Source organism: Ahaetulla prasina, chromosome 18 (assembly GCF_028640845.1).
Source record: "Ahaetulla prasina isolate Xishuangbanna chromosome 18, ASM2864084v1, whole genome shotgun sequence".
Lineage (NCBI taxonomy): Eukaryota > Metazoa > Chordata > Lepidosauria > Squamata > Colubridae > Ahaetulla > Ahaetulla prasina.
In genome coordinates this window covers 101,935-328,787 of record NC_080556.1, presented here as the reverse complement: position 1 = coordinate 328,787, position 226,853 = coordinate 101,935, and the positions used below count along the sequence as shown (strand labels likewise).

Here is a 226,853-nt window from a genome sequence, read left to right as displayed (position 1 = left end):
GCTCAGAAGCACAATAGGCAAGGTCTTGTGGTCCGCCAGCAGCCTGCAGAGCTGGCAACGGAGTCGGACAGTGATGAGGCTGAGGAAGAGCGTGGGCCAGTCCTGGAGGCTGGGGAAGGCCCTGATAAGGGCTCTGCATCGGAGGCAGAGATAGGGCCAGGGCCAAGGCCATCGGGGAGTGATGTGCGGACTCCGGATCCTCCAGAGGCTGACAGTAGTGAGGCAGAGGAACAGGAGGATCCTGTTCCTAATGCACGCATGAGAAGAGATGCCAGAAGGCAAGAGCAGCTCAAGCAGAGAGGACAACTCGGGAGTAGGGCCAAGAGATTTGGCCCCTCCCCTAAGGCTTAAAAAACCAGCAACGGCGTTTGGGCTCTTTGTCGGAAAACGTTGATAGATTTGCTCTTTGTCTTGCTGCATTTATTTCCTGTCGGCATCTTCTTCTTTTGAACTTTGCCAAGAAAAGCCTTTGGCAGTTTGCCTAATTAGACCAAGGTTGGTGATAAGACTGAAGAATGGTGTTACGAAGAATTTGCTTTGATTTAGTTTGGAGGACGCTGAGAATCAGTTAATTCTCAGCTGTCCTAATAAAGTCTGTTCGTTTTTGAACTGATTGCGTCTACTACTACCTACTTGGGCCTGGGTCAGAACACAAGGATGCACCACGTCCATATCTGAATAACAGGACAGGAGAAAGACCAGAGGGAGGGCAAGGCTGGGAGGTGGCAGGGCCATCACTGACTGTCCCCAGGCAACCAGCTCCAACCTTCTCCGACCGGCGCCCTCCGGATGCCTCAAGACGCCAGCTCCATGCAACCCAACCCAACCCAAGATGGGAGCTGCAGTCCACCAGGGTCCAAAGGCACCCCTGGCATCAACCGGGTAGCTGCCAGCCTGGCTGAAGTTGGATGGAGCTGGGGCCCTGAGCGGTTTCCCTGCCTCTGCTCGCCCTCTTCTCCCCTCCACCTTCCTAGACATCCTTTGGGTTGTAACACAGCAAGTTGAACTGGAGGTTTTCATTCCAGTGCCGGAGCAGCACAAACAGCTGTTGAGCAGCTGTCTTGAGGGCTGGCAGGTTTCGCCCTTCCGGGATGTCCTGCTCTCCAAGCCACCGGCTGGCCTTGGCGGCCACTAGCTCCCACTCAATGAAGTAGGAGGCTGAGCTGTGCTCCAGCCACGCCAAGGCCACCGCCGTGGCCCAGAGCATCCCTTCCGGCTCGGTTCGCTGCTGGAGCTCCACATCGAAGAGCCATGCCTGGAGTTCAGAGGTCTCGCTCTCCGAGCCTCGGCCGCTGTCCGGCGGTGATGGGGTGTTCTCTGGGGTAGAGAAGCTCTGGATGGTGATCGAGGGAAGGGACAGCCTGGTCTCAGCCTTGGGGACTCTGGAGGAGCTTTCTGCTGGGCCTCCAGAACGATGTCCATGCAGGGCGGTCTCCCCCTCCTCAGCCTCTTCGTGGAGATGTTTCCCTGGAACATCAGCAACACCTGCGCTCTTGGCTTGTCCTGGACCTGCCACTTTCCTGGAGCTAGTAGAAGGGCTGAGGTCCATGCGGTGGCAAGAGAACGGCGAAGTCCACCTGAGCTTCTCCAGGGGGATGTTGATGGCCTCAGAGAAGGCCTTGTTCAAGAGGAAGGAGCCACAGGCCAGCTGGAGGGACACCTGAGGAGAAAAGCAGAGGAGAGGACCTCAACAAAAGAGTTCTTTCATCTCTTGAGAAGTTATGAACTTCTCAAAAGCACAGGGCAGAAAAAGCTGAGAAGGGCTGAGCCCTCACGTCCGGTTCAACCTTGGTAGCCAGGTTTTCCTCAGCCAGCCCAGCTAGAAGGTCCCAAAGCATTCATCTGCTGCTCTCGTTCTCCCCCCGCATCCAGCAGGAACCTCAGAACCTTCTGACCTTCTCTTGGCTCATGGAGAAGCTACCTTTGGAGGCACATCTCAGGTTTGGAGAAGATTCTCTTCTGAAGGGACTCGCCTGATGACCGAGGCCAGCCCCCAAGAGCAGAAGCTCAAAGGTAAATTACGGTTGCTCAAGTCCCCCAACGGAGACCCGATGGAGAACCAGGTTTCTACAAACCTAGGATGGAAATTTGGCTAAAAACACACAGCCCAGCATCGGGCATCAGACTTTGGGTAAGATAGGGCTGTGAAACGGTCGATCCGCAAGGCATTTTTTGCCTGTGTTATTAAGGGGAGGAGTCTCCAAACTCGGCCACTTTAGGACTTGTGGACTTCAACTCCCAGAATTCCTCAGCCAGCCATTCTGGGAGTTGAAGTCCACAAGACTTAAAGTGGCCGAGTTTGGAGACCCCGGCATTAAGGTGTGAACTGCTGCATCTGATTTGAACCTGGTTTGTGGCTTGTTTTGGTTCAGACCTGGTTGGTCCTGGGCATGCAAGAGAAATAAATTTCTTCCCCCTTCCTGCATAGACAGGCAGGCAGGCAGGCAGGCAGGCAGGCAGGCAGACAGACAGATGATAGATAGATAGATAGATAGATAGATAGATAGATAGATAGATAGATAGATAGATAGATAGATGATAGAGGGATAGATAGAGGGATGGATGATGAGGGATGGATGGAGAGAGAGGGGGGAGGGGAGAGAGAGAGAGAGAGAGAGAGAGAGAGAGAGAGTTTGGAAGAAAGGAACATCTCTTTCAACTTCCTCAAAGCTAAATTTTCTGAGGCAGCCCCAGTCCCCCACCCGGGATGCTCACCAATGGCAGATAATCGACATTTTCATTTTCATTTTCCAAACTGAGCTCGTTGCTCTTGGCAGGAAACTTCCCCATGAAGCCTCGGGCAGCCTTGGTCAGGAGTCTGGTCTTGTTAAACGTCAACCTGGATGAAGAAGAAACGGAGCCAAAAAAGAAGCTATGACACAGCCAGAACCTTTTCCCCCTTAGGGTCTCTTTCTTTAATCACATTCTGACAAAACAAAACTCAAAACTGGCTAATTGTTCTCACTGATAGAAAATTTCTCCTTTGGTTCTTTCCTTGATTCGTTTCCATTCATTGCTGGACTTGAGTTCCAATTGTGGCTATCACAGAATGTGCAAAATATTTTAAGTTTTAGTTCATCAAAACATGGGAAATATAATCATTAGAAGATTGAGACAGGGTGATAAACCCTGTTTATTGCTAGGAAACCAGGAACACTTAATTCCAAATTTTAAGAAGAATTCTGACAAATTCTCTAAAAAGTTTGCATATTGTCTTCTGTTCTTATGTGAGTAAACAGCAACCACATTTGGGGACAAAAGGAAAATTTTACCTGGCACCAAAGAAATTTTCGATGGACTTTTGAGAGGAAACGGATGGGCTACGTAGCGACCCTGTAAAGACAGGTGAACGTTAGCAATGATGTAGGGTATAAATCGGTGGTGAAATCCAATTTTTTTTACTACCGGTTCTGTGGGAGTGGCTTGGTGGGCGTGGCTTGGTGGGCATAGCAAGGAAGGATACTGCAAAATCCCCATTCCCTCCCCACTTCTGGGACCACCCAGAGGTGGTATTTGCCGGTTCTCTGAACTGCTCAAAATTTCTGCTACTGGTTCTCCAGAACCTTTCAGAACCTGCTGGATTTCACCCCTGGTATAAATTAGAGTAGGGGACCTCCAAACTTGGCAACTTTTAAGACTTGTTGACTACCCTTCATAGGAAACAGCAGCTGCCAATCACAGAGAATGACCCTGAGCTGGGCAGACGGAAGGAATAAATGCTTTTGTTTCTTCTCCTACCATCTGGAAAACTCTCGTGATTCCCTCCGGAGGAAGAAAGTGAGCCCGAAGGAGACAAAATATTCTCTTCTGCGTCTGGAATGGGGAAAAAAAAGTGGCCCCGAATCAGGAGCTTCTGAAGTTTTCTGAGCAGCAAAGTTTGTTCAGACATGTAAACATTGGTGCGCAGCATAACTCGGAATAAAATCAGTGCTGCGATCCTGATCTTTGGCGCCTGGAGTTAAATTTAAGTTTGAAACCATTTCTTCAACTGGTTCGTTGCAGGAAGAAAATTAAGGAGCATAAAGAAGGGAAGGTGGGTTTTTGCTTTTTTTCTGGAGGACTTGGGTGGAAGTTAAGGAGAAAAACTAAAGCATGGATGGTTTGATCTGGCAGCCACGTGGAGGGTGTTGTGGTCCGCCAGCAGCCTGCGGAGCTGGCAGAGGAGTCGGACAGCAATGAGGGTGAGGAGGAGCCTGGATGAATTTTCATGGCTGGTGCGGAGTGCTTGCCTCTGTTTAAGAACAGAGTATATAAATTTGATTAAATAAATAAAAAAGAACAAGGGGATCTAAAGGACTGCTTATTAGGACCTCAGAGTTGTACAGATAGTCCTTGACTTATGACTGCAATTGAGCAGAGTGAAAAAAGAGCTCCAGGTACAATCTTACTTGCGTTGGGCAGCCCACCATCTGCGCCGTCATGAATCCGCCCCCAGCTAGCTGAGAGTCCTCGATGCCGTCGGCTCTCGAACCCAGAACTCCGATGGCTGGAGGACTTCATCAACGGACCTCAACAAAAGAAGTGGGGGGGAGAAGGTCCATCTTAAAAGGGCTCAGAGGACCAAGGACCTGCTCTAATTCAAGGAAATATTTTGGAGTGATGAACAAGGGATAACAGCCTGGCCCAACAAAAAAATAGACCTGGGTCTTTGACTTACAACCAGAATTTCCAGGTGGTTGTTAAGTGAGTCGCACCTGACTTTATGATCTTCGATGGGCCACGCTGGTTGGGGAATTTTGGGAGCTGAAGTCCGTGCATCTTTAAATGCCCAAGGTTGAGAAAAACTATCTGGGTTTTGAATGCCAACATATGTATCTTCACAAGAGCTTTGAGCCTCACCTGTGTTGGGATATTTAACAACGGTTGGCAAATAGTCATTGCTGCTCAAGTCGACTGACACAAACGCCGTGAATTTGCTGATCACGTTGCAAGATTTGCTGGTGTGCACAGCGTTGGCTTGATACCGCCGCCCGGACCCTGTAGCCAGAGGGGCCAAAAATAAACTGCGTATTAGATGGATTCAGGATATTTGCACATCTCTCCCATCATTTGCGCTGCTCAAAAAGTTCTGCAAACATCAGGTGGCAAGTGCATGTTTTTTTTATCATTTTCAGTTCCATCGCAGCTGGGGAACTTAGAACGAGAGTTCCCTGCTTTGCATTAAAACGTCCAAAGAGCAGTATGGAATTCGCCTGGCGAATGTTCAGTGACCAATTTAGCCTTGTTCCAATTCTGGGCGAGAAAGAAACCTGCCTTGTTTCTGGAGAAAATAACCTAATCTGTCTGAAAAATATACATTTAGGGCAATTCCAACACTTCACTCAGAGAAGGTCTCCCCAGAGAAAGGGGCAGCGGAAAAACCAGCGAGGTCATCGGGCCCAGCTAAACAAGACCAGAATTTAATCCAGGGGTGCCCAAATACCATGCTCGATCTCAAACTCCCGCTCGGCCAGCTGCTCGAAGTCCTGGACGATGGACTTGGCGGCCAGGTGGTGGAAAGTCTCATTCCAGATGTCTTCTTCTTCTTCTTCTTCTTCTTCCTCCTGGCCCTTGTCTCCTCTGCTTTGGAAGAGGGGGCCGAGGTCGAAGGTTATCTCCCATTTGACCGGTTCGCCGTTCTGGAGCCCCTTCACCAGGGCCTTGCAGAGCGACCTTCGAGACCCCCTCCAGCCATCACCAGCCGAGGAACCCGGTTCCGGATCCAGAAGGTCCCAATCCGAGGTGGACTCAGTTTCAAAATTGAAGGATGGATGTTGGGCAGACTCTGCAAGAAACGTCAAAGAGATGATCACCCGTGCTGGGAATCCATAAGCCACCCGGGGACGTCTAACCTGCTTTCTGGGCAGGGGGTCCTCGTCCCACTCCCGAGAGCCTAAGTGAGTGAGACCTAAGTGAGTGAGACCTCCCACTCCCGAGAGCCTAACAAGAGGAAGCAAAGCATTCCTTAAACCAGCCCCAGCTGGCTCTGGTCCTTCACCCACACCAATCCCCCCCCCCAAATTCTCCTCTCATCTGCAAGAAATTTGGAAGGCAGTTTTGCAGAAGGAGAATTTGGGAGGAAACCTGCAGGGTTGTCGCGCGCAACACGAAGAATAACTCAACTTGTGGGATGCTCACTTTGCAAAGGGCTCCATTTACTACATCTGTGTGTGGTGTGGATGCGTAGACTCCCAAAGCCACCCGACACAAGAGGCCTTGTGGCTGCCTTGCTGGGTCATCAAGGGCCTACAAGCTCTGAGGGCATCTTAGAGTCAATGCAAGCCACCATTGCAGCTTACCCAGTTCTCCAGGGCTTCGGCCGTCCGAATACGTGTATCCCGAAAGGGACCCGGGTCCCGTCCCTGCCACTGTCTGCGTGGGGCCCCTGCGCATCTGTTGCAGGTCCTGGAGTAGAGATGGCCGCCGGGCACCGACTCCTCGGACCTTCTTCGTGGTTGGGGTGGGGCTGGCTGTGAGAGGCTGATCAGAGGAAGACACGTGACGGGGGAGGAGGAAGGGCCACACTGCCCTCACCATACACACGTGTGACTCAGTAAACGTGTTCCTGAGATACAGCAATCGAAATCGGTGCCCGTCTTGTACAGGTAGTCCTCGACGTACAACAGTTCGTTTAATGACCGCTCGGAGTTACAAGGGACTCAGGAGCGTTTTTCACCCTTACGACCGCTGCAGCAGCATCCCCAAGATCACGTGATCAAAATTCAGGTGCCTGGCAAACTGGTTCGTATTTATGACATTTGCGGGGTCCTGGGGTCACGTGATCCCCTTTTGTGACCTCCTGACAAGCGAAGTCAATGGGGAAGCCAGATTCCCTTAACCACCGTGTTACTAATTTCACAAGTCAAGCGATTCACTTAACAGCGGTGGCATGAACAGCTACAGAATGAGCCAAAGCTCACTTCGCAACTCCCTCGTTAGCAACAGAAATTTTGGGCTGAATCGTAAGTCGAGGACCACCTGAAACACCGACACATCCGGCAAACCACACCCGACTTTGTTTTGTGCCGTGTTTCACTCCAGGGTAAACCTAGGGTAAGAAAAGAACAACACCACCAGCCTACGCACAATCCTGCCACGGCCACCCTCGGGGTGCGACAAGCGAAGTTTTAAGACACCCTTAAAACTCGGAGCCGAAGGGACCTGAGCCTTTTGCTTCTTGCATTGAAGAAACGATGTGGAAATTTGCTGTCGGCCAGAATTCAAGTCACAAATCATCTTCTATGGGGTGGACGGGGAAGCTAGTTTTGCGTCACCACCAATTTGTTGTCTGTCCAGGCCAGGAAGTCACGGCCAGCTTTGACAGGCGTTGATTGACGCTTCTCGGGAGGCCAAAAAATGGATGGGCCTGAGCCCCCGACAGCAAGCCAGGCACAGAAGCAAGAGAAAGGAGGTTTTGACTCAAGCCAACGTTTTAATAGCTGCACGGAGGGAGAGAAATGGGAGATTCCAGCGGCACGCAGGGACCCTTTTCGGGGTGGTTGTGGTCCGTGTGTGTTGAAAAGGCCACGGGTGGAAGCTTGGACACGGAAGAGGAGAGAAGCCACCGAAGTGTGTGTGGCAAGGATGAAAAACGTCCAATTTTTCACACAAAGGATCCTCGAGTTACAACCACAACCGAGCCCAAAATTCCCATTGCTAAGTGCGACAGTTGTTATGTGAGCTTTGACCCATTTTACAACCTTCCTTGCTACAATTGTTAAGTGAGCAAGCCCCTGTTAAAGTCAGGAACCCGGTCGTTAAGCGAATCTGGCTTCCGCATGGACTTTGCTTGTCAGAAGGTCGCAAAAGGGGATCGCACGATCCTGGGACACGGTGACCGTCATAAGTATGAGTCGGTTGCCAAGCGTACAAATTTTGATCGCGCTGCCATGGTGATGCTTTGATGGTGGCCCTGAGTCACCTTTTCTCAGTACTGCGTCGTAACTTCGAACGGTCACTAAGCGAATGGTCATAAGTCGACTACCTGTATCCCCGACCTACGACCATTTCTGCAAAGGAGTCCAGTCGGGTCGCCAGTAAGAGGCCCTTTTCTCTGTGGGGGCTGCCTGGGACCCAGAACGGAAGACTGAAGACTGAACAGAAGGCTAGAGGGCCTCCTGCTTGGGAAGGGGGCTGGACTAGAAGACCTCCAAGGCCCCTTCCTTGGATCGCTGTCTCTGGAGGGCTCCTCGACAGAGCCGTCTCTGGTGCAACAGGGTGGCAGCGGAGGGCTTTGCGCTGCGAAGATGGTGCAGCCTTCACAAGCGGCTTTATACTCCGTGAAGGTCCCTTTGGGCCCCGTAGGGACGGCTGTGATTTAATGAGACAATGGCCCTAAATGAGAGGCGGAGGAGCCAGCGCATCGATCTAACCGTCATCCACTCAACGCCATTAAGTCTCCGCTGCCTCCTGCCAATCTCGCCCCGTGGAGCTCTGGGTGTTTGTTTTAAGGCTCCTGCACGATCCACCTTGGGTTGCTATGGAAACCTTTGCGCTCCCAGACCGGTCCTGCTCTCTGGAACCAGCGGAGGCAGCTGGGCTGCAAGTGGGGGGGGGCGGGGGAGCACTGCCACCTGCCAATCCTAGAGATCGCATCGATTCCCCACATGCTGGCACATCTAAGGAGGCCCAGAAGTGGGATGGTTCTTTCCTTTGCAGAGGTCTCTTTTTCTTATTCTCTGATTTTGCTTTCTCTGGCAATTCCCTTGGGGGGGGGGGGAGGGTTTGCAATTTGCTGGGAGGGGCTGCTTGGTTTCTGCTGCTCTCTGGGTCTCTGGTTGCAGCCTTCCAAGCAGGGGTGAAATCCAGCAGGTTCTGACAGGTTCTGGAGAACCGGTAGCGGAAATTTTGAGCAGTTTGGAGAAATAGCAAATACCACCTCTGGCTGGCTCCAGAGTGGGGTGGAAATAGGGATTTTGCAATACCTTTCCCCTGCCATGGCCACCAAGCCACACCACGCCCACCACAGAACCGGTTGTAAAAAAAAATGGATTTCACCACTGCTTCCAAGTCCTCCTAAATTCCCCGAGGCTGTTTTCCCATTTGGGAAAGATGGGAGTGATTGTCCGATCACAGGCACAGGTCTACACACACACACAGACACACACACACACACACACCCTGTTGCTACTTCCTCCTGCAGAAGAATGGCACCAACATTTGTGCGTCCACGAACAGAATAATGGAATAACCGAGTTGGAAGGGACCTTGGAGGTCTTCTAGTCCCACCCGCTGCTGAATTTGCCCTCAAGCAACCACCTGAAAGCTTTTGGTCGAAGCACCCGGGAGCCTCACCTGAAGCTCCACCTGCCAGGGCTGAGCGTCTGAAGCGATCCGGCTGAGGTCCTGCAGGTGGACTTTCCGGAGAGGGTTTGAGCCTGGGACGGAGCTGGAGTCGCTGGCCGTGGGGAGCTTCTGTGGGGGCTCCCGGTCGGCAATCTGATTGGTGCTGTAGGCCCTTCGCTGGGATGTCGTTACGGGGTCAGTGCCTGAGAAAACACAAGGCCTCCGTCAGTGGATGCAGCTAAACAACAAGCATCGAATAATTGAGCAGCCGGGGTGGGCTTTAGACATTAGGAGAGACCCTGGGCAAGAAAACCCTGGTTGGGTTTGGGAGTCCTTGAAGAGCTGGAGGTCTAGCATGTCAAAGATAATAAAATTTGCATTCCTGATTCTTATACCAACACACTCCCCTTTTCCTTAAAAGTTGCACAAATTTATCCACCTTCTTATCTTTCCATAAGTTCAGTGTTCTCCAGTTTATTAAAAAAAAAAAAAGATTCTGCAAAGCAAAGGAATACATTGGTAAAAATATTGGCAATTCTAGAACATGATCCATGATTGAATCCGTCCAAACCCACCTGAATCTATATCCGATTCGCTTCCCATCTCCCCACTGCTCCTCTCCGAAGGAAATCCACTTTCGGGGTCCTTGGTAATCTCCCAGTTCTCCAGCCCTCCTCCTCCTCCTCCTCCTTCTTCTTGGGAGTGGAAAAAAACAGAACTTCCCGATTCTTGCGAATGCAGCATCCTGTACCGGCGCCTCTTGTCCTGGGGAGAGAAAGTCAGGTTGGCCTGCATTCGTGTCTTCAGTGGCAGAGTGCCAGGTCTCTGTGTAACACTCTGGGAAGCTGACTGAGTCACTGGAAACCATGGTAGGACAACTACCATGATGGATGCTGATAAACCAGGATTGGTTACCTATGAGAAAACCCAACCCTTGATCTCTTCTCCCCCAGAAGACCCGTGATGGTTCTTTATTGGTCAATGATCTCATATCGAAGATTCTTGGGTTTTGGCTTGAATACAGGAAGCCCTTGACTTACAACGCTCCATTTAGTGACTGTCCGAAGTCACAACAGCACTGAAATAAGTGACACGGTTGTTCAGCGCAGCTTCGTGCGTACGTTGTGTGTCAAGGAGCCATGGACCTGAAGCTCCATCAACCACAGATGACTGAGCACGGAGATCAAGATTAGCAGAAGTCAGTCGGTTGCCTCCACTCACCAGCCGGGGGTTAGAGATGTACAGGGACGTGTCGCAGACAATGCTGTAGGCCACCAGACGGTCTCCTGGGAAGAGGCAGCTGGCGTTGACAGGCGAAATCAAGACTTCCGTCGTTTCGGGAAACACCCAGTCTACGGAGACATCGCTCACCACCGGTGCCATGGCCTTCTTCAGAGACCTGATCATCTAAAACCCGGAGGAAAAAGAGAATTTCAGATCAGATGGTGGTCACCTTAATCGCTGCCCTTAAAGCGCAGAGCCCTGATCGCAGTAAACCCCCCACCCCCAATTCAAGTACACCCCAAACAAAACCCATCTGTTCTGATCGGTCTGCAGGGAAGACCACTAAATAGCGCCTTGATAAGAGCACATTTGGAATAGGGCATCCAGTTTTGGTTGCCACAACGTAAAAAAGATGTGGAGACTCTAGAAAGAGTGCAGAGAAGAGCAACCAAAACGATTAGGGGGCTGGAGGATAAAACATATAAAGAACGGTTGCAGAATCAGGGATGTCTAGACTAGTGAAAAGGAGATCCAGGAGCGACAGGATAGCATCTTCCAATATTTGAGGGGCTGCCACAAAGAAGATTTGGGGGTCAAGCTATTCTCCAAAGCACCTGAAGGCAAGACAAGAAGCAGCGGATGGAAACTCATCAAGGAGAGAAGCAACCTAGAAATAAGGAGGAATTTCCTGACAGTAACTACTTGCCTCCAGAAATTGCAGGTGCCCCAGCACTGGAGGTTTTTAAGAAGAGTCTGGACAGCCATTTGTCCAGGATGGTATCAGGTCTCCTGCTTGAGCAGGGGGGTGGACTAGAAGACCTCCAAGGTCCCTTCCAACTCTGTGATTCTGTTGTATTACTTTTATTATAATGATATAAGCAATAGAGTTCTGCAATGCATTCTCCCCTCCTTTATTATCTTCCTGAGAACTAGGGAGGATTATGTCCGAGACTCTGGGGACAGGTAAATGCCTTTAGAGGTTTCTAACATCTGGCAGGCTTTGTGGCAGGTCCCCAAACACGAACACGGTTCTTCTTAAAAAGAGGCGATTTTCTAATCCCCTCCTTCCTGCTTTTGTAGTTGTGAGCCTTTGCCGTCTTTCAGCTATAAATTTTTGCTCTCGTCATTTGCCAGTGATGTTTCTGACAAAACTCATAAACACCTTCTGCGCAAGTAGCTGGCATTTTCTGACCTTCAATCACGCCAAGAAGTCAATGATGCCATCTCTCTCTCTCTCTCTCTCTCTCTCTCTCTCTCTCTCTCTCTCTCTCTCTCTCTCTCCCTCCCTCCCTCCCTCTCTCTCTCCCGTCTTTTATCTCACAGATTTGGCAGCTGAGCAGAAACCATGTATCATTATTGGAGGTGGGGAATGTCCTTTCATTCTCCCACTCCCTCCTTTTGCAGAAGGGGAAATGGGAAATGCTCAGGGTTCGTAAGACCATCTCTGATAGTCCTTGGGCTGGTTCGGTTTTTATCCGGCAAGCATTTCAGCTCACGCTGATTGAGCCAAGTAATCTACTGCGGAGTAATCCCAGGAGCTCCCTCGTTTCTCTTTCTTAGCCCAGGGCATCTCACGGGGTTCTTGCGGTGGGTGGGGATACAAAGGAGGAAAAATCCTTCTGTTTGCTGCTGTGTTGGGGACATCGAGATAAGGCAGGTTATGAAACCGAGGAATAAACAGAAATGCTCTTGCCTTCTGTTGCTTTGGAGAACTATGTCCATGGGCTCCTCTCTGTGGCAGCCCCTCAAATATTGGAAGATGCCATCATGTCAACCCTAGCCCTTCCCTCCATTAGGCTAACCGTACCCAATTCCTGCCACTGTTCTTCACACATTTAAGCCTCCCGTCTTCTAATCTTCTCTCTCTCTCTCTCTCTGTCTCCTTTCTTTCCTTTTTCCATTCCTATCCTTTTCGTTCCTTTCCCTTTCTGTCCTTCTTCTGTTTTCCTTTCCTTTCTCTTTCTGTCCTTCCTCTATCTTCCTTTCCTCTCCTCTCCTTTCCTGTCCCTCCTCTTCCTCCTCCTTGTCCTATTTGATAGGAACTGCATCAAATCAACCGTCATCCCCAAATAGAAAGCCATTCCTTTAAAAAAAAGAAGTGAGATGGAAGGAGAATGTTTTTTTAAAAAACACAGTGGGACTTTTTCCCCCCTGCACAGCCCCAGCTGCACACAGTCTGAGGGGCCCACCTTTGGCTGCACCCTCTCCCCTTTGGCCAGGAATTCGGCACTTCCTTTGGTTACGGCGGCCAGGCCCCTTAGCAGCCTCTGGCAGGCATTCTGACCAATGCCAAAAGTGTAGCACCTGCAGCCGGAAGAGAGGAGAGGAGGGGAGCAGGTGGGCAAGGAGAGAGGGAGGGAGGGAGGGAGGGAGGGAGGGAGGGATTGCCCACCCACCCTCCTCCAACACCCAGCTGGCCCCCAGCCAGGTCAGCCCCTCTTGTGGGCTGAATGTCCCCTGGCCCACCTAGTGGAGGAGGCGTGGCTTCGTAGGAGCTCCAGGACTTTGCCCGTGTTCCCCCCCACCCCGTCTGTCAGCAGGAAAAGCAGGCGGGGGTGACCCCGGTGGATTGGCTGCCGGATGACCCACTTCAGAGGAGATAGGATGTTGGATCTGCCCATGTCCGCCCGGATCTTCTTGATGCTCTCACAGGCCCCCGCCAGGTTCTCCTGCAGGAGAAGCAGAGAAGGGTCTCTGGACACAACCAGGAAGGATCGCTGGGACAACCTTTTGACATCTGGACAAACCTCCACACACACACACACACACACAACTGGTGTGGAGGGAGGGAGGGAGGGAGGGAGGGAAGAAGGACTGGACCTGGATGGCTAGAACAGAGTTAGCTAAGTTCCCCCTCACGAGAAGGAAAAATACAGGTAGACCTCAAATTGCAACAGCCCACTTAGTAACCGTTCAATGTTTCAAACGCACTGAAAAAATGTGACTTGGGACCATTTATCACCCTTATGACCGTTGCAGCCTCAGGTCACATGATCAAAACGCAGAGGCTTGGCCACTGGCTCGTATTTATGACGGTTGCAATGTCATTTGATCCTCTTTTGCGACCTTCTGACAAGCCCAGTCAATGAGGAAGCCCGATTCACTTAACAACTTAAGAACTGCAGTGACTGACTTAACGACTGCGGCGAAAAAGGTCCATAAAATGGATCAAAACCCACTGAGCAACTGTCTTGCTTAGCAACAGGAATTTTGGGCGTAATGGTGGTTGTAAGTCAAGGACTTGCTGCATTTCAAAAGGGAGCAGAGTCTTCCCCGAAATCAGGTGTCGCGTATGGGCTGAGGCTCTGTTCACACAACAGGCTGGCTCTGATCCCCGAATCAACCCGTTTTGTGGCTTGCATGGACTGACCCAGAAACTGCCATCCCCACCACCTTGGAGGTTAGAAGGAACCAACCGGGCGAAAGCAGCCCTTGCGCCAGCACATCCAGGGTGGACTGCAGAATGCCTCCCTTTACCTCCGAGTAGGCCTGGCTGGCAGGGAAGATGGCCTTGAAGGTGGATCCGAAGCCAACGATGTTGAAGAGGCAACCCGGCACGAGGCTCTTCAGGATGACCAACAGGGCGTCCTGCCAAAAACAGAGACGCTCAGGGGTCAGGGATCCGAGGCTTTCTCGCTCCGGGAAACGAAGGGCCAAGAGACGCCCAGTTCCAGCAGGGAGTCCTCGGTGAAGGAGAGAGTGAAAATGCACTCTGCTCACCGAGGGCACTGATGGCATTCCCTAGTTGGCTCATGAAATGTCTGCAAGGAAACAGCCAAGCTCAGAGAGCACCAAGGACCCCACAGCTCTCCTCCTCCTCTCCACAAACCCCACTTTCCTTTAGCACTGATGACGTTCCCTATTTGGGCCATGAAACGTCTGCAAGGAAACCACCAAGCTCGGAGAGCACTCAGGATCCCCAGAGTCCTTTTCCTCCTCCTCCTCCTCCTCCTCCCACAGCCTTTGGCATCGGTGACTTTCAAAGCTGGATTAATGAATGGTGAGTCACCTCTTGAGAAACACTGCAAGGTTTTGGTGCAGGCAGCTTCCAAGCTCAGGGAAGGCAGACCTGTCAGGGAAGAGACGCCACCAAACCTGTCCATTTCTTCCGGCCAATGTCACGCAGCGTTGGGCACTTAGCATTCCAGGCATGCCATGAAATCACGTCGTTTCGAGGGTTGGTAGTTGCTAATTTTTTTCCATTTGTTTCCTATCCCTGTTGTGCAGTCTGCACACTACAAAGGTTGTGTGTGTCTAACTTTCCTTTCGACTGCAGTGCAGAGTTATGTTGCAGAACCTCAGCAGTTTGAAGATGGGTGGACTTCAACTCATCCAATTCCCTAACCATATCCCTTTCTCTCCAATCTCTCCACTCTGGAGAGTGGGATGGACTCAGAGTGTGAAAAAGAGTGTGGCTGGCTGGGGAATTTTGGGAGTTGAAGTCCACCCATCTTCAAGCTGTTGAGGTTGTGCAGCAGTGCTTCTAAAGTCTAAAGAGAGTTTTGTACCCCAATTTGTGTTTCTCGTTCCATGAATTTGATAAAATGGAACTTGAACCTGGATCCCTCTTTCTCTCTCTCCCTCCAAGCCCTCCTTCATGGCACTCCCCTCAATCCAAGGCCCCCGCGGCGTAGCCATCCTACCTTCACCCGAGCAATGTTTGTGCCAGCCATACTTTGGCTGCGGTCCACCAGGAATATGAATTCTCCGTGGGTCATCCGGAGGTTTGGCTGCACCATTTTCAGATCCGGGCAGAAGTTCAACATGATCACCGGGTGGTGAGGGATGTCTTTGTGAAGCCTCTTGCGGATAATTTCAGTCTGAAAGGACCAAGGAAGAGAAATTAAAAGGCATTTTTAAAACTCTTCTGGCTGCCCACCCATCTGGGGCAATTCATGGTGGGAGAACTTTCTCTGGGGCTGGTTAGAGGATGGGATAAAGACGGATGGATGGACGGGCAGATAAGCGAGCCAGGGAGGGGGGAGTTTATCCACATACAAATACAAACAAGATATGAAAAAAATGTAAAGTCATATGGTTTTTATTTAGAAATGACAGATCTGGGTAGGATACTCACAGGAACAGATGATAAAATAATCAAAAAAATATACAACTTCTCAGTATTGAATTGGAAGAAGAGCAAGTAAAGGAAGCAATGATAGCTTGGGCAAAAAAAATTTTTGGATATTCAATTGAACTAGATAAATGGCAGCAGCTATGGGAAAGGGATTATAAATTAACAATGTCCACTGCCTATAAAAAGAACCAATATAAAATGTTTTATAGATGGCACATGCCACCTGAAAAATTGGCAAAAATGTTTAAAGACAAATCAGCTAAATGCTGGAAACGCCATCAGACACAAGGATCATACTATCATATGTGGCAGACATGTCGAGAAGCGAGAAATTATTGGATTAGAATTAAAACATGGTTAGAAGAAATGCTTGAACAACATATTGATTTAAAACCTGAGCTGTTCCTATTGGGAATCCTTCCAGAGAAAATTAGCGAAGAAAAGAACAATTAATAAGTGGAACAAATTGCCTGCAGAAGTTGTAAATGCCCCAACACTGGAAATTTTTAAGAAGATGTTGGATAACCATCTGTCTGAGATGGTGTAGGGTTTCCTGCCTGGGCAGGGGGTTGGACTAGAAGGCCTCCAAGGTCCCTTCCAACTCTGTTGTTATTATTATTATTATAAAAGATATATTTGATATGTAATAACTGCAGCGAGGATAGTATTTGTGCAAAGATGGAAAGCAGAGAAAATCCCTTCGGAAGGGGAAGTAATTAAGAAAATATTAGATTGTGCACAAATGAATAGACTGACTTTGACAATTAAAGAAAAAGAGGATTCGGAATATTGCAAGGTATGGAGACAATTTTACAATTGGTTAGAGAAGAGATATAGATAAATGTATTAACAGTAAACAAGTAAATGTTATAATAATTGAAGTATGGGGAGAGTGTTACAATAAAGAAATGGGAAAAATAAAGAAACGAAGATCAGAGGAGTAAAAAGAAGATGATGAAGACACAATAGAAACATCTAGAGGATACACTGAATGATTGATTATGTATTGTTTGTTTATAAAATAAAAAAAGAGAGCCAGAGGGCAGCAGAAGAGGAGGGCTCGGCAGAATCGGACAATTGCAGACAGGGTGGGATGCAAAGATGTTCCCAGGCTGCACAGATCTAAAGCAAAGTCCCAGAGGCGTTTTCTTTTGGAGAGTCAACTGACTTTCTTGTTTCAAGACGCATGTCTGAATGGATGGCCCCTCTTTAAGTAGGAGAGGAAGAGCTGTGGACTTCGGGCAGAATCTGCAGGCTCGGGGCTTAAAGGAATAGAAAGGAGGTCTTTGCGCCCCATGTCCCTCCTGTGGCAAAACCCCACACCCTTCCCCCTCCTCACCTTTTTCTCCGGGCTGGGGTCCTTCTTGATGCCTTTGATGAAATCGCTCCGCCCCCTCAGGTGCTGCTCGTACTGGGCAGGGGCCATGTCCCCCTCCTCCATCAGGACGTGGGGCATGTGGGGCTCTGGGAAATAAGGGGGGAGGGGAAACAACAAGATAATCAAAAGGAGGGACCGGCAGAATCTCTCCGGAACTCTGCAGCTTCGCCCCTTTTAGAGCAAGCCACGATTTTTGGCTCTCATTTGTACAGCTGCAATTTGCAACAAGTGCAACAAAAACACACACAGAGAGAGAGAGAGAGAGAGAGAGAGAGAGATCAAATGTAAACAAGGATTGGCAGGGACGGTTCTCAGAAAATGGAAAGCCTGCTTATAGCATGGCATCCTAGGGTTGGAAGGGACCCTGGAGGTCTTCTAGTTCATACAGAAGAACAGAAGGATAGAATAACAAAACAACAGAGTTGGAAGGGACCCTGGAGTTCTTCTAATCCAGGGGTCTCCAGCCTTGGCAACTTTAAGACTTGTGGACTTCAACTCCCAGCTTTGCTGGCTGAGGAATTCTAGGAGTTGCAATCCACAAGTCTTAAAGTTGCCAAGGTTCTAATCCAACCAAAGCAGAAGAGCTTCCACCATCCCGATCAAATGGCTGTCCATTTTTTCTTCTTGAAAAGCGATGGAGCAGCCACAACTTCCATGTTTCTCTTCTTCTTCAACAAGGGAAAGACCCCTCACCCACCCTCCGGGCTAAGGAACCGAAAAGGCTTCCCACCTACCGCTCGGATGGATCAGGACCTCCACTGGACGGTCGAAGGTGTGCTTGTTGGCCAGGGTGATGGTGATGCTCCTGGCCGACCTGGCCGAAGGGTCGGCGTCCGCTCGGATCTCGTGCGTGGGGCTTTCCACTCCTGTTTTGGGAGGGGGGATGCAGAGGGAGGGTCTCAGAGATCATCTAGATCTGTGAGAAAACAGTTTTGTGGCTGCCTAAACCCTCAAGATGGCCACTCAGCCTCCACTTCAACTGCCTTGTATTTATGACCGTCGCAATGTCCCCAGGGGTCACGCAATCCCCTTTTGTGACCTTCTGGCAAGCAAAATCAGTGGGAGAGCCGGATTCGCTTAGCGACGGTGTTCCTAACTTAACTGTAACGATTCAGTTAACAACTCTAGCAAGAAAGATCGTAAAACGGGGCAAAATTCACTTAGCAACCGTCTCGCTTAGCCAGTGAACTGTTGGGCTCAGTTGTGGTCATAAATCAAGACCCACCCATATATTTTTATTCCCTCGTCGAAAGGTGGCTTTTCTGGCCGAGAGGCAGTATAGGGGATTTTTGACACCCTGATCTCAGGGCGAATCCGTCTCCATTAAATGCATTTAGCAAAAACGGAGGGGAGATCTGATTAACATCTCCCGCCTCTAATGTGCAAATTAAGGCAGCCTCAGCTTCTCCTTTGTGCCCTTGAGAGCAAAGTCTGAAAACTTCTCCGGAGGATTGGCTGTAAATATCATCTTGCATCTCTTCAGGAGCTTCTTCGACAGTCTTTTTAATTACATTTATTTGGATCACTTTGATCCATGTGGCCGCGTGGGCTCTATGCCCGGCCCTGCCCTCATTTCCTCCCTCGGCTTCCAGGGGAAATTTTCAAATTAAATCCCCTTCCTGGCCGTCGTGACTCAGCAGCAGAGGGCAGGGTGGGGTGCCTCTTCCTGCGTTTGGATTTTCTTAGTTATTCGTGTTGCTAAGTGAGACATTTCTTAAGTGAGTTTTGTCCTGTTTTATGGCCTTTCTTGCCAACAATCACCACAGTTGCTAAAATAGCCACCCAGTTGTGAAGTGCCCGGCTTCCCCTCAAAAGGGCATCACCTGACTTTCTTGCAATCGTCATAAATATGAGTCGGTTGCCAAGCTTCTGAATTACGATCACCTGACCCTGGGGTTATTGCCCTGGTCATTAAGTGTGAAAAATGGTCATAAGTCCCTTTTTTCAGTGCCATCATAACTTCGAACAGTCAACAAATGAACTGTTGTAATTCACGGATTCCCTGAATGAGGCCTGGCCACATCAGCACCTTGGAGAGCTCCCTGGATCATTCAATGGGGGTCTTCATGCAGATCTTAACTTTGAGGGCAGTGGGCCATCTGAAGGCCATCTTCTGGGACACTAGTTGGTTGACCACTGGGTGGACAGGCTGCTGGAGAAGAGGGCCCAGGCATGGCTTAGGTTCTTCAGAGGTTCTTAAACTGACCAGCCCAAGTAATAAGTGAATCTGGCTTCAACCAGGACCAGAGATCCGGCTGCCCAGAAGATGTTTTTCCTGCCTCTTATCTCCACCTCCACCTTTCCTTTGATACTCCAGCTGACCTGCCAATAAACACGGCCCTCGGATCTCCAGGGAGAAGCTGAACTCGTACTCCGCAGGGTTGGTGGTCTCGGCTTCCAGGAGATGCGGCAGGCAAAATTTCCCTGCTTGTTCTGGAGAAAATGTCCCACTGCAGTGCCTGTCCCTGCTGAGGAGAAGGCAGTTGGTCAGAGCATGTCTGTATGTGGAGGAGGAGGACCAGGAGGAGGACTGTGGGGTCCCGGGTGCTCTCTGAGCTGCGCGGTTTCCTTGTAGACATTTCATGACCCAACTAGGGAACATCATCAATGCTAGCAGGGAGTGGGGACTTGTATATAAACAGAGAGCAAACCCCACTAACCTACTAGCGCTGATGACGTTCCCTAGTTGGGTCATGAAACATCTGCAAGGAAACCATCCAACTCCAAGGGCCCCACAATCAAAGCGAGTTTTGGAGCCAGGCATAAACCTAGCTGAAAAAAACGATGTTCAAAGCTGAACCCACCAATTTTTCAACCCTTCCAAGATGCTCTCCTTTAAAGGTTGGTATCCTAATAACTTGGCTTTTTTCTTTTTCTATCCTGCTGCTGCTAGCGCATTAAATATCTTCTCAGTTTTGTTTTTCTTCTACAAGCAAAAACCCGGCATTTGGGATTTCACCGTCTTGTCTTTTTTATTTAACACGCACTTTCCCCATCATAAAAGTCTCCCACAAGTGGTTTTGATGAACTGCTGCTTATCCAAGATTATTTTCCCGCTCAGGGCATTATTAGATTTTTTTTTTTTTTAGGAAAAGATCAGCTGCAATGGCAATCTGACTCAAAAAAGGACTTTTTTCTTGGGTTTTCTCCTTGTCTTTTCCTGCCTTAATCCAGGAGACTAAAATCTGTGCGGATCTCAACTCATCTCTCTCCTTTCAAAGCAAACTCTGGCAGAAGAGACTCCCATCGGGGGTAGGGGGGCTGCTTACAAGAGGAGGTGGTGTCCCGAGAGGCTGCTGGTCAGATCGGAGGCTTTCTGGGGCACTCTGGGGGCACAGACGGCCGGAAGGAGGACCCTGACGGCCCCGGTTGGGAGGGTCTGGAGCTCAGAGGAAGTGCTGATGCAGATGGACACATCCACTTGAGGGGGAACAATGCCCACGCTGGCCACAAAGATGATCCTCTCCAGGTCTTCATCCAAAACTACGTGGCCTACAGGAAAGGAAGTTCAGGTGACCTGTGTCTGCTTAGCAGGCCTTGTCTACATTTCATTGAAGGCTTTCAAGGAGGTGCCAGGATCTTCTTTTCTAAGGCAGACGTGTGGACTTCAATTCCCAGAATTCCCCAGCCAGCATGGAATTCTGGGAGTTGAGGTCCACAAGTCTTAAAAGTTGCCAAGTTTGAAGAACCCTGTTCTCAGGGAACAGTTTTAGTTTGCTGCCTCCTAGAACCTTGAAGGTTCAAGACCAGGGGTGAAATGCTCCCGGTTCAGACCAGATCACCCAATCCAGTAGAGATGGTGGTGGGTGGTTCGGAGAACCGGTAGCAAAAATCCCTGCCCGCCCCCCTGCCCATCTGAGCCGTGCGATCATCAGAGGGTTTTTTAAAAAAACTTTTTAAAGCATTTTTTCTTAGGCCGAAAAAATGCCTTTGAGAGTAAAAAAAAAAAAAGCCTCTGATGATTACATGGCTCAGCTGGGATCATCAAAGGCTTTTAAAACCATTTTTTTACAACCTCTTCGGCTGAAACTTTTAAAAAATGCTTTTAAAAGTTAAAAAAAAAGTTGGCCACGCCCACCCAGTCACATTACCCCCACCAAGCCACGCTCACAGAACTGGCAGTAACAAATTTTACATTTCACCCCTGTTCAAGACATAGAATATCGGAGGCTGCATATTACCTGGGATTATACTTTGCCCCCTCCCCTCCTCCTCTCTCACCTTCCTCATCTGGGGGTCTTCCATTGCTGAAGCAGCTCTCCTCGATTCTCGCCTTGTCTTTGATCTGCACCGTTACCACCCGTTCAGAGATCACCGCTTCAAAGCCTACCACGGTGGTGTATTCGTCCAGGGGATAGACAAACAAGCCTGGGAAAGGAAGGCAGTTTTTCAGCTGGAATAAAACCTCCCCAAGAAAGACAAAAACTACCAAGAGAACCAGCCCCACTCAGGACGATCCCTGGGCCCATCTGCTTTGGCAACCCCAGAGTGAAATATGGAAACCCAAGGGGTGTCTTGCTTGGCACCTTCCAAATATGGGTAGTCCTTGACTTAGGACCATAATTGAGGCTAGTTGCTAAGCAAAGCAGGTGTTAAGTGACTGATGCCCGAATTATGGGCATTTTTGACATGATTGTTACGTGAATTACGCAAAGAAAAAAAATCTGCTGTGAACCCTGTGTAGGCATCAGGAAGGGCATCCGGCCAGTAAACGCTCAGCTCCATCCAGTCGCTTCGATTCTACCCCAAATTAAGGGATTGCAGGGTCGTAAAAAGGGAGTAGTTTTTTTTTAAAAGTAAATCAGGTGGTCATTAAGCAAATCCAGCTTCCCCCAATGACTTTGCTCGTTGGAAGCTGGCTGGGAAGGTCGCATATGGCGATCACGTGACACCCCCCCACCGCCCCCCAGAACGCTGCCATTGTCATAAGTACAAATCAGTTGCCAAGCGCCCGAATTCTGATCACATGATTGTGAGGATGCTGCCATGGTTGAAAGTGTGAGGACCGGTTATACAGTCAGTCACTTTTTGAACTTCAAAGTCTAGAACTACCTGTAACTCTTCAGAACCTGGGAGAGTTCTCCTCCCCTTGTAATGCAGGGGGAAAAATAGAAGAATGAGACTCCAGGAGAGGCAGTCCTACTGACCTTCGAAAGGATGGTTCTCGGAGTTGCGGTAGGACAGACAGGCGGTCATTCCAAAGGCATAGCCACTGACGCACGAGGTGACCTCCGAGACAGCCAGAGGGAGGACGGTGCCGGTTGTCCAGTTGACCAAGCCTGGCATCCTGGCGGCCGTTTTAGGATTAGAGCAGAAAAGGAGCTCCGACTCTCCTCTGAAACAGAAATATTGCATCAGCCCAAGATGGCCACAAGCATCCGTCCACCAGGCCACTGCAGGGACTGGTTGGTGGAGATAGAAAAAGTCTGGGGTGAAATATAGAATAGAATAGAATAGAATTTTATTGGCCAAGTGTGATTGGACACACAAGGAATTTGTCTTGGTGCATATGCTCTCAGTGTTACATAAAAGAAAAGATACGTTCATCAAGGTACAACATTTACAACACAATTGATGGTCAATATATCAATATAAATCATAAGGATTGCCAGTAACGTTATAGTCATACAGTCATAAGTGGAAAGAGATTGGTGATGGGAACTATGAAACGATTAATAGTAGTGCAGATTCAGTAAATAGTCTGACAGTGTTGAGGGAATTATTTGTTTAGCAGAGTGATGGCCTTCGGGAAAAAACTGTTCTTGTGTCTAGTTGTTCTGGTGTGCAGTGCTCTATAGCGTCGTTTTGAGGGTAGGAGTTGAAACAGTTTATGTCCAGGATGCGAGGGATCTGCAAATATTTTCACGGCCCTCTTCTTGATTCGTGCAGTATACAGGTCCTCAATGGAAGGCAAGTTGGTAGCAATTATTTTTTCTGCAGTTCTAATTATCCTCTGAAGTCTGTGTTTTTCTTGTTGGGTTGCAGAACCGAACCAGACAGTTATAGAGGTGCAAATGACAGACTCAATAATTCCTCTGTAGAATTGGATCAGCAGCTCCTTGGGCAGTTTGAGCTTACTGAGTTGGCGCAGAAAGAACATTCTTTGTTGTCCTTTTTAATGATGTTTTGATGTTAGCTGTCCATTTGAGATCTTGCGATATGATAGAACCCAGAAATTTGAAGGTTTCTACTGTTGATACTGTGTTGTCAAGTATTGTGAGAGGTGGAAGTATGGAAGGGTTTTTCCTAAAGTCTACCACCATTTCTACGGTTTTGAGTGTGTTCAGTTCCAGATTGTTTTGGTTGCACCACAAGGCTAGTCGTTCGACCTCTCGTCTATATGCGGATTCGTCATTGTCTCGAATGAGACCAATCACTGTTGTGTCATCTGCGAACTTCAGTAGCTTAACAAATGGATCATTGGAGATGCAGTCATTGGTATACAGAGAGAAGAGAAGTGGGGAGAGCACACAGCCTTGGGGCCCCTGTGCTAATTGTACAGGTATTTGATGTGATCTTGCTTAGCTTCACCTGCTGCTTCCTGTTTGTTAGGAAGCTTGTGATCCACTTACAAGTCTGTTCCGGTACCTGTAGCTGGTTTAGCTTAGTTAGAAGAATGTCTGGAATGATGGTATTGAATGCTGAACTAAAGTCTACAAAAAGGACCCTTGCATAGGTCTTTGGAGACTCAAGATGTTGTAGGATGTAGTGCAGAGCCATATTAACAGCATCATCTGTTGATCTATTTGCTCGGTATGCAAATTGCAAGGGGTCTAAGAGCGGATTCGTGATGGTTTTCAGGTAGGAAAGCACTAGCCTTTCAAAGGTTTTCATGACTACAGATGTTAGAGCAACTGGTCTGTAGTCATTCAGTTCCTTGATGGTGGGCTTCTTCGGCACTGGGATGATGGTAGAGCGTTTGAAGCAAGAAGGAACATAGCACATCTCTAGTGATTTATTGAAAATATGGGTGAAGATGGGGGCCAATTGGTCAGCACAGACTTTTAAGCAAGAAGGAGTTATCTTGTCTGGGCCTGGAGCTTTTCCTGGCTTTTGTCTGTGAAATAGGTCCTGCACTTCCTTTTCTGTGATCACTAGGGGTTGTGAACCCAATGAAATGGGGTCAGTTGTAGGAGGCTTGGCTGTTGTTGGTGTGTCTGAGATGGGGTTGTGGAGATAGGTGGCTGTAGTTTCCTTTCAAACCTGCAGTAAAACTCATTCAGGTCATCTGCCAGTTGTTGATTACCTTCAGCCTGGGAAGGAGGTTTGCCATAGCCGGTGATATTTTTAAGAGTTTTCCACATGTTTGCTGGTTCATTTGCTGAAAATTGATTCTTTAGCTTTTCAGAGTAGCTTTCTTTTTCTGGTCTTATCTCCTTGTTAGTGCATTTCTGGCCTGATTGTACAGCATTTTATCACCTTTTCTGTAGGCTTCCTCTTTGGAATGTCGTAGCTGCTTAAGTTTAGGTGTAAACCAAGGTTTGTTATTACTGTGTATTCGCAAGTTCCTTGTAGGTACACATAGGTCTTCACAGAAGCTGACATATGATGTTACAGTATCTGTGAGTTCATCCAGGTCTGCAGAGGTATCTTTAAAATATTCCAATCAGTGCAGTCAAAACATGCCTGTAGCTTTAATTCTGATTCCTCCGTCCAGGTTTTCACTGATTTAATTATTGGTTTTATGGCTTTAAGTCTTTGCCTGTAAGCAGGTACAAGGTGAATCATGCAATGATCAGAGTGTCCTACAGCTGCACGTGGTAAAGACCGATAGGCATCTTTTAGTGTTGTGTAGCAGTGGTCTAGAGTATTCTTGCCTCTGGTGGGACAATTGACATGCTGAAAGTATTTTGGTAGTTCTTTCCTTAAGTTTGCCTTGTTTAGATCTCCCAAAACAATGGCCAGTGAATCAGGGTGTTTGGCTTCAGCCTCCATGATTTGGTCAGCTAGAGTTCGTAATGCCTCGTTTACACAGGCTTGTGGTGGGACATAAACAGCAATTAGAAGAAATGAGGAAAATTCACGAGGCGAATAGTAAGGTTTGCAGTTGATAATTAGAGTCTCTAAATTGTTGTCACAGAACTTGTAAATTATGTTAAAATCTTGACACCAGGATGAATTAATATATAGGCATAAGCCTCCTCCTTTCTTTTTACCAGATGTTTCTGGAATTCTGTCTGATCGTTCAATTTGAAATCCTGGAATATTTATTTGATTATACATTATTATATATATAATAACAGCAGCACGAATTGTTTTTGCACAAAACTGGAAAACACAGGAAATACCCCTAGAAGGAGAAGTTATTAAAAAAAAATTAGATTGCGCAGAAATGAATAGATTAACTTTGATGATCAAAGAAAGAAAGGATTCAGAATATTTTAAGATATGGGATCAATTTTATCATTGGTTAGAAAAAAGATATAGATAAGCAATTGATAGTTACGTAAGAAAATGGTATAATTAGAATATTGTGTTTGTGAAAAATGGTAATGGATCAAATTGAAATGAAAAAACTAGAAACAACAAAAAGATGGAGAGCCATGAAGAAAACACCGAGATGTTACATGGAAGGAATGACTGATGTATTAAATGTTATGTTTGTTTATAAGATAATTTTTTTATATAAGCATACACACACACACAAAAGTCTGGGGTGGAAAATCAGAGGCTCTTTGACATTTGGGCGATTCCCAGATGAAGCAGCTGTTCAGCTCCCCCCATGAATCTGCTTGGCAGTTTTCACATTTTTTCCTCAAAGAGTTTGAGAATCGGTTTTGGAGATCTCCTGCGGAGTGTTTTGCTACCGGATTGATGGGGGTGGGGGGGATTTGACCAATGGGCTGGGATTGGCTTCTCCAGGGATCAGATCTTTAATCTGGCTATTGTGAATTTTTTCCTTCCTCTTCCTCCTCCTCCTTGGGTACCTTATGACGGGAACCTGCTGCTGTTTGTGGGGCATTTTCTGCTGCTGAAACTGCAACACAACTCTTGGGGGGGGGCGAGACAGGTGCAGCTGCAGAGGGGCCGTCCTTGGATAGAAAGCAGAGATGAGCTCCGGCCACGATGGGCTGGATTTTGCACAACTCTGCTTCAAATTCTCTGGCCCTGACTGCCTTTATGCTCTGGAGCACTAATAAACAGCCAAGGGGGAGTCTTGGAGACCCAGACGGATCCCAAGAGCGACCATGGACCCTCTGGTCGGTCAAGGGCAGCTCTAAACAGATGTGCCAAGGGATCCATCCCACTCTCTTTATGTTCGATTTCCTCTTGGTGAGGACGAGTGATTCATTGCCGAACAGTGTTGCTCTCGCGAAGGGTAATAAATCAAGGGTTTAGTCTTCCCAGTAGGAAGGAAGGAAGGGGAGGGGGTGTTGCAGACAGGCTCAGCGTCAGCAGGAAGGGAGGGGGAGAGAAAGCGAAGGCGTCGGGGGTGGGGGAGTTTGCACACATTCCCAGGGTGTGCCAAAGAGAACCCACCTCCAAGGGAACAGTTTTCTCACTTCCTTGGGTTCTAGGGTCTCCGAATGGCCCCCTTGTCATTCAGAGGCTGAGTTGCAAAATTCCCTGAAGCTTCTTTCAAATTGAGCTATTTTCCCACACGTCTGTCTCTGGGGGGTGACCCTCAAGGCTGACCTCCATGTTTGGGGTAGAGAAACAGGTGAGGGTTGGGCTACTTTCTTTGTTTCTTTTTGTCCCTGCCTGGGAAAGCGGACCCGTGGACCGTTTGATTTGGAAGAGTTTTAAGAAAACTGAAGCGATGGAGGGAGGAGCTAAATGGAGCCTCCCCTTCGGGGACTGTCTACCAGCAAAAGCTTGAACTGAATAAAGAGCAATTCCTGGGACCTAAAGCTGGAAGCAACCTGATGCAGAGATAGTTTTGGTCAGTGATTGGCACTCGGTTGGCGTTCGATCTTTGCAGCTGTTTCTCACCAACTGCCTTTCTCTCTCGGTCGGTTAAACCCTGGGCGGAAGTGGTGCCCCCCAGAAGAGATTCAGCCAGGCCTACTGTGTGTGCCTATTATTGGGGTCATGAATTCAGATTAAGCACAGCTGCAAGATTCGATTAGCTACTGAATTACAGAATCGGGGTTTTTACGTAGCGACTACAGCGAGGTTGACCGAAAGCAGCGAGGGAGGTGTAAATATCCCAGGAGGAAAAGCCTCCTGTGTTTTCTCTTTGCAGGACTTAAACGAGTCAAGTCTCTCACTATGAATCTTAACCCCTCATTTTAAGGGGGGCTTCAGACAACCATGTTCGCAGTTTCCCTCAAAACTAAAGGCTTTTCCGGGCACAAATACCTGAACCGCTTAGTACAGGAAGTCAGTTTATTTAATGACCATTCAAAGTTATACCACCACTGGAAAAAAGTGACTCATGACCAGTTTTCATCCCTACCGTCATATGATCAAAAGTCTTATCAATTGACTTGTCGCAGTGTCCCGGGGTCACGTGATCCCCTTTTGTGACCGTCTGACAAGCAACGTCCATGTGGGGGGGGGGGTTCACTGCACAACCGTGCGACTAACTTAACAATGGCAGCGATTCACTTAACAGCTGCGGCCACAATAGTTGTAAAATGGGGCAAGATTCATTTAACGAATGTCTCACTTAGCGGCAGAGCTTTTGGGCTCCGTTCTGTGGTCGTAAGCCGAGGACTACCTGCCTTCCAAGCAAAGTGACGTTTTGCAGAAGATGCCGGCGTGGTGCATTAATTGCGCCTGGCGTTGTGTCCGTGTGCTTTGCCTTGCAAAATGAGGACCAGGAATCCACGATTCCTCTTGTGATACGGAAGAAGAGGCAACCTTTATTTATTTATCAGCTGGATGACATTTATAGGCCACGCTACTAGCAATTGGAGGTGAGATATTGTGAGCTCAAGAAACAGAATACCAGAGTAATTGCGACGTGTTGCTTCCTCTGTGATAAAAGACGCATTTGCTCCCTTCGGCAGCTTCCCAAAGCCCACCCCGAACAGAGGGGTCCCACAGAGGGGGAGAAGCGGCTGAGCAGGACGCAATTCCAGCAGGACAACCCCAGAGAGTCGCTTTCCAAGGAGGCTCTTGAAGGAAGAGGGGAGGGGGAGCAAAGACCTGCCACGTCCAGTTGGCCACGATCCTGCAGTGCCCCCCTAGCAGCAGAAGCCCCCACCCCCCTCAGCAAAGGGATCGGTTGGGGGCCCCCTGAGGGATCTTGAATGGATCAGGGCAGGCAACAGGTTACAAGATGCCGGTGGAAACGTGTGAAGGCAGGGCCCCTGCAACTTTGGGGGGGGGCTTCAGGTGAAAACAGGACTCGGGTGCAAAAGACAAGGGGGAGCCGCTCTCTTGGGGAGGGTAGACCCCCCCACCTGCCCCCCCCCCACGCCACTCAAAGAGGAGTTCACGGGAGAAGAGGGGGCCGCTGCTGGGTTCATCCCAAGCCCACCCCCCCCCATTCTTCTCTCTGGAGATGAGGAGGGGGGAGATCTTTAGCCCCCTCCCCGCCCCGCAGCCTCCCTGGTGCGGCCCTTGGTCCCCTCACCCCACCTTTTCCCACGGGACAGCAGCCGTCCAACGGAAGCCGAATTTGGTCTCTGCTCGGAGGCTGCAGCTGTTGTTTGCAAACACCCTTTACGCACGCAGAGCCACAACTGTAGCTGCGGGGAGGATGTTGTGTCTGAAGCAGATGAAGACCTGGAGCTAAACAAGGGAGGGGGGAGCGCAGGTGGCTCCCTCCCTTTCTTTCTATCTCTCTCTTCCCCTCTTTTTTTTTCTTTCTCTTTCTCTTTTTCTTTCCCTTTTAAATCAAGGCTGGGAGTCCAAGGTTTGGTGCCATTTCTTTCCCCCCCGCAGCTCCCCCGCCTTGTCCCAGACTCAGCGCGGGGCGTCAGAAAAAACCCGGAGAAAGGAGAAAGCCCCCACACGGGGGGGGGGCGGGGGGCTGGAGGGGCAGCCGGTAGGCAGGACGGAAAAACAAACCGAGAGCGAAAGTCGCGAGAGCTGTTTTTGGGGGTTGGAGTGGGCTGCTCTTACCTGGCCGGAGGGGCCGGTCGGGGGTCCCGGGACGGCTGCCCGCCTGGAGCAGGGCCGTTCCCCGCCGGTTCTCCTGAAAGCAGCTGGCGGTGGCAACAGGTGAGCCGGCCGGCTCTGGCGTGGGCTTGGAGGGCGGGGGTGCTCCGCTGGCGGACCCGGCGGGTGCGTCTCTCCACCTGCTTGCAGCTCCTCTTCTACTTGGCGGAGAGAGCGCGGGGACTCGGCTGGCCGTCGGGAAGGACAGGCGCGCACGCACACGCAGGCAGGACAGGCGGCGGGCGCAAAGCGGGTCGCAGCCGCGTGAGGAGGATTCCCCCGCACCGACCTCCGCGTGGCTCAGGCAGCGTCCAGCACGGCATCTCCGCAGCCCTCCAGTATCAGACAGGAGGCGAACTCGCACGAGCTCTGCTCCTCTCCTCCGTTTCGGGGCCAACAGGCGGGACGGCTCCCCTTCCAACCCTTTCTAAGCGGTTTACGGAGTCGGCCCATGGCTCCCCAACTTTCTGGGTCCTTATTTTACCGACCTCTGGGGAGGATGGAAGGCTGAAACAACCTTGAACTCCTGGCTGTGCGCAGACTTTGCCTGCAATACTGCATTCTGCCACCAGGGCTCCTCCTGGTGAGGGGCAGCTGGACCGTTGGGGTGCCCAGGCGCCCCCCCAAGAGTCCAGGTTCAGGTCCAAGGGGGCCCCAGCTGAGAAGCACTGGATAGGAATCCGAGGGAGGATTCTTAATGGACTTTGAAATTTTCTGGGGAGAAGGGCCTGGAAAGACGCACCCCAGGTGGATGCGGTCTTTCTGGCTTCTTGGTTATTTTTAATAACCTTTAATAGCCTCCTGGTCAAGCGTCAGATGGACATTTGCCTGCCTGTCTGTCAGCCTTTGCATTTGAGGGGAACCACCTCCCTCTAGTTTGGATCCCTCCCTGCTTCCTGTTGGCGGGAAGGTCTCCGGAGACAGGAAGGGTCATTCTTGCGATTGAAGGACGACAAATGAAAGACGGAGACATTGGACAGGACGTGGATGTCCTTGGCACCCAGCCCGGCTCCTGCTCATTCAGGGAGATCATGCTTGTAGATGACACCAACCGGGGTGGGGGGGGGAAACCCAGCTCAACTTTGGTGTCACCGCTCCTTCCCGTCGCCTTCAAGGCTGGATTCCTGCTCCCATCATCCCCAACCGTGCTGATAATTTGCCACAGTGGTGGGAGAGGATGGAACCTGGAGTCTCCTTTCTCAGGGGGAGACCAGGGTGGGTGAATTGTAGGTTGGACCTGTTGAATTCTATCATTAAAGGAACGTTCATTTAACAGAATATAAACTTTCATTTAGTTTTTCAAGCGGTCTAGAAATGATGGGTTTTACGACAAAAAGTTTGAACTTTGTAAATCACAGTTTAGTTTCTTATTCTTTTTCTGTAGGGCACTTTTTCTCAACCTTGAGCACGATGGGTGGACTTCAACTCCCAGAATTCCCCAGCCAGCTGTTGTTCTCAGCTTAATGTTTGGAGGTCCTAACGGTAATTCTAACTTCAGTAATTCTTCTGATAATAGAGGAATGCAAAACTTAGCTCATCAATGACCGAACGTAATTACAGATTTGCAGTTTGGGTAGTTGAGGTGCATACATAACCCTGTTTAGCACAAGCTGCATAAGCTAGCCATCGGCTGGGTCCCCCACATTGTTGGCTTAATTGCAGTTTGGCAGATAACAATGGCTTTCTCGTTTTGACAGGAGAGTCTGCCCTCTGCATTAAGAGCAAAGCATAAACAGCCTCATAAATCAGGCTAAGGGTGTTTGGAAGAAAGTCACTCCTTTCGTTCTTTAAGTGGAAAGATAATGAGGTTCTCATTATTATCCCGATCTATTTCTCCAGCCATCTGGCCGTCCTCCTCCAGGGCGAACGAACGCAAGAGAGAAAGACACCTCCCAGATTTAAATGCCAGAAAAGAAGGTTATTTGAAGAATAATCACACCCCAAAAGGAGAAAAAGCAGTTATTTTTCAGCCTTGGCAACTTTAAGATGGGTGGACTTCCAACACCCAGAATGCTGAACAATGCCCCGATTGAGAACCCTTGAGGGTCCCGGGTGCTCTCTGAGCTGGGTGGTTTCCTTGCAGACTCTTCATGATCCAAACTAGATGACATCATCAGTGCTAGTGATAATGTTACCTGGTGTGGGTAACGAAACATCTGCAAGGTAACCGCCAAGCTCAGAGAGCACCTAGCACCCCTCATGTCAACCCTGAGCTACAAATATTCTCCTTTATTGGAACCTAGTTCAGTGTTTGAGGACAGACTCCTGGGTTAGTTTTTCGGTGGCTGGGTTGGTCAACTCCAAAGCCCAAATCTAGATTAACAGAGCCTTGTCCACATGATGCCCAGTGTCTAAATTTCTGCCTGCTTCACACCACATGCCAAGATCCCCGCTGGGCTCACCCATAAATCCTTCAAACCATTTGAGCTATCTACACAATTCAAGTGGTTTTAATGTTTGGCCGGAGGAATGAAGTTGTGAAAAAACAAGCAAGCAGGTTTCCTGGCAATTGAGCAAGGATTGCCACCGCATTCAAGGTGCATCTCAGCAGATATCCCATTTTCCCTTTGCCCACTCGGATTCGGCTTGCCGCAGCTGCTTCCCCGGCGCCTGTGCGTGGCTCAGCACCCACACCGACTCGGCTACCCGTTGCCATGGCAAAGGCCGTGATGTCACCCTGGGAAATCAAGACAATGATGAGATGGTGGGACCCCAAAGTTGACCCCGGCATGAAGGGGTCAGCATGGGAGAGCAGGAGGCAGAGGAGAGGGAAGGGGGGGGACGACAGTGGCTGAGCCCCAGGGGAAAGAGGCAGTGAGGCGATGCAAAGCTGCCCTGCCCTGCCATCCTTCCGAGCAGCAAATTCCTGTAATTAGAGATGCCAACAGCGTCATCTAGGCTGGCAGGAGGGACAGAGGGGTTATAACCAGGAGGAAAATGCCTTTTGCATGACGATGCCCGCTGGGGTCAGCTACGGAAGGGAGGAAACCCAGATAATTTGCTGAGTAGCCCTACCCAGCTGTGGTTCATCCAAGCTAGACCTGGCTTGCTGCGGTGCTTCTCAAACCTGGACAGACTACTGCAAATGGCAGGTTTTTTCCCTTGAGGAACGACTCATGAGCCCATACCTTGTTTTGCAGAGCGAGTAGTGGAGCCGAGATCAAGCCGTCATCCGTGCAAAAAGTTCTTTGAAGAAAAGACCTTCAGATTATTTTCTGGTTCACGGTTCATATGTTCTGATGCAAATACGTTGGTTTATTTATGTATTAAATTGATATGGTGCCCATCTCTATCTGTTGAGTGACTCTATAGAATAGAATAGAATAGAATAGAATTTTTTTTATTGGCCAAGTGTGATTGGACACACAAAGAATTTGACTTCAGTGTCTATGCTCTCAGTGTACATAAAGTACTGGTAGTCCTTAACTTAGAGCCATTGGGTTTGTGACCATTCAAAGTTACAACAGCACTGAAAAAATTGACTTATGGCCTTTTCCCCACTTACGACCATTTCAGCATCCCTGTGATCAAAATGATCAAAATTCGGGTGCTTGGCAACTGACTCATATTTATGACGGTTGTAGTCCCCTTCTGTGACCTTCTGACAAGCAAAGTCAAGGGGGAAGCATGATTCATTTAACAATCATGTTACTAACTGAACAACAGCAGGGATTGGCTTAACGTGGCCAGCAAGCAAAGGGTTAGAGTGGGGCAAAACTCACTTAAAAAATGTCTCCCTTAGCAACAGAAACGTGATGCTCAGTTGTGGTTGTAAATTGAGGGCTACCTGAATTGCCAATAATTGCCCACACAGGTGAATTCTAGCATGGCCTCCCTCCCTCCCACCCACCCCTTGGGTGTTCTGAGTTCAAGTCTTCCCAGATAGTGGCTTGCAAGAAGAGTCAGCCCTGGTCAAGAATGGGTGGCAATTGTGTGCCAGCCCACAACCTCTTTATGCGTCCCCATAATTGCAGAGCCAACATGGGTGGGGGGGATTCAGCTGCAGCCAGCAGGAGCTCTGGGTCTCCCTTGCAACGGAACCTTGCAGGCGGACGGAGATGAAGACTTCCAGACTCCTGGCTCGGCATTGGTACAGCGGGCGGGGCAGCCCCACCCAGGAAAAATAGCCGGGGTGAAATCCAGCAGGTTCTGACAGGTTCTGGAGAACCGGTAGTGGAAATTTTGAGCAGTCGGAGAACTGGCAAACACCACCTTTGGCTGGCCCCAGAGTGGGGTGGGAATGGAGATTTTGCAGTATCTTTCCTCTGCCACGCCCACCAAGCCACGCCCACAGAACCGGTAGTAAAAAAAATGGATTTCACCACTGAAAAATAGGCGTCTCCTTCGAGGAGCGGCATGGAGAAAGGCATTAAATTTTCCGCGAATCGCGCTCGCCCCGCCAGCGGAACGTTGGAAATGAGGGGAGGAGAAAGAAAGTGGGCGGGGCGGATCTAAAGGTTTCCGGAACGTCCGTCGCGCCGCCGCCGCGTCCCGCCCGGAATCCTTTCTGCGGTGCACGCGGTGCACGCGGAGCGCGCCCGCCCCTTCCTGCGGCGCCTGCGCAGAGCCGTCGGCCTCCCGGGGGCTGCAGCGTGAGGCCGAGCGGGCTCTCCGTCTCTGGGGGGAGGATGGCGACCGACTCGTGGGCGCTGGCGGTGGACGAGCAGGAGGCGGCCGCCGCGGCCTCGGTAAGAAGAGCTCAGCGGAGGGGGTCAGGTGGGCCGGGACACGCGTGTGCACGTGGGAACGGGTGTTTAGCCCCTCAAGACAGTGGCCCGCTGTGGGGGGGAGGGGGCGCTCACTAAGCGGGAAACCCCTCCCCCCACATCGCCTTGAAGCAGCCCTGGGCGAAGTTCTGGTTGTAGCCCTGAGTGGGGGAGGGGCAAGTCACCTGTCGGCTGTGGGCGAATTTGGTACCAAGTGGTTTTTGTGATGTGGTTTTGAAGGGTGTGTGTGACGCTCTCCTCTGCTGCTTGTGTGGGAAGCATCTAAATCTATCTATCTAATTATTTTGAGCTTAAATGGACTCCAGGGGATGGTAGAGGACAGGAAGGCCTGGAGGAACGTTGTCCATGGGTTTGCGATGGGTCGGGCATGACTTTGCAACTAACAGCAACAAAATAAAATTATATATATATGCTTGTGTGGAATGTGTGTGTGTGTGTGTGTATGTGTATATATATGTTTATGTATGTATGTATATATATGTGTGTGTGTGTAGGTCTTTGGTTATTCGGGTTTTCTCCCGCGTAAAATTGGAAGTGTCTTGGCGACGTTTCGACAAAGTCTCATTCCTCATCTTCAGGCTTCAGCTTCGTGCTTCTAGGAGTGCCTCTGAAGTCTGTGTCTGTCTTGTTGGGTTGCAGAACCAAACCAGACAGTTATAGAGGTGCAGTTGACAGACTCAATAATTCCTCTGTAGAGCAGTTTGAGCTTTCTGAGTTGGTGCAGAAAGAACATTCTTTGTTGTGCTTTTTTGATGACGTTTTTGATGTTAGCTGTCCATTTTAGATCTTTAGATTTATACGGATTCATCATTGTCTCAAATGAGACTGATCACTGTTGTGTCATCTGCGAACTTCAATAGTTTAACAGATGGATCGTTAGAGATGCAGTCATTGGTATACAGAGAGAAGAATGGGGAGAGCACACAGCGTTGGGGGGGGCTGTGCTAATTGTACAGGTATCTGATGTGATTCTGCTTAGCGTCACTTGCTGCTTCCTGTTTGTTAGGAAGCTTATGATCCACTTACAAGTCTGTTCAAGTACCTGTAGCTGGTTTAACTTAGTTAGAAGTGTGTCTGGAATGATGGTGTTGAATGCTAAACTAAAGTCTACAAAGAGGACCCTTGCGTAGGTCTTTGGAGATTCAAGATGTTGTAGGATGTGGTGTAGAGCCATATTAACAGCATCATCTGTTGATCTATTTGCTCGGAATACAGATTGCAAGGAGACACGGATCCTTGAGGGTTTTCAAGTGGGACAGCACTAGCCTTTCAAAGGTTTTCATGACTACAGATATTAGAGCAACTGGTCTGTAGTCATTCAGCTCCTTGGTGGTGGGCTTCTTCGGCACTGGGATGATAGTAGAGCATTTGAAGCAAGAAGGAACATAGCACATCTCTAGTGATTTATTGAAGATAAATGCCTGTAAACCGCCCTGAGTCCTTTGGGAGATAGGGCGGTATATAAATATAAACAATAAATAAAATAAATAAATAAATAAATAAATAAGATACGGGTGAAGATGGGGGCCAATTGGTCAGCACAGACTTTTAAGCAAGAAGCAGTTATCTTATCTGGGCCTGAAGCTTTTCCTGGCTTTTGTCTGTGAAATAGGAAGATGGGCGACATCACAATTACGTTTAATATGATAGACTTGCAGCGCCAATGCAACGTGCAACATGTTCATACCAATGTAATATAATATAATGTTACATACATATAAGTATATGGGAATGTGTGTTAGTTATTATTTATTTGGGTTTAGGGATTCCATTTCTTTCATTTATTGAGTTATTGAAATGTATTTTGTGTTTCGGGGGAGGGGCTGCACCAAGGGAGGCTCATTCAATTTCATTGTACACATGTTGTGCATTGACAATAATGGTTTGATTTGACTTCAGCTCCCAGAATCCCCCAGCCAGCCTGACAATGTCCAAGTATGGGGAAAGAGTGATATCTCATCCTTTCCTTTCAGGAGAATTGATGCGGGAAGGAAACTGTAGTTCTCATATGTTCTTTTCTCCCTTTCTTTTCTTCCTTTCAGCTGAGCAACTTACACCTGAAGGAGGAGAATCTCAAGCCAGATGCCAACGGTGGGTGCAGTCATGGTTCCCGAGGCGGATCCATTTCCCGTAACTGTCACACACACCTCCGAGTCTTTTTCCTGCCCTTTGTTCTTGCCAGTTGCGCCCACATGCAAAGACAACTTTCCTCCTGCTTTTACGAGTAAAGTTACATCCTCATTCCTAGGAGCCCAACCTGTTGGAACACAGCCTAAGGCTCTTGTGGTATCTAAGCACCAAGGAATATATTTTAGGCTTCGGGTTGAGCCAATCAGAGCTTCGCTCGGCAGAAATAAATCTGCGCACTTCACTGGCAAACATATACAGGCTGTTTTTTACCATTACATTACATTACGCTTTTACGACCATTACAGCATTCTGGAGGTCACGTGATCAAAATTTGGACACTTGACAGCTGGCTCATATTTATGACAGTTGTGGTATCCCGGGGTCATGTGACCCCCCCCCTTTGTGATTTTCTGACAAGCAAAGTCAGATTCACTTCACAATTGTATTACTAGCTTAATAACTGCAGTGATTCACTTAACATTGGCAAGAGGGGACATAAAATGGAAGCAGAATTCCATTAACAACTGTCTCGTTTAACAACAGAAATTTTGGGCTCAATTGTAGTCGTAAGTCTACCTGTATAAAATTGTGGCTGTGTTAGTGGAAAGTTCTAACTGGATAATTTAGCTGCTGGTGGTTTACTGGGCATGTAGGCTTAGTATCCTAGGCAGTGGTGGGTTTCCCCCAGTTCAGTCCAGTTCTTGCGAACCAGTAGTAAAACTGGGGACAGGCTCCGTCCACCCACTTGGATGTCGTCATAGACCATCTGCGCATGTGCAGAAGCTTGGCGTGAATGATCCCGTTGCGAAACATTAGTAAAGGTAAGTAGAACCCACCCTGATCATAGGACTGTGGGGTTAGAAGAGGGGCCCGTTATCTAGGCCCGGTTGGGGATTTCTCAACCACAGCAGCTTTAAGATGTATGAACTCCAACTCCCAGCTCTGTCGGCTGGGAATTGAAGTCCATACAAGTTGCCAAGGTTGAGAAACGGCCAACCTTCTACTTTGTGCGGGAGAACCTATAAAGCCGTCCACGAGAGGCGCTCATCCGACCGCTTTTGGAGCAACAGAACTGAGTAACTTTCTGGCCAACCCATCTTGATGGTACTACAAAGGATGGTTTGTCCCAACAGGTGCCGTTGTCAAGACAAGCAACAATGCCGAGAAGACAGAAGAGGAGGAGAAGGGTAAGTTCAACTGGCATTGCGTGGGGGGGAACCAAGCAGGGCTCTTTGGGGTGGGGCGGGGGGGCAGTTAAGACCCTCCTATTCTTGGCAAGGCTGGGCAGATGAGTGCCCAGCTCTGTAATGTCCGGAGGTAAAGCCAAACCCACTCAGCGTTCTGTCTTCGGTCCCAGCTGTTTGCCGTCTGCTGGTTCTATCCTCAAGCGCTGGGACAGCCGGTCTTCAACCAGAGACCCTCTAGGGGTGGTGGGTTTGGTATGTGGGGCAGGGACGATGGAGAGGCCGTAGTTTTAGGACGGGAAGTGCCAGCAACGGAGAACAATCGCCTGCCTTGTGGGCATCTTGGCGGTTTGCTTTTCGTGCTAAGAGGGCACCTTGGCAGAAGCAACCGTGACTGTCACAGGTGTGTCCTGCCAAGAGATTGTGGCTAAAATCTCTCACATCTCCAGAGCCCTGGAGCGCAGCAGTTAGAATGCAGGATGGCAGGCTAACTGCCCACTGCCACCAGTTCAATGCTGACCGGCTCCAGGTTGTCTCAGCCTTACGTCCTTCCAAGGTCGGTAAAATGAGGACCCAGATTATTGGGTGCAAGAGGCTGACATTTGTAAACCTCAGAGTCCTGCGAAGTGGTTTATAAGTCTCCGTGCTTTCCATGCTTCTCTGTCTGCTCTTTCCCATTTGGCCACAGAGGATCGGGCTGCCCAGTCGTTGCTGAACAAGCTCATCCGTAGCAATTTGGTGGACAACACGAACCAGGTGGAGGTGCTGCAGAGGGACCCGACCTCGCCCCTCTACTCGGTCAAGTCTTTCGAAGAGCTGCGCCTGTAAGTGCCGCCCGTTTGGTCCCTAGAGGGGAGAAGTAGGGGGCGTTGGTGCCCTGAGAGAGAGAGTCCAAAGTCGCCTTAGTGCTGTGTGTGGCGTCTTCCTGGGTTTCCCAGCTCCCAGGCCAGCACGGTGCCTTCTCCCCTCTGCCTGGGTACACGGCTCAAAGGAGCTCTTGATCAACGGGAAATTCAGCATGCCCTCAACCCGTTGTCAGTGCTGTTGTAACTTCGAACGGTGGTGTGGTTTGCCAGCAGCCTGTGGAGCTGGCAACAGAGTCGGACAACAATGAGTCTGAGGAAGAGCGTGGGCCAGTCCTGGAGGCTGGGGAAGGCCTGGATGAGGGCTCTGTGTCGGAGGCAGAGGCGGGGCCAGGGCCATCGGGGAGTGATGTGCGGACTCCAGAGACTGACAGTAGTGAGGCAGAGGAACAGGAGGAGCCTGTTCCTAATGCACGCATGAGAAGAGCTGCCAGAAGGCAAGAGCAGCTCAAGCAAAGAGGATGACTCGGGAGTAGGGCCAAGAGATGATTGGCCCTTCCCATAAGGCTTAAAAGACCAGCAACGGCGTTTGGGCTCTTTGACGGAAAACAAAGTTGATAGCTTCATCTTGTTGCATTTGTTTTGTATCGGTGTCTTCTGAACGTTTGCCAAGAAAAGCCTTTGGCAGTTTGCCTAATTGGACCAAGGTTTGCAATAGGACTGAGGAATTGTGTCGGGAGGAATTTGCTTTAATTTAGTTGAACTATGCTGCGAATGAAGTAATTCTCAGCTGTTTGAATAAAGTTTGTTTTTACACTGACTGAGTTTCCTACTACCTACTGGGGCCTGGGTCACAACAAATGGTCACCAAATGAACTGTTGTAAGATGAGAATCACCTGTGTAGGAAATACAGCAAGGAGGCTGAAAATCAGGGGTGTGAACCAGTAACAGTAAATGCAACATAAATTCACAATAACAAGTAGGAAGAAATGGTAACTATTCTAAACTCCCTCTTTGTCTTTCAACTCTTGAGGCCCTGACCTCCTTCAGTAACCCTGCTGCGCTTTGCTCCCCCTCCCTCCCCCTCCCGCAGGAAGCCCCAGCTGCTGCAGGGGGTTTACGCCATGGGGTTCAACAGGCCCTCCAAGATCCAGGAGAACGCCCTGCCCATGATGCTCGCGGAGCCGTAAGTTCTTGGCCCTGGGCAGAAGGAGGAGGCAAGCAGGGGAGGGCAGGAGATGTGGCGGGGTCCCCAAGAAAGCCAAGGGGGTCCCCTAACAACCCTTTGCTGGGGGTCCACCAAGGGGAGCCATTTCCTTTGAGGCCCCCCCCCTTCCTCCTGCTCACGGGATCAACCTGCCTGCAGCCCACAGAACCTGATCGCCCAGTCCCAGTCCGGCACCGGGAAGACGGCAGCCTTCGTCTTGGCCATGCTTAGCCGGGTTGAGCCGGACCACAGATATCCCCAGGTAACCACCGTGACCAGCCCTGATTAGGGGCGGGGGCTGGAGGGTGGTGTGGTCAGAGGGTTGCTGAGGGTGATTTCGGTCGGCCAGGGTCAGCCGCCTACCCAGAGGCTGGGGACTTCCTCTCCAAAGCCGGTTCTGACTGCTGGGAAGAGACAGGGGTGCTGGCCGGGGGATGTGGGCACTGGGCAGACTTTTTTTTTCATTCTTCTGACTTCCTTCGTTCTCCCCTCCTCCAGTGCCTCTGCCTTTCCCCCACCTACGAGTTGGCTCTCCAGACTGGGAAGGTCATCGAACAGATGGGCCGCTTCTACCCTGCGCTGAAGCTGGCCTACGCCGTCCGGGGCAACAAACGTGAGTGCCCAGCTTGGTTCTCTCCCCTTTCCTGGCATCTGGCAAGGGCAGAACCCGGCCGGGTGACCTTTCTGCTTTCTGACATCTGTGGGGGGGGTCCCTCCGTCGCGAGAGTCAGGTGGGGTCTGTAGGGCGGATGGGGCGGGCTTTTCCAGTGGGAAGCTTCCCAAGGGGTCACGTTCCCTCCTTCCCCCCCCCCACAACAGTGGAGCGTGGGCAGAAGATCGCAGAGCAGATCGTCATCGGGACCCCGGGTACCGTCCTGGACTGGTGTTCGAAGCTCAAATTCATTGACCCCAAGAAGATCCGGGTGTTTGTTCTGGACGAGGCCGACGTCATGATCGCCACCCAGGGGCACCAGGACCAGAGCATCCGCATCCAGAGGTGAGGGTGCAAGGGGCTGCCCTCATTTGGAAGGAAAACGTGTTTTTTTTCCCCTTCACTTCGAACTCTCCTCCCCTCCCTCCCCCATATCTGCGTTCAGGATGCTTCCCCGGGATTGCCAGATGCTGCTCTTCTCGGCCACCTTCGAGGACTCGGTATGGAAGTTTGCCCAGAAGGTGGTTCCCGACCCCAACATCATCAAGCTGAAGCGGGAGGAGGAGACGCTGGACACCATCAAGCAGTATTACGTCCTCTGCAGCAGCCGGGAGGAGAAGTTCCACGCCCTCTGCAACATCTACGGGGCCATCACCATCGCCCAGGCCATGATCTTCTGCCACGTGAGTGCCAGGCTGGGCGGCTCCTCCTCTAGCCCCTCCCCTCCCAGAGAGCCCTCCCTCGCTGACCCTTGCCCTCTGCAGACTCGCAAGACGGCCGGCTGGCTGGCGGGGGAGCTGTCCAAAGAAGGCCACCAGGTTGCCCTCCTGAGCGGGGAGATGATGGTGGAGCAGCGGGCGGCCGTGATCGAGCGCTTCAGGGAGGGCAAGGAGAAGGTCCTGGTCACCACCAACGTCTGCGCTCGAGGTGAGTCCAGAGTCACAGGGGACCCGGGAGGTCTTCCAGTCCAACCCCTGCTCAAGCAAACAAACGGCGCTCCAGTCTAAAAGGGCTGCAGTGTTGCAGCACTCGGAGGTTCCCGTCCTCCTTTCCGACTATTGAAGGCCCTTTGTGGGCCACACAGACCCCGTTTAGTTCTGGAACAGTCCTTGTTTAAGGGACACCTGTTTAGTGACCGTTCAGAGTTCCAGTGGCCCTGAGAAAAGTAACTTAGAACCGGCGCTTGCAGTTAACGTCCGTACAGCGTCCTTGGGATCGGGATGTGGGTGCTTGGCCACTGTCTTGTAGTTACAGCAGTTGCAGCATCCCACAGTCACGTGGCCGCAATTTGCAGCCGGCTTCCGACAAAGAAAGAAGCTTGCAACGTTGCGGTTATCGCAACGTCTTTGTGTGTGGAGCCCCCCTCCCCCAGAGCTGCTGTAGGAAGCCACCCCTCCTGAGCTTTATGTGGGGGAACCCCCCCCCCGCCTGAGAGGGGAAGGGTCAGCGAGGGAGGGCCCTCCGGAAGGGGCAGGGCTAGAGGAGGGGTCCCCCAGCCTGGCAGTCACGTGGCAGGTTGTCTCTACTAAACTGGTAGGTAAGAGGTTTTTATTCACCCGTTTGACGATAAACTTCCTCTCTAGGCATAGACGTGGAGCAAGTCTCCGTGGTCATCAACTTTGATCTCCCGGTGGACAAAGACGGGAACCCGGACAATGAGACCTACCTGCACCGCATCGGCCGCACGGGGCGCTTCGGCAAGCGAGGTCTGGCCGTCAACATGGTGGATAGCAAGCACAGCATGAGCATCCTCAGCCGCATCCAGGAACATTTCAGTGAGTCTCTCCCTCCCCACGGCTGCCTTCAGGGCTCAGCTGTGCCCCCTCTGCCTCTCTCGCCTGCTTGTGCCCCACAGCACCACCTCTTGGCCTGCCAGTGGGGCCAAGGAAGCGTAATCCTACCTTAGACCCCAAGCCCAGCTGGAGGACCTGGGGCCGGTCCCTCCCTCTCTAGAGGCTCCAGCCAAGCAGGAGGCCAGGAAAATGGCAGGGATTTGTCCAGGCAGTTGCCAGGGATTAGGATTAAATCCAAGAACAGCCCCCTCCCCCCACCAAATATTATGACTCCAGGTCAGGGGTCTCCAAACGTGGCCCCTTTAAGACGTCAACGCCTGGAATTCCCCCAGCCAGCAGCAGGAGTTCTGGGAGTTGAAGTCCACAAGTCTTAAAAACGGCCCCCTGCCATCCATTACATAATTCAGTGCAGAATATTACATCTCTTCAGTGGCTTGGAAAGAGGGTTTCGGGGGCTTTCTAAGGGTCATCATCTCCATCATCTGTGCTTTTGTGAGTTTTCAGAAACGTAGATGGTTTGTTTGGGCATCACTGGAGACCCAAACTGGCTCCCAGTTTTACAGAATTCTGAATCTTTCCTGACAATGCCGTTTTTCTTCTTGGCTTCCTTCTGTGCAGATAAGAAGATCCATAAATTGGATACAGATGATTTGGATGAGATTGAGAAAATTGCTAACTGAAGGGGGGCCCGAGGGGAATTGAGGGGGCCCGCCTTCTGCCCCGTGGCTGTCCCGCCCAAAATGGACACGCCATCCTGACAGGCATGTCTCCTCACCAGCCACATGAGAAGTGGGGTGTCGTTCCCACTCCCCACCCCCACCCCGAGATCACAGAAGTTACCTCATCCTCTTAAACCAACAACGATGCGGCTGGACTTTAATTTCCAAATTAGTGCAAACTGGAGAACGGAAGACACGTTTCGCAAAGAAATGTTTACAGTAACTTTTTACTTGTTTTTCCTTTTAGTTTAGCCTTAAGAGTGGGGGAAGCTCTTCAATTATGAAAATGATGCCAAAAAAAAACACACAAAAAAACCCCCACACACAAAGCCAATAATTAGAAGGGATTTTAATGCCTGTTTTATGGAGAGAGATGGCACTAAGATTGAACAGACACGTATCTCTCTCTATAACTTGTGATTTTTTTTTCTTTTACACTTCAAAGAGAGCAAATGTCCCAGGGCTTGTTTCGTGCTGGATATGTGTGATGTGGGCAAAGATTGCCATTTGTACTTGAGGAAAATCGCCCTGCTCCTTCTCTGGTTCCCCCCCCCCCAGTTGATGGCATGACGGTCTGCCTTTTCATTCTTATCCTTTTTCTGCTCCCCAAGAAACTTCGGGGAGCTGCAATCCCAGGTGGGGAATCTCGAGACGTGGGCCGGCATTTTAGGGGTAGCGGGGAAGGGAAGCCAAAACGTTGGCAGGTTCACAGGACCTCACCTGCAGGTAAATAGGCAGGTAAAATTAAAAGATGTTTGAGCAGAAATGAGGGACAGCTCAACAGGGGAGGTTGTTTGTGAGAGCTTTAATGCGGAGCTAAATGTAAATCCAGAGGAAGGAGGGGCGGGCAGGCAGGCAGGAAGAGGGCAGCTGTGTGTTGGAAGGGCTGAGGAGCCCTCCCACCACTTTTAACGGTCCCGGCAGGTCCTCTCCCTGTCCACCATTGGTGGGGCATCAGGCCAGTGGTTTGCATTTTGTGTGTGCATGCGTGTGGTTGGTTGGTTGGTTGTTATCGAATTGATTTGCCCCCAATTTGGCTTTTTTTGGGTGGGGTGGGGTAGGGAGAGATCATGCCTACAATTGCACCGGTTTGGCGGTGGCAGGGAGGGGCGTCTCTGGCCGAAGAGGCTCAGCGAATGCAACTTTTTTTCCCCTCTGGGTTCAGTTTGGATTCTCCGATTGCGCCATAGCAGGTGCAACAAGGGTTGGATCCTGTTGCTTTTTCTCTCTCCCTTTGTGGCACGGCAGAATTAAAAGTATTTTTATTCACGCTTGTGGGGTGTGGGGGGGGGGCAGAAGAGCTCCTGGCTTCCTGCTTGATACGGGACCCTTTTCTAAACCAATTAATTGTGAATTCTTGAGTTTTTATCCCTGCGTTTTAAAGGAAACCTGGGGCTGGGACTGAGGTGGGGATTCTTTTCATGCAAAATACGATATATATGCGCCCTGCTCATTTTAGAAATGTACCTAAATTTTTAGGATGTTTGTGCACAGCCTCTTCTTTGGTTTCTGTCCACGGCTTTAGGGGGTCTTCGGGAGGGAGGGGGGTGTCAGGGGAGATTTAAAAAACCATAGATGTCCACAGATTTAGTATGCTGGGGCATACTTATTTTTATTCCACAGGAGATAACAGGCAGACATGGGCTGTACTTGGCAGGGAGCCTTCAGTCCGCTCTGGCCACACCAAGTGACCACGTGAGCCGGGCACACAGAGGCAGCCGGGGCTGCTTTCCAATGTAACTTCTCAGCTAGAATAAAGACCGCACGAGATTTGACACCCGGCCTCCTCCTCGGCTGCCTTCCATGCAGTGGGTGGGTCTTCTGGGGGCCACCCCACCTCCTGCCGAGCCTGAGGGGATTTTTAAATCGAGGAGGGGGTCTCTCCTGGCATTTTCAGGCAAAAGACTAAGTTTGTTGTCACAGCCTTTTCATTGAAATAAAATGAACACAGCTGATGCCTGCTAGGTTTTCCTTCTGCCAGCTTGGAGGTGAATCTGGGGCAGGGGGGTTCCTGGTTGAGCTGCTGAGGGGTGCATGTTGCACGTGGGGGTTCTGCCTGGGAGTGCTGAGGGACTCGCTTCATGCAGGCTTCTTTATTATTTTTTTACTCCACCCATCTTCCTGTGCTCGCCCCATTACCTGGAAGGGTGACGGAAATGAGCATCAAAGCTGAAGCCCAAATATTTAGGGTTAAATTCACCTGCTGATGTTTTTAAGTGTGTATATTCTCCCTCAGGATACCTTACGTGTGGCTACGGTGACCAAGTTCCCTAACCGTCTGCCAAAAAAGCCATTATTCCGCCTCCCGTACAGTTAGTGAGTCCACCCCTGTTCCCTAGGAAATCGGGGGGGGGGGGGGCGGTTTGCCCAGGCAGTTTTCAAATTGATCCAGCCGGTCTGTGTCAGCGTGGAAGGCATAAAAACCAGCACTTCATCACGTGGGAACATTCTCCCTCCCCCCCCCCATATCAAAGAAATGTATAGGGCTGTTTCTATCACCTTCCCTCAACTAGGTGGCCTTCGGGTGACTACAGTTCCCAGCTGCCCACTTTGACTGAGCAGTGCACAATGCCAGCTCGCCTCGCCTCCTCCCCCCCCCCCCCCAACAGCTCAAAGCAGACCAGGCCAAGGCAAGGTGCCCACTTCCCAGTACTGAGCTTCCATGTTGGGTGGACCCTAGGGGGAGAAAGCAGGCCCTGCTGTTGATAGGTTAAAGCAGCCCCTGGCCACAGCTGAATTGAGCCCCCAGGCCCTGCTGAATGGCCGGACACCAGCACCCTGGGAAGTTCCCTTCCTGCCTCCCAGTGACCTTTGGCCTGTCTGGGCTAAGAAATCAACACTCTGGGCTAAGAAATCAACACTCAACACAAGACAGGTTGTTTTTGGCAAGCTGTCCACTCTGTTAGCATGTCTCATTGTGCAGAATACTGAGAGTTCAAACTCTGCCTGCGGACAGAGAAACGTTTTTCTTTAAAACATTCAAATACAGTTTAAGGAAGAAAAAAAAATGGCATTTTGATAACACCAACAGGCCACTCTTAATCAAAGCAAGTTGATTTGTTTGTTCAAAACTCAGCAGCAGCCCTTCAGGAAAAGCCCCCTCCCCCCCGCCCCACTCCCTAGGCAAAACTGAAGGCCACAATGCGAAACGCAAACACACTTCCATGGCTGTATCGGCACCCAAATGGCCAAGGGCTCTGAACTGATTGCAAGAAACAACACTGAATTTCAAATTTACACTGGAGAGAGAGCCCTTTCAGGGAGGATCCTTCCAGACTTAATTTGTGCCATAATCTTGTAAAATAAATTTGATTAAAATGCAGTAACAGACCTTGAGAAGGCTGAGCAATTTCAAGAGTCTTTATCTAGCCCTCTCCCCCTCCCTCACCAGAATGGAGAGTAGAAGCCTTGAAATGGAGCCTCAGGGCTCTGGCCTTCCCTCGGGCAAGGCCAGTCTTTCTGTCTTGTGCAAAAGCTTTCACTCCCCTCTCTCTCTCCCTCCACCCCCACCCCAAAAAGGGATTATCTGCACCTTCCCTGTGCAACCAAAGCTGCGCAAGAGAGAATCTGGAGCAAAAGGCACGGTGTGGGGAGCTCCTGCTGCCCCTGTGCTGATTGTGAGTGGTTTCCTTGCCACTCTTCTAGATTCAAATCAGATTGAATCGGGAGGGAGGGAAGGATGGATGGATGAGAAAGGGAGAAGGAAGGAAAGATTTATCGGAGGGATGGGAAGAAACTCCCCTGAGCATAAATACCCCCTGCCTACCTGGTGGAATGCAGATGGGGGGGGCGGGCAATGGGCCCTCAACAGGTGCCTGAAAGCAAAGGCTGCACCCCTTTTGGCTGAGCAGGGAGACCTGGGTGAGCAAGGGTCCCGGGAGGGGCAGCGGCTAAGTCTAAAGGAGCGGACAAAGGCTGGGAGGGGGCTGAGTTTCCTTCCCGGGCGGGGGGTGTTAATGCGAGGCTGCTCAGAGCTCCCCTTGCTGCTCGTCCAGCAGGATGCACAGCACAGACTTGTGGTGAATGGCGCAGTCCTGCAAAGACCGGCTGAGGTCCGAGAAGGTCCTGCGGGGCACTTCCACTGTCCTGATGCTGCAGCGTCGATAGGTGGCTGCGTTCTTCTGCTCGGCCACGGCGACCACCATTGCCAGGTTATCTGTGGGTCGAAAGTAGCGTTCGAACCTTTCCCCCGAAGGCGAGCGGATGGCCAGCAGCAGCCGGGGCTCCTCGCAGGGCTCCTCCAGGTTGAGAGTCAGCATGGTGGGAGAACGTCCTTCCCTCTTTCTATTCAGCTGAGGCCCCTCCAAGGAAGTAAAGGGGGGCTGGGGGTACTCTCCGCCTCCCCCCTTGTGCTCCAGCAGGAGAGAGGTGGGCCCCTTCGGCAGAGAAGGATCCTGGGGGCCCTCTTCTGCCTCGGCAGCACCGGCTAGGAGCTGACCAGCCTGCTCAAACATCACTTCGGCAGTGCCCATCCTCCGTTCCTTCCTGCTGATGGACGGCAGCACCCGATACTTATTGAGGGAAGACGAGGTCCTGGTGGGCACTTGCTGGAGGAGGTCCGGCACTTCGGCTGGGAAGGCCTGGATGGGCTGGGAGGAGGCTGTCCTGCGGCCACTGACCGCTTCCTCCCCAGGAGTGGCAACTGGCTGGGGAGACGATGGCACTTGGTAGGAGTAGGCCCCCAGACTCTGGGAATAGCTCAGGTTGGACCGGGTGCGCCCCTTGGCGGATTTTGGCCGGGTGACATGCATGGCGACGCTGGGGAGTGGCGGCCAGCGGGGAGACTTTGCAATGCCGAAGGGGACCTTCCGTTCAGAGGGTGAGACAGTCAGGGGTGAGGCAGCGGCCATTGCTTTTCAGGAGGCCTGGAAAGGAAGGAAGGGGAGAGAGAAATAGCAGGGACGGGTCAGCCTCTCCAGCATGGCATTTTGCACCTCACCTCGCCAGGTAACAAACCATGGCTTCCAAAACCTGCTTTGGAGCCCACAGGCAGCCACCCACCCTGGGCTTGGCACCTGCCACAATTTTAACCTCTTGCCAGCGGGGTTTAAAACTAAGTATCCCCTCTGGGCACGAGGCTCCCTTGCTAGGCCTGTGGGGAAGGAAGCCGCGAAGGCAGCCCACCTGCCGAAGATGCTCCATGGGCTCCGGGTGACTGGCGGCTCCGGGCACCCGGAAGGCCGTCAGTCCAGGAGGATCTCCAGGGAGTCGCTGGTTTTGCAGCCTGGAAAAGGAGGAAGAGACGTTAACCCCAGGGAGGGTCTTTTGGGGAGGAGGCGGGGGGGGGTCTAGAAACGCCCACCAGTGGAAAAAAACCCCCCAGGGTCAGAGAGCCGGCCACTCCACCCCCCCCTTTCCTCTCCCAACAGCCCTGCCCCCCCACCGCCACCCAGAGCCTGTCCCGGGACTCCAGGCCCCATTGTTCCCAGCCTGGCCCGCCCATCAACCCTCGCCAGCCTATTTCCCCCGACCGCCGTTCCCATCGCCCCCAGCTTTCCTCCTATGGTCCTAGCCGTCCGGGAAACCACCGTTCCCATCATCCCCAGCCCGGCGTCGTCGGCTGTGTGTGCCAGGCTTTCAACGCCCGTCGTCGCAGCGAGCTCGATTCAATCGGGTCCCCGCGGTTCTCAGCCCTGGTTGGGGACGATGGGAATTGTAGTCCAGCGGGGGAGGCCCGGTTCCCGCCTCACCTGGCCGCGACTCCATCCAGCTGCCCTGCGCGCAGGCGACCCGTTCTCGGTGGTAAACAGCGCCGCGTTTCTACGGCAACGGTCGCCGCCAGCCAACTTCCGGTTTTGACCGGAACAAGACGCGAGGGAGAGAGAGACCCCCGCCTCTCTATAGACAACGGCTCCGTTCCTGTGCGCATGCGCGAGCCGGTGTCGCTCCGGCCCTCGCCCTGAGGGAACTTGGAGGGCAAAGGAAAGAAAAGAGGCGACGTCGGTTCACGAAACTAAGGGGGGGGGAGGTCGGAGTGGAAGTCCCCCCCCCGTGGAAAAAGCACCCCCTGCTGGGTAGGCAAGACTGAGGGAGGGTCTTTCCCGTCCTGGGTCCCCAGTGACCTCTGTCTCAGCTTGAGGGGGAATTCATTTCATGAACTATAAAGTATAGCTATAAGTATGCGTCTATCTATCTATCTCTCTATCTATCTCTCTCTATATATATATATATCAATCATCTATATCTATCTATCTATTCTGCAACCCAACAAGACAGACACAGACTTCAGAGGCTCATTAGAATTGCAGAAAAAACCATGGCTACCAACCTGCCTTCCATGGAGGACCTGTATACTGCGCCAGTCAACCAGAGGGCTGGGAAAATATTTACAGACCCCTCGCATCCTGGCCAATAATCTGTTTCAACTCCTACCCTCAGAACAATGCTATAGAGCACCACACACCAGAACTAAACACAAGGACAGTTTTTTCCTGAACGCCATCACTCTGCTAAAGAACTAATTCCCTCAACACTGTCAAACTAATTATTAAGTCTGCATTACTATTAATCTTCCCATCATTCCCATCACCCGTGTCCTTCCACTTATGACTATATGACTTTAACTTTGTTGCTGCTATTCTTATGATTTATATTGATATTGATTGTTTTCTGATTGCTTATTTGTAGCCTATGTCTATCATTAAGTGTTGCACCTTATGATTCTTGATAATATACATGATGAATGTATATTTTCTTTTATGTACACTGAGAGCATATGAACCTAAGACAAATTCTTTGTGTGTCCAATCACACTTGGCCAATAAAGAATTCTATTCTATTCTATTTCCATTCCATTCCATTCCATTCCCTATTCTATTCTATTCTATTCTATTCTATTCTATTCTATCTCATCTATCATCTATATCATCTATTTATCCATCCATCATCTATCTCTATATCAATCATCTATGTCTGTCATCTATCTCTATATCAATCATCCATATCTAACTCTATCATCTATCATCTATATCATTTATCTATCTCATCTATCATCTACTATCTATCAATCATCTATCTCATCTATCATCTACCTATCTCTATATCAATCATCTATCTCTATATATCTATCTCATCTATTTATCTCATCTATCATCTATATCATTTATCCATCCATCATCTATCTATCTCTATATCAATTATCTATCTATCGATCGATCGATCGATCTATCTATCTATCATCCACCCACCCACCCACCCATCTATCCATCCATCCTACCTTTATTATGATAAGTAACACAAGGTGGTGAATGTCATCTAATCCTCCTCCTCTTTTCCTCACCACAACCACCCTGCGAAGTTGTTGTGGGAAGTGTAACCCTCCCCCCATCTCTTGCCTATGGTGGTGTTTCAGGTACGGGGAGATTTCCAGGGTCCCCCTCGGGGTCTCCGTAGCTGCCTGGAGTGGAGGAGTTGGAGGGCTGAGCTCTTTGGGAGGAGGGGGAGGAGGGGTGCTGTGAACAAGGACCCCCATGTCACTTAGAGACTTGGGGAGGGAAAGGCGAGGGAGGGAAAACAGTCCCACTGTCCCTGTCAGGCACAAAGCAAGGAAGAATCGGCCTTGGGAAGCCAGTCACATTGGGGGACCCTGACTGACCCCTGGGGGCACCCAGATCCAGCTGTCCAAACCCAGCCCTCTCCACCAAATGCTGCTGGAGGGGGGGGGCTCTGGCTTCTACACTGTGTTTGCATCACTCCAAAGCCCCTCGGGGGACCTTCTGGAAAGGGGGCAACCCCCAAACTGTAGAATTATATCCTCAGCAAGTTATGAAAGGAAAGGCTTTAGGTTTGCATGATGTAGTTACACCAGCAAAAGAGAGCATTTGTAGCTCAGGGTTGACATGAGGGGCCTTTGGTGTTCTCTGGCCTTGGTGGTTTTCTTTCAGACATTTCACGACCCAACTAGGTGGTGACAGAGAGCAAACCCTTCTAGCACTGATGATGTTATCTAATTGGGTCATGAAACGTCTGCAAGAAAAGAACCAAGCTCAGAGAGCACCAAGGACCCCACAGTCCTTCTCCCCCACCTCCTCCCCCCCCACTTCTAGCACGGATGATATCACCTATTTTGGGTCATGAAACATTGGAGAGAAAAGCACCGAGCTCAGAGAACACCAAGGACCCCTTGTAGCCATCCTGGCCTCCCAGCATCCGGAAATGCCAGCAGCCTAGAGCGGTTCGGGGTGACCCCCAGCCAGTAAACAGGTGCCTTGTTTTAGTTGAAGCTTTACAAGTTGGGTTAGCTGAGCTGCTTATGACGGTCTCCTGATTGCCTTGGAAATGTTGCAGAGATCTGCAGCGATCAAACCAATGCGGAACCAAGAGCTGTTCCAGAATCCACTGGCAACTTGGGAGGTTTTTTTGTGGGGCGGACAGATAAAATTCATCCCCAGAAGACAAAATAATCACATAATGCCAGAAAGCACTTTAGCACAACGGTAGCATCAAGATCGGCTCTGTCATCAATATTTTGCCAGGGTGCCAGGAAGCATTTGGCAGTCCAGGGAGAAAAAAAACCACGAAGAATAATAGAACTGACAAATGTGTAGAAGTTGAAACAAAAAGGGAGGATGGGGGGGAATGGAGTTGCTTGAGCCATTGATAGCAAAATTTCTATCCGTCCCCCACCTCCCCGCAAATAAACCTTTCGGGAAGAAAAGCTCAAGGTTTTTTTCTTTTGAAAAAAAGAAGGCAACTTGCCTAAAATTCTTGCATTTCGAAGTTGTGGGGTCAGTGGAGGACGATGAAAAGGAAGGGAAGCAAAATCTGATTTTTGGCAGAAGGGCTGCAGGAACAGTGCAGCGCCAATGAACCGGCTGGCCCGATTTTTAAAAAAAATTAAGATCAAAGTAAGCTGGTTGCCATGGCCACCCTCTCTCTCTCTCTCTCTCTTCTCTTCACCCCCCCCCCCCACCTGCTTCATCTGTCAAGATTTTTCTAGAAATGAATTGCCATGGCAGTGGAGAGAAGACCTAAAAATAATGCCACCCTTTCATCTACCAAAGCATCTCTCTCTCTCTCTCTCTCTCTCTCTCTCTCTCTCTGCACGTCTGATTTTATATAACAGCAGAATTAACAAAAGGATGATATGTGAGCAGGCGCGGGAAACAGCATCTTGCTGGGGTTGGACGTTTGTGTGAAATGACAGGATTTGTTTTCATTGGCGTAGAAATATTCAGCCTGTCCTTCCAAGTTGCTAGTCCTGGCTGTGTGTTCTCCAAGGGCCCCACTTCCAGGGAGCAGAAATTCCTTTCTCCACTTCTACCTCCAGTGTCCCCCCCCCCACACACACCCCGGGTGTACCCAGCTCTCATTTCTGCAAGCCACAGGCAGACGGATCTCGTGGTATTTTAAGCAGGGGCTCCTTTGGTGCCAAGCACAGAGGGGGGTGGCCTTGAAATGTGGGGCTTTGTTTCACCCTTTTTCAAGCCCCAAACTCATTTTCCTTCCCTGGCGCTGCCCAGCAAGGCCTCTGTGGGAATAAATGGGATCCTGGTACTTGCTTCTGCAACAACCCAGCTTCCCCTTTTATTTTTTTTTTAAGGTTATTTCTTTAAGGGAAGCGAAGCTATAGGAAGAGGAGGGCCGAGCAGTAGTGACTGGGCACTGACTGGCAGTGCCACTCTGTGATTGGGCTTAAGCCTGGTTGAGATGCTGGGATCTTTCTCTGAAGGTCAGCCTTTGATTCTGAGATGCGGAAGAGAATTTCCGTCTTTCCTGGACTAAAAGCAACACAAGGCACTGCTGTGTTGATTCTCCAAGATGCTTCCGAAACATGGAAGCTTCCTAAGGGCTCCTAATTAGCCTGGTTTGGGAAGCAAAACAGGGCCGGGGGGGGGTGTTCAGTGGTGAAATTCAATTTTTTTCACTACCGGTTCTGTGGGCGTGGCTTGGTGGGCGTGGCGTAGCAATCTCCATTCCCACCCCACCCCACCCCAGGGGAAGGATACTGCAAAATCCCCATTCCCTCCCCACTCCAGGGGAAGGCTATTGCACAATCTCCATTCCCACCCGACTCTGGGGCCAGCCAGAGGTGGTATTTGCCGGTTCTCTGAACTACTCAAAATTTCTTCTACCGGTTTTCTGAACTACTCAAAATTTCCGCTACCGGTTCTCCAGAACCTGTCAGAACTGCTGGATTTCACCCTTGGTTTTTTTTCCGTCATTCTCTTCCATCATTGTTAAATGCAATCCTTCCCCCGCCCCTCACTTGTCTCTTCCAACACGGCTGGGGATAATGGGACTTTTAGTCTTAATCCATTTAAAAGCCAGTGCACCCCAAGCAGAACAAAACAGAATAATGGAAAGGGACCTTGGAGGTCTTCTAGTCAACCCCCTACTTACGCATCTCTTTCTGACCATTATTTGGGGGTACTTTGTCACGGGCGGCCCAAAAAGCTTTGGGCCACCGACTTGGGTTCTTTTCCCAACTTTTAATCGCCCCATGCAAGCCTGTGTTCAAATTCTACCCTTAAGGCTAAGATCTCTGGACTCAACAAACTGGGATCTCCCTGAAAAAAAAAATTTTTTTCTCAAGAAACACGTTTAAGTTCTCCTGGTGAGTTGATACATTCCCCTATTTAACCGAAACTCAGGATGTGCAATTATGATGAATGGGACCATCCCGTTTGGCCTTTCTGGGTTTCTGAAAACTTCTGCTCAGCTGATCACTTGTTTTTTTTTTAACTTTTAAATTTTTTTATCCCATTATTATTATTATTATTATAAATAACTCATCACTTTCAGAATTCAGGGCTTAAACCAAGCTGGTTTCCTCCCCAATTTCTTTTATTTATAATTTGATGCTGTATAGCAGGGGTCTCCCATGGCTGGCTGGGGAATTCTTGGAGTTGAGGTCCACACATTTTCAAGTGGCCAAGTTTGAAGACCCCCTGCTATATAACTATCAATATTCTCCCAAAATGAACCAAAACTACAGTTGACGTCTCAGTAGATCTGATTTCGGTATTTAATTTCTCTTTTGTTGTTGTTGTTTTGTTGTAGGTAACAAGATTCTGCCTGTCCATGCTAGTGTACTGAAAAGAAGAAAAGATCTGGAGTTTTGACCTTACTCCCCAGAGAATGTCAGAAATCAAAGGTACTGAAAACTGAGATTGTTTATATGTAAAGTTCCATATAGTTTATATGTTATATAAACTCTCTCTCTCTCTCTCTATATATATATATATATATAGTTTATATATATATTTATATATAGTTTATAAGTTTATATGTAAAATATCCAGGCTCTCGTCATAGCAGGAAAACAGGGCGGCCCTTGGCAATATCGGAATTTCTTTCTGGTTTTAAAGAGGCTTGAGAAAAAATAGCCCAGTTGCATAACCAGCTGTCGATCAAATGGCAGCACCCCGTCAGTCACCCCAGAAAAGAATAAGGAGCCATTCAGTGCTCCATAAAATGAAGGTTTCGAGTTGTATGAAGGTCTAGTCCTCCGTTTACCCCCATTCCCTCCCCATCTTTGTCAGTGTCTGCCGTTAGGCAGTGCAACTGTGGTAAGACTATCTTGGTGATGCCAAGCCCAGGGAGCTATAGCAGATCCAGGGATATCCTACCAAGCGAGTCAGCAACCTGCCCTGTTTTTGGGGCAGAAGGAAGGGGGCAAAAGGGCCTTGGCCAATATCCTGGAGGAATATGGCTTGCTGAACCCTGGTATTGTCTGAAATGCATTCCTGCTTGAGCAGGGGGTTGGACTAGGAGATCTTCAAGGTTCCTTCCAACTTAGCTATTCTGTTATACGTGGAGTGATGGGTGGGGAAGGTGGTAGGAGAGCTTCTGCGCCAGGACTAGAGGAGAGAACCAGCTGCCAACGGACTCATCCCTTGCCTTCTTTATTCCTGATTTTCATCAGAGCCTAGGTGGTTTTAAAACCACAAGGACTAGAAACTTAATCACACACGTTCAGTCCTCCTCTGTCCCTCGCAGCTTCTTGTCCAAGGATGTGCCTACCATAAAAAGAGCTCGCTGCTCCGGGGAATGGATCTGTGCCAAGGGGGAATTGGCAGCACAGGCACAGCCAATCTTTCAGTAATAAATTCAATTTACCGGCTGAACACCGATGGAGATTTTTTTTCTTCCACCGGGAGAAGCAAATATTTTGGAGGGCTGCATCCAGAACCTTTGCAATTTGAAACCTTCTGAAAGCCAAGAGCGAAATACCCCACCCTCTTCCAGTCCACCCTCTGTTCTGCCCCATAACTCTGAGAGACCAAATCATGCTGACCTACAGAAATCAGTGGGGCCTCACCAGCTCCATCGATTTTGGGGGGCTATTCCTGAATTCGGAACCAATTTTCTTGGTTTTGGGGCAAGAGAGGAAGCCCCGTGCCATCTCTATTTAATCCTCTTCCCTACCTGCACAATTTTGACCTCCAAACTGGTGGCTCCAAGATAAACACGTGCAAAATGTGGTTTATGTACTAATAAACCTCTATAGATACCCAAATAGATTTTATTTAAAGGCATTTCTCCCTCCCTCCCCCCCCCATTTTTGCAGTTCAGCAAGTACAAACAGTCTCCCTCCTCAAGGCCACCAAATATGTAAAAACTGTCATCATCGCTCCGTCCCCCACCCCCACCGCAATGTACCAAGAGTCCCATCCTACTGAGCACCAGCTCACAGGTGCTTCCTTCTGCCAATCTCCCAAAATCCACAGAAAAGGACGCAAAGCTTTTGGTTGTTTCACCCCAAGCCAAAAAAGTCGGGCTGTGGTAATGTGACACCGAATGATGGAACACAGTTGACAAAGGATTGCGTGATGCTTCGGTTGCGTGTCAATTGTCAAACTCTGGATTTGTTTACCAGGAGGGAAACAACATGGAAGGGGCCCCACCCCCACATGTCTCTCCTGCCCAAATCTCCAGGAATTATTTTTTTTTAAAATGATGGCTTTGGCCCTCCTAGCAGGACAGGCAAGGGGGCTCCGGGCTAGGTGTCCAGGAGGCCGTGTCCCCCACGGGCAGTGCACCCCGCAAGTTGCAGAACTGGAATTCCCGCACCAAAGTTTGAATCTCCGGCCGCTCCAGGCCCTTGGCCATCTTGGCATCTGGAAGGGGGGTGCGGGTGTGGCTGGGGGCTGTGTGGTCAGCCCAGAGGGCCGGGCCAGCAGGGCCAAAGCTACTGATGGCACAGAGGACGGTGCGGGTGGCCAGCCAATCGTGGGTCGCCCGGGTGGGGGTGCACAAGGCCGGCCGCTCTTTCTTCCTCTTCTCCTTCTCTTTCTCGTTTTCATCCCCGTCCTCCTCCTGCTCCTCCTGGATGGAGCTGAGCCGGGGGGCGTTGCGGCCGCGCTCCGGGGGCGGCCGGTAGGGGCACTTGGCGTTGAGCAGCCTGCGGAGGGGCGCCAGCGGGACCACCGCCTCCCCCAGCAGCTGCCGCTGGAGCCGCCGCGAGTCGCTCCGCCGCTGCAGCCGCTTGAACTCGTTGAAGGCGGCGGCCGAGGTCTGGAAGAGGAGCCGGGCCGCCGCCTGCGCCTTCTCGGCCCGGGAGAGCAGCACGGCGTGGCAGCGCAGCGCCACCGCCTTGTTCTTCACCTGGTGCCGGTAGACCCAGGCCAGGACGCGCGGGTGGCGCCGGTCGGCCCCGCAGAAGGTGATGCGGTGGAGCAGGTAGGCGTGGCCGGGCCGGCGGCTCTCCTTCTCGGCGGCGGCCGCCGGGCGCAGGTGGAGGCCCTGCGGGCCCAGGCTGAGCTGCATGCGGGTGCCGCGCTGGCCGGCCTGGCTGCGCGCCCAGAGCTTCTCCACCGCCGCCTCGGCGCAGCCCTCGCCCTTGGCCTGCAGGGTGGCCGCGTTGCCCAGGTAGCAGACGCGGAAGGTGGGCTCCTCGGCGTTTAGCTGAGCCGTCCGGCGCCGGCTGCGGAAGAGCCCGGCCAGCGCCCCCGGCGGCCACAGCTCCGGGCAGGAGCCCAGCAGGTCGGCCAGCAGCGAGGCGCAGCTCAGCCGCGGCGCCCAGCCCTTCGCCGGCCGCTTGCGTTCCTCCGGCCTCACCAGCACCCACTTGCTCCGCCGCCAGGGCAGCAGCGCCCCTGCCATGGGCGGAAGCCCCCTCGCGCGGCACGGGAAGCCCCGGCCGCCTCCTATCTGCCCTGGCTCAGCTGGGCTCGCCCGGCGCCGCTGCGACCGATCGCCCGAGCAGCAGCCGCGGCGGAGGAAGGAGGAGGAGAAGCGGCGAGCCTCGGAGCTGCTCCGCCTCCCAGCCCGGCGCCTCCCCTCCCCCCGTCCCCGCCTTTGCCCGCCCTGGGCGCGCGCCGGCCTTGCAAAGCTCCCCGTCCTCGCCCCGTGTCCGCGCGCACCAGGGAAGGGAAGGCGCCCGGCGCCCCCCTGCTCCTCCCTCCCTCCCTCCCTCCCCGGGGGGGTGGGGTGTCGCATCGCCTGGAGGTCCCGGAGCTTTTTCTATCAATGCAGCCAGGAAGAAGATGGACGGGGAAATTCCTCCTGTTTTATGTTGATAGGCTGCTGAGGGAGCCCCCCCCCCGCTGCCCCGTTTCCCCATTGGGTTCTGATCCGCCCTTGTCCTCCAAGGTGGCCCCCCCCAGAATTTCATCTGGCATCCCGGCCGGCCTTTAATCTTCAAATTACCCAGCCCGGTATCTGTGCTGTTCCTCTCCTTTCATCTGGGCAGGTGTGAAGACAAAGCTTGAACACCTTTGGACACCCAGAAAATAGGCAACAAACTTGGCAGCTGTTTATGGCCAAAAAACCAAAGAAACCAACCTTTCCTTATTACTTATTTTGTGGCTTGGTGGGTTCAACAACCCCAAAACCAGCCGATTCTTCCACTGGATTTATAGTCCAGTGTATCATGTATGCATGGAAATTATATTAAATTAATTCAGCACCCCAGCTGAGCATCAGTGATTTAAGTAGCTGCTCAATGTTTTCTCTCCTAATAATGGAGTCTCGGAAGTTTTAAGGTGTAGAGGTGCCAGCAACATAAGCAATTTCCCACAGCATTTATTTTTTTCCCCCTTTAAAGCTGAAAATAGTGGTGGGCTGTTTTTTTTTTCCCTTTCTTTCAATTCTTTGTGAATTCAGTTAGTAGAAAGCGGAAGATGGCATGAACTCTTTGGTGGCAACATGGAGGGGGGGTGTCCAATGAATATTGTCACTAAAAAAGAAGGAAGGAAGGAAGGAAGGAAGGAAGGAAGGAAGGAAGGAAGGAAGGAAGGCAAGAGAGAAAGAGAGAGAGAAAAAGAAAGAAAGGAAAGAAAGAAAAAAAGAAGGAAGGAAGGAAGGTGAGAGAGAGAGAAAGAAAAAGAAAGAAAGAAAAAGAGAGAAAGGGTGTTTGCCCTAGAGGAAGACTCATTCCAGTCTCCAAGAGGAGAGTTTCCCCATCTGAATTGTGCCCTCATCTTTCCGAATTTCAGATTCAGATTTTTTTTTATTTTTTTTTTGTAGATTGCGGCATAAGGAATTCTGGTGATTGTCCATCTTTTGCAAATTGTTGAATGCAGTTGCTTTAAAGGGATAAATGCAAATAGCATGCAGTATACATATAACGGAGACATAAAGCAGAGGCTGCTTTTAAGGGTGTGGGGGTGGAGAATACCACCCCCAAGTGCTAAAGAGGAGGAGTTGCAGGGTCCTGATCAGAGGGAGAAAACCTGGGAGAGATTTGTGCTATTTTTGAAGTGAGCTGCTGCGGACAGACATTGTGTGCTGGCTGTCTTCTCAATCCCAAGGGAAGGAACGTTCTTCTCCCTCCACCCCCCCCACCCACCCCGTCCCCTTCCCAGTCCATCTGGCTGATGGAGGAGTGGGCTGTTTGGATGAGGGATGCAGGAATGGACTAAAAGGCCCTCTGTCACCTGGGAGTTGGCAGCCATGAGGAAAGGGGAAGGGGAGGCTCCCAGGGGGCCCTCAAAGCCTTGTGGGAAAATAAAATGCCAGCGGGCTCCCGTTGTTCCTCTCTCTCAGCCATAGTGTGTGTGACGCTCCCATTCCTGTGTGAATTGGAGTCCACGCTTTGTGATACAGACCCATCTCTGGAGGTGGATGGCCAGGAATTGAGGGGCTTCGGGAACGGGGGGGAGGGGGTATTTAAGTTCTCAGCAAGGGGGGTGGGGGCTATAAGGGGTGGCCTGCCTGGCCAACCTCCTTAAGGGGGCAGTTGGTGGCAGGAAGGTCCTGAAGGAACAGCTCCCCCCACAGGAGCTCTCCAGGGTGCTGCAGGTGCTGCAGTTCTGCCCCATTTGGGCTGCAGCCAGCTTCTTCGAAATCCTCCTTAGGATATCATGTCCTATTCTTATTTCTGATCCTCGGATGGGTCCCCTAAGAGCTGTACTCCACCCACGAGGAGAATATTGATCAGCAAAACCCTGAAACTGGTTAGGGAAGGCCACTGCTTAATGAAATGAGGCTGACATGGCTTATGCTAACCCCACATCCCCCAATTTTATATAATAACAGAGTTGGAAGGGACCTTGGAGGCCTTCTAGTCCAACCCCCTGCCCAGGCAGGAGATCCAACACCATTTCAGACAAACAGCTATCCAACATTTTCTTAAAAATTTCCAGTGTTGGAATACTCACAATTTCTGCAGGCAAGTTGTTCCACTTATTAATTGTTCTAACTGTCAGGAAATTTCTCCTTAGTTCCAGGTTGCTTCTCTCCTTGATTAGTTTCCACCCATTGTTTTTATTTATTTTATTTTTATTTTATTTAAATTTTTATACCGCCCTTCTCCCGAAGGACTCAGGGCGGTGTACAGCCAAAGATAAAAACAGCAAGTATACAAAGTTAAAATATCAATTTAAAATACCTATTCCATAATGGCCGAATTAAAACCGTCAAATTGACTTAATCTAAAATACCCCATATAAAATTACAAAGAATTAAAACTTTAAAATTTAGAATTTAAAAAATCAGTCCAATCCCGCTTGAATAAATAAATGAGTTTTTAATTCCCGGCGAAAGGCCCGAAGGTCAGATATTTGGCGCAAACTGGAGGGAAGGTCGTTCCAGAGCGTAGGTGCTCCAACAGAGAAGGCCCTACCCCTGGGGGCCGCCAGCCGGCATTGCTTGGCGGACGGCACCCTGAGGAGACCCTCTCTGTGAGAGCGTACGGGTCGATGGGAGGCATAAGGTAACAGCAGGCGGTCCCGTAAGTACCCGGGCCCTAAGCCATGGAGCGCTTTAAAAGTGGTAACCAAAACCCTGAAGCGCACCCGAAAGACCACAGGTAGCCAGTGCAAACTGCGCAGGAGCGGTGTTACCCGGGAGCAACGAGGAGCTCCCTCGATCACCCGCGCAGCTGCATTTTGGACTAACTGGAGTCTCCGAGTGCATTTCAGGGGTAGCCCCATGTAGAGAGCATTGCAATAATCCAGGCGGGAAGTTTCTTGTTCTACCCTCAGGTGCTTTGGAGAATAGTTTGAATTTTATATGGCAACCCCTGAGATATTGGAACACTGCTATCATGTCTCCCCTAGTCCTTCTTTTCATTAAACTAGACATAACGAGTTCCTGCAACTGTTTTTCATATGTTTTAGCCTCCAGTCCCCTAATTATCTTTGTTGCTCTTCTCTGCACTCTTTCTAGAATCTCAACATCTTTTTTACATCGTGGCGACCAAAACTGAATGCAATATTCCAAGTGTGGCCTTACCAGGGCATTATAAAGTGGTATTAACACTTCACATGATCTTGATTCTATCCCTCTGTTTATGCAGCCCAGAACTGTGTTGGCTTTTTTGGCAGCTGCTGCACGCTGCTGGCTCATATCTAAATGGTTGTCCACTAGGACTCCAAGATCCTAGTTTTTGCTTTAGAGGACGCTGTAGAGAAACCCCAACATAGAGATTGGGCAATTTTATGTCTGAAACGATATAAGGTTTCCTGCCTGAACCGGGGGGTGGGGAGGTGGTTGGACTAGAGGACCTCCAGGGTCCCTTCCAGCTCTGTTATTCTGTTATATAGAGGTTGGTGATGGAAGGAGTGGAAACTAAGCTTGGTTTCTCTTCAGTTATGTTCATGCTAAGTAACACTGCTAATGTGAATGCCATTTGGTTATGAGATAAGGGGTGGACTTCAGGTTTTGGGGTGTTGATGTTTGGATGCCTGGGTTATGTCACGTGTGGGGCTAACCGTCTTTGGGGTTGCATCTGCCAGACTGTTCCACTTCTGGAAATGTGTCTGAATCCAGCCAGTTGTGGTTCACTTAGGAAGCTCAACAAATGATGTTTTGGTGTGACGTCTTGATCAGCCCTGACCTTCGTACCTGCGCACATCCAAACTGGAGCCCCCCCCCCCCCGCCCCTTGCGTGGCAGGAGGATTCGGGCCTCGCGATCTGCCTCCTTCGCCCCCAGATGAGCTGGGCTCCGTCTCTTAGCAACCCGGCTCTCCAGCCTGCCATAAATTAGTGGATTTTCGTAATGGCTGCATCACTATCACATCACGTCCCTCCCTCCCCCCCCCCGCCCCCAGCAATGTGGATTCTGCTAAAAGGAAGGCAGCAGGTCCCTTCCCCCACCCACCCACCCAGTTTCTGGGCCCCTTGTGGCGGCAGACAGAGCCTGAGATCCGCCCGATCCACCTCTCCACCGGAACTGCTTGTAAAAATAAAGAATAGTTTCTAGTCTGGGTCATTGTTTGCACCCCGAATAAAAAGGAAATACAGAAAAACTGAGGGAAGGAAGGAAGGAAGGGAAAGGGCAGGGAGGGAGGGAGGAAATAGAGGGAGATCAGGAGGAAAGGAAAGGGAAGAAGGAATATGGAGGAGGGAGGGAGGGAAGAAAAGGGAAGGGAAAGGGAAACAGAAACCCAGCTGGGACTCAGAGTACAGATTCAGAGAAGGTGTGTGTGTGTGTGTGTGTGTGCGCGCGCGCGCGTGTGCCAAGCCTTTTCTTTTCCGCTTGACAAATGGCATCACTGTTAGTGTTCATGTCGTGTCCCACTCCTCCGCTGACGGCCGGGTCAGGGAAATCCGAATCAGGCTTGCCTCTGCAGCTCTGCCCAAAGTCCTAGCAAAGTCCTCAGAGCAGGCAGGAGACCAGTAAGTGACTTCAGCAAGATAAGTTCGACTTTGCCTGACTCAGAGACTGCCAGAAAGCAGATCCTTTATATAGGCCATGGGGTGTGGCTCCATGACTCAGCACTCATTAAGGCCTGCCCCTCCCTTCCTTCTGTTGCCTCCGCCTATCCAATCTTCTGATGCGAGGGTCACTCCAATCAGCTGTTGTTGGAAGTAAACTTTCCTCAGGCTCACATGCTGTGGAGGAGGGGGAGGGGTCTAGCTGCTCCATTTGCCTGGGCATGGAGCCAGGGCTGGGGCCGGGGGATGCTCCCTCCTCTGCAGCCTGCTTGGGCATGGAGCCAGGGCTGGGACCGGGAGGTGCCCCCTCCTCTGCAGCTTGTCTGGGCATGGAGCCAGAACTGGGGCCGGGAGGCATACATTCCTCCGTGTTCGGGAGCAGATAAGCAGACCCCGGCTGCGGTGAGAGCGGACAAGACACAACAGTTCAGCTTCAAAGAAGCTGGGAGAAGCTTCCAGTAGTATCAGGATTTATCCATGTGGCACATCCTCTCATTGTTTTGCGGACATGTTTTATTTTTGGGCCTGTACAGCATTCAGCCGTGCTGTACGTACAACCTACAACAGGTTTCTTAAAAGTTGTTGCCCCCGTCATTGCAGAACTCAGCCTGAGAGGAGGCCGGAGGGCCGGAGGGGGCTCGGGCCAAGGTCTTCTGCAGAAGAGAACATGGAAAGGGCGGGGGTGGGGAGGGGCTGATGGGCACTTGGCAGCTGGCCCAGATGACCGAGGGCAGGCATTTCTGGCAGGGCAATTCCAGCTCCCCTGGGCACCCACCAGTTTCCTCTTGAGATTCACAGGACTGAACTCCAAACGATCCAAGGCAGAAGAGGGACACGGTCCTTTTCGTCCTTCCTCATAGGAAAAAAGCAGACTGCAAGGCCCTTCAGCCCTCCGCCCCATGCAAAGGAGCTTTAGAGGCATACCCCACACCAAAAGCAGCCCTTATTTCTGGAAAATCGTCTTGTAGATCCACTTCTGGAAATTGGCCACAGCTGTGTAGACACCGGGATAGCCAGGGCTGGCGCAACTGTGGCCCCAGGAAACGATGCCGAACACGCGCCCGTCGCACACCAGAGGACCCCCAGAGTCACCCTGGGGGGTGAGGAGGGAGAGAGAGAGGAATCAGGAAATTCATCAACAACCCACAGACTCTCCGAGGAATCCTTTTCTCCCCCCCTTCTGCAAAAACGGTTCAGCCCGACAGTCCTTGGATGGTCTGGCTACTTTCTGGAACCAGGTTGGGAGGCACCAACCCAAGACCTTCTCTACCTGGCAGGCATCTTTTCCTCCCCGGCCAAATCCGGCACAAATCATGTTCTTGGTGATGTAACCGGCATATGAAGCGGAGCTGTTGCACTTGCAGGTGGAGACGAGGGGCAGGTGGACGCTGCGCAGGGTGTCCGAAGTCCTGCCCCCGACGGGCGTGGTGTAGCCCCAGCCAGAGACCTGGCAGAAGCGGCCGGCCTGAACCTTCGCCCCATGGCGAGGGACCGGCACGATGGAGACGAAGGGGCTGTAGGCCACTGGCCGGCTCAGCTGGCGGGCGAGAGCACAGAGACCCTGAGGGGGGGGTAGAGGCGGAAGAAACCACCCCCATTTGTTCCCCAAGGAACCATGGCACCTTTGGGGGTATTGCAGAGGTCAGAAAGTGGTCTGCCAGGCTGAGATGAGCTGAAATGCCCACCTCCTCCTTCCAAGAATTCCCCACTGAAGCATCCGCTCCCTCTCTTCCCCTCCTCCTCCCAATCGGTCTCCTCCCCCTGAGAGCTGAGCCCCCCCCCCCAAGAAGTTGGGCTCACCTTAATCAACATGATGTCCGCGTTTTTCGAAGACGCGCTATAGTCCGGATGGACCACCAAGCGGGCCGGCCGGAATATCTGCTCGGTACCCTCAAAAGTGGACAATGAATATTCTCCAGCCACGATGAGCATCTGGTTCATCCTGCAAGATGGTTTGGGGTATGGGGCCGGAGGAGGGCAGGGGCCAAGGGGAAGGGAGGAGGTAACCAATAACCAAAGAGAGGGTTTTTTTTGAGATTTAATAGTGAAGGTGGCTTTTGTGAATTAATCTGCTGTTTGTTTGGTGCTTCTCAATCTTGGCAATTTTAAGATGGGTGGAATTTTAATTCCCAGAATTCCCCAGCCAACCAAACTCACTTAAATAAATGTCTCGCTGAGCAACAGAAATGTTGGGCTCAATTGTGGTCGTAATTTGAGGACCAGCTGTACAATGGCTGGGATGCCGCCTCCTTACCTGGTCTTGCAGTGGGCAGCGGTCAAGACCCAGCTGCGACTGACCAGCACCCCCCCGCAGAAATGGAAGCCGCCTTTCCTCTTCAGAGACACCAAGTACTTGGAGGAATGGGGGGCCATAACGTAGCCCCCAATGATGCGGGGGGAGTCCGTCTCTCGGTCTGTGGGGAGAGGGAGATGGTTAATAGTCCAGAACTGTCCATCTCTAAGGTGATGGACAGATGTGGCAGGCCCCATAATTCCCAGTCCCAAAGGAGTTCACAAGCCCTCCCTAGTCCCTGAGCCCATCTCCCCAATTAACGCTATTCCTGCAATGTGGATTATTCCCCTGGTCCAGTCCATTTCTGGCGTTTCCGGTCTCAGTTCAGCAGATTTGAATCTTTTGTACCAATTCACTCCACCATCTTCCATTTACAAAAATACAATAAAAAATATTTTCTATCTACTCTGAAAGAAAGTTCAGGCTTTGTTTCTTTAGAGGCAACGTCTCCACGTTTTTATGTGCTGGGCATTTTATTGTGGAAATCTGCCAGCTGAGATTTATGCTACGGTAGCCTTTTCAGGTTAAAATGGAATACACTTTTATTTTTGGTGGTTTTAATGCACTGGTCACTTCTGCTGTTCTCTGACCCTTTTAAAAAGGATGCCATGATCTGGTTGGGATCAACTGGAAATCAGTCTATTAGTTGCATTTATACAACCCAGTTGGTGGCTGAATTAAACCCATGGGGTTCACACAGCAGGGATATTGAATTAAATCTTTTCTTCTACCTAAAGCATCTTTCTTTCTTTCTTTCTTTCTTTCTTTCTTTCTTTCTTTCTTTCTTTCTTTCTTTCTTTCTTTCTCTCTCTCTCTTTCCTTCCTTCCTTCCTTCCTTCCTTTCCTTCCTTCTTTTTCTCTTTCTTTCTCTTCCTTCCTTCCTCCTCTCCCCCCTCCCCAAAAGCACAGCAACCTTTTTTTGCTACTCATAAGATTTCTTGCCCAAGAGATACAGACACATTCATTTATTCAATCAGAGCTGCTCTTCCCCAATGTTTCTAGTTTCTAGCCATCTTTACAACTTTGCAACCTCAAGATGCTTGGCCCTTTAATTACCAGCTATCTTCCCACACTTCCTGGGCTTAATTACAGTCTTCTCACAAACAATTAAGCAATTGTCTGCAGAGTTATGTCTTGCTCCCTGCCAGGATGTTGCTTTTATTGTTAGTTTCCTCTTGGTCTTTTCCAGGGGAGGGAGAGGAGGGCACCACTCCAAAGCTTCTTTCATGGCTGGGTGGGAGGTTCAGAAATTAACTAAAAGTCCCCCCCCCCCCGACTATTCTTCATTAAATAATTCATCATTTATCTGTATGTCATTCATTATCCTGTTTTTTATTAAAGCTGGGATTGAACTAGGAATCCATTTCTGAGCCAGTGCAGTCTATCAAAGGTTTCCAGGTAACAAACTAGGATGGACCGATTTTTCTTCTTCTTCTCTCCCACCCAAGATTTGCACACCCCAAACTTCAAACAACTCAGGGCGGAAAGCAAACCAGCATTACATCTAAAATGGGTTTCCCCATTGATTCCATTTGGGGGAGGGGAGCCCCGTCCAGTGAGGAGGAAAATGATTTTTTTCTTAATTTAGATTGACAGACAGCTTTCTTTTTCTTCAACAACATTTGTAGCCCAAATGAGGAAACAAAGATTCCCCTTTTTTTGTCATTCACGATACAGGCCGATCAACTCCCTTGGCTCAAGTCTCCAGATGCCAGTGGATTCCTACCTGGCCATTCTTGTCTGCCTCCATCACCTGCAGAAGGGGATCCCATGTGGGGGTCCCTCCCAAAATCCTGTTTGGCTGCCCCGGTTTCTGAGCCAAACCATGGAGCCGCTGTAAGAGAAGGTACATCTGAAGCCCTCGGTTCTTAGCTGACTTTTTATAGGTTTACATACAGAGGGAGAGAATTCACAATTTCCCCTGGTCCCTTCGACCTCCCTCCTTCTCCCTCTGCCCTGACTTCCATTCTGAAGAAGTGAGCAGCTCCCAAAAGGAAATTCAGCATGAAAATTTGCAGATTTTTTGTTTTTTATTCTTTGTATCTCTCCATGTTAAGAAAGAAAGAAAAGGGACACATTCTTAACATGTGACTCTCTGAAGATCCTGAGCTGCGGCAGTGTTTTTCAGAATGCACTCGTGGTACGATATAAACAGACCTTTAAAAAGGTTTTATTAGGACTATAAATACAGAGAGATAATAACCTCAGCAAAGACCACATTTAACTGCCTGAAATGACCCATTAAATCTCTATTTATCTTGATTTAGGAAGATGGGGAAGATGCAGCACAACCATTCCCCCCCCCCAGTTAACAGGAGTGAATTTCCAATGGTTTAAAGAAGAAAAAAAAACAGGGTAGAGGAGTGATTACACCTCATTTATGAAATAAACCTTATTAGCCCTACAAAAGTGGGGGGGGGCGCAAAAGGAAAGCCCCTTTCCTTTGGCAGGATCAAAGCAAGCAGCCCACAAGGCGAAAAGGCTTTGTGATGTGTGACCAAGGAGGGTCTTGTAAAGGGGGAAGAAGTACAGGAGCCCCTCTGGGACAAGCCACTCACTGGTCAATGAGGAGAACAGGAGCGAAAGCAGAAGTCCTGGACTGCTGCGAGGTCTCATCCCACTTTCCTCCTGAAAGCCTCTGCTGAAGAAGAGAGGGATGCCCCAAACCGTCCCTCTCTTCTCCGTCCTGGCTCTTCTTCCGTTGCCATAACAACCTCCCTCCCAGGAGCACCGTCAATGGTCCACTGTCCTCGAGGTCCTTCAGGGCACCTGCACCTGCCTGGCATCTTCCTTCTGGTCTTCTCGGCTTCCTTCCTGGGCTGCGGCCTCCATTCAGGCCCAAGCTCAGGTTTCTCGGCAGGCTTGGTGGCTCGGTGGCATCCCGGAGGCCCCGGTATCCCTGCCTGGCATGGACAATGGAGCATCTGCTGCCAGGCAGCAGAACCAATGGTGCACAGCCTGAAAAGGGATGGGCTCAGCCCTCTGTCAAGACCAGATATGCTCCGAGTCAGAGAAAGCTGGCAAAAGGTCCCTCGTGATGGGATCATCTGGGTAGCTCTGGAGGACCTTCTAGGCAACGCCCACCAAGGTGGTTCCCCGGCGGTTGGGAAGCCAACCACGTATAATTCATGGGGCCATTGATTGACATCTGTCATCTTAAATTGATGACTGGTGTATTGCTTTTCTGGTAAGACTTAGAGCTGGGCTTTTCACCAGGAGCTCAAGACAGTCTTCGCATCATTCCCTCGGCTATTTTTTCATCCTACACCAAGAACCCTGCGAGGGAGGCCAGGCTGAAGTTACCTTGGAAGCTAGTCAGTGCTTTCCCCACATCACTCTTCTAGCAACTGGGGGTAGGGGGTTGAAGGCGAGCGGTCTGGGCCAACCAGAAGCCCCCGGGTTTAACACCCACTTAAAAAGATTCAGTTGGAAGCTACCCTTCATCTATCATGATTAGTATAGGAGCGTTGTCCCAGCAGGGGGTTGGACTCCAAGGTCCTTCCAACTCTGTTATTCTTTTTCTGTGAAAAGCTGGAGGCACAGAAGAACCAAGGAAAGTCCCCACGATGAGGTGGAACCGACTGGATGGGTATGGGAGCAATTTGAAAGCAGCCCTCTCCCCAAATGACCAGCGTCCCATCATGGTTTCGGATGTCTTTGGCCAGAGAGAGAGAGAGAGAGAGAGGGAAGGCCTGAAAATTGAATAAAATTGAATAAAACAAATAAAGAGCAGCCCCTCCAAGCAGCAGAGGTTCCTATTTTGATTTAATTTTGAAAAAGGCTCGCAGCCTTGAGTAAAACATTGGGTGCTTGCTGGCTCAGAAAATAAATCTTGGCTAAACAAACCCAATCAGGGCTTGATTTAGGTCAAGGATCCAGGAGCAAAAAGAAAGAAGGAAGGAGAACCCTCTGAAGGGCCCTGTGTGTTTTGAGGAGGGGTAAGAAAGAGGGATCGCTTTCCTGGCTTGCCGCCTTTTTCAGAGCACAACAATCAGATCACAGCTAATCTCACTTGCCTGTAAAAGGGCAGAAAGCCAACAACTCTCCTTAAAATCTTTTTTTTTGTCTGAGTTGCTTTCATCTCCATCTCTCTCTCTCTCTCTCTCTTCTCTGCCTCAGAGCCCTCCAGCGCGCCCTCTCGTGGTCCCTCCGTATCCCAGAGCTCCTGTTTCACCTGTCAATCCGAGGATGTGCAAAACAAAAGTCCCTGCTTACTGACCACAACATTCAAAACAGAACCAGTTTATAACGTGTTGATCAACCAAAATGGCCTTTTTTTCTTCTTCTTCTTCTTCTTCTTCTTCCTCTTCCTCCTCCTCTCCACAAACCCCCTTCCCTTCTAGCCCTGATGATGCTCCCTAGTTGGGTCATGAAATGTCTGCAAGAAAACCACCAAGTTCAGAGATCGCCAAGGACCCCACAGTCCTCCTTTTCCCCCGCACCCCCATCTGGTTTCTGATCCTCCTTAATTTGAACCCCCAGAATCCCATAGCCAGCGTCCCAAACTGCGTTACAGAAGTCACCTTGGGAAGAAAGGAAGAATGGTTGGGGTGGATGAGAGAGGAGGAAAGAACGGCTGCCTTCCACAGAGGCCAACCCAATGCCTCTGGCCTTCTTCTCCCCTCCTCAGCCAGAGTTTGATGCCCCCCACCCACCCCGCTCAAGGACCCTGGAGCCCTCCTGACCAGTGAACCCTTCCTTGGTGCATCTCCTCCATGGCTGCTTCCAATCCCCTTGGAGAACTGGTCAGGTTAGTGGCTGTCCTCACACCTTTGTCTTCAGTCCAGGGAGTTTCCCAGGGATCCTGGGGTTTCAGGGAGAAAAGGCTGTCCCTGCCCATTCCTCCACGCCAGGCAGGATCGGACATCCAGAAAAGCAACCTAGAACTAGGGAGACATTTCCTGACAGTGAGAACAAATGACCAGTGGAACAGGCTGCCTCCAGAAGTCTGTATAACACTGGAGGTCTTCAAGAAGAGACTGGATGGTCATTTGACTGGCTCTCCTGTTTGAGCAGGGGGTAGGACTAGAAGATCTCCAAGGTCCCTTCCAACTCTTTTATTCTGTTATTCCTCCTCCTCCCTCTCAGCCATCCCCCCAGTTCTCCAAGCTGAAGGGTCCCTCCCTTTCCTCGCCTGGAAGGTCCTTGTTCCAGACCCCCACTCCCACTTTCTGCCTCTCCACCACCCCTTGGGTGTCTGCGTTTGTGTGTGTGTGCCTGAAGTCTCTCTCCCCTACAGTTAGTGCTGGACTTCAGGTCCAGTCAGGGATCAGAATTTCTCCTGCTAAGCAAAGAGGCCCCTGCGAAGAGTCATGCCTGATTTTACAATCTTTTTCTCCATAGTTGTTAGGCAAATCTCTGCAGGTCTTAAGTGAATCTGACTTGTCAGAAGGCAGCGAGTGAGTGTGGAGTCCTGCGAAGCCCCTCCAAGGTTGGCAGCCCCTTGTTTCTGTTGCACGGGGCTTTTGTTGGTGTGAAGCAAGCTTGCAGGGAGGGGAAGGAAGTCCCAGCCTTCTTGCTCAGAAATGATGACAGGCAGACAGAGGCGGAGGGTGGACCGAGGGGGGGGGGGCAACCGCACCCTCTTCTAAGAAGGGAAGCAAGATTGCAGCACTGAAGAACTCGGCCCCCTGTTTTGAGGGTGCCCCCGGGCCAACCAGGCCCTGCAACCAAGGAGGATCTCAGCCTTGGGAAACAGGTGTGTGCTGTGTAGGTGGGGTGGGGTGGGGGGTGGAGGGGGTGGATAAAGGCATCCCAGGCCTTTCAGAGCAGAAAGAGGATTGAGGAAGGAGCTGGGTTCAATCCTCAGGGATTCAGACCAGGGTATTTCTAGCCCTGCTGGGCACGATGGGCTTGTGAACCCAGTCCTTCTGAAGCGCCACTCGCTTCATTGTTCTTCCTTCCCGTCTGAAATCAGGGAAAGAAAAGGGGCTGAGATTCTCAGGTGTGTGACAGTTGGGGATATCTCACCATTCTAGTCCTCAGTAAGGTCGTGCCTGGGCCGTTGGCCTCTCCCGGCTGGGAGAAGTGAAATCCAGCAGACTGCAGAAACTGTTTGTGGATGAAAGCAAAGATGGAGAAGGGGAGCCAGGAGAAGGAGAGGTCAGCGGGACCAAATTAAATTTTCCTTCATTTTTGGCCAAGCCTTTTTTTCCTTCCCTTTCACTTTATGCCAAGTTTTGCAGGAAAAGTTTTCCTTGTAGGGAAGAAAAGATTCATTGCAGGAGCAGTTAAACAGTCACTCATTCCAGTTCTGGAATCTGTCAAACAGTAACTAGGAAAGAGATCACAGGTTTGCCCTTCAGCCTGATTCAGGCAGAGCCCAGGGAGCAATGAGAGGTGAGCCGAATGCCTCCCCCCCCCCCCCCCGTGACCCTTAGCCAGGCAGTTTGGGCTCCTTTGAGCCGAAGTACTGTTGAGCACATCTGTCTTGAATAAATCCAGAAAAAATCTGTGTGGGGAGGGAGAGGGGGGGTTCGGTTTTTCAATGGAGGGGTATAGAAAAACTTCCTGAAGCCAAGCCGATTCCTGAGGAATTTTCCTGAGGGGCAGCGTAGGATGTGTGTCTGATTCCTCCAGGTCCAGCAAATAGCGAGTTTAAGAATATCTAATATTAAAAAAAATGCATTTCTATCCACATGTGACGGAGAGCAAGGAAGAAGGTCTGAGACAGAGGAAGGAGCCTGGGGGTCCCCCAGTGTGGTGATGGTTACCTGGAACTTTGCATTGATGACACTATTAGCATGCTAATATCACCTTTCTTAAAATGCTAATGAGGAAGCCTAGAATTTCAGATAACAACTTCCCCACTTGGTCAGCCAGTGATTGCTAGATTGCTAAATGACTTACTTTTATATTTATGAACCAAGGGAACAGCAAACTGCCCTAGAAATATTCTGAAAACGGCAACCAGCTCTCATCTCTTCCAGCTTTCCACCAGAATCTCCAAAGCAGAGCCCGGTTGGTCTTCTCCTGCCCAGGTGGCTCCTTCCCAGCCAGGATGATGCGGTGCCAGCCTGGTGCCTCCCCGGAAGTAGCCTGGGCAGAGAGACAGGCTCTGCAGGAGATCAGGGCACCTGGGTGGCCCAGCTTGTCTCTCCCTGTGCAGTGCGGCCACAGCCGGTTGCCCTCACCAGCTCCTGTTGGTTGGAGCTGCTGGGAAGTGGCAAAGACCGCTCCTCCCCCCGCTCCCCTCCCTTCCCACAGCGGTGCCGGGATTTCCACGCCCCACTGCTTCGCTTCCCCCACTGGCTGGGCATGTGACTCTCCTTGGAGGGAATCCCTAGATTTCCCGGCTCAACCCTTCCACCAGCTCTCCTGGGCATTCCCGGGTCTCTCGCTACGGCTGAGTTGGCAAAAGCCTGGCTACTTGAGGCCCTTTTATCCTCCTCCAGCAGCCAGAATTGTGGCTGGGGGCTGAGAAGGGCCAGGAGGCTGACGGGGGGGGGGGGGCAGCAGTGGGGCGGTGAGAAGGCAGCCGGGGACAATGCCCACCCACTGCCTTGGTGAGGCAAACGAGAGGTGACTTTGTTCCCAGCGAGGGTGGGCACAGAGAGTGGCCAGCCTCCCTCCAAAAAGGTTCCCAATCAATCAAAGCCGGAAACTTTTTTGGCTGGCACCGAAGGGCTCCTGTGCCACAGTAGGAAGCTCCCGGCTGGCACGCGAAGGGCGGCCCCTTGCCAAAGGAGGCACCGTCACCTCTGATGCTGCTCAGGCACGGCCGGAGGGAGAGGAAAACTCACCGCCCGCCCGTGTCTCCTTTCCTTCCCCTGGTGCCATCAAGGGTCGGGAGAGCTCCTGGCCATGGCCATGCAAGAGCAGCGGGGCAGCCCCAGGGCCGGCCTCGAGCCGGAGGGGGTCCAGCTCCTTTTAGTTGCCTGTCAAGAAGCCAAGAGGTTCGCCTACTGCCCCTACAGCAAGTATCCCGTGGGAGCGGCACTCCTGACCTCGGAGGGGAAGATCTTCACAGGTAAGGAAGCCGGGCCCCTTTCGCCCCCCTTGCCCTGCCTGGACCCTCCCCTCCTGGCCCAGAGGAGTGGGGGTGGCAAGCAGAAGAGTGGCAGCCAAGCTGAACCCCCACCCCCCCACCCCACAAAACCCCTGGGTTCACCATCATTTCGCCCAGAGGCAGAGGCTGGGTGAATCAACTGTACCCGCTCCGCTCTTTATGCCCAAGATGCCAAGGTGTCATCAGGGAAGATTTTGGGGGCATCAGCAGTTACAGCCGGAGCTCTGGCTGGCAAGGGATACTGGGAGATGTGGCTTAGTTGCATCTGAGCAGCTTGCGGGTGGGTGGACTTCAACTCCCAGGATTCCCCAGGCAGCATAGCTGCTGCCTGAACCCAGGACCCGGCCTCAGTGACCGTTTCCGTGGCCTGTTTTAAAAACACCCTTGATGGTGCTTTTCGCCCCTTCCAGGTTGCAACGTTGAAAACGCCTGTTTCCCGCTGGGCGTCTGTGCCGAGCGGACGGCCATCCAGAAGGCCGTGTCGGAAGGTCACACAAAATTTCGAGCCATGGCTGTCAGTTGGTAAGTGGGATTCGTCCTTCTGTTTTCACCTGCGGGGAGCGAAAGGGAAGCTTCCGTCGGGCCTAAGCGGGAGGTGATTTCAGCGAGGCTGAAACTGAATATCCGGATGGAAAAAGGCTGAAGGTTGGGAGAAGATTGTTGATGTCTGGGGTCAGACCTGCCTTTCCAGAAGGGGAAAAAAAACCCGGTTCCTCCCTTCCTTCAGCTGTGAAAACACACAGAAGCACTTCTCTGTCTGTGCCAAGCATTAAGCGCCCCCCTTCTTGGCAATACATAGAGCAAAAATGACCCCCCATCTTGGCAGGGGGATAGATTGAAAAGAGGGTAAATGTGCCAGTGCAAGCCTGATCTCAAGTAATTTTGGATGTCTTCCCTTCCAAAATTCAGTGAGGTAATTGTATATTTCCCTCCTGTCCTGTTTTTTTTAACAGCAACAGCCAAGAGTTTTACGCCATTCCGTGTGGAGCCTGCAGGCAGGTCCTCCGAGAGGTAAAACGCTTTACCTGCCTTCCTCCTAAAAAAAACAAACTGCTTTTCTTTCATCCAGAAATGCAAGCGTTTATAATATGTTCCCTAGAAGTTTTTTTTTTTTCATTCTATCCTGTTCATCCCACCTGGCAACTCCACGTAGTTCCCCACTTGCAACCGTCGGTTCAGTGACCGTTCAGACTTTCCAGAGGCATCTGCTTGGCTTCTACAGCAATTAAAAAGTTGCTGATCTTTGCTTAAATTGAGCAGGATTTTTGTTAGGTTTACCGCTTTCAAACTACGGTCAAAAGGCTTAGCTGCTGACAAATGGCCCAGGGGTGACTAAGTTGCATTTTATTTCAAAAAGCGTAATTTTTCTGCCCTTCCCTCTTGAGCAACGGATGATTCATTCTTGAGGCAAGCCAGCAGGGATGTGCAGAGGTGTGGGAATTTGCTTCCTTCTCCTAAACACGTCGTCATGTATCCAGCGTGTAATGTGCAATTCTGAATATTTCCTGCTCTTGAGTGTGGTTGTGGTTGTGGGGTTTGTGCAGAGGAGCTGGCGTTGCAAATGGGGGGGGGAGAGGAAGGGGAAGTGGCTTTTTGGGTAGCCCGCTCTTTCACCGCTGGGACTTTCTCTCTAGAATTTGGATAGTTAGAGAAAGGCCACTACACCACTTTGTAACCGAGCAAAAACTACAGGCAGGGCTCGAGTTACAGCCATTTGTTTAGTGACCGTTCAGAGTTACAACAGCACTGAAACAAGCGAGCATCCCCATGGCCATGTGGTCAAAATTTGGGCGCTTGGCAACTGGTTCATATTTATGAGGGTCACAGCATCCTGGGGTCAGGTGATCATTTTTTTTACAAACATCTGATGCCAGTGGGGAAGACAGCTTTACTTAACAACTGTGTTACTAACTTAACCACCGTGGCAAGGAAAGTCATAAAATGGGGCAAAACTCACTTAAAAACTGTCCCGCTTAGCAATGGAAATTTTAGCCTCAATCGTGGTCGTAAGTCAAGGACCGTCTAAGATTTATGACACTTGTGGATTTCCTTTTTCCAGTTCGGTCAAGAGTGGGAGATCTATTTGACCAGGATGGACGGCACATACATCCAGAAGACGTTGGAGGACCTCCTGCCTTTGTCTTTTGGTCCAGAACACCTGAAGAGCTAGGCGGGAAGAAGGGCTGCCAGCGGCCTGAGATCTCCTGAACTTGGCACACCTTGGCCTTCCAACCTGTTGAGTCCATGGATGTCTAAACCTCCCCTTTTGCAAAATTTGGATATTGGCATTCCCGGCGGGTGCTGCCTGCATGATCGGGATCATTGGCGTCACTTTGAAGGTCTCCAGAACTTTGGACCGTGTCCTGCCCAGCTGCCTCAGAGAGGCCAGGGCGAATCTGGACTCTTGGCCTCTGAGCTGCAGCCCCCGCCTTACCCCAAGATAAACAGCTGTTTTTTGAGTCCATCGGCTCCGTATTCTTTGCACTTGTCCTCTCCAGAGGGTATCCCCAGCCCCTCCCTCCGAAGAAACCCCTCTACCCAATTTTGATATGTAGATTTTTCAGGTGGTGCCCTGGGCCCATTACTTGGACCAAAGTGAGAACAATTAATCAGTGGAAGGGCTTCCCTCTGGAAGTTGTGGGTGCTCCATCACTGGAGGTCTTCAAGAAGAGACTGGACAGTCACTTGTGCCTGAAATAGTCTATAGGGTCTCCTGCTTGAGCAGGGGGTCAGACTAGAAGACCTCCAAGGTCCCTTCCAACACTGTTAAGTCCCTGCAGGTTTCTAGGCACTTTTTTCAAAAAGGTCTACCTGAATCTCTTTCAAACTCAGGCTGAGAGCAGTCCTCCGGCTGTCTTTGTGTCCAAGGCAGAATTAGAACTCAGGATTTTATATAAGATGTCGGTGGCTCTTTCTCCAACTGGAGGCTCTCCAGCAATCCAAGAGTAGTTCTAACTGGTCCTTCTCCAATTACATACCAGGTAGCACTAAAGAGCCAGTTGTGTTAGCCCCCAATGTGCATGTATGTGTGTGCGCACACACAGCCTTCACCACACACCGAATGAATTGCTCTTGGTAACATTGAATGGGAAGTGTTTGTGTGTGATGTGCCCCAGGAGCTACACTTTCACAGCCCCCACTGCCATCCATGAAACTGTCCCAGCGGGTCTCTTCCAATAATTATATGTATCTCAGCCTGAAAAATGGGGGACGGGGACGGGATGGGGATTCCAGATTTTTTTCAGTTATTAAAATACTTGCCGTGCTGTTCTGAGTGTCATGTGCATCAAAGAGAGGGAGAGGTTTTAAAACGGAGCTCTCCAGACATGGCCACTTTTTGATGCGTGGACTTCAACTCCCAGAATTTATTTATTTTTTTTATTTACATTTATATCCCGCCCTTCTCCGAAGACTCAGGGCGGCTTACAGTTTATAAGGCAATAGTCTCATTCTATTTGTATATTTTACAAATAGAAAGTCAACTTATTGCCCCCCCAACAATCTGGGTCCTCATTTTACCTACCTTATAAAGGATGGAAGGCTGAGTCAATCTTGGGCCGGGCTTGAAGCTGCAGTAATTGCAGGCTGCTGTGTTCTAATAACAGGCTTCTAACAGCCTGAGCTATTACGGCCCTTATTCAGCAGCAAAGAGGCCAAGTTTGGAGACAACTCCCCCCACCCCCACCCCCAGTTTTTCCCCAAATGCCATCACTCTGCTTAACAGTTAATTCCCACAACACTGTCAAATAATTTACTAAAGACTGTATTACTATTATTCTTCTCTTCCTTATTAGTATCTATCTCTTCCCACTTATTACTACAACCATGTTTCCCGTATCTTTCAATTTATACTTTTATTTGTTTCCTAGTACGATTGGATAGTTTATTCGTAACCTTGACGATCACTAAGCATTGTATCTTGATTCTCAATGAATGTATTTTTGTCCTTTTTATGTACACTGAGAGCTTATGCACCAAAGACGAATTCCTTGTGTGTCCAATCACACTTGGCCAATAAAGATTTCTGTTCTATTACTGGGGAATTCTGGGAGTTGAAATCCGCCCTTCCTAAACTCACCAGGGTTGGGAAATCAGTCTTTCCAGACCCAGACTCGCCCCCTGGAGAAACCAGGCTGCGAGTTTTATCGTCCCCCCCCCCCCCCCAATAGCACCTGCTCTCTTCCCGCAGAGAGCAAGCTACTGGACCAGCGCGCACCTGCGGACTTCAACTCCCACCATCCCTCTGCGCTCCTGACGCATGCGCGCTGCGCGTGGGACGCGCAGTTCAGGGCCGCTGCGTGCGTGCGTGCGGCCTAGTGGCGGCGATGGGGCTTCGCCGGGCGCTGGGCCTCGGGGCTCGGCTAGGCCGGGTCCTCCTGCGGGGCTGGCTCGGGGGGCCTCCCCACCACCCCGCCGCGGCCCCGCCCGCCTCCTGCTTCTCCGCCGTCCCGCCCGCGCGGCCCCCGGGGCTGCTGCTCCTGCGCCTGGCCGCGGCCCGGCTGGGCCTCCGCAGCGTCCCTCTTGGCCGCCTCCCGCCGGCCCCGCGGCGCCTGGGCCTGGCCCTGGGGCTGGGGCTGGCGCTGCTGGAGCCCGCGGCGGCCGAGGAGGAGAGGCGCGCGGCGGCGGCCTGCAGGGACATCCAGGTGCGGCCGCGTTGCTAGGCGACGGGGTTGTCGGGGCAACGGGCCAGCCTCGCTCCTGGAGGAGGGGGCGGGGCCACCCCCGCGTCATGTGGGGGAGAAAGGGGGGGTCCAGCCCCCCCAAAAGCCCCCTTTCCTCCCCTGCTTCTCCCTCGTTTTCACCTGATAAAACCCCCATTTTGTGGTTCTCCCACTTGTACCAAATTCACCTGAAAAGGCCTCCTTTCCACTTCCGTTAAATCCATCCCCTGTCTTGGTTGGAGAAACAAAAAAAAAACCCTACATTTTTTTTCTCCTTGGTTGTTGATTTTACTAATATTTTTCCACCTGTTTCTGTAGAATCCATGGCTGCTTTCAGGTGATCAACCCTCAAATAGATCCAGGGCAGGAAAAAAAAGGCGGGGGTGGGGTTGTATACGGTTTATATACACTTCTGACAGCGAACCCTATTCCTTACTACGTAGCACTGATGATGTTACCTAGTTGGGTCGTGAAACGTTTGCAAGGAAACCACCAAGCTCAGAGAGCACCAAGGACCCCCACCCACCCCTTAGACAGAGGTGGCTAAAAGCCCGAAGGTGAAGCAGGGGGTCTCCCTGCAGGCCTTCATGGCCTCAGAGGGAAGAGGAAGCCGTGGCCAGCTGTTCTCTGAGCTGGATCCACCAAGGAGTCCCTTTAATGCTTAGAGGCTTCTGTCATGGCTGCTCTTCTTTCCAGACAATCTTCCTCCCGAGGAACAAGCCCCAAAAGGACGCTCTGGGGTTATTAGCCCGGCGAGGCTTCAGCCTGGAGGAGTATTTCATCGGCCAGTCGATCGGCAAAGGCTGCAGCGGGGCTGTGTATGAAGCGGCCGCACCTGCCGCACCCACCGGGGACAGAGATCGGGTGCCCAAGCGGAGGGATGGCGGTGGGGGCGCTTTGGACCCCCAGGGTGCGGCAGAGGCTGAGGGCTGGAAGGAAGGATTTCCGCTGGCTATCAAAATGATGTGGAATATTTCGGTGAGGAACCCGGCTTTGGTGGCTTTCCTGGCTGTTTATTTGAAAGTAAATATTTGCACTTGGAGAGACAGTTTGGTGTAATGGCATCAGGATAGAAACCAGGAGACGAGTTCTAGTCCGGCCGTAGCTCTGAAAGCCAGCTGTGTGACTTTGTCCCAATCACCAGGAGACTGGGAATTCTAGCCCTGCCTTGGTCCAGAGCATGAAAGCTGCCTGGAGGACTTTGGGCCTGTGCCTGCCTCTCTTTCTCTCTCTCAGCCAGCCCACCTTACAGGGCTGTTGTGAGGGGAATAAGAGATGCGTTAAATATCTTCACTGCCTTGAGTTATTTTTTAAAATGATAAAGGGATATAAATACGTAAAAAATAAACTGATCTATAGTCAGTGTCTTTATTGATTCTGGTTTTTCCAGGCTGGTTCTTCGAGCGAAGGCATCCTGACCACCATGTCTCAAGAGCTTGTACCAGCCAGCGGACGGGCCCTTTCTGGAGAATTTGGAGCTGTTGCCAGGCCCAGGTAGGACTTCAGTAATTCTGGTGGAGAAGAGTTGATGGGCACAGGGAAAGGGAAAAGAAAGGAGTTTGTGGTTTTGCAACCTGACCAGAGAAAATGAGCCGCCTCTCACGTTGGCTGTGCTGTGATTGCCGTCTCTGACCAGGAAGCGCCTCCTTGGGAAGAAGTGGCTGAAGCCTCACCCCAACATCATCCAGGTGATCCGGGCTTTCACATCTCAGGTCCCGCTGCTGCCGGGCGCCACGGTGGATTATCCGGACGTCTTGCCTTCCGCTTTGAACCCCTCTGGGATTGGGCACAGCCGCACCCTCTTCCTGGTGATGAAGAAGTAAGCAGATGGATACCACAAAAGGGGCGTCTTCCCTTTGAAGCTCTCATTTAGGGGTCTTTGCAGGAAAACGTAGCGGCAGGTTGGAATGGGCTGGAAGCCGAAAGGAGAGGTCCAGAGCTAGGGAGGTCTGCGGTGTAGTGGCCAATTTGGCCTTGTGGCTTCCTTCAAAAGTCACATCAGAAAGGCAGGGGGGTTACGGCTCGAGGTTCAAGAATTTGCCAGCATAAAGTTCAGCACCCCAGACAGAGCCCAGAAATGGCTCACTTTCTCGGCCATGGTCATTAACACAGGCCCTAGTTGCCTGATTGCTGAACAGGTCCCACATACGGGGTCCAAGTCAAGAGACCTGCAGGGAGCTGTGGACTGGCAGATATTGGGGCAGGGCTGGGCTGAACCCTCCCCCCCCATTCAGAGTCCCTGAGCTGAGCCCCTCCCTTTGGAGAAATGCACAAAGTAGGTTTGGCCTCCTAGAGAAGTCAGAAGCCGGAGGTCCAAATGGGGGTCAGGGTCTCCCAGCCTTTTAATGCCGAAATGCCCCCCTCCCCCCCTTTTGGCTATGGGGGTCAGGAGTGAGATTGGCCAGCGTTTCTCCTCTGGGTTCGATTCGGGGCGTTGATTTCACAGTGGTAAGCCTGTCTGGCTGAGGCCGCCTTCCTCTCCCTTGCTCTGCTCAGCTACCCATGCACGCTGCGGCAGTTCCTTTCCAAGGGGCACCCAGACCCCCACGTGGGGGCCGTGATGATCCTGCAGTTGCTGGAAGGGGTGGATCACCTTGTCCGACAGGGAGTTGCTCACCGAGATCTAAAGTCGGACAACATCCTGGTGGAGTTCGACCCGGGTACGTTGTGTCTGTTAATCGACATGGGACCCTGGAAGGCTTCTATTCTCTGCTTACACCAAGGAGGTTAAAGCCTGTTCTGCTGCGATCTCCCCCCTCCCCCATCTCCTTTTTTTTGGGGTGGGGGAAGACAGCTGTGGGTATTTGCTGAGCGGTGGTCCCCTCTCTTTGACCTTGCAGCAGGGTGCCCAGGATTGGTCATCACCGACTTTGGGTGCTGTTTGGCCGACGAAAGGCTGGGCCTGAAGCTGCCGTTCCCCAGCTGGTACGTGGATCGCGGAGGCAACACCTGCCTGATGGCGCCTGAGGTAACTTTTGGGGAGAGAGGCCCGCTCTGGGTACCCCACCCCAGAAAGGAGCCCATCCATCCACACTTTGTTTCCTTCTCCTAAGACAAAGGACTATAAAAATAGGGGAAATGGCAGAGGAAGACTGTAGCTTTAAGGAATGGGAAAGGAAGGAAACAGAGCAGAACCAAGATGGATGTATTTATAAACAAATGCCTGGAAGCCATTTTAATTCAGAGTCTAGAAAGGTTGAAGCTTTGAATGACGTATTTCTACATCTGTACACATTTTGTACAGGTGGAGGTAACCACATGATAAAGCGGAATAGGCCGATAAAGAAAACAGTCCTTCATTGAAGAATTCTGTAGGAATCTGCTGTGTTTGGGCTGTGCCCTTGATCCCGAAGAACGAGGGCTCTGTTCCCCAGTTCCTGGTTCAATTCTCTTGAGAGCCCTGAAAGTTGCTTTGGGGTGCCTTTCCCTCACTTAAGGGCCCGGAAAAAGTTTCTTCCCGCCCACCCCCCATGGCCCCCCAAAGTAAATGCAGAAGGCAGCGGCTGAGTCTCCTTTAGCCCAGGGCTCTCCGATCTTGGTGACTTTGAGACTTGTGGACTTCAACTTAACTGGCTTAGAGGGCAGCCCAGGAGAAGGGAATTGGCCCCCTCTCAGATCCCGTTACATTTCTGCCATCTCCCTCAGCAAGGGGGCTTCTGGCCAGGAAGTCACATCACTTCAGCAGAGTCTGCTAGGGTCAGGGTCTGCGCATCACACAAAGCCACAACCCACAAAGTGGATGCTGAACCCGATGCCTCCCCTGGAAGGCTCTGCCCTGTAGACAGCCTGACTTATGCCCAGGGATAGCCTCCGGGGGCTCCGCTGGTTGTCTGAATCTTCCTTACCGTCTCCTATATCTGAACCTGGGTCTGGCTGGCTGTTCACCCCCTGCCCAAATGGGGGTATTGGGAAAGCAAGTGGCAATGCTGCCAATGAAAGTCAGCCACCACCACCATTAGCCCGGATCCTGTGGTTCACTTTTTGGCCAAGGACCTTTCTAACAACTTCCCCCATCCCCCAGGTAGCCACGGCTGTGCCAGGCCCAGGCGTAGTGATCGATTACAGCAAGGCAGACGCCTGGGCCGTGGGGGCCGTGGCCTATGAGATCCTGGGGCCTGGGAACCCTTTCTACGGCCAAGGGGCCCCCGCCCTGGACAGCCGCAGCTACCGGGAGGAAGAGCTGCCCCCCTTGCCCGCCCCAGCAGCCCCGGAAGTAAAGGAGCTGGTTGCGAGGCTCCTGAGGCGGAACCCGGCCAAGGTGAGAAGGGCACGTCTGTCAGTCGCGGGGGCGTGAAGTCAGCCAGGAAGCTGCTTTTTAAAAGCTTCCTGTCTTGGATATAGTCACTGGGTGGGGGGTGGAGTTCCCCAAAGGGATTTCTGAGTCCCAGCCGGCTTCCCCAGGCACGACCCGGATGCCCCAGGGTTTCAGCCGCTCCTGGGGCTGACCTCTCTGCCGCTGCTTCCTTTCCAGAGGCCATCGGCCCGAGTGGCGGCCAACGTCCTCCACCTGAGCCTCTGGGGTGAAGCGGCTGTCGGCCCGGCGGGCCTCCCTCTCCCCCAGCTGGTGCCCTGGCTGCTTCGACAGTCGGCCGCGGCTTTAATGACCGAGCGGCTGGGTGGCACCCGAGGGGTCGAGTCCCGCTTGAAGAGGGGCTTCCTGGCCAGCCTAGACTACGAGGACCTCTGCGAGGCTGCAGCCCTGCTCTGCTCCTGGAGGGGGACGGCCTGGTCTGCGCCCCAATAGAAGCCCTCCTCTCATGGACCCGCTGGGGGGAGGCAGCTTCCGTGCGGGGTGGGGGAGGCTCAGCAACGGAAACCGGCGTTTTCTCCCCGAGATTTCATCAACCTGGTGGCTGGGCAGGATGAGGCCAGGCAGGACCCTCTTTTGAGGTGAACCACGGCCTGGTGGGACCAGGAAAACCTGGCTCCTCGCCCGGCTTACTGGTTTCCCGCTTGGCACGCGTAGCATTCAACAAGTGTGGTTTTGAGTTGCGTATTATTTAAAATCCTTTGCTCGCTTGTTTGACCACGTAGGGAAATTGCGAAAGCAAAACAAAAATGCCTAGAACCACTTATTCTGTTCCGTGACTTAGACCCCAAAGTGGAGGATGAATCATTGTTTAGCTTTGTGAGTGGAAACCAGGTGAGCTAAATACCATCCTCACCTGCTTCATTGTGCTTCTCTGGGCTGGTTTTTCTGGTAGAGAAGGGCGCCCTCCTTAGCGGCGGTGTAGTTTTTTAGGGGTGGAACTGCTTGTTGGGTCGTGCAAATAAATCACATTCACGTTTGCAGAGTTGTGTGTGTGGTGCTTGGTGGGGGGAGGTTCTTCTAATGGTTTAAAGGCAGGTTTATTTTTTTTAATTTATTTATTTTGTTGGAAATCCATGGGAAATCCTTCCTTCTTTCCTTTTTCTTTTTTATTTTCTTTCCCTCCCTCCCTTCCTTTTTGATGATGTGTTTAATGGTGAATGCAGAAGGCAAAATCGGGATCGAGTTCCTAGCCCAGAGTGTTTTCAGGTTGGTTGGGAGCGGATCCTCAAGTTAGAAAGGAAACAGGCCATCTGAGATTTCCGTAGCTATGGGAGGGACCCCAGCACCTTCCTCCCCCACCCCCAATGGAAAGAAAGGGCCCATTGCGGAGAGTGGCAGGGGAGGGTCCCGAATTGCCCCTTCCTCTCTCTTTCAAAGCCTGGCCAAGGCCTGTTATCAGTCACTTGTGAGTTTTGGGGGGGATGGTGGGGGGGAGGCTCTGTTTGCTCCTGTAAAGCTTAATTGGGCATTTTCCTGCAAGGAAGAGCCAAGCCATCCCTTATTGTCAGGCAGGTCTTTTCCGTGAAGGGGCCACCCACCGTAGCCAGGAGAGCGCCTGGGCGCATCTGGGGAGTGCCAGCGTCTTTTCAAGGCACAGCAGAAGGGAAGTTCGTTTGTTTCCCCTTTGAACCAACTCAAATCCGAATTCAGTTCCTTTCCCCCGGGTGTGAATCTGTCTCTTCTGCTCTGACATCAAAGACACCAAACGGCCGCTTGGGAACCCCCCCCCCTAAAAACAAATGACTGTTTTTGAGAGTCCCCTCTCCAGGAATGCGAGCGGCTGGCTGCCTTTCTGCGGCTGAGGAAGTGACCCAGGGTGGCCCTTTCCAATTGGACCTCGGATGGTCATCCTGCCTTTACTGCATCCAGATGCATCACCTCGTTTTAAACCGTTTTTTTTAGGCGGCTTTTTAAAGGGGGAAAAGGAAGAGACCCGACCTGATGGGTGTCCAATGGGCTCCTTGGCTGGCCCCGTGCCAGGCCTGGGCGGCTCTGTTTTCCTGTCCCGTGGCTGGAAGGAGGCACGGCTCCTGCCCTTTGGCTGCTGCAGGGGGGAGGGACGGACGGGTTGGCATTTCTCCCTGGCAGCTGCCAAGGCTTTTCTCTGCTGCGGTTGCTGAGTGGCAACATGGCTGGTCTCTTGGCTCGCAGGGGCCGAGGCTTACTCCGGGCCTCACTCCTGGGCATCCCGCACAGGGCACCGGCGGTGCCCTCCTGCTGCAGCGAGACCCACCTGGCCCTCCCCCGGGGCATCGGCTGCAGCACTCCTGCCGGTTCTTTCCTACACGGCCCCCTGGGCAGGAAGCTGCCCTGCCCTCGCCGGGCGTCAGGCTCTGCGTTCAACATGCCCCCCAGCGCCGAGGAGATAGCCAGGCCGGTGGGCGTCTCCTCCATGTTCAAGCTCCCCATGCGGGATTCGGCCGAAGGGCTGAACGTGGCCTTCGTGGGCGTCCCTCTTGACATCGGCACCACCCACCGCCCTGGGGCCAGGTAAGAGGTGGGGGTGAAGACCCATCCAGCAGTCCAGGGTGGGGGTGGGGGGCAGCAGTCTGCCTTCTGGCAGGAAAAAACCTGTATCAAATTAAAATGTGTTGGGCTTAATTCACCAGCCTTGCTTATCTGATCCTTTTGCTGGTCCCCTTTCCTGTGGGTCAGGTTGGCCTCCCTGAACCCTCCTCAGTGCCTTCAATCTGTCCCCCCCCCCAGCCTCCGCCCCCCCCCGGCTGATCTCTGGCCACTTGTGCCATAGTCCAACTGGCTCAGAAGGTGCCCCATGGAGGGGGGGCTGACTTGCGCCCAGCACTGCTCCCATCTGACTTGGCAACAGAGAAGTGCTCAATTTGGGGGGTGGCCAAGGTCGAGCCAGCCCCCGCCCCATCAGCCCATGACTCCAGCCAGGTGCCCTTTGAACCCTGGGGAGAATTCCTTCAGCCCTCATCCCTGCAATGAGAGCAGTTGAGCCCTCTGCCTTCCCCCAGGCGGCTCAATCCAACCACTTTGGAATGGTGGCAGAGTTGGCACCCCCATATCTTGGGGTTGGGACAGACGCCATCAAAGGGGGCCGGCCACCAGCACATAGATGTACTCATTGCACTAATTGTCGTCCACCAAGATGGGTGCCTGTGGTGCCGAATTTTTCCATGGAGGGCTCTCGGGTCTGGGTGGGCAAAGCACGGAGGCCCAGCAGCCTCTGAATCCTTAGGTTGAAACCTGCTGGAGCAGGAAGTTCTGGAGAGTTGGTGGGCCTGAGCCACCAAGCTTGTCTGCTCTTGAGCCCAGGCAGGCAGGTAGGCAGGCAGGCAGGCTGTGTTCCTGGGGCTGTTTGAGGCTGAGGAGGGAGGGGGTTCGATTCTTGGCTTTCCGGGGGAGGGGGGGGCGTCACCAAGCAAGCTGCTTCTCCTCCAGGTTTGGCCCAAGGCACCTCCGTGCCGAGTCGATCTTGGTGCGCCATTTCAACCCGGCCACTGGGGCCGACCCCTACCACTCGCTCCAGGTGGCCGACATCGGGGATGTCAACATCAACCTCTACGACCTGAAGGACAGCTGCAAGAGGATCCGGGAAGCCTTTCGGGGGATCGTGGCGGGGGGCTGCGTCCCCCTCACACTGGGTGAGCCAAGCAGGAGGAGGGCGGGGTGAGTGGGGGACTTGGCCTAAACAAAGGGCTTCGTTCATGCTCCGTTTTTGGCTTTTGCAGGCGGAGACCACACGATCACCTACCCCATCCTGCAGGCCATGGCAGAAAAGTGAGTCGGAAACAGAATTAGGGGCAGTTAAGTCAGGGCTGGCTCGTTTTAGGTTTGGTTGGAAAATAGCCTCTCTGTGTGTGTGTGTGTGTCCCCGGGGCCTCGTGGAGCCTGCCAGGCCTCCTCCTCCCTTGCTTGGAAGATTTCCCAACCGGCCCTGGTTCTCTGCCCGCAGACACGGCCCGGTGGCACTGATCCACGTGGACGCCCACACCGACACAGCTGACCAAGCCCTGGGGGAGCGGATCTACCACGGCAGCCCTTTCCGGCGCTCGGTGGAGGAGGGGTTGCTGGACTGCCAGCGGGTCTTCCAGATTGGGATCCGGGGCTCCTCCTACTCTCCGGATCCGTACAGGTTTTCCTGGGATCAGGTGAGCCATCCCGTTGGGGATTTCTCTCGGGGTCCTCCTTCCTCGCTGATCCAGATTTCTGCAGCAGAAGCAAAGCGGGTCCCTGAGATGGCTTGAAACTGGGGGAGGGGAGGGGAGAGGGTGAAATATAGGGGAAGGATCCCTGAAAACACCCCCCCCCTTTTCACTCTGTGCAAAAGGTCCAGTTGCAAAGCCCCCCTTGAAATTAACTGGGACTTTCAGGAGGCACAATGCTCCCTGCGGCTGGGAGGAGCCCCCCCTTTTTAGAGAACACCCCTGTGCCCTCCCCCCCTCCCCAGGGCTTCCGGGTGGTGCTGGCTGAAGACTGCTGGATGAAGTCTCTGGCCCCCCTGATGGTCGAAGTGAGGGAGCAGGTGGGGGACCGGCCACTCTACATAAGCTTCGACATCGACGCGCTGGATCCGGCCTTTGCTCCAGGCACAGGGACCCCCGAGACGGCAGGTCTCACCCCAGCCCAGGTCAGCTGGCCCCAAGACCCCTCCCCTATTGTCCCAGGAGCTGGTTCTGGCCAAATCCTCATTCCTGCTTCCCCCCCCCCCCCTGCAGGCCCTGGAGATCCTCCGAGGCTGCCAAGGATTACGCATCGTAGGGGGGGACCTGGTGGAAGTGGCCCCTGTGTACGACCTGTCCGGTAAGGGGGCTTCTCCTCCTCGAATGTCAGATTCAGTGCCCAGGGCAGCCCCACCCTGCCCCTCCCGAGCCCTGGCACCCTCCCAGAGGGCCGAGCTGGCCGTTCCCGAGTGGGGCCCCTGTTGCTGTCCCATTTCACAGACTGGAAGGCTGAGGCTGGCGAGAGGAAATGTGGGGCTCCACAATCTCTTCCTCTTTCCCTTCCCTACGTAAAGCTCGGTCCCCCCAGCAGCAGGATGGGGAGAGGCTTTAGAGTTGCGCAGGGCCCCCCCTTGAAGTGCATTCCGCTCTTTGCCTTACAGGTAACACCGGACTCCTGGGTGCCAACCTGCTCTTCGAAATGCTGTGCGCCCTCCCTGGAGTGAAGAGGCATCCCGTCCCCCAAAAGGCCACGCAATGTGAATAGAAAGGGGGGGGGGCTGCCTCTGGGACCTGGGCTTTGCAACATCTTCTTTTCCCTTTTTCAGAACAGGAAGTAGCTAGTCCTCATTGCTGCAGTGAAAACCTGAGGGGATAGTGGCAGGAGGCCGGCTCCTGAGGATCCCGAGTCCTCCGTTTAGGGGGAAGAGGCTGATCCAGCAACATCAGCAGAGTTTTTCCGCCCCCCCCCCACCTCAAGAAGCATGGGATTTATCGAGAGGAAGATTGGAACCCAGATCCCTGGAAGAGAGCCAGCTGCCTTTTAGAGCCCCTCTGAACATACAGGGGCCAATGAAACTGACATGGGGTCCCCCCTCCCCTCCCTCTCAGCCGCGGTCCCTACGCATCTTGGGGGAACCGGCCCCCTCAGTGAAACCCACCCAGCACGAAGCATACTTGGGGATCCCAGTTCCCCAGAGAATCTGGAAGCCCCCCCCCCATGGTTTCCGGTGTCATGGTAGGGCCAAAGGGAAGACACCCCCAATCCCCCTGCTAATTGAGGTTTAAGGCCGCACCGTCTTGTGGCCAGACATTAAAATAAGTTTATTTTATTTCAGCTTCAAACTGTTTTCAGAGTCTTCAAGCAAACCAACCCACCCCCCCATGAAGGCAGGGCTTGTTCACAGATACCCGGGGAGGGGTGGGGGAGGGGGAGAAAAGGCTGCCCAATAAATTATTTATTCCCTGACACCTCCCCCCCCCCATATCAAAAGTGCAAAATTCATCGCTATCCTTCCAAGCGACTTCCCTCCCTGGATTGTGGTGCACCCCCTTTTCTTCAGCAGACGGGGGGGAGGGGAGTAGTTGTGGGGGAACCAAAGTGGGGGTGGGCAACTGAAGGCTTCGGGTTGGGTCACCTCCTTCCTTTTGGCTGCAGGCCACTTGGGGGTGGGGGGAGGAAGCGCTATCAGGGTTGGCAAGGGAGCTGCCTCGGCTTTGGCACCGGCCGTTCTAGTGCCCAGGTCAGCCCCCTGCCCCAATATATGGAGGGGGGAGGGCAAAGCATCCCCCACCCCCCCAGGCTCTGCTAAAGGCACCGTCTCTCTCCACAGCTTCCCTCCTAAAGGCATCTGGGCTCACTTGCTGCTTTCCAGCCTGAAACTCAATCCCTCCCTTCATGGGGGGGGGAGCAATAGGAGGCTGTTCCCCCCCCACAGTTGGCTTTGCGGGTGCTTCTCCAGCCAGTCCCTTCTGAGGCAGCACAAGGCAGACAATGGCAGCGCTGGGGAGAACACAGACCCAGAAAAGGCATGCAAGGGTGCACAAAATGAAACCCCCCCCCCACCTCTTTCCTCAGTTCCCCCACAGTAAAGGACCCCCTGCAGAATCCTGGACCGGCTTTGGGAGGGAGGGGTGTTTGTATTTCCAAACAGAACTGAAAAGTCTCCCTGCGTGGAGAAAGCTAGCACCTCAAGGGAGGACAGAGTTCCCATTCTCTCTCTTCTCCCCCCACCCCACCCCCCACAGCATCTGAAACACACACGCACACACAATGATCCAGGCAGTCTATCTAGACACAGAGATCAACTCAAAGGACAGGCGGCCCCCTCCCCAAAAGAGACGCGGACTCTGCCCCATCCCGAGGGCAAAAAAAGAGGTAAAAGAGGCAGCTGCACAAAATTGTAAACAAAAGCAACCGAAATGGAAGAGCTGGACGGAGGGACCCTGGCCCTGCTTCCCACAGACGGGATCCAGGACCCTCAAGAGATCTTCCCTGCCCCCTCCCCACCCCCATGGTTGCCAAAGGGATTTGGGGGGTGGGCGCAGAGCAGCCGGCTTAGGGCTCTAGACTAGACAGCCTGACACAGACGGCCACGGAAGAGACAGGAGGAGGAAAAGGGCTCGTGGATCTGCTTCATTCTGCACATTCCCCAGACTGGAGGCTGGAGTGGGGGTGGCCTGTCCTATCGTCCGATCAAGGGGAGCCTCTCCCGCCAGAAGTAAGTGGGGGGGGGAGGACAGGCCTTGGTGCATGCAGGGGGAGGACAGGCCTGAACAAACCACCAGTGGACGGTCTGGGGAGACAACAAAGCCCATCTTCGAAGGAGCAGCAGCCGTAAATCGGTAGGCCAAGAGTTCTAAGAGCAGCAGCAGCTCCTGCAGACTCCTCGAAGCTGGGGGAGCCGGGGGGGGGGAGGAGGAAGAGGAGGCAGAGCCACACACACCCCCTGCCCAGCCTCCCCTGAGACAGTCTGGACTATTTGGTGCCAGGGGGCCGGTCAGCGCCTTCCTGCTCAGGCGGCCCCGAGGGCAAGGACGCGGTTTCTAACTCACCAGGCCTAGGAGAGGTCATCTAAACGCTACAGTCTATTGGCCCTCCCGAGAGGCTCCAGGGGTCCCTCCTTCCGAGCCTGCAGTAACCCAGCCGCCTCTCAGCCTTTCTGGGAGGACTTTAATGGGGGTTCAGTCTAAGGCGGGCCAGGAGGGGATGTAAAATCTCTGCAGGGACCCCTCCAGCAGCCGCTCCATCCAGAAGGACAGCCGCTGCAGCTTGCTCTTCACGCCCCGCAGGCTGCCTGATGCCGAAGAGGGCCTGCCCCATGCCTCTGCCGACTCAGCTGTCTCGTCCTCGCAGGGACCCTCCTCAGGCTGGGGGGGCCGGAAGAGGCAGAAGTACTTCTTGTGGCCATTGAGGGCCAGGACGTAGCCGGCGTAGTCGCGCTCCAGGAAGTGCTTGTCGTACTGGTTGGGGATGGGGGCCGCGTCCTGCGCAAACTCCAGCACATACTCCAGCCACTCCCGGTGCTTGTCCAGGCTCAGGAAGGAGAAATGGAGGCAGTTGCTCCTGGGGGTCAGGAGAGGGGGAGGTCATCAAGAAGAGGCCCAGGAAGGGCAGCCGCATGCTTCCTGCTAGGAGCCGGAATAAGGCAGCGCCCCCTCCCCTCCCCTCCCCTCCCCTCCCACGTCTCAGAGGTGGGGCTGGGGTCTTACCCAGTGAAAGTGAAGACCTCCTGAGCGAACCTCTGCAGCAGAGGGGTCTTGGTGGCATTGGACAGGATCAGGACCACGTTGATGTGGCCGGGCCTCAGCCGCACCAGGTTGCTGGTGTAGGTGATGTCCGTCAGCTCCGTCACTTTCACCGAGTACTTTTTGGGAATCCTGCAAGGCAGTGCTGGGCTATCATTGCACAGGGAGGGAGCGGGCGGGCGGATGGGGGGGAGAGCAGAGGGGAAGACCTTTCAGCCAGCAGGGGGACGCAGCTCTGTGATTCTCGGTTGTGTTGTTAATACAACACAATATCCCAACCCAAACACACACCTGTCTTCTTTGGTGAAGCTCATGTCGTTCTTCTCGCTCTTGGGGGGAGGGTCCTCCTTCTTGGGGGGAGGCAAATCCCTCTCATCACTTGAATCACTGGAGAAGAGAGCAGGGCTGATCCCAGGGGCTCTAGCATCCTGCACCTCCGATCGCCCCCCACTCCTTCCCTCCCTCCTAAAACGGAGCCAGGGGACTGGGGGGTGTGTGTGTCTCACCTGAAGGCCTGCACGATCACCGTCCCAAAGAGGATGAAAAGCGCCGAGAAGATGAGGGACAGCAAAGGCATCATCTCCCGCCTGGAGAAGAGAGAAGGTGCACACGGATGAAAGACCCTGTGCCCCCCCTTGCCCCCCCCCGCAAGGCTATGCCGTGGGAACGAATGAAACAGAGCCTGCCGAGGGTCAGACAAGGTGGCTGGCAAGATTTTAAGGATGGGAGAGCCATTTGGCCTCTCTGGATCTCACAGGGGCTTGTAACTATTGGGGTGGGGGGTGGGGCGAGCCCTGCCTACTGCTAAAGTCCCCCCAGATCATGAGGGGGAGCAGAGGGACCCTGATCCTCATTGGACTTTCCCTTTTCTTGGGAAAGAAGGACTGAATGGGGCGGGGGGGGGGCTTTCTATTTTCTATCGATCTTCACAAACTGAGGGCAGCAGGGAATTATGGGCTTTGGAGGCCCCTGGCTCAGTGGAAGCAGGATGCCCACAGCGAGAGGGGCCCTCTGGACACGCACCAGTTGCTGCGGAAGAGGCTCTCCCAGCAGTCCACGGCGTAGTCCACAGCAGAGTAGGCCCACCGGAGGAAGAAAACCTGCCACGGAGAGATGCCACGGAGAGTCAACCAAGAGGCTGGAATAGGGGAAGGGGTGTGGATGGGCAGGGAGCAGCCCCCAGAGGGGCCAGGTCAGTCCCTGGCTGCTGGAGCTTCACCCAGACAGGCAGCCTAGCCGAGGGGCCTCTTTCCTTCCGAGGGGCTTGTGAACACAAACACACACACACACGAAATCAAAGCCCCTCGGCCTTTGGACTGGTGAGAATTCACAAGGGAAAAGAAACCACATTTCTCCCGGTTTTTGGGGTCGTCCCCCCCCCAGAGGGCTTACAGGTGCCAGTTCGTCTGTCAGGTCCATCAGGACAGCCTGGGAGGAGAGGAAGGAGGCATCCATCCTCAGCTGGTCCAGGAAGTCCAGCAGTGTGAAGGTGCCCTCCTCGGTGCCCGTCCAGGGCTTCTCCAGGGCCTTGAACACCACCTGCCCGGAGTTGGTGCGTCTCTCCAGGATCAGTACCTGCAAAAGGAGAGCCCGAGGGGGGTCAGAGTACCCAAGCCATGTCCAGCATCCCCCTCCCCCAACGCCATGCAAGTGGGGCCCACCGGGGTCTTGAATGGTGCTCTGCTTTTACTTCCCCAGAGAATGCAGAGTGACCTTGCCTGCCACACAGCTGGGGGAGGAGTTGTTTGGCGGGGGGGGGGGGGAGAGACTGGAGGAGGGAGAGTGGGGGAAGGGGAAGGAAGCAGGCTCACAGCTGATTTGGCCCGAAACCAGGCGTCCCCCTGGAGCAGAGTGCGGACAAAGTCCGGCTGGTTGTCGCCGTAGATGTGGACAAACCGCAGGGTCTCCTTCGTGTTGGCTACAGCGAAGGCCAGGAAGGCCTCGTAGCCCTCTGCGTACTTCTCCCCTTCGCCCGTGACCAGGACCACGCAGTACCTGCACCGGCACAAGGAAAGGAAAGCGGGTGGCATCCCACGGAAGCATGAAGAGGATTCTGTCTTCGGAACCTGAGGGGTTGGGCAAGGGGGCTGGAGGGAGGGCGGGGGGCTCACTTGTGCTGACGGTGAGATTTCTTCACAGGACACAATTCCTGGAAGAGCTTCTGGCTGGTCAGGCGGGAGGCCAGGAGAAATTTGTTCTGGGACAGGAAGTCATCGATCAGCTGCTTCCTCATGTGGCGAGCCTGGGGCACAGAAGAGGATGGGCCGCCTCTGAACAGGGAGTCCTCCACTTACAACCGTTCACTTAGCGACCATTCAAATTTACAATGTCACTGAAAAAAAGGGGACTCGGGATCCTTTTTCACACTTACGACCATCACGGTCAAAATCCGGACGCTTGGCAACCGACTCACATTTATGACGGTTGCAGTGTCCCAGCACTGATCCCCTTTTGCGACCTTCTGGCCGGCAAAGTCAGTGGGGAAGCCGGAGTCGCTTCACAGCCGTGTGACTAACTTAACAACTGTGGCAAGAGATGTCTGACGATGGGGCAAAACCCACTTAACAACTGCCTTGCTTAGCAACGGAAATGAAAGGTCTGAGAAGGGAAAGACCCAAACTGGGCCCCTTAAAACCTCTGTGTTTTCCCTCACTGACTGCCCCGCCGGGGTTCTCGTGCCCTGACGCCTCTTTCTCCAGCTTCCCCCTCTCCAAAGCACCCCCCTTTCCCCCTTTGGATAGAAGCCGTCACCCCAGAAGCCCCCAAGAGACCCCCGAGGCTGGGCCTCCCGTGGGCCTTACCTGGATGACGTCAGCCGGCTTCTCAATCTGCTCCTTGAAGACCATCATGGTGGGCGTGTAGACGTTGATGTTGTATTGCCGGGAAAGTGACTCGGTGCCCCGGAGCCCCACGTACACGTAGCCGAAGGAGAGGTAGTCTCTGTACGCGAAGGCCGTGAGCTGGAAGGGAAGGGGAGTCAGCGCAGGCCCCCCCTCCTCGGGGCACCCCCCCCAGCCAGCAGAGGAGGGGAGGATCAGCTGCTCAGGGTCACAAGGCGGTAGATGATGGGCACCACCAGCGAAGCCCAGTCGACTTTTCAATTTCCCCACCCCGGACTTCTGAGCACCCCTTTCTGTTGTACCTGCAGCCCCATGGCTTCAATGGGCCAAGAAGAGACACACCTGTTGAACCCGGGGTGGGGATTGCAAAGCCTGGACGCCCGGGCTTCTCCCCCCACAATCTTGAAAGGGGGCTCCCCTCCAAGGTCTTCCCCTCCCCCACCCCAAGGGCTGGTATTTCAAGAGACCGACCTTGTAGAGGAGGGGTGCCAGGGGCATGTGGTCAAAGAGCAGGACGTGAGGTTTGTTCTCCTTCTTCCAGCTGGACAGGAACTGGACGTAGTTCTTGTCCATAATCTGCCGGGGGGGGGGGGAGTGTGGAGAGAGGAGACCGTCATACCTTCCCTGCTGCCAGCCGAAAGGGGGCCACAGAGCTGCATCAGGCACCCCTGGATACTGGGGGGGGGAGGGGAGTGGCCCCGTGCATTTTTCAAAGGTGTTTCTCAGCTACCTTGGATTGGTGAATGAACCCTTAGGTGTCAAACCCTGGAAACAGCTCTCTGAGCAAAGAAGACCTTCGCAGCCCTGGACCCAGCTCTGAAGCTGAGTGCTGCCACGCCCCCCACGCCCCAGTCCCTTACCTGTCTCCCTCCCCCCACACACCCCAATTAAAAAGAGAAACAGCAGAAGGCAAAGAGTAAACGTTCAAGCCAGCGGTTTTCAACTTTTTCTTCACCATGGAGCCACCTATAAATACCATTTTTGACCCCGGACCCAGAAGACTTAAGATTTAAATCGTAACATTTCTCCAAGCCTTCGTGGACCCCCTGTGATGACATTAAGGCCCCACCCTCCCGAGGGGACCACAGGTGGAAAACCACTGGCCTTCTTCTCCAGGCCCCTCCCTGTCCATTGGGCTCCTTCCTGGAAACTGAGGGGGGGGGGGTCCTGTGGGGAGGGTGTGTCCCAAACTGCCCGAGGCCGCTGCTCACCTTCTCCACCAGCGCCCCAGGGAGCAGGCTCTCCACAAACTGCCGGAGGTTCTCCCGGACGACCGCATTGTGGAAGAAGGTGACCTTCCCATTGATCAGGCCCAGGATGGACGGAGTGCTGTGTGCTCCAAGGTGCTGGGCCAGGCGCCGCTCGTAGCCCGCGTGGATGACACCGATCCCCACACCTGGCAGGGGACGGACAGACCCCTCAGCATGGAAGCAAGCCGGCCAACCCATAGGGGGCCAGCAGAGCTCCATGCCTTCCCCGCCCAGAAGGAGCTGAAGCCTCAAGTTCTGGACAGGCTAACCTCAGATGACCTCAGACTGCACCCCCCCCCCAGATCAGCCACCATCCCCCAAAAGCAACGCCTGGCCTCTGCCTCTTGGGGCAAGCAGCTATAACTTTGTTGCTTGTATCCTTATGACTTATATTGATATTGTTTCCTGATTGCTTATTTGTAGCCTATGACTATCATTAAGTGTTGTACCTTAGAATTCTTGATAAACGTATCTTTTCTTTTATGTACACCGAGAGCATGTTCACCAATGACAAATTCCTTATGTGTCCAATCACACTTGGCCAATAAAAAATTCTATTCTATTCTATTCAACTCAATGGGCCTCCAAAAGCTTCAGGGCCGCTGCTGCCCAGCCCCACCCAGACAGACCCTCCACACACATGTGCTCCCTCCCTCTCCCTCCCTCCGCCTTGGGCTTACCCAGCGCCTCCAGCTCCTGCACCACCTCCTTCCAGACGGGCTCGATGTGGATGCAGCTGAAGCACCAGTCGGAGGTGATCTTGATCAGGTAAGGCTTCCGGAAGCTCTCGGGAACGACCTCGTTGACATAGTGGGAGAAGTGCAGCAGGTACTTCTCGTCGATGGGGTCCTGGTGGCGCTCCGAGTTGAAGGGGAAGTGGAAGAAAGACTCGTCGAAGTAGAAGCTCTCGTGGAAGGGGTGCGCGTGGCGGTGCTGCGCCTGCTGCTGCTGGTGCGGGAAGCCCTGGTTCTCGCCCACGTCGCCGTAACGGTCAAAATTCAACCGCTTCTCCTCATTGGACAGGATCTGCACGGGAAGAGCGGGTCTCTCATCCCCTCTTTTTCTTCCAACCGGCCTTCCCCCACTCTCTCCACCCCCCTCTGCAGCTGTCCCTCTCACACACGTCTGCAGTTTCGGACCCACAAACTGTGACCTCTGTACCTCGTAGGATTTGCTGATTTGTATAAACTTGTCTTCCGCTCCTGGGTCTTTATTCTTGTCTGGATGCCTGGAAAGTCGAAATATGATGATCAGCAGGAGCTAGAGAACAGACAGCTTCACGGAGTTATGCATGGGGTGGGAGTGGGGGGAGCTCTACCTTTAATCTGGCCATCTTTAATTGACTGTCATTTATAGTTAGATAAATTTGACTTTGTTTTTAATTTTAAGATCTCTCGTGGCGCAGTGGTTAGAATGCAGTATTGCAGGATGACTCTGCCCACAGCCAGGAGTTTGATCCTGACTGACTAAAGGTTGACTCAGTCTTCCGTCCTTCCGAGGTTGGTAAAATGAGGATCCAGATTGGTGTTTTTTGTTGTTTTTTTGGTGGGGGGTATGATGCAAATAATGCTGACATTGTAAACTTCTTAGAGAGGGCTGTAAAAGCACTATGAAGCAGTACATAAAGCTAAGCCCTATTGCTGTTGCTGATTTACTGCTGGTATATCATTTCAAGAGGAAGACACAGCTAGCAATCTTAAAAATGTGTCAAATACAGCAAATGGACAATAAAAGCAAAAAAAAAAAAAGAGCTACAAGAATCCTCTGGCATTTAATGAGTTCGTAAAGCATCCTGATGTGCTTTTAATGGCTCGCCTATTTTCCCGTGACTGGCAACTGGCCGGAGCAGAAGCACTGAAAACCTCAATTCGTCAGGCGAGTGATTTGGATTCACTTTAATTCTCATCAGAATCAGGTTACTTTGAATTCTATGTACTCACCACTCCCGGGCGAGTTTCTTGTAGGCTTTTTTAATATCCGCCTGGCTCGCAGTCCTGCTGACGCCCAGGATCCGATACGGGTCAAAATCGACAGCCGACAAGATTTGCAAGGCCAGGACAAGGAAGAGGACCAGCACCAGGGAGAGGCTGAGCCGTTTCATCTCCATCTCCTTTCCGGCAGGGAATCTGGCCAGGAGCCTCCCTGGGGAAAAGGAGAGGTCAGGGTCTACGGTGGGCCCTCCCGGGTCAACTACGCACCCTGCCAGAACCCGGGAAGGCAAACCACCACATTTATGTCCCTCTTGTTTATTCGGACACGGTTTACTTCCTGCAACTAAAAAATACTGCTCAAGTTCTTTTTAATAACCCCAAAACAATGCTGATATTTTGCAGCACACCCCAGACAGAGCCATCCAGGGGAGCAGCGCAAGGTGGATAATTGTTGTGTAGGCCGAGATGGATATACCAGCCTTTTGTCACCAAGGCAAGAACTATTGGAATATTTAGGAACAGGTTCCTTGACGAAAAACTCATGTTCCGCCCCAACACTTCCGGGTTCAGCTGGGGAAATCCGCCCTCGCGGCACAGCACCTTGGGGCCATTTTTTTTATGGAGGCTGCCAAACCAGAGAGACAAGGCGCTTTGATCCAGACGTCCAGCGTCCCCTCTGGCTTCCATTGCTCATCAGCATCTGGACGGGCTGCATGCCAGGCAAGATGCTGCAGGAGGCTTCTTGGGGTTCTCACCACCCCCCAGGCAAAGGCTGGGTGGGTCCCCCTGTTGTCGTCGTCCCCCCTTTTCCGCAGAAGGAGGAGAAGCGCCGCTGACCCTTTAGAGACAATCCAGGGCTCTGCTTGGAGGGGCCTCCGTGCCCGTCTTCCTTGCCCAGCTGGGCAGGGGCATCGCGTCCTCTGCAGGCTGGGACTTCTGCCTCCACCCAGGGAGGGTCTTTAGGGGCTGCTTCTGCTGCCAGGCAGCCCCTTTTGGAGGGGAGGTCTCAGGCTGTTTTGTGGCCTCCATCAGTTTTTCTGGGGGGGGGGGGGCAACCAGGGACCCTCAACTCCCTTCCTCCCTCTTGGAGGGGCTAGGATGCCCTGGGGGACCTTGGCGCGCATGCGCAGAGCCTCCCCCCCATCCATCGGCCAATTCCCAGCACGGCCCGATCCTGAGCGGCTCCTTCTCCAGCCCTAACCCTCGGGATCCCCCGAAGGGGAGGGGAGGGGACCCCACCCACCCACCGCCGCCAAGGCTTCCCAGGCCCGGCGCGGCCCTCCCGCCCCCGCTGAGAAGGATGGGTTATCGCGTCCCGCTCCTCCCCACCACGACCAGGCGACGAGGTGATGCTGCCCCCCCCGGGGGAAAGGAGGGGGGCGATGGGCGGCCGCAATACCCACCCTGGGCTCCTCCTGTCTCCCCGGTCCCCACTTCCGGCTCGGCGGCCTCGTCACCATAGAGACGGCGCAGCCGGCGCTGACTTCCGGCGTGGGGTTAGCCCCGCCTTCGCGCAGGGACCCTGCGAGGGAGGGCGGGCAGAAGTGCGCGCATGCGCTCAGGGACCCTGCAAGGGAGGGCGGCCGGCAGGCCATGGAGGAGGCGGATCGGCGGCGGCTGCTTCGCTCCCGGGTGAGGCTGGTGAAGGAGCTGCGGCTGGAGCCGCTTTGGGCGCTTCTGCTGCGCCGGGGCCTCTTCACCGCGGACATGATCGAGGAGATCCAGGTACCGCGCGGCCCATGGCTATGTGCCGGGGGTGTTCCGTGTGGCCATCTAGTCGTGCCCCCAACGCTCCCCCTTCTCTCTCTCTCTGCGCCTGCGTAGTCTGCGGGGACCCGGCGAGACCAGGCGAGGCAGCTGGTGGGCGACCTGGCGACGCGGGGCCGGAGGGCCATGGGGGACTTCGTGATGTGCCTGCGCGAGAGCGGCCAGGAGGCGCTGGCGGAGCTGCTGAGCGACGGACGCCGCCCGGAGGGGCCCCCGGAGCAGGCCCCGAGGCACCCGGAGGCCCATCATCCCCTGCCCGGGAAGGCCTCCTCCCTCCAGCCCAGCCAGCCAGGTAAGTGGGGCAGGTTGCCCCCAACCACCACTTCCTCCCCCACCCCGGTCTGTGGTTGCTTGTGGGCACCATCCCCTCCCCCCACGCAGGTCCTGGGTTTCATTGCCTCTACACAATACACACACACACACCCCACAAACACACCACACACACACACCAAGCGCATTCAGCATTTCTGGCCCAGCTTCTGGCAGAGGAGGAGGTGGGGGAAGGGAAATACCCTTCCAGGTCAAAGTCCTGCTGGGCTGCTTTGCTTCAAGGTGCGGCTTGGTTCCAAGCGGGACTTTGCTGATCATTTCCTTTTCTCTCTCATCTTCTAGGTCCCATAGAAGAGAAACCCAAAAGGGATTCGGAAATGGTGAGTTTGCTTCCTTCCTGCTTGGCTTGTTGAAGGTTTATTTCTCCCTGGCGTTCCCAGGTGCTGAGTTGGACCCCTGCTGCCCAGGTAAAACTCCCCCAGCAGTGGGGACCTGCCTCAGGGACACCAGCAGACAGGATGGAAGCCTGCAACTACAGCACTTCGCTTCTGTTCGAATGAGCATTGAGATTTTTCCTCCCCTGTGAAGGAGATTTTAGTTTTTCTGCCCTCCTTCTCACAGGTTCAAGATTCTCTTTCAAATTTCTGGATTTTTATTTGTTTACTTTTCTTGGTTGTTGAAATCGGGAGAGAACTGCCCTCACTTTCCCATATAAAAACTGACAAGGAATTACTTCTCTCCCCTTGAGAGAACACCATCCGGAGTTGGAAGATGAGCTGCCTAAAATCTCCACTTAAACTTTTATCCAAGATTTTATGTTCCATTCAGAGGCCGCACTGGGCTGAGGGCCGGTTCAAGGTCACTTTGCAATGGTGCCAGGCCGGTATAAGTCTTTGATGTGCCCTGGCAGGTTTACCCCCTGAATTCTGAGCCCTGCGGCTACTGTCTCATCATCAATAATGTCCATTTCAACAAAAACACGGATTTAAAACATCGCCTGGGCTCCGACATCGATCGCCAGAGGCTGGAAAAGAGGTTCCGGGCGCTGCATTTCGAGGTCTTGACCAAGGAAGACCTTACAGCTCAGGTGAGCATCTCAAGCTGGGGCTTGGAGCTGCTCTATAGAGAAAGGAAAATCACTCGTACGAAACAACAGAATTTGTCTGGGTCCAGGTGGTCATCTAGTCCCACAAGGACCCACACTTCAGAGTGTGGCTGTAGCACCCTGGACAGCGTGCAGGGTCATCTCCAAGCTGACCTCCTCCAGCAATCAGCGGCTCTTCAGAGGCAATTTAGTTTTAAATTGTGACTTGTGTTTTCTGTACAGAAAAAACAGAAATAATATAAGAATACAAACTTTAAAGGGTTTGGAAAAACGGATAAAGTTAAAAGCTGTATTTCTAGAATAGCTGTTGTGGTCTGCCAGCCGCCTGCAGAGCTGGGAATGGAGTCGGACAGCGATGAGGCTGAGGTGGGGCCAGGGCCATCGGGGAGTAAGGTGCAGACTCCAGAGCCTCCAGAGACTGATAGTAGCGAGGCAGAAGAACAGGAGGAGCCTGTTCCTAATACACGCATGAGAAGAGCTGCCAGAAGGCAAGAGCAGCTCAAGCAAAAAGGACAACTCGGGAGTAGGGCCAAGAGATGATTGGCCCCACCCATAAGGCTTAAAAGACCAGCAACGGCGTTTGGGCTTTGCCAGAAAACAACGTTAATAGCTTTGTCGTCTTGCATTTATTTTTGCATCGGTGTCTTCTGAACGTTTGCCAAGAAAGGCCTTTGGCTAATTGGACCAAAGGCCTTTGCCTAATTGGACCAAGGTTTGCGATAGGACTGAGGAATTTGTGTTGGGAGGAATTTGCTTTAATTTAGTTGAACTACGCTGAGAATAAAGAGATGCGGTGGCTCGGGCTGGGACGTTGACTTGTCGATCGAAAGGCAGCTCGGCAGTTCGAATCCCTAGTGCTGCCGTGTAATGGGGTGTAATGGTGAGCTCCCATTACTTGTCCCAGCTTCTGCCAACCTAGCAGTTTCGAAAGCACATAAAAATGCAAGTAGAAAAAATAGGGACCACCTTTGGTGGGAAGGTAACAGTGTTCTGTGCGCCTTTGGCGTTGAGTCATGCCGGCCACATGACCACGGAGACGTCTTCAGACAAAGCTGGCTCTTTGGCTTTGAAACCGAGATGAGCAGCGCCCCCTAGAGTCGGCAACGACTAGCACGTATGTGAAAGGGGAACCTTTACCTTTACGCTGAGAATGAAGTAATTCTCAGCCGTTTGAATAAAGTTTGTTTGTTTACACTGAGTTTCCTACTACCTACTTGGGCCTAGGTCACAACAATAGCGATAAGGATATTGTTTATAAATAAACATAAAAAGATAGCATATAAATAAGTGATAATAATGGATCGGGAGCATCTGGCCTGCCGGTGGTGGTCTGATCGAGACCCTCCCCCTTTCAGGATCTGCTGTACAAATTCCTGTCTCAAAGGGGAAAATATTTCCCCCTCTCCAAGATCTGGATTCAGCTTTGGAAACAGCCACAGGGCAACCGTTCCTTCTTTCCGTTGCTTGTCAAAGAGGCCGAAAGGAAATTGGTCTTGCTGGGTGGGCAGGCTGCTCTTGTTGCTGGGCATCCTCAGTGCCTCTCTCTCTCTCCCCCCCCTCCTCCCACCCTCAGGAAATAGCCCAGGAGTTGCAGAGCCTGGCCAGTCGCGATCACAGCGGCCTGGACTGCTGCCTGGTGGTCATCCTCTCCCATGGCTGCGAGGTAGGCAGGCGCCTAGAGCGCGTTTCGTGCAAGGTGGCACCGTGCTTTCCCCATAACATCAACTCAAGATCCCACCCAGGGACCAGTGATTAATCTGTCTGGGGCAGGTGCGAGGGGGGCTGGTCTGAAGAGGCCGGGGCTTTGATTCTTGTGGGGCCAGCTGCTGCTTTTCTGAAGAGTTAAGCCTTGCTGTCCTCCGAATAAAAGTAATTTAAGTGCTGCTGCCTACAAACCAGTTTGGCTGCTTGTAAGACACACACACTTTTTTTTGCACCAGTTGTTAAGGGAACTTCGCTGTAAAAACAATGCTGTGGTCATGAACCCAACCCAATGGCAAAACAGTCGTAAATGCAGCCGTGGGGTCCAAACGCATGAATTGATGATGGGGGAGGGGGCCAACCACTGCAACTGGTCCTTAACCCCTTTTCAGGCGAGGTTGTAACTCTCCCCCGTCTAAGCAACTTGCCCCTTGAGAGCTTCCCTTCCCTGGGGGTCACTCCCGAGGGTCTCCTGGCCTCTTCCAGAGCTACCACATCCAGATTCCAGGCGCCATCTTTGGGACGGACGGACAGCGCATTGCGGTGCAGAAGGTGGTCAGCTATTTCAACGGCTCCCACTGTCCAAGTCTGAGGGGGAAGCCAAAATTGTTCTTCATCCAGGCCTGTGGAGGAGGTGAGGAGGGGTGGGGGAAAGGTTTCTCCTGCAGAAACATGGTGACCATTGAGTTCCAGACAAAGAGGCCTTGAGGGCCCAAACCATCACCTGGGAAAGCAAACCTCTTTGTGCCTTCCCAGAGGAAAAAGACCAAGGCTTTGAAATGGAGGCCGACGCACCGCCAGGCCGGCGTGAAGGAAAGTCCGTGGAGTCAGACGCCATCCCGATGCCGGGGCCCGGAGGAGACACTGATGAGCTCGATGCCACGGCTAGTCTGCCCACGGACAGCGACATCTTGGTTTGCTATCCCACCTTTCCAGGTAAGGGGCAACCCTCACCAGGGGAGTCCCCCTCCCGTGCCACTGATGGGCGCCACTTCACTTTTCATGACCACCTTTCAATTGTGACATGTGGCACTTGTGTCCCAAAGGCCACGTCTCCTGGCGGGACACCCAAAGTGGCTCCTGGTTCATTGAGGCTCTGGATCAGGTCTTGGCCGAATACGCCCACCTGGAGGACCTGCCCAGCATCCTCATGAAGGTACCTTCTTTTTCTTTTTTAAAAAGTTTTTTATTTTATAGACAAACATACATTTAAAAGGTCAACAATTCCTTCCACGTGACGTTTCGGTGTTTTCTTCCTGGCTCCATCATTTTGTTGTTTCTTCTTCACTTCAATTTGAACTATTACCATTTTTCCACAAATACACTGTTACCATTTCCTTACATAATTATCCATTGCTTATCTGTACCTTTCTTCTAACCAATGGTAAAATTTATCCCATATCTTAAAATATTCTGAATCCTCTCTTTCTTTAATCACCAAAGTTAATCTGTTTATTTCTGTACAATCTAAAATTTTTCTAATGATTTTCTCCTTCCAGGGGTATTTTTTCTGCTTTCCAATTTTGCGCAAAAACTATTCTTGCTGCTGTAATTACATGTATAATCAAATAAATATTTCCTTTTTTATCAATTTTCTCTGGTAGGATCCCGAATAAAAACAACTCCTGTTTTAAATCAATATGTTGTTGGGTTATTTCTTCTAACCAACCTTTTATTTTCTCCCAATGGTTTTTGGCATGAAGGTACCTTCGCACCCCCACCCCCCCGCACCCTTTGCCAGCCCTCTGGGCTTCGGGCAGTGGGATCCAGGAAACCCAGCTTTGGCTTTTAGTCTTTTCCCCCGTCCCTTCCTCATCCTCAAGCCAAGCTTTCTGGGGGGGGGGGGCGTGTTCCATCCCAGCAAGATGGGGGCCCATGTGGCCTCTGTAAGAACTCGTTTCTCATGCACACACCTTCTTGCCTCCACAGGTGGGGAACATCGTCGCTACCAAAGTTGCAGGGCCTTACAAGCAAATGCCAGGTCACTTCAACTTTCTCCGGAAAAATTTTTTCTTCAAGGCATGACAAAATTTTGGCTGGTTCTTCTTCGCCGTTCCTGGGACATATTTCTGGAGATTTATTTGTGTGTGAGAGAGAGATGTTTATGGCCCGTTTTGCCACCTGGTGCCTTTCCAATGCTGTGTTCCATGGGAAAAGCCCCCAGCAGCAGGCAGAGACTCCAGACTCCAAATGACCCAGAGCCCCTCGCCTATTGGCCAGCCTCTGGAGTTGCGTGGAAACCTCGTCTTGGTTTTTTGGCTTATTGAGTTCTAACAGAACAAATCAATGTGAATCAAGTTTCTACTGTTTACATTTCTCTTCTTCCTCTTTTCGAGAAATCAAGATAATTTACAATGAGAAGGTGCTCTTGGAAATTATTTCTGAGCCACAAGCGTTAATCTTAAAAAACAAAAACAAACCCTTGAAAGGATAAACAGGGTGTCTTAAATTGTTACTTAATTATTTGAAGGTTAAGTGCAATGTCTCATAATCTTTTTACATCATTAAATATTTAAATTCCTGAGCTCCATGCCCGGTTCTTACTTCATCGGTTCTTGGCAGCTTTCATTCATTCAGGAGAGGCACCTGAAATAGTTCGAGCCCCTCATTCCTCTTGGTGGTCTCCATGAAAGAAATGGGGGGGGGGGTATCCAGGAGAGCAACCTAGCGCCTTGCTGGACACCTCCTTTTCCTGGGAAAGGGCTTTTCACTACCCACTGAATATGGAAAAAATTCCCCCATTTATTTCTTGCAGAGGGTATCTAACAGAAAACAGGGCACTCCTTCCTCAACCCGTTTGGCTCATTTCCAAACAGCTGAGAACAACTTAGCAAAGGAGCTCCCCCCCCCTTCCAATCCCACATGATCAGGAGCTCTTGCCCACATCTGAGGCAAGATGGGAATGCAGGAGCCCCCAAGCCCAGAAGGAGCAGGAACGTCCAGGATGCCCTTTGGCAGCAATACCCAACCCAGCCAGTGAGGCTGGGGGAGCACCTACTGATAAAGTAAGGCATATCCTATTTTCTTTGTGACAATAGTATCTCATTTAGCCACCAAGGGCAGCAGTCTGGTTATATGTGCCCAAACTTCTACTCCAGTGACGGCTAACCTTTTTGCCATCGCGTGCCAGAAGGGGGGGGGCAGGGTGTGTGCACACATGCCCACATCCATAATTCTATGCACCCTGTACGCCCTGCACCTACTGGAGGGGTGCCTCTTTCCTCCTCCCTCCCTGTATGCTACGTCTTTTATACGGCGGCAGATTCCTTTTATCTTTTAGAGGTGCAGTTGTACAGCTTCAGTTGTGGTTGTTAACAGGCGAGGTAAAGTCACACACAGACACACCCGGAGATGAATGAATGGCGTGGGGGTGGGGGATGGATTGAAGAAATCCCCGGGTTTTTTTTGTGGGGGTGGGGAGGAAATGCTACAAACACACAGCCCTTCGGGATGATAAAAGGTTTATTGAGTATTTTTCAGTATCGGTTGGCCACACGGCACAGCTGGCTCCTCAGTTCTGAGTCATTGTCTACAGGAGGGGAAAAGAGAAAGAAAAAGGGATTCGTGGACACGTGGGAAAGGACACAACCACTCAGCAGGTTCTTAAAAATACGTGTTTTTCCTGGACAAATCCTGACTGCAGCTGCCAGCATCTCCGCCCCGCGTGACGCGTTTCTAACATCAACCAGGCACAATTCCCGCCCCTTGTGGAAGCAGAGCTAAATGGCCTCCCCTTGGGTGAGCAACGATCTCCTTGGCAGGAGAAGGCGGGGGGGGGAGAGCTGATGCCTGGCTCTGGGGTCTGCATTCTGCACATGCTCCAGCTGCAGAAGGGTCAGAGCCAAGCCTGTTATTGAGGCTTCCTGACCTCATGGCGATAGAATCAAACAAATGTTGCTGGATTTCCCTGAGTATCACAAAGGATGTCAGTCCATCACTTCAGATAGGGGGCCTCTGAGTCTGTGGGGAAAAGATCCGGGGGTGGGGGTGGTGACAGGACAGGGTCCCTGCCACCGCACACTCACCTTGGTGATCCAGAGGATGTAGCCGGAGACGCGGGTGAAGACGGTGGGCTTCTTGGCCGTGTTGCAGCCGAGGGCGGACCCAAAGCTAACGATGCCGTGGACTTGCCAGGAGTCGCCGTTGTGGCAGTTCAGGGGCCCTCCAGAGTCACCCTGAGGACAGAGGAGGGCAGGCCAGTTGCGGGTACAGGAGACCGGCAATAGTCCCGAGGCTGGGTGGGTGGGTAGGTGGCAATGTCCCCATCCTTTTAACCACCGGTTGTAAGAAACTGGATGGCGCTGGGTTGGATCCCAGCTTCCTGCCAATCCGGTCATGAAGCTCTGTGGGTTCCTTCAGGATTAGAACCCAGACCCTTGTGGCTGATCACGAGTTCAGCTAACCACGGTTTGGCCTTTGTGCGAGCCCCATCTGTCTCTGGGTTTAAGGGCCCCCAAGGTCATGTAGGAGAAGCAAACCTACATTGCACCCTGAAATGACGCCGTCTCCCCCCGCGCAGACCATGCTGGGCTTGACCATGGAGCCCCACCAGTCCTTCTGGGTGCAGGTGGCGTGGTCCACCACGGGCAGGAAGCCCTGCTGAAGAGTGTCTGCGATGGGTCCGTTGGCTGCAAGCAAGGGAGAGGGGGGCATTAGGACCCCAAGAGGCCCACCTTTGGGGCTATTCCTCCCCTCTTTGGGGGGGGGGCGGGAAGGCAGCCGGTGACTTACTCCAGAGACGGCCCCACCCAGTGACGTAGCAGGGGAAGCCCTGGGGTAGCAGAGACTCCGGGGTGGGCAGGCAGGAGGGCTGGATGGTGTCGCTGAACTCAACCGGCTCTGCCAGCTTCAACAGGGCGATGTCGTTGCTGCAAAGGGAACAGAAGCCTTGGGGCGGGGGCAGATGGGCACCCCGGAAAGGAGAGAGTGAAGCAAACCCTCTTATCAGGGGTGCCCTCTTCTCACCCAGCCCTCCAAGGAGAGACTCACATGATGAAGAGTGAGTTCCACTTCTCGTGGACGATGGCCTTCTCCACTGCCACGGCCACCTCGCCGGCCTCGGCCATTTTCAGGTTCTGCTTGCCCAGCAGCACTCGGTAGGTCCGCTTAGAGCTGGGGGGAGGGGGGAGCAGAGGAAGGGAAGGGGATGGGATGGGAGGGGGCAAGAGTCCCTTGAGAAAGCTGGTGGGGGGGGCAGTCCCTCTCCCCCCAGGGGGCGGAGTTTGTTCAGTGCCCTTCAAAAGACACCGCAGGGGTATTTTGGGAGACAAGAGGCTGTGACTCCGCTTGCTAAATCTAAGGAGGAAAAAAGTGTTTTTCTCCCAAATTCTGCCTCCCTCTCAGGGCTCCATGGAGGGACACAGGGGGTACCTGATGCAGTGAGCCGCCGTCAGCACCCAGTTAGGGTCGATGAGGGTCCCACCGCAAGTGTGAGCCCAAACTCCTTTCTTGTCATACTGGAGGGAGACCTGAAAGCAAAATTGGTTTTTGAAAAGGTACCTTCAAAATCCTGAAAATGTCACTTCCCTCCAACCTGGATTTTGCCCTGCACCTCAAACTGCTGATAAAGCCGAGCCTTGAGCCTCACGAAGAGCTCCTCTCCCCCTTCCAGTGGCAAGGAATCCCACAGGCGTGAAGTCAGCCATGGTTCTGCCCTTCCAGACTGTGGCAAGAACTCCCAAGCATTCCTTACCTGCCAGGGCCAGCTGTGGGGCCGGACATCTTCGCCCCCAACCACACGCGAAATATTGGGCACGTAGGTGGGGTGGCCACAGCCGTAGGCTGAGAAAAGCAAAGAGGAGGAGAGCGAAGGAAAGAAAGGAGGCCTCTCAGCGATTGACGTCAATAACACAAGAGCCCTCTCAAGTGCTTTCTTCTTCTAAAGTCTTCCACCCCACAAACAGGTGAGATCAAAGCACTTCCAAGGGGGAGAAATCACAGTGCAGGGAGGATTGACCAGATTCTCTTGGCATTAAATAGCCAGAGAAACTGACTAGTCCCTGCACTGAGCAGCTCCAGGCAGGGCTAACCCTAACCCTGTTTTCAGAGGGGAGGCAGGGCAGGGCTCCCTCCCCACAACCACCTACCGTGAGCCACGAGCAGGAGGGCGCAGAGCAGCTTGAACATGATGGCAGCCGCTGAAGTGGGCTTTGTGGGAAGTCCCTCCCATATTTATAGCCAGCTGCAGCCGAGCATCCTTGGAGCCCCGACCAGGTGTGATCACCTGGCGTCTTTGACCTTGCCAGGTTATCTATCGCTGGGTCGATAAAGGAGGAAGGCTGCCCCTTGGCAGAGAGCGCAGTCCTCGTCCGCTCACCGAGACAGGGTCCAGGAGACCTTTAGGGTGCCTGGGAGGGGCAGAGCGGCTCTTCCTGCATCCCCCAAAATGGTCTTGGGCTCCCGTCCCACACTCCCATCAGGCATCTGGCTTGACTATAGGTGGCGCTACCCAGGAAAAGCCATACCAGCCTTTGGCTGCAGCCCCTGTGCTAGGGAGCCAGACCGGTGGCAATGCCAGCTCCTCGGGCGGGCCCAAGGGCAGCTCCTGGCCTCACTGGGTATGGCTGGAGGCCCTGTGGGCATGGTGGGGGGCCCTGCCCCAGGCATGGGAGAAGCAGCAGCTGCCTCATCCGGCCTGGCACGTCCTTCGTCACCTGTCTGCTTCCCATGGAGAAATAGGAGGCGTTTGGAAAAGAGGGCCAGGGAGGCCCCACATGGCTTGTGGGAGAAACCACAATCAAACCTTGATGGGACCTGGGCAGAAGAACCCCGCACTCCCAAGCCCAGAACCACGGAAGTCAATCTGTTTGTAGTCTGATTCACACAACCTCAGCAAGACGTTGAAGCACAAACAACGTCCTCAATTTGGCTTCGGCTCCTGGCGTGTGTGGACACAGCCAGCCTGGGTCCCCAGGAATGGCCTCCATCCTGGAGAGGCTAAGCGATGCCACCTGGGGGTGAGCTGCTGCCTCCACTTGGGGTGGTGTCTGAATCCAACTGCCCGGCCCGTTTGGCCAGCTCCGTCCCACCTCCCCTCCTCTGCAGCAGACTGGAGAGGCTGCTCGAGTCAGGAAGCCCAGCCACAGACAGAAATGGCACAGAGGCCTCAACCGCACTTCCTGGTGGAATTCCTCCCCCCAGCCACCACCACTGCCCCCCCCTCGCCACAAGAGACAGAATCCAGATACCACGATAAGCTTATGAAATATAGTTTTGTTTTAATTATATTTGGGTAAAAAAAATAAAACCATACCACGAAATGGAGCAGCTTCTGAACCCGAAATGGCCACCACCTCCCAACCTGCAGACTGTTGTGGCGGCCGAGGAGTTTCAGGGCAGGCGGAGCGCAAACCCTCCTGCGGCCCCAGGAAGAAGCCAGCCAGCCTTCAGGGGCCCAAAGGGCTCGCTTAGCCCCAAAAGCACAAATTCAGCACAGAAGCAAGCAAGCACGGAGAGAGGGGGTCGGGGTGTGTGTGGAAGGACCCCCCCCAACAACAGCTAGATGGGGCTCCGCAAAACACTGAGCCAGGTCTGCCTGGATTGTGGCTTGTTGAACAAACTAGCATCAGAATGGTTCACGCCTCACAACGCCTTCTTAACCATGCTCTCTGGTTCACACACTGCTATTAAGCCATGTTTCAGTGGGTTGTGGGTTGTTGGTTGTTGTTTTTTTGCCATCCATGGCAGAGCTCACACAGCTGGCTAAGGGGTCCCACCTAGGAAAGAGACCCCCTTGTGAGAAAGTAACCCCACTGGAGGCCCCTTCTACGCTCCAGTCAGCCTAACCCTTCAGCCATCTGGGGCAGTGGGAAAGGAGCTGGGTCCCCAACTGCCACACCGTGAATGTCTTCTTCCGCTGGGGGTTGGATTAAATGACCTCTAGGTGCCACTCCCACTTGGGCGATTTTGACACAGTTTCAGCCCTCCCTGACCGGTGGAGCTCACTGCTGGAGGGTTCACTGCTTCAAATGGACCCGGGGCCCCACCTGCCCCAAATCTCTCGGGAGGGCCCGATTCTGGCAACTCTCCTCTTCTGTTCCTGCCACCAGAACACTTCTACACAACACAATTCCAGAACTTGGGGCTTATTGTCTGGACATAAACACACACACACACACAGATACACACACACACACAGATACACACATACACACATACACACACACAAACAAACTATAAATTGACCCTGTCCCGCAGACGTGCCAGACTCCAGCTCCCATTATCCCCTGCCTGCCAGAGGACCCCCTAAAGGTTCTGCTGAGTCTAAACTCCAAAGCCAGGGTGGAAAAAGAGTGACGGTGGCCCTGAGGGAAAGTGGTATAAAGAACTCCCTCATAGGTGCCCCCAACTGCCAGGGCCCCCCAGTGGGGCCACCCCAGTGGGGCCACCCCAGTGCCCCCACCTGCCAGGCCTACCTCCTGCCCACTGGGGGCCCTGGGAGCTGGAGCCCCCAGTCCGAGCACATCTATACAGCTGAGGCAACGCACACAAAGACAGCATTTCTGCACAAGCAGCTGGGAGGGTGGGGGGAGTGGGGAAACCCCACACCCCGCCTCTTAACAGCAAGCCAGATCCATGCACCACAACCCCAGGGGGAGAACGGAACAATTCACACGTCAAGTCCGCAAACCTGGGACCGGGAGACACCGAGAACCACGAGACCGACGGACGGGAGACGAAAACGCCGTGAAGAAAACACCGAACAGCTGGCTCGGGGAAAGGGGGTGCAAATTAGGCCCAAATGGGTCTGAGGGCTCCAAGGTCTGCCTTCTTCCCCCGGTGGTTTGCCCACCAACCACGCTAGGTCGCCTCTGGCTCCTGCGCCTCTAGCTGGGGGGTCTTGCAGCGAGGGGGGCGGATGGGCGTGGCAGGGGGGCTGGGCTGTGTCCGGCGGGGGGTGGGGTGGGGTGCTGGCTACTGCCTGAAGGTGGACTGCAGCTCCTTGAAGGCCTCCTTCCGCTGCTTCAGCTCCTCCGCCTGGCGCCGCTTCTCCTCCTGCTCTGCCTTGATCTCCTCTTCGAAGCGGCTGCCCACATTCATCGCCTGCACCTGCAGGGAGGGGGTGGCCAAGAAGGGGGAGGGTCTGGGTTTATTTATGTTTAGCCCTCCTTTATTGTTTTTATAAATAATTCAAGGGGGTGATCTTCTCCCTTCCTTCCTCCTCCTGTTTTCCCCACAACGACGTCCCTATGAGGTGGGCCGAGAAAGTGGGGCCCAAAGCTGCCCAACCGGTTTCCAGGCTCGACTGTGCATATGAACCTGCCCCCACAACCTGCCTTTAAGCCCCCTTGCCAGGCGCTGCCCCCCCCCCCGAGGCTGCCGTCTTCCCTGCTTACTTTGGCCTCGAAAAAGCTCTTGGCCCCCTTGACACCCTGGGTGGAGACATCGATCTCCGAGAGGCAGGCCAGGGCATGCAGGCCACTGTCTTCCTCCAGCTCCCCGGCGGCCGCTTTCCGGAAGATGAGAAGGAACTGTGGTGGTGGTGGGGGAAAGGGTTGGAAACAGACTGGAGCTTCTGCCAGATTCTGCCCCAGCCCTTGTTTAAGGAGGGAGGGGGGAGGACTCTCACCTCCCGAAAACTGAGTTTGCTGTCCACATCTTCGTCCACTTCCTTGATCATGTTCTTCAAGCCCAGGTGCGTCTGGGGAGCCCCCAGTTTCTCCATCATCAGTTTCAGCTCCATCAGGTCGATGAAGCCGTCTTTGCCCGCGTCGTACCTGGGGATGAAATTCCAGAGCGGAGAGCCCGTTAGCCTGAACAGATTCCTTGGCCAGCTGATCTCTCTAGCAGAGCCAGTTCCCTCTGGCAGGGGCTCTGGACGGATCCGCTGCTGAGGATGGCATGGTTAGGCCCAAGGGCCCTGAGACTGCCAGTTGGCTCCCCCCCCCCCACACACACACACCTGCCCTAGAGAATGGCCTGCTTCCGTCAAGAGCCTGGACTCTCCAGCACGGGAGGCCTAAAACCACTGGAACTCCAGCCTGGGGGCTCCCAACTTCTCCGGGGCTTTTTGGGGAACGTGGCCTTTGTGTGGGTTTCTTCCCCCACCCCACTTATTTCTGGATAAACAACGTGGGCTTTGTTTACCTGTCGCTTGGTGGCATTTTTGAGCTGCCCTTATGGGCTCAAAGGAGGGCAGGGAAAGGATTGGTGCTGGTTGTGCGGCTTTTCCTCTCCAAGAGCTGCCCGGCTGCCACCCAGCTGGCTCAGGAGGCCACAGCTGGCAGGAGCGAGGCTAGCAGAAGTCATATTCCTGCATGCCCCTCGCCCACCCCGCCTTCTCCTGGCAGGGAAATTCCCAAAACAGAATTTCCTTCCAGAAGGACAACGTAAACAAGCATTTCTCCTGCTGGACTGCTGGCCGAGGGGTCTGGACTGAGCAGAGGTGGGGGCCACCAGTTTGCTTCCTGCCTCAAAGGAGCAGCGCGGCAGAAGATGCCCAAGGGGGCAGCTGAAAGGACCGGCTGGAAGCCGCTGCACGCTAGAGAGAAGGCGACCTGAGAGGCTTGGTGGTTTCCTTGCAGATGTTAGATGACCCAAACTAGGTAAAGTTATCAGTGGCACTAATAGTGTTATGAAACGCATGCAAGGAAACTGCCAAGCTCAAACAGCACCAAGGACAAGAAAGAAAGAGAAAGAAAGGAAGGAAGGAGGGGCGGGGGAAAGGAGGCTTAAAGCTAGCCTTGAGGGAACCGCACTGGGACCATTATTAGAACTATAAGGGTGTCATTCTAATAATCTGCAGATTATTGTAACAGTTTGGGAATGTTGGCTGGGCTTCCCTTCTCCTCCCCCATCACCTGTGTGTACTGGGGCCCGTCCAGGTGTGATCTGCCACCCTCACCCTTTCCATTTAGTGCAGAACTGGCTGGGCATCTAACTGGTGAGATCCAGGGTCCCAGGAACAGGGTCATGAGGTGGGCCAGGAAGATGCCTATCAAGAACTGGGGAGGGGCTTCAGGTTCCCAGGTGATCTGGGAGGGAGGGGAAGGGGTGCTTCAGCAACCAGGAAGCCAGGAAAGGGTGGGGGTGGGGGTGCTAACCAGCCACAGTTCTGCTCTTGGGTGTCCTTCCAGGAGATGCGGTGGGACTTAGTCATTTCCGGAGCAAAGCCAGGGCTGCGATGTGCAAGGAGTTGGCTAACCAGCTTCTGTGCAAACTTCCTGCCCGCGGGGTTGCCAACCGGCTCCTTCCACCCCATGCCCCAGGGTGGCAGAGCAGTTTGGCTGAGCGGTGAAGGACATCTCAGTCATACCCCCTACCCCTCCCTCAGGGAGCCACTTCCAGGCTGCTAAGCAGGAACCTTGCAGTCTTGCAGCAGCCTGGTTTGCAAGATTAACCAATGGAACTCCCTGCCACAAGGGACCACCATCTTACATATGCCTCTCCCAAACCCAGCAGATAGAAGAAACCAGGCAGGAGAGGAACTGCCCAGGCTGCCCACTTTTCTCTGTGACCTCCTCACCCCTGAAGCCACAGAGGGAAGACGCATGGGGGGGGGGGCGGACAGATATACCCATGAATAATAACCGGCACTGATCAAGCCTGACCTCCGCAGCATCTGTTCAAGTCCTGGGATGGGAGGCCACCAAGCGATTGGGGGCAGAGCCTGCGGGTGATTTCGTCCGGGGCTGCATTTTTAAATATTTCTACAGCATCTCAATCTCCAGCAAGTGACTGGGTTTCTCCCCACATTTTCTCTGCCAGACGAGTCAGAAACCGCAGCATGCTCTTTGGATGCCTGGACCCATTTTTTCGCCATTCAGGGAGCTGATGCAACGCTTCATAACTGTGTGACACTGCACAACCAGACCTTATCGAGAACGCAACACACATCTGCTTTGCCCGAAACGGAGAGAGCCAGGCCAGCCAATTTTAAAGCCCCCACCTCCTCACTGCCCCAGCCCAGCAACTATAGATTCCGGCAGCCCCACCATTCAGTTTCTGCCCCTTCTGCACCCAGCCCCAAAAGACCCTCCAGAGCAGAAAGAACCATCCCCAAAGTTCCAGTATTCAGGAAGCCTATCCCTGAACAGTGAGGTTCCACTAACCTCAGAGTCATTAACCTACATTTCTTGGCATAAAAGAGCCCATAAAACAACAGCAGCAGCAGCAACCACCAGAAGCCAAGCCCTGGCAGCCTTGAATGAAAATCAGGCTGCTGCATTTCCACCTGGCACAACCTGCCCTCCTTGATCTGCCTTGCCAGCCCCACAGAGGGCGGGGAGCTGCGGAGCACCTGGAAGGGGGACACACACCAAAATCCCTCCTACCAAAAGCAGATCGCAGGCGGAGTGCCAGACCTCTGCCCCCCCCCCCCACATTCGCCAACGATGCCCTGCCGAAACCTGCGGTTCTCTCTTTGGGGCCGCGCAAGGGGGGCTTGGCTCTGGCAGACCCCAGCCCAGGCTCCAGACGGGGTAGCCTTGGCCTTTTCCGCTACTTTGGACTCCCAAGTCCCATCGCCTCCACGCAGAGCGGAGGGGGCGGCCTGCAACCCCGTCGCCTGGGTCTTCTGCACGTGCCCAGAGGGCGCTTTCCCGCAGGATGCGAGCGAGGAGGCCTCCATCGCATCTGCCCGCCGCCCCCTCCGCTCTGCGTCGCTCCGGTTTTAAAGAAAAGCCACCAACTCTTCCTCACTCCCCCCCGCCCCCCACCGAGCAGGGGATCCCCCCCACAGCCCTCTTTTCGGCAGGGCGCAAGAGAAGCGTGGGGGGGGGGGAGACGCCGAGCAGTGGGGGCTTCCTCTGCAGCCCCCCCTCCGAAAAGAAGCCCTCCCCCAACTCACTGGCGGAAGAGGCGCTCCATGTCCTTGATCTGCCGGCGGGAGAACTCGCGGAACTCGCCGTAGGGGCTGAAGACGCGGTGGGCGCCGCCCGGCGAGAGCTGCCCGGCCGGGGCTCGGGGGCCCGGCGACCCCTCCGCCTCGCCCTCCTCCTCCTCCTCCGGGGCCCCCTCCACGCGCAGGCGGCGGCTCAGCTTGCCTGCCAGCTCCTCCGTGGCCATCGCGGCGGCAGCAGCGCTGGCAGCCGCGCGCCTTCCCTCCGCCGGCCAGTCGAGCCCGGCTCCGCCCCGACGGCCACGGGGAAGCGGGGGGGGGGGGAGAGAGACGGGCGGCCGGGCAGCGGCCCCCGAGGCGCAGAACCACAGTCCCATCATCCCGCGCCCCGGCCGTGGGCTGATGGGAGTCGTAGTTCGCGCCGGCCCCCTCCCCAGCCTCGCGCGGACCGCTCTGCTTCCAAGCGAGAGGACCCGGGAGCGGAGTACTCCCTCGCCCATCATCCTGGCCCCGGAGAGGAGACGAGCGCAGGTGCCCCGCAATTTAGTCAGGAAATACACGCATCACCGTAGCCCAAAGCTCAGCAGACGCAACAGGGACGCAAATCCCCCTTCCCGACACCCCACTCCAGGGAACCCCGGGGGCCTGCTCTCCCCACAAAAGCTGCCGTTGTCCCTCCGCCCCGCCCCCCGGAAAACCCACAACACTGCCAAAGGAATTGTGCATATGGCCCCCGGGGGTCTCTGACCCGGCGCTGATGCCCAGGGAGCCCAGCTGTGAGGGCTCTCGGGGACCAGGAGGGAGGGAAGGAAGCGCCAAAGGGGGTGAAAACACCCCGTGAAGGCTGCAGATTTAACTGCAGAGACCCACCCGGCTGCAGGGCCAATCGCTGCCTTTCCTTCCGAAAAGGGTTGAAGGAGAACATCGGTGGAGATCGAGAACCAACCCTTGCAGGAGAGAGAGGGGGGCGCAGAGTGACCCACCGATAAGCACCTGCCTGCTTTCCTGCCAGCCTGAGTGTGTCCCATCACCTAACAAGACACACACACACACACACACACACACACACACACACACACACACACACACACACACGACAACTGCACTGCCGTGCACGGTAGGCAGCACCTTTAACCAGAGCACAAAGAAAGATGGGGGGGGGGGCATTTTGAAAGGAAACACTTGGGCAGAAATGCAAAAGTGGCAGGGAGTCCCTTCCTCCCCCCCCCCCCCCGCCTTCTTCTGGGGACCCCTTGCAAGTGTTTCTGCCTCTCCCAGAGCATCGCCTGCCTGGACCTCTCCCCAGAGGGGTGGATGTGGATGGCTTGGATGGGGCTGGGGGATGCTGCCCTTGCCCCTGGGTAGCTCCCAGGCATTTGGGGACGGGATCCTTTCTCAATGCCTTCCTGCCTTTCCAGCTCTGCTTACCTCCCAAGGGAAGGCCTGGGGGTGGGTGGGTGTCACAGAGGAGCCCCTGCCCCTCTGCTGCCTTTATGATAAAGGGAGGAAGAGCGAAGGCTCCTGCTTGGCCGCAAATGGCTTTGACACGGTTCTCCTGGGGGAAAAATTGGGGCTCCTGGGTGTTGGGGAGGGAAGGCGGGGGGGGGGGGTTTGGCTGTGGCCTAGGTGGAGAGCTCTAAGCCATCCCAGGCCTGACCTTGCAGGGGCATCTTAGGGAGAAAATAAGGCAATTATCCCATTTGGCTTTGAAGGGGGGGGGGCTTCCCACACAGACATCCGCGCGCCTGATTAGATCTGCACCCACACAGATCCCAAGACAGATGGAGGTGACAAGCAGGGCAGCGGCTGCAAAGCTTTCGTAGAACAGGCGCCATCCAGGGGAGGAGACAAGATCAGAATCCCGGCTGCCCCCCTCCCACCCACCCCCTTTTCCCTGCTTTGGGCTGGTGGTAGCTATTGGGTAGACAGCCCCATGGGGCATTTTAGAAAACGGAATCCTGGCTGCCCCTCACATCCTCTAGTCTGGATTAAGAGGGGGAGAGCCCCCCAAACAGCCACCTTCCTTTGGGCAGGGAGAAAGGGCCGAGCGGAGCCGGCCCGAGATGCTCCTGGGGAAGGTCAGCTTCCTGCCAGATTAGAACGGGTGCACAGCTATTTCGGGAGTGGGGGGTGAGAGCAGAGCCTCCAACACGGATGGCCGGCTGCCGCTGCTGCAGAGCACTCGGGGCTCAGAGGCTGCCCTGTCCTCGAACGACCCCCGTGGATGCTGAAGAACAACTGTGCAGGGATGCCACGGAAGGGCCACGGAAAGAGGCTGGTGGGGGAAGTCGGCACCTTCAGCGTTTCCTTCCCCCAAAGACTCCACCTGGAGGGATCTGGGTCAGCCTGAAGCACAAACCTTTTCATCCCAGGGAGGGGTTTGATGGCTCTCATGGGGAAAAGGGGCCCAGAAGGTTTTTATTGATACATTGGCAGAACCAATATGAATCCTATCTGAGGAGGAGGAGGAGGGTCAATCCCCAGAAGGCAGGACAAGAAGCAACGGATGGAAACTCATCCAGGAGAGAAGCAACTTTAGGAGGGATTTCCTGACCGGGAGAACAATTGGCCAGTGGAAGGGCTTTGCCTCCAGAAGTTGTGGGGGCTCCATCACTGGAGGTCTTCAAGAAGATTGGATAGATGTTTGTCCATATTGGTCTAGGGCCATGAGGGCGAAGCTATAGCACACGTATCAGAGGTGGCACGCATTAACCAGCTACTCTTCTGGTTTCCGGTGCATGCATGGTGGCAGCCAGCTGATCTTTGCGCGTGTCTGGAGCTTCAGAAACCCAAAGACCAGCTGGCCGGTGCACAGGTCCATGTTTCTGGGGCTCTGGTACTGCAAAGACCAGCTGCCCGGCATGCAAAATTTCTGGGGTTTTGGCACACACACGCGCGTTCCAATTTGGACACTTGGTGCCAAAAAGGTTCACCGTCACTGGTCTAGGGTTTCCTGCTTGAGCAGGGGGTTGGACTAAAGACCTCCAAGGTCTCTTCCAACTCTGTTATTCTGCTATTCACAGCTATTGGGGGCTTGCTTTTTTAAAACTTATTTTAACATTTTTTAACTTCAACTTTTTAAACTTTTTAAACAATTTCTTTGCAATCTCACATGTTTTTTTTGAGGGGCTAAACGGGAGGGAAAAAACCTTATAAATACTTGAAATCATCCTTATTAGCAGCAAGAGTCAGATAAATGCATTGTGTAATTTTGCCAGGAGAAGCCTGGAGGATGGACCTTTTCTAAGAGTGCCACCCCTGCTTTGGGGGGAAAAAAACATGCCAGATTAAAGTTAACTTTTCTTATTCTTTTGGTATCTTTGAGTCTGCAAACCCAGGTTGTTTGGCAAGTTCCTAATTCCACCGATTATGTGAACCCAGAACAAGTTAATTCAACCCCTAGCTAAACAAACGTAATGGCTCATGGAATAAATAAAGTTTGGTCCAATAACCCCAATCCTGACAGCAGACTTGGTCTAAACAGCCTGGGAACGATGGGGGGGGCTCAGTCAGGCTGCCCAAATGAGAGAGCTGTCTTCACCTGCTCTGAAACTGGAAATGTCTCCCTCTGGAAAACCCAATATCCCCATGTAAAATTCCATTTTGTAGGAAAGCTTTACCTGTTTCAAATAAAATGCTTTGCAAAGGGCATCACCCAGCAAATTTATGGAAACACTGTGTTCGTATGTTCAAGCAAACAGTAAGATAGTTGTTTATTATACTCAGCTACCAAAAGTGCAGGATAAAAAGAGGCTTTTTGACATTTTCTCAAAAATCTAAAACTCAAATCTAAAACTTGTAAAAAACACCCCCTCCCTAAGAAACTTTAAGAAAATCCAAAGCTTGTTTACAATAAAGCCACATTGATTCTTCTTCTTGGGTCATTTCCTATTTTAGTATTAACAGTTTTACTATTTAGCGTAAATGTCTCCTAAGCACATTTGATTCCTATCAGTGAAACTAAAAATAAGTGGGGGGAAAACCCCATTTCTCTTACCTTTGGAAGCCGGCTGCCACATTCGGGACGGCCCAAGAAGGGCCATTTTAGCCACCAATCCTGAGACCCTTGTTTGCAGCTGCGGGAAAATGTCCTTGAAGGGAAAAGCTAAGACAACAACACCTGGCTGAGATTTTTTTAAGGTGAATGCTGTAGAAATGGGGAAAAAGAAGAGGGAGGGGGCTGAAAGCAGGAAAGAGGAAGTATATTTCACAACAGGGCCCATTTCCTTTTGGTTGTTTTTTTTTCTTCACTTAAATAAAGATAACTTTGCGGGTGCTCACATTTTGCCCCCAAACGAAAATCTGGGTTCTTTAACAGAAGAGGCTGCTGGTCTCTCTTTCCCGTGGAGTCTCACCCGAGAGAGGCCGCATCCTTGTGGGGCGCATGAGATGGCCTGGGTCCCAAACACCCATTTGCAAGCGCCAAGAGCCACGATGCATCTTGGGTGAATTCTGTCCCCTGAAAAAAGGTGCTGCTTTCCTGCGGCATTCTTTCGTGGAAGAGGCAGAGCGGCGCTGCCAGTCGTGGCCCACTTTCCAGGAACGAGGTAGCGCTCTGGGCAAAGGTGCCAGGAAGGTCCGTCTCCTGAGAAGGTTTTGCAGAGGTTCCTCCTCTGCCTCCTGATGGTTGGCCAGATGGAGACACGGGAGAACTGGCCGGCTGACCGGCCTTTTTCCCCGAAGCGGGTTTGCCTTGGGCAGGAGAGGGCCGCGGCAGGGCCTGGGTTAGAATGCTTTGGGCCTTGGCCAGCAAGGCGGACGCCTCCTTCCCAACCTCACGCATTTCCAGAGGGACCCACAGAGTCAGAATGACGGACAGGCCCTCCGGGGGATGCTGGGACAGGTTGCAGCAGGCACAGCCTCCTTTCCACTTGCTTGGCCTGGGTTGCCCACCGATCTGCACTACTACCCTCTCCTTGGCAGCGGGCACAGTCCCCCGGATCGGCCTCGAGTCCGCCGGAGATGTTCTCGCTGCGCTGGCTGGGGCCTGGTTTCCTTGGGAATCCACATCTGAACCAAGCTCGGCCATCCTGGCGCTCCCAGGGGTCAGCTTTCATCCCCTTTTAGAAACACAGGCAGCCCCTGGCCCCTCCCAAGTGTCCACGTGAGGGTTTAGCAAACCTTGGTTCATCCTGAAAAGCCAAACTTAGCAGGCCTGGAAGTCAAAAGAATCTTCTAGGAGGAGGCAAGCAACGTCTGTTCTTTCAACCAGAAAAACCTCACGGAAGTCTCTGTGAAATGCCATTGCCTGCCTCCAACTCGGCTATCGCGTTACCCCCAAAGTCCCCATAAATGGCCCCCGAGCCCCACTTGCTCGTTGCGAATTAGGGTCCCATAGCCCCACCCGCAGGGGTACTGAGCCCCTACTCGGCTGAAGCCCACCCCTCTTTCCCCAAAGATGCCAGCCTGACACGGGTAGCAGGGCGACAGAGCCTTTTATCCATCCTTGGCACTTTTGGTGCTTTTCTCACAATCGAGGCGTGGCGTATCCAGAGGGGCCGCTGGCTGCCTGGACGAGGCTCCCGCATAGTTACAAAATACATCCTTTTTGCACCGTTTCTCCTATTTACAGCGGCAGGACTGTTCCTACCCCACAGCGCTCCGGAAAGGGGGCCGCCTAGGCCCAGCCGCTGCAAGGCACTCGGGGTCTGCAGGCCTCCCTCGGCCCTTCGGCTGCCTTCGGACTTTCGGAGGGCGGCTTCCTTGGGGTTGGCGTCTACAAAAAGGCAGGGAGGGGAGGCGGGTGAGGACACGCAGGACGGCACAGGCATTTTGACCAACGACAGGGTGGCGTTGGCAACCGTTTGTTCCCCCGTCCTGCCTGAGGTTTGGAGGAGGTCTCGCTGACCCCTGGCCTTGAAGGCCCAGGGGTGCCCTCCCTCCGCTCTCTGCCCCCTCCCCGAGCCTGAGCTGGAGGTCCTTATTTGGGGTTGGGGTTGGGGGGAGGATGGCATCAGAAGTGCCCCCAATGGTCCAAACCGAACTGCCTGCCTTCCCACCTCCCTGCGCTGTGGCTTGTGGTCTGCCCAGGCCCAGGGTGCTGTGTGTCCCCCAGAGAAGTGAAGCCCTGGGCCAAGCACCTCTGGAGGCAGCATGCCAGCCGCAGGTTTTCAGAAGCTGCTTTTGGCACCAACCGTGTCAACTCCTTGGACGGGGATGGGGGCTCCTTTGCCTCCAATTTTGGGTGGGGAGTTTGGGGAGAGCCACCTGCTGGCATCTTGTACCCCTGCCCACCCAGCCTCCCCACCTGGCATCTCAGATCTCGAGATTCATCCCGCAACGGCTGCCACCTTTTGGGTTTGATGCCCACGACCCAGTCCTTCCCAGGGGGAGACTGGCCCGACACTGGCACACAGCCCCAGTCGGAAGCCACAGGCCTGGTTTGTTGTCGCCTCCGCCAGTCCTGGGCGGCCCCTCCTACCTTGGGCTTCTTGAGGGCCTTGTTCAGTCTCTTCTCTTTGCTCAGCTGCAGCCGTGTCCTCTCCAGCGCCTCCTTCAGCAGTGCCTTCTCCTCCGCGTCCCGGTACACCTGGTCGGCCAGCTTGGCCACCTCCGACTGGTAGGCCTGCAGGCTGTGCCTGTTGCTCCTGTGTGGGTCCGGGGGAGGGGGGCGCTCTGAGCTCCTCCCCAGAGAATTGGCCTTATTTAGGGGAGACGCCTTCTCCCAAGCTCTGTGCCCCTGCTAGCCGAGCGCCCCGCCTTCTTCCCTCCCAGTACCTGAAGGGCCCGGAGTCCCCCTCGTACTCCTTCAGCAGGGACTCCTTCCTCTCCAGGCGGCTCTTCAGCTTGCTGATCCTGTCCAGCAGCAGCTCCAGGTTCTTCTGGCGCAGCAGGCTCACCTTCTCCCGCTCGGCCTGGGACAGGTGCTTTAGAGTCCGCAAGCCCATCAGTTGCTCCACGTCCATCAGGCTGGAGAGGCCCCGGACAAGGCTGAGGTACTGGGGTAAGGGGAGGGAAAGAAGGGAAGGGAGGGGGACGCGATGAGTCCTCTGATGCACGGAGCCGAGGCCTTCCCAGGGGGAGACTGGCACGACACCGGCAGCTCCCCTCCTTCCCTACCAGGTTCTCGCTGAGGTCCAGCGCATCCGCCATCTCCATCCTGGCGTTCCTCTCAGTGGCCATGTTGGGGTCGATGCAGGAGGGCCCAGCTGGAGGCTCCGAGGAAAGAAAGACAGCGAGAGCTCCTGAAGCATGGCCTGCGGGCACTCGCACCTGGAGCCCACTTGGCACGTCTGCCCTGCCTGTCTCTTAAAGGAGCCAAGCCCCAGGACGCCCTTCGGATTACCTGGTGGGCATCCATTGCCGCCGTCAGCACCACCGCGGGGTCCTTCTCTGTCGGCCCTTTCCGCACCACCAGAAGCGGCTCCGAGTTTTTCGCGTCTGCAGAAGGGAAGACGTGGCCATGCTGAAGGCAAGGCAAGCTTTGGGGGAAGGGGAGAGCCAGGTCGAGCCCTTCTTCCTCACAGTCCCACTGCTGTGTCTGAATGGGACGGCACTTCAGGATGTCAGGGCTGGCATTTGCCGAGCTCTTAAATTCTTAGCTCTTGAAAAAGACCGATCTGTTCAGACCAGAAGAACACAAGGAAGCACGAAACGGGAGGCTGGAGACCAAGCAGCCACAAAGAGCAAGGAGTTTCCACTGGCGGGAAGGGTCCTGCGCCCTTGTTTTGTTCTTGGCGCACTTGGTGTGAGGACGGGCCCCCCAAAAGCAGACTCCATACTGCAGTAGTTAATGTGAGCAAGGAGGAAAGTTAGCGTAGACTAAGGGTCTCCAAATGTGGCCCCTTTAAAGACTAAGCTGGTTGAAGAATTCTGGGAGTTGAAGTCTTCAAGTGGCCAAGAGCCCCCGCCGAAAGGCGGCTCCTGCCTGCCTGTATTCTAGCGCGCCGTCTTGGGCACCCACCTAAAAGAAAGCCTCGGCTGTATCTCAAAACCGGGGAGCAATGTCAGCTCCCCTCGTGCACCAGTCAAGCCCCCCCCTCCCCCAACTCACCCTTCTCCAGTTTCCGGAGCTTCTTGCGCAGCTCGGCCAAGGTCTCCTTCTGCCGATGGATGACCTCCTCGTGGCGGGAGCCTTTGCACCTGGCTCCCAGGTCAGCCAAGCACAAGAGAGGGGGCTCCTAGAAGCACAGAGACACCCCACTGACCCTCAGCATGCCCCGCTCAAGCCAGAAGGCACAAGGGGGGAGGGGACACTTCCTTGGCCAAGCTGGCTGCAGGATTTGGACCAAGAGGCTCCTGCAGCTCCGTCAGCCCACAAGAAGCTCCCTGGCCACAGGGTCACTTTTATGTTTTCTGGGGCTGAAAAAACACCTCTGTGATAAGCCCCCACCACCACCAACCCCCTTGTGAAGGGAGGTGCCTGGATCCCCCAGAGTATGAGGGGGGGGAAGGTGTCAGGCAGAAGGAGCAGCCACATGTTGCTGTTACTTCCCACCAGCTGCCTTGACAGCCCCTCGTCAGCAATTAGAGCAACAATTAGCAATGACAAAACTTGAGGCTCACACAAAGGTGTGATGAAAACACTGGCTGCTTGCGGAGAGATCATACCGGCAAAACACACACACACACACACACACACACGAGAATTCCGGTCAGCCCCTCCCCACTTGCCTTCGCAGCAGGGGAGGGCTGGCCCTGCAGGGCCCCCATGGTCTGCACACCCTTGTGCTGTACAAGCCTGCCCATCTCCGCGGCCTTCGCCTTCGCCAGCAGCTCTTTCACCTTCTCTCTGGCCTTCCTGCAGCAGAGGCAGGGATGATGGAAGCGGAGGAGACCCTCCTGGGGGGGAGGGACCCCTCCACCTGCAAATCCCGGTTTTGATCAGCTGACCGCGGGGATGCTGCAGCGGTTGTAAGGGTGAAAGTCCCTTTTTTCAGTGCCTTCAATTGGTCACTAAACGAACAGCTGGTAAATCGAGGACTACCTGCATAGGAGAGAACCCGCCTGCAGCCCCAAAGCATCAGGGGAGATGGGGTGGCTACGATCTTGGGGAGGCCCCCTTACCTTAACTCCTCGGTGGTGGCTTGGAGGTGGGTTTCCCTCTGGGACAGCATCCTGGAGGCCTCCGACAGCTTCTCCCGCAGGAGGCCGAGTTCTCGGGCCTGGCTCTGCACGAGGTTCCGCTTCTCCTCCAGCTCCGCTTTCTGCTTCTCACTCAGCTCCCCTGCAGAGAGGAAATGTGGGGGGTGGGAGCTCCTGGAGCCTCGCCCCACACCTTCTGAGCTCTGAGGCAGCGTTAGGTGGCTGGTTAGGGTGGCCCCCGGGGGTCTCATCAGCACCCGCCTTCGACCCGGCTTTTCTCCCTGGGCTGCTCTGAATTCTGATTTCCAGCTCTCCTCCTCTCCCCCTGCCCCCACCCCCTGCACGCAAAGAGGGAGCTGGTGGGGACAGCAAAACCCTTTTGCTTAAAGAGAGGAATTTATCTACTTCTGTTTCTACTTGGAAAGTGACTCTGGACTTTCTGCTCGAAGCTGAGTAAGATGAGAAAGTTTGATTTTAGGTTTTGACGTTGAGCATGGCTTTGTTATTAGAGAAATGGCATGAAAAGCCGAGAGACACGAAGGAGAAGGTTGAAGTGTTATCGTTCTTTTTGTGCTCTGCTGCACTCGAAAAAGTCAGAGGCCACTACGTTTCTTTTTTTCTTTTTCTTTGCACCCTTCCCTCAGCTTTCTAACTTTCTGTTTCTTTCTTTCTGTGTTTTTGTCTCATCATAAACTTTAATAAAAACTCAAGCGCAAAAAGGCAGCGGCTGGGAGGGAGACGTTAAGAATCTGTGTCCAAAGCAACACGCGTGTCACAAACCAATCACGTCGGACATTGTGGCTCTGGCCTGGCAAAGCTCCTTCTTGAGCTCCGCGATGACCGCCTGGTTGGCCTGGATCTCCTGCTTGGCGGCCGCCAGCTCCTCCCTGAAGACCCCGGGAACAAAGGCGGGGGGGAGGGGGAGAAGGGTAGGATCCATTTTAGTGGTGTGGTTGGGGAGGCCCAGGCTTCCCCCATTAAGTGAAGCCTCCCCCCCATCTTCTTCCTCCTGAGGTCTGTCAGCAACCGCAGAAACGGCTCCTGGGAGGTCCTTTCCCCACTTCAGCTGCCCAAAGTGAGAGAGGGCGTGGAGGGGAAACACCCCTGGGGGTCTGGATGCCCCCCCCCCCCCGCGTGGAAATCCTTTCCCCAGTTTCTTACCCTTCCGGGTTTCCTATGCGACTAGCAAAAAAGGAACGGAACGAATGCCCGACTTACTTCAGGAAAGCGTGAAACTCGTCCATGACGCACAGCCCCGGGGAGGCAGGTAAGGGGGGCTTGGAAGCCTCCTTCTTGGTTTCTGGAGGGAGGGAAAAAGATGTTGTGGAAGGATGCAGGAAACAGTTAGGACTACGGCACATTTCTGAGAAAAATCAGTTCGATTTTCCCATCAGGACAAGGGTCTTCCTTTAAACCACAGTTGTTAACTCCGCAGAAGAAGACCTGAGTTAGCCAAAGAGAAGCCCCTTCCCAAACATTCATGAGTCCACAGAGTGTCTTTTAAGAATGGTTGGTTCCCTGGACGGTTCTTTGGTTGAAAGAGGTAAACCCTGGCCCGCTGTGGCTGGAAAGAGGAGGGCTTAGCCCCACCTGTTAAGCATCTGGACCGGCAAGAGGATCTTTTAGGATGACCATCCCTGGAGGACTGATGCAAAAATAAAAATGAACTGAGCAAGTGCCACTTTGTGGGAAAAGAGAGATTGGGCTGTTGTCACTATAAAAAAAAAGGAAGGGTTTCTATTTGCAGTGATTCCCCCTTAGAAACTCTGAGGGAAAACTCTGCACCTCCCCACTCAGGTTCAAGACCAGCTTCATCTGGAGCGAAGCAGCATTTATGCCATCTGTAAAAGGCAGGTTGGGATTTTAAAGTCCACTTCCTGCTCCCTTTACGTCAAGGGTTGGTTTGGCTCCCCACATTTCCCTTGGGGCCGCTGAGTAGCGCCCACAACGGGAGGCAGGGGTTTCGGTGCGAAACAATCCAGGAGGGGGAGACCCGGTGAGTCTCCGCTCCGCACTGACTGACCTCTTGGCCGGAGCCCACGTTCCTCCTCTGGCTGCTGGGCAGCGCTGGGCAGCCTCTTCTCCAGCCCCACGATGGTCCTGGCGTGCTGTTTGACCTGCTCCTGGTACTCCGAGATCTCCCGCTGGTGCTTCTGCCTCAGCGACTCGGCCTCCGCCTCCAGGCCCTGCAGCCGCCTCTCCCAGACTGACAGCTTCTCTTCCGCCATCGCCTGGCAAAGGGAAGAGGCAGGGGGGCACCGCTGGACGGAGCTTGCCCTCCCTCCAAAGCTGCCCCGAAAGAGGCCAGGTTCCCCTCAATTACCTTTCCCCTCTCGGCATCTTCCAGAGACCCCAGAGCCTCCTTCATTCTGGCGTTTAACATCCTCTCCAGGTCCCTTCTCCCTTCCATCGCCTACAAGTCGGAGGGGAGAGGGAGGCTGAGTGGAGATGCTGCCCTCTCACCTGGCCGGCCAGCCAAGATTTGACATCCTGCCTGCTCCCCCCCCCCACCATCCCCCCAACTGTCTGCAACAAGAGGAAGGCAATGCAGGCTGACCTTGACTTACAACAGTTCGTTGGAAGCTGCACTTATACAACAGTGACTGTTCAAAGTTACAACGGCACCAAAAAAGGTACCATTTTCCTCAGTTAAGACCGTTACGTAACGGTGTTATTAATTTAAAAGCTTCAGTGATCCACTTCACAAATGTGGCAAGAAAGACGGGACAAAGCTCACTTCACAAATTTCTCGCTTAGCCGCATAAATTTTGGGCTCAACTGTGGTCATAAGTCGAGGACTACCTGTATTCTTCCCTACACCTGAAGTGCTGCCTTAGATCACACAGCATGGGTTGCTTTTGGCCCTGGATGACAACACACAAAACTGGCTGTGACACACTCAGGCCTGCAGAAGGCCACCCCGGCTACCCATCCTGCTTGCGCTTCCTCGTTTCTTCCAGCTGCTCTGGAGCACAAACCAGATTCAGAGGCTGCCCCCCTCCCACCCAAGGAGTCTCCTCCTCCTCCTCCTCCTCCTCCTCCGTCTCTGTGCCGTCCTCCTGCCAGCGATGGGAAGACACAAAAAGGGCTGCCCTGGCACCCACCTCGGAGAGTTCCTTCACTTCAGCTTCCAACAGGCGGCCCCTTTTCCTCTCCTCTTCCAGGGCTTCTTTTAGCTCGGCTTCTTCCCGGGCGGCCCTCCTTGCCAGGATCTGCAGGGAAAGGGACCCTCTCCTGTGTGTGTGCCTCAAAGGAGGGCTGGAGGATGGCAGAAGCCCCCTCCCCACACCTCTGTCCTGACAGGAACCAGGCCCTCAAAGGTGGCCCCCTCCGGCTCACCTCCTTCTGCCGCTTCTCTTCCTCCTGGATTTCCCTCTCTCTGGCCTGGGACTCTCCCTCCAGCTGCTCCCTCAGTTCCTTCAGCTTCTCCTGCAGGGTGGTGTGCTGGGACTCCTCTGCCCTCCGCAGCTGATTCTGCAGGGGAAAAGCTGCACCCTCAGAGGGGCTGAAGGATCAGCCAGACAGCTGCCCTACTCCAAAGGAGTGGGGGGGAGGCTGTTACCTGCAAGGCCTGGACCTGCCCCGTGACACTGTGGTGCTGGTCCAGCAGCTGCTTCATGTAGGTGGCCATTCCTGGCAGAAGGGAGAGCGGAGCTGAGGCCTGGCACCCACCAAGGGCCACAAGTATGGGGGGGGGGATCCTGAGACTGGACACTTTAGGCCTGTGTGAAGTTCGGTTCCTACAAGTCCTGAGCAAGCAGGGCCCATGCTGCCCACCGATTCTGGTTCTCCCCTTGGATGCCCAGCTCCGACCCAGCCTGCCTGCCTGCTGCTTGGGTTTCTGGGAGGAAGGGGCTTCACGCTTGGCCCTGCCTGCCTCCCACAAAGGGACTCCTCCTGGCCAGCTCCGGGAGACCCTGGCCCTCCAGATCCCCCCTTGCCTTCTGTGGCCCGGGTGGCCTTTTAGTGGGGCAGCTTAGCTGGGAGGGGGAGACGGACCTGTGTCACCAGCTGGGGCATCAACGCCCATGTTCCGGAGGAGAGACTCCAGTGCTTCCACCCAGCCCAGTACACTGTAGAAGATGCGGGCCAGAGAGGCTTGGATTCCTGATGCCATGGGGGCCAGTGGGGGAAGGCTCTGTAGCTGGCTGATGGCCTCCTTCAGGCTCTTGGCAGAGAAAGAGGTCTTCAGGAACTCCTGGGGCAGAGAAAGAGGGAGTGGGGAGAGAGACCCTCTGAATGGGCATGGTGGGAAGCAGCCTCTTCCCTCTTGGGGTCATAAGGAATTCTGGGGAGGAGACATCCCCCCCCCCAGGCCAAGGGACGGTTTCCACACTGTAGCCAGTGAGGACCAGCACTGCCCCAGGGTAAGAGGGCAGAAAAGAGAGCCGCACCCCATTTGGCCCATGGGCAGCTGGGCAAAATAAAGTTCCCCCATAGCTCATTAGGGCAGGTACTCTGGTGAGGAGGGGAGGGGGAGACCTGGAATCCATCGAGTGACTTCTTTAGCAGGGCCAGGTTGGATGAGAGCTTCTCCATTTCCAGGCCCCTGATCTGCACTTCTTTCTGCAGCCCTGCCTCCTTCTGATCAGAGCCCTCCTTGCTCTCCTGCATCTGATGGATTTCCTCAACAATCTGGAGGGGGTGGGGGGGAGGAGAATGGGGGAGAGGAAGTTGGTTACCGAAAGAGCGAGAGGCGCGTCCGATCTTCCTTATGGGCAGGATTAGGTTTTGTTAAACAGGGATGTGTCCCCCACCACCACCATCCTGCCCTCCAATAAAAGATGAGGCTGTTACCTGCTCATCAGTTAGAGGTTTCTCGGGAAGTTCGGAAAAGAGGGCCCTCAGCACCTGGTTCCGGAAATGCTGCGCCTAGGAGCAGCAGAGTTAAATGGCAGGAGGAAGATGCCCCCCCCACACACACGCAGCCCTGCTGGCAGGATCAGCCCACCTGGAGACGCCCCCTCCCCTGCACCCCAGGTCAGCTCAGAGTTGAAAGGGCGAGGGGACCCCTGTGGGTAGGGAGGGGCAGGAGGAGCACCTGGCGTACCTGAGTGGCTGCCTGCTCCATCTCCAAGCGCAGGAGACGCTCTCGGCGGCCCAGCTCCTGCACCTGCTGGGCTCGCCTCTCTGTCTCTTCCTTCAGCTCCCCTTCGGCCTGAGAGGGGGGGTGGGGAAGGCAGGAAGAGTGAGGCCGAGCAGGGCGGGACCCCCGACCGCAGAGGGCAGGGGCTTGGTTCCAGTCAGCGGCTCCTCCCTTCCTGGGCCCAGCAGCGCCTTCCAGGGCCACAGCCGCCCTGCCCGCTGACCTTGGTGGCTTCAGCCAGCCTCCGGGTCAGGGCCTCCTGCTCTGCGTAGTGTTTCTTCGCCTCCTCCTTAGACTGGCCGGCCTGCAGCTCCAGATCCGCAATCCGCTGCAAAGGCATGGGGAGAGGGGTGGGTGGGTGTCAGGGGCCGGGGACCCCGCTGGCCCTGGCGACCGAGGGGCCTGGTTAGTGAGTAAGGAGGGTAGGGGGAATCTTCCTAGACGAGGCAAAATTAGGAGGTTACAGCAGCCCAAAATCAACGGTTTCCACCTTTGTGCCGATAAAAAAAAATAATGGAGGTTAGTTGTGGTTGAGACCCGATTTCTGCTCCCGTGATAAGGGCCAAAGAGCAAGAAGACGACAACTCAGCGTGCGAGGAGGGGGGAACATCTCCCCTCAGGGCAGGTGGCCTGTTAAGCAGGAGCCCTTCTAAGCTGAGGAAGAAGCCGGAAGTCTCAGTAAGCCCAGCTGCCCTCAGCTGGAGAAAAGGAATCAGAAAACAGCATTGAATACGTGGAACGCTGGGGAGAACTGCAGCCAGGCGCAGGCAAAAAAATTGAGGGCTGACTCACACTCTGATGGGCACTTAGGTCTCTGTCCCTGAGTTCCCGCTTGGTCTCCGCTTTAATTCTAGAGCACTGGAAAGAACAGCAAGGGAGGGAGACGCGGTCAGCCAGCAAGGAAAAGGCCTGGTGCAGGATGGACGGACACACACACACACCCCCCAAAAGAAATTCCAGGGAGAAGGCTGGGGTTTCTCCCACCCCGCCCTAATCTCTAAAAGCTGGCACTTTCAGTTGCCTCTGGACATCTCTGGACCAAGACAGGAGGGGTGGAAAGGAGGCCAGTAACTGACCAAGTCAGAAGCATTAGGCCAGACTTGCCAGGGACCCCCCACCCCACCCTCCGCCTTGAAGACCTGCAGGGTTATGGTGGTCTTATTGCAATGGCCCCTTTCCAAAGTCTACTAAATGGCCAGCCATTGCTCCTTCTGGCTTCCTTTCTTTAAACCCCCCCTCCCCACCCCAGTCTTTTTCATTCCCAAACCCTTCCAGAATTGGTTTGGTGCTTCAGGGGGATCTAGCGATTCCGTTGGCCATCCGTGGGATCATAACCCCACCCTAGCTTTTAAAAGGAGAAGGTCTCCTCTTTGATCTATAAAGGACTTGTTCTAAGACTCCAGCCAAGAGGCTCCTTTTATCTGCCCAGGTGCTCAAGTGGCTGAGGTGTGGCTTTAATTTTTCCAGGGAGGCACCCTTAAACAGCCCTATGAATCAAGCTAGCAGGTTCCCAATCGATTTTCTAGCTCTGGGTACACACACACACACACACACGTGCAATTTGGCACGTCCCACGACAAACATTAGCAAAGGCAACTGATAATTGCTGGCACACCCATTTTTTAAAAATGTCACCACAGGATTATTTCAAGCATACGAGCATTTCTCTGGCCGTCTCCTGAGGGCTCAGGGGGTTTCAGCCTGCAGTCGCAGCCATCAGCAACGGCTTTCAAGAGAGCCAGAAAAACATCTATCCTCAAAAGACACCTAGGCAGATATAGGCAACTGCAGTTTTTAGGAATAGTTTTTGACCATTAAATAAATGTAACGGAACTCTGATTAGAACAAAATTGAAAAAGGCATAAATCAATTCATAACGTTACGGATGCATAGTTTTCCTATAAATAAAGTTTATCTCCAAATTTACAGCTTATTATTAAATCCTGTTTACTGGCTAACCTGAGGCTGAAGTTAAAATTAATTGTTTCCCTAGTAAAGGTTAAGTTATGTCCGCATCCTTACGAAATTGGTATTCTACAAACCGCTTGGCATGTTTTATAATGCCTCTGTCTCTGACCTGTGTTTTTATTCTCGAGACTGTGACAGCAAAATAACCCCTTCCAGAACTTCTGGAAACAGCTGGAAAAGGAAAAGGAGTTTGCGGATGGTACTTAGAATTTATTTCTTGGGAAAGGAAAAACAGGAGGCAACCCAGATGAAGAAAGAGGAGACGGAGGGAAGAGGAAGAAGTAGGAGGCAGAAAGGGAAGGCCTCAGCAGGGCAAGAGGAAAAAAAAAAACCTGCCCCAAAAGCTGATCGGACCTGCCTGCAGCAGCTGATTGACCAGAGAGGCCTGACCAGCAGCACTGGCCCCAAGGGAGGGAGAGCTTGCAGAAAAGGGGAGCTGTTCCCGAAGGGGACACAGCCATCAGCTATCACGTTCCCATTCTCAGCACAGCGGGAGAAACCCGCAGGATCTACAGAAGCACTGGAGGAAGAGCGCTGACCTGGGCGGAAATATAGGCCAGCTGGCTGTCCTTCTCCCGACTCTCCTGCCTCAGCTTCTCCATCTCCGTTTTCAGTTGCTGGAAGCGCTGCTCCTTCTGGACCACGTCCTTTTGCAAACTGGTCACCAGTCCTGCAGGGAGCAGCAAAGGGGACCCACAGCCATCAGCTCAGCTGCCTCCTGCTGCGGGGAGTTGAGGCTGGGTGGGGAAGGGGAGAGGAGAGGAGGTTAACTCTGGAGAGGAGGAAGCGGAGGGGTGAGTGTGTGAGGGAAATGGGTTGTCAAACACAGCAGGAAGGAGAAAGGCGGCCTCTGTTAGGGATCTGTTTCTTTAACCGGTTCGCATTCTGACGGAAAACTTCTGCGGAGGAAGCCTGTGTGACACCAGGATGCTCCTGTTACATGGAGGGCCCCCTCTTTTTTTCTTCATTTCAGCCACCTCTGAGGCTGCCAGCATAGCTTTCCTTGCTGGCAAGGTTTTGGAGAAGTGGTTTGCCATTGCCTCCTTCCTGGGGCTGAGAGGGAATGTGTCAGGCCTGGAAACCATACTAGACTTTAGGGTTCCAGATGCTGCCACATTTTTCCCCTGAGGGGAAGAAGGGGGGTTGAGGGGTATGGTAACATTCTTCAAGCGGTCAAGATCGGATGGTGTTCACATCTGCAGGAAGAGTGGCGAGAAGATATTCGAATGAACTGGGAGAACGTGGGACCATGTGACCAGCAAAGGGGTTGGGGGGTGGGACTCTTGGGGTTTGTATAACTGGGAAAAGAATCCGGAAGTTCAGTTTTGGAATTTCACTCATCGTGTGCCAGTTTCCTCATGCTAGTAAAGACACCCAATTAAATTCCACCAAGTAGATGGAACCTTGATTGGTGGCGTTCCAGCGACCCAAATCACACAACTGGTTCGCTTAGAAATTGGAGCCCATCATGAACTTATAAGATTCATAGTAATTCCAAAGATGTCAGAATCCATCATCCTGGGTTTAGCTTGGTTGGACAAATGGGAACCCACAATCAAATGGGAGGATGGATTCAAGAAAATTATATGGACTTTCAGACCCTTAGACCCAATTCCCCCTGCTGAAAAAAACCTCTTCTGCATAAAAAAAACTCAGAAGCCATTGTCTTTCAGAGTTCTTTACTAGCATGAGGAAACTGGCACACGATGAGTGAAATTCCAAAACTGAACTTCCGGATTCTTTTCCCAGTTATACAAACCCCAAGAGTCCCACCCCCCTGACCACTTTGCTGGTCACATGGTCCCACGTTCTCCCAGTTCATTCGAATATCTTTTCGCCACTCTTCCTGCAGATGTGAACACCATCCGACCTTGACCGCTTGAAGAATGTTACCATACCCCTCAACCCCCCTTCTTCCCCTCAGGGGAAAAATGTGGCAGCGTCTGGAACCCTAAAGTCTAGTATGGTTTCCAGGCCTGACAGGATGACTGGCCCAAGGTCACCCAGTTGGCTTTGTGGCTAGGGCTGGACTAGAACTCCCCGTCTCCCGAAGCCTGGCCTGATCCCGTCACCAATGCATCACTCTTGCTTCTCCCTCCCCCTGCTGTAACCCAGCACTGTTCTGGGATGATGAGCCTTCTTCATGGGGAAGGGGCTCAAATTTTAGGCCACGTCACTGACCACCAACATCCACACTGTGGGACCCACAACATACCCACAGCAGAAGGAGCGGGCCCCCTCTGTGAAGGGTCGTAATATCTAAGAGGGTCTCTTGGAGTCTTTCCAATTAATCTTTTCTTCATTATGGTCCCCGTTGTGGTCCGCCAGCAGCCTGCGGAACTGGCAGCGGAGTCGGACAGCTATGAAGCTGAGTGTTCTGTTTCCCTTCCCCCAATACTCCCAGCAAAGAGTCAGTCAGAGGCCTCCTTTTCTGATTTATTTACATATATATAAATGTCCTGGCCACGTCTACCCACGGGCCTGCCAAGTTTCTGGAGATAACAAGGAAATTACAGATAAGGCCAGAATTACTCACGAATATATTCTTCCCTCCATTGATACAGTTTGCCCGCGCAAATTCATTGCTTTGTCCAAGACAAAAAACCAGGAAGTCCCGCCTCCTATTTATAGTCTCTGCAGATGTCACTGCATGACAATTATGACTTGGCTTTATCCCAACGCTGCTTCTGCTGCGCGCGCCGGTCACGCCTGCGCAGTCTTGCATCACTCCAAAACTGTTCTTGGGGCGTTGCCAAATCAGAAGAAGGCTCCAGGGAATCAGGCCTTGCCGGCCCCTCCTCCTCCCTTTGAGTGGGTGCCAGGGAGGGAAAGGGCTCAAGAGAAGCAGGGCTTGCCAGGTCTTCTCCCTCACTTTCTGAATCATCCGAGTCCAGGAGTCCGGGTCCAGGAACTTGGGTCACAACACTGAGGAAGAACATGGGCCAGTCCTGGAGGCTGGGGAAGGCCCGGATGAGGGCTCTGCATCGGAGGCAGAGATGGGGCCAGGGCCATTGGGGAGTGATGTGCGGACTCCGGAGCCTCCAAAGGCTGACAGTAGTGAGGCAGAGGAACAAGAGGAGCCTGTTCCTAATGCACGCATGAGAAGAGCTGCGAGAAGGCAAGAGCAGCTAAAGCAAACAGGATGACTCTGGAGTAGGGCCAAAAGATGATTGGCCTCTCCCATAAGGCTTAAAAGACCAGTAACGGTGTTTGGGCTTTGCCGGAAAACAACGTTGATAGCTTTGTCTTGTTGCATATTTTATATCAGTGTCTTCTGAACGTTTGCCAAGAAAGGCCTTTGGCAGTTTGCCTAATTGGACCAAGGTTGGTGATAGAACTGAGGAATTTGTGCTGGGAGGAATTAAAGCAAATTCCTGAACTACGCTGAGAATGAAGTAATTCTCAGCTGTTTGAATAAAGTTTGTTTGTTTTACACTGACTGAGTTCCCTACTACCTACCGGGGCCTGGGTCACAACACCCACTTCCTGATGCTTGCCCTCTATGGCCTATGACGTCCGTGAGACAGACGGCTACATCAAGCGATGAAGGAAGGTTTCCCTCCTGTTCTCTGGCTGCTCCAGAGGGAGTTGCTGGGAGGACGGGATAAAGGGAGCACAAGGGAGAGGGCACCTGTGGTGAGCGCGTAGCTCTTCTTCAGGGCTTCGTTCTCCTGCTTCCAGCGGGCGATTTGCAGGTCGCGGTCCGAGAGGGAGTGGTACAAAACTTCGCTGGTGTTTCTCTGCAGGCCGCTCACCTGGGAAGAAAGATGCATGAGCAGGAAAGGAAGAGGGAGGTCAGCAGCTCCCTTCCATTGCACTGCCCGCAAACCAAGGCACGTTTTGCACACTGATGTGAGGACACACACATTCATACGTGCACAGAGCAGCACCGTTGCCGCATCACCCCCTCCCCCGCACTCCAGCCCACCTGCTCCTTCAGCCTCCTGATCTCTTCGGCCTTGGCTTCGGAGTCTTTGTCAAGGCTGGCCAGCTTCTGATGGAACTCGGTGTCCTTCTTGGCCAGGGTTGCCACGACCTTCTCGTTCATGGCCGAAATCTCGCGCTGGAGCTCTGCGATCAGTGTGTCCTTGCGGCTGCACTCACTTTCGAAGGCGGACAAGCGGTTGATTTCGTCCCCCAGTTTTAAAATGGTCTCTTCCTGCACAAGGAAATAAGTAAATAAATCAGCAAGAAAGGAAAAGGGCCGCTTGGAAGATGGCCCTATTCTTCTTCTCCCATCGAAACTTTCTGGCTAAACCCTTCTGTGACTCTAACAGTGGTTAATTCTGTAATTCTCTTATGAAAGCAGGAGCCAGAGGGGAAGAAACACCTGTGCAGCACCAATGGCCACAGGGGCCCTGAGAGATCATCCAGCCTCATTGCTCAATCTTTGTTGGGGAGAGCCTTCCCAAAAGGCTTGGCCTGAGCTGGAGGGAAAGGCTGTTTCTGGCCATCCACCTCTCTGGGAACACTCTGCCCAGCCCCCTTTCGCTGACCACTTGCTCTTCCTCCTCACTCGCCTGCTGTTTTTTTTCCCTTCCTTCATTTGTTTACATTTTCATCCGTTCTGCTTTGGAAAGGGCTGCTCTCATCTCTCCTGAATGATTTATGCTGCTTTCCCATCCCACTGATACTCTTCCTTATGGTGGGTACCCACAAACAGCTTTGCGAAGCCGTCTCTTTCTCTCTCTCTGATCGCAAGTTCTTGCCTGGGCTAAAACCTTCCTTTTTAAGCCCATCAATCTTGCCTGTGGTCTGGATTCCTGGGCAAGATTCTTATTTTTTTTTTAATGAGAATATCTGAGGCTGATGGTCTCAAATGGCTTCCCGCAACTCAGCTTTGACACCGAGAGATGGGAACCTGCCTGGAGGGAGAACCAGGGTGACCTTGCCCAGGGGGACCTTCCGGGCTCCCTGGAAATTCTCACACTGGGGAAGAGCTTAGAAAGCAGAGGTCCTCACTCACCTTCTTTTTGAGAAGCATATCCCCCGGGTGGCTGCTGGCAAGAGGGCCAGGGAGGGCTCCACTGTCTGGAGAACAGAAAAAAAGTGGGCGGCCCATTGAGAGAGATACAGGGCCTCTCTTCCCTCCCCACATACACATCACGAACGACTGGAATGAAATGAAGCTCCAAACACCAGGCCCGGTTACTGCTCTCCGGACAGGCTGCCCTGCTTAGTCCCCCCCATACCTGCGAGGGTGGCGGGAGACCAGCTGGAAGGCTCGGGAGAGAAGGCAGAGGAGGAGACTGTCCTGCCCCAGGCGCTCCCAGGAGGCCTTTTTCGGAGGGGGGGACGTGGCGAGGCCCCACTTGCTGCATAGGGCCAGCTGGGACTGGCGGGTGAGGACTGCTGAGAGGGTAGCAATGGAAACTGGGGAGCAGCAGCTGCAGACGGAGGGGAAGCTGTCTCTGTAACCACCTGGATTTGGCCAGGCCAGGCAATGCGCCGATTCACCAGCGGATAAGACATCTGCTAGACGACATGGGAGGAATCTTGTCTGCCCCAGAGTCTTTCCCAGGGGGCCTAGACGCTGCAAATCTCAGCTGGCTCACCTCATGCTCTGCGAGGATTTGAGCTGATTACACACAATACTCACTGCCCACAACCCTCTCCGAGGAAGATGGTCAGTTAAAAAATATGAAATATAATGAATAGATGCCCTTCATTCCATCGGACAAGCAAGGCGGTCACAGGGGGGAGTTGACCCCATGGGGAGGGGGGGCAATGGCTATTATAGGAGGGCAAGAATGCTGAGGCTGCCAATGGGGCACAGGGACCTTACCCAAGCAAGGGCCCTCACAAACCCTGGACCAGAAGAGTTCAAATGCCAGAGGTTGGGAGTGGGTCGACTGTCCAGCCGATTCCTTGGAAGAAGGCTGGGGGCACCAAAGGAACATTTTAAGGGCAGAAATAGTGCCTTCTTCCAGGAACAGGGACTTCAGCTCCCATAAGCCCAGGAAATCACCATGCCAGCTGTGGTGCGCGTGATCGCGATCCCTTGTTTGGGCCAAGCAGTTTCCTTTTAGCGGCTGCCAGGGCCCAAGGGAGCTCTCCGGTGGAGAGAGGAGCGGGCTCTCCGGCCATCCCCGTCATCAGCACCTTCTTTACCTGAGGTGGGTGGTCCAGCACCAGCTCGAAGGTCGGCCCAGCGGAGCCAAAGCGCAGGAGGTCTCCCTGGCCCACCTTCACGGCCACATTCTGGATCTGACAGTCATTCACAAAGGAGCCACTGCCGGTGTTGAAGTCCCGAAGAACGAAGCTGTGCTCGGCATCGCTGAACTCGAGGGCGGCGTGGTGGTCTTCCAACCCTGGAGACTGAAGGGGGGGGAGGGGGCTTTTTAATCTAACTGCATCCGAAGCACAAACAAAACACAAGACCATCCCGAGGGAGGTGGGGAAGGTCCTCTTTTTCTCTTTCATCACTAAGATGATTTGGGCTGCTTCTCACACATCCAAGTCAACTGATATCACATTCTGACATCTGAAATCAAAAAACTGAGTGGTTTAAAATCTCACTTCCACCACGAGGCAGCAGAGACACAAAAATTAGAGTATACCAGCATTAGCTTTGGAAGTGGGGAGGGGGGCTCTGGATCGTTTAGCAGATCTGTCTTTGGGTTCCACTTTCTTAGGCAGGTTCAAGAACTTACTGCAACCAGCAAGCATCTGCGAAGGAACCTTGGACCAAGACTGGGCTTTTATGTTCAGAGTTAATCCCTTGCTCAACATGAAGATTCTCCTTTAATTTGGAGATTACAAGTTTGAACAGGTTCGATGAAGTGGGGGGGCAGGAAGCCTTCAGGACCCCACCAGGGAAGCCTCCAACATCCCAAGCAAGGACCAATGTCCCACATGGAACGTTTGGGGCCTTTACCTTAAGAACAATGTCTGAGTCATCATGCTTTCCTATCGTCGTTATCTTCGGCCTGAGCGCCAAGATGCCGTCCGAGCTCCTTAGGAAGGCCTTCATGCTCTCTGCCAGGCGACGGGGCGTGGTGAAAAAGCACAGGCTGAGTACTTGAGAGACTACTCGAAACACAACTACGCACAAGGCAGCTCCTCTGATGAGGACTCTCAAAGGAATGGGAACCCCAGAAGAAACTGGGCACTTTTGCACGGGACACCTTTGCTTAAATTGGGAAATGCCCATCAGGTCCCCTTGTCTCCCCTGCCCTTTGGCTCCTCCTCTGCAATTCCTGGGCTCAGGGGGAAATCCCTGCCAGAGTTACGGGAGTGGGGGGCTTGGCTGGAAAAGAATGAAAAGGGGGGGGGCGGGTGTTTGGGATGCGGTTTCCCTGAAACCATCAACTTTTTATTCCTGGCTTTTAAATCAGGTGCTCCGATACTTTCAGGGGGCCCCTCCCCGCCCCGCCAAAACCTCTGACTGGGGGTTCCAGGATGTCATATGGGGCAACATCAATAAATCAATAAATCATATTTATAATATAATAAATAAAATCAATGAAACATGAAAACTGGGGGGTGCGTGTGGGGGGAAATCCCCCCTCCCACCGCAGTTCCCCAGTGAGGGGCTTCTTGAGGAACCCAAAACCGGAACTCCGCTCTCTGCGCCTGGCAGGCCGGGCCCTTCCCTGGGCCCAGAGTCCCGGGTGAAGGCGGAGGACCCGGCCGGGGCCCCTCCTCTCTGCCTTCCTCCCTCGGTGCCGTCAAAGGCAGTCCCGGGTGTGAAGCCGGCGGGGCTCTGCACACGCTGAGGCACGAAGACAAAACTCACCGTGGGGACCCTCGAGCGAAGCCGGCGCGGTCCCGCTGAGGCGCCGACCCGACGACTCCCGCCAAGCGTAGCCGTAGCCACGGCAACCAGACCCTAGGCCACACCCTTCCGCCGGAAAGAGCGTCTCCGCGGCAACCGCTTTCGCGCTGGCCTGAGGCGGGGTCGTTCCTATGGAAACCGAGCACGGCCGACCGCTTGGCGCACGCGCAATTGCCGCGCCTAGAGGGAAAGCTCATCCTTCCCGGGCGGACTCCGATTCCCAGAATTCCCCAGCCGTCAGGCCTCAACCATGAATCCTGGGAGTTGAAGTCCATCCATTTTTAAAGGGCTCAGGTTAAGAAAGCCTGTTAAACCGCAGTGAGCGGGTTCCCACAGTGCGAGCATCACCCACGCTTTTCCCAGCTGTGCCCTGTTCACACAGCATGCCAAGTTCTGACCTTTGGCACCTTATAAAAAGGGATGACTCCCCCTCCCTGAGGGTCTTGGACCTCATTCTTTCCGCAGTCGGGGGTGCTGGACTGGGCCCCCCAAGGAGACCCCTTCTGGAGGCCCCCTGGAAACAAAGCCAGCAATCCCAGGGGCACCACTGGGGGTGCACACACCAGACCCTCAGCCCCCCCCCGCCCCAGAACAGAGGATATAAACAGCCGCCTGGATTAAAGCAAGCTCTCGCCCATTTATTCTCTTTTTAAAAAGGGCTCCCTTCCTCCTCCCCCCCCCCAACATCTTAAAAAAGATTACCCCCTCTTGGAAAAAGAAGTTTCACATTTCCAGTTCAGCAGCTCCAAAACCCGAGAGGATCCAGACTCTAGAACCCCTTCCCCAAATGAAGACATCTCTGGGGTCTGCAGCAGATCCTGATGGATTTGAGTTCTCTTTGGCCTTTTGATTTCAAGGCACCTGAGTTTCCTTTGTGTCACTGAAAATCCACATTTGGTGGCAACAGCAGGCTGGGTCTGAAACCCCATTGCTGGAAACCGCCACCAAAAAAATTAAAAACTAGCCTGGCAGGCATGCCAAACTCAGTGCTACTTTGGAGGGGTGAGCATCTACCAAATAGAGATATAAAAATACATAATTTAGAAAAAAAAATAAACACACACATACACACAGAGACGCACTGTAACCCCAAAAGTTCATATTGCTAAGACGGTATCAAAACCTCCCCTCCCCACGCCTTGAGCTGAGTTTCCAGAGGGGATTTGGCAACCTTCCCAAACTATCCATCCAGCAGGTTGGAGGAAAGAGCCGGAGAAAAGGGCACTTGTCCAAGTTTGATGGGGGGGGGGAAGTTGGGGGTCCCTTGGAGGGGAAAAAAGGGGGCATTTTCCAAATCCCGGATTGGCCAGGCTCACAAAGACAAAGACCACGGAGGCAACTGTGAGAGGCTGGCTCATCCATCTTCTCATGACCCTGTCCTGTTGGGCAAGCAGGTCCAGCTGAGCCATGGGGTGCTTGGGGGGTGTTGCAACTGGATGTGAGACACCCTTCCCTCCCCCCCGGGTTCTCAAGAAGCCACTTCCGGTGCTTCCTGCAAAGGTGTCCCTCGGGAGCAGCTTCAGGGCTCCCCCTCCCGGGGGTCTGGCAGCTTGGGGGGCGCCTCGTCGTACTGCGGAGGGGGGGTGAGTGGCTCGATGGTGACCCGGGCGGGAGGGGTGCCGCCCAGCTGGAGGTTCTTAAGGTGCAGCTTCTCAGACTTGATCCTGCGCACTTTCAAGGGCTTCAGGCGTTTGCTGAGGCGGGAGCTCTGCCGGGCGGGCGGGCGCTCCTCCCTGGGGGCCGCCCCCGTTGCCGTCCCTGCCGCCGTGGGGCTGGGGCTGGGGCTGGGCCTGGTGGGGAGGCTTTCATCCAGTCCCGTGAGAGACTCGTAGGAAGGAAGGGAGACGCTGATGCGGGTGCCACGCTCGGCCTCCAGCCTAGGCTGCTCTGGGTAGAGGCCGTTGACCACCTCCTCGTAGCTGGGTACATAGTAGCGGGAGAGGCTGTCATTGTCGTCTTCTTGGCTGCAGGGGGGGTGAGGGGGGGAGACATGAGTGCTCAGGAGGGGCAACCCCCAGATCTCCTTTTCAAACATCCCCTCCCCACCTTTTTAAATGCACTGAAGCCTGGAACAAATGACCTCAAAAGCCAAGGTTAAACATGGCGACACCCCAGCAATCAGTGGGGAGACTGTTGCCCTCCAATCTCCCTTGCTACAGAGTGTCCCAATGGGGGCTTCCCCTCCCCCCCCCCCCCCCGCTCCCCTCCTGGCAAAGAGCAGGTAACCAAGGGCAATTCCCTTGGACGCACACTGCTGCCCTGGTCTCCCTCATCTCTCTCCAGGTGGTAAAAACAGGACATATCCACATGTGGATTAAGGCTTAATGTGGGCTTGTTCACTTCGGGCCTCGCGCAGGATGGGACGATGGTCAGAGGAGTCTGTAATTGGGGACTGAAGGCTCTGCAATGCCTCGAAACCATGACTTGTTCTAGCAGCCATGTTTAAAAGACTGACGATACGAGTGAATTCACTGTCTGCACACTCGGGCGTCATGAGGATTGCTGGCTGGGTGACTGAGATTCAGGCCTGATGTGACCCATCCTCTTTGGCTGCAACTCCGAGGGTCTCACCCAGGACCCAAAGTCTCATCTCCAATGGCTTCTGGAGAAAGCTACTCGGGTTGTGTGAACATGGCCCCACCAGATGCCCAGCAGAGTTTCCTGAAGGAGCTTGCAAATAACCTTCCACGCCAGTCACAGCAAAGGCTGAACTGAGCCGCCATGCTGCATTTAGCTGGGTCCCAGAGCTGACCAGGGTCTCCGATAAGAGATCCGGGTGAAGGCTGAGGGAGGCTGTTACACGCTGGATGCTAAGGTTCAGCCACTCACACAGAGGAAATGATGCCTTCGTTAGGAATTTTTGGACAAGTTGCATGGCCAGAAGGTGATGCCAATTGGGATTTAGCTTCATTATACCCTGTTTGTGGCTGAGACCGTTGCGTGCACATGCTACGAATTGGGGTTTAAAAGAAACTCCGGGAACAGCGATGCATACAGGCAGTTACTCTTTCCCAAATCTGGGTGGGAAAGTGGCCGGCCCTCCTCACCTGTCCTCCGGGGGAGGCCGCTCGACCGAGGGCTGCGGACGTATCCGGATGACGTCGTCTTCGCGGTGCCTCGGCTTCCTTCTGTCCCGGATGGTCAAGCAGATGGAGAAGAGGAGCAGCAGAATACCGGCCCCGACTAAGACGTAGGCCACCGAGAAGGTCTTGTTCCTGTGCAGGAGCCCTTTGCTGACCTCGGTCTCGTTGTGGTGACCACTGGCCGGATGAGGCTTGGCACTGAGGCCGAAGCCCGGGACCAGGTTCCAGACGGCCATGATGACTCCGAGGATCAGCATCCCCAGCCCAATGGCCATCAGGGCGTAGTGGGAGCCGCTGCTGGACCTGGACTGGGCCATCCTCAATGGTTCTCAGGGGAGACTCAGTGGCTCCCTTCCTCCTCCGCTGATCAAGGCCCGGGCTGGGTTTGCTCAGAAGATCCAAGTGGGAAAAGGGGATCTGGAAAAAGACAATGGATTGGGGAGGGAGGGGAGGCCATCTCAAATTCAGGTGAAGAATATTCCTGGCAAGACAGGAGGTGCAGAAGGACAGAAATTTAAAATTTGGCCTGTTGTCTTTCTAACATTAGGGGGGGGAAATTATCTGAGCCACTTCTGGGCTTCTCCCCCTCTTTGGAATGAAAAAACAAATCCTCAAATTTTCCTGGGAATCATTATAATCCCCAACTCTGCTCCTCCTTTTTGCAGATTTATTTCATTCGTGCCATAAAAAATGGCAGCACCTGAACGACTAGAAAAACACAGGGGTGTTCCTGCTTAGCAGTTGGACAGGAGACCACTGTGAAATCCCACCCCCAGGAAAAACAGCCTGGAAACATGCAAACTATGTGGCTGTGTGTGCATGAAGTCACAAGCACTCAAAGCAACTGCAGTGCCACCTTTTCTGCAATCTGGGCATCTGGACGTCTAGCATTATGGTTCCCTTGCTGTGGAGAATGAGAGCTGCAGTCCAACGCAGCTGGAGAACAATGGCTTAGGACAACCCAAGGAAAGCTACAGCTTTGAAAAACTAACTGATGGGGTAAAACTACCAAGGCTAACATCCCAAACTTTTTAATATGATTGCTTTTAAAATAACAAAAAAAGAAAAAAAAAGCTAAAGGAACAAAACGCAAAGATGCATACAATGTATATACTAAAAAAAATCCTGTAACAAGTATTTGAAATTAAATGCAAAGAGAAATAAATACAAAAAACAAGGAAAAAACCCCAGAGATAGGAGAAATGCATGATACCCCCCCCCACCCCCCGCTTCCATGGAAAAACCCTTTTACAACCATATTTCAGACATACTACCAGACATTTATTTGGCAAACTCTGTTTTGGATTACTTCTGTTGTGGAATAGCTGCATTCCAGAAATGAAGCCAAGGTTAAAATAGAACCCCAGACACAATTTTAACAAATCCCAACCAGACATAAAAGCCACACAATCTAGGAAAGGTTTAGCATGCACTAAAAAAAAATTAAAAATCAGAATAATCGCTCAATGCAAGCCCAGAACAGGAGGGAAAGGGCAGGCCAGGTTTGACCAAACAGAGGCGCCTCATTTAAAGTTAATCATTGTTAGTACTAACCATTTTCTTCTTCCAAATGAATGTGCCGGAGTTAATTCACTGCTGGAGAAACAGGGAGAGATGCCAGGCTAAAAATTTTTTTTAAAAAGATTTCCTGGCTGCATCGGTTTGCCCCTGCCTTCTCTCAAGAGAGTTGTTTTCTCTGCCTGGTGGTCTCCCATCCAGCCTGCTTTCTAGGTCAGCCAGGGTCGGCTGGTTCTGCTGCCCCTGCTGGGCGAAAGGGCCCTCCCACCTCTGCACCAGAGGTGGGTTTCAGCAGGTTCTGACCAGTTCGGTAGCAGAAATTTTGAGTAGTTCAGAGAACCAGTAGTAAAAATTCTGACTGGCCCCGCCCCCATCTATTCTCTGCTTCCCGAGTCCCAGCTGATCGGGAGAGAATGGGGATTTTGCAGTAACCTTCCCCTGGAGTGGGGTGGGAATGGAGATTATACAGCATCCTTCCCCTGCCACGCCCACCAAGCCACGCCACGCCCACCAAGCCACACCCACAGAACCGGTAGTAAAAAAATTTGAAACCCACCATTTCTCTGTACCCCATCTGGGATTCTGGCAGTGGCACCATCCAAGCACAGGCACCCTGCCCAGCTGGCATTCCCTAGTAGCTTCTGAGGTTGAACAAGGCCCAACTGAGAAGCCAGGGGGTGGGGGAGGGGGGGAAGCAGGCCGCGTGGCTCCCACGGAGCCAGATTCAGAAGAGGGTTCCACTCGCATCTCAGTCCCCCCCATCAAGAACCATTACACAGCACAGCCGATAGACGGCTCACCAGCCCCCCGCCCCCCCCAAAAAAGCTGAAGGTCCCAGGTTTCCCTCTGTGCCAGTTCTGAGAGACGCAGCCTTCAGCCGTGCCCGCTGGATGAAAGCACCCGGAGAGTCACCTCCGCCCACAAGAGGCTTTGACGCTTATCAAAATTCAAAGGTGGGTGGGGTAGGCAATGGAGTAACGGGAAACCCCGTGGGACTTGCATAAGTGCAAAGATAAGGAAAAGATGGCATGGCCAAAGGAGGGTGCAGAAAGGCATGGACACAAAACGGAGCACTGGCAGATGGCACTGGATGCCGTCAGGTGGTTGGCAGGAATTGTTTTAATAAAGGGAAATGAAAAGAATAGGGTGCCCATTTTCCGTTTCTCTCGGATCACGTTTCCTTCGCACGGGAATAAAACGAAATGCTGCCTCTCTGCTTGCAAAGTGCCCAAAGCCGCATTGAAGAGCTTGGATTCCCGTCAATTATACAATTAGCGTGTGGCAGGAAAATGATGTGAAGAGAAGGAAAGGAAAGCCGGGCCTCCGGAATGCAGAGTCAACAGCAGAAGGGAAAGAAGAGCAAAGAAGACGAGCAGAGAAGGGTTAGAACAGAGGGTGGGACACTCTGCACATGCTTGCATGACCTCCACTTACCAACCTGGCCTGACCGATTTGACTTTGGAAACTGACCCACCCATCCCCTGAAGTCCCTGTAAACATCAGTTGCACGTTTTCAGCATTTTCGAGGGAGAAAATGCAGGAAAACTAACCCCTCAAAATAAGTTTTAATATAATTTGAACACCCAGCATGGATAAGATTGAGATGAGCACCTGAGAGAAAGGACACAAATATAATTTGAACAGAGCAACCTCTGTTCCCCAGAGAACTGCAATAGTGCGCACTCCCCATTAGTGTGCCATCTGCAAAGGAAGTGTTGGTATTTACTTGCACCACCAAAGGTGGTGTAGCTGCAAAGAAAGGCTCCACTACAATCCCTGTACTTGAGTTGAGGACAAAAGCCTTTAAACTCAACACCAGATTTGCCGTTTTAACATCAGCTGAACTTCACCGACACGATTTGTGGGTGGGCAAAAGCCCCCCTGCTCTAAGGTTGTTAACGCTATTGTCTTACAAACTGGACCGAAAAGGGGGCTTCTACAAAAATTCCACTGGGAAGGCTTTCCGTCTCCTGGCACATGGAAACCACTCCTGATTGTTTGCAGCCTCATCAGGGTGGACGCCTGCCTGAAAAGGCAAGAGGCAGAGAGCTTGGCAGGCGCAGACCCTGGCTGGCTAACTGCAGATCAGATTTCCTACCTGTTCCCTATATACGGATTAAAAGGAGAGGCCAAGAGTTTCTGAGATCCCTCCTACGGCAAGCTTGGCTTTCACACGGATCCCCAAACCAGCTGGAAGACAAAGCCCAGAACACGGGCATCGTCCTATGTCCAGGAACGGCCCAGTGGCCAAGATGCCCACAACAGCAACAACGTGGCCATCTTGCCCACAAAGGGCCGATAGGGCAGGACATCCTGATCAGGATCCAAGAACCAGCCAAACCACAAAGAGGAATGAATAAAAGAGGAAATGACAAATCTTTCCCAAGTCGTATCCAAATAGACTTACTCCGAGATATTGCAACGAAGGAACCTCAGTCTGACTAACTGTTTACCTGGCTAATAGTTAACTAACTAACCCACTGCCCAATTCCCTTTGATGGAAATTATTTGCAATGAATGAAAAAAGGATGAACTGTGGGAAAATCCTGTTTTTCCCGGTCCTTCTTCTCTCTCCATCCGTCTCCAGCCCATCGTTTGCAGCGACGGAAGCAGGATCCGGGAAGGCTTAAGAGCACAAGGGATGCTCAGGCTGAGGCCATTTGGGGAAAAAAGTCGCCTTCCTGGGAAATTTAAGGCAGTGCCGAAAAGCTCCTGCAGGCCAAACCTTCATGTGGACTCTGAATCGCCTTTTCCCTTTTGGATCTTGGACTGCGCCTCTCATGAAATCGGCTCACAGTTACTTGGAGGAGAAATTCCCCAGTTCTCTTTGCTGGGGAGAAAATTATTTTGCCAGAATATTAGTTGAAATGTTCTCCCTGCCCCTTTAGATGCGTTGCTAACATTTCGTTCTGACACAGAAGAAACTGCTTTCCGTGAGCATAAACTGTTCCCTGCCAAGGTTGTTCCAGAGGGCAAAGAATGTGTGGACACAGATATTATCTCAGTCTGCAAGATAAGCCACAGTTATATATTCCAAAGCTATTTGGCCAAACGCTGCTGTGCCCCTGCGCTAAAGAGGGCCTGACTTTTCAACGAAGACTGCCCATTATAAAAAAAGAGTAAAAAGATAAGATAGTCACACACGGAGAAAATAAAGCAGGAAAACGGGAGGGTAGGAAAATCAGTATCGAATTATTTTTCTTGGCTTTATCATTTGGAAGAAAGATTCTAGCGTGGAGAGACAATCTCAGCCCTTTCCAATTTCTCTGTGGTTTTCTTGTTTTGTTTTTAAACTTCAGAAAGATCAGGCTACGGACAGATTCTCGTGGAGAAAATCTATCTACGAGGCCAGTAGAAGTCAAAAAATGACTTGATAACACATAATCAATCAATCAATCACCTATTTTGAGTCCTTCTAGTGAAATCAATAGGGTGAGTTACATTGACTTTGATGGACTGCAATCTGAACCAGGCAGGAGCCATTAAACCTCCCCTTCTCCTTTGTATTTCTTCTCTGCTTGAAATTCAGAGCCTGTCTTGTAATCACAAGTCTTACAATTCCTCAGTGTTTACAGGAACCCCCACCCCACTGCTTTCAAATTCTGGGCTTTGTAGTCCCAGTTGGTAAGTAATGAGGCTGCCTCCCTCCACTTTTTCAAAAGGCCATCAGTTCCTGCACTGCAGTGTCTTATCACTATGGGTTTCCTGGGCAAGCTCACCTTATCCTGACAATACTGTACCCTGTCATTATTATAATTATTATTTTGTTAATGCTATATCCCTATCAAAGCTGCCACACAACCCTCATTAACTCTCCCTGCTGCACAGAAATTAAAGTGAGAAAGGGGGTAAAATTATCCAGGGTTGTTGAATTCATTTTCACTTATTGGGGAAGGGGGAAAGGGAGATATTAAAAACAGAATAACAGTACAAGAAGGGGAGGGGAGGGGGGGAGATCCAGGTGATAAAAGAAAGCCTATGAGTCTATGAATACAGGTTGCTGCAGAGAGATCAGCCATGCAAGATAATTGAGGCCACTGTACATATTGCTTAAAATACATAATTGTAGATAATTAGAATTTAACACCCTGCAAAATGGACAAATTTACTAATTTACAAATGTGAAGGCCCCAAGGTAAAAAGCCAGAAAAAACATCACCTTCTTCTGGTTTACATGTACTTAATCATCATGGTTTATTCCCTAAACCCTAAACCACAGGCAATGAAGGCAAGGGCGAAATTCATACAAGTTGTCCTATGAACAGACTCCTAAAACACTTGAAGCTATAATGCGTCTGGTTTGAGTTTAAGGCACTTGCACCAAACCACTTGTGATCCATTCAAAAAATCGTGCTCAAACAAGTTATTTCTTAGATTGCCACCTAAACCAGACCTGCAAGATTTATTTATTTTTTGCTCAAAGTCCGAGTTATTATCCTTTTGGTTCCAGAAAGGAACACGTCCCTGCATCCAACTGAAACACGCAGCAAGTCTTACTTGCTTGAGTCGGCTATGTTTTGCAGTTTGAGGACAGGCTTAGTGACCGTTCAAAGCCACAATGGCACTGGGGAAAAATTACCGACCACTATAGCATCCCCACTGTGGTCACCTGACCAAACTTTGGATGCTTGCCGACTGGTTCATATTTATGGCGGTCCTAGAGTCCCAGGGGTTGTGTGATCCGCTCTTGCCACCTTCTGACAAGCCAAGTCAGTGGGAGAGCCAGATTTACTTAACAACCGTGTTAACAACTGCAACGATCCACTAACGACCGTGGCAAGAAAAGTCGTAAAATGGGGTAAAACAAATGTCTCACTTAACAACATGGATGTTGGGATCCACTGTGGTCCAGGGACTCCCTGCGCAGGCCAGCCTCCCAACTGCTTCCCATTTTTAAGCCCAGAGCGGAGCTCGCTCGGCTTTCCTCCGGCGGTGCGAAGGGAGCGGCTGAAGATCCGGGACCTACCTTCCCGCCGGGACACCCGCAGCCCTTCCCAGGCCGGCCACGGAGCGCATCCCAGCCGAAACGCCGCTGGCAGGGAGGGATCGCGGGAGGAAAGGAGGCCGCCGCCACCGCCGGCTGGCCCTGGAAGGTTTCCCGACTTCCCTTTTTCTTCTCTTTCGGACTTCCTTTCCGTCAAAAGTTCAGCAGCTGCGACAACGTCAATCTTTTCTTTCTTCCTCGCGGAAGGAGAGTCCGGAGCCACCGCCGCCAGAGTCTGGTTAAAGTCTAACCTGGTGAGCAGGAGAGGCAAACCGGTTGGTCCGCTCCAGGCGGCTCTATGCCCTTCAGAGGCAAACGCCCCGGGGCAGCTACGGCCGGCCTTCCCCCAGGGGCTCCGGAGTGGCTCCCCCAGGCCGCCCCGGACCCCGCCGGCTCTCCGCCGACCCCGTCCTGGCCGCGCCCGGAGGGGCTGATTCTGGAGCCGTAGGAGGAAGCCGTAGGAGGAGGCGGGGTGGAAGCCCCTTCCTCTGTGGGAAAACCGCCCCCGCCAAACTCGCCCGGGGGGGGGCGCCAAGGCGGCGAAGCGAAGGCGGAGAGGAATAATCGGGCCCCGCAGACACCCCACTCCCCGCCCGCCCCCGCCTCGAGGGGCCCCCCAGCCGGGAGAAGCCGCCTGGGAGGAGCGGAGCGGGGCGAGGTAATCGGCCCCCCGAGGGCTCGGGCTCTCTCCGCCGGACCAAGTGGGCCCTCGCCACCTCCCCCGAGAAAGGGCGAGGGGCGGCCGAATTCCAGCGCTGCCCGCCCGGCGTCTCCCTGGCCGAGGCGGGAGAGGCGCCTCACCTGCCTGCCCGGCTGCGTGGTGGGGTCGGGCCGGGGCGCGCCGGCTGGCTCACCTCCGCTCTGCGCTCTCCTCGGGCGGCTCATGGCTTCGCCTTCTCCCGCCCCGCCCCGCCTCGAGGGGCCCCCAGCCGGGAGAAGCCGCCTGGGAGGAGCGGAGCGGGGCGAGGTAATCGGCCCCCCGAGGGCTCGGGCTCTCTCCGCCGGACCAAGTGGGCCCTCGCCACCTCCCCCGAGAAAGGGCGAGGGGCGGCCGAATTCCAGCGCTGCCCGCCCGGCGTCTCCCTGGCCGAGGCGGGAGAGGCGCCTCACCTGCCTGCCCGGCTGCGTGGTGGGGTCGGGCCGGGGCGCGCCGGCTGGCTCACCTCCGCTCTGCGCTCTCCTCGGGCGGCTCATGGCTTCGCCTTCTCCCGCCCCCGCCGCCTACTCCTGGCTCCGTCTCCGGCTGAGGCTGCGCCGCCGCCGCCCCCGGCCCTCCCCGCGCCCGCTCCTCCAGGCCGCGCCCCGGCCGAGGCTTCCTTGCGGGCGGAAATGAGCCTCCCGTGGCAGGAGGGCTCTACCTGCGAGCGCTACCTCGGGAAGAGGTATCTAGGCCGAAAGGGAGGAGAGGGCGGCGGGAAGGGCCGCTGTCTTGCCCTCCCCCCTCTTTGGACGGGTGGGGGCCTCTTGCCCGCCGGCCCCTCCCGCCCTCTTCCTCAGGCGGGGGATCCTCTGGGGATCCGGCCGAGCTCCGCGGATCGGCTCCCTCAGCCCTGGGGTGTCAAGCGGGGACTCTCTGTCACGGGGCAGCTGAGGGGGGTCTCCCGGCTGGGGAAGGGCGGGCGATACCCGGGCAGACGCTACTCTCGGCCGCCCCGCCCCGCCCCGCCTCACCCCAAGGCAGGCGAGTTGCGGCGCGGACCTCCGCCCCGCCAGATCCCTTCACTGTGACCGGTCCGGGTCGAGTTTTGGAAGGCGCGGCTGCCCGAAGCGCTGGGCGGGGGGGGGTCCTTGGAGCCTTTTTGGGCCCGGAGGGTCGGGGGTGCTTTATGCAGCGGCTGCCTTAATACCATCGCATGTGCGGGAGACCCCTGCGGCAGTTGTGCCGTAAAGCCTCGCTCGGAATCCCGGCCATTATTTCTGGCCACATCCCCACTTCGTCGTCAGGGGGGACCCCCGGGGGTCGCTCCTTGGGACCCAAGGCCGCTGAGGAGGCTTCTGCCGGGGCCTTCCGCAGCAGGTCCTTGAAACACTCCCCACCCTCACCCCCGAGGGCTGAGCCTCGGGGTTGAATTTGCCGGATTTACGGGGTCGGCTGGAACCGTGGTTTGGTTGCAACAGTTCAGAAAGGCAAATAAGCCTGCATGGTTTTCCTGCAATTTCTGTGACGGGGGAAACCTTTATAGGAAAGGGAAGAAGGAAATTGCTCACACAATATTTCTTTCCTAAAACATGCTTTTAAGCTAGCAGGCCAGGAGTCTCCCACAAAATTCTACCTACCTGGGCATGGGAAGGGGGAGGGGGGGAACAGAGGGACTGTGTGGCATGCTAGCCTGTGGCTGAACCCTCCAAGGGCTCAGTGGAGCCACCGGGGCTGCTTTCTTCCTTTGGATGCTCAGCTGGGCCTCTCCCAACTGAACTGAAATACAAGCTCAAGACACACACACACCACACACACACTCCGTACAAAACCCAAACAAAAGAGCTGTGTTCTTTCCTGGTTTCCTCTTTATATTTGGCTCTCAACAGCGAGAGGGGCTCTGGGGGATGATGGAAGGCATCCTTCCCCAGGGGCCCCTCTGGAGCAGTCGCTGCTTTCCTAGCTTCACCTCTTCTACACCTTCTTTTGTGGCGGAGATCTCCTTACGGTTTTTAGGTTTTTATTCAGCCACGCTGGCCTCCTCCCTTTTCTGACTTCCATCTTCTCCCAAGCTCCTTGTGCAAGAACTCACTCTCCTCTGGGGCTCCTTTTCCAATCAGCTGTTGGCCACGGCTGCCTCTTCACTGTTGCTCCAAGTTCATGCCAGTCGGTGGCCCTGAAACCTCAGAGTTTGCAGCTTATAGAATTGGAGGGGTATGCTGAGTTCATCTTGTCCGACCCCCAACTCCACTTTCTTTTAAGGACATTTGCTTCTGTTACTGGAGACCCCAATTCTGTGTCCCGAGCTCAGGAGACGGAACACTGGTTTTAGCTGCCTTCTGAGGCATTTATTTAGGCCTTCACTTATTTAGCATGTTTATATGCCAATTTCACGGATGTTGCTGCTGACCTGTGCACAGGTAGTCCTTGACTTACAACCTCTTAGTGAAGTTCCAACAACAAAACTACCTGGGGGAAATGTCTGACTCGGATTTGATATTTTGGTCGTCACACACACCCTCCCACTTGCAGTCCTGTAAGTGCATGTTGTGCGCTCAGCAACTGGACCACAATTACTGCTATTTGCAATGTCCTGGAGTTAAGTGACCCCAGTGTACATCGGGTTTATCCAAACCGAAAAGCATTTTCCTTCCGGTTTTCAGCAAAACCAGCCCATAGTGCCATCTCATGGCTTTGCCTTAAAATTTTAACTGTGGCATTTCCTTTCCACGAGTTACGTCCGTGATGGGCAGGCTCTGCTATGGTCATAACTGGTGGGCTACCTGTATCAATAAAGCGATGGGTGTAAAACAATCACTACCTAAAACCATTCATTAAATTTTAAAACTTTGAAACTATAAATGCAAAACTAAACCAGAGGGAGGCGTGTCGATAATGACGGAGCCCCCTGCACGTGGCTGGCACAACAGGGTCTCAAAGCTCCTTTGAAGGCTAGGGAGGGCAGGGGCGCCCCAGGGCGAAGCTTTGGCCTGGCCTTCCGTTGGTCCCGGAAGCAAAGGGCTGAACCCGGCCTTTCTCCCAAGCCGTGTGAATCCATGCCCGAGGCAGGCAGTCGGCTCCTGGTTCCTTGCTTGCAGTAACTCTCATCAACCGGGGTTTCCTTGACTACAGGTTGGGATGTGGCACTGGCACATCTATTAAGCCGGTCTCTCTGTGTGCAAACAGAGCCGCCATATCCCCAACCTGAGCCATCTGCTCAGCGCCATCAGCCCCACCCTGCTCCCCAAGGCAAAGGTGGAACCCCCCCACACCGTCATTTCTAGCTTCCAGCAGGTGGTTTTTAGGGCACCCTGAGGGGACCACCTGACGCAGCACCTGCTGGAGGGAATGGGCCCATTTTGGTGCCCCCCAGGCAATGGGGCTTCAGCTCAGCTTTCCCTAACTTGCCAAATCTGCTTTAATAGTCTCTCCATTTTCCTCCCCTGCAAAAAAAGATTTCTGTTAAAAGAAAAAATGCCCAGCGGCTTGTGCTTTTTGTATTTTTTTTCCAGCTTCTCAGAATTTTTGAGCTAGGAATGGGAACAATATATTAATATTATTATTTTCACCCTTTATTGCATAGCACTCAAGGCCTGCCTTCCCCCTGACAATAACCCTGTGGGGAGGGCTGGGCTGAGAGGGAGGGAGCAGCCCCAGTCTCAACTTTTCTTGCAGTTTTTCCGGCCTGCTCTTTGGCTCAATACTTCTTTAAGCCACTAGATGTCACCACAGGATTCTCCCAATGTCTCTGCAGATCCCAAAGGCGCTTTTTCAAAAGGCAACTAATCTTGTTTTTCCTTGGAAGACATTTCGCTTCTCGTTCAAGAAGCCTCTTCCGTTCCCAAGAACAAACAGACCAGTTGCCTTTTGAAAAAAAAGCATCTTGGGGACTAGAGTCTCTGAAGTGGCTGCTGAAGTTCAACCATCTTCACCTTTTCCCACCAAAAATAAATACCCTCTGAAAATTGTGGTTGGTGAAGAGGAAAAACAGGCATTTATGTAATAATACTGACAGAGATTCAGTAGTGAGGGGCTTAAAGAACTGTCGGATCAGCAGCTGCACAGAATCTGCCCTCTTGCAAAAACCCAGGAGGCAGATGGGGTTGGGGGTCAGGAGCGGAGACAAAAGTCCACAGCCCCCTAGAAGAATGGATACTGAAAGTTATTAATTTGGCTGAGATGGCTAAAATCTCAGCTTTTTTAAAAGACAATACGCAGGAAAGATATTTAATTGAATGGAAAAAATGGATTGATTATCTACAAAATAGATATCAGATTAAGAAATATCAGATTGCCTTTGAATAATTAGAAAGTTATTTTATGTAATGGGGAGGGGGTTGGGAGATGAAAAGCTTTGGATGTGGTTATTTGGATTGCAAGGGAAAATTTTATTCTATGTTTGGTTTATGTATAACAATACCTTGTGATTGACCAGGGAAGGGGGGGGAGGGAGGGGGGAAGGGGTTTTTTTGGGAGGGAGGGGGAAAAAAAGGGGGGAAAAATGTTTTTGTTTTTTAAAACTCTTTCAATAAAAAAAAAAAAAAAAAGTCCACAGCCCTCCTTCCCCGGGAGTTCTCGCCAGCCACCACTGTTCAGATTGCTGCTTTGGTGCGGAAGCCCCTCTTGAGCGAGAGACCCCCACCCCATCCGGGCATTCTGCATTCCCCTGCAGGGGTAGCTCCCCTCTGCTCCCACCTGCGTCCCTGGGCCAGACCCAGGATCTCCCCCCCCCAAAGACAAACAGCCATTTCCTTCCTGCCTTTAGCTGCTGGATCTTTCTTGGGTCCCACATTTAGCAAACAGTGATGTCATCAAAACATACTTTAAAATAAGCTTTATTTAGTTGTGTATTCTTTTTTTTTTATATTTTTATATTTGCATCCATGCCTTGAAGGAATAGTTTCTCCCCTGACACACGAGTAAGGGGGGAGGGGAGGAAGGAGACAAAGTTAAATCTAATGTTACCCTTAATTTGTAAGCTATTGGTTTTAAAATGGTAGTTCTTTTAAATAAATCACCTTCTTAGTTTTATTTCCTTTATTTTAAAATAATTATTTCCTAGTTTACCAAAAAAGACAGAAAGACAGACAGACAGACAGAAAGAGAAAGAAAGAAAGAAAGAAAGAAAGAAAGAAAGAAAGAAAGAAAGATGGAAAACTGAAAGAATGACTTAGAAATGCATTCCTGGAGCTTTAGGTGCCTCCAATTTTATTTCCAATTAAAAGGTGGGGTGGGAAATAGAGAGGGGAGGAGGAGGAGGAGGGGACCAAGTGGCCCAGCCCTTTGGTGCAAGCTCTCCCTGGAAGAGACCCCTCGGCAGTGCAGGGAGGGTGAAATCCTGCCCACCCCCTTAACTGGTTGAGGTCTCCCTGGGGGATGCTTAACCTTAACCATGCCCTACTATCGGGTGTTGCAACCTACCTGGGCCAGCCTTCCTCTCACCTCAGGGTGCCAATCATCAGATTTAGACGGCCCACACGGGACCCCCTCCTTTTCCAAGCAGCCTGTCCCGAGGGCTACCAGATCTGCAAAGGAAGCCCAGAAAAGCCCAGCCAAGGTCTGTCTTCCAAAAAAACGATGCAGCAGCTGGGTAGAAAAGGAGAAGGGGGGAAGGGGGACGCATGGCCAAAAGAAAACCGGGGTGGGGGGGTGGGGTGGGGGTGGGAGGAGGCAGGGGACTAAAATTGGCTCCTGCTGGTTTGCTTATTTAGCAGCAAGCCAGGATGGCTGAATTGCCAGAGCCTGGGAAGCAAAGTCATGGTGGAAAGAGCAGAATGGAAATCCTTTTCATGGAAGGAAGTGTGTGTGTGTGTGTGTGTGTGTGTGTGAGTTGCTTCCTAATCTAATTTCAAGGGGGAAACAAACCACCAGGCAGATCCCAGCCCTTTTCCTGAAAAGGGCTCCAGACAGAAAAACCCAGGCAGTGAGGGTTGTGGCCCACCCGCTCAGCTCAAAGGAGTTGGAGCGAAGGCGCCACCGAGGCAGGAATTAGGCTCACCCCGTGACTCTCAGGATGGAAGCTGGCATCGCATCATGGGATCCAGGTTCAAGAGGCCTTTGCACCCATTCCCTCAGGTTTAAACTCCTTTTTGGCTCAAATGAGGAGAGGGAATCCAACAGGCATCCAGCGACTCGTCCAAAATCCAACTTCTGACCCCCCACCAGATGTGGATCGACATGTTTGGGGCCAAACTTTCCCAGTCGGGAAACGTTGCTTTGTAAACGGAGCCAGCAGCTTTGGGATCCTGGCGACCACCGAGAGGGGTTTCCTGCACGACGGTCTGTCTCTAACTGGGCCACCGGAGGTCTTGCGCTGGGGTCCCCCACGTTAGCTCTCTCCAAAGGCCCTTCCTTGACTGCCTTTCTCCTTCGCCTGGGACAGGCAGACACCTCGCAAGCTCTTATCCCCAACGGGAACTTCATTCCTTGCATCACCTTGGTGGTGGTGGTGGGGCAACATTTGGTCTCCTCCAGGAACCATTTTGGCGTTTACTTGAAAACAGCTCCACACGCCAGGCTGTGATGTGAGTGTGCAAGGCTGAATGCTTGTGCCGGGGGAAGAGAGCTGCCCCCGAATCAGCATCCCTGCTGGCGCAGAATCTGCCCAGTGGCCTGAAGGGAGATGCTCACCCAGTTCTGTGAGTGTTCTGTTCACCCAGGCCTGTTTCTGGGGGACACAGGGAGGCTGCTGAACCCCTTCCCTTTTCTGGGGATCCCAGAAACACAATGGAGGGCTGACGCACTGGGGAAGTTTCCACCTACACACTGTGGCAAGCTCAGCGCATGCCAGCAACAAGCCTTGTGGGAAAAGCTGCTTTTCCTGGGCAACTTGAGTGTTGGGAGGGGGCAAAGAGGTTGCTGGGTAGCAGGAGCTTTGGAAGGGCACCAAGGCGGCCCTCCCATGTGCCAGAAGGTGGCCATCCCATCACCCAGGTGCCCATTGGCTGCCAATTCAGTCGATGCTTCTCTCCAAAAATGAGGGGGCCCATCTCCCCCATGGAGGAGAGCAAAAGGGCTTCATTTTGGCCTGACCTTTGACCTTTCTCACAGCCATGGCAGGGTTTTGGTAGCACCCACCTGCTGGAGAAAAGGGAAAACCCTTCCCCTCTAAGAGCTGATGCTGACCAAGAGCATCCCACGTCTTCCTTAAGGCTCGCAAAGAAGATGCCCATCGTTTTAAAAAACAGCAAACATGGTGCCAACGAATCTGGCCCCGCTGTCTCTGCCTGTGGCACAGGCTGGCTCTGAAGCCCAGCTTGCAAGAAACAGCAAAGCTGCAACCTGCCTTCCATGCTGGGACTTTGAAACATGGGCAGGACCGGACCCTCTCCCAGGCATCCAGTCCCACGGCAAGTGGTCTTTCTTTAGCCTGGACAATGGGGAAGCTAAGGGGACCAAGGGGTGGTCTTCGACCAGTTTAGAAGTGAGAGACGGAGGAGAGTCAAGGCCAGAGGCTCCCGCAACCCCCTACTTTGCCCAGGCCAGTGCCCACCTCTCTGCCAGGGCTGGCCTTTGGTGTTTGCTAAGGCTGCACTGGGTCCCCCTGGCAGCATCAACAGCTCCCTCCGTCTCTCAAAGGTGGTGGTGGTGGGGGGTTGTTTAGCAAATCTGGAGGTACCTTTTTCACAGGGGTCGGGGGAGATGTGGGGTGGGGAGAAGGAAATACGATCAAATCGTATCAAAGCGAACCCACCCTACGATTCGCTCTCTGGAACCATCATGTGCACAACAAAGCAAAAAAAAACACTCCAAACTAAAAATCCCCCCCCCCATTCACAAAATCCCCACCCGATGTGGAAAAATATAAATTCCAAATATTTATGTAATAATTTAGTTAGAATACATCTTCTGTATTGTGCAAATAAATTAAAATGAAACAATGGGGAAGAGAGGAAGATGGAAAAAAAAAGAGGAGGAGGATTAAGGAATTAAAATGAGTAGGCCTCAAAAACAAACAGAGAGAAAGAGAGAAAGAGAACGAGAGACCAGGAAGAGAGGCAGCCACCCCACATTTTGGCCTGAAGGGGTTCAGCCACTTTCCAGGGGCAAACGTTTGTGGCCACCCTGTGTGTGTGTGTGTTTGCACAGCCCTGGGAGAGTTGTGTCCTTGCGCACCTTTGATCACTTCTTCCTTTTCCAAACACCTGCCCGAAAAAGGCTCCTCTAGTTTCACATTCTTCCTGCACTGAGCCGGGCAAGTAAAGCCAGTTTTTCTGTCCGCCCGGCCCGGCCCACCCGCCACCATCCCGTCCCCCGGGGCTTTGAAGCAGCCTAATCTCTCCTGTTGCGGCTAACATGGCATGCCCTAAAGGGGTACGGCAGGATGTGGCAGAAGTGATGGGGGATGCTAGTATGTTTGTATGTGTGTGTGTATGTGTGTGAACCTGTGTGTCTGCTGGCCTTCAGTGTCCCATCCACATGTGGGAGTTTTGCCTCCTTCCCTGTCCAAAAAAGCTTTTCCTGGGATTTCCTGGACGGGAAGCTGCCATGTCTGCTCCGAAGGACGTACAGAGCCCCCCCCCTCTCCCCCGGCTGGCTCTAAATGGGTGCAGGAGCCCCCCCACCCCTCCCCCCCACGGACACTTCTCTTCTCTCCCCCTCCTGAGAAAAAGTTCTGGGTTTGCCACGAGCCGAAGGATTAGAAAATACATTCAGACTTTCAAAGGAAGGTGGACCCTCTGGATCACTCTCTTCACTCACACACACACACACACACACACACACACACACACACACAGGGAATTTGGCACCGAGACATTTAGGAGGCCCGGCAAAGCAGCCAGGCCCAAATGGGAACATCCTGCCCCACCCCACACGCACACCTGTTCAGGCTCTGTGTTGACCCCAGGAGCTTCACCTCCTTCACTAACAGAATAACGGAGTTGGAAGGGACCTTGGAGGCCATCTAGTCCAACCCTCCGGGTCCATGCAGGAGAGCCTAAGCCATTCCAGACAAACGATTGTCCAATCTCTTCTTAAAAACAGCCAAATTCTGGAGGGAAGCCTTTCCACTGATGAATCATTCTAACTGTCTCCTTTGGTTCTAGGTTGCTCCCTCCCCAGGTGTGTGTAAGAGCTACGCCTGGACTGGCCCAAGGGGTCAGTCTGCGTGGCACAGAGAGCCCAAAAGTGGCCGCCAAGAGCCTGACCGGCTCTGGCCTCTGGCCACGAAGGAGCGCCTGAAATAGGGAAAGAAACATCAGAATGATGGGAAAACAGGGAGCCAAGGAGGGGGTGGAACGAGTTCACTTTGGGGGCAGAATGAAAGGCAGACCTCGAGGAGCCTGGCAGCCCCACAGATGCCTCCCGACCGCCTCAGCAGGGAAAAGGAAGAGGTGGGAAGGACACAGCTCTTCCTAGCTGGCCGGTGCAAACCACGGTTGGCGGCTCTTCCCTCTCAGGCACCGCTGAGGGGCCACCGGAGATGAGAGAGCTGGACGGAGGGGCTGTGGCCCGAGCCACTGGTGGGGTGGGGTGGCTGCTGTCCTCCAGATGCTGAAGATGCCAGAGACTCCCTGGGCAAAGGGTTTTTTTCTCAACCGGAGCTTGCGTGGAATTTGGGAGGCTTGCAAAGGCGCCCCGTATACAGATGCCCCTCCCAGCAAACCCACGAAACACCGGCTGCGTCCCCCCCCCGGAAGTGAAGAGAGGCTTCTGGGGGGACGGGGGGGGGGGCAGGAGACATTTACAAAGCACAAAGTGCACCATGGTGGTGGCGGCTATTTACAAATGCGTATCAGTCCTTCAAGTTTTTCAAGTTTTGTAGAAAGAAAAGTGGGGAGGGGGGCAAGAAAGGGCCGAGAATAGAAAACAAAAACTGGTGGGGGAGGGGCTGGAGGAGGAAGAACAAAATCAACCAAACACTCCCAGCAGGACCAGGGAGGGCTACACAACACGGGCAGCATCGCTCAACAGACGACAGTTAAGGGGTTCGTACACGGGAGTGTGTGGGGGCTATGTACAGGAGGGCCACGCGGGAGCAGCCGGGTTCGGGGCCTTGGCGCAACTGGAGGCTCACCCCCCCGACACACACTCACACGCGCACCGGGAGCGGGAGGGGGGGCGGCCCGTCACCAGTCCGCGTCTTCCTCTATGTAGTAGTCGGGGGCCGCCCCGTCGAAGACACCAGGGTCCAAGGACTTGCGCTGCTTCCCTCGGGCAAAGACCCGCGAGATGGAGCCGAAGCCCATCTTCTCCTTCTTCTTCTTCCGCTTCTGGTCCTCCAGGTCCTCTAGAGACTGTGCCGGGGGCGGGGGGAGGAGCAGAGCGGATGCTGGATTCATGCACCTGTCCGGCACCACCCCGCTGAAGCCCCCTGCTGGGTTTCAGCCACCCAGAGCAGCCTCGCTGAAGCCCCTTCCCCCCTCCAACAACTGTTCTGGTGAGGAGCCCAGAACCTACCTGGACAATTGGGTTGTGCAGATTTTTCTGTACCGGTCCAGGACTATCTCCCTGCCAGGAAGAAGTGGCACATCAGCTGGCATTTTGGTACAACATATGGCATCACACACACACACATACACATGGGTGATGTTGCATGCAGGCCATGCGCAGCACCAGGACAGCGGGCCCCACATGTGCATGCTCAGGTTCCTGTCCCCCACTGGATTTTAGGGAAGAGACAGACGAGGATGGGTAAGCACCCCAATGCTCTCCTCGCCTTATGACCGGTCACTGTAAAAGAGGCTGTAAAATCTGGTTGGTCATGTGATGATCCACTTTACAACCAACTTAAGACTTGGCTCCGTCATGTTGTGGTCCACCAGCAGTCTGTGGAGCTGGCAACGGAGTCAGACAGTGATGAGGCTGAGTAAGAACATGGGCCAGACCTGGAGGCTGGGGAAGGCCTGGATGAGGGCTCTTCATCGGGGAGTGAGGTGCCGACTCCGGAGCATCTAGAGGCTGACAGTAGTGAGGCAGAGGAACAGGAGGAGCCTGTTCCTAATGCACGCATGAGAAGAGCTGCCAGAAGGCAAGAGCAGCTCAAGCTAAGAGGACGACTCGGGAGTAGGGCCAAGAGATGATTGGCCCCTCCCATAAGGCTTAAAAGACCAGTAACGGTGTTTGGGCTTTGCCGGAAAACAACGTTGATAGCTTTGTCTTCTTGCATTTATTTTGTATCGGTGTCTTCTGAACTTTTGCCAAGAAAGGGCTTTGGCACTTTGCCTAATTGGACCAAGGTTGGTGATAAGACTGAGGAATTGTGTTGGAAAGAATTTGCTTTGATTTAGTTGGACTGTGCTGAGAATGAATTAATTCTCAGCTGCTCTAAAAGTTTGTTTTTACACTGACTTGAGTTTCCTACTACCTACTGGGGTCTGGGTCACACCTCACGGCCTTAAGCCGAGGACTACCTGTACAGTTGGCAGCCTCCCATCCGTTTTCCTTTGATCTTAGCTCATCTCTCTCTCCTCCTTCAGTGAATGAGATCGGGGAGTTATGCTCACATCGGAAGCGAGGAAGGATCTGACACGTCTCATCTCTTCTGTGGCAAACCAGCGAGAGGAGGGACGGCCAGAGGAAGGGTGCAGCACCCCTCCGCCTGGGGGGACTGCCACGGGGCACAGGGTTTGGGCTCAACTGTCCCTGGCTCACCACTCGGCCAGGAACCGAGTGAAACCTGCACACAGGGTGGAAATCCCCCCACCTCCCCCTTTGTGGAGTCATAATCCCACCGAGGTTCCCGGGAGACGCAGGATTGGCTGCACAGGTGAGACAGCAGTGGGCGCCACAACCAGCCTGGGTTCTGCGCTGCCAGTCAGTTCTGAGGCAGAGAGGTTCCTTTCCTTACCCCCTCTTTCTCTTGGGCTCTTTTGCCTGGAGGACTACCTAGGCATAACCTGTTCACCAACAAGGTGCAGATGTTCCCACCCATAACTGGGCGGGATGACTTAGCATGCACCCTCAAACAGACTGAGACAACCTCCAGCCTCCACTACCAGCAAAAACCTGGCTGCAGGGGAGAGAATTCACACAATCGGAGCATTGGCCCCCAGGGGATGAAATCCCTCCCCCATGCTGAAAGGTTGGCAGACACCCGCCAGCGGTGAAATCCTCTGAAGTCTGCTACCAATTCTATGAGTCTGCTACCGAGTGCACGCTTTGCGCACGCCCACTCAGCACTAAAAAAGGAACATTATAAAGCCTTTTGAGTCTGCAAAGGTAAGTAGAACAGCGAGGGGGGGGGGAATCTGCTGTGCCACGCAATTTAGATTAGCTAGAAAGCAGGAAACCAGACAATTCTAGCTAATATAAATCGCACGTCACAGCTGATCGTCGCCCAGCTGATAGTCAAAAATACCGCTTCACCCGAACCGGTAGCATTTCACTCCTGACGCCCACCTACTCCTGCTTCCAAAGAGAGTGTGCAAGATTCGGGGTCCTCCTTTTAGATCTGTGCCCCTTTAAAGCAGCCGCCTCCCACCAAACCTCCCACCCCAGCCCGCCAATGGCAGCGGAGAGCCCCCCCCGCCACCCCCACCCCCCCGGGCTGGAAAAACAAGAGTTAGGAACAGCCAATGACCTGCAGACGCGTCTTACATTGCAGAGGGAATGTGTTCTGTGCCGAGGTGAGTTGATGTCACTCGGCGTAGATGACCGGTCCCCTTCGGCTGCCGAAGCATCGGAGATGATGGAAGGCTGTCGCGAGTGGCAGGGGCTGACTCGGACCCCTGAAATGCAAGGGAGGACGAGGGGGGAGGGGGAATGCCTTGCTTGTGACTGACCAAGAATCGGAGCCCGGAATTCACACTGAAACTCAGAATCTCGGACGGGGGGGTGGGGGGGGTGGATTAGCAAAGTGGGTGGAGATATATTCTGCTTCTTTACTTATAAAAACAATGTGCTTTCCTTGGCATGTTATTGATTGTATAACTTCAAGAACTCTCTGTCCACTTATTGGTGGTGGTGTTTTTCTAAAAACCTGCCTGTGCTTTAAATAAACCAGGAAAGACAGCCCGTTTCTTCTCCCCAAGGGCTGGGCTAGGACTGCGGCTTCGGCAGAACTGGGGACACCCATTTTCTGCACCCAAACGGCCCCTCGGTCTGCAGGGTCCGGTCTACAGCTAGTCTCACTTAACAACCGTCCTGCTTAGCAACTGTTCAAGGGTGATGAAAAAGTAAATTGACAACTAGCGCGGATGACGGCTCTGCAGGGTCCCAGGCTGTCACAAGTTGCAATGATGCGATGCCTTGCTTAGCGACGGAGCTGCTGGTCTTACCTGTGGCTAAGCGAGGACTGTCTCTACCTGTGGTTGATGCCTGGCAGCACCTGCTCTTCCTCTTCGGGCAGGGAGATTGAAGCGGGGAGCCGCTCGCCTCTTTCTCCAGGCCAGATGGTATTTCTCAAGCTTGGGAGCCCTCACTAACTTCCCCTCCCTCTTCTCATGAAAGGGTCTGTTTTGGGACTGACCGGGGGCCGGGGGGGGGGTGCCTCTTACCTTGCCGGTCCACTGTGTGCTGGGGGTGGGCATGGTACAGCGTCTGCTGGCTCTGCCGGATGGCGGCCGTGAGGGGCAGGTCGGCCTGCATCACCCACTCCTGGTTGCCGTTCAGCACCGTCTCGCCGGGCATGGCCAGCGAGTGCCGCTTGGGGACGTCCTTGGTCAGGGTAGCTAAGGACTGCTTGGCCTGCACGGGAGGAGAGGGCAGCGTCACCGCCTGGCACAGCCAGAGATGCCCGGTGTTGGAGACACACACACACACACACACACACACACCCTGCCCAGAACAGGTCTGCAGCCCACCAGGCTCTCCCGCGCTTTGCCGTTCCTTCCAAGGGACCCTCCAGATGTGGAACTGGGGATTCCAACTCGGGGCTGGCAACATCTGGAGAGGAGTGGCTCTGGCAAATCCACGTCAAGTTAACACGTTTGGCTTAATTAATCCCAGTTTGGGAAGCAAAATTAGGGATGGCGGGAGATGTGAAAGGAGAGGCAAAATATTCTCTTTGCCAAAGATTTTCTCTCCGTCCATTCGGGGCCGAAGGCAAATGCAAGGAACTGCAGAGGCCATCATCCTGTGTGGTTCAGCCTTCTTTTTCCCCCAAGAGCAATCAGCCTGTCCCCCTTTCCCCTCCCCCCACGGGCCGGCACTCTCAGAGTCATAGAAACAAAGCTCTCATGAACTGAAACCTGAGCCTTGGGTTCAGTGCAGCATTAAGTGCTTCCAAGAGGGCTGGACTGAATGACCTCACGCAGCCCTTCCACGAACCCCTGGCGGCGGCGGCAAAGAGCCTTCCTTCTGCGAGGAAGGGCTCCACCTGGGCCACATCCAGAGAGGCTCAGCAGTGAAAAGGGCCTGGGGATGGTGGCAGGGAAGCCCCCGAACACCTGGGCCTCACCATGGCCAGTTCAGCCTCCAGCTCCTTCATGCGGTTGTCCTTCAGGTCCAGCTGCGAGCGGAGGGCACTGGCGTGGTCTGTGGCCTCCTTGGCCTGCCGCCTCAGCTCCCACTTCTCCCGCTCTAGAAGGTCCTTCTCTTTGGCCAGGGCCTTCACTGCGTCCTCACTCTCCTGGGGGGGGCAAGGAGGGGGGGGCTTTAGAAGATTTAAATGCACCACTCTGGGCGGGGGTCTCACTCCAAACTTTCAGCGCTTCTCTGTGCACCCCACTGAGGCACAGCCCTCCACAGTGCAGAGCCCCCTCCCACGGCCAGCTTCCTGTCAGGCAGATAACCCCCCCCAAACAAATGCCCCATTTTTAGCCCCTCCACCATCCCAAGGCTGTGGGGTGGGGGGGCTGAGAGAGGCCCCAGTGAGGCACAGGGGTGGGATTTTACGGGGAGACCTCGCAAGCCTCAGGGCGGCACAGCAGGTTCAGCCAGGGGTGAAATGTAAAATTTGTCACTACCGTTCTGTGGCCGTGGCTTTTGGGGGGGGGGGGGGATGTGTCTAGGTGGGCGTGGCCAACTTTTTTTTTTTTACTTTTAAAAGCATTTTTTTCGGCTGAAGAGCATTTTTTCTACAACCTCTTCGGCAAGAGGTTGTAGAAAAAATGCTTTGAAAAAGTTCCTCTGACGATCCCAGCTGAGCCGCACGATCATCAGAGGCTTTTTTTTTACTTTTAAAAGTATTTTTTCAGCCGAAAAAAAAAATGCTTTTAAAAGTAAAACAAAATACCTCTGATGATCGCGCGGGTTAGCTGGGCGGGGGGGAGGGATTTTTGCTACCGGTTCTCTGAACCACCCGCCACCATCACTACTGGATTGGGCGATCCGGTCAGAACCGGGAGTATTTCGCCCCTGGGTTCAGCCCCCAGCCAGAGAGCCCTGTGGAGTCTGTAGGCCAGCAACTCAGGACCTGCTGGGTCCCCCTGCCCATCAGTCGCCATTGCTTCCTTCACCCCCTTTTCTTCCCCCCACCCTCCCCTCCCCTCCACAACCTTCCGGTGCTGTTCATAGTTGCGGATAAAGTCCCTCAGCTGCTCCTCACGGCTCTCCAGGGTGCTGTAGAGCTGCTGCATCTGACTGGCCAGGTCGCTCTTCTCGCCCTTCAGGCGCTTCCGGTCGGCCTTCATGGCTGCCAGAGGGGGAAAAAAACAGTTTTAGTCATAACAGATAAATAAAACAGCTCAGCTGCACCAGTGTCCCGTCCCCGCCCTGCCCCCCCCCGCCGCCCCCCCCCCGCACACAGACATCCTTTCATTCTCTTCCCCTGGTTTTAATTCTGATTCTGATGGGGCTTTTCACAACCAGGTGACCTTGTGCAAGTCCTGGACATGAACACAAGGCTCAGCAGGCAGGATTGGACCCGGCCTGGGGCTCAGAGGGGTGGGGGCCAGAGGTGGGTTTCAGCAGGTTCTGACCAGTTCTGGAGAACCGGTAGCGGAAATTTTGAGTAGTTCAGAGAACCGGTAGTAAAAGTTCTGACTGGCCCCTCCCCCATCTATTCTCTGCCTCCTGAGTCCCAACAGATAGGGAGGAAATGGGATTTTTGCAGTCCTTCCCCTGGAGTGGGGTGGGAATGGAGATTTTGCAGTATCCTTCCCCTGCCACACCCACCGAACCAGTAGTAAAAAATTTTGAAACCCACCACTGGTGGAGGGGCCAAATGGCTTCAAGGCGGCATCCAAGAAGACTCTGCCCCCTCTGGCCATGTGGAGGCTTCCCAGTGAGACCCCTGCCCTCCATCTGCAGGGTCTTGAGTGAGGGGGGGCGTGATCGAGCAGGGACACAGCTTTAGCTTCAGCACCCCCCACATCTCCATGGGGAGGATCTCCCCAGAGAGGGAGGGGCTTTTCCTGCTTATCTGCAGGGGGAGGGATCCCTGCAGAAACTACCTAATGAGGAAGGGCAGCCAGGAGGAGGAGGAGGAGGAGGAGGAGGAGGAAGAGGGGGCATTTGGGACAAGTCCCCCGCCCATCCTCCCCCACTTGGTGGCAGAGCCCCAGTGGGGCTGGGACAAAGGAGGGAGGGGCTTTCCTTTCAATCCACTGCCTGGAAGGTGTCCGGCTCCCAAGGGAGGGGAGAATGTGGTCATGGTTGCCATGGAAATGGGGGGGGGCTCTGGGAAAAATGCTTCCATTTCATTTTGAGGAAGCCAAGCACCACAAACTCAGCGAAGGGAGAGGGGGAGGAAGTTGGCAGTGGGGGCGGGGTGGTAACCAGCTTGGCTGGCCTTGGCAGCATTTCATCCCTGGGTGATGGGGGGATGTGCCAGCTTCCACCCAGAGCTGGATGGCCCTTAGCAGAATCTGGGCTGCCAGGCTCCCTCCCTTCTCCAGCCATCATGGGGGGGAGGGTTCACCTTTTGGGGTGCTGCTGGGGCCCTTTGAGCCTTTGGTCTCCGGCTGGCAATTTTGGTTCCTTTTTTCCTTTTCCAGGAGAAAAACTTCTCCCCCAAATTCCGGGAGCAAAATCTCCTTTGCATGCAAGTCCGGGAGTCTGCCCAAGCCCCCCCCTCCCTCTCAGCCATTGGCAAAGGATCAGAGGGCGCCTCTGCCAACTCGCCCATCCTTCCACTCTGCAAAGAACGGGCACCATCTGATGCCAACATCCGGGGGTGGGGAGCCTGGAGAAAGGGGGGCTGGGGGAGTTTGCATCGGGGAATTCTCTACCCCGGGCCCCCAAGAGGGAGGGGGAATGGGGTGGCTTCAGCAAGGAAACTCCCCACCCCCAAGCAAATGGCCTACTTTTAGCTCTATGCTTCCAAAATCTCAAGGATGAAAAAGGGGAGCAGAACTCTTGCAAGCTGGGTCACGAGGAGGGGGTCCCCAAAAGGCTTGTGAAAGGCTCCCGCCCTCCCCCAGGCTAAAACAGAAAAGCATTTGACGGCATTTAGAATTTCCTCCCAATTCTTGGGGAACAAAGGGGCTCAGGCCCACTCCTGATGAAAACATTCACCTCAAGAACTTCCCACCCAAGCAGGAAAATATCCGGGGGGGGGGGAGCTGGGAGGGAAAACGCTGGAGGTTTGTAACTGCTTTTCTGAATTTAGATAGTAGCCATAGCTAAGAATGGACCTTGTAAGTTTAATTTATTAACATCTTTTACTGTTAAAACTAATGAGCGTGCTTCACGGAATGAGTTTTCACAACATTTTAATTTAAAACAAATTACTAATTACAAGAATTGAGAGGGGGGTCTTCTCCATCAGTTGGAAGGGGTACTCAGAAGAAGCACAATTGCTTCTCATTTTTCATTCAAGTGGGGGAGGGAAGCCCCCATATTAATGGATTTGTGTGTCATCCCCCCCCCCCCGCAACCCAGGGATGATGGGCTGATGAACAGGGGTTTTCATCTCGGATTAGAACAGCTAGAAAAACAAAAACAAAAAAAAACAAAGACCAAGCAGCCTCCAGAAGAGTCAACAGAGGATCTCTACTTGGTCTCAACTCCATCGGTCCCAGGCAGGGATTTACCAAGGGTCCTCCCCTCAGCCTAAATGTCTCCTTTTAACCCCCCCCCCTCCACTCAGGTGTGATCTGAAGCGGCCTGGCCCCCGAAATCTGACTTTTGCTTTCTCAAGGGCCTCCTCCTCTTTCTGCCTTAGGCAGGTAGTCCTCAACTTACAGCCACTTGTTTAGTGACCGTTTGAAGTTACAAGGGCGGCACCTGTAGTCAGAATGTGGGGACTGGGCAACCCGAATGCCTGCGTGATGGCTGCAGCATGCTGGGGTGGGTTACGGGCCCAGAACTGCCATTTCGGCCCCCTTCCCTGAGCCCGGCCAACTGGCACTGGGGCAAACTCCAGCCACTGGCTTCCCTGAAGGTTCTGTTGGTCTGGCAGAGCCAGCCTGGTCCCAGGGCCTTTTAAGTGGGTAAGGCAGGGAGGGAGGGCGGAGGCGGTGGCAGGAAAGGGCAAGGGGCTCTTACCCTGGAGGGCCTCCTTGGCCCTGGCCAGCTCCTGCTCCTTCTGGGCCAGCTGGACCTTGAGCTCCGTGGCCGGGAGGATCTCGGAGGCCTTGTCCCCGTGCGTCTCCTCCAGGTCCTTGGTCAGCATGTCCTTCATTTGACGGAGCATATGGATCTCCTCCTGCAGTTGGCTGACCTCTTCCCGCAGGAGGACTGGTGGGGGGAACAGAGAGAGAGAAAAAGAGAGAGAGAGAGAGAGAGAGAGAGGGAGGGAGGGAGGGAGGGGGAGAGAGACAGAGAGAGAGAATGTGGGCCAGTGGTGAGAGCGGGCCTCCTCCTTCTCCCTTTCTTCCTCTTCCTCCTCTTCCCTCCCCCCCTCCCCAAAGCAGATTCAACGGGACAAAGACCACTAGGAAAGCATTTTGCTGCAGGCGTCCCCTTCCCCTGAGTGTGTCACGCACAGCTTTGGTTTTCAAACTGGCCACCTTGCAATGAATGGACTTCAACTCCCAGGATCCCCTAGCCAGTTTGGTTGCATTTTGAAAGAGAAATTCAAAAACGGAGCCCACCTCCCTGGGAACAGCCTCAATCTGGAGCTCGTTTTGCTGTCTGAACTGAGAAGGGTGGGCACCAGCCTAACTTAACCCCCAATTACTGGTATGTCCCATAGCCCAGCCATTATACACCACGGGCTCATTTAGGGTGACTTAGCTTTGTATAGCTCTATAAATGACACTAGTCCATATCGTTTAAGTCTCCCTCTCTCTCTCTTTTTCTGTATGTATAAAACAGGTGACAAAGTCTAACTTGCCCAGATCTGTAAATGTCACAGCAAATTTATTTGATTACAACTTTTATTTAACCAGATTTTTTTTTTTTTTAAAAAGGCTCCTTTCTCACTAAGCCGGTCCAAAGACCCAGTTGGTGACTTAAATAAGGTGAATAAATCAAAGAGAATTTTTTTTCCTGCTTCTTTTATTTTCTGTCAAACTAGAAACCTCCAATGACCGATTCTTCCAAAACTCTTTTCTGCATTAACTACACACACACGCACACAGGCAAATGCCCCATAAAGGCGTGACTTCACATCTTTCTCATTAATTGCATCTTGGGGCGAACTGCTTCCTGCCCACCACTCCCTCCCCACCAGAAAACAACGAGGGGCTTGGGAAAACACACCTGGGGGGGTTGCAGTTCTTCCACCCTGTCCTGGGGGGGCAAGATGCCCCACAGCTAGAAGGGACTGTGCACTTTGAAGGGCGTGAAATTAAAAGCAGGGGGGGACGGGAGAAGCCTGACCCCCGTCTCCCCCCAGGTGAAAGGGCCCTCCTCGCTGCCTGCAGCGCAGCAGGAAGGCGGGGCTTTGCAGAAAATTCAGTATTTCTGGTATGAGCTCTGTAATTAAGGGCTGTGGGGCTGCTTTAATTACATACCACCATCTTGCTACCGAAAAATAGGCAAGGAGATCCGACACAGAGCCACTTCCTTGGGGGCAAGCCCCACTGAACTTGATGGGGCCGCTCTCGGGCTGAGCAGGTAGCTGCCTCCGCCGCCCAGGGCCCTCAGAATGGGTGGGATTCCAACTCCTATCATCCCCAGCCTGCCTGCAGCTGGGCATGAGGGCTGAGTGTCGGGACATGTTTGTGCTTTTAATAATCCCTGCTCTCCGATACCTGGCAATGCCACCCGGGGTTGCAAACCAGCCCAAATCTCATCTCCGCCCCCCCCCAACGCTGGAAAATTGGGTGCTGCTCTCTGTGCCCAGCGGCCAGAGGTGAAATCCAGCAGGTTCTGACAGGTTCTGGAGAACCGATAGTGGAAATCTTGAGTAGTTCGGATGCCACCTCTGGCTGGTTCCAGATTGGGGAGGGAATGGGGAATTTGCAGTATCCTTCCCCTGCCATACCCACCAAGCCACACCCACCAAGCCACATCACGGCCACCAAGCCACGCCCACAGAACCGGTAGTAAAATAAATTGGATTTCACCACTGCCAGCGGCCACCCGTGCCAACTCCTATCCCTTTACTCTTTAGGGGAAGAAAAGAAAATTTGCTTTGGGAAGACCAGGATCCCACTTCTGTTTTTGTGCTGGGGGGCCCCCTCAACAATAGCCCCATTTTCCCAGTTCCCAGGAGATAATAGAAGATGAGGTAGCTGGAGTGGCTGCCTTCGCCCCATCTGGGGTGGGGAGAGGCATTCTGGGGACCCCCTTCTCAACACCCCCTCTTGGAGCCCGGAGCTCTCCACCTTCACCAGGGATCTGTCCACGGAAGCAGCAATTGCAGCCCTTAGAATCAGATCTGTTTCCTTTTCTTTTCAAAAAAACACTTGGGATTTTTTTCCCTCCACCAAAAAGAAACTCACTCTGGATTCCTTCCCCCCACCCCACCTCAATCCAGGGAGTCGAATCCACCAGCGGAATTTCTTTGGACTGAGCAGGACAGGAAGGGCAGTGTGTGTGTGTGGGGGGGTGTTATGTGTCTCTCTGGCTGCTCTCCACTCCCACCAACAGCGGTGCCAAGAAACAATAAGCTCCCCCTCACATTTTTGAGATGCTTCCCTGATGAAGAACGCCTGGGTCCCTTTCGCTCCCCCACCCCCCCATGGGGAACATCTGAGATCTGGGCAGGGGAGGGGAGGGGAGGGGGGCCGGATTCAGGAGGGCTTGCCAAAGAGGGCAGCCCAGCTCTGGGTGCCTGGGGTGGAGTGGAGTGAGGAGTCAGAAAGGCGCCAGGGAAGCGATCAGCTCCCCAAGGACCCCCCTCCCGTTCCTGGCTCTGCCTTTTTTAATGATGCTCTGCTGAGACACCCACACACCCAAAGGCGCCCCCCCCCTCGGATCCAAAGCCCAGGATCTTCCCTGGAAGCCAGTCCCTGGGTGAGTGCCAGATCACGGGAGGGGGGGGGGCTCTCTCACGTTTTCCCACACTGCCTGGGATGCAGGAAAATTCCCAAGGGGGGGTGGCGGCTTCTTCATTCCTTCTCCTCCCCCCCACCCAAGGAAAAGCAGGCAGGCGTGGGGCGGAGGGGAGGATCCGGTGGAGGAAGCATGGCCTGGAGGAGTGCCCTTCTCTGCCTCCAGACAACCTTCTCCTGGAAAGGGACCAGTATCCCTGCAAGCACTTTGGTGCCTGGTGCACTGAAGATCCTGGGTTCAGGGCTGGGATAGTGTCGCGGGCTGCCCAGACCCTGTTCTCCATCAGCCTAGTGTGACCCCCTCAAGCCCCCTCCTGCTCTGGCCCTCCTGGCAGAAGGCGAACCTAGGCTGGAAGACCTCTTCTGGGGGGGGGGAGCAGGCAGGTGGAGGAGATGGACCCATGGGCAGCCCATTCTCTGGCAGCCAGGACCAGCCAGGGCCTCCTCCAGCCAGCTGCACCCTCAGCCAAAAGCAGCCTTCCGCTGCTTTTGGCTGAGGGAGCCAATGCCAGTCTGGAGACTCAACTGGGCCCGGATGCTGTAGGGGCCTCCGTGCCCAAGGAGGTGGGTCAGGCCTGCGCAGGAGGCCAAAGGCCGCAGGAGCCGCTGAGAGACACCAAGGCAGGGCCACGCTCAGAGGAGGAGGAGGAGGAGGAGGAGGAGGAGGAGGAGGAGGAGGAGGAGGAGGAGGAGGAGGAGGAGGAGGAGGAGGAGGAGGAGGCCGGAGTCAAGGGGAGTAACCCAGGAGAAGCCCAGGTCGCCCTCAGGTCCGCCCCAGGAATCCATCTGGGGCATCAGGACTGCCTTTGCCTGAGTTCCACCCGTAAGCTGAGTTTCTGCAGCCAGATGTCGGCTTGTCAGTTGCTGCCTCTTTCTTCTTTGAGCTTTGGCTGCCCTCTCAGCCTCGCAGGGGCCCAGAACCTCCCCAGGTTGGGTCCCCTGAAGTCCAGGGATCAAGGCGACATCTTTGGTCCTGGAGCCAAAGGACCAGCTTTCATTTCCCTATCTTGGATGGAGCTTCTAGGAGCTACTTTTTTCTGTTCAGTTTCATAAAAATGTCAGGACTTTAAGCCCGTTTTTTTGAAAACAAAAGTCCTGCCCAAAGTGCAGCCCTGATCTTGGGAGAAACTCCAGAGGGCCAAGCCTGGTTCGTGCACGGAGGGAGCAACAAACCCACAGATAACTGCTGCGGAGGACATGATGGGACATCTGGGGAGCCTTTCCTGCAGGGTTGGGGGGGGGGGGAACCAGGCTGGTTGCCTGGCTGGCCAGGCAAGCCAACAAAGAAGCCGAGGAGGCATTTCCTGTCAACAAGGGGGCGGAGGGCTTGTTCAAGGAAGTAGCTGCAGGCACCTGCCTGGGACGGCCCTCCCCCTAGGCAGCTCTGCCAGGTGCCCGGCCTTCTTTGCCATCCATGCAAGGCCAACCTCTTCCCCTTCCTCTGCGCCCCTGTGGTGGAGGGAAGGGGTTCCCCCTACAGCAGCGGTGACATCACCCCCCCATCTCAACTGGGGGGGGCAAGCCGAACGCAGCGGGGGTGGGGGAGCAGCGTCAATTCTGGCACTCTCATTCAGCAACAGTGAATTTGCTTTTCATGGCACTACCTGCAAAGTCATTTAGCCCCTGTCCATCCACCCACCCCCGAAAATGTAACTCCTCCCTATATATTTCCAAGGGGAATCCCCCACCCCAATTTCTCACCACGACGGAAAAGAAACCTTCCCTGTCCTGATCATCAGGACAGCCCACTTCATTCACCCTAAGACAGCAATTTAGGTTTTTAAATACATATTTGACACTAGGTTAAACAAACAAGGCACTGGCCCCCATCTTTGGCCAAGCAAACAAAACTACCGGACAATCAAAACAGACCAGCCTCCCAGCACACCTGCCGAACTGGTGCCTGAGCTGGATTCCTAAGGCTGGATTCCACGGGAGCAATGTGGGTTTGTTTGAACAAGTGAAGCATGCCATCGTCCGAGGTCCTGGGCCAAGCAAACAAATTGCCCCAGGTGGAAAGTTAAAACAGACAAAGGAGACATGCGTTGTCCGGGACGGTTATCTGGGTGTGGTGCACAAAGAGACACGAAGGCCAGCCGGGTGCAAAGTGCAGGCCAAATAACGCAATGACACAAGGGAAGCAGGCCGGCGCCCTGCCCTGAAAGAAGCTCGGACAGGCCAGCCAGCCAAAGGGGCGCCCTCCGCCTGGCTCCTGACCCAATTAGGCTGGCTCTGGGTGGGTGGGGAAGGGGGCCCCTAGCTCTGGGAGGCAGTGGCCCTTTGGGGAGGGGGGAGCAATGGAGGGCTCCCCAGACAGGGTGACACACACGGGCGCAGCTGCAGTCTTCCTTCAAAATTCACTGGAATTTTAAATGCAATCAACACGATGAGGCCACCAAAGTGTTCCTACTTTCAGATCCTAGCAAATTAAAATAAATCCTGAGTTTACTGGGTTTAACAGCTCAGGGGAGTCCCTGGCACTCGGAGAATGTTCCCTAGTTGGGTCACGAAGTGTCCAGCAGACAACAACCCAGCTCAGAGGACACCCAAGACGACCCAGCTCAGCCGGGACAAGCAGAGGTTCCCCGCTTGTCCATCAGCCCAGGACCCGAGTTTGAAAGCTGTCTGGCCAACCAGCTCTCCCTTCCCTTGTCCCCTTTGACTTCAGAAGGTGCTTGTTGAGTGTAAAGATCAGGAGGGAAGAAGCGCTCCTCCCAACGACCGCAGGAGAGTTCAAGAGTGGACTTGCAGCTTCCAGACTGTTCCCGCTTCCACCCCCGTCCCAGACTCATCCCTCCTGAAAAGGGGGGGAGGGAAGAGACAAAGATAAGCACTCAGGTCAAAAGGGAGGCCAGCTCCACCTGACCAGCCCTGGCAACAGGTGTCTTCCCAGGTCAGAAAGAGAGCCCACCCAGGGAAAGCAGGGAGCACACCCAGCGACTCAACCCCCAGGCCGCAACACACACACACCCGAGCTAACCGCACAGCAACATCCTAAAGAATGGAGCTCCAGGCTTTTCCCACAAGGCACCGTTTCCACCAAAGAGTGTCAAGCCAGGAGAGTGAGTTATATGGGGGGGGTGGGGGGCGGGGGAAGAGGGGAGCTGAAAATAAGGACCTTTTTCCAGGCGGGCCTGGAGAAGTCCTCGCTTGAGGGGCCTTCCTATTCCCCCCCCCCTCAAGTAGAACACCGGCTTTGCTACTCAGTCCACAAAGGCCTTTTTTCCTTCAGTCCAAAAACTTCCTGCAGGGACCCCAAGTCGTCCTTTGGGCCAAAGTCCAGCCTTTCCCAGTTAAACTATAACTTTTCTGGAGGTGGGAGAAAATATTATTGCAGCATTTTTTTTTAAGAAACAGAGGCTTTGCAGAAGAGAAGGAAACTCTCCCTCAACGCAGAACAGCCCCTGCGCTTGCTCTCTCTCTCTCTCTGGTGTGTGTGTGTGTGTGTGTGTGTGTCTGTGTGTCTGTGTGTGTGTGTCTCTGTGTGTGTGTGTGCATGCTTCTCACAAAGGCATGAAATAATGGTTTGCAAGCAGGAGGCTGGTTTCAAATGAGAACCAGACCAGTTTTCTGATACAAAGCAGACAAGTCCTCTTTGTTTCCCCTCCTCCTCACGATGCGGCGGCTCTTCTGGCCTCCATCTAAGCACCTAGTCCTCATGGATCCATTGACAGAGGCCTTGGATGGTCATGTTGCCATGCAGGGAGCCTGAATTTCAGCCAGGCTGGGCCGAAGGAAACAGGGCAGCCTGGGAGAAATGATGCATGGAGGGGGCTGTTGCCTCACCCAGACAGCTGAAGGAGATGACGCTGCCCCTCCCTGGTGGTTTTACTTTTCTTGGGTTTGTTGGTTGCTTTTATGTTTACTACTAGAGTAGCATCCTTACTCTCCCCTCAGGCGTTTCTGCAGCCCCCTTGGTGGGCAGGGAGACCCAAAGCTTCCCTTCCGCCCCATTCTCCGGAAGAAGTGCAGATAGCCTCTAAGCCCTAGCAATTTCTCCAGGCCCTCTGGAAAGGCACCGGCCAGGGCGACCTTAAGTGACAGAGAGTTCCCCAGGACACTCCTTGAGCAGCATGAATGGAGCTCCCGAAAGAGACACCCAATTCTGTGGTGCCTCAGAGAGAGAGAGACGCCGCGGCACAAAACAATACAGCAACATCAGGGCCTTTGGGGGTCAAGACCCAAGTCGGATCCTGGCACAGGGCAGCTGATGTGGCCCTGCGCTTAGCAGTCTGAAGCCAAAGCCTTCCTGGGCCCTCCATGCAGATGCTCAGGTCGCAAAAGCCATGCTGGTTATGCCGCTTTCGAAAATGATCTCCAGGAAGGGACTCCGATGCCCATCACTGCTGGCTGGCAGAAGAGGCAGCCCGGGCCTTGGGAAGGCTGCCCAGGTTCTGGAGGGCACACCTGGCCTTCCTCAACCCTGAGCTGAAGAATAGCCAGCAGGACCCACCTCGGAGGGCTTCTGCCCCACGCAGGATCCCTGGCCGGCCACCCGGGGCCCCTCGGCTCCCGGCAACAACACAGCCAGCTGACAAGGCGAAAGCTAATTAGGCAGCAGAGGCAGGCACCATCCCACAAACCCATCAGGTTTGACACTCACCGCAGGAGCCCTGCCGCAAACCACACCTCCCTTTCGGCTACCGATTTGGAAACTCCCTTCAGGGCGCCTTCTCCTGCCCGCCAGCTGCCCAGAAGACCCCCCCCCTCCCCAAAGCTCTCCAGAGGGGCTTCCCTGGTCCTCAGAGGCCTGAGAGACAGCCTCCAAGGTGGGAATGCCCAGGGCCAACTTCCCCTCCCACCAGGACTTGCTGCCTGCTTGCTGCGGGGGGGGGGGCACTGCCCCTCCCCAAGGCTTCCTCTCCCCACGCCAAGTCCCCTCTGACTGCCAGCAGAGGCCGAACCAGAGCCCACCAACCGTGGGAAGAATCGGAGGCTGAGAGGCAGCCCAGTCCAGCCCCCTCGTCACCACCTACCCGGCCTGCTCTCCTCACTCTCCGATTTCATGCTGGGGGGGCCTGGTCTGAAGGCCAGTCAGTCCTTCCCTGCCTGCCTGCCTGCCGCGGTGGCTGCTGCTGCTGCTGCCTTCCCTCTCTTCCGCCCGGCTCCTCCCCGAACCAGCCGGAAGGAAGGAAGCACCGGTTGCGCTACCTGGAGCCCCGGCCTGCCTGGGCTCAACAGGTGCTGCTGCTGCTCTGCCTGTGCCAGCCGGAAGCTCTGCTGGGCAGTGGCAGGGAGGGGGCTGCCCGGCTGGGCCGTTTACCTGCCCAGCCAGCTTCCATGGGAAGTGGACGGAGAGCAACAGAGCCACCAATGGCGGATTCTGCCTGCCTGCTTGATCTCCTCTCCCTGAGGGAGGGTGGGATGCAGCGGCCATCAGGAGATTTGCCTCCTTCCCTTTTGCTTTCTTTGGGGGGGGGGCACCTGCAAGGCTGTCTGCCCTCCAGAAGGGCAAAAGAAAGGAGGAGGAGGCTGGCCAGGGTCTCCCTCCGATTCAAAGGACGAGTTACATCCTTTTCAGGCTGCGGTGTGGGGGGAAGCCCCATTTGGCCTGGCCCCAAATCCCTGGGCCTGTGAAACAGGTTGGAAGGCCTGTTCTAATCGGTCCTTTCTCCAACACCATGAGGAGTAGGGCCTTGCTCTCTCTGCAGGAAGGGGCCCCTAGACAGGTGGCAATGCTCTGCTTTGCCAAACAAAATTTCCAGGCGTGACTCCAGGTGGACCATGGACGGCGCCAGCCCTCTAGGCAAGGAAAGCAATGCTCGGACGGAGCCCTGCTTCGCCCTTGAGAGGGACGCCTCACACTTATGACCGTTGCAGCCCCCCCCCCCAGTCGCACACTTTGGAAGTGGCGTGAATGTACCACCATGCCCCAGCCTTCCCAGACAAGCAAAGCTGCAGCGCGGTCTGCTTAACAACGGCCTGGTTCACTTAATAACTCAACGGCAATGATCCACTTTAACAACCAGGGCAAAAAAGGTTGTAAAATCAGGTGTGACTCACTTAACAGCTGCCTAGGCTTAGCAACAGGAATTTTAGACCCACTTGTCATGAGCCAAGGATGCCCTGTACTGCTTGGCACTCTGTGCTCCAAGCGGGACAACCTCACGAAACTGAGCGGCTGAGCTGGACTGGAAGTGGCGAAGAGCCAGGTGGGAGCCCCCCTCCAACACCCCCCCCCCGCAGGTTGCGGAGCTTCCCCTAAAACCTCCCGCTGAGCTCCCCCCCCTCTTTCCCTTTGGCAGGGAGCCGCCTGGGGGGGGGGAACCCTTTAAAGGCAGAGAAGAAAGCTGGGATTCTGCAGAGCCGGCAAGCCAGAAACATTTTAGGCTGCGGGGCCCCTCCCACCCCCTTGCAGGCGAGGGGAGGATCATGGCAGGGATGTGGCGTGGGAAAGCCCACCCACCCCCAGTGAGCCTTGCGGCAAATGGCCCTCCTGATGTGGAGGAGGAGTCCCTCCGCTCTGCTCAAACAGGCCTGGAAAAAAGTTCTTTTTTTTAAAGCTGCTTTTGACTGGTGGAAAAAAAAACCATAAGTGGGGAGGGGGACAGAGGGGGAATTCCAGATTGAAAGAGCCCGGATGAGAGAATTGGAGGGAGGCACAAGGGGCGAGAAGAGCCACAGGGCCAGTTCAGGGCTCCGTTAGGAAACACCACCCCCACCACCACCCCGTCCCCCCTCAAGCTGATAGAGGCCCAGAGGAGATAGCCAGCAACCCCTTTCCAGGCCCAACTTTTTGCCTGGCTCCACCTGGGTCAGCGATGCTTAGCAGCCCCTTTCTCCACCAAAGCCAGAGGGAAGGAAAAGGGACGGGAAGGGAGGAGATCTGCACAAATAAAAACCTGGGGCCAAGGGATCTGCCTTGGAGAGACCCAAATGGTCTACCAGAACCCTCCTTCAACCCAAAGGAAGTCAGAGCCCCCCCCCATCTCGTTTTTTGGGAAGATGCGCTGAGCTCAGCTGCTCCCCCTTTTACGCCTGGCTCTTCAGCCGGAAACTGCTTAGGCAAAGACACACAAAGGGGCTGAGGGGGTCGGAAAGAGCCCCTCCTTTGGCTGCTGGTCTTCTTATTTTTCTTGTGTGACGTTTACTCGGACACAAACCCAAATTCTTTTGTCTATTCCTAACATCCAATCTATCTGTTGGCCTACAGAGTGACCCCCACTCATCTCCACACACACCGTTCCCTCCCCTCTCCTGCTTGAGCAGGGGGTTGGATTAGAAGACCTCTGAGGTCCCTCCCTGCTCTGTCTGGATTCCTTCCCTCAGTGCTGATGTTTCACTCTGCGTGTGTCACACCTTCTGCGGTCTGCAGGTGGGTGGCCATGAGGAAACGTGTTTGTTGCTGAACCACTAAAACCTGGATTATTTCCTCCCTTCCCCGGGTATCAGGGAGCCGTTAGTTCAGCATAATTCAGGCCCTTTGCTGGCCGGATTTGAGGCTGCTGTGCGGTCCTTGCCTTGTTTCTAGTCTTTACTGGATGAGTCTAAGGCTCATGGGCAATATTTAATTTCAGAGGCACTTTCCCCCATTGATCTGGACTACCAACCACTCCAGTTGAAAACACTGAATCGGATCTATTTTCCCAGTTGATTTGACCCATCAAATCAAATCAAACACAGTTTTAATTTTCTCGCTTGGCGAGGGGAGGGGCCTCTGCAATTTGGAGGAGGAAACCTTGGAGCCCCTCAAGCTCAGCCTCTGGGTTTAAGGATCAGGCCCCCTCCCAAGACTCAGGGATGCTCCCCGAGGCTGGCGGGAAGAGGGCGCTCCATGGGCCTGCGGAGAAAACATTTTCTCCTGGGGCCAAATATGATTCCTGCGCTGGCTCCCACAGTATCTATATCCGTTCTCTTTCATCCCTCCTGTTTTATTTACCATGGGAATATTTCATTTCTGGCTTAACGGCCTCCTGCTTTTATGGTGGTTGCCTGGCAAAGATGGGGGGGGGGCATGGTAAGAAAACATAAATAAACCAGAGGTCAGAGATAAAAATAGAGGAGGGTCAGGGCTGGGCTGCAGAGGCCAATTCTGTATTCTGCATTAAATTCTGCTCTCCTGGCTGGTTTTGAAGAAGGAACCGCAGACATTTCTACACAGGTACCAGGATGATGATGATGATGATGATGATAATAATAATAATAATAATAATAATAATAATAATAATGATGATGATGATGATGATGATGATGATGATGATGATGATGATGATGCAGAGACTCTGGCATAAACCAGTGCAGGTGGTTCCAGTGGTACTCGGCACACTGGGAGCTGTGCCTAAAGACCTAGGCAAGCACTTAAAAGCAATTGGCGCTGACAAGATCATCACTGGTCAGCTGCAAAAGGCTACCTTACTGGGATCTGTTCGCATAATTCGCCGATACATCACGCAGTCCTAAACGCTTGGGAAGTGTTCGACTAGTGATCTGTGATACGAAATCCAGCATAGTTATCTCGTTTGCTGTGTATACTGTCGTCATCGTCATCATCATCATCATCATCATCATCATCATAGGGCCACCAGAACAACAGCTTCCTGCAGCTACACTACAGGTAAAGCTTCCCAGGGGAACTGGAAGGCATAAGCCCCTTCCTCAGCAGCAGCACCGCAGACTCACTGCTTTCTCCCAGGGCGCGTCTTTGTGTATGTGGCTCCGTGTATGTGTGTGTGTATGTATGTATACCTGTGTCTGTGTGTGTGCTTGTGACTTTTCAGTCTAGTTCACAGCTGGCCTCATCAGACCCAACTACCGCTCTGCTCAGCCCAGCCCACATTGGGACCTTGGCCAGTCATGCTTTCATGGGGATGGGGGGTATCCCCATCTGGAGCAAGAAGGCAGGAGTTACAGGCTCCCCACAATGGCTCCAGTTCCCCAGGAGTGACAGTCCTTCCGTTGACCAGTGCTCCCAGAATCCACCTTAATTTGGGGAGACTTGGCGGTAGACAGAGATGGCCTAATGCTTGTATTATTATTCTATACTGTATATATGTATATTGATATTGTTTCCTGATTGCTTATTTGTACCCTATGACAATCATTAAGTTGTACCTTAGAATTCTTGATGAACGTATTTTTTCTTTTATGTACACTGAGAGCATATGCACCAAGACAAATTCCTTGTGTGTCCAATCACACTTGGCCAATAAAAAATTCTATTCTATTCTGTTCTGTTCTGTTCTATTCTATTCTATTTTTACGGTTTTCATTTTAATCAGCCATGCACGTTCAATTGTTGTAACCTATTCTTTGTTCTGAACCACCAATACCCCAAGATGTGATGATATATCCAACACTGGAAATTTTTAAGAAAATGTTGGATAACCATCTGACTGAGATAGTGTAGGGTTTCCTGCCTGGGCAGGGGGTTGGACTAGAAGGCCTCCAAGGTCCCTTCCAACTCTGTTGTTATATGATATATCATATGATATATGATATGATATGATATGATATTAACGTAAAAACAAGCCCGGTTTACCAACAAAGAAGCAGAAATTGTCCACACATTTCATATTAATTAAAGAGAAAGCATCTCTCACAGGGTAGAACAACAAATGTACAATAAACACCACTTTTCAGAGGCGTCTCCTAGCCCGCAAGGTTAACCAGAGGTGGAGCGATGGCTAATTGAAGGACGAGGGGGCAGGAAAGGTGCTGGTCTCAGCCTGGGGAAGCCGAGAGGCCTTAGAGGTGACCACAGGGCCAGCCCTGCCCTCTCAGTCCAGCTGACCTCACAGGAAGGAACAGAAGGAAGGAATCCAGGGCTCATCGCCTGGAGTTCGAGAAGGAATCAAACAAACAAAGCACCACATTTACATCCTGTGGAGGAGAAGATATTAATTTCTGGTGAAATAAATAAATAAAACCTAGCTTCCAAAGGTGCTTTTTCAAAAGGCAACTGGACTTTCTGTTCTTTTTTTTTTTCTCTTGAAGGCAAACATTTCACCTCTCCTCTAAGAAGCATCTTCAGTTCTGCCTCAGCCATGACTTGGAAGACTGAGAATCTCCATAGACATAAAGCTGGCGTCCATTTACTGGGCCCCTGAAGAAGTCATAATATCCCTACTTTGGAACAGATCACTTCATGTCTGATCACAACTACTTGACCACAAGCCAATAGTGGTGGTTATTATTATTATTGCCACTTTTCAATGACGGACGGGTCCAGAAGAGATGCTGGATCGGGGAAGGGCTGCTTCAGCACCATGGAGAGCTGCCCGCCAGTCCTGGGCTCCCACCGGGGCCAAAGGTCAGCTGAGACCCAGCACTCCAGATGTGGCAGCACTACATCTCCCAGCAACCCCAGCCAGTGAATCATGGTAAAGGATGCTGCAGGTGTGTTCATCCACACCTGGTGGGCCACACAGCTGCTCAGGAAATAAAAAGACCACAAAAAAAAAAGGCATTCACACAGCTCCCTGCTTATTTCAATAAGATGCACCTTCTGCCTCCAAGAAAGCCACTGAAATTCTCTCGCTTTGACCAAACTGAAGGAAAACCGATGAGGAAAGGCACTCGAGAAATTTCGTGGAAGGGTCTCCCCCAAATCCCCTAAGCTAAGGATCGGGCCTTAGAAATCAAAGGGCAGTAGATATTTTTTGCAAGGCAGCCCTTGGCTCGTTCATCAGAGAGTGCAACCAATACTGAGTTCTTGCAAACGTTCAGGCACTCAGCTGACGATGGAAGGAAACATGCCCAGATCTGAATTTTGCACCTCTTTGTTCACCTCGCTGAGAAATCCTCTCGGCTCCCTGCATGAAAGGGAAGACATTTTACTCATTCATTTGACATTCTCTTATTATCAAATGCAGCTGCAGGAACAATCCCCCGTTTTGTCATCCTTAATTCAAACACTGGCTTCCCTTTTTAAAAGTGGGGATTTTTCAGGTCAAGTTCCTTTCAAGCTCACTCACACAGAGATGGATTTTTAGCCTTTCATAAAGAGTTTTCTGTCTTCCCTCCGAAGGGACGGAAAGCCACACGGTAAAGGAACATCCACCACACAACGTCAATCACAGCCCCGGGAAGCTTTTCAGCTGATTTATGGCCTTGCATTTCGGAAGGATTTGCTGGACATGCCTTGCGGAGAAAACCAATTTCCCAAACCGTTCCACACAGAAAGAGAGAAATGCCGCTGACCCTGGAGCTCCTCTGAAGCTGGGCATGGGTAGGGTGGGAGTGGGGGTTTCTTCTCCAAGCTGGAGAGAAGGTCAGGCCACAGGGATGAAGTGTACCACCATCTGCAGGAAGCAGAGCCACAATTGCCACTGAGCAGGTGTGCACATCGGGAGAAACTGTGTGGAAAGAAGATGCAAAGTTTCTTTTTTTTTTTACTTTTTAAAATCACCAAGTGGCAAAATGACCTAAACAGTGAAAAGAGAGAAACGAAGAGACGCCGAACCCAAGAGCTCCATATGTGCCCTTCAGAAAGAGCTGGAACAGGAAATCAGACCTCAGAGTCCCAGGAGGCTTAAGAAGTCCTTGCCGAAGGATGTGGGGCCATCACGGTGTTGTGACCCAGGCACCAGTAGGTGGTAGGAAACTCAGTCAGTATAAAAACAAACTAACTTTATTAGAACAGCTGAGAATTACTTCGTTCTCAGCGTAGTTCAACTAAATTAAAGCAAATTCCTCCCAACACAAATCCCTCAGTCCTATTGCAAACCTTGGTCCAATTAGGCAAACTGCCAAAGGTCTTTCTTGGCAAAAGTTCAGAAGACACCCAATATAAAACAAATGCAACAAGACGAAGCTATCAACGTTGTTTTCCGTCAAAGAGCCCAAACACTGTTGCTGGTCTTTTAAGCCTTATGGGAGGGGCCAATCATTTCTTGGCCCTCCTCCTGAGTCATTCTGTTTGCTTTAGCTGCTCTTGCCTTCTGGCAGCTCTTCTCATGCGTACATTAGGAACAGGCCCCTCCTGTTCCTCTGCCTCTCTGTTGTCCGCCTCTGGAGGCTCTGGACTCCGCACCTCACTCCCTGATGGTCCTGGCCCCACCTCAGCCTCCAATGCAGAGCCCTCATCCAGGCCTTCCCCAGCCTCCAGGACTGGCCCATGCTCTTCCTCACTCTCATCACTGTCCAACTCCGTTGCCACTCCGCAGGCTGCTGGTGGACCACAACACACAAAGGAATATTTTGCATCCTGCTTCCATCTCCCCAATTTCTCTCAGGGGGAGGGGTGCTTTAGAAATATCAGCTATCCACAAGAGAACCAACCTCTGAGGAACTGTCCATTAAAGAGATTTTAAATTCCCCCCCCCCATATTTTATAGATGAGCATAATATATCAGCCGCCCATAGCTTTCAAAAATCAATTTGCCAAAAGAGGGAGGAGGAGGAGGAGTTGTGGTGACATCCCTGGGGTTGGGAGAAGAGACCTGGGGGAATCTTCTGGTCCAGTGTAAGATAGAAGAGTCCTTCTATCATGCTGGACAAATGACATGTTTTCTTGGGAACCTCCAGTGATGGAACTGCCTGAACTTCAGGAGGAAGACTGCTTGATAGCAGAGAAGGAAGAGGAGGAGGAAGAGATTTTGCCATTGTTCCCACCAGGTGGCAGCACACAGCTGACCTTGAAAAAGGGAAGCCAGGTCAGAACCAATTAGCAGGGGGTGGGGTGGGGTGAGAAGGGAAGGAGAGGGGCTCAGCCTACCCTGGGAATTAAAAGTCCTTCTACCCAAGGCGATGATGGCAAAGCGCTTCTGCACTCTTGCTGGGCGAACGGGAGGGAGGCGGTCAAGAAGGCCCTTGTGCCAGGTTGGGCTCTCGCCTCCTTCAGGACCTTATGAGGCACCACCGGGAAATCCAAGGATGTGGGGCTTGGAAATGGATTTGGGGATGGGGGAGGGGACAAGCTGCTTCCGTGCTTGCAGCTGGAGTGGAGCCCAGCTTGAGAAGTTCTCAATCCCTGAAAAACATTCTACTTCCAAAAGGCCAAAAGCAAGCGCCCCTGAGTGGGGAAGATTGCTGGATGTGTTAAAAATCTCCTCTGTGGGGATTTAACGTCTGTTGCTTTAAGAGCTGGGAATTTGGAAGAATCTACCTCTCACCCTCAGAGCAATAACCCCAATGAATCTTGAGTTTGACTTGACTGCCTTTTTGGGTGAAGGACGATGCGGGAATAAAATTGTATCAGGAAATCTCTTTTGACATCTAGAAGCGAGAAAAATTAATAAGAGGGCTAATTCTCCATGCGGGTTAATCAAATCAACCAATCCAGCACCCTGTTCCTGACTCAGCTGCTAATTTAATCCCCGCGCGTGTTTTCTTCATTAAAACTATGGGCGTTCGTCAAAAGGGAGACGACTGGATCAACTAATCCAATTTGCTGGGTTTCAATCGCTGCATGAAATCCCCGCCCCCTCACCCCCCCCCCCGAAATAAAAATGAGGATCTGGGACCAAAGTGCCAGCCAACAGATACTCCCAGATAAAGACAGGGGTGTGCTATTAGGATCTGAGTGTTACGCTTCCCATTTATCAGGCAAGGAGAATTGGCTCCCAAATCCCGTCCCCCGCAGCCAGCCCAACGGGAGGGGGGACTTTATCCTCCCAGGGCCCCTGGAGAGACACCCAGGAAAAATCCTGCCTTCCTGGGCCTTCTGGTTTCTGGGTGAATGCTCAGAGGTTATTTGGGGCCTGGGAAGGGCAAAGGGTTGGTGACAGAGCTTTAAAAAGGCAGGAGGGAAGAGAGCAAGGAAGACGCTTAACCCCAAACAGAGCGCCCCATTTCTGTAGAATAGCTGAAGGCTGGGTGAGGGAAGGAAGGGCCTCTCGCCTACTCGCAGACTGGCCTCTGGGAAAACTAAGCAAGGAGACAGCCAACCTAGGAGATATTTCTTGACGGAACAATTAAGCAGTGGAACGGCTTCCCTCCGGAAGTTGGATTTTGTTTTTCCAATTCGGTCAAGAGTGGGAGATCTATTTGACCAGGATGGATGGCACATACATCCAGAAGACGTTGGAGGACCTCCTGCCTTTGTCTTTTGGTCCAGAACACCTGAAGAGCTAGGCGTGAAGAAGGGCTGCCAGCGGCCTGAAATCTCCTGAACTTGGCACACCTTGGCCTTCCAACCTGTTGAGTCCATGGATGTCTAAACCTCCCCTTTTGCAAAATTTGGATATTGGCATTCCCGGCGGGTGCTGCCTGCATGATCGGGATCATTGGCGTCACTTTGAAGGTCTCCAGAACTTTGGACCGTGTCCTGCCCAGCTGCCTCAGAGAGGCCAGGGCGAATCTGGACTCTTGGCCTCTGACCTGCAGCCCCCGCCTTACCCCAAGATAAACAGCTGTTTTTTGAGTCCATCGGCTCCGTATTCTTTGCACTCGTCCTCTCCAGAGGGTATCCCCAGCCCCTCCCTCTGAAGAAACCCCTCTACCCAATTTTGATACATAGATTTTTCAGGAGGTACCTTCAAATTAGTCTTGGCCCATTACTTGGACCAAAGTGAGAACAATTAATCAGTGGAATGGCTTCCCTCCAGGAGTTGTGGGCGCTCCATCACTGGAGGTCTTCCAGAAGAGATTGGACTGCCATTTGTCCGGAATGGTGCAGGGTCTCCTGCTTGAGCAGGGGGTTGGACTAGAAGACCTCCAAGGTCCCTTCCAACTCCATGATTCTGCTACTGAAACCAGCACCTATTTCCACCTCTTGTGGAAGCCGCACATTGCAAAATGCAACTTTGCCTCGGCTTTCTGAAGCTGCGCAAGGAAGATCGATTGTCCCTCGCCCAGTTTGGTACTCGGGGGAGAAAAAGTTATTTCCCCTAGTTGCTTTTGTTCGGAGCTGAAAGGGGCCTCTGTGCTTCGCTCAGCCGTGCTTAGAAAGCATCCTGGCAGATTTGCAGCTCAGTGGCCAGTTGGGCTTTTTAGAAGACCTCGGCTGAATTGACACTCCGACCAGAATATTCTCTCTGCAGGTGCATTTGTGGGCTGATGGGGAGGGCAACCTTTTGCTACGGAAAAGGGGAAAAAAAACAGAAAGAGGCAGAAGCCACAATCAGGCTTCACAAGTGAGCCCCAGATTTGAAGACGTTCAAACCAACTCAGCTGCAAAGCTTCCTCTTCCACCGGCCCCCTGCCTGGCCCAGGGGGCAACTGCTGACACCCCCAGCAGCATCCCCATACCGATTCGGACCAAAGGCCTTCTGGGGCCAAGGAGCTTCAGCCACGAAAAAAAAGAGAGAGATGAAAAGCAACCGAGCAGAACTGACAGAGACACCAAAAGGGACAGCAGCCCAGGCGCCAGGTTAGAAAGCAGGGAGACGGGGAGTTCCAGTCCCGTCATAAAAGCCGGCTGGGCCAATCACACACTCTCAAGCCCAGGCCACCTCACAGGGTTGTTGTGAAAAGAGGAGGAGGAGGAAGGAAGATTGCTTTTTGTTCACTGCCAGATTCACCGAGGACAAGTGCAACCCGTGGAGTTATTATTCAGGCCATGATTAAGTCAAGCCTCAAAGGAAGAGCATTCACACACACCCATGAGGCACAAGGACACACACGCAAACACACACAGAAAAGCATGGCCAGTTCAAAACAGTGCTGTTGGGGGTGGGGCATCGAGGGATTTACTGGTCCCGCTGGCCTAAGAACCAGATGCCATCAAAAAAAGACCTCCCCCTCAAAGCCCCACTTATTTCGCTTCCTCCAAGCGGCCCTGTGGGGGACTTTCACACTGGGAGCCCCAGGCGGACAGAGAAATGGGGCACATCGAAGTTTTTAATTACTTCCGCCCGCCACCACAATCCTTGGCCGTTCTTCTCCGGTGTGGATGACGGCACTGCCAGGGGTGGTTTATCAGCACTAAAGATGGGATCCTCCTGGGGGCCATTCAGGCGACAAGGACTGCCAGGGAAACAGGCAAAAAATTAATTTATCCGACAGCAGCACCACTCTCATCCCCCACCCCATAAATAAGTAAAAAGAGAAGGCAGGGGAGACAGGGGCGGGGAGAGAACAAAGCCTTGGTTCAGTCAGAGCCAGGATCTAGCAAGGGGGGGGGCTTGCAAAGGGGTCATTATCTGCGAGGGGGGGGGGGGAATGGAGAAAGACAGCTTATTAGGAAGCCCCCAGAGGTTAAAAATCATCCAGAGGAGGAAGGTGAGAAAGGAAGAGGTGGTTTCTGGGAAAATAAAAGCCACATTTGGTGATGGTGCAAAGTCAAGGCGACCATGGGCCAGTTGTGACTGCCTGGCATGTTCCAGAGGGAGCCAGGAGGGAGTGGGGGAGCCTTTTCCCCAGGCCCCATTTCAGGGGGAGCTGAACCCTATCCCTGGGCTGCCCCAAAGAGCCCGCCCTCCACCTTGGCCGTGAGTGCTTGGGGCTGGTAGGTCCCAAAAGCAGCCAATGTGGTCTAAGGAGGGCCCAGGAAACAGGGCTGGCCAGTCGCAGGTTTCACAAACGTCCAGCCTTCCTTCCCCTCCAGCTTCCTGGCAGGGACTGACCCCAACCAAATCCGCCTTGCTCCGTATCCAGGCTGACAGCCTCCGGGCCGGGCCTGCTTAGTGAGGACAAAGGACCGTCAGGAGCCGGAGTTGCTCATTAAGAGGCACCAGAAGCTCTGGAGCCCGTCAGAGGAATAGCATTTGTATCTGACACCCGTGTGGGAGAAGTCGCTGACACGCAACAACCCCTTACCTCACGTTGTTGTTCTCTGCAGTTGTAGAAGCCGGGCAGAGGTGAAAACTGCCTTTCCGTTTGTAAACTCACTCGCTAGTGCAAAGTGTGATTTCTCACCCCCAAAATCAAACCCATTAGGTGCATCTTATCCATCACCAACACATCCAAGATATTTCACCCGTGGAAATAACAGGAAACCGGACCGGAGGCAGCCTCTTGCATCGTCCCGTCTCCCATCCTGCAGCTGTAAGATAGGCAGCTGAATGCTGGCTGCCACCCACGTGCGAGTAGGATTGGATTATTTGGGGAGGAAAAGGTGACACCCAAGCAAAGATGCGGAGGCTGTAAGAAGCCAAGGCCAGAAGGGACCAGAGCTGCCCCATTTATATAATTCACTCTGCTAAAGTCACCGATTCCTGGCTGACTTTGGGTGGCAGAATACAGAATTTTAAAAAAACAAGGCACAAAACCTGAGAACAAGGAACAAGCATCTTCTCAAATCCTGGAAACAGCCAAGCCTTTGAAAAACTTTTGTGAAAGACAGCAGGTTGGGGAGAGGGCTGTGAATGTGCAGAGGATGCTGTTCCAGAGGGCAGGCCCCAAAACTCAATTAGCACACAGAAACCAGGTTGGGTACCAGCAGGGGCAGGACCCCCCCTCGCATGTGCTTGGATTGCCGCACTTCGGACCAGTTTACGAAATTACAGAATAACAGAGTTGGAAAGGGACCTTAGAGGTCCTCTAGTCTAGTCCAACTGCCTCTCAAGCAGGAGACCCTCTACCATTCTGGAGAATTGGCTCTCCAATCTCTTCTGGAAGACCTCCAGTGACGGAGCACCCCCACTTACCTCTGGTGGTTAAGTTGTTCCACTAACTAATTGTTCTTAGAACTTGGAATAACTTTTGTCGCTTTGAATGTACACTAATTGGCATGCATAAAAATGAAATTTCATTGCGCCCAGCTCTCAAAGGGTCTCTCTCCACCTCTAGTGGTTCTGACAACTGTCAGCTGAAGCATCCATGCAGCTTTCAAGGTCAGGAAGCCCCTTGCGATTCCTCTTCCAGCACAGCCAGGGGCTGCTAATGGGATGTGCCAGTTTGTATGAACAATAGTCTCCCGTCCACTGAGGGGGGGGGGCGGGGGGAGGGATGTTCCTTCTCTTTTCATCTGCTGCTCCTGTGTGGCCCCGCCCACTTTCCCTCCACAATCCCCTTGAAAACTGGATGGGGTGGCCCACACGGCAGCTGAAGGAGACAGTCACTGCGTGAAAGGGAGCACAGGCTGGCAGCGCTGGGCACAGGAGGTGAAACGTTGGAGGGGGCAGGAAAGAGACCCAGTTCAGCTGCCACTCCAGAGGGAGACCCCCTCCCCCCCCCAAATTCAATTCTGGCCTGCAGAGCTGCTGTCGGTCAGAACTGGGAACAGACAACAGACTCCTTTGGAAAGGGCAGCCGAAGGCGTGAATCTTGATAAATCCATGATCTCCCTTGCTTTGGTCATGCTTTGAGGAAGCCCTTCATGAGGACTAGAGCCTTCCTTGGCTTTAAAGGTGGGCTTGGAGCTTCGTGGCTTGAAGGTAAGAGTGGACGGCCACTGTGGCAATTCACAGCAGCTCTTCTTTTTCCAGAATAAAACCCGACAGACAAATAAATAAAATAAAATAAATAAAATAAAATAGACACCCATGCAATTCCTGACCATGGGCGGGCCTTGCGGTGCCCTGACTGGGCAAAGAGTGCCAGGGTGTAGAAGAAGTTGCTTTCTGCACCAAGCAAGCAGGGATGGATTTATTACACGGACACGCAAGGCCTTTGCAGATTAGCTCATTTTGGGAGGAAGAGCCCACCAATGTTATATACTCAAGCAGAGTCCCCAAAGCATCCGAGGGTCATTGGCACTGGGGTGGGGAGAGGCTGTTATTACCCACACCCAGAGCAACAACGCCGCCCCCCACTCCCTTCACCTGGAAGCTCTTGATGCCTCATCAACTCCGAGGCTCAACCAAGCTTGCTCCAATTAATCTCTGTCTGCTGTTGGCCAACTCAGACCTCTTATCTGGGTTTACTCCAGCCCCCTCCCTGCCGGCAGCTTCCCTCCGTTACAGCTCTGATGACAGAAACGACCCAACCATCTGGCTGCTGGCCAAACAAAAAAAGCTGAACAGGACTGGGGGGATCCAAAAGACCCTGGAATGCCAGAATTAAACCAAATGGAAAAGGGCAGGAGCAGTAGAAATTCATTGCTGTTAAATGACTGAGCACGCTCGCATGGCAATCCAACCTTCTCTCGCTTCTGTTCTGCTCCGGTCGGCCTCCTGTCCTCCTGCGCTGGGCTTTCGTTCACCTCCAGCTCACATGCAGGGTCTTGACCGGTCGGCTGTCCAAGTGTGCGGGGAAGGCAGCCTGCTCCGAATCCTGAAGCTCCTTCTCAAGAGGAAGAGGCAAAGTTTCCTCCTCAAAAGAGCAGCTGCAAACAGCTGGAAAGGATCTTGCCAGTCCCTCTTTGCCCTGCTCTGAGCGAATTCTGCAGCGATATGGTCACTTCACTCAAGGCGACCTTGACCCTGGCTAGGAGGGCTATGTTCCTCTGAAAGGGTCAGCGGCCACAGCCTGGGACCGAGTGCCTCTCCTCCTAGCCTGGATCCGGCATTCGCAGGCAAACCCGGCTGCCCGGTTGCTTTCCAGCTGTTTGCAGCTGCTCTTTTGAGGAGGAAACTTTGCCTCTTCCTCTTGAGAAGGAGCTTCAGGATTCGCAGCACGCTGCCTTCCCCGCACCTCTGTCTGCTTTCCAGATTCTGTTTTATGAGCTCTCCTGCATCTGGGCCCTATTTTTCTCCCCCCCCCCACACACACACATCCCCTCCCCCCCAAAAAAAACTTCAGAAAGCAAGAGGGGGAAGGAAAGGCGAACCTGAGTCCTCCTCCATGGCAGGGCTCTCCTCACAGCTTCGCCCTTGTGGGGCTGCTGATCAAGAGGGCAGCAGGCAATGAGGCCATCTGTTCGGCATCGAGCAGTAATGTGGGCTGGGGGGGGGGAGGATGAGTCCTGTGCTCCCTCCTGGGCACAAGGATGTGCTGACCGCAGCTCACTGGTCACCTGTCAGTCACATCCTGAGTGGCTGAGGGGGGGGACCAGCATGGAAGGGCCAGGGTGGGGGAGGAGCCCCCCCCCCCGTTAGGAGGGCCACTAACTTTCCAAAGCAGGACAGAGAGCAGCCCCCCCCTCGGAGGCTTCCCTTGGCTCACCTGTGCAGGTCTGGGCTGGGAGGGGGCCGGGGGGAGGCCCAGATCCCTGGGGAGAGGCTCTTGTTTCTCTCCGGGCAAAGCCCAGGCTCAGCACCCACCATGGCCGAGCACTAGGGAGCCAGTTTGGGCCTGTGCTTTCAGGGTCTTCAGAACCTGCCACCCAGGTCAACCCCTTAATTCTGGTCAGACTGTTGGCCTGGCGCTCCTCCCCCAACTTGGGAAGGGCCAGTGTGGCTCACTGACCTGATCCCCAAGACACAGAGCTTCGGTGGGGTGTTTCTCCCCCACCCACCCTGAAAATGGGAACGGGGTTCAATGGGTAGTTTAACAAAATGGGATTCCAGGGAGCCCCAGCTTCACTCCTTCTGTGATTTCCCTGTGGATGGAGGGGGGGAGGCATTTTTGGCACAGGTACGTAACTGGAGCCACCAGGTTTCCAAGGTGAAATGGACGAACAGCAACCAGGAGCTGCGGGAGAGGTGGGGGGGGCATGCGAGGTCAGGAAAGGGTCACCCTCAGACCCCCCTGGGCACATAGACGATGGGGAGGTTGATGGGGCGAGCGAAGGCCAAGCCGCTCCCCCCACAGGCACCTGGAGAGCCAAGGGCACAAAGCCACTAAGCCACAGTGTGAGTGTGTGCCACACGCCACAAGGAGCTGCTTCCCTTCAAGGACAGGCTGGGGATACCTGGAAGATGCGGACCTCTGAAAGGGAAGGCAAGGGGGGGGGGATCTCCCTGCCTGGACCTTCACTGTTCCCCTCCCCCACCCTTTAGAAAACAGGATCCCCTAGAAACATCACAGTCACAAACCCGCGCTGGGTTCTCCTCTCCACATACGGGACCTGGTCGTGGGTTCTACCGGAGCTTCCTTGTGTTGTCACCACAAGCCGGCCAGAACTGGCTGCCTTCATGTGAGGGGTCTCCCCCCCCTGCCTCCCCCCCCCTCCCCAAATGACTGTGCTGCGGGAAGGCACCCAGGCCCTGCAGGCCACAGTCTGGAGTCCCGGGGAAGGCTGCCTGAAGGGTTTTGCCCACCAGAAATAGGCTTGGGCTCAGCCGGATGCTGAAATCAGAAGCCGGGAGCGATGGGTCCAATGGTGTCCTGCCTGTTGAACAGAGGGAGCAAAGGAGGGGATTTCTCAGGGAAAGATTTCTCTCTGGGAACCAGGGCCAGAAAGGCCCGGCTGGGAAACATCTGTGAGGAAAAGCATCTGGAAGAGGCCCCCAGGGAGAAGCGGAGGCCGAGACCCTCCCTGACTCTAGATTAGAGATTAGGTGGCTTCACTGGAGACACCCAGGGGCTCCTCTCCACAGGAGAGCGACAGAGAAAGAGAGAGAGAGAGAGACAGACAGACAGACAGACAGACAGAGAGAGAGAGAGAGGGACAGAGACAGACACAGAGAGACAGAGAGACAGACAGAGAGAGAGAAACAGAGAGAGAGAGAGAGAGACAGACAGAGAGAGAGAGAGAAAGAGAGAGAGAGAGAGAGAGACAGAGACAGACACATAGAAAGAGAGAGAGAGAGACAGACAGACAGAGAGAGAGACAGAGAGAGAGAGAGAAAGAGACAGAGACAGAGAGACAGAGACAGAGACAGAGAGAGACACATAGAAAGAGAGAGAGAGAGAGACAGTGAGAGACAGAGAGAGGGGGGAGGGCGGAGCCGGGATCCTTTGTTTCCCTTCAGGGAATGCAGAGAGGCTGTTTCTTTTCCAAATCCTTACCAGGGGACCGTCTTGCTTTAAGCTCCCATTGGGAGACCAGAGCAGCAGCGCATGCCCGGCGCCATGCCAAGGCTGAGCAGTCGGCCTTGCCTGTGCCTCAGGGCTGCCTCCCTCACGCTTCAAGTAAGGGTCTCCACAGAAGAGGGCTCCGGCAGGAGAGGCCTGTGCCTGGCCCTCACCCATCGCCCCGCTGCCCAAGCAAATGCGGAAAGGGAGGCCAAGGGGAACTAAACGTGGCTGCACAGTCTCAGCAAATCTGTAGGTGCAAAAGATGCCGACGACCCTCCTGGCTGGCTGGCTGGCTTCTTAGGGAGAATTGCAACCAGGGAGTCGTTTTTCTAATTCAGACAAGCAAACGACAGCAAAATGTAGTGCGCCTGAATCTAAAGGAGGCTGCCAGGAGTGGCATTTGGCACAGAAAGTGGTGGTGGGGAGACCAGAGGCAAAGAGAACTCAAAAGACCCCCTCCCCACCATCCCCAAATGCCTCAGATGACTCTCAGGAAGAGACTGGGCCCGGAAGTCTCCCCCATTCGATCTAGGAGACAGGGGTACATTTTCTTTCAGAGCGCCAAACGTGGGCACCGTGCAGCTGGTATTTACTGCCACTCAGCTGAACCGCAAGGCCCTTCCATAATTACCCTGGCGAGTCTTGTTCAGCACATGAACTGGCACCAGGGGAGGAGAGACATGGGTGGCACTGAAGGCTGGCCGGAGAAATGGACATCTCCAGCAGGACAGCAAACTGGGTGACATGCACCCCTTTTACCCGGGAGGGGGGAGGAGGGGGTAGAGTCCTGTTTGGGTCCCATCCTTTGAGCACCTCCATCTTAAGGGGGTCCTCTGCACTGCGGTGGCCTCTGGAGCAGGTTCAGGTGGGCCCTGATTCAGGCAGCTCCACTCTCGGAGGGCCGGAGTGGCCCTGGGCCCCCTGGAGACTGGCTTTTGAGAATTCTTTTTTTTTTTTTTTGCTGCTCTCCATTTGTTTCTAAGCATCGCCCAGAGTTGTTATGCAGTCGGACAGCCTGGCAAATGTGACAAACAAGCAAGGAAATAAATAAATAAACAGCTTGAAACAACTTTGCAATCTGTTCAGGGAACTCAAGACTTGAGGGGTGGGTGCTAAGCTAGAAATAAAAAGCATATGGGCTCAGGATTCCTTTCCTTGGACTTCTTTTATCATGCGACATGCAGGAGTGTGCGCACACACAGAGAAAACTCTCTCCCCTCCCCCTTGAATTGGACCTTCAAAGCATGGGACACCTTCAAAGGGAGGATGGAAGGACTCTCCTTTCGGCTCTTGGGCCCAGAGAAGGCTGCAAACAACACAGCAAAGAACTCCAGAAAAACTGAAGTGCAATCAGAAAGGAGAAATAATTCTGTACAGCCTGAAAAATGTAAGATATGCGCTAGACCTCTTTGCACAATGCAAGCCCAGCCGACAAAACCTAGTAAACCATTCCTGCAAAGGTCTGTGCTTTGTCTGGGCGTCTTTACATCACCACAGGAGGGTAGCTAACCTCAGTCAGAGGTTGGGAGAAAAAATGGCCCAGAGTGTCGGACTTGGTTAGAGCTTCAATGAAAAACCACCACGAGGTCGGAGGCTGAGCTTGGGGGTCCAAGAGCACCCCGAAAGCCACAACGTTACCCTTCACGGCCCAGAAAGCATCACTGATACATTCCAAAGACACCAATGACTTCAAGGAGTCCCTTGCTGAGATGGGTGGAGGGAGGAATGGAGGGAGGAATGGAGGGAGGAATGGAGGGGGGGGAGGGAGGAAGGAGGGAAGAGGGAGGGAGGGAGGAAGGAAAAGGGAGGGAGGGAGGGAGGGAGGGAGGAAGGGAGGAAGGAAGGAAGAAAGGAGGGAGGGAGGGAGGGAGGGAGGGAGAAGGAAGGAAGAGCTCTACCTGACATAATTTCTAACATGCTCAATAATAATAAGCACAATTTCCTTTTATAAGTTTAAGGTGGTTGCCCTTCCTATCAGTGCTTCACAAAAACCAAGGAAATCACGATGGGAAAAGCGCTGTGAAATCCCACGCCTCATAAAGATTTCATTTGGCCTTGACTAGGAGGAAAGAATGAGAAATCTGATATATAGGAGTTAACTCCCTTTCTGACACGTTATTAGTGGACGGGTCCTGTTTTCCCTCCCCTTGCCTGGTCTGTTTTCACATCCTCGTCGGTCCAAAGGGGGAGTTTCTTTTCAACAACAGAAAGGGGGGTTTCTCAACCTCAGAAACTTTACTGGTGTGTGGACCCCAACTCTACCCCACCCACCCCCCAGCCAACTGGTCCATTTCCCCAAAGGGCTTTGCAGAGAGCAAATGTTCCCTCTCTCCCTTACCTGGCAAAGGCCCCAGTGGTTCCCAGAGGATGGCAGTCCTTGCGAGCAGCAAAAGCAACTCTGCCCATTCCCACGTGTGGGGCTGAGTGCCCGGTGGAGGGGATATGTCAAAAGGGTTCCTACCAGTGGTGAAATCCATTTTTTTTATTACCGGTTCTGTGGGCGTGGCTTGGTGGATGTGGTGTGGCTTGGTGGGCATGGCAGGGGAAGGATATTGCAAAATTTATTTATTTATTTATTTATTTATTTAATCAAATTTTTATACCGCCCTATCTCCTGAAGGACTCAGGGCGGTTTACAGCCAGATAAAATAGAACAAGAATAAATACAGGATAAAAACAATATTTAAAAAACTTATTAAATTAGGCCAAATTTAAAATTATAATTAAAATAGTAAAAAACCCCATTTAAAACTAAAATCCTAGGCCAGTCCTGCGCAAATAAATAGACGTGTCTTCAGCGAAAGGTTCGAAGGTCAGGAAGTTGGCGGAGTCCTGGGGGAAGTTCATTCCAGAGGGTGGGAGCCCCCACAGAGAAGGCCCTTCCCCTGGGTGTCGCCAGTCGACACTGCCTGACAGACGGCACCTAAAATCCCCATTCGCTCCCCACTCCTGGAGGAAGAATACTGCAAAATCTCCATTGCCACCCCACTCGGGGGCCAGCCAGAGGTGGTATTTGCCAGTTCTCTAAACTACTCAAAATTTCCACTACCGGTTCTCCGAACTGCTCAACATTTCTGCTACTGGTTCTCCAGAACCTGTCAGAACCTACTGGATTTCACCCCTAGTTTTCACCCAGCCCAGCCAACCTGTGTGATGGAGGGGGCTCTTTCAAGAGACAGACCAGACTGCCGGTCCATCGACACACGCAAGATTCACAGAAAGCACAACAGTGGCACACACACAGCAAAAGAGCTCACTCTGCACCACCGATGAGACCCCAGGCATCTCCTTGGCCCCTTCAAAATGTTACCCTGATCCGCCTTCACTTTAGAAGCTCTTTATTAATTTTCCAATTATTCTGAGCCTTTGTCCAGGGATCTCTGTGCATCCGTTTGGGCTGAAGATCCCAGATCCACACCAGGCAGCCAGGATGCCCAAAGGCAACTCCCCTCTTCCCCCACCTGCTTTCATTCTGGGCAGAGCACAGTGTGGGGGGCTTCCTTCCTCTGCTTCCCCTTCGGTCATCACCACCAGCACCAGAATGGTCAAGCCCCTGGAATCGCCATCCAGAGCTCCAGGGCAGTTGCGGCTGGAAGCCATGTCCTGAGGCACAAACAGGGATGGCCTGGTTCCCGGTTTTTGGCCACGGGTCAAGGACACGCACCTCCTCCTTGCAGGTTTCCATGACCTGGCTGGACACCTCCTTCCCGAGGGTGCTACATGCTGCTTGAGCCTGGCTGGGAAAACCGTAGAGAGCTGCCCCCAACAGTCCCCTCGCCAACCCTTGATGCCCATGGCCACCCTGGAGGGAGACTCGGTTCCCGGGCAAGAGGTGGGCAGGAAGGAGGGGCTTCCCTGATGTCACAGCCAAACATCCGGACTGCTTTGGACCTCAGGTCTCCCGGCCCATCCGGCCGCTGCTTCTCCTTGGACCGAACAGGCCGAGGGAGGAAGGCAGGAATCCCACCGCCTTCCCCCCCACACAGACACACAAGCCTAGCCCAACCTACCTTGGGGAGTCGCTTCCCAATCTGCCATTCGCAGCCCCTGCCTGAAGAAAATGGATTTGCCCCCCCCCCAAAGGAACCCACCATTGCTGAGTAGGGTCTTCACTGGAATCCTCCTCCCATAATTATTCTTCAGGATGAGAAACCCCCCTCTCCCCCCCCCCTCAGGTGGCAGTGGAAGATTTTTATGAGAAAAAGGGGAGAGTAGATTCAGGGCAAACCCAAAGGAAATATGTAAAATTTAGTTACTGATTAAAACTAAAATACAAAACATTTCTTTTTTCTATCTACCCCACCCCCACTTTTTTTTTCATAATCATGCTGCCGATTTTAGTTCAGCCTCCTCACAGGGAATATATCACCGGGTGGTATCTTTTCCGTGCACCCTTCCCTTTAAGGGGGGCATCTCCTCAGAAGATATAAACGCTCCCTTCCCCGAGCCCTTCCTGGAGGGGGGGAGGGAGAAAGAGAGAGAGAGAACACACTCACACACACACACCCCGTTTAATTACAGGCTGGCGTGCCAGGTTTCTATTACACTTCAAAAAAGGGAAGGGGTTCAAAGAGGAACAGTTTTAGTTTGGAACAAAAAACGCTCTTGGCTTTTTTACGTTTTTTACGTAACAGATGTGTTCTTTCCTGGCAAACAGGAGTCTCTGCAGGGTGGATTTTCAAGACAACCGGAAAATGCAGGCTGGCCTCTAAATTAAACCAAAGGCAGCAAAAATAAGCTGGAATGAAGGACTGCCCTAGGAGAACAGCTCAATCCTGTATTAATGCACCACCCCTGCCCCCCCCCCAATATCTCAAAGCAGATAGACTACAGATCCCATCGTCCCCCAGTAAGTTGCTCTCTGCCCTGATTCCCACTGGGTCAAAAGAGGAATGTGCAGGATCAACACAACCAAGAGTGAGGCTCCCTGCCCTGACAGACGCCACGCCAGGCTGACCTCTCCATGCTGAACTTCCCCTTCCCATATTTGCAACTGCTTTCCAATTTAATCACGGCCTGCAAATTCAATTAACAGGCTGTGTTTACCCCTTCGAAGTATCTTGTTAGCGAAGTCGCTGCGCCAGAGTGCCAGGCTCTCCCAGAGACACAAGATGCCAATGCCGAGATGTCCCCTTCTCCCCCCCCCCCAAAAAAAGCCAATGGTGGCAACATTTTGTCCTGGTCCAGCAGCCACAAAGCAGCCACAATAGGAAGAGTGCCAATAAAATAGGAATGGCAATACAGACATCCTAGCCGCACTGACAGTGACACAATAAGAGAACATCGTTAGTGTGAAAATAACATTGGGTCAACTAGAAATAATGTCCTAATTCTTCTAATTCCGACTTTGATTTTTCCACAGAAGCTGAGGGACTTTTCCGGGCAGCTAAAAGTCCTTTAACTAGGCAAGGGACAAAGCCGGCTTGAAAGAAAAACACCAATAGACAAAAATTCCACTCTTCCTCCCCGCCCCCACTAAAGAGGAGGCCCTGTGTGAAGGCCCATGCCTGGTACAAGCTTCAGTTGTGTGAATGCAGTCGCTGAGACCCGGAAGGGAAGGTTAAGGGGCTTTGCAGGGTCTACAAACCACGATGGCCACAACCTGTGAAACGGCTCAACCATTCAAGTGGAACTTTTGGCCCGAAAGCCACCCAGACTAGGGCTATATACCCGGGGCCTGTGATAAGGGCTCTTTAAAGCAGCCCCCTCCAGATCATCACAGCCTTACGTACCCAGGAAGAAGAAAGGAAGTCAAAGCAGCAAGGACTCAGATGTAATTGCCCACTCCTGTTGCGCTGGATTGCGGGGTGGGGGTGGATGGGTGAGGAGGAGTGGATTGAGGGCAGCCGCTTGGGGCTGGCGCAGGTGCACATCTCAGGCCAGGAGTGGTCAAGAGCTCAGCTGGGCCACCTGAGACCACCTGCAATTAGCCTTGGGAAGAGCCTTTGTGCAGCTCCCAGAGCCCCCCCAAACCGTTGGTGCCCAGCTGCAGTTCAATGCCCAGCTTTTAGGCAACTCCCAAGACTCAAATTCTATGGGGTGGAAAAAACAGACCTTTTTTTTCCACACGACGGGCGCTTCCCTACAGAGGATGGCAAGAGGCCCCAGTGCCCAGGCGAGAGTCACACAGCAGGCTAAGACCACCCCTCACAAACCAAACAGCATCTTGACCTGAAGTCAGGCTGCCCCAGGGTACCCGTGCCAGCCACCAACCCAGGAAGCCTGGCTCACCAAGGAAGGGCAAGATGGGGCACAGGGTAGCCCCCACCACAGAAGGAGTGTCTCTGGGCCCCAGGGAGGGGGAGAGGGCCGAGAGACCCCTGCCCCCTCCCTGCCAGCCACCAACCCCTTTCTCTCTCCTTCCCTGCAAAGCAGAAACCTCTCTTCACAGGCAGGAGACTTCCTCTCCATAACTGAGGCCGGAATGGAAGAAGTGGGCAGAGTGCAGCTTCCTTTCGGATATCCAGCGGAAGGGAAGGGTGGAATTCCGGGCGGATGGTGTTGTGCCAAGGGCAGGATATTCTTGGCCACCTGATCAATCCCGAGAGCCACCCCCCCCCATGCCCTTTTCCCTGGAAAGAGGTTGGCAGAGCTACTTCTCTGTTTTTCTGACACCCAAACGGAAACGTGCAAGAAAAAAGCACGAGTTGGAAGAGTAGGATAACGGAGCCCATCCTACCTTGCAGGGCTGGAAGGGTGAGCTTCTAGGCCTCCTCCTGGTCAGTTCTGGCCCCCCCAAACGTCAGAGCAGGGACCTAAACAGCTGCCAATTGGCAACTTAAGATTTGACAACATGTGGTCCTTTGCACGTGACTCCCGAGGGCTCAAGACTTGAACCTCTTTCCAAACTCAACCTTTAACCAGGCATCTCTGCCTTGATGGCGGAGGGGGGGGGCACACGTGATACCTTTCCTGACTCACTTTTCCCTTTGAAAAGCAGTGGGAAAATGTGAGGGGGGCCTCCCTTGGGAGGCATCCTGTCGCTTTTAAACAGGCAATTAAGAAAAAATAGAGAGTGCATCCATACTAAAATGCTACAGCTTTTTCTGCAGCAAATGACGGAGGAGGATGAGGCTTCCTGGGTTGCTGTGGTGGGAAAGCCCCCTCCAGCACTTGGAACAGGAAGAGACCGGTGCCCGGTTTTGGCAAAGGCAGCAGCAGGGAGGCAGCTTCCTTCCAAGATCACCGACATCTTCCTGGGGGAAGGTCCGAGACACCTGCAGAGGGCTGGACCTGCAAAGACCAGCACCCACCAGCCTGCTAAACCCCCCCTCCCACCAACTGTGCCCCACAGCCTCAGCGCAGGGACCGGAGCCCCTGCGGGCCACGCCTGGCCTGCCCCACCACCTCCCTTCCACAGGTGCCCACTGCCGTTTTCTGGGTGCTGACGGGCCCTGGCACAGAGCAGCAGACCTTAGGAAGGGGGGGGGATACCAGTCTGCAGGGGCCAGACCCTCCTAACCCCCTTCAGCGGCACTAGGGAGTCTCCCCCAGCAGACAGCCCCTTCGGCTGCTTACTGAGCAGGATTACTGGGGGTGGATCCCCATCTTCTGCGAGGGATCTCAGCCTCTGCTTCCCCCTTCCCTTAGCTCCACGACCGTTTCCTTGCTTTGCTTGCCGTGGGCACCGATCCCTCTCTCGCCCACACATTTTTTTTTACAACCACTGCGTGCGAACCAAGCGCTTCCCCGAGAAGCCCCCCAGCCGAGACGCCCCTTCACGGCTCCCTCTGCCAAGTCCTCCCATCCTCCCAGGAAGAGGCGATTTCCTAAGCAGATTCAGACTTGTTACTAGAAAGATAAACAGCGGAGCTGGGTAGATCCTTGGATTCCGTTCCAAGGAAGATCGATCGTCGCACAATTCTCAACGGGCAGGCCCCGGCGGTTCCTGGGCGGGCAGAGTGTAGGGCACCCTTCCCCTCCCGACCGCTTCCCCAGCGGCTCCTCTGGACGTCGGTCCCTTACACGCCACCGGCATTGGGGGGGGGGAGAGAGAACAAGTAGCCAGATGCTGCCGCCGCCGCTTCCACCCAAAGCCTCGCGCCCCATGACGTCATCGCTCCAACCCTTCCCTGCACAATTCCCGCCCCCCCCGGGGGGCTCCTGGCTCTCCCTCCAAAAAGCCCCCCCTTCCCCCCGCCTCGAAGACCGCTCCGACGCCGACGCCCCCCACACGGGCGCCCCTTGGCAAGGGGGCTCCGCGGCCCCCGCAGGCCCAGCCGCTCTGCCGGCCCAGCCAAGCTCCAAAAACGGCCCCGGCGGGCTTTCTCCCACCAGCCTGACAGAGCCGGTGCGCCCCCGACGGAGCCGGTGCGCCCCCGACGCCGAGTCTCTCGGCCAACGGCTGGGTTGGCGGGGAAGAGCCACTAGCTAGGAAGGAGGGAAGCAGCTCTTCCCCGGCTCCGCCCGGGAAACAGGCCGACGCGGCCGGCCGGGAGATCGCCCGGTTGCGGGTCGGCCGCTAGGCGCTGGTCCCGCGCGGCTCCTCTCGAGAGCTCGGCGCAGAGAGGGGCAGCCTGTCCTGGAGGAGGCCCCGCCCGCAGAGCAGCCCCCGGCGACCCCCCGCCTCTCTCCTTCCCTCCCTCCCCCCCGTCCCCTCCGGAGGGCCGGAGGGCACTTACCTTGCAGGCTGGGCTGTGCGGGGTCCGGGCCGCCTCCGGCTGCGGCCATCTCGGCGGCGCAGGGGGGGCCGTCGGCGCTGAGCTCGGCCAGTCTGCGGCTGGCGGCGTCTAGCTCGGCTCGCAGGGCGCTCACCTCCTGCCCGGCCGCCTGGAGCGCTCCGTCGATGCGCAGCGCCAGCTGCTGGTTCCCCTCCATCATGCCGGCGATCTTGGCCTGCGGGGGGGACAAGGCGGCAGGCTCAGCCGCTGCAGCAGCCGCCGCATGGCGCGCCCGGCCCCTCCGCCGTCTCAGCCCGCCGCTCCCGGGGCCTCGACGCCCGCCCGGCGGCTGGGGCTGCTCCCGAGGCCGGCGGCGCGGCTGGCAGAAGCGCGGCCGGGGCGGGAGGAGGCGGAGGCGGCGGCAGCAGCGAGAGAGGGAGCGCGGCGGGAGGGGAGGAGACGGACGGCCGCCCCGCCCCGGGCTCCTCCCCGCCTGCCGCGGGTCCTCCCCCGGCCTGGCCAGGGCAGCGGCCGCCCCCCCCTCCGCCCCGAGACTGGGCTCCCCTCGCGGCTCGACCTCGCCGGCCAGGCGCGGAGTCTGCGGGAAGGGCGGCCGGTCGGGGTCGGGCCGGGCGCTGGAAACAGCAGAGCGGCGCGGTCGGAGCTCCGGGCCGCGGAGGGGAGCGAAAGCGCGCTGGCCGCTTCAGACTCGGAGCTCCTCCGCTTCTCCGAAGCCTTGTCGGGAGCGGCGAAGGGAAGCCACCGCGGCCATTCCCGGCGATGGCGCAGCAGAGACCCCGCCCCTCCAGCCCGTTTGCCTGTAGCGGAGCCCCTGCGGCCCCTCCCGGCCGGAGCCCAGCCCCGGAGAAGGTGCCGGTGCCGGTGCCGGTGCCGGTGCCGGTGCCGGGCAGGGAAGGCTCCACGCTGGTGGCAGCCCCGTGAATTTCCGGGGTGCCAGGTTCTGTTAGGGCCTCCCTGAGCGCATCGCACCGGTCCCCGGTGCGCTTCGGTTGGCTGAGTTCACACAACACGCTAAACCAAATCCTCCGTTTCCAGAATTCCCTGAACAAAAGTTCACCGGGCTTGATTAAAGAATAAAACGGAGGGTCTGTTTCACCTGCTGAGCCTCCACCGGGATTAGAAACCTGGGTTGTTGGGTTCACACAGCACAAGGGTTAGGTCGCACAGCCCAGGGGCTCCTGCTGGGTCCTGAAATGAAAACATTGGAGACCTCCCCCCACCCCAGGGTCTCTGGCTGCAGAGGCAGGGAAGGGGGTCCTCTACATATGAGCACAGTTGGGAGCAGAATTTCTACTGCTAAGCAAGGTGGTTAAGTGAGCCATGCCCGATTTTAGGACCTTTTTTTCCATGGTGGTTAAGTGAATCACACAATCGTTGAGTGACCCCCAGACTTTGCTTGTTGGAAGCTGGCTGGGGAGGTCACAAATGGTGATCACCTGACCCTGAATCTTCTCCCCCACCCCCACGAATTCCTCCCCTCTCCCCTTGGAGCAGAATCCATTCAGAACAGTTGCCCCAAATCCCGATGTTTGCCCAGGGCAGATTAGACCAGAGTGAAATGCAGCAACTCGGACAAGGACTTCACGCCATAAAAATGCAAACAAGCCACAAACCACCAATTCCTCATCTATTGAGGCTGAGTTTCCACACATCACACAAAGTCACAGCAAAATGCAACATTCAAAGATGGCAATCAGTTACCGCTCACTGAATTACAGTTTCTGAACATTGCACAATCGGTCAAAACCTAAGGAAATGCTACACCACCACAACCACCTGTAAAGCCCGCTCTGGCTCAGGACGAGACACCTCGGCCCACTTGACTGACCCACACCCAGTCTGCATGATAAAAACTGCCTCTGAATTCCAACCATCTTAATCCCAATATAATTAATCATCATAATTCATACCATAAACGCTTGGCATCTGTAGCGGCCAGCTAGCATAGGGCAAGTCAACGGTTGGCAGCAAGATGCCCACGCCAAGTAGCTGGCAGCTGGTTCCCTGTCCTGGGGGTTACAGGCTGGCAGAGGGAGAGCCACAGCTGGCCCTGGATGGGGCTCGGCCTCAAGGAGCAGCTGCTTCTTCAAAGAATCCTCCAGGCCTTTAAGGGGGTCTTTTTGCATGGGGCAGAACCCTCCCTCCCCCACACAGAAATACGCTATCAACCAGCATCATGTGAGACTCCGTTAAATGTAACCCTGATCTGCATTTTCTGAGACTCGAAGAAGAAGGTCGCTAAATCTCATCCAAGGCTTGGATAAACCAGGCTTGAGTTCAAGGCAGGACTCGGGCATCTCTTATTCCTGAAAAAGCACTTTTCCGAGTCTGGGTTCACACTGCCATAACACTGGACTTCAGCCAGGAAAATATTCACACAACATGCTGAACGCGGTCACAACAGACCCATCGGCTGCGCTCGAATGATATGCAAAGGCTGGAGTTTTGTGTAAGTTACGAGCCCTTGTGCAATTGCACCAACACAAAAAGTCCATTCCTGTAATGTGTGGTGCCCGAATGAAGAACCTGTCGCGGCCCATATCGCAAGATGCACGGTGTTGTGACCCAGGCCCAAGTAGGTAATAATAAACTCAGTCTGAAAAAACAAACAAACTTTATTCGAACAGGTGGGAATTACTTCATCCCCAGCTCAACTCAAAGTAAAACAAATTCCTCCCAACACAAATTCCTCAGTCCTAGCGCAAACCTTGCTCCAATTAGGCAAACTGCCAAAGCCCTTCCTGGCAAACGTCCAGAAACCACAAAAACAAAGACGTAGACGAAGCAAAAGACGCAGCTACAACGTTGTTTTCCAGCAAAGGCCAAACCCCAGTGCTGGTCTGTTTTAAGCCTTATGGGAGGGGCCAACCATCTCTTGGCCCTACTCCCGAGTCATTCTCTTTGCTTGAGCTGCTCGTGCCTTCTGGCAGCTCTTCTCATGCATGCATTAGGAACAGGCTCCTCCTGTTCCTCTGCCACACTACTATCGGTCTCTGGAGGCTCTGGAGTTCGCACCTCACTCCCCAATGGCTCTGGCCTCACCTCAGCCTCATTGCTGTCCGACTCCGTTGCCAGCTCCGTAGGCTGCTGACAGACCACAACACACGGCAACAGTGGCCCCCAACCTTTTGGGCACCGGGGATGGGTTTGGTGGAGGGAGGCTTTCCCGTGGACCGGAGGGGGTGTGTTTTCACGTGCCGCCTGCATTCCACTGATGGGGCTTTGCTTGTTTCTGCGGTCTGGTTTCTGACATGCTGCGGCCCGGTGGCAATCTACAGCCCAGGGCTTGGGGCTCCTGCGCTACAAGGAGGGTACATCCCTTGGCTCCGTCTTCTCTCGGTCGTCCAGCATGTTGGGCGCTGTGAGCTTTACTGCCCCTTTGCTCACTGGCTGGGGGTGTCCCTAGCCCCCCCCCAAGTGTATGCAGCCCCCGCAAGGGTGAAACAAATGGCAGCACTTAATGGGATACAAGAGTGAAAATTATCAAATGCACAGGGGAGTAATCACATCAACTGCCTAATTCCATTTTAATTAAGCTTACATTGAGATTAAATGAAAATACATCGAGTTCAGGTTTTGTCCAGGCTCTCCCCATTGAAGGAGGCCAGGGACCGGCGAGACAAGGTGGGTGTGACTGGCACGAGGCTGGATCAGATTTTTCCCCCAACCTGCGCATTTCCCCCTCCGTGGACAACCAATTGCTTAAAAGGTCAACAATAAATCAGGTGGGTATTCCTGGCAGGCAGTTGGCAGGGGGCTGCCCTTCTCCCCACACACCTTGCAAAGATGGTCAGGGCAGCCACCTCATGCACCTCTTAACCAGTTTCTCCCGAAGCCCCAGAGATGCCAGCCCTGCCCTCCTCCCCAAGAGTGGAGCTGTGCCAAGGCCATCTTGCTCTGGAAAGCCTTCCCCTCCCATCTGGATTGGGGCCAGTCTGGCACCCGTTTCGCTCCGTAGTGCTGCTTGGCTCACTTATGCTTGGAAGTTGTGGGAAACGGACAGTTTGGTAGAGGGGTAGTGAGGTGTGAGGCCCATACTCAGCCCAGTCAAACCCACAACGCCCCCCCACCCCCAGCCTCTCTTAGTTGGGCTGGCCTCAGCCAAGGTGGGTCTCAGCTGAGGAGCCACCTGGTGATACAAGGCTTGGTTTGGAGTGCCCTTCCCTTCTGCTGCTTTCTGGCCAGCATCCCATCTCATGCCAACACTTGGGGGAGCCAATGACCAGTCGCCCCCAAACTCTGCCTGGATAACCTGCAGATTTCTTTCAGGTTGTCCTCCGGAGGAGACGGAACCCCAGGTGCATCTGGGTATCCGTTAGCCCATCCTCTCCTGACCATGGGGCTGCCCCTCGCCTCCTCCGTGGCGACTTGGAGCTTCACCGCCTTCCTGCTAAGGGGGGGGGGCTGAAGAGATACCTGTGGTTACCCTGACAACGGCCATTTTCCCATCTCTTGAGGAGCGCTGGCAATGGGGGGGGACCTTCTCTTCCCCCCTGCAGGAGTAACCCCAGTCCTGCCACCCCCCTCAGGAGGAGAGGGACGGCATCCAAGGGAGCCTATCCGGGCCACGGGAGGGCTCCTGCCCCACAATAGGGCAGAAGGCTTTCTGCTGCCCCCTTCTTTCTTCAAGATGCTATTTCCTTTAGCAGCCCTGGGAGTCAGGCCCTAGGCGGGGGGGGGGGCTTTCACACCCCACTCTGCCACAGTGTAGTAGACCACACTTCCAGAGGGGACCCTCTCCTTCCCACACCTTGGCCTTCTCATCACTAAATCAAGGCAAGAGCTCCCCTTGATTTAGTGATGGGTGGGAAATGCTGTTTTTCCAGGCGGTGGAGGGGGGGCTCCCTGGCTCCTTTGCCCGGCTGGCTTTGTGTCTGCACTGCAACTCTGGCCAGTGACTCCACCTCCTCCTCCTCCTCTGAGCAGAGTAAATGGATTCTCCCCCTTCTGGGACCGAAGGAGCCTCCTCTCCCCCTCCCCTCCAGCTCCCCTGCCAATGCTAACAAAGCTCACGTCAGGGAATTGTTTTATGCATTCAAAAATATTTGCTGGAGATCCAATGGCAGCAGCCGCACATGGCACCAATGGCTGACGGCGGCTGCAGAAAGCCAGAACGGCTTCTGCTCCCAGGCAGCTCTCAACCACCACGTTTGCTGGAGGGAGGGGGGAGGGGGGAGGGAGATGCTGGGTTCCCTTCCTCTGACCTTCAATCCAGCTGCAATGCTTTTAGGAGGCTTCCCTGCCCTACCACCTTGGCCAGAGCTACCCCTCCCCTGATGATATCAGGGATGGACTGCCGTCACGCAGTATTTGTGGGGCTGGCCGTGGAGGCTATTCTTAAAAAAAAGCAAGAACTCCTGCCAAAATAAAGATTGGATGTTTCTCGGTTGGGTCCTTGACCAGGCCCGGCCACTTAAAGCAACTGCCACATTCCCATTGCTGAGATGACCGGGGGCACCATCTCACCCCCCCCCTCATGATGCTAATGTAAGAACCTAAGAGAAGGGACAACTGGGACACCTCCCCGCACTGCTCCGGCTCTATTCTGGTCCATCAGCTCCCCACTTCAAGGGGGCTCCCCCCCACATAGCTCCCCCCCCCGGAAAGGCCTGTGATCGAAGAGCACATCCTAGTTCCTGTCCTGCCCCTCCCACGCCTGCTCAGGATGCCTGCCCTGCCCTCTGAAGCACAAGAGCTGCCTCCCCCCAACCCCCGCATGTGCAATCCACAAAACCCCCAGCCTTCCCCTTGCCAAGCCTCTCCATCCTTGCCTTTCCGCAGGTCAAGGAAGGTGCGATGCCAACACCTCTGTGTGTTTGCCCAGACAGAACTTGGCGTGTTTGTAAACCCTGGTTATGGCTTAGTTGTCCAGTCTCCTGCCACACAGTCATAGCCAAGAAGCCATGTGTGGCATTTAGGCGCCTTGTGGCACCTGCAGTTGACCTTCCACATGGGCCAACCTCTCCCTCTTCAGCTCCTCGGCCCCCACCCCCACCCCAGGCCAGCTTGGGAGCTCTTCTGCTTACACACAAACCCACACACACACCAAAAGGCCTAACAGCCTCCCCGGATTCTGCAGCAGAGCGAGCAAAACCACTCCCACCCCACCCCTCTGGCGTTTCCATAGAAATAAATGTTTGCTTCCATCTGTTTCTGCCAGAGCTGGCTCCCCTTTGCCAAACAGCTGCCGGCTGCCCCCCAGCAGCCTGCAGAGGGGCCCTAAGGCCTGGCCCCGGAAGAGCCCGATGGCGGTTCCCACTGGCCAGAGGGGCCATTTCCTGGACTCGGCCTGACAGCAGGAGGCATCAGGGCCATTTCCTGGACTCGGACCCCGAGTGGGGGCGGGGGGAAGGCACACAGAGGCCCTGGGAAAGCAGCCCCTCTTTCGGCCTTTAGCGTCCGCAGGGCTTCAGCTCACCAGAAGGCTGAAAAAGAAAATGACCGGCCTGGTCAAGATGGCCACAAGAACCAAGCCCTGCTTCGAGTTGCCTGACATGTGCCCAGCACCCTCCGTTTTGGGCCCCATCTGGCTCTTCCTTCGCAAACCACCTTCCTCTCCTTTCACATTGGGGCCCCGATTCCCGAAGAAGGTGGACAGATCATGGGGGGGGGGCGCTCTCTCTCTCTCTCTCTCTGAAGAAATTTGGGCTGCAGCCATAGTTCTCCCACGAAATCATCACAAAGCCACCAAGGTTGCTATAGGAAGCGCTGTGTTCCTGTGTTGCATTCTGCAAATGACACACATACCGCTAGGGCCCCCCTGTTCCTTGTGGTAGGGTGAGCAGCGGGCGGATGTATTTGCGGTATGTCAGGGCAAAATTATGTCGCTTGTTTTGGGAAAGAAAACAGGCAATTTGGCTGTAACAATTTTGATTGCTGTCAATGGGGCCCATCTTCAGCTAGCCCATAATACCACCTGTTACTCCAGGACACAGGTTCCTCGCTGAAAGTCTGACTGCAGAGTTGTATCCCGCCTGTCTGCACTCAAGGTGGGGAGCCAAGACCTCAGACCGAGGGTCCGACGATGCCCACCCAGTAGCCTAAAGGCTCTTCTGATCCGGCCGCCTTAGATCTGGGGGAGTGGGGAGATTGGAAGGAGACCCAGCAGCTGCTATATCCTGCAGAATGGAGTGGGCCAGAGCAGCTCTCCGGGGAGGAGGGAGGGAAGCAGTCTTTCCAGTGGCCCCCTCCACAACATCTCAGGAACCGAACCTGGGCACTGCCGAGTGGGTCTATGCTGCACCGTGGGAGCCTCTGAAACAAGAAGGGGCCTTCCCCCCGAAGTCCCCCGTTGGTCTGCCTGAAGCATTAACACCAGTGGTGGGTTTCCCCCAGTTCGGACTGGTTCTATAGAACCGGTAGTAAAACCGGCGGGAGGCTCCGCCCACTGATCCAAACGTCATCAAAAGCGATCTACGCATTCGCAGAGACTTCGCCCGGGCATGATGCGAACCGGTAATAAAGGTAAATAGAACCCACCCCTGATTAACACATGGCATCAGTCATCATTCATGGTCTATACAGCACAGGGGCTAATTTTATCTACTCTGCTCAAACCTGGATCTTTGTTCTCCTGGTCCACGCCCCCCCACCCCCAAAGTGTGGAGTCCTTTGGACTTAATTTCCTGATGACCTTGTGATTCGGAAGCCATCCCAGATGTAACTGTGGCCTGAAACTCTGCCCCTCCCTCTCCCTTCATCTTGCAAACTGGGCAGATTTTTTGGGGGGTGGGGGACTGTGCAAACCTTCATTGTGTTGTTTTCTGCACAGTGTTTTGCCAATATGGAGATGGAGCAGTCCAACGCAGGGGGAAAAACAGAACTGCGATCGGATACCAGAATGATCATGGCCAGTTTTTGTTTTTCTCACAGCACAAATGTGGACTAAGATTGTTGGGGCAGGGGCGGGGAGGAGGCTTCACCAGAATGGAAAGAACCGCAAACGTTGGAAAGCTGCAAATCCGCCATGGTGGAATTAGTGGCCTTTAGCATGTGTGCTAATTAAACATGAATTTGGGAAAACTGGAAGCTGGGAAGGAGCCAAACGCCTGAAATAGAACCGTGCCTAATACAGAACAAACGGAGGTGCTGCTCTCCTCCGATCAGTTTTCTATAATGTAGACAAACAGATCAAAGGGTCGTCTCCACCCCCCCCCCACACCTGCCTTTTCTCCCTTCAATTCTACTGACAGGCAAAAAATCCACTAAGAGTACCAAGAAGCCCAGATGGTTCCCCTCTGCCCTCCCTGCTTGTACCGGCACCTTTCATAATTAAAAGACTCAAAAATGGAAAACAAAATCGTTTTTGTTCTGGTCTCCAGCAACAAGAAAGAAGCAAAAACTCAGAATCACAGATGACTGAATATAAACCACGATGCAAATAAATCATCCCTAAACCAAGCCCACCGCAGTTTTTGCAGCCTGCTTGGTTACAATAAAACTCTTTTAATCTATTTATTTATTTATGGGATTAAATAGGGACTTATTTATTGGGATTAAATTAATCAGGATTAAAACAGGCTCTTGAGCCCCCAATGATTTAGACCATGTGGTTTGCAAATATTTGTATGTCTCTAAAATATAAATGTGATACTTTGCACCAGAACATTATCACTAGTATACTGTATTTGCCCTCAACAAACAGTTGGCATGCGTCCCTGGCCTTCTGCCTGAGAGGCCTCGGTGGGCAAACGCCCCGTTCAATTCTGCAATCCTGGTGTTGTGGTCCGCCAGCAGCCCGCGGATCTGGCAATGGAGTCAGAGAGTGAGGAGGCTGGGGAGGACAATGGGCCAGTCCTGGAGTCAGGGGAAATCCCGGACAAGGGCTCTGTGTCAGAGGCAGAGATGGGGCCAGGGCCATCTGGGAGTGATGCACGGACTCCGGAGCCTCCAGAGGTGGACAGCAGAGAGGCAGAGGAACTGGAGGAGCCTGTTCATAGTGCATGCATGCGAAGAGCTGCAAGGAGGCAAGAGTACCTGAAGCAAAAAGGACGACTCAGGAGTAAGGCCAGGAGATGATTGGCCCCTCCCATAAGGCTTAAAATAGCAGCAACGAGCCATAGGAAAGCAACGTTGATTTCCGTGTTTCTTGTCAGCGTCTTTTGAACTTTGTGAGGTTTTTGCCAAGATAAGGCCGATGGACTGTTTATGAAGAATTTTGTTTTGGACTAAGCTGAGAATGAATTAATTCTCAGCTGTTTTAATAAAATAAGTTTGTTGAGGACTGAATTGTGTTTAGTAATCACTACTTGGGCCTCAGTCACAACACCTGGCTTGCCTGAACCTCCGGTCTGAGAGGGCTTCACGGAAGACCCAATTTGGAAGATGATAGAATAAGACGGAGACCCTCGCTAACGAGCCATGCACAGCAGGGGCACCCAGCACCATTGGGGGGGGATGTGTGCTCACAAGCTGAGGTTCAGGGCACCCCGGGATTTGGGGAGGACCAGGCCTTGGTGCTCTCTCACACACAGAGATGCCCCAGCTGGTAACCAGGAAACCAGAACCCAAATCCCAGTTGCACTGAGCCACAATGCCGAAACAGAGCACCGGCCTATTATACCTGCTGCCTCCTTCTTTCCGGAGCTCTTCCCCATTTGCAAGTTCATCCAGCCCGGAAAGTCTGCAGTGAAGGACAGAAAGAAGGAGACCTTAAAAGCTGCACACACATTTATCGAATGACTTCCCTGAGGCATTTTTTTTGTTTTTCCTCCCTTCGCCTAAAATATTTTCACTGCTATTGTCTGGACAGCCAGCGAGATGACCTGGGCTTTTGTACCAAAGACATGGACAGCACTCAAGGAAAAAAAGGAAGAGGAGGGAGAATAAAGGACTCTGCAAAGATGGCCTTCCGTGAGAATGATCAGATTGGGTGCCAGTTCGATATTTATCCCAGCGCAGTAAATTGAGGACTGCGGCAGAAAATTTGCTTAACTGCAAAAAAAAAAAAAAAAAGGCTAATTATTTCCACAGCAAACCACCCAGCCACGATGTGCATGTCAAGCAGGCAGTGAGTTTCCTGCTTCCTTTTGGGTCATGTGGAACCTCAACCCCTCTAAGCCCTGGCTGAGGGTCACCTGGCCTGAGGAGTTCCTGTCAAGGCCCCCCCTTGGGGTCTCAGTCCTGGACCCAGAGAAAGCAAAGCAGGTGGATGCTCCCCTCATGGACTAGCCCCTCTGGGGGGGGGATCTTCCTCTGCCTCCTCTTTCTCCGGCCCCCATCCTCAATTCTGGCACACACACACACATCCCAACCTCTGCCATATTCTCTTTCATCAGCTGGCTGGGAGAAAGACTGCTACTAGTTCTAGTAGTACCATTTTACAAAGCCTTAGAAAGACCATAATTGGAATATTGCATCCCATTCCCTAAAAAGCATGCAGAGAAGAGCAACTAAGATGATCAGGGAATTGGAGACTGAAGCGTTTGTCTAGTCTAACGAAAAGGACTGGGGGATGACGACATAATAGCAGTCTTCCAATATTTGAAGGGCTCCTACAAAGACAAGGGGATCAAACTGTTCTCCAAAGCACCTGAAGGCAGGACAAGAAGCAATAGTTGGAAACTAACCAAGGAGAAGCAACCTAGAACTAAGGAGAAATTTCCTAGCTGTGAGAGCAATTAACTACTGGAATGCCTGGCCTTCAGAAATTGTGGGTGCTTCATCACTGGAGGTTTTGAGATTGGACAAGCATTTGTCCAGGATGGTATATAGCAGTGATGGCTAACATTTTTGCCATCGTGTGCCACGAGGTGGAGGGGCAGGGGGGTTGTGCGCGTACATGCCCACACCCATAATTCTATGCACCCCACCCATGTGACCCCCCTCCCACCTGTTCCTAGCACACGATAGCCCCGAAGGCCTATTCTTCTCTCACCTGGCTTCAGAGCCTCCCTATGAGTCTGGGGAGGGTGAAAATGGCGTTCCCTACACCCCCAAACTGCCCGTTTGCCAACTTCCAGTTGGACAGGAAGTGACTTTTTTGCTGTCTCCAGCCTCTAGAGACTCCTAGAGAGGCATTTCTGGCCTCTGGAGGGCCTCCAGGGGGGTGGGGAATGCCGTTTTCACCCTCCCTAGACTCATAGAGAGGCTCTGGAGCCAGGTGAGAGAGAAAAATGGGCCTTCCCCACCACCCCCAGGCCCTCCGGAGGCAGGAAACAGCCTGTTTCCCTACCTCTAGTTGGCCCAGAGGGCCCAAAAATCAGCTGAGCTCGTGTGCCCACTGATATGGCTACAAGTGCAACCTGTGGCACGCATGCTATAGGTTTGGCATCACGGGTATATAGGGTCTCTTGCTTGAGCAGGGGGGTTGACTAGAAGACCTCCAAGGTCTCTTCCAACTCTGTTATTCTATGTTCTTGTAGGAAAACTAGGGGAAACTTCAGCATTCATCCGAAGCATTCCTATCATCATCATCATCATCATCATCATCATCATCATTATCATCATCATCATCATCACAGTTTGTCACAGTCACCCAGATGTTCAGACTGGATTTGGCATTTTTGTCTAGCTGGTATCCGAGGACCTGGGATAGGTAGATGTGGATATGTTACAGGTATCATTGCAGGATTATTATTATTATTTGTTAAATAAGCCTCTCTCATGGCTTTTCCTATACTCTTTGGCACAGCCCCGACTGGTGGCTTGTTCAGCAGCAAGAAACACTTGGCAGAGGCGAGGAGAAGCGTGGACCCCGAAAGCTACGGCACCCACTTTCAAACCAGAGAATATTTTTACACTGGCTCCCAAGAATGTGGCCTTCTTTTGTCCAGAAACAGTGCAGAGAAGTTGGCTGACCAGTCTGGAGAGATTTCCTCACAAACTGCAGAAGACAAAGGGATATTTGTCTTCTGGCAATCCCGAATGACATCTAATAAATAATCAGGGAGGGAGGGAGGATGTTGGGGAGGGAGAAGAGCCCTGTGAAAATAATTGAAGAGCTTCAAGAGTAATCAATGTTAGGAAAGGGGCAGGACAGAGACCCATAAACCTGCCAGATAAAAGCTCTCTGTTTGGAGGCCAGCGAAGGGAAGAAAAACTCAAAAGAAAAACTCAAGACAAAGATAAGCAGGAAGATTTAATTATTTCAATAGTTATTTGTTTGGTCTCTGGCCAGCCAAAAAAACTGCAATTTCAAAACCACACACACACACACACACAAACGTGGAGGTACAGGTAGCAGCAGCAGCTGCTGCTTAACCACAGAGAGGAGAGGCCAGCTGGGTGAACAACCAAGCACCAGAAGGACCAGGGGGAGGACAGGGGCCATTTTGCAGCCCCTGCTTCAAGGGCCGATTGGGTAGCAGGGAGGCCAGTCTCTGCTGGCCTCCCTGGATCTTAACCAGCCGAGGCTTGGCCTTCTGGTGAAGGACCCTGCAACCACCTCTGCAGTCGCACCACAGGCACAGCTGCAAAATGCTGTGAGGAACCCGCAGAGGTCTCCCTGAGCCACGGCATCAACTGGAGTGCCACTCACGGTTTGGTGACCTTCCCCACAGCTCTTTCAGAGAGCACCCCGGTTTTCTGGGCTGACCTGGGCCTGGAGCCCTATGTTGTGGTCCGCCAGCAGCCTGCGGAGCTGGCAGAGGGGTTGGACAGCGATGAGGCTAAGGAAGAACATGGGCCAGTCCTGGAGGCTGCGAAAGGTCCGGATGAGGGCTCTGCGTCGGAGGCAGATGGCACCAGGGCTATTGGGAAGTGATGTACGGACTCCAGAGCCTCCAGAGGCTGACGGTAGTGAGGCAGAGGAACAGGAGGAGCCTGTTCCTAATGCACGCATGAGAAGAGCTGCCAGAAGGCAAGAGCAGCTCAAGCAAAGAGGACGACTCGGGAGTAGGGCCAGGGGATGATTGGCCCCTCCCATAAGGCTTAAAACACCAGCAACGGCTCTTGGGCTCTTTGCTAGAAAACAACGTTGATAGCCTTGTCTTGCTGCATTTATTTCTTTTCGGAGTCTTCTTCTTTTGAACTTTTTGCCAAGAAAAGCCTTTGGCACTTTGCCTAATTAGACCAAGGTTGGTGATAGGACTGAAGAGTTGTGTTATGAAGAATTTGTTTTGATTTAGTTTGGACGATGCTGAGAATGAATTAATTCTCAGCTGTTCTAATAAAGTCTGTTTGTTTTTGAACTGATTGCGTTTAATACTACCTACTTGGGCCTGGGTCATAACACCCTAAGCTGATTGACTCCCTGAATTATGATCCAATGCTGCTGGAAGGGATCCTGACAGGGGCAGAAACGGGCTTCGGGGAGGCCCAGCGATCCATTGCACTCAGCCGTCTGTTTAAGGCTGACCTCTGACTCAGGCAGGCCCCTTACTGGCCTCCTCCCTGGATCAAAGGCAGGTGAAAGAGAGAGAGAAACTGGACGGTGCAGAAGGCAGAAATTGCCTCAGAGAAGCCTCAGTCTTTCTCTTCCCAGCCAGGAGGCCCGGCGGTCAGTCAGGCTGGCTTGAGCATGGCAGCGCCCGCCCAGTGGCTGCTGGGGAAAAAAATTCCCATTCGCTCTGGATCAGGTAGAGCAACCCAGAAAGCACCACCTGGAGGCCTCCAGCCCAGACTCAGACAGCTGCCAGCCACACACCTGTCTCTGAGTGAGACTGACAGAGCCCAGGGCAGTTGCCCAAAGGGCGTATTCTGAGTCACCCTTAAAGCCAGGACCTGGGCGAGCAGGCGCTTCCTTTTGGGCTCTGCCAAGGTGCCACGGAAACTGAAATGAAAAGCATGAAATGGTCTTCCCGCGTGCCAGCAAGCCTGGCCAGGGAGTAAGTCCCATAGGAAAAATGGCCCTCAAAGCGTTGCTCTCAAGGAGCCGTTTCAGCTGCCCCGTCACTGCAGCCCCAAGGTGAGACCTGTGGCTGGGCCGTGTTGCGCTTCTCCTTTGTTTAATGGGCTGGGTGGCAGAGTTACAGGGATGGTACGCTATTCAACAGGCCGAGTCATCATCATAATGATAACCAATTGTTATGGCTCCGCCTGAGGGGGCCAAGCTGCTCATGGCTTTCACGGGGTTTTGGGCAGCCCTACAATGTACAGGAGCTTCCTACTAAAATCTTGAATCAAGGGTGAAATGTAAAATTTGTTACTACCAGTTCTGCGGGCGTGGCTTGGTGGTGGGGGGGTAATGTGACTGGGTGGGGTGGCCAACTTTTTTTTTTTTACTCTTAAAAGCATTTATAAAAAAATGCTTTTAAAAGCCTGTGATGATCAGGCAACTCAGCTGGGATCGCCGGAGGAAAAAAAGCTTTTAAAGGGTTCTGATGATCCCAGCTGAGCCGTGAGATCATCAGAGCCTTTTTTTTACTTTTAAAAGCATTTTTTCAGCAGAAGAAAAAATGCTTTTAAAAGTAGAAAAAAGACCTCTGATGATCATGCGGCTCAGCTGGGATGGGGGATGGGGGCAGGGATTTTTACTACTGGTTCTCTGAACTACCTGCTGCCATTGCTACTGTTCGGGTGATCCGGTCCGAACCGGGAGCATTTCACCCCTACCTTGAATGCAACGCAGGGATGGTTGTGCGTCCGGTTGCCTATTTTTGTACGTGTGTGTGTGAGAGAGAGCGCACCCAAGTAAAAACATTGTACAACCAAGTCTGCTTTTGTGCCTACCCCCACCAGGCTTGTTCCTGCCAAGGCTGCTTGCTCTGAAGTAAACCAAACCACAGTAACACCTTCCCTGCTCTCAAATGGCCATCTAGAACAGGGGTCCCCAACCTTTCAGACCTCAGGGACAACTAATTTCATAATTTTAAATCCTGCAGACCACTAATATGATCTGCCTAATGACCGGCTGGGTGGACATGGCTAGGTGGTCATGTGACTGGGTGGGTGTGGCCAACTTGATGTCACTCACATCAAGGGGTAGCTTGCCGGCCTCTACTCGCCTCTCCCCTCCCAGCCACTCCTCACCTGCCCTCCTGGGCTCCTTAGGACCCCAACAGGAAGCAGTTATTGGAGCTAAGCAGCGACCACCAAAAAGAGTTGGCAAAACAGCTGGCTCAGTTCAAATTGGATCTGACCAAGAAGGAGGCTCAGCAGAAGCACCTCACTGAGGATTATGAGCAGAGGCTTTCCAAGCAGAGGAAAAACCTGCGGGAGTGCAAGGCCAGGTACCGGCGCCTGGAGGCTCAGTGGGCTGAGATGGTCAGCCAGTTCCAGGCCACGATGCAGTCCCACTGGAACAAGGTCCTCCGGCTCTTTGCCACCAGTGGCGCTTCCCTCCAGCCTTTGCCCAAAGCCCCACACCAGGAGGCCAAAGCAGACCCCAAGTCGGAATTTCTGCCCCCATCCCGACCCACACAAAAAGACCCCGAAGGGGAAGACTCTCTGTAGCAACACAAACGTTCATTGCACATATCTGGCCCAAGGGGCATAGTTTGAGGACCCCTAATTTAGCGCAATATAAAAAATGCAAATAAATTTTCTGCAGAGCACCAAAATTTTGTTGCGGACCACCAGTGGTCCACGGACCACCAGTTGGTGACCACTGATCTAGAACAACATGGCAAGTTAAATAATACCAGCTAGAGTCTTATGGAAATGTTGTCATTAACGTGGCTGAATCCACGTGGACCGTAGGATGGGCAAAACGCTTGGCTCTTCCTCAGCCGTTGCCCTTGTTGGCTGGCCAGCTGTCAATGAGGCTCAGAAGTGGCATCAAAGAAATGTGGAAGTGCCACAGAAGAAAAACAGAAGTTGCCTCTTGAGGAAGTTCCTTCTGGAGCCCAAAACCGGAGACCTACTTAGGCCTGGTGTGTGTGTGTGTGTGTGTGTGTGTGTGTGTGTGTGTGTGAAGGAGAGGCAGCCCTGAGGGGCAGAGCAGATGAGGGGCGATTTGGCCACCAGCCTCAGAGGTTCCCCTGCTGGTTCCAGGACCATGGAGAGCAAAAGACGCCCAGAGGATCTCTCAGAGCTGTTCTTGGCTTCTGATGGAGGAATGGGAGATCCACCCTTGGGGCAGGCAAGGCAACATGGGATCCGGTGGCGGGACGTGCTGGCTAGAGGCCTCCTCCACCCTGCTCCTTGACCCTCGTGAAGCAGGTTTCAAAGCCTCGGCTGCTGTGCTAAGAAACACCTAAACGTCTGATAAGGGGCCGTAATTCCCCGCGCAGAATAAATAACAGGCTCTCTTCAGCCTCCGTGCCCATTTTCAGAGGCCCAACCTCTGCTAAACATTTCTCTCCATTTTTTTTACTGCTCTGTCATCTCAGGAAACTGCAGCCTGAAGAGGATGAATTTGCATTTCAAATCATTGTTTGTTGTTATGACAACAGCAGGATAGATTTCCCCCCTCCCCCGGCCCTGTGTTTTTCCCTTTCTGGGCTTTTGAACTACTCATCATCATCATCATCATCATCCACATTATGGTGTACAAGTAAAATTTTAAGATCTGACCTTGCCCAGAGAACGCCCACTTTCCTTTGCCCACGACCGGCCATGTAAGCAGAGAAAAGGAAAATAAAGGAGAGACACACAGGTGGGCAAGGGATGTGAGGTGGGAAATGGCCCAGGAATAATAAGCCAGGCATCATCTCCTCTCCGGCCCGGGCAGCCCAACCATGGCAGGGCTGTGCCAAAGCCCCTCTTGCTCTCCCTTGTGCTCTTTTCAAAGGGAGGGAAGGGCTGTCGATCCTCAGGGCAGGTGGGTTCTCGCTCCGAGAGCCACGTAAAGCCACAATCTCTTGTGGATTTAGTAAGAGCAAAGCCTCACTCTGTCAGACTGAGCAGCCCCACCATGATGGTTCCAGCTCAAATTCTCCAGAAGTTAAATACTCGCAAGCAACTGCTGCCTTGCGGAGCTGGCAACAGAGTCGGATAGCGATGAGGCTGAGGTAGGGCCAAGGCCATCGGGAAGTGAGGTATGGACACCAGAGCCTCTAGAGACTGATAGTAGTGAGGCAGAGGAACAGGAGGAGCCTGTTCGTAGTGCACGCATGAGAAGAGCTGCCAGAAGGCAAGAGCAGCTCAAGCAAAGAGGATGACTCGGGAGTAGGGCCCCTCCCATAAGGCTTAAAAGACCAGCAATGGCGTTTGGGCTTTGCCGGAAAACAACATTGCTAGTTTCATCTTCTTCTCTGTCTATGTCTTGCATTTATTTTTGTGACTTCTGAACGTTTGCCAAGAAAGGCCTTTGGCAGTTTGCCTAATTGGACCAAGGTTTGCGATAGGACTAAGGAATTTGTGTTGGGAGGCATTTGCTTTAATTTAGTTGAACTACACTGGGAATGAAGTAATTCTCAGCTGTTCTAATAAAATTTATTTATTTTTATACTGACTGAGTTTCCTACCACCTACTTGGGCCTGGGTCAAAACAGGACCGGAGAAGGAGTGAGACATCCAAAGCCTTCTTCCATGAGCCTGGATCTCAAGGCGAGGCCTGCAGACCAGGCTGCCTCCCTCACCCAGTAGCAGTGTGGCTGCCCATTAGCTTACCCTTACCTTCGGATCAAAGGAACGGGTGCCACCCTGGCACAGAAAATCAGAGCTCCTGCTTCCCGGACACATGACTTTCCCAAAGGTGCTTTTTCAGGTGAAAGGAAGCAAAACTGGAGGCCTCCGCGTGGAACCGAACTCCCCTGCTTACATGCTATGGATGCCCCTCCTCCTTCTGGAAAGGCTGCCCATCCAAGGCACTACAAGGACTATTTCAGGAAAAACAGCCACAACGGTGCCACTCTGCTTAGCAGGAACATGGGCAGGTGCTGGACAAAGACTGGCAGGACCTGGGCTGAAGCTGCCCTCACCTCTAGGAACTCTTGGGGTGACTCTCCCTCCAACCTCGTGCTGTAGCTGTCCTGTGAGTGAAATTGTGTGTGGGGTGGGGTGGGCAGATTGCCCTATGACACAGTCGGAGTTCATGTGTCTATTTGGAGTTGCAATTTTTTTTGTCAAACCCATCCCAGTTATGCAAATATATCTTCCTAATGTATAGTATAACGCATTTATGTACATGGCTTTTATTAATATTTGCATTGCTGTGCAGATATTTTCACACACACACACACACAGTATGCTGTACACACATTGTACACATGTAATTTTCAGAATGTTGGACTAGGTGAAGTTGAATCTTTTAAACTTGTCTGTGGGGATTTTGCTGAAATTTCGGTTTTTGTTGCAATTTCTTTTGCATCAAATTGAATGATTAAAAACAGAGAGGTATGTTTCGGCACAATATTAATCTAAAAATCTGACATAAATCTACCCAGCATCTGAGTCCCAGATTCCCCCTCCAGGGTAGTCACAGAAAAAAGCCACTGAAAAGGAAAAAAATCCATTCTGCTCCATGCACTTCTCGGAAGCCCTGGGGAAATGCAGCCTTTCACTGCAAGCACCTCCCTCCAAAATTCACAGGTAAATTGCCCCCTTTGGTGCTGCAATTTGCTTTGCTTCTTTTAGTAAAAAGAAACCAAACAGTCAGAAAGTTTCACTGAAACTAAACACATTTACTATCTGTATCAAGTCTTTTCTATCTGAAAAATTACAGGAGTTGATATTCTCTCTCTTTTTTTTAATTAAGGTGGCAAATGTCTCTGGCAAATTAATTAAGGTAATCGTTCTCCAAAACACTGTGATTTATTCTAGTGGCCTTAATTACATCTTGATGGCCAACTGTGAAAATTAGGGCCTGTAATTCACAAGTTGTGGCAAGGCGCTGATGTTTATTAACCTCGTGGTTCAAACATTTCAGGTTTTCAAGCACCTTTGGAAAAATCACAGAAATCCCAGATTATATTTTCTGCACTCCAGATGAAAAAAATATCCAGGCGTAGAACAAGTCAAGCCAAAAAGATGTTCCCTAGGCAGGTGGGCCCCACTTTGAAAAGGTCCCAGAAGACAAATCTGAAAACATCTCAGCCAGCACAGAGGGACAAGGAGGGGGTTGTGTTTCTGTTCCTTTCAGCTGAGAAAGAGCGAAGGGGAGGAGATCTCCGCCCCAGGAAACTGCTCCCCTCCTGTCCTCAGGTACAACCTGGCCAGGAAGGTGAACAGGAACTGAAGATGCACTTCACTGGTGCTCAAAGGTGAGAATGTGGCCCTTCCCTTCTGAAGCTAATGGTTAGAGCTCACAACACCCCATGTGTGTAGGCCAAGAAAACGGATCGCTCTCCTCCTCCTCCTCCTTTCCAGAAACACACAGGCTAACTAGCCAGAGCCAAGTGAAACTGCAACCTGTGCCAAAGTTAACTGCAACGATCGGAGGGTTTCTGTGGGGTCAACTTCGCTCCCAACACTAGTGCTCCCAGCCAGAAACCCAGCTCGGCTGCCTGTGCACAGAAGGGCCTGCAACATGTACTTGCAACATCAGAAGCGGTAGAGAGAAGGCAGCTTGGATCCCAGCTCTCATTAGCCTCCTCCCCTGCCAACATGCCCTGCCTCAGGGCAGGCAACGGATGCCAGCAAGCATCTAGACCGGGGCAGACTCACCTAGTCCCACCTGAGCATCTGCTAAAAACAAGGGGGAGAAAGAGCTGGCTGTCTTTTGCAAATGAGGGGCTGGTTGGGGGGGCTGAACCGGTCCTGGAGCTCTGTGGGAACACCTGTGTTTGTGTGTGTTTTCTGCAGAGCTGGAGATCAACACCAACACCAGAGGAACCCACAGTCCTCTCAGGCTGAAGGAGTTAAGCAAAATTGCAGCTCAGAGAGAGAGATAAGGCAGGAGAACGCGCCTCATGGCATTTACAAGAATTCCTGGCCTGCCAACCATATATTGGAGAAGCTAAATAGGTTTTTCCTGAACTCTGGGTGGAAGTAGGGGAGTGAGGGGGTTGGGCAGAGTCTTTTCTGGCCCCTCCAGAGAAGCAGAGGCAGAGGAGGTAGATCTCAACGCCTGGGTCTCTGGCAGAATTTACATTGCCATGCTCAGGGTGGGTCTTTGCAAGCAGGACTCTTGGCCGGTCACAGAACATCTGAAGTCCCATCTGTAAGGATTTCCCAAATCGCGCTTGCTGTCCTTCGGGGGACGGCTTCAGCTTAGCCGTGTGTGAACCCAGCCAGTCTGGTTTCAAAACCATGGTTAAGCCTGTTGCAAGAAGCGAGCCGATTGTGGCTTATTCGGAGAGAGCTGGGCTTAGCAGGGTGAGTGGATCCCGCACACGGGGCGGGCGCGGGTGGGGGTGCCGCGGCCGGCCGCGCGCGCAGACGGAAGGGACCTCTTAGGAGATCCGCTGGCTCCTCCATCCTGGGGAGGGCGGGGGCTGGCTTACCTGGGCGTCCATCAAGAGCTGGGTCATGAGGGACATGGACCTCCTCAGGGTGCTGCTATCGCCGTGCAGGAAGGCCTCGGGGTGCCCGTCCTCTTCCTCCTCCAGCGCCTTGGCCTTGTTGACGATGAAGTCGGAGATCTGGTCGTTCAATGTGCGAAGCGACTGCACGGCTGAGGGGAAGGAGGGCAGGAAAAAGGGGTCACCTCCAGGCAGCGGCAGTGGGAGAGAGCGGAGGAGCTCCCGGCCACCTCCCATCAGGAAGCCAGAGAAATGGAGAGGAAAGGCAGCTGCGGGAATGGGGCAAGGGGGCAACAGCACAACGGTGGCTGTGCCTGAGCGCCGCCGCCTGCCCCTCATCATCCCTGCGCTGAACCTCGCTTGAAAAAGGTAACCGCGACGCGAGCCCTCCCCCCGCCCTGGCCAGTCAGTTCCCAGGGGAGCGGAGGGAGGGCCTGGCGGGCTGTCAGCGCCACCCGCCAACTCCTTCAGGGCCGGCCCTGCCGAGCAACGGGCGAAGGGCCCTTCCTCGCGGAGGGAAGGCCGGCCGACCCCCTTCCGAAACGCCGAGGGGCTCCCCTCAGACGCCCTTGCCAAGAAGCCGCCCCGCAAACCCAGCCTCTCTGACGGCATCCCAGGGGGCCTCGGGGGGAAGCGGCGGCGGCTGGGCTCACCGGCTGCCCGGCGTCCGAATTGCCAGGCGCGGCTCCCGGCGGGATGGTTCCATGACGCCGGCCGGCTGGCTTCCCGCGGACGCCCCCTCCCACCGGGCAATCCCCGCCGATTGTGCTTTACTTTGCTTGGGAGGACTCGATTCGGTCTCTTCCCTGACTGCCCCTCAGGCATGCCAGGCTGACCCGCGGGCCAAGGCCGAGCGGGGAAGGGGGCAGGCGGCTCCCTCAGCCTTTTGCCTGCCGGCAGCTTTGGCTTCCCACCAGGGGCTCCTCCGCTCCGACTATGCCGGATCTCTCCAGGTCTCTCCTCACAGCTGCCGGAAAACCTCAACTGAGCCCCTCAAGACCGCAGGATTCTCCCGCCAAAGCTGGGCAAGAGCGCGTGGCTTTCGGGGGTGGGGGGGCGTCTCTCACAAGGTTCATGTTTAGTAGGCGAAAACGTTACACTTGTGCCCCACCGCCAGGCCTTGCGGGAGCCCCCACCCCCACCCCCCGGGCGGTGGCCAAGCGATCCTGCGGGAGGGAAGGAGGGAAACCCCGGCGGGGGCAGCGCCTGGCCAATGTCCCGGGGCTGGTCCTGGAGGGAGGTGGTGCGCCCTGCGGGGCAACAAAGGGCCGGGAGCTCAATGCTTTCTGGCCTTCCCAGGCCTGGGCTGGGGGTGGATCTGCAGGGGCTCTAAAGAGACCCCTTTCCACCCTAGAGAAGCAAGAGGGCCCTCTGCCATAAAGGCCTGGAGCTGAAGAAGGCTGGCCTTTCTCCTGTTGGAGAAAGCCATGGTGCTGGCTTCCAAGTGAAGGCTGCCTTCTCTTGCCATCCCCCTTCCTGGCCAGTGATGGGCTGGAAGGGAAGGAGCCTTGCTGGCCAATAGCAGGGGTCTGCAAACCTTAAACACTTGAAGAGCCATTTGGAATCCATTTCCCACAGAAAAGAAAACATCGGGAGCCACAAAACCCTTCCTGTGCCTATTTCTTGAGCAGCCAGAAAACTAGAATATGCAGTTGAATTAAAAGTTCTGTTTTCTTCTGAATTGGTTTTATCAATGGCCTACCAGGGGTTGAAAAGCTCAATAAATCGTGTGCACGGTGGATGTCGCACATTGGTGGTTGTGACGCATATTTTGAGCCGCAATAGAGGGGTGAAAGAGCCACATGTGGCTCCAGAGCCGCAGGTTGCGGACCCCTGGTTCAGAGGCAAGACTGAGATTCTGCAGGGGCCGGTCCAGACGCCTAGCAACGAGACAAAGCCACCTTCCTCTCCCCTCTGGCGGCATCTCCGGGGGGGAGGGCCCTGCAGGGGAGTGCAGAAACCCAGAATTCTCTTCCTCAGCCAAGGCAGCATGTTAGGCACCCTCTCCATCCAACACTGACCCACAAAGGAAGTGGGCAGGAGAGCTGCAAGCACCCTGCTGGGGAACCGAACCGGACTCAAGCACATGTCAAGGAGTCAAAAGCTGATGCTTCACAGAGCGTCCCCCTACACCAGAGACACCCCAGGAAATGAGAGATTAACCGTCATGGGGATTGGAAGGAGGGTCTTCTTCCCCCCCCCAAGAAGCAGCAACAGCCAACAGCGCTAGAGCTGTGTGTGTGTGTGTGTGAGAGAGAGAGAGAGAGAGAGAGAAGGCTTAATGGCCCTATCCAAGGGAAAGAGCACGGAAGGCAGGTGACAGCTTCAGATCTCAGCTTTAACCCTTCATCTCCTTGACAGTCCTACCAGTGGAGAATTTTCCTCCTTAAAAGATGAAGAGCCCTTAGTGAAGGATCTTGCCTCGTCCCCTGTAAATGACCCTCAATTTCCTGAAGCTTGACACCTCCTCCCCCCCAGTAAAGGATCCACTTTAACAGCTGTCTTGCTGTAGCCTGAGCATCTGCAGGGAAAAAGTGCATTTCAGGCCGCCACCTGTATTCAGAAAAAAACCCCAAGAATTCCACCTGGCAGGTGGACCGATCCTTTCTTCAAACCAGAAGCACTTTTCTTCCTCTTTAAGGTCAGAAGTGACCGGGGCTTCTTCCAAGCAGCCTCTGTCTCCCTCTCCTGGTACTCCCTGGTTTTCACGCGCCCCAGTGGATAAAAACACCTTCCAGACCTTATCTGGATATCCAGGAGATAATCCTTGCAGAAGAGTTGTACGTGGCTTTGATCGGCGTTTCAGCTCCAGAGTTTAGCTCCATCAATCAGTTCTTGAAGGGGGCATCCAGAATCTCTTGGGAAAGTTGTTTGACCAACAGCGAGGCTCTGCTTTTCCTTCAAGGGTGCGCGAGGGTCTTTCCCACTGATCCTGGCTGGTTCTTTTGACTGCAAGTACATCCAATCCTATTATTCTACGTTCTAAATATATCCTACCCAAAGCTCCCTGCAAGATTTCAAAGCAGGATGCCTTGATCCTTATAGGGAAAGGCAGGAGTCAAATAGACAGAATTCGCAGCGGCAGTGACTGGTGAGTTACGCAAACCCCCACAGCTCTCCTGCGCCTGTTCAGCACGTATGAATCAAAGCCTGGCCCGGCCTTGGAAGGCCTCCTGCTGAAACCTTCCGCCTATCACAGGAATAGGAAGGAAGGCAAAGGACTTTCCCAAGAGTTTGTATTAGCAAAAGAAACTCTCATTCACCTAGGAATCTACGCTGCTTAAAAACATTCTCATTGTCCAGTATTTTTAATTGCTAATTGGATTTGTGTCACGATGTAGCCAAAGATGCTTTTAAACAAAGCAGGGGAGACGTGTGATTTTTGTCTTAAATTCTTGAATAAATCTGCTAATTCTGTTTTTTCAAATAACGGCACAGGGTCCCGGGAAAACCCTTTTTCTGCCACTGTCCGTTTTCAGTATCGTCTGCCTGCCCTGAAAGACCATGGACAGCAAAAAGCCCTTCCAACCAAAGCCCTTCTGACCCAACTTGCTTCCTCTTCTAGGCCAGCAACCCTGGCTGGCGCAGTGGCTGAACTGCATGAAGACAACGAGGAAAGCAGCCAGCTCCAAACGGGCCACTTCTGAATTGGCACACACTGGGCGGGCGGGAGGGCAGCTTTGTGTTCCATCAACTCAGTCGCCTTCACGAAAACAAAACGGCATAAAAAAGGCCCATCCTCTACTGCATCTGAACCCCCTCCCCAGCTCTTTTACTGCAGCTGGCAATAATAATAATAATAACAGAGTTGGAAGGGACCTTGGAGGTCTTCTAGTCCAACCCCCTGCCCAGACAGGAAACCCTACACCACTTCAGACAAATGGTTATCCAACATCTTCTTAAAAGCTTCCAGTGTTGGAGCATTTGCAACTTCTGCAGGCAAGTTGTTCCACTCATTAATTGTTCTGACTGGCAGGAAATTCCTCCGTAGTTCTAAGTTGCTTCTCTCCTTGATTAGTTTCCACCCATTACTTCTTGCTCTACCCTCAGGTGCTTTGGGGAATAGCTTGACTCCCTCTTCTTTGTGGCAGGCCCTGAGATATTGGAAGACTGTTATCATGTCTCCCCTAGTCCTTCTTCTCATTAAAGAGGGAGAGTGGCCCTTGCTGGGGCTCTTCCTCGGAGTGTCCCTCTCCGGCCTCCCTGGCTTTTCCCTGAGAAAGCTGAGTGGCTGTGGGCTGAGTGGCTGCGTGGCCAGCCAAGGAGGAAAATGCCAAAGCCTGCAAAGGAAAGCCGTGGTGGGCACCAGCCTGGCAGGGAGGAAAGGCTTGAATGGCCTGCAGGGACAGGCGAGGAGCCCACTGTTCTCCGGCCGGTCTGATTAACCCCACAAAAGCAATGCCAGAAACACGCAGCATTGCTTTCCAGTGACGACAGCTGCCTTGCATCAATTCCTCTCCAGTGAGGGAGGAAGAGACTCCCTTTTGGGTCCACAGGGCCAGCCGCCCGCTTAGCAAAGCAACACGTGGCTGTCTCCTCTCGTCAGCCAATCCAGCTGCCATGGAGGGGGTCTGCATTTGAACAGGAGCTGCGAACTAATAGAAGGCAGCCCAGCGTTTGCCTCTGTCGGGGCCAAAGCGCAGAAGGATTTCCATGCCAACGAAGCTATCGAAGTGCTGTCCCGGTGTCTGGAAGCCATACGGGACTGGATGGGGAGAAACAGGCTCAAGCTCAATCCCTCCAAGACAGAGTGGCTGTGGATACCGGCATCCCGGTACAGTCAGCTGCGACCGCGGCTGACTGTTGGGGGCGAGTCATTGGCCCCGATGGAGAGGGTGCGCAACTTGGGCGTCCTCCTGGATGAACGGCTGTCTTTTGAAGACCATTTGACGGCCGTCTCCAGGAGGGCTTTCTACCAAGTTCGCTTGGTTCGCCAGTTGCGCCCCTTTCTAGACCGGGATGCCCTATGCACGGTCACTCACGCTCTCGTGACGTCTCGTCTGGATTACTGCAATGCTCTCTACATGGGGCTCCCCTTGAGGAGCACCCAGAGGCTCCAGGTAGTTCAGAATGCGGCTGCGCGGGTGATAGAGGGAGCCCCTCGTGGCTCCCATGTGACACCCCTCCTGCGCAGACTGCACTGGCTGCCTGTGGCCTTCCGGGTGCGCTTCAAGGTTTTGGTAATGATCTTCAAAGCGCTCCATGGCATAGGGCCGGGCTATTTACGGGACCGTCTGCTGCTACCGAATACATCTCACCGACCCGTGCGCTCTCACAGAGAGGGACTCCTCAGGGTGCCGTCGGCTAGGCAGTGCCGTCTGGTGACACCCAGGGGAAGGGCCTTCTCTGTGGGGGCTCCCACCCTTTGGAACGAGCTTCCTCCAGGACTTCGTCAACTTCCGGACCTCCGAACCTTTCGCCGCGAGCTTAAAACTCATCTATTCATCTGCGCAGGACTGGACTAGATTTTAGATTTTAAATTTAAACTGGTTTTAATGGGTTTTATTATGTATACTGTTATTTTTAATTATTCGGCTATTTGGAATAAGTTTTTTAATTGATGTTTTATTTTGTATTTATATGTATTTTTATCTGCCTGTAGACCGCCCTGAGTCCCTAGGGAGATAGGGCGGTATAGAAATACGAAAAATAAATAAATAAAAATAAATAAATAAAATGCCAGATGTGGCGGCCGGCCTCCCCTTTCCCTTCATTCCTCCTCGGCCGGGTCACATTGGCAGCAGGGCTCCCTATTTGTATGATGCTAGAGAAACAGAGAAAAAGCCCTTTGCTACCGGCCACCCTAACTCTAACCTCCACCCCTGTTTAATTAATCACCCTGTTTTTTCTGGGCTCTGCCTCCCTTAAGGACTGCAGCCCTGCAGCATGCAATCAAAAGGCTGACCTTATGGGACTCCCAATTGCCTCTCCCAGATCCCCCTGGAAAGATTGGCCCAGCTTAGACCAGTAGCACCTGCCGGGTCACCCAGGAAACTCCCCGTTATCCACCCCTGGAGTAACTGGGAGAAGGTGAGCAGGGAGGGACTTGAACCAGCAATGTGACTGGCCCAAATCCTCTTTAGTTCCCATCAGCCCACATGCCCAGCAGTATGGGATGGGTGATCTGTAACGTCCTTCCGACCTAGAAGGACAGAACCCAGAACTCTCCTGGTTGTTCAGGGCAGAGAAGGAGCTGGAACAACAGCTACAACAACATCAGCTGCCACCACTCCTTTTGGCTCAGATCCAGTCCCTCATAACGCAACCCATCTTCCTTAAGCAAAGCCAGTTTCCATTTCTGAGAAGTCACATGGGTGAAGCTGCAGTCCGTGCATCCAGTGGCAGCCCTGATTTTGAACATGCCTCAGTGTGAAATCCTGCACAATGAGGCAGGCACACACGAATGTCTCTGTGGATGTTGTCCATCTCATCCCTGTGTTGGTAGAGAATGTTTTGATTGGCCCACCACTGCATCTTATCCCTTACGGCTGCTGAACCAGCATTTCCTCCCTCTGCATCACCGGTTTTCAAACCCGGGACATAGAGAAAGCTCCTCTCGGATAGCTCATTCCTTTTCCAGGGATTTGCAGCAGGAGAAGCCGGTCGTCCTCCCCACCTCCATTCCCCCCTCCTCTTACCTGCCTCCAGAAGTTGACACTGATGGCCGAACACCTGCGAGAAGGTGACCGGACTGGTGGTGTCCCCAGACGAGGCCTCCATAGCTTTAGCAGGTCTCCCAGCTTAGTTGTGCGGACTCTCCTGAGGGTCTTCAGCCGTCCCTTTTCCTCCTCCTCTCTGGTGAAGCAAATGGGCAGGAAATCAATCACCCTGGCAGCAGGGTGGTGGTGGTGGTGACGGCAATCTCACCTCCGACCTGATGTGGCCAAACTCCCTCCCTCCCTCCCTCCCTCATCTTCAGCAAGAGGCCTCTGAAGCCCTGGAGACGTGTGTTTCTTGACCCTGGGGTCAATTTCAGAAGCTCCTGGATGACCCAGTCAGACTGTTGCTTTTCCTTCCTGGGAAAATTGGCAGATCAACTTGTTTGGTGAGGCAGCCTCACAGGATGCTCCCCTCCTCGGCTTTGGCTTTGGCAAACCCTTCCAGAGCTGGAGCAAACCAACCCCTCCCCCCCTCCAGACAGCAACATCTGTGCCTTGTCAAGAAGCCGGCCAGCGTCCTCCTCCTCCTCGGTCTGGCTCCCAGGAACCAGTTTTAGGAATCCTTGCTGAAACCATACAACGCTCAGGATGATGGTGCTGGATGGCACTTTGGGATGGAGTCTGATACAAGGGGGGGGGAAGCCTCCTCCTCCTTTTCCCCCTGCCCTGCCCCTGCTTACCTAATGCATCTCTCTGGTCCTCTCAGTCCCCCTGCAGCTGAGCCCCTCGCCCGGCACCAGCATCTCCTCCAGCGGTCTGCTGCCCTCCCTCCCTGGGCTGAAAGTGGGGAGGGGGAGGAGCTAAGGAGCATCACTGCTGACGTCGCCCTCCTGCAGTGTCTCCTCCCAGGTCAGTCATGCAAAACACCCTCCTGAAAACAGGGGAGGGGAGGGAAAGCAGAGAAGGGCTGCCCGGTCTCTTCTGCCCTCAGAGCGTCGTCTCCAGAAGCCCCCCTACCTGGAATCTGCCCCCCAAAAGACTCCCACCAGGACACCTGAGATGATGCTTAGGTCCCTGCAAGGTGCCATTTATTCTACCCCTTCTCAGGTTAGCACATCCGGTGTCTTCTGACCGACTGTTGTCTGCCTGGTTTCTGTGGCAGGGTGATCTGAGGAGAATCGGGAGAAACGGATGGAGAACTGCAAGTGACTTGTAAACCACAGTTCCCCTGACACAAGCCTGGACTTGCAGGCATCCAGATGTTTTTCTGTGGATCTCCAGTTCCTCCTGCCGGCTAAATCTGCCTACACCTCTTTTCCAGTCTGGCCCTCGTGTTCCCCTTAGGATCAGCGCAACACCAAGGTCACTGCGAGGCTTCTCAGTTCAGCTCTACTGCTGCCTCTGAGGCCAAACCAGCCCTTTCTGACTTACCCGTGAAGAAGAAAGGCGCCCCCCCCCCGGTTTCTGCCAAGGAACCATCTTGCACTGAGGTCAGGGGTGGGGGTGGGTGGGAGCTCAGATCCCTGGAGAAAGGCTGTCTGGAATGGAAGGCGAGTTCGTCCTTCCCTCCAAAGAAACCTCCAGAATCACATCTCCCAGATGTTCCCAACAGCAGGAGCTCTGGAGGATGGGTGCAGAGCAGGGGTGAAATGCTCCCGGTTTGGACCAGATCACCTGATCCGGTAGCAATGGTGGCGGGTGGTTTGGAGAACTGGTAGCAAAAATCCCTGCCCCCCCTCCCATGCTCAGCTGAGCTGCATGATCATCAGAGGCTTTTTTTTTTTTTACTTTTAAAAGCATTTCTTCGGCCAAAGAAAAAAGGCTTTTAAAAGGCTCTGACGATCCCAGCTGAGTTGCCTGATCTACAGGGACCCTCCGCTCCTTTAAAGTGGGCAACGGCCAACCCCCACCTCCTTTCCACAGGGCCGGCTGCAAATTCGAATCGTGCCAACACGACGTTCGGAAGCAATGACAAATTGAGTTTTGTATGGCAAATTGGAAATTTTAATGTTTTTAATAGAATAGTCTTTGCATCATTCTCTGACAAGAAAGAAAGAAAGAAAGAAAGAAAGAAAGAAAGAAAGAAAGAAAGAAAGAAAGAAAGAAAGAAAGAAAGAAAGAAAGAAAGAAAGAAGGGCAAAATGAAGAACTACAGAACAGCAAACTTTAATACAGGAGCCATCTTCAGACAAAAA

General features: G+C 53.4%; 15 protein-coding genes, 1 long non-coding RNA gene and 1 other non-coding gene across 32 annotated transcripts; 7 read left to right on the top strand and 10 right to left on the bottom strand.

Moving 5' to 3' along the window:
- Positions 1–970: 970 nt before the first annotated feature.
- VWA5B1 (von Willebrand factor A domain containing 5B1) lies at positions 971–22,229 on the bottom strand. Its single transcript, XM_058161434.1, has 21 exons — positions 22,091–22,229; positions 21,165–21,311; positions 20,213–20,435; positions 19,266–19,411; positions 17,678–17,809; positions 16,905–17,029; positions 15,132–15,308; positions 13,966–14,076; positions 12,955–13,157; positions 12,678–12,792; positions 10,486–10,671; positions 9,840–10,029; positions 9,274–9,467; positions 6,279–6,459; positions 5,423–5,764; positions 4,840–4,977; positions 4,389–4,508; positions 3,739–3,813; positions 3,273–3,333; positions 2,716–2,839; positions 971–1,660 (listed from the first exon to the last, which is right to left on the bottom strand). Exons 1-21 carry the CDS (start codon positions 22,227–22,229, stop codon positions 971–973), a joined length of 3,819 nt encoding a protein of 1,272 aa, XP_058017417.1.
- An 11,299-nt stretch (positions 22,230–33,528) lies between these two features.
- Positions 33,529–42,326, top strand: LOC131186952 (ATP-dependent RNA helicase DDX19B). The gene is made up of 12 exons (XM_058160949.1): positions 33,529–33,682; positions 35,764–35,812; positions 36,985–37,038; positions 37,724–37,859; positions 38,933–39,025; positions 39,206–39,308; positions 39,545–39,659; positions 39,866–40,043; positions 40,144–40,381; positions 40,463–40,625; positions 41,282–41,473; positions 42,110–42,326. Exons 1-12 carry the CDS (start codon positions 33,623–33,625, stop codon positions 42,169–42,171), a joined length of 1,443 nt encoding a protein of 480 aa, XP_058016932.1. The 5' UTR covers positions 33,529–33,622; the 3' UTR covers positions 42,172–42,326.
- LOC131187254 (small nucleolar RNA SNORA57) lies at positions 37,113–37,252 on the top strand. Its single transcript, XR_009152502.1, has one exon. It is a non-coding gene; the product is annotated as a small nucleolar RNA SNORA57 (small nucleolar RNA).
- Positions 42,327–44,291: 1,965 nt separating the features above from the next.
- UBXN10 (UBX domain protein 10) lies at positions 44,292–48,135 on the bottom strand. Its single transcript, XM_058160957.1, has 3 exons — positions 47,901–48,135; positions 47,335–47,434; positions 44,292–47,075 (listed from the first exon to the last, which is right to left on the bottom strand). The coding sequence occupies exon 3, from the start codon at positions 47,058–47,060 to the stop codon at positions 46,179–46,181; it is 882 nt and encodes a 293-aa protein (XP_058016940.1). The 5' UTR covers positions 47,061–47,075; positions 47,335–47,434; positions 47,901–48,135; the 3' UTR covers positions 44,292–46,178.
- Positions 48,089–54,222, top strand: LOC131186959 (uncharacterized). The gene is made up of 3 exons (XR_009152459.1): positions 48,089–48,224; positions 53,212–53,305; positions 53,426–54,222. It is a non-coding gene; the product is annotated as an uncharacterized LOC131186959 (long non-coding RNA).
- A 503-nt stretch (positions 54,223–54,725) lies between these two features.
- FAM43B (family with sequence similarity 43 member B) lies at positions 54,726–56,471 on the bottom strand. Its single transcript, XM_058160954.1, has one exon. The coding sequence runs from the start codon at positions 56,254–56,256 to the stop codon at positions 55,126–55,128; it is 1,131 nt and encodes a 376-aa protein (XP_058016937.1). The 5' UTR covers positions 56,257–56,471; the 3' UTR covers positions 54,726–55,125.
- A 4,664-nt stretch (positions 56,472–61,135) lies between these two features.
- On the bottom strand, positions 61,136–70,530 carry LOC131186955 (trypsin-3-like). Of its 2 annotated transcripts, XM_058160955.1 has the most exons (7): positions 69,519–69,599; positions 68,319–68,434; positions 65,275–65,382; positions 63,510–63,669; positions 63,056–63,197; positions 62,526–62,792; positions 61,136–62,348 (listed from the first exon to the last, which is right to left on the bottom strand). In XM_058160955.1, the coding sequence occupies exons 2-7, from the start codon at positions 68,413–68,415 to the stop codon at positions 62,199–62,201; spliced, it is 924 nt and encodes a 307-aa protein (XP_058016938.1). In that variant the 5' UTR covers positions 68,416–68,434; positions 69,519–69,599; the 3' UTR covers positions 61,136–62,198. The 2 variants fall into 2 exon arrangements, with proteins under 2 accessions (XP_058016938.1, XP_058016939.1); XM_058160956.1 differs by lacking the exons at positions 68,319–68,434; positions 69,519–69,599 and adding an exon at positions 70,398–70,530 and having other exon boundaries at positions 62,526–62,816.
- On the top strand, positions 65,279–75,251 carry CDA (cytidine deaminase). Of its 2 annotated transcripts, XM_058160959.1 has the most exons (6): positions 65,279–65,394; positions 68,179–68,298; positions 71,332–71,517; positions 71,967–72,078; positions 72,510–72,567; positions 73,616–75,251. In XM_058160959.1, the coding sequence occupies exons 3-6, from the start codon at positions 71,352–71,354 to the stop codon at positions 73,724–73,726; spliced, it is 447 nt and encodes a 148-aa protein (XP_058016942.1). In that variant the 5' UTR covers positions 65,279–65,394; positions 68,179–68,298; positions 71,332–71,351; the 3' UTR covers positions 73,727–75,251. The 2 variants fall into 2 exon arrangements, with proteins under 2 accessions (XP_058016942.1, XP_058016941.1); XM_058160958.1 differs by lacking the exons at positions 65,279–65,394; positions 68,179–68,298 and adding an exon at positions 69,098–69,246.
- A 569-nt stretch (positions 75,252–75,820) lies between these two features.
- Positions 75,821–81,506, top strand: PINK1 (PTEN induced kinase 1). Its single transcript, XM_058160948.1, has 8 exons — positions 75,821–76,199; positions 76,914–77,195; positions 77,608–77,711; positions 77,854–78,036; positions 78,714–78,877; positions 79,058–79,185; positions 80,239–80,475; positions 80,689–81,506. Exons 1-8 carry the CDS (start codon positions 75,882–75,884, stop codon positions 80,959–80,961), a joined length of 1,689 nt encoding a protein of 562 aa, XP_058016931.1. The 5' UTR covers positions 75,821–75,881; the 3' UTR covers positions 80,962–81,506.
- Positions 81,507–81,662: 156 nt separating this feature from the next.
- AGMAT (agmatinase) lies at positions 81,663–86,191 on the top strand. 4 transcript variants are annotated; one of them, XM_058160952.1, is made up of 8 exons: positions 81,663–83,019; positions 83,935–84,137; positions 84,225–84,273; positions 84,449–84,644; positions 84,944–85,123; positions 85,212–85,296; positions 85,598–85,693; positions 85,768–86,191. In XM_058160952.1, coding segments are annotated over exons 1-8 (1,173 nt in total). In that variant the 5' UTR covers positions 81,663–82,657; the 3' UTR covers positions 85,770–86,191. The 4 variants fall into 4 exon arrangements, with proteins under 4 accessions (XP_058016935.1, XP_058016934.1, XP_058016933.1 ...); XM_058160951.1 differs by having other exon boundaries at positions 85,763–86,191; XM_058160950.1 differs by having other exon boundaries at positions 85,598–86,191.
- Positions 86,192–86,239: 48 nt separating this feature from the next.
- DNAJC16 (DnaJ heat shock protein family (Hsp40) member C16) lies at positions 86,240–96,179 on the bottom strand. 3 transcript variants are annotated; one of them, XM_058161236.1, is made up of 15 exons: positions 96,107–96,179; positions 94,713–94,914; positions 93,934–94,000; positions 93,453–93,798; positions 92,734–92,918; positions 91,994–92,098; positions 91,484–91,642; positions 90,794–90,924; positions 90,494–90,677; positions 90,075–90,257; positions 89,706–89,782; positions 89,189–89,269; positions 88,974–89,069; positions 88,647–88,832; positions 86,240–88,500 (listed from the first exon to the last, which is right to left on the bottom strand). In XM_058161236.1, the coding sequence occupies exons 2-15, from the start codon at positions 94,877–94,879 to the stop codon at positions 88,119–88,121; spliced, it is 2,349 nt and encodes a 782-aa protein (XP_058017219.1). In that variant the 5' UTR covers positions 94,880–94,914; positions 96,107–96,179; the 3' UTR covers positions 86,240–88,118. The 3 variants fall into 3 exon arrangements, with proteins under 3 accessions (XP_058017219.1, XP_058017221.1, XP_058017220.1); XM_058161238.1 differs by having other exon boundaries at positions 88,647–88,814; XM_058161237.1 differs by lacking the exon at positions 96,107–96,179 and adding an exon at positions 95,541–95,893.
- A 63-nt stretch (positions 96,180–96,242) lies between these two features.
- Positions 96,243–102,070, top strand: CASP9 (caspase 9). 2 transcript variants are annotated; one of them, XM_058161240.1, is made up of 9 exons: positions 96,244–96,428; positions 96,528–96,762; positions 97,083–97,120; positions 97,651–97,827; positions 99,419–99,508; positions 100,033–100,180; positions 100,303–100,482; positions 100,593–100,702; positions 101,476–101,714. In XM_058161240.1, exons 1-9 carry the CDS (start codon positions 96,297–96,299, stop codon positions 101,569–101,571), a joined length of 1,206 nt encoding a protein of 401 aa, XP_058017223.1. In that variant the 5' UTR covers positions 96,244–96,296; the 3' UTR covers positions 101,572–101,714. The 2 variants fall into 2 exon arrangements, with proteins under 2 accessions (XP_058017222.1, XP_058017223.1); XM_058161239.1 differs by lacking the exon at positions 100,593–100,702 and having other exon boundaries at positions 96,243–96,428; positions 101,476–102,070.
- A 919-nt stretch (positions 102,071–102,989) lies between these two features.
- Positions 102,990–106,661, bottom strand: CTRC (chymotrypsin C). The gene is made up of 8 exons (XM_058161066.1): positions 105,633–106,661; positions 105,239–105,327; positions 104,917–105,014; positions 104,536–104,658; positions 104,278–104,414; positions 104,029–104,174; positions 103,572–103,721; positions 102,990–103,075 (listed from the first exon to the last, which is right to left on the bottom strand). Exons 1-8 carry the CDS (start codon positions 105,670–105,672, stop codon positions 103,058–103,060), a joined length of 801 nt encoding a protein of 266 aa, XP_058017049.1. The 5' UTR covers positions 105,673–106,661; the 3' UTR covers positions 102,990–103,057.
- A 724-nt stretch (positions 106,662–107,385) lies between these two features.
- On the bottom strand, positions 107,386–117,363 carry EFHD2 (EF-hand domain family member D2). Of its 2 annotated transcripts, none has more exons than XM_058161218.1 (4): positions 116,322–117,363; positions 109,115–109,262; positions 108,882–109,016; positions 107,386–108,594 (listed from the first exon to the last, which is right to left on the bottom strand). In XM_058161218.1, the coding sequence occupies exons 2-4, from the start codon at positions 109,226–109,228 to the stop codon at positions 108,460–108,462; spliced, it is 384 nt and encodes a 127-aa protein (XP_058017201.1). In that variant the 5' UTR covers positions 109,229–109,262; positions 116,322–117,363; the 3' UTR covers positions 107,386–108,459. The 2 variants fall into 2 exon arrangements, with proteins under 2 accessions (XP_058017201.1, XP_058017200.1); XM_058161217.1 differs by lacking the exon at positions 116,322–117,363 and adding an exon at positions 112,334–112,979.
- Positions 117,364–117,902: 539 nt separating this feature from the next.
- FHAD1 (forkhead associated phosphopeptide binding domain 1) lies at positions 117,903–136,732 on the bottom strand. 3 transcript variants are annotated; one of them, XM_058161215.1, is made up of 29 exons: positions 136,141–136,732; positions 135,280–135,380; positions 134,514–134,720; positions 133,595–133,877; positions 133,369–133,433; positions 132,331–132,561; positions 132,034–132,157; positions 128,942–129,072; positions 127,227–127,292; positions 126,658–126,762; positions 126,399–126,506; positions 126,146–126,220; positions 125,831–125,983; positions 125,348–125,546; positions 124,911–124,981; positions 124,688–124,822; positions 124,453–124,560; positions 123,672–123,761; positions 123,372–123,579; positions 122,567–122,648; positions 122,129–122,235; positions 121,331–121,490; positions 120,938–121,064; positions 120,318–120,444; positions 119,610–119,704; positions 119,384–119,479; positions 119,042–119,262; positions 118,746–118,911; positions 117,903–118,040 (listed from the first exon to the last, which is right to left on the bottom strand). In XM_058161215.1, exons 2-29 carry the CDS (start codon positions 135,373–135,375, stop codon positions 117,942–117,944), a joined length of 3,735 nt encoding a protein of 1,244 aa, XP_058017198.1. In that variant the 5' UTR covers positions 135,376–135,380; positions 136,141–136,732; the 3' UTR covers positions 117,903–117,941. The 3 variants fall into 3 exon arrangements, with proteins under 3 accessions (XP_058017198.1, XP_058017197.1, XP_058017199.1); XM_058161214.1 differs by having other exon boundaries at positions 133,595–133,874; positions 135,280–136,732; XM_058161216.1 differs by lacking the exons at positions 133,595–133,877; positions 135,280–135,380; positions 136,141–136,732 and having other exon boundaries at positions 134,514–134,629.
- A 132-nt stretch (positions 136,733–136,864) lies between these two features.
- Positions 136,865–147,411, bottom strand: TMEM51 (transmembrane protein 51). 3 transcript variants are annotated; one of them, XM_058161381.1, is made up of 4 exons: positions 146,928–147,411; positions 145,747–146,015; positions 139,227–139,679; positions 136,865–138,143 (listed from the first exon to the last, which is right to left on the bottom strand). In XM_058161381.1, exons 3-4 carry the CDS (start codon positions 139,577–139,579, stop codon positions 137,699–137,701), a joined length of 798 nt encoding a protein of 265 aa, XP_058017364.1. In that variant the 5' UTR covers positions 139,580–139,679; positions 145,747–146,015; positions 146,928–147,411; the 3' UTR covers positions 136,865–137,698. The 3 variants fall into 3 exon arrangements, with proteins under 3 accessions (XP_058017364.1, XP_058017363.1, XP_058017362.1); XM_058161380.1 differs by lacking the exon at positions 146,928–147,411 and adding an exon at positions 146,566–146,670; XM_058161379.1 differs by lacking the exon at positions 146,928–147,411 and adding an exon at positions 146,619–146,664.
- A 7,570-nt stretch (positions 147,412–154,981) lies between these two features.
- Positions 154,982–224,829, bottom strand: KAZN (kazrin, periplakin interacting protein). 3 transcript variants are annotated; one of them, XM_058161202.1, is made up of 10 exons: positions 224,698–224,829; positions 218,042–218,211; positions 197,835–198,048; positions 164,714–164,905; positions 161,782–161,918; positions 160,743–160,913; positions 159,841–160,030; positions 158,942–159,072; positions 156,803–156,853; positions 154,982–156,639 (listed from the first exon to the last, which is right to left on the bottom strand). In XM_058161202.1, the coding sequence occupies exons 1-10, from the start codon at positions 224,777–224,779 to the stop codon at positions 156,472–156,474; spliced, it is 1,506 nt and encodes a 501-aa protein (XP_058017185.1). In that variant the 5' UTR covers positions 224,780–224,829; the 3' UTR covers positions 154,982–156,471. The 3 variants fall into 3 exon arrangements, with proteins under 3 accessions (XP_058017185.1, XP_058017186.1, XP_058017187.1); XM_058161203.1 differs by lacking the exons at positions 218,042–218,211; positions 224,698–224,829 and adding an exon at positions 199,745–199,767; XM_058161204.1 differs by lacking the exons at positions 197,835–198,048; positions 218,042–218,211; positions 224,698–224,829 and adding an exon at positions 172,587–172,716.
- Between the last annotated feature and the right edge of the window lie 2,024 nt (positions 224,830–226,853).

Bases quoted from the DNA above. Each gene is read 5' to 3' on its own strand.
- VWA5B1 (XM_058161434.1), bottom strand. From the start codon at position 22,229: ATGCCAGGCTTGGTCAACTGGACAACCGGCACCGTCCTCCCTCTGGCT. The intron at 14,077-15,131 runs GTAGGATGGCTA...TGTTTTTGGCAG, and splicing joins CAAACATTGCTCGGGTGAAG to GACGCCCTGTTGGTCATCCT. The intron at 3,334-3,738 runs GTAGGAGAAGAA...CTGTCTTTACAG, and splicing joins TCACGAGAGTTTTCCAGATG to GGTCGCTACGTAGCCCATCC.
- LOC131186952 (XM_058160949.1), top strand. From the start codon at position 33,623: ATGGCGACCGACTCGTGGGCGCTGGCGGTGGACGAGCAGGAGGCGGCC. The intron at 40,382-40,462 runs GTGAGTGCCAGG...TGCCCTCTGCAG, and splicing joins AGGCCATGATCTTCTGCCAC to ACTCGCAAGACGGCCGGCTG. The intron at 41,474-42,109 runs GTGAGTCTCTCC...CCTTCTGTGCAG, and splicing joins CCGCATCCAGGAACATTTCA to ATAAGAAGATCCATAAATTG.
- UBXN10 (XM_058160957.1), bottom strand. From the start codon at position 47,060: ATGGCCGCTGCCTCACCCCTGACTGTCTCACCCTCTGAACGGAAGGTC.
- FAM43B (XM_058160954.1), bottom strand. From the start codon at position 56,256: ATGGCAGGGGCGCTGCTGCCCTGGCGGCGGAGCAAGTGGGTGCTGGTG.
- LOC131186955 (XM_058160955.1), bottom strand. From the start codon at position 68,415: ATGTCCGATCCTGCCTGGCGTGGAGGAATGGGCAGGGACAGCCTTTTC. The intron at 65,383-68,318 runs GTGTGAGGACAG...CTTCTCTTACAG, and splicing joins TCCCTGGACTGAAGACAAAG to CGGCTCCATGGTTTGGCTCA. The intron at 62,793-63,055 runs GTGAGCCCAACT...CTCGCCCGCCAG, and splicing joins CGGACATCATGTTGATTAAG to CTGAGCCGGCCAGTGGCCTA.
- CDA (XM_058160959.1), top strand. From the start codon at position 71,352: ATGGCCATGCAAGAGCAGCGGGGCAGCCCCAGGGCCGGCCTCGAGCCG. The intron at 72,079-72,509 runs GTAAGTGGGATT...TTTTTTTAACAG, and splicing joins CGAGCCATGGCTGTCAGTTG to CAACAGCCAAGAGTTTTACG. The intron at 72,568-73,615 runs GTAAAACGCTTT...TCCTTTTTCCAG, and splicing joins GCAGGCAGGTCCTCCGAGAG to TTCGGTCAAGAGTGGGAGAT.
- PINK1 (XM_058160948.1), top strand. From the start codon at position 75,882: ATGGGGCTTCGCCGGGCGCTGGGCCTCGGGGCTCGGCTAGGCCGGGTC. The intron at 76,200-76,913 runs GTGCGGCCGCGT...TCTTCTTTCCAG, and splicing joins CGGCCTGCAGGGACATCCAG to ACAATCTTCCTCCCGAGGAA. The intron at 77,196-77,607 runs GTGAGGAACCCG...TGGTTTTTCCAG, and splicing joins AAATGATGTGGAATATTTCG to GCTGGTTCTTCGAGCGAAGG.
- AGMAT (XM_058160950.1), top strand. From the start codon at position 82,658: ATGGCTGGTCTCTTGGCTCGCAGGGGCCGAGGCTTACTCCGGGCCTCA. The intron at 83,020-83,934 runs GTAAGAGGTGGG...CTTCTCCTCCAG, and splicing joins ACCCACCGCCCTGGGGCCAG to GTTTGGCCCAAGGCACCTCC. The intron at 84,645-84,943 runs GTGAGCCATCCC...CCCCCTCCCCAG, and splicing joins ACAGGTTTTCCTGGGATCAG to GGCTTCCGGGTGGTGCTGGC.
- DNAJC16 (XM_058161236.1), bottom strand. From the start codon at position 94,879: ATGGAGATGAAACGGCTCAGCCTCTCCCTGGTGCTGGTCCTCTTCCTT. The intron at 93,799-93,933 runs GTACAGAGGTCA...CTTCCCGTGCAG, and splicing joins AAATCAGCAAATCCTACGAG to ATCCTGTCCAATGAGGAGAA. The intron at 90,258-90,493 runs GTGAGCCTGCTT...CTCCTTTTGCAG, and splicing joins GGTTTCGGGCCAAATCAGCT to GTACTGATCCTGGAGAGACG.
- CASP9 (XM_058161239.1), top strand. From the start codon at position 96,297: ATGGAGGAGGCGGATCGGCGGCGGCTGCTTCGCTCCCGGGTGAGGCTG. The intron at 96,429-96,527 runs GTACCGCGCGGC...GCGCCTGCGTAG, and splicing joins ACATGATCGAGGAGATCCAG to TCTGCGGGGACCCGGCGAGA. The intron at 99,509-100,032 runs GTAGGCAGGCGC...GGCCTCTTCCAG, and splicing joins TCCTCTCCCATGGCTGCGAG to AGCTACCACATCCAGATTCC.
- CTRC (XM_058161066.1), bottom strand. From the start codon at position 105,672: ATGTTCAAGCTGCTCTGCGCCCTCCTGCTCGTGGCTCACG. The intron at 105,328-105,632 runs GTAGGTGGTTGT...TGCTTTTCTCAG, and splicing joins CCTCCTGCTCGTGGCTCACG to CCTACGGCTGTGGCCACCCC. The intron at 103,722-104,028 runs GTAGGTTTGCTT...CTCTGTCCTCAG, and splicing joins GCGTCATTTCAGGGTGCAAT to GGTGACTCTGGAGGGCCCCT.
- EFHD2 (XM_058161217.1), bottom strand. From the start codon at position 112,827: ATGATGGGCGAGGGAGTACTCCGCTCCCGGGTCCTCTCGCTTGGAAGC. The intron at 109,017-109,114 runs GTGAGAGTCCTC...CCACCACCACAG, and splicing joins GCAAACTCAGTTTTCGGGAG to TTCCTTCTCATCTTCCGGAA. The intron at 108,595-108,881 runs GTAAGCAGGGAA...CCCTCCCTGCAG, and splicing joins AGAGCTTTTTCGAGGCCAAA to GTGCAGGCGATGAATGTGGG.
- FHAD1 (XM_058161214.1), bottom strand. From the start codon at position 135,555: ATGGGCATTTCCCAATTTAAGCAAAGGTGTCCCGTGCAAAAGTGCCCA. The intron at 126,507-126,657 runs GTCAGCGGGCAG...CCCCCCTCTCAG, and splicing joins GGCTGGCTGAAGCCACCAAG to GCCGAAGGGGAGCTGAAGGA. The intron at 121,065-121,330 runs GTAAGGGGGCCT...CCTCTGCTGCAG, and splicing joins GCCACCACCGAGGAGTTAAG to GAAGGCCAGAGAGAAGGTGA.
- TMEM51 (XM_058161381.1), bottom strand. From the start codon at position 139,579: ATGGCCCAGTCCAGGTCCAGCAGCGGCTCCCACTACGCCCTGATGGCC. The intron at 138,144-139,226 runs GTGAGGAGGGCC...CCCCCCCTGCAG, and splicing joins CGGCCTCCCCCGGAGGACAG to CCAAGAAGACGACAATGACA.
- KAZN (XM_058161202.1), bottom strand. From the start codon at position 224,779: ATGGAGGCCTCGTCTGGGGACACCACCAGTCCGGTCACCTTCTCGCAG. The intron at 164,906-197,834 runs GTAAGTGCCCTC...TCCCCCCACCAG, and splicing joins CGCACAGCCCAGCCTGCAAG to TCCTCCTGCGGGAAGAGGTC. The intron at 156,854-158,941 runs GTAAGACGCGTC...TCTTCCTGGCAG, and splicing joins GAACACATTCCCTCTGCAAT to GGAGATAGTCCTGGACCGGT.